The sequence below is a fragment of the Anabas testudineus genome, chromosome 16, assembly GCF_900324465.2.
Source record: "Anabas testudineus chromosome 16, fAnaTes1.2, whole genome shotgun sequence".
NCBI lineage: Eukaryota > Metazoa > Chordata > Actinopteri > Anabantiformes > Anabantidae > Anabas > Anabas testudineus.
The window spans coordinates 16,890,718-17,133,683 of NC_046625.1; the positions used below are offsets into that span (position 1 = coordinate 16,890,718).

The window sequence follows — 242,966 nt, forward strand, 5'->3', positions numbered from 1 at the left end:
TGAAAGCATACACAACTCATTATGCTTTGACACGCATGAGGGAAGGAAACTAACAGCTTCACTCACTTGTGTCTCTCTCTGCAAATGCACAACATTTTGCAATGCAGGTTGGGGAATGACAAACTCTAGAGGATTCTGGGAACGGTGTTCATTCAGATCAATAGCACTTTCTGCCGTTTCATTTTGATGAAAAAAAAAAAAAAAAAGTACAGTCGCGTGCAAATTCAGGAATACTTCCATCATGCAATGTGTCAATATACTGCTGGCCAACTATGTTGTGGGGTAGGATTTCACAATATACATTCAGCCAGTTGATGGAAGTGGGGGAACACCACGGGGTATCTGATCATCAGAGGCAGCCAGAAACATCCTTTCATTGTACCCGTGCATGGACCTCTACAAATTGATTTTCTCCAGCAGGCACATGCCCACGCCACCAGACCACAAATGCCACCATGATCAGGACAGTAAAATCAGCTTACTGCACCAACCTTCACAGTCACCAGATCTCAACTGAGCATTTGTGGGGATGACATGGTACAAACTGCTGCAGATGCATGCAGCTGAACACCAGAGAGGCCCCTCAAGGGATCCTCTGACACAGAAACAAAGGTTTAACGAAGCTATGCTGCTCTAACAGCAAACAGGGGATCAGGCTAGTGTTTAGAAGTGAATTACTGTTACACTGAGTGTACATCCATACTGAACAAACACCCGGAGACTATTTGACATCTCAGCCTAGCACTAGCTTATATTACATCATCACCCTATGGGTAAAATCCGCTTCACGAAGCTTCAGAGAAACTTCAATGAAAAATCCTTCTGGCAAATATTTCTAATCCATACACAAATCCCAGGCTTAAACTTTAAAGTATATGCTTAACCTCATTGTGAAATCAAACCAGTTCCTGCCAGTCAAGTGCATGTTGTTTGATTTTTATTGGACTTCTTCATACTTTTTTTTTATTGAGTGATCTCAGTCACACTCCACCACTGATCATCTGTGCCCTGATTGCAGCAATTAGCTTCATCTAAGCTTATTACATAATGTCTTGACAAACTGTTACCTCCTCCTGCTGCCAAGCCCATGGCAAATGTCCACCTACTTCAATACTAGCATTTGACATCTTTATAAAATGTCTTTTAAAAGCTTCCACTGAATATCTGCTCACACTAGGTGTTAATGTTAACAAAGAAAAAGAGATGCATGAAATTCCTCGCACAAAGATAATATCAGTGCCAAGCTTTCTTTGGCTAAATGAAGCGGTGGTCAGCAAGTGCAAAACACATTAAGAGGAACTGTGAAGGTGCAACAGAAAGAGGCGACAGACAAAGTTAAAACAACCATATCTGTGACTAATACACTGCAACACTTTCCATATATCACAAGGAGACTAAACCAAGGAACTTTGCTATTAAAAAAGAGAATAGCAAAATTGAAATTCATTGTTTTATATTTTATATATAAATTAAGGATTTATACATTGTTGATAAAGAAAAAAAATACAAAACATTTTTTCATCTTACATGACATTTACATGTGAAATAACATATTCAATAACTTACAAATGCTTTATTTGCATAAAAAATATATCTCTTTACAAAAGTTTTGTAATATGTACATAATCATATACACAGGCTCTTGAATGGGATCACCATTGTGTGGTACATTTAAAAGCACTCTACTCTACTCTGGAGTCTGATGTGAGACTGACTTACCATATCCTTTAGTTTAGTCACCAGGTGCATTTCTTTTCTCCACCATAGGAAATATGAACTTGCAAAATATATTACATACTGATAACACAAGACATCTTGCCAAAGAATGCCATCAAGTATCAAAACTGTATAAATGTACAAAATGTAACAGCAATGACAGGAATCAATATAGTGGTACAAAGTACTATAGCAGCATTTGCTATACTGGATCACTTTTTGCCAACATGCGCAGATATGAAACTATGAGTTACTTTTCAAACGCGCTTCTTGTTAGATAAACCGTCAGAGCTGACATCACTCAGGTAAATCATTGCAAACTGTGCGGATAGATTACACTGATGAAGAGTTTTACTAATGCAATGTGACGTCTTCATTAAAAACATATGCCCATATAGTATTCAAGGCACTGCAATGATGTAGAAATGTGATGACAGTGTCAAATTCATTTTTCATTTTTAAAACATGGGCGGACTGGGATGGTGGCGGTACAATACTGATGGTGGCTCATATTTAAGTGTGCAAATTTTTTCATATATACTGTACATTTGTTGGCAGAAGCTGATGTTTCAGTAAGACATTTAAATAACCATTTGAATCAGAGTGCATCAATAAAACAGGCCAAGGCAGTGTATTCATCAAGTTATGTCTCATAGTAGGAGCACAGATCAAGAAAATACTGACTAAGGCACGGTTTCCCAAAAGACTTATAGAACAACAAATACTGTCAACTTTATGAAAACAACTTGTTCTGTCTTGAAATTACTCTAAAGTAAGGCAGACATGTCACAAAAAAACACGATGACAAGCCTCTACTGACCTCCGACTTTCTATTGACTTTCATCATCTTTGTACTTTGATTTACCGACATCCAAGCTTTTATAAATTTCTGGGAAACCTGGCCGGCATACCTGTACATATTGTGCACTGTAGGTATTCTCCACTTTCAATAATACCTGAAATAATCAAGCCAGAAACTCCTACTTTGAGATTCTTGATATATACAAAGACTCAAGGCTGGTGTTAATTCACTCACAATTTGATTAATCTGGGACACAAAGAGACTTGGATGTGAAAAATGTAAACAAGAAAAAGTTATAGTAACTTAAAGACGGGTAACATTGTTGAATGATTTGAGTACAGCCACACACAGCTAATATAGTTAAAAGTACAGTTTGCTCTGACCATAGTTTCTCAGACTTGTTGACAAGAAACTCTCATACAAAAAGAATGTTTCTGTCAAAAACAAATTCATTGCACACAAGCCGATACTAAGCCCTAATGTTCACCATATCTCTTGTGAAGAAAATGTACTCTGTTGCTGTCAGAGAACCTGCACTGTAACAATAAAAACACTAGCATTCCCAATGGCACTCACAAAATTGTAGTACACTTTAATAACCAAATCCCTGGTCATATATTTTGTCAGTAGGAGGTGCCGTCCAATTAAGAGGTATAATTGACCATATAACTTTGAACAGATTGCAGCACCAACACTATTCAAAGAGGCAATTTCTTTTTTTTTACTTCATTTCCTCTCACATACCCCACTGCTTCGAAAATAGACTCTAAAGATTACATCGATCAACTCACAGTTGAGAGACTCCTCACCTCCGTCAGAGAAAATAACTGTGATCAGGATGAATGTGAGACAAAAACAAAAAAAACGGGGCCTAGATCTGAGATGTTTCTTGGAAAGAAAAAGTTTACATTTTTATTTGGCATTGTGAAGTAATCCCTCTATATTTATACTACAGAGCATAAAATACTCTATTTTAGCTAAATGCCAGAGGCTCCTTTATTCATAAAGCCAACACTCACAGAGTGTAAAGCACTTTTCTTCGCCGAACAATGGGAAGATCTGGAAAGGTCTTTCTCTTCTTTAATCGTTTACCTTCTCTATACGATCAACTGCAACTGCCAAAAGTGTTGCTGAAAGTGTGCTTTATGTTTCTGAGCAACGATGTGTCTTTGTAGTATGTCATCAGACAGGGAAAATATAAATATGTTTATATATATTTATGTTAGGCAAAGAAGGAGAGGTTGAATTCTCTGTGTCTCTCTTTCTTTCCGTCTTTCTCTCATACTCAGCAGACATCAAACCATGGTGCAGATGGTGTTGAGATTGGGGTCAAAGCGGACCACTTTCCCCTCAGCAGCTTTTGTGTTTGTGTTGTACATGGGATTTTCAAAAGTGGCCTGTCCATTGTTGTTCTCATGAACAGAACATCCTGTGTACTGCGCTTTATCTGTTTTCCTGGGGAAAGAAAGGGAGGTTGCATATTAGTTGAGAGACAGTATCCCAATTATCTGTTATCCTTCCAATCCAATAAACATGCTTCCATTATCTTAGTGTGGGCAGCTGAATGGTAATTATTGTGGAACAGAGCAGTCAGAGGAGCCCTATGCTAGTGTACTGGTAACTAACATAATGATCTGCATGTATGTTCTCTTCTGAGAGATAATCTGTCTTCTGAGAGATAATCTGTCTTAAATCAGTCCATCTATACACACTGCGCACCTTCATACCGTACAGCACAATGTGCATAAAAGGAACATATATCATTATTATTATTCTCATTCCAAACGACTAATGCATGCTGCGGTGTAACGTGGTTTGGATCGTAATGCACAGACTAATATTGCATCATGCTATTAAGCCGTCTCACAATTAAGGTACTGTATCTAGTGAGGAAACAAACTGCAAGAAAGCAGGCTGTGGAAGTGGGCCACAGTGTACTATCTACATCATCTCAGCAACAGCAGCTACTAAATTTGGGCTCCCAGATAGTGTGGAACACACCAGGATACACTACATACCGTTGTTTGTAGAGATAAAAGCCGAGGCCTGCAAAGATGAGGGCAAAGAAAGGCACGAGGATAGCGACAGCAACAGAACTGCTGTTGGTGGAGCCGCTGGATTCAGGATCAGTGAGTGTAACATTTTCTCTTACACTCAAACCTGGAGGAGAAACATTATATTTAGTAGAAGAATAAGGAAAACAATCAGTGTATAGTATATGTGAATGAAGAACTTTTAACATATTCAGATGAACAAAATCAAACACAAACAGTGGAAAAACAGAATCAAGTGAAATAATAAAAGAATACGTATCATGTGCTGGTGACGATAACGATGGTGATGATGCTGATGAAGATGATCACAATGATGACAAGTTGAAAATGCAGCAGTCGGTTGATAAAGACGGAAATATAATGATCATAGCGATAATGATCACTGTGACTGTGATAATCTTGTAGAAAACAATCATCGGATGATGACAACAGTAATGTAGAGCACAAAGAAATGAAGGACAATGATGTGAAAGGAGATAATGTACTCTGTGCTATAAGAGTAAAAAAAGGCAGCAGTCAGCAGGTGTTGAAAAAAATCACTATATACATGTCTGTATAATGTCATTGTGACAGAGTCAAGTCTAACACTGTTTTCTCCATGTGAGGGGAAAGAGTGGGTCTCATAGTGAGTTATCTTTTATATACAACAGTAGAAACATCTCCACTGTATGCACTGCACATAGAAAACATGACTTTACATCTGCCTAAGCCAATGCTGTCCATATTTTGTAATTGTAAGTCTTTAAATAAGGAAATATTTGTTTACTATTTTAACTACAGATTTGACACAAGACGTCTCCTACTTCAATGAAAAGTCCATGTGTATGCTCGCAATCACTACAGTAAACTTGGTAGATCACGACTGGCTCCCAAACAAGCTGTGATGTCATTTTATGTATATACTGTATGCACCTTCAACTCACATTTAAGGCATAATTTTTCTCCCTTTGAACGAATGTAAAAACAGCCTTGGAGAGTCAAACTCTGCACAGTGAAGCTTAAACATCCAAGTGAAGCAACGATAAGCACAGCATATTCTTAAGTGGAGAGGGTATTGATTGATTATCTCTTTATTTAACTGCATTGTTCATTTCATCTTAAAATGGCAAATGAGAAGTGAGAATTTATTGAATTGGAGAAGACACATACCAAGTCTCTGTAGTCCAAATTGTCCATAGTCTTTACCCTGTATAAAGCCCTGGAACACAAAGCTGCCACCCTCGGGCTCAGCTGAAACCTGGCGAAAACAAACAAACATAACAGGGAGCTTGAGAAACTGTATGGTTTGTTTCAACTAAATATAAAAATCTTGATTTTCCTTCTCACCTAAGAGTGTACAATCAGGTCCACAGCAAATAAAAAACACATTCATACTGTATCTAGTACAACACATTCTGTCATGGCCCATTCGAAACTAACACCTTTGTTTTTTGAAACCCTGCTCTAGAAGTTGTGCAGTATGCTATGAATAGCTCAGTGGTGTGTCGTTATCTGTCACACCTTATTATAAAGTAGACCTTGAAGTTTATTTTAGAAGAGGAATCTCAACCAACAAAAAATGTTCTGCAGTTGTTAGAGATCTCTTAGATCTCAGGTGTGTGTCTGAGCTTATTCAGCTGATCTGATCTACAGCCAAAGTAAATCTATGTAAACAAAAACAGAATAAGACAGGAAATACTGCTTATTGTCACAGTTTCTTCTCATGTGTTGTGATGTTTTGTCTTTGTTGGCGTGGTAAGTAGGATGAGAAGGGAGTAATGAAAAGGAAACATAGGCTTGATTAAGTTGGCTTATTTTTGCCTTAGCAGAAGTTACAGCCCCATTGGCTTTAATATTCTACCTCACCGTCAGTCTGAACAAAAACAGAAAGAAATATATTAAATAAAATACAGTCACAGTGCTTGGTTACTTCCAAAAGATCACTGGCCAGCTGTTTCAAACTCCAATGTATACTCACAAATCCGTCCATTGCCCAGGTCTCATCAGTAATCCTGCTCAAGGAGCTGTGGGCCAGTGCTCTCATGTGGTAAAGTAGGAGCGTTAAGCGTGCCTCCTGGCGCTTGAACACTCCTAAAAGGTAGAGAACAAGGGGTAGGAGGAGAAATGATGTGAATAAAGGGACGAGGCAATATAAATACTGGAACACGATAAAAGACTAAATGAAAATAAGCAAAGAGAGAAAACAGAAAATGAAAGAAAGAAAAGCTGAGGAGAAGAGAAAAAGTAAAAGAGAGAAAATAGCTGAAGGAGGAGGGGAGGAGACGAGTGACTCTTGAGTGGGCAGTTAGTCAGTCAGCGCAGACTAATACATCCGTCTTTAGAGCCAATAGTTAATTTCCACTCTCATGCATGAGATAATTTGGTGATTGACTGATTGACATGAGGAACCCTCAAAATAAATGAAAGTGACACACAGAGGTAGTGAGAGGAGGAGAGGGGAGGAAGTAGAAGACAGATGATTTATAGATGACTCACCAGAGAGCAGAAACTCCATGCTACTGTCGGTTAAAGTTACATTGACTTTTCCCGTTGTGGCATTAAAGCTTGTCACTGTTAAAGTCATTGGCTGTTTCTGGCCCTTGTAATCATAGGAACCCTTCCATAGGAAATCAGGGGCAAAGACGTTGTCAGGAACTTCAGGAAAGGAAAATAAAACTCATTAAATAAAGGAATAAACTGCATAAAAGAACTGAAACATATACACATATACACAAACACACACACACACACACACACACACACACACACACATATATATATATATATATACATATATATGAATATATACATATATATGAATATATATATAAATGTACATGAAAGTTCTTGCACACATTGGTAGAGGTTATTGTTGGTGTCATCATAAAAGCTTGGAGATGTCAGTGAGTCCCAGCCTTAATCCAGTTATTGTAAACACCATCAAATAAAAGCTGAAATTCTAAACTTTTGTCTGATCAATCTTTAGATCTTAGACCCAAATATCTTCAGTGTACAGAAAAAACAAATGAATTAGTCTTTCAGTTCCAGTTCTTTTAAAAGGGACTGTAATGTATCAGTTTTAAGCAACATCAAATCAATATTATGTTTTTAATGCAAGCGAAATACTGCAAAGTGGTAATTAGGTATGCAACTGAATCAACATATCAAACAGCTGATAACAATCTTTTGATTTAATTTAAATAATATCTTATTTGCTCTGACAATCTCAATTAATGATAATGAAATACATTCACAAAGATAAGTCTGGATTCACTCTGTGAACTTGGCAGAACTTCTATAATAGTTAATAAAACTTTTTAAAGCTGTCTTAAAGCACACTCATTATCTTCTGGCAATTGTTTACTAGAAATTACAAGTCAATTACTGAATCAGTGCGAAAAGGTGGCTATTAGGAGTTGTCATAACAAAATTATCCCAAGTAGTTCAAGTATTTTACTAATAATATAATATAATAATAATTTTCAATAACTGTTGGCACAACAAATTATGTTTTATGATGTGAAGGGAAGACTTAGATGTACCACCATTATTTTGCAACTGAAATGCATTGCTATACTGTGGCATATCTCTACTAAAACCAACAGCTCATGGAAGAGTGAAATATGCCTTTTATAATTTTGATTCTGTCACTTTTGACAAGACAACATAGCGTTAGTTTCAACGCTATGTTGACAACATGCAATGACAAACAGAATTTGTACTGTTTCCAGAAAACCTTTCTGTTGCTGATGCTGGTGACAGATGCAGGACTGAAGACGCAGTTAAACAGCTTGTGGGATTCAAAACTCACCATTTATTTTAGGACTGGGTGTCCCTGGTACGGGTTTGACAGTTTTCTCATGTGATTTGGATCCGACTGCAGAAGAACATAAATATGTATGTCACAAAGATATAGTGATACACAGCAAGGCTTAGCAGTTGGCGGACCTTCAGAAAGTAAGCACTGCTTAACACTAACATGCTGTCTACATTATACTTCTTCACTTTGGTAAGATCTCCTCTGGCTCAGTTCAAAAACACTGCTTAAAGTTCAAGCGAAAATAAAACTCTGACCGGGCATATAGCAATTAGTAGAGTGAACAGTCACATAGTAGGTTTAGGGAAAACATCACTGAAACCACAATGTGTCACTGTATTTGATTAGCAGCTTATTTATCTTAACCCTGAGTGAGCAGTAGCACAAATATCACATACTGTAAGAGAGCTTCAATCCATTCAACCATTATCCTAATTGCTTTATCCTATTAAGGGTCATGGGGATGCTCAATCCAATCCCAACTGTCATTGGATGAGAGGCAGGGTACACCCTGGACAGAGAGCTTTTAAAATACTAAGTATATACACAATTATACACTCCTCTAAAACCACCTACCCTCCTTCCACATTTATGCACATGCACACATTTCCTTTGGAACATTTCCACTTTTCCTCCATCCCCCTCCTCCTCACCAGCGTCTCCATCATGTGCCCTCGTAGACCTTTGCTGACCACATACCTCTGCACACAGGCACCTTGCCAGTCCAGCTGCCGTCAGAGCGGCAGACACGGTGCTCTGAACCCCCGGATAGGAAATAACCTGGTTGACAGGTGTACACCAGGGTGTAACCGTAGGAGGGCAGGTCTAGACCCACAACGTCAGCGTTGGCTGGGCTCCGTGGCTGCTTGCATGAGTGAGCTGGAGACCAAGCAGATAGCAGGCACGTTAGTGTGTACGTACACGCACACACACACACAAATGTACACCAATATACACAAACAGATATAATAGATAATGAAGCACTCTGAGCACAGAGCAATAGTAGTAAAGACGGGTTAGTCAGGGAAAAAGTGATCTAAAAAAGAAGAGCACGTAATTTACAATTTAATTGAGTTCAGGAAACTATTAGGAAGCATATTGATACATACTGGTACACTAATGTGCACAGCCATAGATAAAGTCAAATCAACAGCTGGACTTGTTAGAATCACAACCCAGAATTACAAACCACAGGTATCTCATAATGCTGTGCCACACCAAGAGCAAGTTCTGCTACATTAGAATTCATGCAGTCTTTGAATAAATAGTTTGCAGTTTTTGGGTTGTTTTTGTATTCATTGAACTAATAAAACATTTCAAGGGTGGAACCAAACTAGAGCAAACACACTGGTATCTTTGCAAACAGTGCTGCAGTGAATGTTACTGTCTATCTAGTGGGTCTTTCTATCATGAGCATGTGCATACAGGTTGTAAGTTCACAGATACTCAATGACACTGAAAGGATGCAAAATGGTGTCTGTAAAAACAAAAGTGCGGTCCTGGATAAGAGACAAGTGTATGCTGAGAGAGTGTCAAGAGTGTCAGCTCAACAGAAACCAGCAAACAAATACTAAAATACAAGTTTTGTTGGATGTGGCACATTTGTCTTTTTTAGCATATTTAATTATCCTGTCAGTGACATGCTGATTTAGGACAGAGCTGAAAAGCTTACAGTAGTTTACAAGCTTTGGCTGAATTATAATAAATAAATATTTTCATGTTCTCACAAGTGGGCGGAGTATATTTAGTTTAATTTCTCACATCAACAAGCTCACAAAAAAAAAAGGCAATGCAAATCACCTTGCACCACCAAAACACTGAGTTCAACATTCAGCCTCTGAAGCATCAACAATAATGTAAAAATCCCAAAATAATTTTGCAGCTTATGAGAAGAAGAATATGTTCCCATCTGTCAAATGAGAGACAGCTGCAAGGGAGTCATAGTACCTAAGCAGTCCTTCATGGCATTTTATTGACACCATTGGTAATAGGGTGTGGATGGGATGCTAGAATGAGACTCAGTTTCTCAGCTTTATAAAAAATAAGGAGAAGAAAATTTTACTATTTCTGCTGTTTGAGCTGAAAATGTTATATCCATGTCTGAAGACATATATTTATCAATGCTTCAGAAAGGAAAACAGGTGAAACTAGATACGAAGGTGAAAGTTCAGCATTGAAATCAAGCAGGTTACTTATGTTTTTCCATGTTAAACTGAGTTAGGGTTATTTATTTAGTATACAATAGTGGTGCTGTTCTTAATTATTTATCATTACATTTTTTGTCAAGTTCACCTCACATTCCTCCAGCTGTCCAATGTTAGCACAAGGACTACTCTTGCTTGTGCAGAGTGAAGGGGTAGGGTGGGGGGTTAAAGGGGCTGTGTGTCTGATGCTTTCTGAATATTAGCTCTATTACCGTCAAGAGAGATGGATGATCAATTCCCCTGCTTACAATAATATACACTACTCTTTGAGACAGTTGAACAAGGTCAGAAAATATGAAAATGACCTGTTTTTCATCTATATGAGGTCTATCAGCTTGTGTTGTTAAGATTGCATTTGGCTTGATTATTATACTGTATGTGATGATGTACATCTGTTGAATCAGTTCTTTCCCCAGGTGCCAGTTTTGCTTTGGCAATGCCCATGCACATATTTTGGGGGATGTAGTTGCTAAAAGACAAATTAAGGTAGGAAAGGAGGGAAGGAGTTTGTTTGAATGAAATATCAAGAATCTTTAGCAAAGACTACACCTAAACACGTCTACACCTATCATAAATCTGGCATTACACTGTATGAAAACTGCCTCATATCCTAAGTTTTACATATAAAGCCTGGAGACACAAATAAAAAAATAGATAAATAAACTCCCTTCGTGCTGCCTGAGCTCACGTCTGTGTAACCCATTTAAGATGCCAAACTGTCAGTACATGTCCACAGTGGCTGCAGAACCTGTAGACGGTGATTACTGACACTGACACATACAAGGCCAATGAATATGGTTATATTAAAGACATATCATATCCCTTATAAAGTTTTGTTGACAGTTCCATGGTTATTTACACTTCAAACAGCACAGAAGTCTTTACTCCTGAGATTACACGAGGCCCCCAAAGACACTTTCTTTGACACAAAAACGTGCTATCAAGGCATGAATGCTTTCTCAGATAGAGCACGTTAGTAAGGATATGGACACAGAGAGGCAGCCCGACTCAATGTCATTAATGGTGCGTTTACACATAGTGATACAAAGTATAATAGTTGTCGGTAGCTGGATTTTGGCAAATCAAGTTCTGGGTCTGTGTTGTGTTAAACATGCAGTTTGCAGTTTCTGCTCTGACTGGACAGTTGTTTCCTGATGTAAAGAATCTCTCGGCCAAACACACACACAATCATGGGGATTTGTTTGCAAAAGTTATTCTTGTATTTTCTGACTGACTAACATTTCTTATGTAACAGATTCAACTACTGGGGAATTCTCAATATTGCTTAGAAATTCTTCACATCAGATAATACATTTCCTCAGGTTGGAGGCTAGGAGGCTGATCAGCTACAAACTGCAACAGCCAAACAGTCTTTATCTATCTTTTTATAGTAGTCAGCATGCTCATTTGACATTAAAACAATGTTTCATTAGTGGTAGCACTGTTTGCTAATTACATTATTACTAGTACCGTCAAATACCTAAATTTCACTGCTTTGGAGTTCAACTCTACTAGTTGTTGAATTTCAAAACATAAAAGTGAGCTGGAATGAAATGTAAGCAAAAATAATAATTTCAAAGAAAGGTAACAAAATTAACATTCAGTGATACTCAACGCTGACTTGTATCCAGTGCATATATTACATATATGGCGTTGATAATCCCTCTCAAGTTTTTTTTCGCCAGCACTATAAGATTGGCTGGCTTCACTTTTAAATCAATTTAAGTGGCTTCGCACTAACAGAAGACCATTTAATCATAGAGAAAGGTATTTTAGTGGATTTATGACTCTGTTTTGTCCGAGGGTCAAAGTTTCAGACACATATAAAACCACTCATACTCAAATACATAACCACAGATTTCTCCTAGTGAAATAAATATCTCCCAGTAATAAATAAGAGACTAAAGTTCAAGTCAATCAACAGTATCCACAATAATCATCCGGTTTATGATTTTGGATTTTCAATTATATAATACATATACAGATGTAAATATACCACAAAAACACTAATAATGATAAATTCACACATCATAGCTGCATATGGAAAGTCTGGATATGAATGTAAAACATCTGCTGAATGTTTTTACTGCCTGTTAGTTAACATCGTGTGGCAGAGTCATAGGAGAAGGTGACTTCGGTATAATAAGGATTTATTATTAAATTATTGTGTTGGGTTGTAACTTAAGAGCTATTCATGTTATACTATTTTATGTAACTTTACATAATAATAGACCCATTAGAGTAAATGTTTCCTTTTCAGTCACACAACTGGCAAATGTAAAATCTATTCCTTAAAGCATGGGGTATAATTTGGTGAGCATCAGATTTCTCTGTTCTTTTTCTAGGAATAACAATGACAGGATGAGGGCAGAGAAAAATCAATACATTTTTCAAGCCATCAGAGAGGGACCAGAGCCAGGGAGCAGCTTTTGAGATGCTGCAACCTCAGCAGAGACAGACAGGCCTGACAAAGAAACCGCACCTGCTGAACAGGGTGAGTAGGGAAACTTAAAAGCCTCAAAACATTATGTGTTTGAATAAAACCCAGACTAGCTGTCAAACTGCCATTTCAGCCGTTGGCCTTACACCATTACAACATCATGGCTAAAAAGGGTATGTTATACAGTATATGTTATGTTTTGCACTGTCAAAAAAGAAGAACCTCTCACAGGACATTCACTAGGCTTCAAAGTGCCACTTATAGAATATCTATAGTCACAGAGACCAAATAAAATCACAACATAGTCAATGTATTTGGTAGTAATGCAAATTTCATCTATAAACACAAGTTTATCTTTAAAGAACATTTCTTATTATATGAATATTTAATATGCTGTAAGCAGGCATTAGTTTCAGTTAGGAGTAGCTAATAAAGTGACAGCTATAACCACAGCAAAATATAGCATGTGCATATTCATAAGAAGTCACAACTCTTCTTCCTCCTCACACCAACACACACACACACACACACAAACACAAATCTGTGCTGCAGAGAAAATCAGGCAGAGAATAAACGGAAGGTATTACAATGTTTCTGCTTCCTCAGCACAAATGTGTCTGGGAAATTCAAGTGGGTGCTGCATCTTGGGGGTTATGAAATCAAGATTACAACATATCATTTGAATCCCTATATCACAAAGCCCAAGTGTTTACACTGTAAGTGCACAGTAAAAGGCAGTCTATAGTAAGATTTGAGTTGGAAATGTTTCCCTGAAGACTGCCAAAGCTGGAAGGGATTCCACTGAGATACTGGCTTACATCACAACTGAGGAAAGCATGGCAAAGCTTGGCAAAGAGTCTGAGCTAAACTGCACAGCCCTGGTTTGGTATTGGTCGACAGTTCAGGTAGTTCAAACTAAATTACAGTAATCAAGATCAACACCTCACTCTGAGAATGACTGGGATGGCAGGTTGATTGAGGTGCAAGATGCAATCTACTGGGACAAAGGCTGCGGCAGGAAAAAGAGAACAAGAGAAGTTGTAGTGAGAAGAGGCACAGACAGAGGTGGGGGTTGAGGGAAAAAAGAAGATAACCGAGTAGCCAGCCATGTAGATAAATAGTGAGAAAATAGTGCAAGGGAGAGTGAAAAAATGAGTAACTGATGTAAAAATATTGTAAAAGAGGTAGGGGAACAAGCACTCACGGATACAGGTAGGCTGGATGCCGGTCCAGGTGAGATCTGGCAAACAGATCCGGGTAGTGGAGCCCTGCAGTAGCTGTCCCTGTTGGCATTGGAAGTCTACTCTGCTGCCCACCTGGCCACAAACAGCACATGGAGTGGAGAGAGTCAATACACTGATGCAAATGCCAATAGGCTCCTAGCATCAAATCTAAAGAGCTAGGGAAAAAAAATACTGCACGCACGTTTTTTTCTCCTTTTTAATGATTATCTGTAGTGTGTGGAGGCAGATGGAGACTATTCCTAGAGGCGATGGCCCATATTTTGTTCTGAACTGATGCACAGACATTAGAAAGTCAGGAAGCTTCCTTTTTGGTAAAACTATAGAGCCAAACAGTTTTCACTTATCTTAATAAATGACTTACTTTCAGCTAGCATCACAGTCATCTGTTTAAAGACACCATCTACACAAGATTTTCTCGAAAGGAGTGTGAAGATGTTGGCAAAGATGTTCAGTTATGTACAAAACTGAAAGACTACAGCCATGTACATTACAGGCAGTGCTTCTGCTTTCATTTGTTCATCTGGGACAATTTTAACATTAGATATTCCACTGAATATGGTGGAGAAATTATTTGCACTTAGCTTGTAAGTGACAGTGTAAAAGCAACAGGGAGGAATAAAATGAAATACGCTAGCTGAAAGCGTCTTAAGGGAGATACTAAGCATGCTAATGGTCATAATATCAGTTCTTGTGACTATTTCTCATCTTCCACACATGCTCAAACCCCTATTTAGACCTCTTTGCTTTTTTGTGCATCATTTTGTAGCATACAATTGTCAATAACCCATAATGACAAAGTGAAAATATGAAAACCCCGACCCTTAATTCAATATACAATACAAACCCGTTTGGCAGTAATGTATCTACAAACTACTGCAAAACTAAATTTAGGCAATTTATCTCTTCTCTTGCATCTGAACCGGCCTTTTTCAGGTCTCTCCACAGAAATTCTGTGGGGTTGAAGTCTGGACTTTTGCTGGGTCGCTCAAGGTCAGTCAGAGACTTGTCCTGAAACCAGTGCCCTCCTTTTCTGCTGCTGAGAAGCCCCCACAGTATATGATGCTGCTATCACCATGTCTCACCACGTCTGATGTCAATCACACATTGTCCTTAGAGTTTTGCCCAAAGGGTTTGACTTTTGTTTGATGACCCTGGAGAATCATTTTATGCTCACAGTCCTTTAAATGCCAAGATTCAATCAAGTTGTGGCCACATCTTGAAACGAAACGGGTCTACTTGCAATTTAAAGTGCCACAACAAAGGGTATAAAATAAATTTCAGTGTTTAATTTTGAATTAAATTGTGACACATAAAAACTTATTTTGCTTTTGTCATTGTGGACTATTGAGTGTAGACCAATGGATAAAATAGCATTCAATTTTATATTAATTAATACTTTCTGCAGCCATTGTGGGCACCACTCTTGTTGGATATGTACAGACTTCACTATTTTACCCTTGCACTGACATAACATAATCCAACGGAAATAAATAATGATTGTACACAAAAAATCTATTGAAAGAGGTCTAAGTACAGGTAACACAGCAGCAGCTGTAAGCTTTAAATGATAATCACATTTATCGAGCTCTGCTGTTGAGGTACACCAGCCAGGCTATTTCACACTTTAGAAATTGGGGAGGTACACAAAATTATTAAAATATACCACAGTAATTATATAGTCCTACGTTTTGGAATTCCATTGTTTTCTGCATTGATTTGTCATTACGTGATCTGATCAGTCAAGAGTATTAGTAAATGTTGGGGTTTTGGGGTGTCAACCACTAATTAATTCCAAGGGTTCACATAGTTTTTTCACTAGCGCTATGACGTCAATATGTTTTTATTTACATTTGTTAATACTCTTGACTTAAATAAAGATCAGCTTGTGTTTTATGAGAAATTAATGCAGAAAACCATGGATTTCCAAAGGGTTCACATACTTTTTCTTGCTACTGTATATACCTAACATACATGTGAAATACACTGAGGTCTGTGTTTATCCTTCTTTTTTTCCAATGCCGCCTCATTTTACCTTAAAGCCTGTTGTGTAATTCATAAAGCCGTGCTCAGGTGTCCCTGGATTTTCACACGTGGTTCTCGTGGGCTCTGGAACATGAAATCATTGTCAAGATGAGCAGAGGGATTGCAGGAGAGTTTAAATGAGAATATCAAAGAGGGGCAATCATTGATAATGATGAAGCAATTTTTCTCTGGTGTACCATGTACCAGAGGACAATTACTGAAGTGTCACAGTAACATGAGCAGTATCTAGTCTCTTTGATCATGAATTCCTTGGCTTTCGAAAGTTTTAAAAATATAGACCACTAAGACTTTTAATAACTGATGACACTAAAATCAAATTTAAAGACATCAATTTGATGAAAAACAAAAATCTATCTAGGCTGCAATTAAATAGCACCGCCCCTAAGTTACACTATAATGCATTTCTTTCTAGTGGTTTAGCTTTACTGTACATCTGTATGAACTGAACAATGAGCTAATCTTAGTGTAAATTCAACAAAAAAATGAAAAAATGACAATAAAAAGCTTTGAAGACTGTTAAGTTTTAACAACGTTTTTAATCACAAGTCAACACCCACAAGTATGAGATCAAGATGGTGTTTGGTTTTCTAATATTCTGTACCTATGCATTGAGGCTGAGATCCGCTCCATGTACCATCCTGCTGACATATGCGTGTTGATGATCCCACCAACACATAGGGAGCGCTGCAGCTAATTATCACTTCTGACTTGAAGATGAAACTGCGCCCTTCTCTCCGTCCTTTGGCCGGCGTACCCGGGTCTCCACAGAACTTGGCTGCAAAGGAAAAAAGTGGAATATTGCTGATATGATAAGCCAAGGGCAAACGTATCCAGAGATGTTCATCATTTATCTTAAACGCTACAATACACCATCTCTTGTTTATTTCTTTGTTGATACTGATCTATCCTGTTTCTTTAAATTCAAGCACTGTAAAATTGATTTTAACCACTTTATACATAGAAATTACTGCATCTAGGCAGCTGAAGCATTCAGTAGACTATTCAGCATTTCATTTAGAAATGATGAGTGAGCTGCAGCAGTACACAATCAAACCATGATGAGAATTAACTACATGGGCTATACATTACTCAGCATACATTACTGCTGCTGAGTTTTTACTTTTTTAATAGGCTTTTATTTAAGTACCTAACTGTAAAAATACTATATTTTAATATGATTTGAAAACGCTTCAGTTTTGCACTTAATTATTCAAATGTCATTGTCATTATGCTTATTGCACAAATCCATTTGGCCATTTTTTATTGCACGTTGTCAAATGCACTGATGTCTTCTCTGATCATTCTAACAATCAACCTTGTTGGTTACAGTAGATATGAGTATATTCATCTTGGAAGCAAAGAGGTAGTGAAGGAGGTCATGGCACTCAATTTTAGATCAAAATAATTAGCAAGTGATATATTAACCTCTGACAGGGCCTTGAGCTTAACACAACCATAGGCATCTGCTACCACTGCTGCTCTCCATGCCCCTCGTATGATATTGCCTTTTTGTTAAGACTCAAGCCACAGCCTCAGCAAATGAAGCCTGCTGGAATATCACTGCTGCTCCTTCAATTATTGCTTATAGGCATCTAATCAAATTGACTACAATAATTTAGGTTAGATAGATAGATAGAGGTTTTATAGGACGAGAGGTCATGCATTTTACAGTCTGCAGTATGTATCTTTCTATCGATATTTACTGTATATGAATGTCAATTAATCAACTATAACCATACTGATCAGTACAAGTTACGTGTTAGCTCTATGAGGGTCAGAACCGCTCAGTATGTCAGAGAGCAGAGGCGATGCTGACAATCCCAGTATTCAGTCACACAGCCAGAGAACCGCGGGATCAAGCCAATAATAGGACAGGCTGCTTCTGCAGACCTGACATGTGCTGCTGCGTGTAGGTCTGGAGACAGAGATAAGTTCTTACTTGCTCTCTTACTAGAAGTCAGGAACCAACAGGGACTTCCCAGAGCCAATACCCAACATAACAGATTTCTAGTGAAAGAGTAGATTAGAATCCAGTCCATGCAGGAATGTCTGAATAAAGCCATTACTGCAAATACGGTTATCACAGAAACAAATCCTTGTGTTCAGAGACATACTATTGTCTCCTAGAAAATATGTTTGCCTATATTGGTCTCCTCTGAAAACTATGCTTTGTGAGTTTCAAACACCAAGTACCAGAGTGACTGAGGTTGATATGACAACAAATACAGATGCAAATGTCGAAAACTGCTTTTGTCATTTTTCAAATGGCATAACACTCAGTATACAGATGACATTTTTGGTGGGTTGACAATGCCGGCCAAACAGGTGACATGCACATCAGTCAAAAGCTTCAAGCCGCAGGGAAATAATGTACTGTTTTATGGATATATAAGAGAAATGGCCCCGGGCCAAACCAAGCTCAGCATATTTAATGTGTCTGTGAGTGTAGGTGGTTGACAGAGAGAGAGAGAAAGAGAGAGAGAGAGACTTGACAAACTTTTTTTTCCCTCTCAATCTTTCTCTCTCTCTCTCTGTCTCTCACACACACACGCATGCACGCGTGCACACACACACACACACACACACACACACACACACACACACACACACACACACACACATACACACAGAGTGTCTCCCTTTCCTTGATGAATTACTAATGCTTTGAAGTAATCAGTATGCAGGGGCCAGATTCAAAGTTGGGATCACAGTGTCATCCCTGCAGACACATGAACTTCACTCTCAGACGCCGGATTTTACTGCTTGCTCTCTTTTTCCCCAAGTGTTGTTACGGGGGACATGAATATGCATCTTAGTCCTGATTGAAAAGTCTTACAAAAGTACAAATTATTAAAAAAATATATGTTGAGACTGATTTGCATTTGCATACGTATGGCATCTCTTGTAGTATTTGCTGAGCTGTATTTCAATTAAATGTTTTTAGAATTAATTGCAATAATTCTAGCACACTATACAGCAGTACAACCCTACTATATGTCTAATACACACTGAAACTATCGCTTTTAAATTATTCAACATCAAACAGGATTACAAGTGCTTTAGGACAAATGTATACATTGCAGAGTATGTGCAGTAAGGGTCAGTCTTGTTACTATATTATGCGCACTGATTTACCTCTTAACAATGGCTTCACAATTTATAGAGACTAGCACCTTTGACTATTGCAGATAGTGCTGTGGTGACATTTTAATACATAGATAATAGCCTCTTCCACACCAATATGAGCAGCACTTTCTTCCCCATTGTTCCTATTTTCTAGACTCATTTATTTTCCTTAGTAAACCTCAGTGATTTCTCACAGACCTCCTTCTACTTCAAGTACTGCAGCAGGAGGCTAGCTACAGCATAATAAAATGTTTAGGAGATCCAGGTTCTTTAGAAGTTTGTTATTGATCAAACTGAATTTGTGTCAATTGTGCATTAGTATTGGAACATATTTTTGGTCTTTGTTGGTGAAACTATAAAATGTAATTACCACATCAAAAACACTTCACTTCTGAGACACATTTAGCACTAACATTACATCATGGAACATAACGCTTACTCACTCACATAGCTGCAGGAGGTTGTTTTAGGGGTGCTGATGTGGAAAACCGATTGTAGTGTGTTGAGGGATGACACAGTTCATCATAATTGCATTAGACAGCAAGTAGATATACCAAGTGGAATGTTACTTATTTTATGACCAGATTAAATGAGTTTTTTCCCCATAATAACAACTTGAAACCAAAACCAAGAGATACCAGTGCACCTCAATAAAAACAGGCAGTTGGTCACATATGTACTCATAACAGAAAAATCTGATGCACAGATAAGCTAGATGTAAATCAGACAGTTGTGTGCATTGACTTATGTAAAGTACAATAAATGACTGAAATGTGGCCATTTAGAAGAGCAAATGGCTGCATGAGATACAGTGCTTGAAGTTACATGATCACAAACACTAGCAGTCTGTCAGCTGGATCTCAGATGCTTAATACCCAAATGGGACTATGTTCGCCTGACTGAACACAGCCACAAGCGTCAAATTCTGTCATCAGCATAATTTACAGATGAGCACAGAAGACAATGTACTAGTAGTTCTTTTTAAATAGGCTCAGGGGTTGCAGACAGTTTTTGTTTGTCATGATCCAACATGTGGTAGGATCCCACCCAACATACCATCTAATTTCAAATTTCTAAATCCATATCTAGTGAATGACAGATATTTTTTAAAGTACTGTTTATATTGGTCGAGGCAGATGGTTGCCTGGTTCAGGCACTTCATGGGAGTTTATCTTCTCCACTGTCGCCTCATGCTGCCTAAATGGGATTTGTTGGGCTTTCTTCACAATTGAAGAAAGAATGACTTGTTGTGATATGGCACCAAGCTGAATAGAATTTAATTAAAATGAACGTCACTGTTTAAGTGGAGATGCTTTTGTTAGAATAAAAATGTGCATGGGTATTTTAGCCCCATTTGTTCTTATTCCACTTAGCCTTCACAAGAATCGGAGAGAAACATTCATGAATACTTCAACCTTCTTGATTGTTCAATTTTGTGTAAATTATATGATTCAAAGAATAATTCTGATGGCAATGAGACAAGTCTAAGAAGGACTTAAGGTAGTAAAGAGCAACAGACACCCCACTTGTAGCTCCACTCAGATCAGCATCTTCATCATCAACACTGGGAACTTTGAGCCTAGGGCTAGAGGCCAAGTCACTTTTCATTTAATCAAAATGTAAATTGGAGGTTCGATATATAAAATCACTATGAAAGCCTCATCTGAGCTCTTTATAGGTGGGATACAATGCTCTTCTCAAACTTTTAAGTACTAGATTTATGGGAATTAAAAAACGTATTTATAAATACCACCAATAAAATGGATTTAATCCAATTTTTCTATTAAGTAGAATTCTTACGAAAATAGATGTAATGACAAGCCCTACTAATCCCTATACTGCATCTGTGTAGGAATTCCTTATTCTATTCAGCTTTTTTATCTACACCCGGGTGTTAAATTCCATGAGCTACTCATGAATTTCATTAACTTAATTAACTTGAGATTAACTCAAAGTGCAAAGTCATGTAACAGAGCTTGACTTGGACAAAAAACAACATTAATGCAGTGAGTTTGTGAAGCAGGTTGTAAAATAACATGCATCCCTGTTGAGGTACCTTGTTGAGAAATGACCTCTTATTTTATGATTTCCACAAAGAATACTGTACAAGTTGTGATTTTACCTGACTAGATTATTATATAGTAGCTCTCAGTTTTCCATGTTTTCTGTAAATCATATGCCATTTCACTTTTTTATCCTTGAGGTTAAGTAGATTTAACACTCTCACAATAACGCAAGTCAGTCAGTAGGAGTAAAAGAAAAAGCAACAGGATGCCAAATTTTTAATTATGAGTGCAACATTTCACATGCTTGATAATGTTTAAAAAGGTATTAAGAGAAAATACACAATTTTGCTCCCTGTGCAATTAACAACATTTCAGAGGGTGACAGAAATGTCACCAAGACCATTTCAGTCTAAACATAAGGAGACGTCATCTAAAGTTCTCTATAATTATCATCAAAGTACAAAATGGTGACTCACGCAAGCACTGAGGCAGTTCTCCGGTCCATGTTCCATTCCCTGTGCAGGTGAGCACAGCAGGAAAGGACAGCTCATAGCCAGGTAAACAGCTGTAGCTCACACTGGTTCCCCACTCCAAGACTGAGCCTTCCAGGAGGCCGTTGGGTATAGGTGGAGGTGTAGGACATGTAACCACTGTGAGGAGACAATCAAAACAAGCTCAAATGAGTAGCACTAGTAGCACTAGTAGTTGTTGTTAATGCTATAAAACAGGTCCAGATTTAATCAAAAGCAGGTTTTTTTCTTGAGAGGAAAACAATGCTACATATTTCCGTTTTAATATAAAATATAGTACTAGTGAACTAAGAGTATAAACCACTTCCATTCCAGGCTGAATTCCTATTTGCCAGGTTATGAACCTGTGTTGAAGTGGGAGCACTACACCAACATTGACAAAACAGAGTTGGAGTTGAGGGAGGAGTTCTTTTCATCTGAAAGAAACTCATGCAAAATATCTGTTCAATGAAGGTGGTCACTTGAGAACCATGACATGTCTGAGTCAAACTATGAAAGAAGGAAATGTTTATGGAATCACTTTGGTGGTGTTAAGATTATTTGGTTTTATGTCCATTAGCAAAGCCACTGAGATCATGAAAAATGTTTAACAAAACACTGTTGCTTTCTTTTTTCTTGATACAACTAAACCACAATGGTGAACACAGGGACATGCTAGATGTCTGCCTTTCTAATCAAAGGGTATACACCTGTCATTTTAAAACCTGTAGTTTTTACAGGCTTTTTTTTTTTTATTTCCATTTTAAAGTCCCAGAGTGTCTCAGCACTACTTCTTTTAAAAGACACAGCAGGACTGAAGATAACATTTTTGTGCTGTTATGTGCGTTAATGTGTTTTGTCAAATTTATGCTGCAAATTATAGCACTCCATTAGAGCATTAAAAGGCAACAGAGGTGGCACAAATTCTACATAATGTGGAGTATGACTTAGTGAAAACTTGTTCTTTAGCCCAAAGACATGATTTATGATTTGATTGTGACTGTGTGGGATTTTCCTGCTGTTTCTGAGTATACAGAATTATTTCTGTGAGGGATGAGGAGACATATTGTGTCTGTGTAAGCCACAAACTTTCTTTTCAACAAATGTAATAAATGAATGCATAATAACGCTCAGAGTTTGTTCTGACACACTTGGAGATGAACCCATGGGGACGCAGATGGGATATGGGTTTTAGGGATGTGAATAAATTATAGCAGTTGTTTTAGACCATTACTATCCTCCCTCAACACCCATCATTTCCCCAAGTCTCTCTTTCTTTTAGACATACTCAAGCATGCTGAAACACTTGAACAAAGATCTGCAAATTGAAGTCAGGCTATATTCAAGCTTCACAACTGTCTGGCAAGATCAGATGTTTAGTTCACAAATCCAGTTACTCAAACTGTCATGTTAACACAATGGCTCTCACGTTCAGTTTTAGTGTTTTGGCATCACTAGTCATCTGCACTTACCAGATACATGACAAAAATATACAGATACAGCAAAATGAAGGCAGGCTCTGTGGGCACCTTTGAGGGAGGACGGTAAACAGAAACATTCCCATCTGCAGCTTTAGTTGACATTATTGCATGGACACAGACTGCAAAGGCAGATTGGACTAGCTTTTACCTGTGTTCCAGGTTTGTGATTACCTGGCCACGTCTTCGACAGCTATCCTCCCACCTGTTTCTGTTTGCTTCAAGCATATTTGTTTTCATGGTGACCTTTTCTCTCAAAGAGCACAGTAACTCACTACAGCTAGCAACTTGCAATACTGCGAGCTGGAAGCCAACGCTCTGATTTTTATGCTGACCAAAGACCACAACATTTGATGTCACTTTTTAAGTTTCTGCAGAAGAATCTAAATTGAAACACCTGCTGTTGTCCTTGGCTGGAAAACAAATCTGCATATAATAAATGACTTAACAGCACTGTGCAGTCTTGCAACAATCAGCAGTATCTTTAGTAAGCCTCCAAGGAATAATCATTAATTGACCATTTTAAAGTTTGTTTCAGGGTAAAATCTGGCCAGATTTAATGTATGTTAATACTTTGTGTAAACTATAACACAATCATTGTTCAGTACCGGATAACAAAAATTAAACTAAAGATATAATAAAAAGTCATATTAGGGAATAACAACGTGTAATTCAGACATTATGTCTTCAAATCAAATCTATAAAAGCAGGATAAAAACCTAAACTAATGCAAAAAGTGCTTATTGCATAGCCACATTCTTTCTTTTGTAGTGACACAAATACTGTGTACAGCTACAATTTAGAATTTCAAATGTTTCAATATAAAACAGGCAGAAAATGGGAATCCTTAGGGCTAAAGAGTTTAGTTAAACATATCTTTATGGACGTGGAAATCTTTTTGGATCCTGTACAGTATATAAGTTAAAGGCAAACCATACTGATGTTGCTTAATGTTCAGTTCTGTGATGTAATTTAGTTTCTGAGATTTCAAGGGAACACACGTTCTCTTTAAACAGTTTTTCTGTAATTATATTTCAGTTTGGGATTTTCATGTTGTCGCTCTAGAGCCTTCGAAAGAAAAATACTTAGTTCTGAATTACCTCACTAAAATGCCCAGCTGACTGCTATAAAGTACTTGGTTTGGGTATGTATGTGTGTCTTACAACAGTGTGTCTGTGTGGGAGAAAGAAAGTGAGGCAGAGAAAAAGACAGATGGAGGAGGAATATGTGAGCGCAAGTAGGTAAATTACACTGATTAGAGGAGTAGGCCTACAAATCCCAGAAGCACAGCATAGGAAATTACTTTAAAAAATAAAGGCATGGGTGGCAGGCAGAACAGGGAAGAAGAGAGTGTCCCCGTTTTCCTAAGTAGCTCTAAGCAGCATTAGTGCCTCTTAGCTGAACATGCCAAACCTGGGATTCAAACCCAATCCTTGCTGGGCAAGGCTTAGCACGTGTCATCAGCAGTGTGTATACACACTGTGCACAAATGCTGTGGCTAGTGCTGACATGCACACATTAAGTAAAAAATTATCCACAGAGCCAGCACATGTAACACCTCTTTTTCTCTTTTAGTCGCAAATTCTGTCTCCCTCTCCTTCTCTCTTACTTTATATCCCCGTCTCTGAAATATTGGCTCATATTCCTGTTACACACCATCTAAACCTTTGCCAAGGTGACAAATGTGCTGCATCATTACAATTTCAAACAGTTCACCCAACCTGAACCACTGCACTTTCAACTTGAACCCAATCATGCAAAAGAAACAATCTTTTTGCAAGAGGCATTGTTTTCAGTCAGTTCAAGTTGGAAAGAGAAAAAATAAAAAAATCTAAGACCTCTTGCTGCGTAGGCTGTCAGTGAGAGAGATGATAAAAAAGCCGTGATTATCAGCAAGCTGTTCTATTCCTTGTCCTAGATAGTCCTAGACCATGGGAGAGGAAGCATGCAGCGTCAAGGAAAAAATAAAGCATTAAACATCTGTATACCTTCTTTATAGTGAAGAGTGAAAAAATTAATGTAGAGCACCCATAAATACTTCTATTAGAGGTGAGGACAAGGGAAAGAGTGAAAGGAGGCAGACGGGACCCTGTGGCTTACTGACTAATGCATACAGGTCAGTATGAGCTGACATCACTCAGGCACTGGTAGCAGTGGTGGGAGCCGGTGTGAAGGTGTGTAAGTATCTGTGTCTCTGTATGCATGAGTGAGACAGTTGTGTAATTGAATGAGCCCATGTGATGGTTTGCAGGTATGGTGGTGCGTGAGAGTTAGTGTGATGAAGAAGGCTAAGCTCTAGGGTTCCACTCCTCTTCACACCACCCGCATCAAGCGTGGCGGTATCAGGGCAGAGTGCCTGAGCTGTCAAGGATTAGAGCTTGGAGGATAGGAGCTTCACACACTTTTATGCACAAATTTGTGCTTACATTCGTCGATGCTTTTGTCTGTGTCTCTCCAGTTAAACTGCTTTGGTTCGCAGTTGTGTGACTATCCATTCATTCAATAGGTTTAACATACCATGGGACATAGGGTGTTATTAGTGAGACATGCACAATACTACAATCTGTAGTCATCGTCAATATTGTAAACTTGTAGGCACGATGATACATAGAGCTTAAGTACTGCTGGTAATAACTCTGAATATATCTAAAAACAAAAGCTGCCATTACATAAGAAAATAATGAACAGGCTGTTTCTCACTGACACACCAATCTAAGAATTTGCCAGTATTTGATTCTTCTTTGTCCTTCGGTAACTTTTTCTGTGCCTATTTCTTCTACCTGGTATTACGTTTGTCAGTTTGCATGCCAGTTCCTCACACTTTGCTGCTTTTCTCCTCACATTTTATTTGTCCTTTCCTATTTCTCTTGAGGCAAATACAACACAAGCCTACTTCACTGTATCCTGGTAGTAGGCAGCAGCATGAGAACAGTTCCTTAGCAACAATTGTGAGCCTCCCCATTCCTGGTGTACTTGAACTGCTCGCTGCACAAATTAATCTTCCCTGCAGTACTTACTTTTGGGGGTTGACAGCAGATGTGCTAATATATGCCCCTATAAAGTGATGTAACACTTATGGGTGTACAACAACTAAGGCCTCTTAGTAGTTTTATAACTTTGCTGTTAATCAAACTCGTAGAGCACATGCCGACTTTAGAGGGAGGAAGTCAATGATTAAGTGTTGGAGCACAATTAAAGGATCCTTGTTATGATGAAGAGGACTTGTTAGCCATCCATCATCAGGTGTCAGAGGAACCTTTAGCATTGGCTCTGTGCCACCACAGGTGCAACTCTAGATGCAGGTGTGGGTGAAATCACTTTGTCCTAGATCAAGAGGTCTAAAAAATCAGTACTTTTTCTTTTTCTTTTTAAAACCCAGCTGAGTTGCATTTTATCTAGATATAGTACCATAGCACTTTGGTAATTTTTGGAGTATGCATAATTTAGAAAAACACATAATTGCTTGTAGTATTGATAAATATAATATTGAATAATAATATAGTATTATTAATATCTGTGCACATATGAAAACATCTGCACCTGAATATGCATATGCAAGTGTGTCTGTGTTACAGACATCCAGTCTGAACATCTAGTATAAGTATTGTTGACACGTCCATATGAGCACACTGAAGTGAAAAATACGACTCTTTGTGATCACATAGGAAGCTCTGTGTCACCTTGCTTGCTAATCTCATTAGATCTCAGTTTGTAAAGCATGTACTTATATTGTATGTGACAGTGTGCTGGCATGGCAGAGTTGCTACAACACGGTCTGATGGTTATCAAGGTTGACTGTCTACTGCAGCGTCTGTAGACCACAGTGTAAGAGAGGTGTTTGAATTTGCAGCTGGTACTTACCTTGGCATGCTGGCACAGTGCCACTCCAGGTGCCATTGTTGGCGCAGGTGATTGTGACACTATTGTCCCCTCCTACCATCACATATCCTGGCTGGCACAAAAATGTCACGTTCTGACCCACTGTGATGTCATCACCAAATCTAAGGCCATTTGCTGGAATCCCAGGGTCGCCACAGGTGATTACTGTCATCAGTGAAAAAAAAGAAACATGCATCAAAAATCAGTTTAAACTTTGTCACTGAGTGGTGATTAAATAATGCTGCAATAGAAAATACTATGTATGAATAAAGCAGTATTAGTTTATCAATACAAGGAGTGCAGCTATCCATTGTGCCTATGGATGAGTTATAAAGTTAGCACAGTGGAGGGATTTTTCCCACATATCTTTCATTTTTAGCATCTTTCCTGTAAAGTTGATGGTGCGCTTGTTTTTGCCCTGATATTTTTCTTTTGTGCTATCGGCAAAATGGGTAGATAGAATGTCTGAAGACAAATAATTACCTGCTTAGTTACAAATTTATTTCAAACTTTTCACAGCTGTGTGACAAACAGTTCTGCTTGATGAAAATGGCTCACCAAATGGATTGAAAATAAATTACTTAATTTTAAAGAATCCACCTACAACCACCAGCAGTTCTAATTTATCAAAGATTATCTGCTGGACAGACGTTTGTATTAACATATAACTGTCAACAAATAGGTGTTCATTGTGTGGTCAGTAACTTGTATGGTAAATTCAGCCCTATTATTTTTAACAATTGACTATAATGGTTCCTAAATGCTGCAAAATGCTTTATCACAGGCAGTTTCCTGCACCCCAACCGGTCGGGGCAGATGACCGTCTAACTCAACCCTGGTTCTACTAGTGGTTTCTTCCTGTAGGAGCAGTTTTTCCTCTCCACTATTGCCTAGTGCTTCCTCAAGTTGGTCTTGTTGGGCTACCTGTGCTTTTTGTCTCTTATGTGAAGCACTTTGAAACAGAACTGTTTAGAAAAGTGCTCTATAAATAGATTTTATCGTTATTAATATTTATTATCAACGGTTCTACATGTTGAGCACTGCTCTACCCTGGGTTGTTTTTTCATTTGCAAAGCTCATTAATTAACTCTTAGTGGCTCTTAGACTATTACTAGAGAAATGGTTTATACATGATTTTTTTTTTTAATCTTCATATGAAGCAGAATTTAAAAAAAAAAAGAATAATAACAGAATAAAAAAATATTCCATGTTTGTCAATGTAATTTCACATTTCTATGTCGACAGACATTCTTAGCCAGAGTGTATATCAAGGTGATTAAAACCAGACATAATGAAAATAGTGTTAAACTGTTTATGGCCAAGTTTTAGCCCCAACTCTAAAACTCTAAACAACTCTACTAAAAACCGTCTTCTTCACCTGACCTTTATATGACTTTGGTGACTCAAATTGTGAGTGATGGGAACATTCACGAGTTGCAAACATGTTTTTTTCTATGTCTACAATTCTGTAGCTGTGACGCTAATATTAATAATAAACTTTTCATTTACCTTTTTTAAAATATGTCCTTGTAATTATATCACCTTGAGATTTTGGCTCATTTGTCCAATTGAAGGGGAGAGTCTATTAAACATAACATTAAAGCTCTCCTCCTCTCAGTGATTTTTGTCTCTTCTTCCTTTATTATTGGCTTCTTCTCATGGCATGTAAACAAAGTAAACAGATGGCTGTATTGGCCTATTACATGGTCAGGTCTTAACCTAGTCCTATCTCTCATACAAATCTAAGTTGCCAGCTTCTATTTGATTGCTTTTTCATAGCCCTTGTTCCACCTCACAGTCCTAATTTGTGCCTAATTATTATAAAATCTTTCCTGACTTGTTCACCTTAATGTAAGAAGCCATTTCCACGCATATGGCTGTTTTTGCAACCGCCTCCTCCCCTAAATTCATTTGTTTATTTTCAGTTGCTGCCAAGGACTTCAACACTTGGCTGTTTTTATAATTGCAGAGTGAAACTAACTTTGCATCCTGACAGGATACATATGAGAATAGCTAATTCTGAACACAGTAGAAACTGTGGCCTTCTCTTTGCCAATAACTGAGGTTTAAGGGGTGGCAGCATGTCCTTGTATACTCAGACTAATAATCTAATCCTAGTGGAATCTATTGTGAAAATTAACATAAAACTACAGGTAAGAAACTTTTGTGTAGAAAATAAGGTGAATGTAAGGTTAATTGACAGCCTTTATGTAAGTATGTGTTTTCTGCTGACTTTGAGGAATTCCGTACCAAATCCTCCTCAGACGTTCCTGCACTCATCTGTAATCTGTCATCTCTGTCAGCTGATTGAATTGTAGTGCAGTTGGCACTGATGTATAAACAAACTGTCAGCCTTATCAAGCCTTGTCAGCCTTGGACCTGTAGCATTATGGGTCTACTTTCTGGGTCAGTTCACTTTTTTCCATCTAAATTATCCAAAAACATACTGTATGATGCCGCTCACACCAAAAGGAGTATCTGGATCCTTGTTGGATCGGAAGTCAGGTGCTTTATTTAACCATATGACACTTATTATACCTAATGGTTATACCTGTCACTTTTTGTTTTGTCTTGTTTTAATTCTGGACGAGTAAAATTTCTTAAACAAACTTTGTGAAGATTTTGTCTTTGTTCTTTTGGAAGGAACTAAAATAATAATTTTGGATTTAACTCTATTTGTCCATTTGTTTGTGTTTGCCGCAATGTAGATCAGTTCACTTTTACCCTGAGCCACTAAAATTATACTTAAACACATTACTTTGAATTAAGCATGATGTGTCTCTCCAAACATGAGCCAGAAGCAGCTGGCATGAATAAAAGACATCTGATAAAAATTTCAATTGGTATGAACTAAAAACAACTCACGAGACCGTGGAAAACCAGTCCAACTAGTAAAGATAGATGCAGAAATAGATGCTTTATATCCGCAACACTGAACAGTCCAGTCAGTCAGCACAATGCAGAAAAGTTGCAGACAGTTGACTTTAACAACTTAACTGAACCTGACAGCTTTATCATCCAGAATATTTTTTTGGCCTCAAAAAAACAGGTTAATTAGATAAAAGAGAGTTAGGTAGAAAATCAAATGAGTTAACATGCACTACAAGTTAATCATGTATTATAATGTAGAACTCTCTGTAAGGCATGCTATACCATATTTTTTTAAAGAAAGCTGACTTATTATAGTCATGTTGGTGAAACATGATGCTGCATAATGAAGGATTTCTCCTTTTTGTGTCTTAGCACTGAAGCTCAACCAGAAATCAGGAACTGTAGACGTAGGACACATTTCAGTTTACTCAGGATTTTGCTATTTGGGATTCAAGGGCTTCACTATGATTAAGGATACTGCTTTGCTCATTTAGATTATGTTTAACAATTATATTACTGACTGTGACCTTGTTATTCCTAAATGCACTGATAGGCATTTGCTCTGATGTCCTCATCTAATCATATTCCCTTAACCCTGATCTACAAGACAAATCCAACACAACTGTGTTTGCGTTTAAATCAGGGGAGAGATGAGCAGAATGTAGAACAGGGGAGGAGAATACTAAAAACAGTGGATATAAATAAACAGGATCACAGCATGTTACAAGGCAAAGAGTCTCCCTGAATAATCAGTGTTGACTGTTTATTTCAAGTGTTTTATGGCTTTACTTTAGACTTGACTTTTTTCTAATGTACTTTAGCTAATTTGATCATTCCTTAGCATACTCTATAAATTTCATTTATCAACTACCAACAGTGTTAAAAAAAAATAACTTTTCTCTGTCCCCTTGAGATTGTTGTGACTTTGATCCAGTAACCCTACATGATCGATTAGCCATGAACCGTGAAAATGATTGCCTCCTTAATGAAGGCACATTGAGCCAATTTTGGCATCTTAAGTGTTGATGTCCCTGAACTGACCACTAAACTTTAATGTGAACTGATAACATACTGGAGGATAACAATAGGTTTGGTCATGACCAAGCTTTTAAATAGTGTGAAAGGGGCAAGAAAGCTATTCTGCCTTTTTCTATGTCTGATCATTATTATTCAAACCAATGTTGGATTTTTCTCTCCCTCTCCCACCATGTGTATATCTCCCCAGAGACTCATTTCATTTGAACATTATGCCTATGCCATTTATCTTTTCTTGTGATTCAATAACAAGCAAAAAGAATGAGGAAGAGAGAATATGGTGATTTTCAGAGGGAAGAACAATGTGTAATTTTGTTTGATAGTCATCCTGGTGCAAATTGAATATAGATTGGCATGCTTAATTACTGCAAGGCTCATTTGCTGAGATCCACACAATGAAAAACTACAGTTTTGATGCTACCGAGTGAGAGTAGGCTTGTAGAGATTTATGTGCTATTTGAAATCCTATACCCTATTTTACCACCACTTTTGGTCATAAAGAGCACCTCCTTTTAACATGAATTAGGGAGGCCAAACCACCTTCAGTCCCATATTAAATCTGTTCAGAACCTTTTTTTTATTATTTTCAGTATAAATGGAGTTAGGGTTAATTTGTTCATAAAGCATCACACAGAACAGACCAACAATGCCTGATCCACTGTACTAACTTCCCAACACTTTGTGAGAGACGTGTACTTCATAGATTCATTGTGGTTGCACCCATAACACCCAAAGCAGTGGCCAAATGCTCTTATTATTGACAGCATCTCAGTGGTCAGATGCTGAACAGTTCATAATTTTCTTTGACAGTAAGTACACAAAGAATTTCATTCTATTCATTTCATAATATGAACAGTGTAGCAGGGTAGCCTTTAAAGTGTATCCCAAAAGACAATGAGAGACACGACTCCAATCTCCTTTCACGTTTCTCTGCTTATAAAACTCACATGTGCAGTTTGGAGCAGTGCCAGACCATGTTCCATTTGCCAGACACTGGCGCGTGGGCGAGCCAGTCAGGAAATAGCCCTCCATACAAGAATACACAATGGAGTGGGAGAAGGTTGTGCCATCCACATGGGAAATACGGCCATGAGCAGGGGTACCAGGATTCCCACACTGTACCGCTGCAATACAGAGGAGAAAAGAGAGGAGGCAAAAATCAGAGGAGTAAACTACAGTTGTAATAGATAATCTATTTTCCATATCAGTGATTCAGAATGCGAAGGTTGGGAGCCCCTGCGGTGGTTGCAAGATGACTTCTGAAAGTCTGAAGGTGATAAATGGTTTGTGGAAAATATATAAGAATATGAATAACAATAATATGACATATTCATGTAATATAATACAGTATATTATATTATGCACCATTCCCCAATCTGCATGTGTGCCTCACAGGGGGAATGGGAGGAACCATTGAGTTTCTTTCAAAGAAGCTGGGAACTAAGCCAGTAAAAACAAACACTAATCTTTACAGCATCACCAATTTATTAAAAGAGGCTAATGAGCAGAACTGGTGAGGTGCTACATAAAACCCCATCACACTGCTGATGAGTCATCATTAAATTATGTTTAGTTTGTGTATTGTTAAGTGTCAAGTATATCTATCGTAACAACACTGTTTGCCTAGGAAGAAAAAAGAGGACAGTGGGACTCAATTTTTAACAATAACAAAATATTTTTTTTTAACCAAAGTCAAATAACTTTAAAGGAAAAATAACCAGATAACAAGTTCAATTCATCAATTATTCATTTATAAAGCAGAAGTTCAACTCAGACAGGATCTTATACATATAGAAAAAAGCCTTTCTGTAGAAGCTGAATGGCTCGGCCTCTTACACAGAGATATCTTTTACAGCACTTCCAGGATAAGCCAAATGCCAATCCCTAAAGAGGGAGTTTATTTCATGTGTTTTTCTTCTGCTTCAAATCATATCTAATCATGAAGCTGTTTTGCTCTCTCAATCACCTAATTGCCTGGAAAATGTGAAATAGCGATTCTTGTAGGAGACAGACGTATTTAGGTGTGGTGGTGATTTCTCAATTACCACATGTGCATGCAGTCAAATGCAAGCTCAGCTTCCTGTCGTAATAATTCAAAACAGACATGATGACAGATACACAAAACAGATGCTGGTATTGTTTTGTGAGATGGATATTAAGCTGAATATTCACAGTGACAGTTTTTTAGAGACTGTAAAAGGTTGTGGATAATGCATGGATGGGCTTTGCCAGTAGACAGGGTTTTAGATCACAGGCAGCACAGAAACCTATTCAGGCTTCTGTGAATTGGGTGGGGGCATGGCTTAAACAATCTTTAAATCAGGAGCAGGGAAATGGAGAGTTAAAAAGGTGGGCAAGAGAGATGTGAGGTAAAAGAAGTGGAGGGAGGAAAAGACTGAGCAATAGAGAGAGGGAGAGGAGGGACAGATGGAGGAGTGGACATGGATGGAGAAACAGCCAAACAACAAGATTAAGACAGAGAGAAATCAGAGGAGAAATTAGAGAAAAAGCTGACATCAGGGAAAATAAAGGATGGATGGATAGAGAGAAACAGAAAATGGGGGGGAGGGGGACAGGAGGTAGAATGAAAGATAGATACATAGGACAGTTCAGAGGGCGTCTGCATTGCCCTATCTCATTAAAAATAACACTGGCACTGTACCAAGCTGGCAGACAGTGAGTAGAGGAGAGCAGAAGCAGTCAAACATTTGCCTCAATATCCGGTTGACCCTTAGGGCTAATTTATGCAAGATGTCGAGCTGGTGTTCTGTGAACTAATATCTTCAAAATCCACAATGATTCATTTATCACAATCCAAAAAGAACTTGGCTTTAGGAGTATAGAATTAATGAATTTTTGGTTGAAATCTGGCAGCTAGTCACACCATCATGTGCTGGCAGAAAATACCATATTACAGCAGATAGACAGTTATCCATCTGTTGCGGTACTGTTTCTGTAAGCATTTTTGTGTTGATGAGGACGCGCATGAGCACCTGTCTGTACACTGTGTGCACATTCATGCTAGCACCCAAACAGCAAGTTGCATGCATTGTTGTTGTGTGCAAGCTGGGTCTGATTGTTGAAATTGTTTAATAAAAAGGGCTGACTCAAATTTCAGTATGAGAGCATAATAACACATTTTAGATGACATATTATGAAGAGCATTAAAACGTAATAACAAAGAAAATGAAATCTATCAAATTCATAATAGTTCTATGTTGTCTTAAAGCAATTTAGAATTGTACTTTGATAAAAATAACATACTTATAAGAAACAGAATTTGAAAGGACAGGTGAAAAAAAGGAGCAGAACTTGATACAGTGAGGGAAAAAATAATTTGAACCCCAGCTGATTTTGTAAGTTTTCCCACTAACAAAGAAATGATCAGTCTATAATTTCAATGGTAGGTGTATTTGAACAGTGAGACACAACAATGACAAAAAAAATCCAGAAAAATGCGTTTCAAAAAGAGTTATAAATTAATTTGCATTTCCACGAAGGAAAGAAGTATTTGATCCCTTCGAAAAACGTGCTTTAGTACTTGGTGGCAAAACCTTTGTTGGCAATCACAGAGGTCAGCCGTTTCTTGTAGTTGGCCACAAGGTTTGCACACATCTCAGGGGGGATTTTGGCCCACTCCTCTTTGCAGATCCTCTCCAATGTTTGGCAACTCGAACCTTCAGCTCCCTCCACAGATTTTCTATGGGATTAAGGTCTGGAGACTGACTAGGCCACTCCATGACCTTAATATGCTTCTTCTTGAGCCAGTGATTTGTTGCCTTAGCCGTGTGTTTTGGATCATTGTCATGCTGGAGTACCCAACCACGACCCTTTTCAATGCCCTGACTGAGGGAAGGAGGTTCTCACCCAACATTTGACGGTACATGGCCCCATCCATCCTCCCTTTGATGCGGTGCAATTGTCCTGTCCCCTTGGCAGAAAAACACCCCCAAAGCATAATGTTTCCACCTCCATATTTGACAGTGGGGACGGTGTTTTTGGAGTCATAGGCAGCCTTCCTCCTCCTCCAAACACAGCGAGTTGAGTTGATGCCAAAGAGCTCGATTTTGGTCTCATCTGACCACAACACTTTCACCCAGTCTTCCTCTGAATCAGTCAGATGTTCAGTGGCAAACTTCAAACGGGCCTGTAGATGGGCTTTCTTGAGCAGGGGGACCTTGCGGGCACAGCAGGATTTCAGTCCTTCACGGCGTAGTGTGTTACCAACTGTTTTTTTGGTGACTATGGTCCCAGCTGCCTTGAGATCATTGACAAGTTCCTCCCGAGTGGTTCTTGGCTGATTCCTCACCGTTCTCATTATCATTGAAACTCCACGAGGTGAGATCTTGCATGGAGCTCCAGACCAAGGGAGATTGGCAGTTAATTTATGTTTCTTCCATTTGCGAATAATTGCACCAACTGTTGTCACCTTCTCACCCAGCTGCTTGGCGATGGTCTTGTAGCCCATTCCAGCCTTGTGTAGGTCCACAATCTTGTCCATGACATCCTTGGAAAGCTCTTTGGTCTTGGCCATGGTGAAGAGTTTGGAATCTGGATTGATTGATTGCTTCTGTGGACAGGTCTCTTTTATACAGGTAACAAGCTGAGAGGGCTGCCAATGTCAGCTCGTTACCTGTATAAGATCCACCTGGGAGCTAGAGATCTTGCTGACGGATAGGGGATCAAATACTTCTTTCCTTCGTGGAAATGCAAATTAATTTATAACTCTTTTTGAAACGCATTTTTCTGGATTTTTTTTGTCATTGTTGTGTCTCACTGTTCAAATAAACCTACCATTGAAATTATAGCCTGATCATTTCTTTGTTAGTGGGCAAACTTACAAAATCAGCTGGGGTTCAAATAATTTTTTCCCTCACTGTATATGCTGAAATTCATAAATACTTGAAAATAATGAAAATCGGTAAGTAAATACCAATGTCTTTCAAACAACATGCCCCGAGGTTGTAACACAGGCTTTCTGGCAAAATAAAACTGGAGACCAAATCAGCTTTTCATTTTCATCATTTAACAGTTTTCACAGGCTGATTAGTACTGTCTGTGGCGAATACACTGCAGTAAACTTGCTGCATAATTTGTGGTGGATTATGCCAAGGCCACAGCACATGGGCTTTTTCTGAAAAACCAATACAATTAACCCGTTTCTAAATTAGCTTTAAAATAGGGAACAGATGATGAAAAAAATATGTAAACATGACTAAGAAGAATAAAACTAAGCCTTAATATTCTGCTGTTTGGGTACTTTTTATTCACCATGACAAAATAATTCAGGTTTGGCACACAGCTCTAGATTAGCCATGCATTTCTTAAAGCAACTACATGAGTTTGTGTGTGTGTGTGTTTGTGTGTGTATTGCATCTGACTCCTGTGCGCTCCTCTCCTACTGTTTCATACATAACATCACACAGACATTTTAAAGATTCCCTTACGTTTGCAGAATGGTTGTCTGCCTGACCACGTCCCATTGGGAAAGCAGATTCTCTCTGCTGAGCCGTACAGTGTATGTCCCACTGCGCAGGTGAAGCGCACCTTGCTGCGCACTTTGAAGTTCCCTGCCTCCCTGCTGGCATGGGCAGGCGTGCCAGGATCTCCACAGGTGCCTGCTGAGTCACCTGCAATGGGAGATAAACAGGTAAGGAGCAATGAAAACAAGTCAGGATGCTATCTTCTGGTTTATGTTGTGTGTTAACAGATAGGTCCTTATGAGTTGGTATATCAGTAAATTACAACACACCGCTCCTGTGAGGCAGAGGGAAAATACAGAGAGGGCTTACACTAGAACTGTACATCTTTCGAGTCCTCCAGGAATCAGCTATAAAAACTGATGCACTAATGAACAGTTGTCACCGCGCCAACATCCTGGAGGACCAGTGCTTTTCACTGCTTTGACACCAAGAGTGTTCTGTGCATAAAAGCAGCGAGACCAGCATTAAAAGGCAACCAGCTGTGGTTATGAGAAATGATGAATACAGTTTGACCTCTGAAGTAAAATGCGTTTTCATTATCCTGAATTATCTCCACTGTCTTCTGTTCTGTGGGGGAACATACAGTACCTTTAGTGTCTTGCACCACTTGTCTTGCGTGTCTATAAATTACCACAAGTAAAAGGATGCTGTGCCTCATAAATTCCCATGTTACCTTTAGGACAGTCTCCAGTGGGTAAAGAAAAAAACAGGACCATGAGAAAGACATGGAGCCACGGTGGTGCCATGACTATTGAACATTTTATGATGAACAGCAAGCCAAGCCGAGTGTTGAGTCTAGAGGGTGGGGTGTTTTTGGATTTGTATTCACTGGGGAGATCCTCAGAGCGCAGGGAAAAAATGCACATAACACACACAACAACAGCCACCTATTCTACTGCTGCTGCTTCTGTTCTCCCACAGAAATGAAACTGGCAGAGGAAAGAGAAGAGAAAACGGTTTGGCTATAGAAGACAGAGTGTCGCAGAAAGAGATGTTGATAGAAAGACAAAACAGACAGACTCAGACAGAAATGTAAGTTATCTAATCTGCTGCTGTGCTTGTCTGTATAGTTCAGTTCGTATTGTCTCTCTGTGGAAGAGCCGTGCTTTATTGGCTTTGAGATCCTGTTTCCTGAGCTGTGCACACACCATGTGCATCATTCCCTGTCTGTTGGCTGATGCTCTCTGTCTACAGGGCAGCAAACAGCTGCAGCAATACTGGACTTGTTGACAAAGCTTCACTGCACAAACACCAAGCACCAATATCTTCTAAACACATCCAACTGCTCACATGTGCACATACTGGACTTGTCAGGTTAAGAGCAGGTGGAGATGTTAAGTTTATACATGGCTGTGGTTAGCAATGAGTATGTGTGCATCAGCATTACGGTGGCTGCAATTGAACGGCCTTATCCATGTGTGTACATTGTTATGAGTGCATTTGGTGTCTGTTTGTGCACACGCAACGCATAATTTTATTACTTATGTGTTGCCTGGATGTGCATGTCTAACAGCAGCTGTTGGTGCTTTGTCTCTTTTGGTTAGGTGAGGCAGCATGGCTCACTGTGCACTGTGACACAGCTATTGTTAATCTCAATAATTGAGATGGTGGTAGATTTGGTTTCAAATTGGGTTGACTCCCTTTGTGAGGGAATAACGCCTTCAAATCAACCATGCAACAGATGAGGACAAAAGGGGAATGGCTTGGAAGCAGTTTTCGGCCCCCTCTGGATAATTAACAAGGGAGGACAGATCAGAGGTAGGACACATGCAGGGATTAGAACAGTTTCTGACAGTGTGGTGAACTACGGAGGAATTTAGTCCAAATTAAATTATAGTCGATTGTTGTGGAACACTTTATGATACTTAAAACATGTTAGTTAACTGTAGTCCTGTCTATTAACTATAATGTATCCCTTTTTAGATATCTCAACAATGCTTTAAAAGCATCAAAGAATAAGAAAGTCTATGTGATGGGACATGATCCTGAGAAAAATTTTGCATTAACACTTTCCAGACAGCTCATGTTAACACTGTGGAACTAATTGCATAATTTCAGAGGTTTCTGTTAGTGTGCATGTAGAAACTAAGTGCTAAAATGCACTCTTGCATCAATTTAAAGCTCTCTAAGCAATTGCCATACCACAACTTTAGTTCCTGTAAGCAACAGCTGAGTTCCAGCTGTGTTATGGTTCTAATTTCTGCTACAGCTGTAACAGATGTTCATTGCCGTGGGTTTGAATTCATCAAGCCTCTTAGTGATGAACAAGTGATCTACAAAGGTTTCTTCTTTCCATTATAAATCGCTGATTTCATACCTAATTAGAAACACTGATGCAGTATAATGCTTTGCGACAATGTGAGAACACCACATTTACATTCTAATTACCATCATCTATTATCAACATTAACAGGAAAACTGTGAAAGTTCTAAATGGTAAAATTTTCTAAAAACCTATTTTTCTATAATTGCATGTTTTTAAAATTAAATATGTCAATATTTTTCAACTGCAATTCATATGGTTAAAAAAATTAAATAGAAGCCCCTAATTAAATTTGAGTATTTTCTAAGTCTGGCACCATCACTTTTCTAGTACCTGTTCAGTGAAAACTTAATTAAAGTGGCATTTTTGAAAATCTGAATAGATGTAATAAAGATTCACCTAAGTACATCCTTGTTTGAAAAGTCATGTTGTCATTTCATGTGCTGAAATCCTCTGGTCACAGCCCCGGCATTCTTATCCTGCAGCACAAATCCTCCAAAGGGTATACTCTCTAAACAACAATTCAACTTCGATGATATAAATACTTGGGAGTAGATCAATTTTCCCTTTATTTATCTCATATAGCTAAATTAAATGCTCTAAATCTAGTCTGACATTAAATGATGTTTGGTATTAAAGTCTAGCATTAAATGAGTATATCTGTTCGGTTTCCTCAGACAACCAGAGACAGGAGAACTTATGTTGGTGATACATAGCTCAGAGGAAGTGATCAAGTTAAAATGATCACTTTCCAGGAGGCTCATCTGTCACAGCAGCAGGATGCTGATCACATCATTTCAGTATTAAATAAATTGCTTCTTAAAAGTAGGTGATAAATAAAATACCATACATATTGTTTGTAACCGAAAGCATAGACATTATACACTATATAATTAAGGTCTTAAAACATCAACATGTTCACAGCAGATAATTATGCAGGTTCAAATAAGGAGAACCACACATCTGTGCTACATCCTTCCTTTGAAAACAACCTAAAATTGATTAAAAAATGTAATAGAAACTAAAAGATTTGAGCCCATTACTATATTTGGCATTCAACTTCTCCACTTCCTTACTACTTTCTAACTGTCTGAGTAAATAAAAAATACTGAAGGTGAGTAGAGAGTTCACACTCCCATTTAGAGAGGAAAAAAAACACTGTCATACAAGTCTGCTTACGAACATTACTTCTGGGTCAGTGAGTTGAACAAACCAAGTGAACATTCAGTAAAGTGAATCCACTTAAATGGTCAGGAGTGCTTACGTGTGATGGGAGGGAAGTGCACAGAAGGGATTACGGGGAGTATGTAGTTCCTCAGACATACACTATAAAAACACTTTTTCAGGTTCTCAGACAACACTAGGGAGATTCTTCAGCTAAATGTACTGAACACAGGATGCTGAATTAGTTTTAAAATTTCTGTTTGCCAAAATTTGTTGAATCGAATGGTTTTGGGCATAAAGCAGATTTGTCTAAGATGTGAATATATAACGTCCTATCACCAAACTGAAGAAGAATGATTGGTAATGATTTGGCATTGGCACACCATCAGCGTACAATATACAGCATTCATCAGCCAAGTGCAGATTAACTGGTTAAATAAATATCAGTATATTAATGACAGGTCTTCCAGGTAATACACCTTTGTGGTGTGGTCTTCACATTGTGTGCGTGTGATGAATATTCTGGTGGAAATTCTCACTTACCTGCAGTGTTGTCTTTCCATACACACATGTTTTGATTTACTTTGCCATAGTTTTGATATTCCTGTTTTTAATATTTCTGAGAAGACTGTTTGTTGTGCTTCCAACTTTGAAAAATACTATATTTAAGCAAGTCAACAGAGAATTTTCTCTCTACAAACTGTCCTTAGTAGTCTGTATAATGACAGACACTGCAATATGTTTTGTGAACAGTCTCATTGGAACTACTTAGTAAAGCAATGTCACAATCACAGTAAATGTCAAAACTGTTGAGCATGTGTTTTGTGTAAAACTTGGGAGTATTACAGCTTTCTGGTAAAAAAAAGAGATGAGGCTGAAGGTTTTAGTCATTTTTTACTGCACTGAACACCACAAATGAAATTCCATTAAACTCTGTTGGGGTGTGGTGTCTCACAAAGCTGTGAGATTACTCACACTAAAATGATTTATTAGCTAATTATAATACTGTTGCTAGACACTAGAGGTAAGTGAGAAAATAGATTGTGTTTGTTAATCTCAGTGTCATGTTAGAGACTACTGTGTGAATGTGAGCAGGCATACTTGGGTATACATGACTACATTTGTGCGTTGGTGTACCTGAGCAGTGAGGCAGTGGACCACTCCAGTGACCGTTGAGTTGACAGGTGAGTGATGAGTCTCCTACGAGCTGTCGGTCTCCAGAGCAGGAGTAGCGCACCGTAGAGCCAAAGGTAAACTTCTCTCCACTCATCACTCCATTGGGAGGTGTACCTGGGTGGCCGCAGTCCACCTCTGCACCACAGAATGAGGACATGAAATAAGATTATCAGCAGATCAGTGAATGGATGGATGGACTACTTTTTGTTTGACAGATAAAAAGAAAAAATACTATATTTTATTATTTATCACTGGGTAAAACATTAATTTAATATTTGCTTTTTTCTTTGTCTTACAAGCTCTGCTCAGTGGGTTATGACACACTATATCAGCGTGACACAACTAGACATAAAAGAAGCTCTGTGAAAACCAGCGACCATTCTAGTAGCATGTTGCTCTACACTACTGTGAACTTTGAATATTTAAATAGTTCAGAGAGGTTTGTGTTCAAAGATAAAGCATGGCTATTTATGAAATATTAATGTGCCTTAATGCTTTAAACTACACCAGTGTCAATCATTTTTTCATAAAACAAATTAGATGCAAAGTTGTACGTGGACTTGAAATAAAACTTAAATTAAATGCTTACTGGATTGTTTTTGGTACTGAAATCTAATTTGGTAGACCACTCTCTCTGCTACTTTATTATTCTCTTGACCTTTGCATATGTTTTGTGAGCTGTCATTTAATCTGCTTAGTCTCATAATGCAAAGTAAGTTTCTGTAAATTTGCTAAACTAATTTCTCAACATTGATTCAGTGATGCCTGGAGCCGTGAATAAACATTTGAGACAGACACTCCTGTGTATCTCTTTAATTACTATTCCGTTTGATAAAATAAATGTCGTGTCATCTCTCTACCATGAAATTAAGTGCTTTCTGAGCTTGTGTGCAAAATGCAGAGGATTACTTTAAATGATTTCTTTGGAATTAGGTTATTACTGTTGGCAGCATCAAACAAAAAGAATGTGTAATAACCCAGGTGCTTGAGAGCAACATCAAAACCTCAGATAACCCGTACAGTTGATGGAAGATGGTTGTTAATTTCAGTGCTCGGCTTAAGGAACAATAACAATAGACAAAACAACTCAATAGTTTCTTCCATTTCTCAATAAGACACAGTGAAACATAACCATAAGCCATTGGGGCATCTAACATCACACAAATGTTCCCAGTCACAGCAAAAAAAACATGTACCATTAAAACTCTAGAAGCAAATGAGGACAACAACAAGGTTATGGACACTGTTGTGTGTGTATTAATTTAATTTCAGTGCAGGATGCACTAATTATAAGAGAAAGTAGATTGACTAATGCACTGAACAGTAGACAGCCAAATAAACAGAATTAATTGTGATGAGACTAATTCTCAATTTTCATTGATTAATGTAACTAGAAGGCAGCGACCGTACCAATGCATTCTGGAAGAGGTTTGTCCCAGTGGCCTTCTGGCTGACAGGTGAGCACTGATGAGCCAAACAGGTAATATCCAGGGTTGCAGTCGTAGAAGACCACGCTGCCGAATGTAAAATTACCGTGCTCGATCTTACTCTCCCGGATAGAGTTGGCAGGGATACCTGGATCTGTGCAGTTTACCACTGTGTGAAAATCACAGGGAAAAAATACAGCTATATCATCATGAATTAATACAGTTTAATTATTACAGGAGAATCTACAATTGAAAGCAAAATACTGACAAGAATCCAATTCATATTTATCGCCGCAAGGTCTGTCTTTAGGCATGACAGATATGTCAATGGGATTTCACAAGAAATACTATTGGAATGTCATAGTAACATGATTACCTGTTAGATAGTTACATGATTACCTGTTAGATAGTTACATGATTACCTGTTAAAGCAAGCTGTCTCTTTCCCTTTCCCAGTATTCCTGTTACCCTGACTGCAGTCCTACGTCTATGCATAGATTTGCTATAGTCTCTTCATCAAAGGTGTGCTGTGATTATGATAACAGCTGTTTCTGGCAATGTTTCATACTCATCATGTTATTGTGGTTACCTGTGAAAATGTAAATTAATTATCAGTCTACACTAAACTAAAGTGATATTTCTATAAACCAAATGAAGTATTCACTTCTTGCCAACATTTTCAAACCCATTTTATAAATGTGCATATGGAACTAACAATGACACTAACAAACTATGACACTGAGATTTTCATAGCACACATTATGGAAATGCATTGGGCATGAAATATTTCATAGAGTGATTCTTAATTAGCCTAATATATCAAGCATATTGTATACTGTAATGGTTTTGTCATATTTAAGTTATTTATGTGTGATGGATTTTTATAATTGCCTTTGCTTAAATTATGAGCTATTCAACCTATTTAACTCCAACCAATGTCATTGATGAGGATGTGACGTTTCCTGAAGGCTGTGTAGTCTTTTTTGTTTGGTTTGAGCCTCATTTGCATAAATGCTATCTGTCAGCATGTTCACTTGTGAGTTAATAATAGATCTGTTGATATGACCTGATCACTGTCTTTTTCTGTTTATTCTACAAACAGTGAGACAAGTCAGGCCATGCTATATTTAAGCATTGTCAATAATAATGACACCTAATACTTCCTGCTCTTGACAAAAGGAGTCTATTGTCACAAATTCACAAGCATCTATTTTAAAGGCGACTAAATTCTCCAAAACCACCCAGCTGACAAGGGGCTTTAGACAGCTGGAAGTACTGTAGATGAGGGTGAAATGAGGTTCAGAGCAACATCAAATTAAATCAATAATGCACGTGTGTGACAAACAGAGGTATTTTGACAAAGGGAATCATGACAGTTTTATATGATTTTACTCTTTTGATCTTGTACCAGGTCTCTCTCTATGGTGCAATTCACAGTAATCAGAATTGTGTCTCTTTACATCTTACTGCCAGCAAAACTCGTGCCAAGACGAAAGATATTTTTAAATGGGAAACGTCTGGCAAATGTAGCTTTGGCTGATCCAGAGTTCGCAGACCAATTAAAGCTACAGTGGATACCATTCAAATTTCACTTGTTGAATTTAATGTTTTAATGAATACTTCAGTTACTATGTTTTATTGAATTGTGAAGCCATTTCAATTATCTGTCTTAGACTAAAAGCATTTTCAAAGGCAAACTTATGACAAAGGACTTTTTCCAAGCATCACTGAAAAAAAAAAAGCTTCAATGATGCTGCACATTATATCTAGGTAATATTGTCTATTCTGATTTTATTTTGGGGATAATAAAGTAAATAGGGGAAACGATTTCCCCCAAAATTGTCAAACTTTCAAAATTAGCTTTGGAAAAGAAGTAAACAATTCTCTGGTACTGTATGGTCATGCACAAACATGTCTGGATTGCTGCTGATTGCAAACACCACCACTAATGAGCCTAACCTGGGCAAACTAAAATTGAACACAGCTGAAACACAGCCACCATCTGACACTCTGTCTTCTTCGAAATGTACTCTGTGCTTTGTTTTCTTCAAAGTAATCTCTCCCTGCAGCAAGCCTCTTGGTAAAAAACTGCCAGTGAAATTGTAGAAAACTATTCCCCATTTACTCTTCCCGCTCCATACATCCTGCTGTAAGCTCGTTACTGCTGTTCCCCTGCTTTTGCTCTGAGGCCAGTGCTCCAGATGTTGCTTTCTAATGCTCTAATAGAACAGACAGCGACTTTTCCCATTCAAATCTATAGATCTGTGAGCACTGTGATCTCTGTCCATTCTGCTTATGTGTCAGTACCTATGCATTCTGGCAGACACTGGCTGCAGATTGCTGAAAAATTATGATACAGCTACTGGCTGCTGAATTCTTGTGGTCAACATTGCATTGGATTCCTGAACCACTACAAAGCACCTGCAAAAGCTATTTTTTGTTATGTTCCAAAACCTCAACCTCTGCTTGCTGGCAGCAATCTGCTCCACTGATGACTGGCCTGATTTACAAACAAGCACAATTACACAGAAGTGGCTTCTGTTATAAAACGTTAAAACACCTTTAGTTCCAGTGATACACTATGAGGCACCTTTTTCAGAAACTGATAGCTGCAGATGGTTAATGACATGCATGAATATGATGCATCTGCTAATTCCAAATTCTTGTAGTAATTCTTGCTTTGGATTCCTGTTTTCTAGACTCCTGAGGCAATGCCTGAGATCTCAGCCTTGGCTAAACATGCTGGCAAAGACAAGCAGCTTTTTAGTTCAACTGTCAAGATACATCTGCATCCTTCTAATGCTTTAAGTCAGTCAATCTGACAGTCATAGCTGGACCCTACCTCTGCATGTTGGTGGTTGCTGGCTCCACTGGCGATTAGCCTGGCAGTGGGCTGTAGAGGGTCCTTCCAAAGTGTAGCCTTTGTTGCAGGAGAAGTGCACAATGTCGTTGTAGTTGAAGCCATCGCCTATGGTGCGCCCATAGATAGGGCTACCGGGGTGGCCACAGGTGACAGCTGAAGTTGATTTTGATCACCAGCAGCGGCGTGAATGAAGGAAGAAAGTGAAGTGGAGAGGGAGTTAAAAAGGAGAGGGAAGAAAAAGAAGACAGTGTGGAAAGAGAGAGAGGGAGAGAGACAGAGAGAGAGAAAATACAGCACACACATCACCTATTGATAAAAAAGATCGATAGGTGATGTACAGTGACATCTGTCATAGCAACATCATTATCATATTATTAACCTCGGAGGGCACTGGGGGTATTAGGAATCAAGACATGATCTAAATTAGAAATGAGTAAACAGCACAGCTCAGTGCATCAGAAGGTGAATAGGAGACTGAGAATCATATCAGGAGGATATGTATCAAATGTTGACTTCTGTGCCTCTGAGACTAAAGGCGCAGGAAGCTTTGGGAATTGCAAGAAGGAAGCTTTTCAACAGGGAATGAATTTTTTATGAATGCAAAAATAGTTGTATTTATTGTTTCATTACTGCAATCATGCAATCAAACTATTGTGTTTGTGACTAAAGCCCCTTCAACCCTGTGAATGCAAACAGACTTTTTCTCTCAACCCTGCAACAAAAAATGTACGCAACCAGTCTTATCCGTCCTTCTCAGGCATTTTCTCACTTTCCTGAAACATAAAAAAACACCAACAGCACACATACAGAATGTGTCCTGCAGTCAATCAGCCAGAGAGAAGCGGTATGAAGTACTTACAGATACAAACTGGCAGCTGTCCGGACCAGTTGTGGTCCTGCTGGCAAATCCGCACTGAGGAGCCAATGAGCCTGAATCCGGGGTTGCACTGGTAAACTACTGTGTCTCTGTAACCAAAGTTTTCTCCTATCACCTGCCCATTCACAATCTGCTCTGGAATACCACAGTGACCAGCTGTAGAATGGTGAACAAAAAAAATAATTAGTAATACTCACCAATATTCATGTACCAATAATGTAGGCACTGACATTTTGAACTAGGTGTAATACACTTTGCATTACAAATCACAACAAATTATCTTTATCAATCATTTGTGTGGTGCAATATTTTAGTTAAACTTTCTAATATTTGCCAATAATAGCCCGCCGTGGTTCCCACTGAACTAATGGACGATAGTTCCAGAGTAGAAACAGTTTTGATTGTGTTATCACGTTTGAATAACTTTGCATTTTGACAACTGTATTACAAAATGAAATGAGGAAACTGGTGATTTAAAAGGTCTTGGAATTATAATGCAGGCAAACAAAATTAGTTAGTGTATTCATGAAACATATTGGATTTGGAAAGCCTTTTTCAGCTCATTATCTCTGAATTATTATTTCTAAATTCATAGTGGCTTCAGCGTCACTTGTGGTGACAACTCAGCTTTTCTCATCTACAATAGACGGAGAGATGCATGAGAAACTCCCCAAAATCTATGCAATACACTCATGCACGTAATCGTATTACTTTCAGCTACAATAAATCCCTTTCAGAGAGGAGGAATCTTGCTGAGATTTCCACTGCCACTTAAAACCTGGGAAATTGCCACTGACTGTGAGTCTGATTTCCCTAATTCACTCCTGCACCCAGAAACTCAGCCGAGCATTTTATTATCACACTCCAGTTGAGAGCAGCCAGATTCTATGAAGATAGTGCTGAAGTAGGCGACTATACCGAGAGGTCCCTGGCTATGTTAACCCTGACAGTCATATCACTAAACAGGAGAGAAGGCTAGGTCTTTTAATGAACTGAACCAATCTTAGGGTGAGCTTGAAGGGCTGGTGCTACGATAAACGGACTAATGCGCCTGCCAGGGAAACTGTCACATTCTGCTGCCGCGTGGGTTTGAATGTGGCTGGAGTAATTATGAATTTTCTTCCAAAGTACAGAGCTGTGCCAAGTTGGAGTAAGCTAAGCTTTAATATACATTATTTGCTCATATTTATATCAGAATGAGTAGTACGCTGATGTTAATAGGTTAAATTGTACTGCTCCGGTGCAAGTGCATCAGTTATCTTACGGTCTTTACAAGGACTGAAACAGTCCAGTCTGATTTGCCAGCATGGAGTACCAGCGTGATGTCACAACCGGACACTTTTTTTTTTAAACATCTTTCTAAATGTTTAATAGTCAGTGGCCATACACACTTGGCAACAAAACTAATCATACCCACCCTCTGCTTCCCCATCTGGTTCTATTCTGAGCATGTTGGCCCAACCAAAACAACTCATACTCTGTCTGAACAGACTGCCGGCAGTTTTTGACCCAGGACAAGACCGTCCTTTATAATGTTAAAGAGGACATTTAGATCCTGCTTACCCAGGCACAGAGTCTCTGTTCCACTCCAAAGGCCAGATAGGAGACACTCTCTGACAGTGGATCCAGTTAAAACATAGCCAAGGTCACAGCTGAAAATGGCTGATGCTCCAAAAGTAGTTTGGGTCCCAATTTTCTTCCCATTAGGGGGACTGGGCAGATCACCACAGGAAATAACTGAAATGAGATGAAGATGATAGTAAAAAGAGGAAGATGATGCAAAAGGCATTTAAATTAAAGAACCAGACACCAGAAGAGTGAGTGAGAGAGAAAAAGAGACAAGGAGGAGACTCCGGTTGGCTTACATCGTCAGAATCAATGGGAGAGCACAGTCATTTACACCCATCTTACCGACCTTAATGCGATAAAAGAGTGACCTGTACTATTTCATGAGGAGGATAATAATGGTGTTTGCCTTTGTCCCAACATATTTCATCATGCTGGCTGGCATCTCCTTTTCCTGTTACACGGCCTGTTCAGCTCTTTAACTTTTGCGAAAAAAAAAAATTGTACCACAGAAAAAGCTTTTATTTCCAATTCCCACAATAAACAAATCTAAGTTAGGGTGAGACGGGAATAGGTGAAGACCACAAAAGTGAATAATTGAGGAGGTGCTTAAGTGAGCTATGAATAAGGCATTCATTCTTCATGTTTTATAGTGTAACAATCTATGAATCTATGGACCTGAGGTGAGACAACATCTAGATTTTTCAATTTGCCTGGACCACAGTGTTCAAAACCTTTTTGATTCTGTTCTATGAAACTAACGAAACACATACACAGTGCGCTAAATATGTACTTAATGACTTTTGGTGATGAACAACTGATGAGTTGATTTTATGGTTGCTGCAGGAGAAGTCACTCACTTCTACACCGAGGTCTCTCGTTTCTCCAGCTCCACACCCCGTTGGACAGGCACTGGATGTGGGCAGGGCCAACACGGTAGTATCCAGGGTTGCAGGTAAAGATTATTTTGGTGCCGTACTCATAGTGCGAACCATTGACTACTCTCCATTTCCCGTGGTCCAGAGAGAACGAGCTGAGACTGGGGCACATCATGACTGGGTAAAAAAAAAACAAAAAAAAAAAAAACAAATAATAAGCAAGGGGATTTGGTGGGGAGTGGTCATTGTTAGTTTAGGATTATTCAAATGGAATGACTTCTGTTTCAATTTCTTGTCTTATCCCTTGTAAACAAACTGCAAAGTTAAAACCTGTGAACATATGTAGCAACCCAACAGTGTAGAGAAAATATAAACAGCTGCAAAAGAAAAATGTTAATCAGTAGAATAAACTAATCCATGTGTTTAAATGTGAACAGTAGCTTTTTTGCAGTTGTACAAATGTTCTTCCCAAACAAAGCTGTTTATGAATTGGCACTTTCTAAAACCAAATGAGTTTCAAAACAAACCCTGTTTCCCTTTTTACTGTGAGACACATATGCAGTAGGGAATAAACACTGGTCTCAATAGTAAATAGTGCTGTCAATCACTCATTACGCTGCCTTGAAACTTGCAGGAATGGCAGTGGCATGTGAAACGCTCACCCCAGCACCAACAATGGATTTCTTCTCAATTGTTGTCCTCGCTTTCATCTGCCTTTTGTATCACTACCAAGCAAGTTAGTGTTTTTGCAATGAAACAGGAACTCGTGGCTCTTTCGGGACAGCAGTCTGTCTTTTATAACACCGTCCATTACATTACATTGTTTATTTAAACTGCACGATATTCCACAACTCATCCACTTTTCCATCAAGATTTGTCTTCTCCATAACTCTTTCCTCTCCCTATCTCTCAGCTTCTCTTTTCTGCTGCTCAACTGTGCTGTCGGTTCTTGCGGTTACCCCATCTCTCTAAGCCAATCCTTCTCCTCCTCAACACCCCACTGAACCCTGCTTTAACATCCACTCCTCACCAATGCATCGAGGTATCTTGTTGTGGTTGCTCCATGTGCCGTCTGGCTGGCAGACTGTGGTTGTCAGCTCTTTGGAAGAGAGCCGATAGCCACTGTTGCAGAAGTAGGTCACCCGTGTGCCGACGGAGTAATCAGCAGCAAGCACACCTCCATTCACTGGCGCACTGGGCACACCGCATGACACAGCTGCAGGCAGCAAAAGGACAGTTGTCAACATACATGTCTATGCACAATATAAGGCATATACTGTATTAGAAAGATTTGCAGAAAGACGTCTGGCAAACACAAGCATGGTGGGCAGGCACATATTCATATTCAAACCATAGCAAGTGCTAAATGTTTTACTGTATGTACTCTAATCAGTGCTGGGATTGCAGCCTCTTTGTGGTACACAAGCGCTGCCATGTGTGTGTGAAAAGGTTCAAAAGGTTACAGTTTTAGCAAGTAAACACCGAAAAGGAAATAAGTGCTCTTCTGTGACATTAAACACCCTCACAGAACTCTGACAACAGACCTTAGACACTTTCAATTGTCACGGCAGGAAAAGCACAGGTGAAATTAATTGCATTAATAATGGATGCATAAATTTTAGAGGAGCCAGCACCAAAGCCCCGTGTTGTGCATGCTGGTGGACAGGAATGGCTTACTGCATAACTTCACATTACTGAGCCTTCATTAACAAAATGAGCTACACCTGTGCTTTTCCTGCCGTGACAAGTCAAAAAGTCTATTACAGGGTCACTGCAAAAGTGCTATATTTCCTAAATGTGCAGTACTTTACGCCTACAATATGTCAACACAGTCAACATTTTAGGAAAACAAAAGGTATTTACTCCCACTTAATGCATTTATAATAATGATGTGGGAATGCTTGTGTCACATCAACACTTAACCAAGTAATTTGCTTTTACTGTATACATTAGGGGGCACTGAAGCCATAAAGCTGCTCTGGAAATCTCACTAGCTAAAGAAATCTATGAAAGTATTATACACTATATAGGACTGGCCCCTTGAGGAAAAATGTATCCAACCTCCTCAGAGTAGAATAACTTATGCGCAGCCTAGAAGATAAGACTAACTTATCAAAGTCACTAGTGCAAGCACTTATGTAACTAGTTTCAATGGTAACTCTTCCCAATATGAACAAGTATGAGTCACTCAGACATTGAAGAATCCCCACATACACTCTGGCTTTACAATTACACTGCTTAAATCTGAGGTGCTCCGGCCTCAGAGCTTAGACCAGAGAAAATACACCAGCTGGTAGATTTTAGAGTGTTTATCACAGGAAAGCCAGCGGGAAGAAATAGAGCAGTGAAATCCACATCTGCTGGATCACGTAAAATGTATGCAAACACATCATAAAATAATGTAGCAATGGTAGATGCACACTGAGAAACATCAAAGGCAGGAATTTGCCAACATGACCTTAGGCAATTACATGCCCCCCATTACCCCATGTGAGAAATGGTCAACATTCATTTCTGAGTATGTTAAATCTAACATACATTAATCACAAAGTCTACTCAGGAGAGGAAGAGCTTCAACATAACAATTAATTATTTAAAATCATGCAAGCTCAGAAGGTCAGTGGGCTAAAATACTGATTTTAGTTTCTAACTTTTCCTGAGATGCATGAGCAACACTAATGGTGTATTGTACACTATCAACATACCATTTATTCTGAATGGGAACAAATTAAAGACTGAGCATACTATAATGTAACTCCACCATCTAGCAGTTAGCAGAAGGACAGCATCTGCATGAATATATTAGTTCTTTTGCAGCCACAGTCTGCAGTTTATGTGTGGTTTGGAAAATCTGCATTCAATTATAAAACTGATGGAATCAATCACAGGTGTGAAGTGCTTTAAAATGATTTTAAAGGACATGAAATACAAGTTCTGATTTCACTGCATCATGATAAAATACAATTGAGCACACCATCTGTTGCTGTTTGCTGCTGTATAAGTTTCTATGGTAGCGCATGCAATCACGTACACGTGTGCATCAAAAAACCCAATTAGTTGAGTGAGACCCAATAGCAGCAGACACTGCATGCTAATAGTGAGTTAGCCTAAGCAATTTGAAGAAGTGGATATTGACAGAAGAAGGGAAGATTGATTTCTGTTTCGTTTCCACCTGACAGGGTAATGGCTCTCAATCAGGCTGGATTCAGTTCAGCTGCTAACAACAGAGGAATAGGGCTGAGACACTGTTGCCTTGAGCATCTGCCTGTCTGCCTGCTGACCATAGGGCTGCAGAGGCAGTGACCAGAAGAACTCAGAAAGGAGTGGGTTGGAAATAAAAGACTACAGAGGCCAATGAGCTCACCTTGACACGCAGGAACTGGTGCATCCCAGGCGTAGAAACCATAGGTGGTATTCTTGCACACAGCTGTGGCCTTTCCAATCAGCTTGTACCCCCTGTCACAGGCCCAGCGCACCATGCTGTTAAGATGACCCCCAGTCTGGCTCACTACAAAGCCATGTTGTGGGGAGTCTGGGGTACTGCAGTACATTGCTATAGAGGAATAGACGAAGGGGAACGAAGAATGGCAAAGCAAAGGTGAGGAGAGAGGAACAGGAGAAAAACAACGTTGAGAAAAGATGATAAAGAACAGATAAGGACAAGAGGGAAAAAAAAGACATAAATCAGACAGAGAAAAGGATTTGGGAATTAGTCAGGTGAAGATTTTAGTCACTATAAGATTCCATTTTAAATGCAGAAAGATAATGAGGGAAACTGCCTGAGGAGCGCAACATCTATTTAGCACTTGGGCTTTGTTCCATGCAGCAAAGAAAGTCCTCAAAATCACATTATTACTTTTCCTCGCTGGCCTATGGGCACACACATATTCAATTTGCTTTAACACATGCAATTCTGGTGCATCCTCCAGTTATTTGTTCCATAGCCTTCCTTCCCCTCATCTTACAGCCCATCAAACACGAAAAAGGTAAATTTGATTTCCAGAATACGAGCACCGAATAGCCGATGGGACAGAAAATCCAAGGGAGGGCTGTGTGCTCCACAAATGCTGTCAAACATTCCTTCAAATCAGTATGACTGGAAGATAGCAGGGATTTAAGACAAAAAGACACACACTGGAGTTTAAGTCGGTTCCTGTTCAAGTCAATCAAGTCAAGGAGGAGTTTTCTTTACAAAATTCATCACACTGACTTGCTTTCACGATAACACTCTCGTGTATTAAATATAATGGAGAGGCAAAACATTAAAAATGAATATCTTCTGTGCTTTCTTTCATTATTATTGATGCATTTCAAATGGAAGAAGATTCCCTGTGCTACTCTTGCTTAGCACCACTTGCTTTATTAAAAAGACAATTAAGAATTTAAAACCTTTTGAAATTAAGGAGTGCAAAACAGCATGCAATGCTTCCACTGCCTGCCGCATAGTTCGGTGCATTAAAAATATCTCCTATTGTGAGCAATAATAATTTCTGTGAAAATGATTCTATTTAAAAATATTTCTGTAAATTACCTGAACATAATAAATTATACCCCAGAATAACCCCAGCACTCCGTGACAAAAATCATGGGGTCATGTTGTACACACAGAAATATATATTATTTGCTACTGTCCAATGAAAAAGGTCCAATGAATATTTGCCCCTGTGCTACGTTAAGGCTTGTTGAAAAGTGTTTAAATTGTAACCCATGACCTTTATCACTTTTTAAAATAGAATAAATATAAAAATAGAATATGATTATAAACTGGATACATACTTTGATACTCACCCACGTATCTGATGTGGAAACCGCGTCTGTTGGTGCCATGATCAGAGGACCAACGCAGCAGGATCTGGTGGCCTGTGGTGGTCAGGCTGAAGGGTGTTTCAATGTCACCACTGAGTGATGCCATGCTCTGGCTGTAGATGTTGGGCCCTGAACAGAGAGACCGACATGTACAAGCACTTATGTAGACAGAATGTATATTTTGGAAGTAAATTTCAATGAAATATATGTGCAACTGAAAAGACCAGACCAAGTAATATTTTAAACTAAAACACACATTTTACTGAGAAACACAAGACAAACACATTAATGTTGTCATTATAATTACATTTGTATCTTAGTTATAGACAATGAAATTCAAACACAATTTTAAATCCCGAAAGGACCCACCATCAAATATTTCTAGAATGTCAAACTCCTTTTCTGTCTGGAAGAGTTCAAAGTGCAGAGTGATGTTGTAACCCTTCTCCACATTAATTAACCAGGAGCACATCTGGAGATTGGGGTAGTTTTCAGGGTAGCCCGGACTCAAGATCACCCCTGTCGAGTCAAAACGCACCTCATGGGCTGGGCATTGGACTGAGAATAAGAAATAAGGACAAAGCAGTGTTAGACAAAGTGTCAGAGGGGGGATAACAGAGAAAGTGAGGAGAGAGGAAGGCACAGACAGATAGGTGAAAGAGGGAGGTGAAAGCCCAATGGTGGAGGAAAAGCCAAGACAAATGGGATGGGAGTAGGGGTCGGAGTGGGGGCAGGAGTGCTCCACTGTGACAGTAGAAATTACATTGAAAAAATAACTAGTCGTGAAATAATTATATTTCAGGCAGAGTGATACTGCACCTAAGGGCTAAGCTGGAGAGTCTGCTGTTGTCACCAAGCTCCCCTGATATCAATCTCTCAAATAATAATACTCAGTAGGTGAGACAGCTAATGTTGTATGGAAAAATGATGTGTGTGTGTGTGTGTGTGTGTGTGTGTGTGTGTGTGTGTGTGTGTGTGTGTGTGTGTTTTCATGTGTGCTAGCTCAAAGCCTCCCTTTCATTTCCTGTAGGCGGGCATGTCTGAAATAATGACAGTCCTGTTTCTTCCTTTTCTTTTTCTGCTGGTAACATAAGTTTCTCTTCTGGGTCAGTAGAGAAGAAACATGACGCATCTAAAAGGTTAATGTGAACAACTGTTCCAGATAAAAAGGTCACTGGAAACAATCAGACATATATCAAGACAAAAAGGCATGTGGAAAAGATTGTAACACAATGCAGTATGAATATTCCTGCAGGCAAACCACTGCAAACGTTTCAGCTGGATGAACCAGAACAGCCTTTAGTACACAACAGAAAAAATATTTATAAACACACTGTAATATATTCATTGGGAAGGAAACAAATATCAACAGAGTATTCAGGTAATAAAGTAACATAGCAATTTAATATGAAGTTCCAGTATTTCTTCACTACCATAGCATTACTGTTCTACTGTTGCAATTGTCCCCTAATCTAGAATACAATGAAAACATACTAGAATTTTTCTTTTTACAACTTTCTTAAAAATCCAAAACTAACACACTACTTTACAGAAACACTCAGACCATTAATTCAGTACTTAGGTTGACAAGCGGATTATTGCAACTTCAAGTCTTCTGAGTCATTCTCAAACACCTGGATTTGTAGTTGATCCTATTCTTCCTGGCTAAGCCTCCAAAGCTCAATCAAACCAAATTGGAAACATCTGTGAGCTCCCATATTCAGGTCTCTCCACAGATGTTCTGTGGGGTTTACAGTCTAGGCTTCTGCTGGGACCCTCAAGGAATGTCAGACACTTGGGATCTCATTGTTGCTGATCCATACTTTCATCAATGCTGACCAATCTCCCCGACCCTGCTGCTGAGATGAAGTGTAATGAATGTAGACTGAGGGGAAAAACGCCAACCCCCATTCCAAAAAAAAGTAGGAAACTGTATAAAATCTACATAAAAACACTATGCAATTATTTGTTAATCTCCTTTTATTCATAGCAGAACATATCAAATACTTAAACTAAGCAAATGTATCATTTTAGGCTCACCAGTCTGTGAAAACCTGCTTCTACAAATTTTCATTTTAGAATAATGTTCTTCAATGTAAATCCAACACTTAATAAATATATCATCATCTACTGCACATAAATATTATCAAAAGTTTCTGAGAATGTGTAGGAATCTCTCAATGCAATACTGAATGGCTGTGGTCTTAAGGCCTTTAGATGGTACTGCATTAAAAACAGACATGATTCTGTGATGGATATCACTTCATGGGCTCAGGAATACTCCAAATATCAATGTCTGTAAACACAGCTCACTGTGCCATTCAAAAATGCAAGTTAAAACTAGGAAAACCTGGATAGAAAATGGAATATTTGACATTTGTCTTGGAAACCAAGGGCACCATGTCCTTCTGGCTAAAGAGAAGAGGGACCTAGCAGCTTATTAGTGCTCGGTTCAAAAGCCTGCATCTCCGATGGCATTGGGGTCCATTATTGTCAATGGAACATCTGGAAAGGCACAATCAATGCTAAAAGATATATCCAGGATTTTTGAGCAGCATTTGCTCACATCCAGATCAACATCCTCTTCAGGGAAGGCTTTGCATATTTAATTTTTGCACAGGACGATGCTAAACCACATACTGCTTCTTTGACAACAGCATGCTTTTGCAGAAGAGTCCGGGTGCTGAACAAAAATGCAAAATACAATAGAGAAGACCCAGAACTTTCTAGCAGTTAGAACCCTATATCAGGCAGAAGCTCCAAAACCCAACAGCTGATCTCCTCAGTTCCCAGATGTTTACAGATTGTTATAAAAGGAAGAGCGGGTGCTACACAGCGGCAAACTGCCCCAACTTTCTTTCATTAATTTCAAAATGACCTTTTTTTTTTTATTAAATAAATGGGCTTATGATATGTGCAAATCATTCTAGTCTGTTTTTATAAAAGCAGTTGTAGTATGTATTTAACTGTTTGTGTGCTCTTTTATTTACCCTAATGAACATGTACACCAGAATACAGAAGGTCAGTGCTAGACCAAAATTAAAAAGCAATGTGCAGGCTAAATCTCTTCAAACAGAGTAAAAATACATTTTATATGGCAGAATAAGAAAGTAAAACGAAGAAATCTTCAGTCATGCCCCCTAAAAGCATTTTTGTTCCTTTTTTCTTAAATAAATCTTCATCTTCATAAATCAGGCTGTGAATGTCATGCATGTCAAAATGCACATTAGTAGGTACTGAGTCAGGTCAGTAATCATTCATTTTTAGGAAGTTTTAGTTTGACATGAATAAAACATAATTTTTTAAGTTATTAAACATGTTGCTATCTATTGATGAGTCCATACTTTCCCAAAGAGACAAACAAGTATGTTTGTATGCAATTAAATGCTTTGATAAAAAAAAAAAAAAAAGTCTGTAGCAGAAGAATTATTCAAGATTCAAAATGAACCTGGCAATGAGATGGAGTTCAGACTGGGATCTTCAGCTGGCGCAGTTACATCAATTCACACGGCTGTGGTTCTTCAGCTCTATTATCAGCAGGAGTCTTTGCTAATACCGATGCCACTGGGAATATTTGTCATGAAGCCAGCACAACATTTGCTTTAACAATTGCTTCTAACAATTGCTAACTTTTCTCCTACATGTTTTTATACTGGGGTTACAAAGCCAAACATTGTTATAACATATCTAGAGTACATTCTCATTCCCTGGAGCACTTACTATATTGTACAGCTTTGAAATATCCAGTAAATTGACTCTGATGAATTAATGCACTGTACTTAGAGCCATCTATCTGGTAACAGTTAGTTATTGAAATAATTGAAGCCCCACTACTTGTTTGATAAGCTAACGTTGCCAGGCAACAAACACAAGTCTTTCCAGTAAGCACAGTTGTGGCTTAAACTGCTTTGCCTCAGACATTAGGTGCAGGGATTAACAACATGAATCATGAGAGGCTTAAAACTGTTTCGGATGCCTCAATACTGCTACTTTTTAGGATGGCTTTTGCACAACCATGATAAGGACAACACACTGCTCTGAGAGAAGATTGAAGCTCATAATATATTCATACAGCATGCTGGTTTGGGTACATTACAGATGATGACCTCTGTTGCTTGTATAAAACAAATGCAAGCAAGTTAAAGTGAGATGTCACCACACTGGCTCACAATTACAAATGCTGGAGTCCTAATGAAAAGCTATAATAAATCTATAAAATAAACGTGTTTAAAAAAACAATTCTTTAAATAAAATCAACATTAAATGGTGACTTAGTATATGAACCAACCATCCTTAGATAATACAAATTGTCCACTCAACCTAAAAGTGCAGTACTGATATAACTGGTCATGCACTGTATCTTCAGACTCTTGCTTTCTATGTAGTGTTCACTGTTATTTGCTAGAATGGAATTCATGCCAACATTATTGGTTTAAAAAAGAATTGGCATTTGTTAAATCTTGCAAACACTGCAAGACATATCTTCTTTTGCTAACCGCAAATTGTTTATTCTTTCACTCAGCACAATGTGTGTATGGAATAGCAATGATTGTTACACTTTGTTGGTGTCAGAGACGTCATAAAACAAAGCTTACATAAGTATAGCAAAGATGTAGTTGAAGCAGAAACTGTTTTCCATTACATTTTCTGAAAGACAATGAAAATCAAGACAGGGAGCAATATAACAGCATTTACTGGGATAGACTCGACCTCAGTGTGGCAGATGGTTTACCAAGCAAACACAGCAGTCAATTCAATTGTGGCTCTAGACTTCATCAAAGCTACAGCATAACCTTCTTCGTAGGCTTTCATAAAGAGCGAGCCTGGGGAAATATCTTGAAAATCAGGAGTATTTGGGGGGTGAAATTGCAAAGCCAGTGGAAGGGCATTTCAGTGTTATCTTATGAGCATAAAATGGCAATTAATAGAAGGGTGGACAGCAAACAAAAGCAGAATCAGGGAACACAGGAGAATTCTTTTTCCTGCCCTATCGGCAAGCTGCCGAAAAGAAAAGGCCTATGTAGAAGCTTACTGTAGCAGTCTCTTGGATGTGAATAGCAGGTCAGCTCAAATTAAGTTCAACTTTACATGTCCCAAGGAGAGCAATTAGCTTCGTGCTAGAGGTGGCACAAGGACATAACATATCCACCACAAGAAAATGTAATGAAATCCTGACTTCAATAATGAATTGATGCATGAAAATGTCAAACAATGAATTACTAACCGTAATGTCCTAAAATAGTCCTAACATCGTAAATGTTTCACTCAAGGCAGGTTCTGCAGAGTATTTTGATCAAAATATAATAGATAACCTATCATCACACACATTTTGAAATATTAGATATTACAAGAATTAAACATAATTAAGTATTACAAAAGATATGATTATTCTACATATAACGTGCAGTTATACAATTACTGTATTTGTGTCTTGATAATGTATTTCCTGTGAGGTACAGTATTAGATCCTGTGCTGTCCAACATCAAAATAGTTTCAAACATCTGAAATGCAGGTATATGACTCACTGGCTTCCATCATGAAAGTAAGTGAAAAGCTATCCTGAGCGTAGTCCCAACATGCTTTGCCCATCTGGATTTGGCAGGTGAATTCAGTCATTCAAATTAAAGCTTGTGAAATTATTTCAAGCACAGTAAGTGAATTTTAGCTGATAGGAGCCAGTTGGTCTTGGCAGAGCGCTGTGTAGTCAGTAACACATGAGAAGGTGAGCTGGCAAGACCAACATAATGAGAGAATTTGAAATATCTTCCAGTACTCTCAAGTGAATGATTGCCCTAACTTGGCACAAAAGCAAATATAAACATAAACATAAAATTATTCTAATCCTTTTGTTGCTGATCTGCTAATTTGGTCACTTTCCAGCAAACAATGGAATTCCATTCATGTTGGAATAACATGATTGTGCATCTGTATGCCAGACCAATATGACGCAGCATGCAATTAAGCCTGTCTCTACGTTCTTTCCTCTCTCTCTTTACTCTGACATTGTCTAACAAGCTAATAAAATGCAGCAGGACTTCATACCCTGTGTGGCTTTATAAATTTTTAATTTTGAAAATGCTAGGTAGGCCCAATGCAGCACAAGTGAAGGTAGGCCGTGTTGTTTTCAAAACTCCCACACACCCACGTCATCAATGCAAATGTTACTAAATTGCTGTGCTTTTGGTCTCTTTGACCTTTTTGCATATATTAACACATCTATTCACAGGCAGTGCTTCTTGTAACATTTATGAAAAAATTATGAGAACAGAAGTATCTTTTAGATTCTGGATCACCAGTCAGGGCACTTAACTTAAGCACTGCCATTGGTGTCTTTTGGTTTGTGTGTGGCAATCTCCATATATTAAATTGAAATCAGTGAAATTTGTATGAAAGCAAAGCAATGTCAGCCGTAAAACTGCTCCAAGGGGAAAACTAAGATTTCAAGTCAGACATAAAATAATAACAGCCAGGGATGAAAAAATAGGTTCCAAATCACTAGTCCTATTCTAAGATGCTTTATGAATGCAGGCTCTGGCTTTGTTGTGTATCTGGCATGCCTTGATCACAAGTCCAATGTGATTACTCACAGTTTCTAGAAATAAAAAGACAGAAACGCTCATCAACTCAAGACTTGTAGACAAAGGACTTCAGGGCACTTCAAAAGATGTCTATCCACAGGGAATAGAAGGTTTCAGAGAGCTCTGTTGTCTGCAGCAGAGTTGTATTGGCACGACAGGCAGGCTGATGGCATTTGTTTTCCGGTCTAAACAAAATCTCTGATGCAGACAACACAGACATTTCTTGTCCTTTGCTTCTTGGTTGAAAATCCATCTTCAGAAAAAAACATGGGTAGGAAGACATTTTAAATCAATCAAACCCAAAGGGCCATTTGAGCAGGATTAAGGGGAAAACTATAAGCTCCCTTGTCTTTCTATGTAAAACATGGTGAAAAGATAGCTATGGCAGGCTTCCCTCAACACTAATACATTGGAGTAAACTGCTTTTTATACCTGCTGATCTGTAATCTGTCTTGCACTAATCCTTCACAGTCAAAATCTGGTTGTAGGGGAGCACAAGTCTATGATCTTAGGTCAGTAGTATTACTTATTGAGTTTTGATAAATTAAAACAGAGATGCTGTTTGCCACTAGCAGTCAGCTAGAAGGGGCCCTGCTGGCATCTGTTAAATGATGCAGCAGGTGCTTCTGACTGCAACCAACCTTGGCAGAGTGGTTTCAATCACGCGCACAAACACATTCAATATAATAGGAATAAACATGCATATAATTGCTGGTGCACACATAAACACAGTGAACCCACACTGAGAGTAATGCTTACACATGCAAACACAAAAAACTTCATAAGCCACACTAAAGTTATAAAACCAACCTTGGCACACTGGTGGTGGTCCGTCCATTTGTAACCTTTCTCCAAGTCGACAGGTCAGAATCTCACTGCCGACCAATGTGAAGCCTGGCAGGCACGAGTAGCGAATGATGTCCCCTATGAGGTCAAATAAACCCACAATCATACAGAGACACACATAAACACATATCCCCACAAAGCTGAGATCGTAAAAGCCTACTCAGTACCAGCACTTGAAACAGTAATCAACAACAAGTTCTATAATGAAGACTGACGTGTCCTTAGCTAACTCGAGTACTGAAGTACTTACAAAATCAAACTTGCACTCAATTTCAAAGACACAGAGTAAAGCAGCCACTAGCCATGTGATTTCCACTTCACTTTGCTAATCACTTCAGAACACTAAAAATACAAACAGCTTGTATAGAGAACTAATTAACCATCCACTCCAAATAATATTTTACAGCATAAATAAATTGAAAACATTCTTAATTAAGGGATTTAATATAAGAAGGAAGAGGAAAGAGAAAGAAAGAAACTGAAATGAGCACAGTGCAGGTGCAATGGAACAGTAAGGCTTATAAATAACTGCAGTACTGTAGAAAAAAGTACATGTTCAAAATTAATACGTATCACAGAAAAAGCTGTTGTTTAAAAATGTAGATAGGTGGACTGATAAGATCCATAGAATGTAAAAAAAAAAAAAAAAAAAACTTAAAACAGAGATTTACATATACAACAATGGCTCCAATGAGCAAATAACAGATTCAGCCAACAAGAGAATTGATGAATTATTATCCAAAACTATTTCATGTCTAATCTTATTTTTTCTTCTGTCCAGGGCTGTCCAAGCAAATTACATCATGTCTGAAGCAAACAGATTTTATTACATATTTTCTCTGGCAAGTAAATAGCTAAATAAAATAAGACAAACCTATTTCAAACTCGTCATCATCGGTTAGGATAGTGGCGTTGGCGACAGGAGGGGGTGGCTGACATGTTCTCAGCTGGTATGCTGTTGGAGAGAATAGAGACAGCAAAATCTGTAGCACAGCGTATGCAGGCACTGTATACACAGAGATAGACAGTGAATGTTTACTCTCACATCACACTGAAACTTAGTTAGATCATAAATTGCCACCTATCACTGTTCATAATCATCAAAAACAAATCACTAATAAAGCTGAGATGAGGATAAGACATTTTATTATAAACCTCTTCTCCAAAGGGCGTTTTAATAGTGACACTGAAAAATAGGGATTAGAACGCATTCATCATTTATCATTACACAAAACTGAAAGCAATATGTAAGCATGCAGCCAAATCAGAAAGGCTATATAATGACTCATAAAAATGAAAAGAATAAAGGTGTCCTAATATAGAAACTATCTCTCTTTCTGCTCTTTGTGATTGTAGTTACTACAGCAGGATTCCTGTAATGCGGAGTGAAAATCAAACGAATAAGAGCCATTACTGCAGTATGGAACAATGACTATACTTAGTTGCTACCAAGGTTTACCATAATAATGCAGCACAAAGAAGCCACTGGTGCTGAAGTCGCTGTGGAACTTGATGAGGATCTGATTCGCTGTGGTTGACACGCCGTCCTGTACAGAGGTGCCACTGAACTGACCAATTTGAGGTGAGGCTTGGTCAGGTCCATCCCTGGTAGAGAGATACAGACATATGGAGAGTAGGGGTTGTGATGGGGGAGGGAAAGAGAGAGATTGAAAGAGTTCAGGGAGGAGGAGGAGGACAGAGAGAGAGAGATTTATGAATAAACACCAGTAATAACTTCAAAGAGCAGGTCTCCTTATCCCCAAGCAGTCATGTGGATCCAGCAATCATTTTGATGATCTGAAAAAAGTTTCATGTTAAATCAACAGTGTCAAAGTAGAAGTTGAGTATAAGTTAACTAATGAGGCAGTATATTGCTGAAACTTTTACCCCCTCCAGCTATGGGGAAAAGAGTCGATGATACAGAGTTCTGAAAAATGTGGAATGTCCAGAACAGCTTTAGTGACAGTCCTTCAAATGTATTCGGTTAACTATTTAGTGGTGTCTGGGTCTGTGGGACCTGTTTTCAGTGGGCCTCTGTTCAGTGTTTCAGGCACATATTTGTAGTTTTGTTGTCTTTAAAGCCCCCCTTAATGGATATGTAACCAAAATATGAACATAACACAAAAGAGGTAATATTCTATACATGCTCAGTATGTATAATAAGTATATTAAGTGTGTAAGTTTATCACCTTATTTCAGCCCTTGCAATTCTGGAAGCATGAAAGCATTTAGAAAATGCACAGACGATTATCACAAAATCCTAAAGTCCTTAACTGAATACCGTGACAGAAATGTAGCCATGGGAACCGAAATGTAATTGAATCTTAATGACCTTTTTGATTTTCACCCTTAATGGCCAGTAGGGAGAATAGGCTGTTATCTGTGAAGGGTGGATACATGAATAGAAGTCAATACATCTACTTTACATTACTGTAGATTACTGCAGCTTTCTGCCATGTACAGTATCATTAAACTCCGGTTTAATGAAACTGTAGCTTTATGGAAAAACAAACAAACAAACAAACAAAAAATTTATAGTATTAATAGCTAAATGTTATAGCAGGATGAAAATGTGGCAAACTCAATATGTCAACTTTTCGACCTCAACTTCAGGAGCCTTTAATATAAAAAAATATATAAAAATCTAACAAACAAACAAACAAAAGAAATGATAAAATGATAGGAGGTTAGGATCATAACAGTCACTTAAATAGTGACTGGCATGATGCCAGTGGTGGATGAGATACATCCTGAGTGCTAACTGTTGTGAGCCTGTCATGTCTGACATATCTATTGCGCGGCTTCCACCTTTGACAGCTGGAGCTGTGGTCCCCAGGTGAAAGTTTAAGTATCTATGGACCTTGTTCCCAAATGAGGGTACAGTGAAGTGTGAAATTGACAAGTGGCATAGTGCTAAAATGTCACATTGAAAATGGAGCTAAGCCTCTAGGTGAAGTTCTTGAGTTAAACCAGTGTCATGATCCTAGCTTCACTTCCTGCCGCAAGCTTTTTTTTTTTTACCCCTTTCAGTTTTTACCTGTCCTTACCTCTTCCAGCTTTCTGTAATTAACTTAATTAAATTCACCTTTTAATCGGGTCCTTATTAAAAACAAATCATGACAGTCAGTGTAGGTGTTGGCTGAGGTCACAGAGCGAAGTAGACCAGATATTTGGTGGGAGCTCAGGGGAGACCTACTGCTCCATTGTTCCTCCTTAAAAGATGTAAGTAAAGTAGCGCATACACATAATTAAGATGCCTTTCTGCATCCTTGTGGAGCACATTTGACTGGGAGGAGACCCAGAAGCAGACCTAGAATATGCTTATGTTTCAGGTTGCCTGAACCCTCTAGGTGAGGCTGGAGGTGAAGAGGCTAAAAATATCAGGACAGATAAATGTAGCATTAGGTAATATGACAAATGATGTTCTGTGACATCATAGAGATTTGGCACAAAATCTAGGAAGACTTTATTTGGCACTTTTGTGATGGTTTACTTTTATTTGTCAAGTTGTTTTATTCACTCAGTTATTAAATACACATCAAACATAGATTCTTGCTGATCTGATTTTCCAGAACTATATCACACCATTCTTGAAACCAAAGGAATCCAGTGTGTAAAGACAATCCGACCGCTACCTTCATGTGTTAGTTAATAGGAAGATTTATATGAGAAGTCAGTAGTTTTCTGTAATACACTATTTCTGTATAATAGAAAAGTATGTCATTACTGGAACTTTCATGTAGCTCCAGGCCTATTCACCTGGATGATATATACTAAATGCTTTACACTAATGTGTGTGTACCTTTAATATCTTATATATTAAAAAAGTCTCATTGGAGTTTCATTTCAGAGTGATCGGCAAAATGGGAGATGGTAGTCAGGCAGGGAAATGAAATGTTGTCATCAGGGGACAGATTGTTTATGCTTCATTTCATTTGAAAACACTAGAGCCACTAGCTTTTGTCTCCTATACTATGAATGGTAGCCCCAGATACTGGAAGACATTTCCCTCCTCTATCACTCATGAGGATGGCTCCATCACTGCCCAAGGCTTGCTATGCTACAGAGAGGCCACAGAAAGGTAGAGGGAGTAGGAGACACCTACAGTTAGAGACAGCTGCCGTGGTGATATGAGGCAGATAATATAGTTTACTGCTGTACCATTATCTTTCAAGAGAAAGTTTGTTTCTGCATCCTAACAAACATCCAAAGTAACTCAGAGCTGATGTTTCCATGCTGATACACATTTCTCTGTTTTTACGTAACACTCACTGGGGATCTGAAGTGAAACATCTACCTCTAAGTTTGGTGAGTAGGAAAAACGGCACACAGTGACTCACACTTCGGGGTCTTTTATTTTATCATGTTATACAGTGCATTTTGTTTTGGGAAAGGGCTGGGAAAAAAAAGTTGTCATGGGGAAAAATGAATACATAAATGTCTGGACAAAGGTTAACACATTTGCTGGCTCATCTGTTATGGGTGTCCCATCAAAAGCTGTAAGCAAAATTTGTCCAGCTTGCCCTGGGCTGTAGCCTTTTGTCAACTGTTAAATCCACTGTGTGCAGCCCTAGTGCTGTCTAGTGTTTCTACACTAAGAGCAAAACTGGCTCAATAAACTTAGCTTTTCCTTGAATAAGGAAATAAAGCTCAGCTGGTATCTATGTACTAGCACTGCACAGTATATGCTACAAACTTAGTGGAAACTTTAGCTAGAAAATAGGCCCACTGTGTGTCTTGCTGTTTAGTATTATTGTAAAATATGCATCACTGGTTTTTAAAGCACTTAAACATCACTATAAATGTAGAAGGACTGCTTCCCACAAACAATCAATAGAAAACCACTTGGTTTACTTGTACAATAAGCTGATGACTGATGAATATTGTCATACTGAGAGAACAAGAATGACTTACCAGACAGTGATGTAGTCATAGATTGGCTCTGTATTTATTACAGAGAAATTGATGTAGATGCCATAACCAGGAGGTACTCTGACAGTCCACATGCAATCCTGGAAGTGTGGATACTCCGCTGGGTGTCCAGGAGAATAAATAGTGCCATTCATGGAAGTTATATTGCCACCACAGAGAGCTGGAGGAATAGAAGAAAGAGGCTGGAGAAAAATAGAAAGGCCGTCTCCGATTTACCTCAAGTCATTTGCTTACTTATGGCTGTATTGCCACTAACTGTTAAAACAAACTGTAAAACAAACAATAACAGTGTGTTATTGGTTTATCATTGAGACACTGGTGGGTGACTGCGGAGGTTGCACCTGTTAGATACAACTACAGGGGATGTTTACGACTTGCCGTGAACCTGATGACACTGAGTGGGTCTGACACTAAAAGTCCCTGTCATATCCCTTCAGAGGGAATGTGTTAAAATTTGACTTTGAACTGTGAGTTAAAGTCTAACTGATGCCCTCTGGATCAGAACTGTAAACTCAACAAGCACAATATGATGTATACACAGCGAAATAAAACTATTTCCCTCTTTCTCAGACAAAGCCCAAACTATGTTGTGGACTTGAAATGTATGTTACGGCTTCACTTAACTGATGAGGGGATCTGAGAAATCTTCATTAAATGTAGCACACAGACAGGTGTAATCAGCTTTGTAATAAAGACTTACAAATGGTCCATTTATCATTATAATGGACTGCATCAGTTTATAATCCAGTAAAGTGGTGCTACATTGGTGGTAACAGTGACAAAGATGGTTTAAGAATTTAAAAAAGGCAAATGGAAAGAGCGAAACAGAAAAAAGTCAATGCATCACTACAAGCAGATATATTATCTGTCATATCTTATCTTCTGTTGAAAATAACTTCAAAGGAATCTTTTTTTGTGAATACTGATGATAAAAAAAAAAGCAACTTGTGTAGACTTATATAGTAAAAAAGAGTAAACAGTCACCTTCACAGCGAGGTAAGGGATGATTCCAGTTTCTACTGACTCCATGCAGACATGTGAGAGAAGGTTCTCCAAGCAGAGTGTAACCCGACAGGCACTCAAAGGAAATGGTCATTCCCACACTGTAGTCCAGACCAATCACTATGCCGTTACGAAACGGTCGCGGGTCTGGACACCTCTGTAGTTCATACGCTGCGTGAAGAAGAGATAAGAAAGTTGTAAACAGAAGATGAGGCCAGAATGCAAATAAAATAATCTCTTTAATAGTATGTACTGAAATAGCTATAAGCACATTCAAGAACAATGGCCTGTTTTATGACCTGGTAAGAGGTTCTAATTTGTACCACTCTTAAAATCGAATCATTAGGTTCCCTGTGAAAGTCTCCAATGTAGATATCCATAATTTAACTTAAGGATCACTGTGAATTGCTGGAGCCTTTTCCTATAACTGATAAACTGAGTGGTTATTTTTATTTATATTACATAACCAGTTACTGTTTTATTTTCACACTGTTTTACACAAATGAAACTGATGAAAATGAAATCATAATAACACAGTCAAAACATATTTTTGTAGTCCAAAAACGTGTGCACATTGGTCTATAAATTTGTACAATGTAAATTATGTAACAATGAGGCTTTTTTACATAATGGAAAAATCAATGAGAGTTTGTTCAAAGAATGTGTGTTAGGTAAAAGGCTGCAAGCTGACTGTATGGGGACTAAACCAAATCTACAGCCATTATAGATGATAAAGCTGAGAATTATGTTATAATTTATCTAAAAAGTAAAAGGTCTCTTTGTGCCCTGTGAGATTTGCTATTTTGCCACTTGCTCTTGAAAGTGGATGATATCTTAACCTAAAAAAATCTGATTTGTGCAATGTCTTATCTGAATGTTAGAGAAAATGAGTTTCATTTTGTTTTCTACTGGGAGTTGTCAAGTCTTTGTTTGGTAATATAAAAACAGATACAGATCGCACACAATGAATGAACAAATTGTGTGATCAACGTTCTCATCTTACAATCATAGTGGAAGTGTCTTGCAGCACTAATCTCTGGCCCTGGTCTATATCTACTCTTCTGTTAAAAAACAAAAACAAAATCAATCTATTCCACCTTTTCAGCTATGATAACACCCAATTTTATCTCCATGGTAAAGTTTTTTCTCACCCTGGTAGACGATGTGGAAGCCGGGTTTGTTCTGGGAGTAGTCGCTGTGGAAGAAGAGAGTGGTCTCATGGGTGGTGCTAAAGAGGGAGTTCGGCACCACAGGGCCACTGAACCTATCTATCACTGTTCCAGTCTCCAGACTCCCACTGCGCACCTCCAGGTAATCATGAACGGGCTCTGTTGAGAAGTTTAGAAACTGTAGATGGATCCCTAAAAAGCAGAAAGAAAAGTGAATTTAGAAGAAAAAACTTGAATGTGTAAATAAAGGCAAAGTGAGTGCACACATCTGTTCCTATGAAGTAATGTACCAAGATGTTTACTCAGAAAATGAGAACTGCAAGGACAAAAACAGGAAAAGAGAGGAGAAAGAAAGACGGGGGGGGGATGACAGACCGAAGCCAATAGGGAGTTGGACTCTCCAGCTACAGTCCAGGCTGCTCTGGTAATTCCCTGGGAAGCCTGGGCTGAGGATGACGCCGCTGAAGTCTGTCATAGAACCTCCACACTGAGCTGCGGGAAATCAACCAAGGAGAAAGAACATGTCACTTCTCCACAGAACAGCTCAATGGGAAAACAAAGAAAAACAACGACAAGAGGGCGAATGTGGAGCGAGGGCAAAAAGCATTGTGTCTGAGTGTGTGTGCAAGTTACAGTACTAACGAAATTGTTTGGTACGTGTACAAAAAAAACAGAATGGTGGTGCTATTTATGTGTGTGACACATATGCTCATAAGAATGTGTTCTTCATGCTGATGATACTAAGAGGGGCATTTTGTGGGCAAGACAAAAAATGTGCCGTGTGTGTGTTTAATGAGTCTGGGATTGGGCTGTGCTGCAGGGGAAATAGAGGGGTGCTTTGTGACTGTTTAAGCATGTCTGAGACTTGTGCCTGTACATCTTTGTTTGACTTTGTGGATTATGCTCCATAAGGACATTTGTGGAAAGATAACAGACCCAGGCACATTCCTTGTTTGGCAGTGCTTTAAATTAAAATAAATGAGGGAGTCAATGTTCGATACAGCACTACAGTTGTGCTCACTGGTGGTGGTGATTACTTGAGCCTTCCCCTGCAACACCCCACTTCTTTTCAACCCCCTCTCCTGTGGCACATACTCGAGTCTTACAGTACATAAACACCCAGGTATAATGCAATTGCAGACACTAGAGGTATCAAAGTAAACTTTTAGCTGAGTCATTTCTCCTTTTTACTATCCCCATCACAACAGGCCCATTTCTATAGAAAATGGTTCAAAACACAGGAGTATTGCATCCATGTCTTTGGGGACCACCAAACAAGGCTAAATACTATCTTGGGTTTTAATTGTGCTCCTTGGCTGTAAAGTGGGGTACTGTGTGCTGCTTCACCTGTTTGTGTATGAAATGGAGGAGTAGAGATGCCCTATTGAGCATAAAATAGCATTTGGAATGCTGCATACAATCACTATGATGTGAGTTTATCAAAGTAAATACAGATATTGATGTAAAAGGTCAGGTCTTAAGGTAAGCCCTGGAAATGAGAAAGGAGTTAAGCTATCGAGCGAAAACTTGCGTCCAACAACAGCGTCAAGGGTAAAACTGGGATTTATCTTTTCTGTGGACTGTAAAAACTACAGGGACAGACCATTTACATGGAAAGAGTAGAGAGTGCACGTTTGTGTGTAAGAGTGGCCATTTTCTTGCGTGATTGTGAATGTTTCACTGTGTTTGTGTACATGTGTAATTGGGGGCAACAGAAAAGTCAGCTCAAAGTGAAGTGCTTCCTCAGTAATCTTTGAAATGTATCACTATGGCAATCAGCATCACAGGAAGTGTCAGGATAGACTAGAGACTGACATAATGAGTATCAGAAATCAAACAACACACTGAGATGGTGCAAAGCCTTATTGATTTTCAATTGAAAGGCAAAGCATAAAATTCATAAACACTACTCCCCAAGTCCTCCAATCCCACCTACCATTCCCTGCCATAATCTTACAATAAAATTGTTGCTTTCCATTATACTATAACAAGTCCTGTGTGAGGCCATTGATCGATTTTGTAGCTATGAATAACGAGTATTGGTATGAGATAAATATAAAAAAGAGAAGATGAACAAGGAGTCAGTCTATAAGAAAATATAAATGACAAGAGACAAGTGAAAGGGAGCGAGTCCCTGTCTGAAAAAATTTGATTTTGTTCTCTACAATGTCACCTCATTTAAACCCTGCATGCTGGCAAGAATAGCTAAAATAATACATTACCTAAACACAGGGGTACAGGGTAATTCCACCTTCTGACAGGACCAGGCATGCAGGTAATAAATGCATTACCCTGTTGGGGAAAACAAACAAAAACTGTATATTAAACACTCCAAAACACTGTGCAATGAAAAAAATAGTGAAGAACACAGAGATCAAACCAATGTGCTAAGAGTAGAAGTAAAGTCCTGACTGTTAATAATTTGTAACTTTATCAATTTATCTCCGTAGGAGAGGCAAGTTGGGCAGCATGAGTATCACCTGGTTCTAAGCACATTAGGGTTAGAGAATAAGAGAAATGAACACACACAAATGAACTTGAAAGACTTATACTTTTGTTTCTACAGTGCTTTCTATTCTATTTATGGTGTTCAGACACTTAGCCTAAAGACGTGTGTAAGAAGTTGCTGGTTTGTCCAAAGAGAAAGTGAAAAGAAGTGAATGCCCGAGCTCGAAAGAAAAATCGGTGTGGGATTAGTGAGACTGTTAACACAATCCATTGCCTGTGGCCTTGGAAGGTTCTACATCTCAAAATACTATAGCCATCTACTCGGGGAGGATTGCAAGACGGTAAAGCTGCTTTGTAACAGACAAATACGAGCACTGACTCATCCGAACATCCAAGCAGATAAGCAAGCAAAGCACACACACTTTCAAAAGCAAGATGCAAGTATTAATACATGAACAGCCACTCCAACCTAGTGCTTTCACACATTGTTTTGTTGCATTTCCTGCTGTGCTCTCACAAACACACACAAACACAAAAGAGCTGGATATCTGCTCTACTAGCACCATATGCTTTAACCTACCTGTAACGAGAAGCCTTGATCACAGTGGAAGGCCACCATGTCACCCACAGTGTAGCGGTTTCCCACTTTTTGGCCGTTACTGGGAGGCAGCGGCTCTGGGCACGAATCCAAACCTATTGCTTAGGACAGAGTCATAACACACAAATGTGTACAGCGATCATTCTTCTGCACAACATGAGTACACAATCAATACCTAAAACTGCTCAGTGCATGTGATATGTTTGTATTTTTGCACATCCGTTGTATATTTATTGGAAAATGTACATATAATCACCCAATACATAAGGGAATAATTGAATTTAAACTATTTTCACATTTAATTACATAAAATAGTGCCTCATTTGAATGTGCTTGTAATTGCATAATAATTGAATATGTTTTTTTTTTTTCAATTTTCCTCCATTTCCCTATATCATAACATTCAGTAACTGGGACATGTCAAAAGCAATTCTACTGGTTGCTGTAATCGCAAAATCCTTCCAAATGTGATCTGAAGCAATCACTGTGAAATTACAAAGCAATCCCAGAAGTATTACTTGACAGAACTCTATTGGTACACATTGATTACAGTTCCACTTGCCAGGTAGTGAGAGGCCCGATATTGTGTTTAAATGGTTTAAAAGCAATGATGAACCCAGCTTTGGACAATATTAATGTAATGAATCTGAAGTACCACATAGTAGTACCACTTTTCACCTTCACCTTCCAGATTAAGATGTGTTTATAGTATAATTCTGGAAACACATTATTGGCACCCATGTCACATCTACTACTATAAGTAATTGTATATTTCTTAAATCAAATGGCTGCAGAGATGATGATGTGTCACTTCAAATGGAGGTGAATACTTGCGCAGCCACTTGTTTTTAGTTTATATTTTCAAATTTATTTTGATAAAAAAAAGGTTATGTATTGTTCATTAGCCACTAAGTAGTTTGAATGCTTGTTTGGATGCAATTTTTTTAAAACACTGAAACACACACACACACACACACACACACACATACAAATATATATATATATATATATATATATATATACACATACTGTATATACATACACACACTGTATATACATACACACACTGTATATACATACACACACTGTATATACATACACACACAAGCATAAAGATGTTTTCTCCTTGATACATAAGTAGAAGCGAGTGCAACATGAAAACTATACTATATGTGTAGGCAGAGATACACATGGGAACAAGAAATATACACGCAAATATATAAACACTCATACACAAAGCCACTCAAAGAGTTAACAGGTCCAAACAAGAAGGTGGGTGGATGAATGTAAACATAGCCAGAAAAGATTCAGAACAATTTATAAGCAGCTCTTCAGGGTGCTGAATAACAGAGTGGCCACTCCACTCGGCATCAGGGAAAGTGAGGGAGGATATTTGAGTGGGAGGAGACAATAGCTTAAGAGAGACGGGGCAGGAAGCAATACGAGAGCAGCCACATATCTAGTAACTAAGGGGGAGCTCCTGCACAAGAGGAGTGGGTGGATTTGTTGAAGCTATGAAGTTTTGACATAAGTGGATTTAAATAAAGTATTATTTTGACAAAGGTGACTGACTTAAACATTTTAATTGATTTCACAGAGATTTGGGGAAGCAATGTATTGAAGCAGTGATTGCTGCTAGTGTAAGGCAGCCACAAGGTAAGTTTGACATCAAAGCACAACACTGCTACAAATTACATGTAATGATCACATCCTAATTGCACAGCACAATTATTTCTTCTCTGGTAGTGTTTTGTGAAATTAGTTTCAAACTGTTTGATCCAGCTGTGCATTCTCATTTACTTTGACTGTAGTTAAAAAAATATGTAAAAATAATATAGCATTAATAAAATACTGTAATACAGCCTGCACTGAAAACTGCTTCCATTATGTATTAGAACAAAGCTAAATGTGTAAACACTTATTCAATCCACTTACTGCATAAGGGGAAATAGCTTTTCTGCTAGATTAAATTGCATTTTTATTTATTACATTCTTAGTCCAGGACTCAGTGCCTTGTCCAGGGACACTGTGACACGTGGGCAGGGATTGGGGGAAGCGATAGCCAACTGCTCTATCAACTAGGCCATGGTTGCCCCATCAAGGTGGTCCAACACATTTATCAAACAATCAAATCTTTATTATTATTGCACAGAAGTTGTGTATTTTAACATTTCAAAAACACAAATGGAAATAAAAAGTTAAACATAAGTAATATAATATCAAAAATATAGGCTTAATATATTTAAACCACACTATCGAATGTGTAAAATATACCTTTTGCATGTGTGCTGCATTGCAGCCTCAAGGTCCTCTAACGCTGTCTCAACTGTCTGAATATTATTATGTCACCTTTAACTTAAATTTAGTTTTCAATTAAAGTCTTAATTTGAGTTTAAATAATACACAAATTCAACCTGATGTAAAAACACAGCTAATTAAAGCAGGTTTTTTTACTTGCAAATGTTTATCTGAACCACTAAATTAGAATTTTTATCTTGTAAATAAACTTTAAATTAAGTGGTGGTGAAAGCGAGTTATTTGTTAAAGTGTATATTAAATCCCACATATACCAATCATATCTAATATACACATAAAATTCATTGTTCATGAACTTGGCTCTAATCAGGTTAAGAGCAGGCAGCACTGGTTCCACTGTACTCCAGATGGTTTCCTGTCAGATTTCAAATTTTGGCAGTCTGTCATCGACCTGCTGTGAGAAGGTCGATACCTACTGTTCCTAAGCGAGCACCTGGAAGGAATCCCATCCTTATTAAACATGCTTGATATTTTCAGGAGGTTACCTTGCCATTTTTATCTGGTCTATGAAATTTAAGTACTGTCTGCTGCTCATATCAAAGTGAGCTCACTACCCAAGTGTAGTTTAGACTGTAAAAAAAAAACGTATTTAGGGAAAAGGGGGGGGGGAGTGACAGTGGTCAGAAAAAGTATAACAAAAATAAAGGAATTTGTTAGGTGAATAAGCAAATATACAGTACAGGTCAGAGAAGCACAGCATGAGCACTTATCTTCAACTATTCTTTGTGTGTTCTGACACTACGCCTGGAAAACCGACGCAAGCATGCGGCAGCAGCATCGGTCAGAGACAAGAAGCCGCAGCAAAGACGGACAGTTTCTAACTTTTCCAGCAGAATTTAAGCTGTTGTTAGTGCTGACGGCAAAAAATACTCACATCCCCTGAGGTCCGATACCGAATCAATAAAATTCTATTTTGTGCTTAGTTTCCAGTAACTTTCGTTTGTTGTTAAAAAGCTTGTTTTTGGTTTCACTGTCATGTGACTCAAATAATTCACATTAAATTGGTAAAAATTATCATGAGACAGTGTCATCATACCACTTTTCTAATGAAAATATAAATGTAAAATATTAATTAATCAATAGGAACCCTAGATATACATTTGATTATTGATGTTAGACTAAAAGAACATCTATAAAACATCCTGTTGTTGAGCCAATTACTGAACCAATCAGATCTTGGATAGGGTGAGAACCAACCATTTCTATTTTGCAGTCGGTGGAAAGCAACAGCAGTCCCTGGCAAAAAAAATCTGTGGCCACCTTGGTCTCACAAGGTTATCGTTATCTCTGTATGCATGATATCCGAGCAAGTTGGGATCATGTCAGACAGAAAACTAACCAGCATGCAATGTGTGTTGATCAAATCTGCACAGAACTTGCTCATCTCGAATGAGCAACAAACAACCTCCGTAATTTAAAAGTAGTGGGCCAGCAGGAGAGCAATTACTTACATCTCTGATGTAAGTACATATCCTGAGGTCCTGCTGTGGTGCTTCTGTTCCTTAAGGAAAGATACCCACTCACAACTTCTCTTTGTTGTTCCCATTCTACCCTTATCTAAAATGCTATCTTCCATCTTCTGAATGACTGAACATACCTGATCCAGGTAATCAGCAGTGGGTAGGGCAGAGATAGTTAAGCAAGCAGGGCAGTGGCCCTGAAGGACCAAAATTTCTCCTTGATTTCCACTCCAATCCACAACGATTATGCAAGTAAAACTGTGGCTATAATAGATAAGACCAGTACATATAAGACATTGATTGATAGGCCTCTGCTGACTGCTCAGTCCTGGACTCTATTTGGGACACAAACCACCATAACTCCTGTAAGAACATGCCCATTTTATTTTCAGGTAGAGCATACTGTCTGCGTGAGCTTTTTAAGTGCTTAGCTCCTGAAGCTGTAGTTACAGAATGTGTGGTTTAGAGGATTTCTATGACTGGTCTCCATGGACAGCAACAATCGCCCAAAGGAAATATTTTAAAACAGATGGTTGGCTGGCTGGGACTGTGCCAATGCCTTTTTCCCTTTTTCCCCACTGTACTGATCATTCAGAGTATTAATTTGAGGCTAAAAACTGGAATGTGACTTAATACCCAATGAGCAGTTCCATAGAAAAGTAACATGATCACATAATAACTTGATCACACATACAAATGTTACCAAATAGCATGAGCATAAGCTAAGATATATGAAAGCCAGCAGAAAAAGCAAAGAAGACTGAAGTAGATTGGTTCACAGAAAGCATCTAAGACAGCACTTTACAGGGCAACAGTGGCAAAAACAGAGCAAGATGAATGGACCGACTGTGAGACATGGTACTGAAGTGATTCTCACCAGTAGGTAGCAGTGAGGGAGGGGTTGTTTGTTTAGATAAACTCTTAATATGTGCTTCCTTTATTGTCACATTGCCATTTACATCTACTTTAACATCATGAAGTTCATGACTTCTCCACTCTTACACTCCCTGTGGTTGCACTTTTTCCACTGCCCTTGACAAAATAAGTGGAAATGTGCCAGAGCTACACATTTTAGTAAATTGCTTTTAATGTGTTGGTGATTGGTAAGTAAAAATCTAGCAGGAAGACAAATGTAAGGAGGAGACAGGGAAAGCACCGTCTTATAATCCATCTACCCTTAGAGAGACAAAAAGTCCCGTAGGAAAATTACCCTGACATTAAAAGAGACAAAGGAAAAGTGCCTGAGATGTAAATAACAATGAGGAATTTGGTAACAAACAACTATAGTATAGCTTCATGCATCACCTTCAGATCCTCACCATCATTTTCATTTACACAATATTTGAAATGGGAGGACTATGTAAATCAATCGCTCCTCTGGGGCCAGCAACACTGCCTAAAATTTAGTGCATGGTAAATGTTTAGCAGGCTCCTTAGCAAAAACGCCCCTAACTTAATAGCCCACTGAGAAATTACCAAATTTATTCCCAACTGGAAAAGACTATGGCTCCAGTAACTTAAATCTATGAGAGGATTTAAAAAACAAAACCACGGGAAAATAGCATGCCAGGATACCAAAGAAGCAGATACAAAGAGTGCAAATTGGAGAAGATACAGAGGAGGAAACTACTTTGCCCACTCGCTCACACTCTCATTCCAACTGTGCCATCCAGACCAGCTGTCCGTCTTATTTCTTAAACCCCTGTGCAGCAGTTGGAAGCTGGTGGCAGATGGACAAATGGAAACAAACTGACAAAAGTCAAAGTGACAGGCAGTCAGACAAGCCGTCTCTCCCCATACCTGTGTACTCCAAGTGGAAGCCAGCGGCGGATACACTAATGTCAGACTGGAAGGTCAGGTAGAGATTGTTGGACGTGCTGTTGAGCAGCTGGGGAATTGTTGTACCTGTGTTATACAACATACAGAAGAGTGTTAAGAAAAGATCTAGTTGGATCTAAATTATGTAGCAAGCCGGTTAGTTATGGGGGCCGATGAAATATACTGTACATCTCATCAATTTCATTTAGACTCTTTTTTTATGGATTCAGTGTCTACAAATTAACATTTCATCAACATTCATCATCCAACAAACAGCTCATGACAATTTTGGTGTAACTACTCGTAAGCCTAAACTAATAATATTTATTATTAGTTTATTAATTATGGATATTAACAAAAAGAAATACATCTCTCAAAGAGTGGTTCAAAAGCTGCCTAACCCCTCCTTGTTGTCACATTCCTACATTAACATACTTTTCCGTTTCTTTTATTTTAATATTATTGTTAATATTTTATTACTCTAGCCATTATGTTTGTTGTACTATACTTCAAACTAATTATGTTACATTGGTTATTCACATGCAACATTAAGGACTCCTATTCATTATTAATGGATGCAAATAGTCTTTGATTTTATGGTTGGGGTGGATGGATGGATCAAAACAACACAGGACTTTTCCACAGGAAACCAGAGTTCGAGTCTAGTGTGAAACAACTGTTGCTGTTAAGGTAACCAGTCACTTGATGAAGACATGTGACATCTTGTGACAAACATCATTTGATGTTAATGACAACTGGTGCAATTTCAACAGATGCTTGCGAGAGAGAGTTGGGACAAATGTCTGTTAAGGTTGGCAGGAGTGAGGGGTACAATAGTCCTATTGAGTTTAAGTGGTTAAATTTTTTTATAATTATCTTTCCTTTCTGGTTAAGTAAAATGTTTTTATTTGTATCGCATTTTGTAACTTAACATAAAAAATAATAGATTAAAGGATTTTTTTTACTGCTATGCTATCTTTTCTAATGAAGCACACTGATTTACAGAGGATATACAGATTAATTCAATTTATGTTAAAAGAACAGTATAGAAAATGCATTTCTATGTTTATAAATATACCAGTCAAATTCTCAGAGGTTTTAACAAGAGCCATGGTAACATGATTTGCAGCATTTGATTTACTTATGTTTATACTTAAGATGTTTAACACACTTCAGTCATACCCATAAAATTACACCTGAACACAAGCATGGTACAAAATTGCAGCTTCAGGGAATTTTCACTGCAGAATATTCAGTACGTGTGGCAACACTAAGGTCTGAGTTAATTTTCTCTTTTTCAGGCATCTGTCATATGCAATTTTAATGGAAACTTAAATATAATCATAATCACTTATCAGTTTAGCCCAAGATAAAAATTATTTCTAGCCATTAAAAATGTCCCAGCCTTTTCAAACTGTGCTGCTGCCCTGCATAGCAAGATCTGTACTGTGGACCTATTACAGTATGTTAGGAGTTTTGTTATTAAAATGAGATATCCACCACTTGAGAAATTTGACATCTAGTCTATTAAAACTGAAGCAGCTATAGAAGCAGAAGTCATTATGCTACACCAGTCCCCCTCTCACTAGAATCCAGCATCTAAAATGACGTGATGATCTGTTTTTTGTAGGTTACCATGTGGAAAGCACATTTTTCATTAGCATGAGCCCTAAGGCAACACTACATTTGTACAATTCCAGACTAAAACAGGGAATACATCTCCACTGTAGAGACAAGAACATTGTGTAAAGGATTTTTTTTTCTCTTTAAGTGTTTTTAGACAGCATTCTCAGGGGACATGCCAAATGCCATCAACTCCATCACCACATTGGCCTGCTGCTGGGGCCATGTGACACCTGATTAAAATTCAAGAGGGAGCTGACAACTAAAATTCAGTTGTCTCAGATTTACCTGAGTAGCTACCAAGCCTCGGAGCATTGCCATCAACTCCATCAAAAAAATCTAGCGAGTCCCAGTTGTGTTCTGTGGCGAAGGTCACAACTTGAATCTGGAAGGGAAAGATGCCTTAATACAGCACACAACACAATACAACACAACACAAAACAAGCATAACAAGCAAAATATCTGGCTGTATAATAACTATACCACGTATAAAAGTATAATCATTAGTCTACCACAAATGTATTTTGCTCTCTCATCAAACAAGGTGTTAAAAACATCTGCATCTGTGTTATCTCACTTGGATGCCGGCTCCCTCAGGAACAGAGATTTTCCAGGCGCAGTTCAAATAGTTGGCGTATGGGTCTGGGTATCCAGGAGAGAGGATAGTACCTCTGCGGTCAGTTAACACTCCACCACAGGGAACTAGACACAGGAAAGAGAGACAGCATCATGACAAAGTTGAGGCTGAGAGTGAAGTCTAAATACACACCTGCAGAGCCAGGAGTGGGAGGAGGTCACTGTGGTCAAGTAGTAAACTGTCAAGCTTTTAAAAGCATCATTTCACCTCATACAAATGGCCACTAATGCACTGATTTTAAGACCATCTACAAGGACTTAATATGATGGAATCAAATCTAATCTTAAAGGAAGGTTTAGAGTTTTATCATGAGGCCAGCCATTACTGTTCTTGCAGTACATATAATATAATGTAAATTTGACTTATTTTTTAGTCTTGATTAATCTGTGCTCTTTAATAGTCTAATTTAGAGAGTTAGATTTCATTCTTCCTATAGTTTTTATGTACCATCTTATTCCCCAGTTGGTCACTGTTGGGCCCATAGGCCACATGTTCCACAGCTCATGACCCAGGGTTGTCTTAGATGCAGGGCCAAAAAACAGTAATAACTTTATTGGCAAAGACTTTTGTCTGAAGCTTTGTCCTCTGCTTTGTCACTCTTCACTCTCGGCACCTGGAGAAAAACTAACATTAATGATGTTGCACAACTACACGCCTGACCTTTACATGAAGAACTGCATTGTATGTTAAAAGCTTTTGCTTTGGGATTTTTTAAACTCTATGCTATAGAAATATTTTAATGACAACTGACCTTAATGGTTAGAACTTCTATCTTCACTGACAGCGCAACAAACTGACTGATCAGACAAGGTTGGTATCCCTACTTTTGCAGTTTCACTGAACATTTAATCAAGAAACACCTCTTGCAAACCTTAAGAACATCTTACAAAAATAACACAGAAAGACGCCCATATGTGTATCCATTGGTGTTGCCCTCGACTCAGTGATGATGACGGCCTTCAATTCTGTCAACAGGATAAAGGACATTTGCAACCTAATTTCTCACCGTCAGCAATGCAGGAAGCCACAGTGAGAGAGTATATCAAGTGGATGCTGTGATGCATGACACCCACCGATTTGCATTAGGGCCAATCTGAAACTCAGATTGCAGCTTACTATCTGCAACATCTTTCCCACTCAGAGCCATGATTTTCCAAATAAGGAGTTTGGAGTGCTGACTGTGCTCTGCTGCCTCAGAACAAAGACTAGCTTATTTAAAACACAGGCTACACTTTCTTTGTGGTCACATGGTGCGACAGCATACTTTTTTACTGTAGTATACTTACTTATTTACTTTTACTTTTTTGGTTTTATTAGTGTAAATCCTTAACCACACACACAGTAGGATTGTTTGTCTAGGAAAAAAAGCTGCAGATGAGTCAGAAACAATCACACCTTTCAATCAGCATCCACGCAGCAGATTTATGGCCAGCCTTAAAGTCTTATTAATCAATAATTCAAAATTAATTAGATGCCCCAGTTAATAAATTAAGACCATAATGAATCCTGGTAAAAAAAAAAAAAAAAAAGTAATTTGTATTTCTAGAGAGAAGTCAACATTTTTTTAGATAGACAGCAGCAATGACGAGTCATTCATCTGGGGCTCCTTTTATTTCACCCACCGCAGATGTGGCTCTGGGTCTTACATCACTAGTTGGCATCAAAGCAGTATAGTAACTGTCTTAAGACAGTGACTTCATTGTCTAAAGCCCTAGAAGCCCTAGAAATGTGAAGCTTACTTGTGTAGTGGTACAATATTGGGCTCAATGCCCTCCTAATCACAGGTGTCATGAATTGGCTGGAATCTACCTGTAGTATAATGACTTGATTGGACATACATGTAGTGTGAAAAGGCACACACCTGTTTATAATAGGGTCACACAATAATCACACAATAATGCACCAAGTAAAACTGGAAATACTACAAATTTTCCATCAGAACATACAGAATGCAAGTACTTGCAATATAAAATGTATCCCCTGCAAGCTACAAATCAGAGAAAAAGCTCTACACCAAACACACTTGTTTTCTAGTGTCATGCCCAACAAAAAAAGGCACAAAGACATTGCACATGCAGTTTCTTTCTACATTGCAAAAGACATTTGTGTCAATATATAAAGTTCAAATGAGGAGAGCTTCACAAAAAAGATCTTGACCAATAAACAAAGCTAAATTCTTCTGGCAAAACTCCAAGCATTATTCATGGTATACAACCAGGCACTGTTCATCACCTGAATACACATGACAACAGTTAAGCATGGTGGTGGCACTATCTTACTGTCAGGGACAGGACAGAAACTGATCAGAAATGAGAGAAGGACGTATGCCAAATTTACATTTACATCTTGTCATTTGGCAGACGCATCCAAAGCAACTTGTAAATGAGGTGCAAGGCAAGCAAAAAATCTAAGTCAAAAAGAAGACATTACAGCAAAGAACAAGAGGGGCAGAGACTTTTTTAAGATTTAAATGCATAGGAACATAAGCTGGTAAGCGAAATATCGGGAGATCTGAGCAGAAAACTTGCTGTGAGCAAGCCAAATCTGACTGTCCTCAAGTGGCCAAGTCAAAGCCCTGACTTAAACCCCACAGGCCATCTGTGGATGCTCTGACAGTTCACATATGCTTCTCACCCAACATGGTATGTATACACTAAAGTGGCTAATTGTAGAGAAGATAAGAAGATGCGTGAAGGTAATTCTTTTGTTTGTTCTCTGTATAGCAAACACCCATATTTGGTTGAACAACACTCTTTTACACTTTTTCATGTCAACTACCAAGGGGGCACCAAAGCCCAGCTTGGGAGGGTCAAAGGCTCCTCTTTGGGCCCCATCCTCAACTTGTAAGGCTTAAAGGAAGACATTTATCAGAACCACTGTGAACATGGTTTCTTGTCAGAACTGAAACCAGAAGTAGCTCAGATTATTTCAGAGAGTTACAGCAGAGCAGAGGCTGACCTGGTTGTTTCAAAAATGACCCACTGCCCAATTTTGGTTCATTAATATGAACCACATGCTCTACATCTGGCCAAGGGACAACAGTTGAAAATTAGCCTTTTGGCCAACACTGGCACATTTACAGCAATGTTGACTAATGTGCAATGTCCATGAAATTAATAAAAAATCCTGGTCCTTTGGGCCAGATCATTTGGGTCATATTCATGCTTTCCTTCAGTTATGTACTGTCAGGTCTGTATATAATGAAAGGAAAAAGTCTTTTGGCATTTGCACTGTGTACACCACCACACAAAATTTGAAACAAAAAAGAGATGTGAGTCACGTCAAGACTGTCAACTTTTCAAGGGGTTTGTGGCATTAACAATTTAGGAATAAAAGGGGCTCATAAATAATGTGAAAAAAATAGCATCCATGCAGTTGCATAGCCAGGTGTGGCCTGTTCCCTCATTACCCCATGACTAATCAAGCAGATGAAAGACCTGGAGGTGGTTCTGAGTGTTAGATTTGATTTTGATAGCTGTTCACTGGAAATCTCAGGCCAAAGAGGTGTCTATGCAAGTGAAGGAGTCCACCATTAAACTGAAAAACTAAATAAACCCATCTTAGATATAGTAATAAAACTGGAGGCAGTGCTATGACATGGAAATGTATGGCTGTCAATTGAACTAGGTCAGGGATACTTATTGATGACCTGACTGCTAATAAAAGCAGTATAGAGCTGCTATCCCCTTTACTCACATTCAGTCAAAGGCTGCAAAACAGATAGGACAACACTTCCTATTGCAGATGTGATAATGACCCAACACATACAAAAGTTATTTAAGAGTTTCTCAGAGCAAAGATTCAAAAAACTTTACACAAGTCATAAGTATTTGTTTAGAATCGGGTCTTGACCTTCTGCACATGTGCATGATTGATGTCTACGTATTACATACCGTCTCTGGTGGCCATCCAAAACGTCCACTATAACACCTCTCAGTTGTGCAACTGAAAGATGTCATTACTCACTAAGCACACCATGTCACGCAGCACAGACAATTTTCTTTTCAATCACTGGTCAGGTTGTGTTGACACTGTCAGTCCCTGTGATGTATTTGAGCATAAGTCTAAACTAAAACTAAATGAAAAAGGCATCTCTTTTCAGAGGAGTGCCAATTGACTTTGCATATGACTAGCTACATTTCACAAGGTAGCTGGCACAACTTGTTCCAATAAAAATTAGCACATTCTTGCAAAGCAGTTGCCTTTGTATTACTACTACACAATAAAACACAAATTGCATGAAACAAAGTTCTGCTGGTAAATACAAAAATGTACAATGACCAAATGGGTCGTTCTACTAACAGCACCAAAAATGTTTTACATAGTCATGAAGATAAGTCTAATGAATTAGTGCATTATTAGTTGAGATGAATTGTTCTGTCACAAGATAAAATATCTGTCTGACATCTGTTACTGTAAGTCAAAACATGTATCATCATCATCATGTCCTTCAAGTTTACTCATAATTTGTATGGAGGTTTTCCTTCAGCCTAGAACCACAACCATAGCTGCCATTAAGTAGTCCATTGTGTTCTTGCAATAAAAAACAGATGTTGTGCCAGGGGTTTAGCCTGTACTAGAGAACACAGGAAATGAGAAAATTTCCTACTTATCAGAAAGAAAAAAATGCTTGCTTCAACGTCTTAACAGGTGGATGACAGTCACTCTCTTGGCTTAAAGAACCCATCTCTATATTGTTGATAATATATGTTATATTTACAATTATGTCACTATGTACAAATAGCCTTGAGCCATTGAAAATTGAGGTACTCTGCTTAAAATGGCTGTAAATTCTAAATGATAAATTCCATAATTTTGTGAAACCTCTGCAATCACATTTTGTTTTATTCTAAATCCATTGTGGTGGCGTATAAAGAAAAAAATCATGAAAATTACATCATTATCGAAATACTTGATGATTGCTGTATATGGTTTATGTGTCATCTTGTAGTGGAAAACTAATCGACTTTAGAAAAGGTAGTGCGAGAATATGTGGAACAGCCTAATTGAAATTGAATGTGGAGAAAAAGGTTACTGCTCCTATTCCCACAGCAAAAGTGTGATTTGAGGAGGCTAAAAGAAATGACCAATATTAACCAGTGGGTGAACCCTATTATGGATAATATAGTGAACAAAATTAAACAATGACAGTATAATAACCAGAAATATTGGCAATGTAGAGATTGTTTTTTGTGTATGTATTAATATTTTGAAAGGGTGGAGGTGAGATTTTTTAAAATGTAAAACTAAATATGCTGTACAAACATTTTTGGTGCTTCATATATTGTCAAACTGAAAGTAATTTCCACTTTAATTATGGAAACATAGGTGAACTCCAAAAAGCAGCATGACATCAAGATTAGCTAATCCTGTTACAGAGTGTCACTCTGGCTTTGCTTCATCCCAGCTCTCCAACACACAAACCCAGAATAAAACTGTAATTGGTTTTGAGGTTATTTAAAAAAACAAAACAAAACCAAACAAAAGCCAACAATAGATATTATGATGTAGTCATACCGAGCATAAATCATTATGATCTGTGATGTTTTCCTGTTCCCAAAAAAAAAACAACTAATTTATCAAATTACTTGTAATATGTAAAATAACCATGTCAATTTTCACAAGATAACAGCAATGTAAGTAATAATTAAAAATATTCCACCATTTACCCAACAGTGAAAAATTTTGATATTTGCATTACTTTACCACAAAACCACAAAATGTATTTATTCACATCAACTATTCCTCATTAATTCAACAGCTTCCGCCTATGTATCTCCATTGAGGCGACAATAATTAAATCACGGTAAAATGTACATTTACATTTAGTTTTTTGGCAGACACATTTATTCAAAGCGACTTACAAGTGAGGTACAAAGCAAGCAAATATCTAAGCCAAGGAGACAAACTTTACATGCCACTGTTATTCCCCTACCACTTGGCAGTAAACTCAGATGAACCCTAGCTTAAACTCTCCCACAAAAACTGGCTGGGAATATTTGTTGGGTGGCACAAGGCCTGACTACAACAGATATCTTACTATTCATCTGTAGTTACAGATCTTCCCAGGGTAGACATGTGGGTGTCTTTGTGAGACTGAGTGCATGTCCATCTGCACCTGTTTAACAGCGCGCACCTGGGTAACAGCGATTGTAGGCAATTTGTGTGTATGTGTATTTATGTACTTATTTTGCCAAAGAACTATAAGCAGCATTCGTTAACTTGTTTTTCCCCTGTGGAATAAGAACGTCTGTTGCAAGCTAGATAGTTTTAACAGTTTAGTGACACTTCTATGAAGTGTTACATAAACTAATATATATAAACAGTAATATACTCATATATGTATGTATAATACACATACATATGAGTATATAAGTATATGAATACATACTTCTCATTTGCTATAAAGTAATTTTTCATTCTACATCCTTTTTGTTCACAAAAACTTTAAATAATTCAAAAATTATCCAGAGCAAAATGGCTAAAGCAAAGCTAAAAAAAAGCAAAGAGCAATTATACAAACCAAACACACTGTATTAGCATACATTAGCTCGTTATAGCACATAAAAACCAAAATGTTTACTAATATAGACTGTTTAGAACAAAATGACATCCTCATCAGTGGAAACCAAAATAACGTCACAAACGTCATAAAGTCACAATAAAATTCTAAGTTAAACCATTGAATTACAGGCTTATCCAAGTTGTGTAAATGCATAGCCCCTATCTGCCTGTCTGCACTCCTAACAACATCTAGGTATGTTTCCGATGATGATGATGATGATGATGATGATGATGATGATGTTGTCCCTTGAGATGACTTTAGTTGTTATTTGGCACTATATAAATACAATTGAATTGAATCAGTGAATTATGTCTTTGGGGATCTCCTCTCAGACCTAGATCAGGGCATCAGTCAGTGGCATCAATGCCTTCATCATTCACAGGCTGCCTAAAAATTCTGGCCACATGAGACCTGGCATTGTCCTGCATCAGGAGGAACCCACAGCCCACTGTGCCAGCATAAGGTCTGAGGCTTTCATCCTGGTACCAATGAGAAGTCAGAGCTAAGACATTGAGGTCTGTTAGACCCTCCAAGCATATGCCTCCTGAGACCATCCCTGACCCACCACCAAACTAGTCATAGTGAACATTAACCACAGCCTCTCCAGACTCTTTCATACCCGTCATGTGCTCAGTGTAAATATGCTCTCATTTGTAATATTACCAGGGAGCCAAAGGCTGACCTGACAAATCTGATGGCTTTTAGCAAAATACTAGTCTAGCTAAATGGTGTTAAGCTATGAGTACAGGTTGTACTAGAAGATGTTGGAACACCCTTACATGCTCTTGAGGCTAAGCCATCATGAAGCTACTGAACTATCTGTGCAACCCTGACTGGGATGCAGGTTCTTCAGGTTCAACATCAGAAAAACAAAGCAGCTGAAAGATGAACTTTAGGAAATCTAGGACTCCTGTCACCCTTCTCTCTATACAGGACACCCCTGCTCTAGAAGTTGGGTGATGCAATAGGACAAGAATTTGTGACAAGAAGAATTTCAGTGACCAGATGTGCAAGCCTAATTGAGACCTATCTACACAGACTCTATACTGTAGCCAAAGGTGCATCTACTAAATACTGACCTGAAAGGGGTGAAAATTAAAGCAAACACCGATTTCACTTTACATATTTTTATTTAATTGACATTACTTTGTAGATGTTTCACTGTTTTCACTTTGACATTAATGAGGTATTTTTCAGACATTTTTTAGTCGCCAACTTTTGACCATGATTGATTTATAATGTCAACTTTTATTAGTTACAGACTAATTGTAATTTAACTGTAATGATTAATTACAGAGTGCTTTTTATAGTGCTATGTCATTTTACTACTAATAATAATTCCCAATCGCTTGTGACTAATTCTAACTTTGTTAATGTAAAGTCTAAACCTAACCGAAATGTTTTTGTGCCAGATCACTTTGTTTGCTTAGCTGTAATCCAGTAATGTTCTGAACATCATGTGATGAATGTCATGCAACGTTAAGAAAGCACTGATTTTTATGGCAAACAACCATTTTTACAAACCTTGTCCATCTTTATTTACTGCCTAAACCTAAAACAGAAGTTGTTCATATTGCCCAGTCTTTACTATTTAGGTGCCACTGTATGAGTGAGCAGCTGCCATTTTGGCAACTGACACCAAAAAGGGTGCAATTGCAAGAGATAAGTTAAGCATATTAGATGCAGTGTTTAACTTTGGAATTTACTGGAAGGTATTGCATTGTACAAATATTATATAAATGCATTAAATGTATTATACATTTTTTAGTGTTCCCATGTTTTATCCAACGTACATACAGTTTGAGATAACACAGAAGCACCTTCTATTGCAGGACTGTTGTATTGAAGTGACTCAGATATTTAACACTTAACCAGTCTATATAGTGGATTAAAGATGTGGGCTAGATAAAAAATGTCCCCACTATAAGTAAAAGTAGTACAATGTTAAGATTCTACTGTAGGTAAAGTGTTGCTGTTGTACATTCTCTTACACTTACCTTCCAGTTAATTTAAAAAGACGGATGAACCAAAATGAATAGTCTAGGTACAATTATTCTCTGACACTTTGTTGTTCTGTGTGTCCTTGCGCCTTTTTCTGTTCGAACTATCAAGGCTAGAGATAGGAGCATGCTTTGCAATCAGTGACAGACATTCAAACATTCAAATAAGTAATGACTAGGAAAAACAGACACCAACTGTTTCTGTGCACCTGCTCCATCTTTTTGGATTTCTCTGTGTTTGCGTGTGTGTGTTTGTGTGTGTCTATGCAGGGGGTGAGACAAGGGTAGGAGGATAAGCACGCTTACCAACACATGTGGGCACAGTGCCGTTCCACTGGGCCAGGGCATTGGGCACAGCCTCACACCTGATGGCGTTGGAGCCGTGCAGCGTGTAGCCTGGATTGCATTCAAACAGTACACTCATACCGGTGCCAAAGTCGTTCCCTATCCGCTTCCCAAACCGGGGCTCAGGGACCGAGCTACACTGAGTGGCGCTTGTCCGAGGGACAGCTAGGGATTAGAGGAGGGAATCGAGCATGAGAAGAAGGAAAACAAAGACAAAGAGTGCTAGGTGGGTGTGGTAGGCAGAAAGACAACAGGGAGAAAAAATATAGCAAGACAAAAGAATCCGAGAGAAATGGTAAAACCCTTGTGAATTTCCTTGCACGTCATCAGTCACTCTCATCTGCTGTGCCAAGATAGAGTCTGACTCCGTTCTGCTCTGCTCAGCCATGCCTGCCACAGTCAATGGCACTCTGCTGAATAGCCCTCATATGATGACAGCAAGGCTAAGGTTTTTTCGAAGGAAGCAAACACACTCACTGTGCATAACTTCAAAAAACAGGCGGAAACATCAGAAAAAGGACCCTTACCTTGATATACAAAATGAAATCCTTTTGCTGTTTCTGTTCCATTTGTGGTAAACTTGAGTGTTATCTTGTTTCCTGAGCTCAAAGGGAGAGTCTCACCTAAATTGCATGATCAAAGAAGACACTGTCAAGACTGCTTTAGACAATGCGGTTCACAAACGTTCACAGATAACACATAAAAAAAGCAAGAAAAACAGCTGACAAATTATGAACATGAAAAAAACATGTCCTCAATAACTGTAAATTAATAAATGGAAAACTCTGATCTGTGTACCATGTGGTTGTTTGTCTTACATTCACCTTCCAATGTGATATAAATATGCAGTCTCAATTGATCCACTTTATGTCCACAGTGTTCTGATTAATCCGATTAATTTGAAGGTTTTTTTCACAGTGTGTCACAGTCGAATCAAGTGGAGTGTGACAATTTACAACAGCTGGTTTGCTTGTTTTTTTAAATTGGGAACTCATGAGTTTCTTTAATGGTAATCATTATGTAATATGTATCATCATCGTAATTCATTAAATCATCATTACAGAAATTTAAGAGGGGGGAAATCTTTATTCTTGGCAAAATAAAGCTGTTTGGATTTTAGATTTTTAATATGTCTGGGAAAAATAGTCATTTAATTTGACTTGAGCTAAAAGATGGATGTGCTGTTTTACCACAGTACAAAATTGCTGTGGTTGAGAGAAGCATTCATACTGAAATTGTAGCATAAATAAAGACATTCAGCCGTTCCAGTGTTGTGCTCTTACCTGAGTGTGAGCCATAGATAGAGGAGAGAAGGGCCGAATCTGTGGAGGAGCCATCGTAGATTTCAACCACATCACTGGGTAAAGTCTGGAATACCACAAATTGACCAAACAGCACTGAAAAAAATTAAAAAGAAATGGAAAAGAAAGATTAGAGGTAAATAAAAGTAAATAAAATATGGTGGAGAGGGTTTTGTGGCAATCAAACATTACATGTCAGGCCATTCACTGAGGTTTTTATTTTAACCTGTAACATCCTGTAAATGTGACATACACATACATACATGTAAAGTTTCTGGCATGTCGGTGACTTGCTTGTCTTGGTGAATAAGTGGGAAGCTTAGAATTAGGTCAATATTTATTTTCTCATCATTTCCAAGAATTTCTGTCTAAAGATACAATGTGTCCATATTAATAGTCTTCAAAAAGGAAACATATATAAACAACAATACAGAACTATTGTTTAAGTATTTGAGATGAAGTAGGAAAACAATATGAACATTCATGGTGTTCCATGTTCTGACTATTTGGTTTTTATTGTTTTTCCTACAGCATTAGTGAAATTGATTAATAATGTGTTATGTAACCAGCATTTGGGCTGATTAGTTTTAATCAAGACAACATTTAACTATAGTACATCACCAAGCTCTTCTATTTTCCTGTACTGAGATGGAATAGATAGAAACAGAATGACTTAATAGTCAGACACACATTTGATGAGGATGGGATTTGTGCTTGTTTAGTTCTCTCTACTCATTTCACTCCAGTGTTAAGAAACAATACAATCTGCAGTACAACAAAGTGGCTTTGGTGCAATACGCTGCCTGGATGGTAACTTCTCATGGGTCACTATTTTCTCAAGCAAAGTAATATCTGCCTTCCTGTGACATTTTCTTAACAACCAATAATTAGGCATTTCTTTCAAATTTATATCTCTCCTTGGTATGCTGTGGCATTTAACATGCAGACCAACGTTCACATAACACATACTATGTTCATTTAGTCAACCTTGTTGCGGTCTAAAATAATGACACTTATTTTAAAAGTACTGTTATTACATCCTCCACCTTGAGCCCTACAAGGTCCACGCTAGTAGCATAAATAGGGTGGATCTTGAGAAAACATAAAAATCACTTCACTCCAGTGCAACTCTGGCACCCATCATGACCTCTGATGTCATTGTGAATGTTTGATTGACAGCAGCAGGCTGGCTGATCTCAGGTACTGGCTGGAGAATGAGAAGAGTAAATAATATTATGCTGTAGCTTACAGGGCGTGAGCAGACAGTGTGTTGTAACAGATGTATTGAAAGTTAAGGACCATACCTAAGGGACTTGCTGTTTAATGTGGTGCAGCTGACCAGTTAATTACCGTAGCTATCTAGCTAGCATTACTAGTGCACCATTCTCCAGTGAAGCAAGACAAGACATGTTTCATGTTTGTAAATTAGATTAGAATTAAACTGATGCAGAAAAGCTAACCTTGTCTGCCTATTATACAACAGTGTCATTACTGATTTAATAATTTATGTAAATGAAACAATCTGCCAGCATGGAAAAAGTTCTCTAAACAGCTCTCTCTCTACACAGGTTGTATTTTGATATTATATCCAATATCGTATAGTAACCAAAAAAAAAAAAAAAAAAAAAAACAACAATTCTGCGGATTGTCCTGACTGTTTTCTCAAAAGAGAACACACAGTGTCATTTACAGAGCACATATGGATGCTGTGAAAGACAGGAAAGAAAAAGTAGAAATATGAGTAGTCGATTCTCTCTGCAGCTAACTAAAAAGGGTATCCAAGGTCAAAAAAACTCACTAATACCCTTACACCTCATTGAAACAATGCTCTGTTCTCCTACAAAGTGTTCAAATTAAATGTTCTTTTGTCATGTGTGCCTTCTTGGCTTTGAGTTGCCATAATAATACAAAGAATCACAAAAAAACAAAAAAAAAACAAATGTTAAACCTTTTGACTTTTAAGTAATGATATTTCAGGCAGACTATAATCTTCTATTAGAATCATACAGTAGCAGGTTTTAATATTTTAATGGGTCATTCAGTTTATTTAAATTGAGAAATGTACTCATTGTGCTGTTTGACATTATTGTGCACACCTCACATAAAATGGCCAAGAAATATTTGATTTATCTAAGGGGAGAAGATAAATAATATAATTTAACTGATTATAAAAAACAGCTTAATACAAAGTAAGTGAATATAATTATACACAGAGTGAACAGAAGCACAAGATACAAAGGACCAAGCTAAGATGCACGGTAGCATCAGGCATCACAGTGCAAGCTGAATAAAAGTAGGTTCCAAGAAGACCCCTCTTTTTAAAGCACAAAAGAGACTCGTTTGCTAAAATGCCTGCCGACAAACCACAGTGCACTTGGGAGAATGTCCTTTCAACATACTGTATGAAACTAAATAGGAGCCTTCTGATTATCTCTCTATTCACTGAAGAAACTTGAAGCTTTTAAAGAAAGACTACTATCCCTAATCTACTACTTAAACACAGACATGTTAGTATGTTATAGTAGTTAAGTACATAGGCACAGTTACGATAACTGTCCAGTCCTGTCCTGCTTAGTTTCTTCCTGTGCTTCAGGTCTTACAGTTACGCTAATTCTCACCTGGCCACACCCCTGTTATTCAACCCTGATCCATTGCACCTGTACCTTACCCTTTATAAGCAGCCCTTCAGTCTACACTTACCTGCAATATTGTGCTATTTCATACATGAAGTCACTTTCCAGCCATTTGAATTCCTGAGAACCTGAGATTCTGCCAACCTGTTGCCAACTTGACCCGTTTCCTGACCACCAATTCTCTGCCCAGACCTGGTACTTAATCTAAATTAACCAAGTCCCCCTCTCCTGTTCTGACCAGTTTTCTGAAAGTCCGAAAGTGGATTTCAGACTCTGCTATACCTGCCTCTGTGTGTTTCTTGATTTGACTTATTTTTGGACCTTACCCTTGCTCTTGAATTTGGGATTCTAGATGTTGTTTGGCTGTGACTTTTGGAACTAACCTTTTTTTGGACCTGACCGCGTTTTTTTGGTTACAGCTTGTTTTGCCTGCTCTGGATCTTCATTAGTTTCTGTTGTTGCAGTATACTCACATTCAGAACTACATATGCCAGAATCCTCAGTTCCCCAGCTTTGCACTCACCCATCTGACTATTTTTTCCCAGAATCCTCTGCTCACCAATTACCAGTTCCTGTTTCTCTCCTAAAATAATTCTTTTAACCGATCAGTGTTGTCCTCCTTATCAACTGGTCGAGGTACAAACTTTACAGTGTTATTTTGTTACTTTGCTATGTCTGGCACATGGTGTCTTGAATCTCTGCAGGTAACGATGAAATCTGAAGATTTTCAAGGCATTCTGGAAAGGAACATACTGACCAGTGACCCTAACCCTAACCCTCTCATCCACATCACCAGTCCATCAAAAGGACAATAATCCTAAACCTGAAACACATCTAAAAGCACGAAGAATGGATAGGAACAAAATGTTCTCAAGTGGGAGAAATATGATTCTAAGAGGTGCAGTTATGGAAATATAAAAAACTAAGATAACCAAGTATTTACCTTCCTAAGATAATTACTTCCCAACTATTCACTTTCATTGCACCACGGTGTGTTGTGGTTTGAAGAATTAATTCAGAAGAAACAATAGTTAATAAACACTGTCATTGTCTAGCAAAAAGAGTATAATTAGTATGAAATACCATCCCCACCATCTGTTTGAGACAAGTGGGTTTAAATTATGAGAGTATTCCTATGCAGCAATATGTCAACTTACACAGTAAACTATGTGTGGATTTATGAAGTTGTAATGCTGAAACAATAGCTATGCTTTCAGACAGTTCATTAAAAACAAATAAGAGTAGGCAATGAAAATAGTATGGCATGAAAATAAACAAGATTTAAACTAAGGAAAGGAGCTGATTTAACTAGGACAAAGACACACAGGTTAACTACAACTGCAACATGTGAAGAGCAGACCTGAAGTGGCTAAAACTGCTAAATGAAATAAAAGTAAAAGCATTTTGCCCCATTAATGGCTTTCGCCAATTAGTTAGCTACATCCACATGTCTTAAGTCCAAGTACATACAGCATTCGCCTAAAAAGGAGTGGAAAACACTGGTAGCAGAGGCAATTGCTAAAGGTAAAAATGGCAGCATGTTTGTCCTTCTGGTTATGAATTATTGAGCAACTTCCTGTGTTTTTCACTTTGAAGCAGTACAGATTTCCTCTGGCACGTCGCCTCACAGTACAGAACTGTTAAAATGTAATGCCCACCACATAACTTAAAAAAGGCTCAAGAGCGAGAGAGGCAGAGTAAAAAACTGGGACTAAACACTTCTAACAGCCACTGGAGGCGATGCTGCTTATGTCCCATAAGATGGTAGTGGTTGCCTCCTTCATTTTTGGTCAACATCTTCAGGATTTATTTAAAGATGTCAAAATTCAGTTTAATTTCAGTTTAGTTCAATGTCACCAGATAGTGACAAAACTGTCAAGGTGGCCGATATTACTGGTGTATACAGACTCTATGTAGTACAGTGATCAAATATACAGCACGCTGGGATGGTGCTATTATGCTGCCACATGTTTGGTGTGACATACAATGCGGCATTCATATATGTAGAGCGTCATTTAGGAAAGCATTTTTAAAAACCATCTGCTAAAATAAAATTTGATTTAAAGAGGTGTTAAAAACCAAACTTCAGGGAAAATTATTAATTAATTATGACCTTTTTAGCTTTCAATAAGTCCCAAAGATGTGACCCAAACAGGGTAAACTTTGTTTTTTATAAAAAGGGTTAGGTTTAATATTATTTAGTTAACTTAAAAAAAAAAAAAAAACACACACACACACACACACAGACGGGACAGATACAGTATTTAAAGACAAATGACACCCATATGTGATTTTTAAAAATAATTAAATAAAACAAAGGCAAAAGCAAAAGCACACATATAGATACACCTAAAGTGCTCAAACAGAGCAGCACATGCAGACCTGGTTCCAGAGATGAATAAGAGATGATTTTACCCTTAGGGACGGCTCAGTGGCATTAGCATACCAACAAGGTGCTATGTTGAACAGGCTGCGCTCTCCCATTGTGAACACACGAACTCAAACGCATACAGAGTTACATCTACAGGTACACACACTCACAAGTACAGTGTTTCCTAAAATGCAAAGCCAGCCATGCATGACTCCAATCTGCTCATTTGCTGTAATCACGTCCAGATATTAAGTCAATAAATCACTGTAAACCTGTTAACTAATTTATGAAGGACTGTGATGAATCTTTTGTTCTCTGGGCCTAGTCTTGGTATTGTAAGGGAATGCACTCGTACAGTCTGCAACACTTCCATGACCACATCTTTATCTTGACTTAACCCAAAGCAGTTATGTTGTTTTAATCATGTTCATTCTTGGTAACTATCTTTTGATATTGGTGTATTTGTGTATCTCATACCACTATGCCTGCTAGGCAATGATACAAATGTATAGCAACATGTTTTTCCTTATTCCATAGCATACAGTATGAATACCTTTCCTCTTGGAAGCACTTAAAAATGTGTCAAACTTTAAAGGTTTCTACTATACTTGGTGGTTTCTGAAGGATATAATGAACTTACCTGACTGTTTAAATGAATCATGTCATTAGAAAGTGTGGCTGTTCATACATTTGGTCAGTAGAGAAAATGATTGTAAGTACTTATTTGCAGCTAATACACTAAAATTAATTTTACAAGATATGCCTAGCTAAAGTTGCATAAGAGACATTTACTATAAAATAGCCGAAATTCTTTGAGGTTAGGTTTCAAGAAAGTGATAATTACTACTATTTGGTTCATTCTGATTCAATACACACAGTTTCTCGAGATTTTTTGCCAGCACATTCATACTGTAAAAATCCCTTGCCACCATATCTCAAAGGTGTTCTATTGGACTGGGATAAGGAGAAAGTGCAGGGAAGTGAAGTAAATTAAAATCACTGTCATGTTTCTGGAACCATTTTGGGATGATGAGTGCTTTGTGACAAGGCTTGTTATTCTGCTGGAAGTATCCATTTGGAAAAGTGACTGTGGTGATGAATTGATGCACCTGGTCACTAACAATGGCAATGGTTTGGTGTCTGAATGGTGCTCAGGTGGTATTAAGGGGAGTAATCTGTGCCAGTGTGTCTCCAAAGAATCACACAACAAGAAACAACCTGTATTGTTCCTGGCAAGACATTCAGAGTTTACCCCAGTATCTCTGCCGGCCATTTTAACTCTGTCCTTCAACAAGAAGAAGCTTACATTTAGCATGCTTATGATAAAATCATTTCCTCTTATACTGTACCAACTGAACCAAACTACATTTGACATGTTCATTTATGGCCTAGCTGGAGCCTTTCTACTGTATTTGCAGATTTCTTGTTTTTCTTGTGCCAGCATGGGACTCTTCTCAGTATTCCCTAAATTGCTCGTAGGTGAATGTGAATAGTTGGCTATCGCTACGTGTCAGCCCTGTGACAGAGAGGAGACTTGCAACACACCAAGTTTTTTGTGACTTTTTCTTTTTTTTTTTGTTTTATTCTAATATTAGCCTGGGTGGGTTATCAGAGAAAATGACAGCACCTGACAGGTGGGAGTTACTAAGTATATAAATAGTCTATCCTACTAGCTATCACTCTCGTACTGGGCAGACTCAGTTTCTTTGTGCTGTTAATTAAATACATATGATGATATTTATTCCACATTTCTTTTGTTATATTTAATATTCTTGTTTTTCCTCTTTAAGAGCTGGAAAAAGTCTAATTCATGTCAGTTCAGGGCAAGAACATAATCTTGTGTTAAATAAAACTGAAACCAAAACCTAGGTATGCTCATTATTAATTACTGTAATTCCAAGGGTTCACATACTTTTTCAATTATACCTATGAGGTTTTTGGTGGTTGTTCTCATGAAAGACATGAAAGATCAGAATTGTTTTGTTTTAATAACTTAGATGAAGATGAGAACACACTTTATGACAAATTAATGCTGAAATCCAAAAAATTCCAAAAGATTCACATACTTTTTCTTACCACTGTAACTGAACTTTAGGTGCATGCATACACCTTTCGTTGTTACTTAGTTCACTTTGTAGCGCCTGAGGAGAAGGTCATTTCCAGCACCCACATACTTAAAACACATTCATGCTAAGCCAAAACAGCTCTATTATATAAAATTCCTTACTCACTCAACACACAGCGTTATTTGGCGTAATATAGGTCACTGAATATAATCATGAAAACATAATTCCAATCGTAAAGTATGGTGGAGGAATGATCGTGATTTGGACCAGCTTGCAGTGATTGAGCAGAAGATAAATTAAGTCCGTCATAAAATTCAGTAGAATGTCTGTTTGTCAGGTGAAACTCATGCGACAGGACAGTAAACAAACAACACAATGGCTTCAGACTTGGAGTGGCCAAGTCAGAGCCCAGACCTCAAAACATTTAGTAATTCCAAGGTGTCACATACTTTTTCCACTAGCACAATGGGGGTTTTATTGTTATGCCATAATTTTAGGTACATCATATTTGTTAAAACTCTTGACTTAGATGAAGATTAGCAAGTTGCTGCAGAAAACCACGAAATATGGTCTACTTGCTGTCCAAAGGTGTCCTTGGACAAGACACCGAAACCCTGTAGTAGTGCCAACATGTACTGTCTGGCAGCTGTCCAACCACAATTTCTCCAAGGGGATCAATAAATATTCATTATTATTATTAAATTCCAAAAGGTTCACATGCTTTTTCTTGCCACTGTAGTTGTTTTTATTAGTTGTGAATTTTCATTTACTGTAAAGAATTAAGTGTTTCCTACAGTATTTTAAGCTATTTCTGTTGCTTTATTACCCCAGTGTTAACCAATAATTGCCAGTGCAGAACATGTATGCTCCTCTAACCTGCCAGTTTTAAATGGTCCCCAATTTAGTGAATCTATTAGAATTTGGCAGCAATAAAATGTGTCTAAATCACCTGTTTTCTTTCACTGTCCAGTGAATCTTTATATAAAAAGAGGTAATGGATTAATTGCTTAATTAATTGTTTTGATAACACATTCCATATTCCAAGATTTAGGCAAACACATACCTACAACAATATGTCAAGCCTGCTTGACAAAAACTTATAAGTCCAATATCATAGGATTTTATTTTTTTAATGCTACTACCCCTCTACTATAAACCTTGACTGCACTTTTCAGTTTTCATCTGACTTCTCTATAATCTTGACTTTTGGGATGGGGTCAAGAACAACGGCATTCTGTACACTGCAGGTAGAACCTTTACAAACTGGGGAAGAGAAGTAATGAATAAATGAATAACATACTTTATTGATCCCCTTGGGGAAATTGTGATTAAAGACATGAAATGTCATAATCTGAGAAAGATGCTTTTGATGGATGACCAAGGCATACTGAACTGGTGTGCGTGTAGTTAATGGATTACCATGAAATGAAAGTTGAGATGATCTTGTGTATTATATTTCTTATAAATATAGTGTTTGCAAGAAAGAAATTACATCCAGTTATCTCTTTAAAGAAGTCTTATCAAGGAGTTAAACAGGATTATTTTTGTTCATAAAATGCTTCTGTTCATTATTGTTAAATGCTTATCAGCAAAAGATATACAGAAAGTGTACATCTTAGCATCTAAGCAGACAAACAGATGGCTACAGATGTTGTATGTTTCTTCTTCTGTTACTATTTAATCTACACATAGGGTTACCTTTGTATTAGGTTTATCAGTTGAAATGCTTCTAGTAATAGAAGAAGGAGTTTGGAGTTTATCACTCTTGCCTTTCAACAAGGCAAGCATGTGGGTTTTGATGCCATAAACAAACAGCTCTGAATAACTTTAGAACATCTGATCGAATCAGCTTATTGTATGTACCACAGAGTATAAGAATTAGTAGATTACTGAAATGCCTAGCCATTAAGAACATAAAACCTAAACTAACTACAATTTACCATTACAGTGTTGCTTGGGAAAAAAGTCTACAGTACAAGTGATGGAAAAAAATCTATTCCACAGTCTATGACTTTAAAAACAAATCTGCAAAGTAGACAGTATACTTGCCTTAGATCTATTAATAATTAACTACTGACCAAACTTGATAACTGACTACCCATGCCAGATGCCTGACAGCTTGTTATACATGACTTATGACCACCTGCTAACAGAACTAATTTGAACGTGTTTTGCTGGCAGTGTCAATTCTTTGTCGGGGTCAGCTGAACAAGGAGTCTCACTGGAATTGGACTCTACTTAAGCAACTTTTACACACGTTTCATCCACGTTTTATACAAATCTCAGACACCACAGAGTGTGGCTGGAGGCATGCAAGGGCAGACACAGCTATGTGAGGACAGTTATTGTTGACATATTATTGTCATAAAAGATAACTGGTGAAATAATATGGCTGAATACATCAACCTGAAGGGAACACTTCTCCTTAACCAATTGTTAATAGTCAGTCCTGTGAAACTAGACTAACTATGGACACTATGGAGGTCTTCAACCTGCAACAACTCTAGACAATATAATGAAAGAGTTATTTAGGGTTGGGGTTAGAGTCCTGGACATAGTCTTTAAGGCAGCTGATCAGACACCATGGTATCATTTTATGATGTCCATCACCCTACACAGACTAAATGTATTTCTACTATAAACTGGGTGGATCCATGTTTGATGATTTCTAGACTCAATGTTATGACCTCTGAAACTGAGACAGAGTTAGGCTTCACTATGGCATCCTAGCACAAGGCCACTGTATCTAAGGCCATGCCAAGAAGAAATACAAGGACTCCATCAAAGAGCATGTCAAGCACTGCAGCATCAACGCAAAGAAGACTGAAAATGCTTCATTCACTTTGAATGCATACACTGCAAACGCATCTACAGCACCAGAGAATGCAGGAAATCCCCAGCATCAGCTCCCACAAAAGTGTTCTCACCGCCTCCTTTATCGCTGGATGTGTGTCTCGAGAGTTTATGTCAATAGCCATGATTTTGAAAATTGTGGTGATTGTCAATAACCAATTTGAAGCCAGTCACAGAAATACATGCATTCCTCAACTGTTCTCCATCTTCCCCTCACTCATGCTTCCTGGACCTGAATATGAACGAACACTGTCTCTGGTTTATTTTGGTAGCATGCATGTATATACAGTGCCTATAAAAAGTATTCACCCCCTTGGATGTTTCATCCTTTTATTGATAATGGGAGAGTCGGACTGCTGCACAAAGTCTTCTCCAGCACATGCCAAACATGCATATAATGATATGTCATACTCCCTGAACCACTCTTTCACTATTTGGAATTCTTCTTCTTGGAATAGGCCATCGTGCCACCAGGGGGGAAAAATCCATTGGTGGAATAACCATCAATGAAAAAAATTGTTATGAATATTTTCTCCTCATGCTTTAGTGCTAAAAATTCAGTTTGGCCAACTTCAAACATGCTGTGTCTTCTGTCTAACCACTCTCTCATAAAACCCTGATAGATGGAGTGGTGCTGAGAAATTCATCCTTCTGCCAGGTTCTCCCATCTCTGCAGAGGACTACTGAATCTCTATTAAAGGGACTGTGGGGTTCTTGTCCACCTCCTCATAAAGGCACTTCTTTTCTCCTTACTCAGATGGCTAAATTTAGAAAGAATCCTTATGGTTTTAAACTTCTCTCAATTTCAAAAGTAATAGGACTACCGTGTTCCTGTGATCATTCAAAGATTAAGAAATGGTTTTATATGATTTAATCCTTTCTGTAGCGACTGCACAATAATCATGATCTGTGCGTTTCTAACAGCATAAAGCGATATTCACAGGGCCCTTAAAAAGCTGAAAATTATTAAAATCACCTGTGATCTTCATCTTAATAATCTTTCATCACATCATGTATGACCACAGTTTGAAAAATCGTTCCAAACTTTCCAAATTCTGGAGACTTAAATCATTGAAGATGAAACAACAAGAAAATTAGCCTGGCTTAAATTAACTCTCTGAGATACAATGTGGAACTTACAGTTTGGTTTTGTTGTGTGTTTATATTGTGAGGACTGCTTGGTTGAGCACAGTTTAATAGATAATATATAATAGTTTATGAATAAGACACTGAGTGGGAATTCTAACTAAATGTCTTACTGACATCATGTTAAAGAAATAAAATATTTTAGAAACCGATTAAAAAGAAATCACAGGAAGAAATTGTTGTTTTGCAGAAGACGTTAATGTTTAAGTTTTTAACAAAAAGGGACATTTAATCTGTTTCACAGAAAGTATAACAGTTGATCAATTTCGATCACGTTATCACAAATGAAGTATAAACTAACAGGCTCCATCATCAAGTGACATAAGGAAGCTAATTAGTGAAAAGTCAAGCAGACATAGGTCCTCCATCTTTAATTAAACAAACACAGAAGCAAGCAGACACACTGCTTCCATTATACGTCTGTGCATCATAATCATAGTTTAACCACTTCAGTGAATATGTGATGAACATGCAAGAATTATCTGCATAGTCATCTTATTCAGCCTTTGTTTCAGACTAGAAGTTTTACAGTTTGTCTTAGCTGCATTTGTATACAAGAAAATTTAATTTTTTTTTTATTGCCATCAGCTTACATTGACAATGTGTTTTTTTCTTTCTTTATTTTTCAGTGTAAGTAATAAGAGACTGTCATGAGATATGCCTTAATGATATATTACATTCTTGTCTAAGGATATTAAAGCATTTCTAGAATTTATTTTAAAAACAGCTCATTTAAAATTAAATGATGTGGAACATACTGACATTATGTTACAGAGAACAGTTTTAACTGCTTTTGTGTTATTAATCACAATCTATTAGCAAGAGAGTTATATAAAAAAAAACATTTTTGGCCAGTCAAGCTATAGGACCACGTTGGCAGGAAATGAAATGGGAAAACTGTGGACCATACTGGTATGCTTTCACTCCAGCACTGGGTCATAACGGGGTGTTGCTGTGAAAAGTAATTACTGGGGACACCACAAATGTAACTGAGATATAAAACAAGCTCACTTTTTCCTTTTAGTTGCATGTGCCTTAAAACAATAAAAGATGTGCTAAAAAGCCAACAGAGTGCTAAAGAAACTGTTTAAGTAATGACCAAAGGTAAGGAAAATGGCAGCATATGTCCGTCCTTCTGGTAATGAATTATGGAAGACTTACCTGTCATATTTGCTTTGTGGCAGCACAAGGCTTCTGAGATTCTGGGCTGTGACAGCATACACAAGCCTCATTTACAGAAACCAGAGGGATTGTATGACAGCAGAGGTACATGTATTTTTAATGAGCCATTATCACAGTGAAATTGCATCAGTCCTTTTGGCAGCAAGTATGTGGCTGCACCTTGGCAAAAGCTTCATCCAGTCCATTAAGCTTCTATCTTGGGTAAAAACTCTGCTCTCTGGATTAAAGGCTTCTAGTGTTGGTTATTTCAAAAGAGAGGAGGAAGAGTTTAAGAATATATACTGTATTACCAGTCTGTCTTAATTCCCGTTTTAGCCACACTATGTTTACTTTTTGTTTGCTTGGGTCTTTATCCTTATTTTTACTTGTTGACTACTGAAACCGTGCAGACTATTCTTCAAGCGTGTATGTGACACAATGTGGACCCAGAATCTCATCATTCATAGGCCAAAATATAGGCTGTCAAATGCAGTCAATTCAAGTGAGTGCTGAACACACTCAAATTTGACAGTGGCAGACTCTCTTATTTCACATCCACAGACACACAATATGTACCTGAAAACCCTCCGAGCAAAAACACCTGTCCAAGCAAGGTGGGCCAAGAGCAGAGTTCACATTTCATATTAAGTTAATCACACTGAGGGTGTATATACTGCAACCTGACACAGACAGACAAGGTAATGGTTTTTGTGTGGGATGCAGTTAGTCATATTCTACAGTGGCCCCAGGCATAATCTTACTCTCCAGCGAGCATCACTGATGAGTCAACAATCAGCCCCCAGGGTCATTGTTTTTTCTGATCACACTCAAGAGCACCACATTTCTTTCTCCCTCTCTTCTTTCCTGTCTCACTCATTTTAACTCTCTCCTCATTATCACACTCACCATCTAACTTGTTCTCTCCAAGTCCTTCACATTCAACTAAGATCTATGCGTCTCTTTCTTGTAGTTAGACTCACTCTTTTACCGCATGCAGTTCATTCTGTATCTTGTTACAGGCCAGATTTATTATTGTCTCGCTTCCTGACACATTCGGTGGCAACCATTATGCATATGGTGTTTGAGTTATAGAGAAACATACACTAGAGCTGTAATAAAAAGCCTTAAGCAGATAAACAGAGGTGTTTGTTTTGTCAATTAGGGCAACGTTACCAATGACTCCTTTCAGTATGATACTATAGGATGTCTTTAGGATAAAACAAAACTTTTGGTTAACTTCTGCATTATTAACCAAAATGATTACTAAATATGGTGTAATAATCGTTGTTTGATCTGCTACACTGTGTTCAAATTAGATCAAGAGTTTGAACCATGCATCTTTTTTTTACTTTAGTAAATTACTTCTGAAAATCATCAATTTTAATGAGATTTTTAGGTCCACACTACACTTTAAAAGGCTATTTACAAAGTTAATGGTCTTTGGAGTGAATGCTGCTATGGAAATATTACAAAACTAATTCACACACAAAAAGCAAAAACAAAAACAAAAATTCGAAAGATTCAAAAGATAAATGTCATGGAAGCTTCTAATAATTGGCTATTTGGTTTAATCTCTGAAATAATCACACATTCACAAGAGATGCTACACTAAAACACATCATCTAGGCTAAATACAATACAAATATAAACAAAACAAAAATCTATGTACCCTGAAGCTCAATTTGGCATTTTTGTCAAAAGTAAATATGTGGTTATATGTTTATTACTTTTTTTCCACAATGTACCAGGTTTGTTTTATCAAAAATACCTACGATCTAATTTTTTATGTAAAATAAAATGCCATATTTGACTATTTTTTTGCTATACTGAAGTATAGCAAAAAAAATAAGTTTAACAGCAGCCACTTAACTTGTGTAACTGGTGTAAGCAAGACTGAATTCATATAAGGCAATGTATGCCTGTATGTTTGCAAGCACTGCCCAAGGCAGAGGTTAAGTGCCATGAATATTTAATCTTATTAAAAAAGTTGAATCATTGCTTGAAAAATGAATACAAGTATTATTTGACAGATTAATTAAACAACAAAGGACGACAAAGATGCACATTGTACTATAATGACAACTGAATAATGCAAAGTAAAATACATTATGCACACAGCATGAGTGGTGCAGTCTGAAGAAACGGTGGCTCAAAAACAGATGTATAGCCTTTTTTACAAACTACATTGCATAAGATGCTTTAAGCACTGGTGTCTACTGCCAGCATTTTATTATCGTTTTTTTATGATCACCAACCGGGATACACAACTGAATAATAGAAGAAAGCAGGTATTCCAAGTTGTTAATCTATGTCATGTAAGACCAGTATAATTATGAAGATGCCTCAGGCAGAACTGTGCTACTATAGATTAAACTGACTGACACATAATGATGTTATCAGTGGATGGCTATTATGTGCATATATTGTGTTAGCACATTACATGCAAACTGTGGCGTGGCAAAATGCAGTCCAAAGGAAAACACATTTGCTGAGTGGTACTGTATGCACGGAATTTCACAGTCAGTGAACCAGTCCCCATGACGGTGTAGGATCAGACACAGGTTGCTTACCACTAGAACAGCCAGGCACAGCCTCACGGTGTTCTCAGAGCAACCCTACCTTCCTCCATAAATGCAAATTAATCACATTCTATGATATGCAATCCATTACACATTACACTACAGGACGGCTGCAGTTAAGCTAGACATTGTTGCTTGTTTGTGCTTATATGTTTAGTGTTGTAAATTCTTTGCACTCATTTGTTGGATGTTAAAGCTCCATAGAAAATTAATATGGGGAGTCCTAAACAGAATTCTATGACATAATTTGGTGAAAAATCAACCATCCTACCCACACTGTCTCTGCCATTGGATCCTGAATTGCAAAATTATAAGTTGCCAAAGAACCTGAAATTAATATTAGCAGAGCACCAGGTCTAATGAAGTCAAAACATCTGTCTGGATCACAGGGGTCCAGCATGTTTGACATGGACCTGGACAGGAATACCACAGTGACTTCACAGTGCTGAACATGAATCACTGAAGTGGCATAAATGTAAGGGGAAATTAAAGTAAAGATGGAATATAAATACAAGTTACACCACTGATACCTGAACATATAGTAAAAAGAGTCAGTTGCATGAAGACAAAAGTAAAACTATGACCAAGCCAAGTATTCTGTAGAACAAGAAATCCTCCTCAGCACTGAACAGCTCAAAAGAAACATCTGTGAACAATTGCAGGCAAACTGTCCACAGAATGGTGCAAGACTCGAGTCAGCTAAACTTGGGAGCACAGAATCTGTCAAAGATAAAGCTGGACATCAAAAAAAGAAAGAGACAGAAAGTTTCTTGGCAAGTAATGCTAATAGAGCATAATTAAAATAGCATTCTGAATCATTTTACACAGCATATTTCTACACTGAAGTCTGACTAAACCTTCTAGCTACATTTTAAAAGCAAAAGACCCTTTCTGCAAGCCACCCCTCCGCTCTGCAGGTGTGAAACCCTCGGGTCACTGAGCCAGAGCCATGCGAGGATATTTCCTACTGACCTTTTCCTGCCAGTTCAATCAGGTTGGCACCATGTCTCAAAGGCTTGTGGTACACCATCAGTCATATGAGAGACAGACTAAGACACACGCCTGATACTCTACCCTTGGCGCTTACAAATTTCAATTACCTGTATACTAGACACTGAAATGTGATTTCTGCTATCACACTGCCTATAGGCTAAACTGAGCTGCCAAGAAGCTGCTATAGAAAAAAAAGTGAATTTCTCTCCATACTGCTGTATCTGGAGGTTTGTAAATATAAATGCTGGACTCCTCGGGTAGTACTTGTACTTGTTATTAATATATTCTAATCCACACTAAGTGTACATTAAGTAAATTAAGGCAATGATGTTAAAACAGATCATTTTCTAATAGCACCTATTGTACATACTACAGCCTTATTTGCAATTTCCTGGTTTTCTGCATAAATTGGTCATGAAACGTTACACGATCTTCACCAAAGTCACCAATATCAACAAATGCTATTTCTACGCTGCTAAAACTAAATGCCCCCATGAAACACTTAGCGCTGTGGTGGAAAGTAAGTGAATATTCTTTAAACAGAACTGCTCCAGCTCAGCTATATTCTTAGGATATATGGAGTGGACAGCTCTCAAGGTCATGCCACAGCATTTCTATTGGCTTGAGGTCTGGGCTCTGACTGGGCCACACCAAAAGGAGGTTTTTGTGTCTCTCAAGACACAAAGTAGTTCTATAGAGTGTCAACCATTTATATCAACAATTCATCTACTGTATTACCAGTTAAATACAGCGCATGTTTTAGATGATGTAGGATTTACTGTTAGATCATAGCTAAAATGCACCTTAATCACAACAGTTTCAATTTGTTGTACCCAAGCTGTGAATCCCAGATGCTTTGTTAGACTACTACTCAGAATATATTTCTCTCAAGCCACACCATAACAGTCATCACTAGTACTTTTAAGTAGCGTGTATCAGTACTCCCTGGAATAAATTTGCACACCCAGGTGGAAATGCTGCTTGGTGACTTCCACGCTCCATTAAGCTTTTGCAGGCAGTTTAAGAAAAGACTGCATTTGCATGCAATATTTATAAAAAAAAAAAAAAAAAGACCAGTGGGCTGCTGGACTCTATGAGCAATGGAACATGGCAACAGAGGATGTAAACTGTCGGGCTGGATCATCACACAGGGAATTAATCTGTGTTTCATAAGCACAAGGCTTTACAGAATAAAAACCTCTGCATATGATTTCAGCAGCTCTTTATAACCAACATGGAATATTGAGCAAAAGCACGCCAAGGTCTTCTTGGATCTTTGCTGAATTATGTATATACAAAGGCGCTTGGATAAATTGAGCACCTGTGCACTTGCTTGCTCCATCTATTCCACACAGCCCTTCACTGCTTGACCTTCTTTAACATTACCTCCAATGCAGAGCACTTTTTATGTCAACATAATCAAACGTTGTTTGCCTTGATCCCGTTCCACTTTCACACTCCTTGCTAGAGTCCTAACTTTTACTAATTTTTCAGGCTGTGTTTCAACTGATATGTAAGACAGAGGGAAAAGGCAGAAGAGGACCAGCAGTCCCAGCAGCAGTTGGTATGTATTGACTGAAGTCAGTTGTGAGATATGAAGCTAGTGGGCAGGGATTGGATATTAACAGCAGATAAGCATTTACTGTCCCAGCCTCAATATACAAAACACTGACATGCATGAAACACTTATTAAATGTTACATGGAAACTATTTGATAATGCACTCACTTCTGTCTTAAACCATCTAAAATATTAGTGAACAGCTACATATAGCCATTTATGAGCTATAAGCAGCGGTTACACAGGTTCTAGGTAACATTTTTCTGCAGTTCTGTAAAAATAATGCTTACCAAAATCCCCTGGGACATAGATGTCATAAACACAGCTCTGTCCTCTGGTGTAATTATGCGGGTAGTTTGGAGATAGCACAGTTCCCTCTGAACCTGTGAAGTGACCTCCGCAGGGAGCTGTGGCAATACAAAGTGAAGAAACAGAGAAGCACAGTTAACAAATGTGAAACAACCAGCTTACAATACCTGGGGAAATAAGGCAATAAAATACAATCAGCAAATCAATTTAACTGGCAAGTGCAAAGGTAAGCAGTTCACAAAATGAGATAAGTCAACTTCCAGCTGCTGACAAATATCATTTTGGCCAGCATACCAAATAATTTGACATTTGAGAGACACTGTGGGGACATTTTCAAAAGGAAGGTAAGCTGTAAACAAACAGAAAAGGGAGCCTGAGTTGTGTTTACATTGTTAAAATCCAAAAGGGAAACAACCTGTGAGGAAAAGTACTTTTTACTTTCAAACATATAAAAACACCATCAATAGAACACAAGTTCCACATGGCTGTGACTTGAACCAACTCATTCAAACACTTTAAACATCAACAGAATGTATACATAAAGCTGCTTTTGTTTAAACTTGTTGCATGAATATTTATAATCTTAATTGATTTTAATATTTTAAAAGTAAATTCATTAATGTTAGTAGCATATTCAACCATTACTTTCACCCCTATTAGAGTTGGAACAGATATTCAACTGGTGAATAGACTGTGGTGCATCTTGCACCTGTGTTGCATCTCAGAGTCCTATCTAAAGCTGTTAGCGATGTACCTAATTTGCAGAGAGGATCTCTAACACAGTTGCTTCAGACCTCACAGATACAGAGCCATCAGGTGCGGGAGCCTCAAATGTAAACAAACACACTCCTTTGTCGGAGGTAAGCTATCACCAGCTGCTCTACACACCTATGTGGTCCAGACAATGCACATGTCACTGCTGTTTAACTGAGCAGCACAGGACAAGATGACCAAAAGTGACCCGAGGTGTGAATGTAGAAAGATGCATCAGCAATTTATCCATGTTTGGTTTCTGGAGTAGAAGTAGGCATGTAGTCAAGCGCATGATGATGGCAAGTGGAATTCAAATTCAAGATGATCTGTCAGAAAGAAAATTAATTTAGTGTCCTGAATGCTTCAGAAACTATTCAGATGTCTTCATGTTTTTGTTTATTGTATTTATATTCCATCTTTACTTTAATTTCCCCTTACATTTATGCCACTTCAGTGATTCATTTTCAGCACTGTGAAGTCACTGTGGTATTCCTGTCCAGGTCCATGTCAAACATGCTGGACCCCTGTGATCCAGACAGATGTTTTGACTTCATTAGATATGTCAGAACTTTATTTTGCTTCACAGATTTACTTTAGACAAACTAATATTTACATTAAAGGACAATAGCCATCCTCATTAAAATTTTAACGTCATATACATCAATAGAAGAACCAAGAATTGTATTCCTTGAATACCTCAGCTTGAAAGAAGCATATTGTGTATTGATAGAAAGCTCGATTCTGAGATGTACTTGTGTAATAAATGCTTTCTTACTTTAGTATTCTGTGGAAGATATCAACTTACTGACAGCCTCAGATAGATTGTCTGTTTGGAAAATACTATCAACTTACTAAATAATGCAGAGTAGCAGGAGCTGGCCAATATGTTGGGGCAGCTGAAGATTAAGCCTTTAGACGGTTAAGTCATCGGCTCTGACTTGGCCTTAAAGTAAAAATACTAAATAGAGAGGCAGATGGACCCTTTAGATAAGCACATAACCCCAGGGCTGTTCGGTAAAGTTACACAGGTGCCAAGAGTAAAAGTAATGAATAGCTCCCTGGTGTGAGAGTGGGTGCCCCGGATCCCCACTGCTAAGAATGAGAGCTGAATTTTAATTCAACCATGGCAGATTAGATACTGTAATGCTACTGGAGGGAAGAGCACAGGATATTTATCACATTTCTCCACTTCCCTCCTTGACTCTGTGTTCACTGTTTATACACAATGATATTTGGTAAATTATGAATTTACTAAAATTCCAGCAGCTATAAAATGGCCTAGTTTTCCACCAGTTTATGTCAACAGTCTGTGATTGCCTTAGCTACATTTAGTTTTAACATAAACTACTTCAGCAGATCACCTGGACTACACGATGAACAATGAACACAGAAGAACCCTGTGATTTTTATTTGTTTAGACTCATTCAGTTGTTAGACAATCCGCTAGAACTTTTTCTTACAGGTGCCATACCAAAGTGACTATCTAGACACTTATTACTATCTACAGGAGGTGGTATAGGTACTGTAAGAGTTAAGAAATTAATCTCAATGACATTAAAATGTAAGCAAATATGAAACATTTGTAATCAGTAATATCTGTAGCCTGTTTGTGACAAAGTCAACTGCTGCTAACTTTAAATCAAACGTGTCTAATTTATCTTTCTGCAAAGGATTACCTTGACACATTCGCTTATCACTAAAATTATTATGAATAGGAGTAATTTTGCTTTTTCCAAATACAGTGACAATAAAAACTAAACCGTCAGTTAATTTACTTTAACTTCTCTAAAAAAAGTACAAAAAAAAATAGTCTCAGTGTTTTAACTTAATATTTTTACTGTATTTTTTAAAAATAAGCAAATGTCGAGTTTGATGTCTGCAACACAGTCAAAAAAGTTAGGAAAAGAGCATGATGTTACATCACCTTTCCATACAAGACTGTAGATGCTCAATAGTCTACTGTCGCCATTGTCTGATTCTCTTCTTCATGATTCACACACACTCTGTGTGTCTATGAAGACACACGTTTATGAATGACATTTTCACACAAGCCTGACATTTCCACCGTCCATCTGACTTGAGGTTTAGCCCAGAGAACCTAATAGTGTTTCTGTAAAATTAATATATATGACATCCTCCTGGCATAACAGAGTTTCAGCTTGCATTTCTGGATGCAGCAGACTGCAACAATTTTCCAAAGTACACCAGAACCCATGCGGCTATGTACATCATGGCAGTGTTAAAGGTTGCCGTTTACTGCGGCCTGAGAGCTGCAACTTCACATTCAATGGCAGTTTCTACTCTTGACCTTTAAGCACTGAGATTTCCTCCGAGTACCTGAATCGTTTCACAATATTAAGTATTGCAGTTGGTAACAGACCTAAAGTTTTTGCAAACTTGAGAAATATTCAGAGTGATAATTCTCTCGCAGTGATTGGCACAAAGTGTTGAGCCTCAACTGAACTTTGGTGGATGTCAACTCATCCAATCACACAATCACGATATCCTCTGCTGTTACCAATTAACCTGCTCATTTTGGATTCAACCAGTACAGTGTTGTTATTGCTTTAGGAACTTTTCAGTTTAATATTGAATTCATACTTCTGTGAGAGACGTGTGCACCATGCAACAAACTGTGTTGCAACTTACCTTGACAACTTGGTTTAACTCTGTCCCACTCTGGCCTTTTGCTGTTGCCCATGACACATGTCAGTGTGGTGTAGCCCTGCAGCACATAGCCAGCCTCACAATGAAATGTCACCATCGATCCCAGCTTGTAGTCAGTACCCATTCTAGTGCCATTCATCACATTCCCTGGATCAAAGCATGCCTCCCGCAGTTTTGCTGCCAATCAAAAGAATAAAGCTTTTAGAACAATGGCAACAGTCTAAAATGAAAGAGATTTCAAATTAGGCTAAAACACTGTATTTATAAATACTACAGTTTGCAAAAGGTTTCTGATTTAACAAAACCTTTTAAAAGAGCAACATATTCAAATTTTTGAAGATCAATAAGAATGAATTAGAAGTTATTCTCAGAGCTGGCATCAACATTAGAAATAGTACTGTTTCTTAATTTATTAATATGCACCGATCAACCACAACATTGATACCACCTGGTGATTTTAATGCATCTGCAGCTACACAGCTCCATATGCAGCAAGCTGTAATACTCTGAACTCAGCATTATAGTTTTTTATTTCCTCTGTTCACCACAACAATAAAACCACCAGGTAGTGTTAATGTCTTGGTTGATCTGTGCATTCAATGAAATGCCCTCCTATAAGGCATTAACATATTGTGAAAATGCACACAGAATCCCAGTTGAAGTACCTTTGTATTCCAAATGAAAACCAGTGTAGCTCACAGAACCGTCGCTACGAAAGGCCAAGTACATGAAGTTGGAAGTGCTCTCAATCTTCTCAGGAAGTTTACTGTCCTGGAAACTGCCAATCAGATGAGCACTGCTGTCTGGCCCATCGTAGATATACAAGAAATCATAGTTGGGCTCAATACTGAAGCTGTGACAAGTGAAAGAAATAGACAAATGAGAGATAAAACAGTTATTATTTTGACAAGTCTTAACCACCAGATCGTACAGATTGTATGAGAGATTTAGAATGCATTAGGGTTTCAAAATGAAAGTGTGCACCACAGCTGTAGAAGTGAATCATGCCAAGCGATTTGTTTTGCATCTCCAGATAAAGAGATAAAAAAAGATATCTCCCCCAAGAGGTGAAAAGAGATTAAATTGTTGTGACACTGTGGTGGCACAAAATCTTCCCAGATGGCAATGGCAATGCAGTGTGAAAAGATCGTTTCATATCGTAGCGCTGTATATCAAATCACATGCCATAGTGAGAGAGGAGCATTTGTTTTCAAAATAATGAGCGTGGCTTATGACAAAAATGTAAATAGCTTGGAGATAATTGCATTTCAGTTGGATCAAGGCAACTACAATTTAAAATCATAACTCTATCCGTTCATTTGACATTCCCAAGAGAGAAAGCAGAATCGTGCTACGGAAACTTTATTAGACGTTTGGTTTGAAGGACAAAGTTGAAAAAGAAACATGGCAAATTTCTCTTCTTCACTTCTGGAAGAGAGAGGGTTGGATGAGCTGCAGAAAGAGCCAATGTACCTGCAACTATGCTTCTTATTTAGGCCCTCACAAAACATCTACTGTATGAGAATTATATTCAACAGTGTAGAGATGACTGCACATGAAAAAAGAGCCCCGAGGCCCATCTGAGTTTCCTCTGCCAGTATTGCTGTTACATGCATAGATTGCAATTAATTATGTAAAGCCTATGGTCTAATTCAGCCAAGGAAATAAGATGCACTCCTATCACTACTCTGTTTGCAATAAACAGAATTAATCCAGGTTTCACCAAATTTCTGTAAAGTGGCAGTTGCCTCCTAGGTGGCTGTAGAGGCACTGATGTGTCTTCTGCTATCTCCGAACACACCTTGACTTAAACTCAGGCTCCTTGCTTAACACACATGGCCAACTTTGCTCAATACTATGATGTTAAAGCTGGTTCCACTGCAGAAAACAAGCAATTCCACGGCAAATCCTGAACTGCTGAGCATCCACTGAGAACCGACTCCATTATGTTTCAGGTAAGTTATAAGGGGACTGCAGATTTAGAGAAAGCTTAGCTTGAGGACAACACTGTTTTTTCAGTGCTGTCCAGTATATTTTTTTGACTGTTCCTCTAGACAATATAGTCCTGGATTTCCTACATTAATATTTTTAATGTAATAATATTTTATAATAAACTTTAGTAATAATCATTTAGCTATTTCTGATCAGCTAGTGTAACTACATACACTTCTACTGTAGTGTTGTTTTGCTTTGTGATTAGGCTAAAGGCAGCTAAACAAGGTAAAATGGACAATGTATCAGCTCACAGTACCTAATAAAAGCCAAAGAGATGACATAGTCAGAGTGGACTGCGATAAGCCAGTCACAATCTTTGCTGTGTGGGTATGGGTGTGGATAGTTGGGAGAGAGGATGAATCCTGAAGATCCAGTCACATTGCCGCCACATGGTGCTTGAGAGATGAAAAAGAAAGAAAACTTCAGATAAGACAGGTAAAGATTGAAAACTTAGATCAATAAATATAATTTCTTTGAATTGTAGAACATCTCTTCATAACAACTATTAGTTACTGCAGTGATTTAATGCAAACAGTGTGACTAAACCATTCGTTTCCTATATCATGACGATAAAAGTAATTTTTCTGACATTTGTCTTGTGAAGACTTTACAGAATATATAGACAGTATATTGTAAGTGTTTTCTGTTTATTTTACAACAGATCAGCTCAACACACAAACACAAAATTCTCTCATTAAGTTAGTGTCAGTCAGAAATAAAATTGATGAATATGGCAAACAAATATAAACTCGAACACAGATTTCAACTTTAAATTAACACAAGCAACAACATGGATCTCTAAATCATTTTTCAAGATTTATTTTCTCATTTAACAACCCAAATGACAAAAATTTCCACTTATCACTCCCATGTATAATTGCCTTGCTAATGGCTTCCACCGTAAGCTATTAAGACAACTTAATAATCAATTAATGAATTGTGAAATTTGGTATTTATGGATTATGTTTTTTTGTTTAAGATACTGTGTGTGCCTCAGTTTTAAAGTGTCACAAAATCATCTACAGCACTTGTCATTTGTGAGTTTGATGAATAAACAGCTGTCATCTTTCACCAGTTGAAGTGTTAGCAACACGCTGATGAGTATGTTGTTCTTATTTGCTGTGATAGCACTAAGTAGTCTAAGGACAGCCAATATTTGCATGAAGCTTTCACTCAAACAATTGCTATTAGTGTCATTACATTATGTCTGCTGTGTGATTTTGTTTTTGCACTGCAAGACCTTCAAATACATAGTTCAGAAAACAAAGTCTCAGACCAATTAGCAGTAATTAGGTGTTAAGGTCTAATAGGACAATGTGCTGAGAGACAATAGAAGGCTGAATCTTCGGCTACAGAAGTGAAATTGTCCACTTAACGGTAACAACTCTGACATATGTGAATAGTTAAGTTTAACCTAAGCATATTCTTAAAATACCAGTGAGAGAGATTTATCATCTCTGCTGAAGCCATTTATTAGAAAAACTTGCTTCCTCTTCCCTTTACCATCTCTCTTCCATTCTGATATGATACACTTCCATCCTTCACTCTTTCAGTCCACATATGGCTCTCCACCCCCCTACTCCCACTATGCCCCTCTCTCTCACCAATGCAGCTTGGAGGGCTGGGCTGCCAGTAGTATCTATTTTCCACTTGGATGCAGGTGATTCTGCTCTCCCCCTGCAATTCATATCCTGGATCACAAGAGAAGGTCACAGAGTCACCAGGCTCCCTCCCTTCCCCATTGCGACTACCATTCATGGGAATTCCTGGATCTCGGCAGGCTGTCGCAAGAGAACCTGAAGGGCAAACACACATATGACTCACATCCACAAATACGCATGTGCATGCAATATACAGGGAATCAATAAGAACAAGACAGAACACACACAGGTTAATATGAATGTGCATTTCTATACAAACTGGCTATAACCTGATGTTTGTTTCCAACTTGTGTAGCATATTATCTATAATACATCACCTTCTTGGAATACTCACTAGAGAAGTCAATGGCAAAACCAGACTTAGTGATATAAAAGTCCGTTTCAAACTGAATGGTGACGATGTTGAGAGTAGAGTGGATTCCCTCTGGTAGCAGAGAGCCGCTGATCTCCTTTAGCGACATCTCATTCTCAGGAGGCCCATCCCAAACTTTCAAAATGTCGTGGGACGCCTCTGTGTCAAACGCAAGAAACTGGAGACTGGGAGAGGTGAACAGAGGAGACCATTACTGTGGCTACAGTTCAGTTCAAGTTTAATTCAAGGCAATTCATTAATTTAACTTATGATCAGTGGGACTGAGAGCAATTTAGCTTATTTGTCAGTTTATTCACTCATGTTTCGTTAATTTAATAATGGTTGTGCACAACTGCATCCCAAATAAAACAAAAATAAATGTTCCCAAGATGACAAGTTGGTGCTGAACATGGAAAGATTAAACTGAGTTAAAAGAAGAGATCCATCTAAAAGCAGTGTCCCCATGTTTTGGGGCATTTCAGTTAAGATTTGGTATCATCGATCAAAGTCTGCCAGTTAAAAATACAAAGCAGTGACTTATCTTCAGCCTCATCAAGTGATGGCCTGAAGCAGCTTATCTGACAAAGAATGTGTGGCTGACTTTATGAAATCATGCAATGTTTACTTCAACCTCCAAGCACAAATGGGTTTTGTTTCACAGTAATACTAGAAGCTCTCAACCAAAAAATGTCCATGTCACTTGATGACATCTAGCTTTAGAGGAGATTATGTTTAAAACCTGGACTAAACTTCACAACATCTTAATAAAACATTTTAGGAGGATTAGGATTAGAACTTCTGAAGTCAAGTCAAGCAATGATGTCCACAGATCATTGATGATGTATTTACAACAATTCCAATAATTTCATCGGTAGGCAATTTTATTTTGTATAATCTGCAATTGCAATTATATTTTACAGCTATTAAGGTTTTTCTCATCATAACCACCATATTTCATGAGTAACAGAGCTCAAAACAATTAGTATACTTAGATAAATTATTGTATATCTCAAGATATTCTAGTTTAGAATTATTTTTTAAACCATTTTAAGATAATAGTTAAAGACAATAGCAAACTCTTTTATAATAGACATAACATATATGCATAAATACGCATGATCATTATATATCATATGACTATGTTGTCAGCAGGTTGAGTTACCTGACAATGTTGCCAGAGCTGACCTCAATTGTCCAGGTGCACCTGAGGTTGTTGTCATAGGGGAAAGGATACCCAGGAGAGAGGATCCGCCCTGTAGACTCACCCTTGAAACTGCCACCACACTCGGCTGCAGCACAAACATGCGCACACACACACACACGTCCACATGTGATGAAACCAAACAGGAAAAAACTTCTATCTATAAAAATATGTGGGTCAAAGCTTACTGACACTCAAGGGTCTACAATGGTGACTAATGAGCAGTAGTTTAAAATAAAATAACTGAAAATGAACAGTTTGCATTGCCTGGTAACAGGTAATGGGACCGCAACAAGGATTTTAAGAAATACTCACAGGAGCAAAACTTGTCTTGTCTCTAAGTATTTCTCCTAATGATGTTATTAATTAACTTTAAAAAGACTGTGTCTAGAGCATATATAGACTGGGCTCTGGACTGCAGGGAGGACACTGCTACAAATGTTAATGAGTGAAGGAATATCTTATCATCCAATCTATGTTGTCTCTCCCCTGGTTATCGTTTTGCTATTGATATTACAGAACAAACGGCACTTAATTAATAGGAAAATTGCATTAGATTGCCACAGTGGTAGGCTATAATCAGTATCATAACACAGAGCAAATGTAAAAGTCCTTGACAAGAGCCGGGATGTGGCCCTGGAGAAATAGCTGGAAATCCCATTTCGCAGTCAGCTCACAGATACGAACCTTGCTATTAATACTGACCATTCAGTGATCCGGCACAATTAAACAGTTAATCAATAGACTGATTCAGTTTCTTTTTTTCTTGAATGTGTGATTGTATTGCACATGCCACAATGCCAGACTAAAATCCCTTTACCCACAAAACTTAACAAATACATGTTTCGCTGAAAAAGGCAGTAGGATACAGTGACATTTAAAGTGCAATTCTGCACACGTATGGAGTTTGTAAATCATTTCTTACCCTAATCCATCACTTCTAGACATCAAGAAACAGACACTGCTTCACAACACCTTCTAGACTCTAGCAGTACGCAGGTAATAGCTTTATGATTTCTGTTTCAGCATGTTGTGAATATGAAAGTACAACCAAGACCCTACATCATGTCTATGACTCAATCTGATAGGAGTATTCTGATAATTATGTGCCTTTCCTTAAAGAAAAATTATGGTCAATTGGATATATCCATCTAATTTGTAAGCCCACAAATGAAACACAGTCAGAGCAACACAGTAAAAGCTCAGCAGCAGTACAGATTGCTTCACTATTGTTCTCTGCTCTATACACAATTTTTTCCCCCATCAGGAACACACAGAGATCAATGATTCACAATAAAACATCAAAGTTGTTTATATGTTCTTGCATAATGACAAGCAGCGCATTTTCTTCCAACAAAGTTCAATTAAGTAGAAATCATGTAGGGATAAATCCCTGGAATTAACACTTTGCAGATCAATGGTGACAATGTGCATGACCTGAATAACAATAATAAAAGTTTCTGAATAAGGACAGAGAGACAGATACAAGGAGACAGAAAATCTTGGACCAGAACACATACACAGGTAACAAGCATTACCTATACACGATGGGAGGTGGTTGTCCCATGCTCTTCTCTCCCCAGTCATGCACTTGAGCATGCCACTGCCGTGCAGGGTGTAACCTCGGTCACAGCCGAACGTGATAGCACTTCCAGCAAAGTGACCCTGGTCACTGACTTTGAAGCCAAACTGTGGCACACCTGGATCATCACAGTGGGACAGCTCAAAACCTGGACATAAAAAATACACAGGGAGACAGAGAAAAAAGAGAGAAGGCTAGAGTTGAAGAATGACCATGAACACATGCAAACACAGAACTGTCAGGTCCACAGGAGCGCAGCCACTCTGTAAACCAGCACCATATTTTCATTTATCTGTATTGTAAAAAAGTATTGATTGAGCTTTGAGAATTAATTTTCACTTAAGTACAGATGAGGGCTGGGCTTACAGTCCCATTATATTACTTGGCAGTAAATGATTCCTTTTTGGACAGACAACACAATTAGTTCCCAATTAAATGTTCAATTGAGTGTGGACATTTACCACGGCTGAGAAAGAGCCAGTCATAACACTTTGGGGTATAACAAACACCAACAAGAAAATGCTGCAGTAGCATTTTAGCTTACCATGTTGGCCATGTTGAACTTGACCATGGCCTCTAAATGTTCCTCTCTTTCAGGTACTAAATGTAAGTGGTCTGCTATGCAGCAACAGTGGCTGCACATAAACCCAGCAGTGTTGATTTATGGTCTCTTCTCTGAGCGAGGTCCATGCCCATGCCAGATGTTATGGTAGTATTACAAGTGTCATGACCAGTATAAATCTCCAGCAGTTACTGTTCACATTTTGAAAATTACCTCAGCACTTTTGGTAGAAGAGTCATGAAAACATGATCAGATTTCATGTTGACAAATGATTTAATCTGCCCATATCCCACATTCTACTTGCTCTCATGGTGCTCAGAGATCAGTCAATCCCCTCCAAGTTGAAAAGGACTATTCATTCTGGTTGAAAAGGCCAAGTAAAGACTGCACTTTTAGATGATAAGGCCAGCCAACTTACATTCTGCTATTTGCCGTGTGCACATCACTGGAAACATCGAAAATGAAATCCAATTATGTGATACTTAATTATGGTTAATTCTGTAACTCGAAAGGGAAGCTTATAATTAAACCATATTTTCATCTAAACTAGGTGCATTTAGATGTTAATATTTAGTTGTTGTAAATGAGCACACATTGCTGATTACTGTGCATTTTGTGATTTATTTTAGATCTGTCAAATTCTCAGGAGTTATGCAAACTGCAATTTAACGCAAGACTCCAAATTAATTTAAACTATAGTACATTGTCCCTAAACATCCTGTGTAATTATCACATAAAGAAAATTGCTAGAGTAAGACTAGTAATCACAAGTGAGCAAAAACTTTTTTTGGCTTTCATAATATTAAAGTGAAAACAGCACTTGGCCTGTTGCCATGCCACTTGGTCTATGTAGATTTCTACCTTAGAAAACACACTGATGGGCAAGAAAAGATTCAGAAAACGAGCGAAACACAAAAACACTTTAAATTGGACTGCAAAATGCAGTGTAACCAAAACATTCTCTCGTCACAGTAATAAATTAGAAACTGTTAGCAACAATACACATTCAGCAAGCCAATTAGAGAGGGAAACAAAAGCCATCTATTACTGGCCCACTTACAGCAATGTCCCAAAACTTTCAATAGACACACAAGCAGAGGCACTCACTGCAAACAGAGCACACATACACACACATTTCTAACACATATACAAAGACAGTTCCAACAATAATTCACCTATTTTAGTAAGGTATAAAGCACACATGGATGCTTATTGCAGCAGTGGAACACAAACGAAAACCATGAAAGGATTCACACAGAGACACAGGAACAGAAAGGCAGGAAAAGATTTTCCTGCAGGAAGGGTGCAGAAACACCACACCGTATTTAATAGACACCCTGACAGTAAAAGACAAAGTGAAGCAGGGTGAGGGTCAATTAAAAATTTCTTTTAAATTCTACTATTAAAAATGCCTGGGTCCTGAAGTGCAGCTAAATTCACCGACTTGAAGGCGCTTCAGGGTTCTCCTCCCCCAGGGAAATGAAATGTGACTTACTGTGGTATATGAGCCGGAACCCCGCCGCCGTCGCCTCCTGATCGGAGTAGAACTCAAGCCACAGATTGTTCGAAGTGCTGGTAAGGGACAGACCTTGCATTAGTGTGCCTGTGTAGGTGGCAAGGAGTGGAGCTGAACCATCTTTTCCATCATACACCTGATCAGAGACAGAGAGAAGCATGATGTAGACGTTTGCTGCTTATAGAGGATGTACTACTTACAATAAAGTAAAATAATATTACAAATATTAAAATAGTAATGCTGAAGATGCCATTAGTGCTGTATATGCTGCTTGATGGTCCAGCTATATTGTAAAACCAATGTCCCAAAGAAGATGTAAACATTACACTGATGTCACCATAATTCCTCTCATTGATTTGATACTGTGTATCTGCACAGCTAAATTAACAAGGCTGATAATGTGGAAAATCAAACAACTCTGGACATATGGAGGATTTGAATTTTCATACATTTTAAGTGAACAGCAATTGTTAACTAAATAATGGCTCTTCAATATCAGTATTCTCCAAGGTAAGGTCCTGAATGTTTCTACTATGTTTTGTGGAAAAACATAATTGGAAAAGCATTTTTAATCATTGATATTCTTTTTTTAATCCATGACCCTAGAGATTATGATTTAGAATGGAGTTGAGGAAGCACCCTTTTATATTTGCAAATGCAAAATTTCAGCAGTATACCTGATTTTAACTGATTGACATCTGTGAAATAAGAAATGAAATACAAGGCTCCTCTTCAAGTCAATTTAGCTTTCTGAGCATGTCTTTCCACATTTCAGATGTTCACAAAAAGACTAAGTACAGGAGATTACCGTCTACACTACTCCATTACTTGAAGCACAGATCGTAGGCTACAATGCTGTTAATTAAAGCATTAAACAAGACATCTGCATCCCAAAAAGAGTGCATTCCAGCTGTGAAGTGGGGACTACATAGTCATTTACATCACATCTGTGGTGCTTACCAAAACTGTTAAAATGCCCTTGAGCAAAGAAATGAATCTTTTCCTTCCCAAAGGGATGCTGCTGCTGTTGTTGTTGTTTAACCTTTGCTCTGACTTCCAAGGCTAAACAATTCTGCATTCCGTCTGGTGCTATTCACAAAATCCCTTTCCTTGTTTCCCCATGTTGTACATATTAAAAAGCACCTTGACCTGTCTCATATACTATTAATTAAAAACACACATTAATTGATTTGACATAGTTCTTAGCCAAAGCCCTCAGTTTCTTTGTTGGTAATCTGTTTTCTGTCATCAGAGTCCAACAACTGCATTGTTTCATTACCTTGAGGATGTCACCTTGTGCAAGTTCAAAGGTGATGGCAGTGATGTTTATGCCTTTGCCTGTCTGGACCTGAATGCTGTATACGCATTCGTGGCTATTATCATAGTTCATTGGATAGTTTGGTGACAAAAGAACTCCTTCATTGTTAGAGACTGTTGATCCACACTCCGCTGCAAGAAAGCAGACAACAGACATAATCAGTTGCACTACACTAGGCACTGCAAAAACAGACCTTACTAGATTTGTAATAAATACACACGAGGTAATAGAAATCACATAACAGGTTCATTAGGATGTTACTAAAGAGATAAAGCTATAATTTAAATGTCTGTTATTAATGATTGTGTCCATCCCTTTAATTACTTTGCTATTATAAAAATGATTATCAACTGGCATAGACACATTGTGAAATAAATGCCCTGTGCAAAAACCTTACAGGCACCATGCAAAGACCACCAAACAATAGAAAATTACTTTCCAAAATTGAATAAGGAGACATCATTGCATAATATGCTATTTTCTATAAGATTTGCATTAATGATGAAAGAACTTTCATTTGTTTCCATGCACTGTTGTCATATTGTCATATTAGTCTTTCCTAACTCAGGGCTGAACAGGTGTGCCAAAGGCATGCTGTACAAAAACAAGTTAAGCACTCCACACATATTCTGCTTACAGCATGTGAATGGACATAGTTTAAATGAAAAAATATCTCTACTACAAAATGGCAACTAGAAGATTGAGTCCTCACCTAAAATTTGCAAGACCATAAATTCTGCAACAGACTAATAGACATACACATACACAAACACAAACGAGGAAGAAAAACAGAATAAAAGCAGCTGACCACGTACCCACACACCTTGGCAGAGGGGCACTCCACATGCGACGGCCACCTCCCAAGCACACAATCTCCCTTGCCCCCTGTAGACGATAGCCCGTGTTGCAGTAGAACGCCAACGAGTCACCTATTCCAAACCTGGAACCTGTGTGCCATCCGAACTGAGGTGTTCCAGGGTCCTGACAGGGCTCAAGATCATACTCTGGAAACAAGTTGGCAAAAAAAAAAAATAAAAAAAAGAAACAGAAAACAAGTTGCAAGAAACAAAAATGCTGATATGGCAACAAAAATACATTACTAAATGGTATGTGAACTTATTACAGTGATTTTACTGCTATAAATCAATATTGATAATCAATAACGATAATCTTCATTGGAAAGCCCATTCTCTTGCTCATTTTAAAGAGCGCATTCAGCATAAGAAAGCTTTATTGTAGCATGTGGTGATTAACTTTCTTGGGTGCATGCATGCCAAAGCTTGAACCCAGGTTGTCTAGATGAAGGATGGGCTTTCTAAAACCTATGCCGCCCTGTCTGCAATATTCTTATACAGTATATACCCTATGGGTGGCCATTTGCAATGTAGATGCAACTCGGGCTGCATAAAACAAGGCAGAAGAACAAGGCACTTCTCTTCAAGCAGCATTCTTCTTATGGTCTGTGTCTGGTCATATGCAGAACTATGTAGGATTGTTCCACGCAGCAAAATATTACAGCAGCTCACTAGAGTAGGATGTGACCAAACAGCATTGGCAGATTTTCATTAGAGGTCATAAAGGTTAAAAAATAAATTCTAATCAGGAAATCTATAAATGTCAATTACAGAGCACACATGGACATGGACACACACACACACAGGCAAACAAAATTTCATGAATATTCATGGTTGCATAAGTTATGCTTCACTTCAGCAAACAGCAGGCAAACATTTACCCAGAATACTCATGAAGCGGTCTCTCTCTCTCTCTCTCTCTACACACTTCTTTTTATTTTTTTACTTTACTGTCTGTCTTATTCATTCCCTCTCCACCCTCTCCATCAACCCTGCTCACTCAACATCACCATCTGTCTCATCTCTTTTCTCTCTTTGCTTAACACACATATCCCTACCAGTGGGGCCCCCAGAAAGTTTTCATAGGGGTGGCCGGCTAGGCCCAGTGAATGTGTATATGCATATATGTATATAAAAATTATTATTATTATTATTTTCTTAAGAAAGAAAATAATAATAATAATCATAAAACCACTATTATATGTAACTTATTCTATTTTGTTTCTTTTTCAGTTTGTTTTTAAAGATCTTCCTGTGCTCATCTCTGTTTCGTCTGCTGCTGTGAACATGGGACTTTCACCATTTTGGGACTTATAAATACTATCTTATCTTAGAATAATACAATAAAGTCTGAATTACAAAGGGGAAGTTCAATGTAAATATTACAGTATATTAGTCTAAAAACATAAAAAAGTCTGCATATTAAATTGAACCAACTATGCAGTATCATAATATATTTGTGGTATTTGCTGCCAGAGTTCGCCTGCCGCCGTGTCTGTTGCAGGCAGAGAGAAGGTTCTGGCTACGGAGAAGCTGGAGGGAAAAGTAGAGTCAAACTTTATGAGGTGACTGAATTAATGATTAAAGTTTACAAAATGTGGCTTGTTTTCAATTTAATTACATTTACGGCTACACTGTTTCTTCCTCTGCTTCTTTCTATGGTTTTTCAGCTTACTGCACGCCTTTTGGCCCGCCCCCACAGGTGAAGGTTGGAATTATCATTCCTTATTGTGATGGAGCGCCTCAGTCAGTAAAAATTGGTGGGAACAGGGCTGTATATTTATTTTACTTCTGATTCATTTGTTTACTCATGATTTAGTTATTAATTAAGTTTTGCACTAACATCTTGATCTGAGATTACTGTACAGTTTGTATAACATGGATATAATTTATTAAAGGGTGAGCTTCTCTAGGGGGGGCAGTGGGGTGGCCAGCAATTTCCAGGGGTGGCCATGGCCCCTCTGGCCTCCCCTTGTGGGTGCCATTGATTCCTACCTTTATGTATTCCTAAATTCTTCAGTCTCTGCACCAGGGGTAGGGAGCATTATTTCTGCACCACTTCTCACCACCACACTCCTACCCTGTCCTCCCCATCTTGTCAGTCCTTAGGATAGTGGTCCACATATGATCCTTTGATGATCACTCCTCTACCAGCGTGACCTTGTTGTCTCTTAATTACCCTGCTCTGATCAGCACAGCCTGAGGCATTGTCTGCCTTAAGTCTGCTCCCATTCTGACCAACAAATCACTCTCATGTTACTTTTTGCATGCTTTAGAAAGGTTCAACACTTTTGATCTTTGATCATTAAACATGCCGTCTCTTTCTGTCTGTCACCATGTCATCAACCTTTTCTCTTTACCCCTCCATTTAACAATTCCAACCACCACATTTTTAGCAGTCTCTCTCTCACTTTGTCTCTTTCAGGCAGAAGTATCACATGCCTTCATACCTGAGTAAGAGATGTTGAATCCCTGCAGTGATATAGAGAAGTCAGAAATGAAGCGTAGTTGGGCCCTGAAGTTCCCGTACAGGCCAGCATTAACTGGTGAAGGCCTTTCTGAACCAGTGAGTCGAGCTAGTGGCTGAGCGAAGCTGCCATTTTCTGTTATAAGAAGGTAGTCATGGTGATCCTCCAGGTGGAAGGAGTGAAAAGTGAATTGGACACCTTGGTGGGAAAAGTAAGAAAAGAAAATCAAGATACAGAAAGATCTTTGTAAGGAATATGCCTCTGACTTTTCTAATTCCATTTAAATGTTGTCATTTTATGCACTATAATTTCAAATGTCATCATCATTATCATGAAAATAAGTTGTGTTGATTTGGTTTTAGTTTTTTTGTTTAGTTTTATATTCATCTACCAGCATCTGTTATGTAAAGTTTCAATTTTATATTTAATAGTTAAACAAATAAGGCATTTGCCCATTACATGAGCATTGAGTGAGTTTTCCCTCACACTTTCCATCTACTTTTAACTTTAAACTAGAAGAGAACACATCTCTATCTGGCCCAGCAGGCCAACAATACTGATTGAGATGGAGAGAGAAAACACACTCGTTGAATATCTGCTACAACAGCAAAAACATTCAAAAATACAAATCATCTTCAGGTTGGGCAAAATTATATTACATGATTAAATGATTATTAAACATTTAGGTTGGAAAACAAGCTCTGTGTTTATACACCCTGCTTGCCTTTTTACACTGTCACTCAGACCAATAAAAACATCTTCATTTCACCCGTGATGGCCAGTTGGCTCCTTGTCACAGTACAATAAGGGGTGCCATTTTCATGCCATCTGTTGAATCTGTTTGGTTAACACTCTATAATGCCCTCCACAGTGTTTGGCTCCCTTGATAAACAGAGTCCCAAACAACCATAAATAAATAAAATGATTAATGGTTCACTGAAAAACAGCAATTATGTTACACAGAGTAAAGACAAATAATCAATTAATCAAGAGCCATCCCCATGAGGGAACATCCCAATCCTTTAATACAGTATGCTCTGGATGTTAGTAATTACTAAGTGGAATAGTTACAGTACATAGATACTAGACCTAAAGAGAAATTTGCCTTCCAGTCAGTAGCCACAGGATAAAAATACACAAGGTAAATCATGGTTAAAGATTCATAACTTGTTATCATACAGTATAAAGCAAGTACTTTACTCAATAACATTAACACCAGATGGTGGTGTCGAAGTTGTGGCTGATCAGTTTCATCCTGTAGGGAAGACAGGAAGCATGACCTGGAAGCATGTGTTTCAACTAGTATAGATAATATATATATAAAAAACAACTACCATCAACTAATATTTTGCAGTGACTATGCAGCATGGCGTTAACTCCTTAACCCAACACAAGGTTACAGGTACACATACTGCTGGATAAGCAACTTTAAGTGTCTTGAGGGACATTCACACATGCAGATCACATGGGTAATATCTAGAGAGGTTAAGGGTTCTAGTGCGTGTCTGAAAGCAGCTTATGTTTGTATATCAGATGTAACTGCTTGCACTAAATTTTGAATTTTGAATGACTTAGTGCACCAAAAAGGTCTGTGTAAAAATATTTGCATTTAATTAGTAAATTAGTTAAAAGTTTTTATCCTTTATAGTAGTTTTTTAAGAAATTGACTTTTAAGCCTGTAGATAGTGCTGAAATGAATTAAAAGGACTTTAATGTTGTGGATAGAACGTATATCAGGTGATTGTTATAATAATTCAAAATAAATAAAAAACAACACATTGCAGTTGCAGTATTATAGACCCCTTGGAATTACATATGGACAGATATTTATGTAAGTTAAATTATCTGTTTAAACTAAAGCATAAACAGTCAAATCCTAGTTTTGTTCTTGTCTGTACCGAATACATTTCACCTTCACAGTATAAGTTTTTGCTTATAGGAGTAATGACATCAACAAAAGCTGTGGAGGGAGTACTTATATTTCTGTGTGACTTCTGCCATTAAAGATAACACTATATGGGAAATAAGGTTTTGACAATTGAATTAACTGATAATGAATAAAAGAGTACAACAGTGCACTTAACTAAGCTCAATGTGCTTTTAATATGAAAATGGTTAATATCTGAAAGAACTACTTAATGATTACTTCACTATTTTTATTTGTTGAATTACCATGAAACATTATTTTTGAATAAAACAGAGGTACCATAATTATGAAATTGTGATAATTGTGATGTATTATGTGAATGATTCACATAAATACCAAAGAGAAACATTTGAAACTTTCTATAGATTAAGAGTACATGTAGTACGACCAAATTAAAAAGCATTTCAATGTGCGCACAATGTATTATTTTAAATTTTGAGGTTGTCCTACCTTTTCCATGGCTGACTTCTACAGTCCACGTACAGTTTAGCGAGTTAGGATACAGCTCTGGGTAGCCAGGTGATAAGATGATCCCTCTGGGTCCCCTGATATCCCCACCACATGATGCTGAAAAGAAAGAAGAGATAATAAATGATAACTGTTGCTGGAAGAAAGGAAAAAAAAAAAGAACGGAAATTGTAAATGAACCAATAAATCCTTCACCCGAAGACAAAGGAACGATTTAAATGAATAATGCATTTGAATCATATCACTTCCTCTCCTGCTATTTTTATGAGCACCTGTAATTCTGCCAAGCCCTACTGCCCAAATGGACAGTAAATTATTCATTAATTCAGCTATCTGTCCATATTTGTATTTCTCTTATGTAATCATATACTGAAAGAAATTGTCAGAAAATATGATAGTCCAGCAAATTTACTTACAATAGACCTGAACTGACACATGCATATTCAACAGATAGGAGCATGTTGCTAGATTTCCAAGTGACAGATTTTTCCCCCTCAAATAGAAACAATCCCTCAGCATAGCACTGCAAGTTTTTCCAGTTGCAGTTCACCACAGATAAAGTGATAGAGTGTTATCTAAATGAACAACATGTCACCTCAGTAATATGACTATCATGAATGTTAACTACTGACATACAGTATAATTGACTGCTAGAAAGTGCCTTATCGCATCAAAGGAATTTAATGAGATAAACCTCAACCTTCATTGGGTGCTGAGGACCCGGAGGTTAATTCTGGACCCATCTGAAGGTTAACTGGTCTAATTGGATATTGTTCAAACCTGCAACTGTTTTCGCCTGCTGTCATTGCGTTTCAACTTAAAGGTCATTTCATATAACAGCACTGTACTTTAAGTCTGGTCTTTTGAAGTGTGTGTTTGCGTGTGTTTTGTGGCCTGCATGCCCTGAGGGTGGCACTACAGCCAAGTGCCCGGATGCTTTCCTCAAAACAGTGATTGTTGACAAATATTAGAAGTAGAACTCTTGTGCATGTACATATTTTCAAAGTAATGAATGTCAGATGATGTTTTGGAGGATCACTAAGATGCCTGAGGCTCCACAGCTGCACAAACCCAACCCCCCTCTTATCCTCTCTCTTTACACCCTTGGGCCCTCCAGCAGGCACAACACATCAAGGCCTGAATCCTTACCCACCATCAAAATTATATCAAATATTTTATTAATGAGCCAAAATTACATAAAGTCATTAAAAGTGGATGAGTACGCTTGGTAAATGAGGATCCATAGGAAAAGAGCCAAGGCATTTTACACTACCTTGGTACACACCTGGCAAGAAAACGCTTCAAGATATATTTCTGGATAACCACTAGGATGAATCTGTGGTTGTGCATTGTGTGTTAGTGTCTTGTCCATATGGGCACACTCAGGTGCATGACACTTAAATCACAAACCAATGTGTAATACTATCATGCGCATGGTACCTTTCCAGCAATTCTTTCATACTTTTAATTCCTTATTTTCTTTCCGTGTGGTCCATGACTAAGGGACATCATTTAGGGTTTGTACACTGCAACAATCATCACCACACTTGTCCTTCAGTGAGCTAAACAGCATTAAAAGGAAAACTGTACAAACATAGCCCAGAGACTGTGATGATGCGACATATCAAAACTATCAGGAACATGCTGAACTTCATGCTTTGAAGTTGAGCATACTATGTCTTCAGTACTACATGATTCATAACACCCCAAGTAAATTGTTCACACAAGAAATGAGTCTATTTGCTGAATAAAACAGCATTTTGACAAGCTCTTGTTTGGTTAGTCAGACCTCCTGTGGGCAACCCATAGTCACTTATGCTTATGTTGTTACCTCTTGCCTACAAGGCCATTCTTTTTTTTTTTTTCCAGAGCTTTGAGAATAAGTACATCAGTAAAAGAAGCTGCTGTAAAAATCCAGTTACCTTCTCTAAAATGTATTTAGAAAGCTCTAGGCACTTACTATTGTAAGTTTAAAGATATACTTTAAACTTAGCTTTTTGACTGTGGATGCAAATAAATTTGTATTTTCTCAAAAGGTTATTTAAGTGAGCTACAACACAGTATAATACTAATATATAAAATCAGAACAGTCAGTCATATCCAGGTCAATTATTAGACGTTATCATTATTAAGTGCATGTTCACTTTTCAATGACTTAGCATTGATGGAAAGCTAAAACAAAAAGGTTAATCTTTATATTTTAGGGTCATTTAGCTTCAAGGGGATAAAAATTACAATGTCATGTCATACTGTGTCAACCATGTCTTCAGCAAGAACATTTTAGTCTGGATCCCTGTGGGGGTATGTGCTGGAATAAAGTAAACACTGCATATATGTACCATCACAAGAGGGTAGCAGGTGGCTCCAGAAGTGGTTCTTCTCACAAACCAGAGGTTCCTCGTGGCTCAGCCTGTATCCTGGGTCACACCGAAAGGACACCACAGAGCCAATGGACAGGTCATGGCTTAACCGTATGCCATTCACTGGGATTCCAGGATCCATACAGGAGTATGTGTCCAACGTGACCACTAGAAAAATTAAGATAAGTTCATTTTTGAGAGAAAATATACTGTAGATTGTTTTGGCAATTGAATTTAACTAGTGATGTTTGATCTTTATAGCAAGACCTGTATGTTCACGAAACCTTATCACATTATCTGATGATGGAGACCAAGCCATGTTTTCACTGTGATATGAGCAGTACATATTAAGTAAAGCATAACTGTGCAAGAGATTCATGTATTCTTCTTGCTTGTGTCAAAAGACTGTTGACTGAAATATACTGATGTCATACAGAATTCATGAAACCTGAAATGGCAAATCTATTTTTACAAATCAGTCAAGTTTCTAGGTTACATTTATGCAGAAAAAAGTGCTGACAGAACCTTTGATGTTAGTACAATCATCACAACAAAAGGTAGGTCTCAGGTCGCATACATAATGGAGAAAGCCAGTTTTCCAAAGTAAGACATTTACTTTGACTTTTATTGTAACTTTAAAAGTGTATGTTCACTCATGCTTACTCAAAAATGGTAAATGGGAAAAGGGAAACGCACACAAATGTGTAAAAGATGTACAAAAGACATGGAAAAAGTGTAACACCACAATTGAGACTTAAACGTACATAGACTTATGTGAAGTTTCTAACTAACCTTAAAGGAACAGTTCAGTTTCTTTGAAGCTGGTCTCATTCCAATTGACATCCTTACTTTATGCTGTATATCTGTCACAGTAGCTCTTGGTCTCTACAGCTGCCTGTTTTCAGTTAAACATGCCTTTTTCAAATTTCATCCCAAATGTACACTGGAAGAAAACGGGGCCAAGATGTACAGCCTTTGTTGCAGCCATGCAAAAAGTCCAAAGTTCAGCTGAGAGTCACATCAAACTTTTAAAGTTACAGCATATTTTGATAAATTTGAGCAAGTTACAGTAGAGCAGGGCAACAATTTCATAGGTAGAGAGAATGGGTTTATGGCGTTGGTAAAACTGTACAAAGATACATCCTCCTGTGCATGTGTCAGAACACCACCTATGACGTTCATAAAAAGACATACTTTGTCCACTGGTTTTGCTCCTAGAATGAGTTGGTTGCATAATAGTGCCTGATTCCTCTTAATGTTCAGTGATGCTAGCTGCAAAGAGATGCCCTCATTTTTTTCCTGTGATTTCCAGGACTGCCATTTGGATTTCTTCCAAATAGGGTTGCTTTTGATGCACTAAAAATATACTCATTTTGGGCATTGACTGGCAGCAGTTGTGTCAGCTGTTATTAGGTCATCAGTGGGTAGGCTATTCTAAGAAAGCATTATCAGGACTTGTTTTTTTCACAAACAATTACAGTTCAGAAAAAAGCATCAATTTTAAGGAGTTACTGGTAAAATGCTATGGTCTATATATTACAGTATCTTTCTATCCTTATTTCCAGGTCATCTGTATGTATACAATGTAGAATACAATTTAAAACAGACATGATTACAACACAGTTTCATAAAAGGTGTTGCATCACTTCATGTTCCTTTTTAGTTGTGTCTTGTTCTAGTCCAGTTTATGGTACTGCAATAGAGGACTAACCCAGTCAAAAGACCTGAACATGTCAGCAAATAATAATAATAATAATATCCTGATCACTGTAGGTGTCTGTCTAAAATCAGTGACTGACCCCAGCACGAGGTGCATTTTAGGGTAGAATAACACAAGATGAAATTTATGAAAATATCATAAAAGATCAAGTTTAACACTGTAACATTGCATTTACATTGTTATATAGTCTCGTCCATTAGGAAACATATGGTGAAGAGTATCCTGAAATATATCTATACTATAAAATATGATACAGTTAATATACGCCAGATCTGGGTCATAAATCTACAGATTAAACAGTTTAGGTAGACTGATTATTCGTGTAATAACGGTGCTCCATCTTTTAATTACAGGGCCACTGCAGAAAAATAGCTTTGCTCTTCTTGAATAATATATAATAAAATGCATATTATAATAATAATAATATCTGACTTTTTTTTAAATGAGAAATGACATTAATGTTGCCTGAATGTTTAGGAACAGCATTCATTGATCACTGCTGGTACTATGGCCATAAAAGGCACAGGAATATGGTCAAATTACAATAACTTACAATGTAAATTACAAAAAAGAAATATATGCAAATATACACATATGTGCATAATCCATTGGTTAAAGGTGAATAAAAGAACAAATATGCATCTGCCTCATATGATTTGATAATATTATGAATTATTTAATGACTAGGTATAAGATACCCATTGTGTACATTAGGAATGATCCAGAGTGTTTATTCACGGCGTAAGTCCATACAGCCCAATTTTGTAAGTCCAATTTTACAAATGAACTAGGCTGGGTTTCCCCAAAGCATTTCAGCAATAAGATATGTCCTAAATTGCAGTGGAAGAAGCTAATATGATCTTACTGTTATTGCTTTTTGATAGCCTCATCAACAAAAGAGAAATGCACTTGAGAGTCAAACATAATAAGACAAAGGCACTTGTGGTCTGCTTTCAGTCAATAATACAGACATAATAACAAACTCTGTCTTATGAATCACATCTGAGTGACAGGGTTAATGGTGCTAGTGCAAACAATTGTGAAAATAGATCACGCCATGTCCAGAGCATTTTTCTATTTGATTTTTCAAAGACAACCACCCCATGCATAATGATGTAGAAAGAAAAAATGCTTAAAGTCCACTGAGATCAGATGATTTTATCAAAACAGTAGTTATTTTAGTTATTCTGAGTGTTAAATTACAGTATGTAGCTCTGGGAGCTAATGATTCTCTTTCTTTGCCCCGGTTCTTTTAAACAGTCTGTGTTTATGTCAGCCTTTCTCCACAATCTCGTATCTGTATATTCAGCGGTACTGTTGTGCCTCACAAGGAGCAGTAAAGTGCAATAATACTGTACAGTTGGATGTCCACACACTGGACATGGGGACTGAGATTCAGGACAGGTCCCTCATCTGGTATCACAGCTCCAGGCAAATATGGATCGAGTCTGTTCTTTACGGAAAAACCCACAATTGCCCTGAGCTTTCTGCTACACCACAAATTATATTCAAAAAGCTACAATTTATACCAAAGTTGTAATTTGTGGTTTAGCTTTTATTTCCCAACAGAAACATGTTTTAGTGTTTAATATATTTGAATGTACTTCAAAAACACTTTACAATAACTAATAGCAAGTAAAGTTAACTCATACATCTACTAATTATTTTATAAATATGTTTATGTTAACTAAGGTATTACTTTACACATTACTTAATGTTTATGACAATGAGATTAGTAGACACACCTCTCTTCGTGTAGAGGTTCACTTGTTCATTCATCACCACAGACATTTCTAAACCTTTAAAGCTGAAAACATAGGTAGATTTTCGCAAGATCCCCAAGAGTGCTGAATAAGCATTATTGTTTGTTTTTTGTTTTGTCTTTTGTATTGTTTTCTAACATTTACTTAAGGAATGCATGTGTTCTGCTTTAAAATAAGGGTTTCAAAAAGCTGTATAGGAACAATATGTAATATATTTACTGTAGATAATCCAAGACTAAAGAAACATGCTAAGGTCAGACAACAATGTTACAGCCTCTAAACTATCTTACAAACAGTTTGTTCCTGGACCCGAACATCTGCTTCTGTTTTGGCTTGTGTGATCCTGCCCACTGCACATTTGCCCAGCAACATTTAGACACCATGAGTTGCCAGACACAAAACAGCTTAGAGCCTTGATGGATTTGAAGAAGGATGGTGAGTGGGCAAATGTTTTTTTTTTTCTGAATGGGTAAGCTTTGAGCTTCAGTTAGCCAACTTTAAATTGTCTCTTTATAAATAACAAAAGTATTTTAACCATCTGGGGTCAATGTATGCACCTGCGCATCCGAATCTTGTGACGAAGTAGCAAGACAACAGCACATATCGACTAGATTTCAATTTGTGTTGAACTTATGATAAATGTTTCACACGTCTATGAAATTGACAGTGACAGAGACAGTTCTACAAACTGAATGAACTAGCATCCAAGAATAAAAAATAAATAAATAAATAAAAAAACAGAAGCTTATCAATAGACCCTAGACAGTTTCATGGAGTGGATAGAAATAAATATACAAATAGAAGAAACGTTTATATTGTGATAACAGATTTTTGTTGTAAATAGTTGTATATAGTTATATGATTTGTGTCTCTTTTACATTACATATTTATACTAAGTGGGAAACTCAGTTTAGCAATGCAAGACATTTAGTGTAACTTTGTCTGACTGTGTGTATAGATGTTATTTTAAAGGGTATTTATATAAATAGGTATAATTAGATTTTTCCTCAATCTGTACATATGCTCTTCATATCTGCAATTTTCATTTCCAGTCATAAAACAGATCTTTCAACATATTTGTGGTTTTCACCTTGGAAAATAGATAATTTTTCTATTTGCTCTCTAGCTTCAGTGTTTACAGAGAGACCAAAAATAAAATACAAATAAAAAACTAAAATCACACAGGTAAGGTTATACTATGAAAATGATAAAATATGAGACCAAACATTGGCCTGATAAACAGTTAACAGTAAAGCTGAAAACAAAAGTAGTCAAAACAGCCAATCATACCCTTGACCCCAGAGGGTTAAAAGTACTAGCATTCATACTCTGTGGTTTATGTGCAGCTGGCTTATCAGGATCAGTATTTGACACACTTAGCAGGTGAAGGGATCCTGACTAGTGCTGGCTAACATTGACATGCTAGCTTTAAACACTATCATTAAAGCCAGAGGAGCAGACAGAGCTGCACTCGTTCCTCCACCTCCTCTCTCTGCCACTGTTCCTCTAGCTCGACCTCTCCACCTCTGCCTCTTGTATCAACGCCACATGACCAGCCCTCTCTGACTTCACTTGTTGGCAGTGAGGGCACTTCACAACTTCACATTTGAATTCTGCAACAAGGCCAGTTCTCAGAAGTAATTGTTAAATTATTTATATGTGACCTGTTCAATTGATCAATATGTTAACAGGGGCGTGGAAAACAGTAACTCCAGCTCCAAAGTGTGTATTTTTGTAGCAGTCTTGATGTTTTCATGTTAATAGGCTGAGCTTTGGCTACAGTATTGTTAGCCAGCCATGCATTAAGCAAACACAGATAAGATCCAAATGAGCTGGTTTATAATTTGCAAACAACAAACACGGCAAATGTTGATATTGAATGAGCAACTTTAATATGAAGTGTAGGACTGATGGCTTGCCATTGTCAAAGTTTAATGTTTTGCTCATCTCATGTTCATTTATGTATGTTTATTGTCCCTTTACCTTTTAAAATAAAATGTTTAGAAATAAGGACAACACATGTACGAAAGACCAAACCAAGGGCAAAACAAGAGACAGAAAAAATAATTAAATGTAGATGAAAATAATAATAGAAATATTAGTGGGAAGTTTGAACAATTATATTGTAATGTAATGAAAACACACAGTCACAGTCAATCTGGGCCAGGTAGTTAGTTTGTCTATATTATGCAGTACATACAGGCAATAGTATCAGATTCTCACCTTCATAGAAGATCTTGAAGCCACTGTTTGACCGGCTGTTATCAGTGGTGAAAAGCAGGTACAGGAAGTTACTGCTACTAAACAGGAACTGAGGAACCTGGGTTCCATTAAATGAGCCAATCAGGGGCGAGAGAAGGTTGGGACCGTCATGCACTTCCAGGAAGTCATAACTGAGCTCAGTTTGAAACCTTAACAGCAAAAAGAGAAGAGGGTGGGAGTTGCAGAATAGACACTTCATTATATTCAAAACAATACTTCTAGTTTGACAGATGGGACTGTTCAAAGCTATTTAGCCTGTTATGTTTGCAAAGAAAACAGTCTCAAGTTTGAGGAGATAAATGAGAAAAAATGACTTGCACAGAAAAGTTCCAATTATTGCAACAGTATAAAATCAATGTGCTTCTTTGAAATCTGACACATACACACATCTGGTATAGATCTGCAGTTACCCTGAGGTGTCTTCACCAAACAAAGAAGTTCCAATGTCACTATTAATAATGTGGTAAAGTACCATCAAAACATTTCAGCAAGAAGATTTAGAGCTTAAAATATCTCTAGTACAACATATAAACCCAACAAAAAACAGTAAAGGAACAACAGGATATGTGCTCATTTCACCAAACACTAAATCACAAGGAAAAAATGTGTGCGTTTCTTTACAAACGAATGTGTCAGCACTATGAAAGATATAATTCTAATGTATAAACATTTTATCATTTTGCTTATTAATGTTAAAAAAATAAAGATCTTGAAGCAAGACTATATTTTTCACTTTTTACTGCACTTCTCTGTTGAAGTGAGCGGAATAAAGAATTACTCAAGGCTTTCAACATATTTGGAAACTAGGTCCAGGTCTACACTGCACCTCCTTTGAATTTCTAGTTCTACTTAGTAGGCTTCCAAGGCTGAGAGCAAGCCATCGCTGTTGGTGCACATGTTCAGAATTTATGTAAATTAATGTGTTGTGTGTATAAATGCAGATTTGAGGTCAACTATTGCATTGCTCACATGCAGGATAGCATATTGATCTGTAATAAAGGATTTCATGCTGTATGTGTTTTTATCTGTGCCTCTGTGCTGGTGTTTTCTTTTTCCTCAGCTGACTTGTTGCAGCACTGTCATACAGACCTGTCAAAGCTGATCTTGATGGAGTGTCCCAGCTCTGCCTCAATGACCCACTCACAACTCAGGGAGTCTTTATAGTAGCCTGGCCACCCCGGAGAGAGAATGACACCAGACGGACCTGAGTAGTGGCCCCCACAAGGAGCTAGAGGAGCACAGAAGTGGAAGAATGATACAGATATAAATTTAAGATATAAATAGACCGCAGTCCTTGAAATGGGGCATAAAGAACAAATACAGGAAAAGGACAGAAGAAATATATTGTTTTTTATATGGCATCATTCAGTAATCTTAATGAAAAAGAGGAAAACAAAAAAATAAATAAATAAAATAAAAATAAATGCAGGATGTGTTATTAAAGGTAACTCACAAATATCTAAAAATAATGCAAGATAAATGTAGGCCAGTTTGGGAAGCTTGAGCTCTGAGTTTCACATAACCCAATCACAATTTTATCACAATTCCCTTAGTTTTTTTCTATTCCTAACGTAATGTTTGACCAAATGTAGTTTTTGGTAATAAATAAATAAAAATAAAAACACAATTATCACTTTAGTACCTTCACATTTGGGAATTAGACCGCTCCACATCACTTTGCCTTCCTCCAAATGGCATGTGATGGTGTCAGCCCCCTGTGTCTTGATGAATCCCTCCTCACACACTACAGAGATGGTGCTTCCCAGTTGGAAACTGTCCCCAAAGCGCCTAGCATTCAACGGTATGCCAGGGTCAGGGCACTCATTACGCCCAAAAGCTTGTAATGAGAAGAAACACAACAAGATCTAGTGACAAACGCTCCTGTGTGAATGAGAAATAGGGTCTTTGAGGAGTAGGGAGATAAGGAAAATTGATGTAGCTGTCCATAGAAGAGAGAGAGAAAAAAAAAAAAAAACAACACAGAGGTTTGTTCTGTACACCTGAGGTTGACACTAGCCTCTGACACTAGCCTGTGTCTTCTGAACTACTTTCACCAGGAGACAAAACTGTGTTAGGCACTATATGCATTGTTCAGTCCGGACAGTTGCTAATAGTTTAGTCACAACACAAATCACCACACTAATCCTTAACCTGGGATTAGACTGGATGCATTTATGTCAAACTCTTTACTGTAATATGACTGGAACTAAACCGTATAGTTACTTACTGCTATAGGTGATATTGAACCCTCGGCCAGACATGGAATGATCAGCCTGAAACTCCAGCTGCAGCACATTGCTGTTGGATGTCAGGTGGGAAGGAACTTCAGCCCCTGAAAAGCGTCCCAGTATTGTGGCACCTGACTGGTCTCCATCTTTGATAGTGAGGAAATCATAGGGAGGCTCTAGGTCAAAATCATTGAAAGCCAAGTGGATTCTGGAGCCCGGCTCAGAGATTATCAGCCACACACAGTTGAGGTTGTTTCCATATCCTTCTGGGTAGTCAGGAGACAACACCGTCCCCATGGGAGCAGTGAAGTTGGAGAAACAAGGGACTGTGTGATACAGGGGAAAAAAATGTATTGATACTGATTTAAAAAAAAACATATCCCAGGTGAGGCAATTTTCTTTACAGCAGTTTTCACTGATCACATGACATTCAGAGGATTCTGTCATAACAGGACCCAGTACAAAGATCAATACAGAACAAAGCCTGTACTGTCTAACTATCTCAGCAGAAGTTGACAGATGCTCCCACTGGTATTGAGTAGTTGGAGAAACATGAAACTACTAGGGTGTTAGAGGAGAACATTTAGTATACAGAATATACGTATACAGCAATGTAGACAAACAGGAATAATGCAAATTGGCCCAACTGAAAGTTAACATACTAGTGGTTAAGTATAGTAAAATAAACAGAAGGGATTAAGGTTGTCTTGAGAAAGGACAACGTGCAATATCAAGCAGACTTCCTTTCCCTAGAGTAGTTGTATAGTACAATTGTTCATACCCTACTTTCTTCTCTTTCAAATCAACTCCAATAACAAGGCCACAATATGCTATCAATTTCCCATTTTACATTATGTATATTGCTGTTTACACACAACGCATGTTAAATAACCACTCCATGGTCATTTAACAACACTGTAATTAATCCTCCAATAGCTTGGTGTCATTGTGAACTTTCCAAGCGCATAAGTAATTGCTTCATTTTCTGTCAGGGAAAAAAAGCTGTACTGGACTCACATATGCAGATGGGAATATTAGCAGACCACTGATTGTTGTTCTGGCAGGTTATCATCCTCTCCCCGATGAGCTCGAATCCAAACTGGCATTCAAAGCGCAGAACATCTCCATTTAAAAATCCACTACCCTCTTGGTAGCCATACAGAGGTGTACCAGGGTCGCCACAGCTCTCTTTGTCAATTTCTGTTAGTTGAGGGTAAGAGCGGAGAAAGGGCGGGGTAGTAATGGGGGAGAGGGGAGAGGGGAAAGAGTAGAGTTTAAATCAAGCCAAGTACTTGTGACACAATTTTTCTGTAAAGTTCCAGCTGGAATATCTGGCAGCCTGGTTAACGATTTTCACAAGAATTGCAGAAGAGAGTGACAGACATGGAAAAACAGAGGGACACAAAGAAAGACAACAAAATTGTACTTGTTGCACTACTACTATACAGACACAGACGCAAATACAGACAGTGAAAAGTGGTACTTGCACTAAAGTTTGTCTACCTTTATAATTGATCTTGAAACCAATTGAGCCCACACTCTCATCAGACTGGAGGTGAAGCCACATCTGATGAGACATACTGACAATCAGGTCAGGGACAAAGCTCCCAGTTAGCCTGCAGATAGGGCAACACAAAAAAAAGTCACTGAGGTACCAAAAATACACTTTTCAAACATAGCGTCACACAATACTAATAAGTCTTACAAATTCATACTCAGTGGGATAAATATTATTAGAGCATCACAACAACATAGTATGTTCCAAATATGTTAATCTTAGCAGTCTTTCATCTAATGTGCATTACAATATATCACTTGTCAACATTTCAATATTTTACTGCAATTTATGGTATCATAATATATTCAAAGACACATTTTATGTAGTACTTACACTTGTATTATTGTTTTAGAGTCACCTACTTCCCCTCCATCTCCAATAGTTAGTGAATCATACCCAATCTCTAGATCAAACTCTTCAAAGTTGATCTGAATCACCTGTTGTGAAAAACAGCATAATTTACTCAGTTTAATCAGTTTTTTGCCACGTACACTATTAACATACAGCAGGTATAAACATTTTTGGGAATAAAATCTCACCATTGGCCTCTGGTTGCCACTCTGTTTCCACCTGATGTGTACCAAAGTGGTTCAAACTGAAGACTGAGACTTGAACTTATTAATGACGTTCATTAACGTAGGCTAAACCGTTATCAGAGGACAAGTAAATCTAAATAATTCTCAAGATTTATTACCAAATAACCATCTCTTTTATACTGTATGATATTTATATCAGAGCTGGCAATAATTTCCATAATGTGCTCTCACAAAAATTGCTTCTGTGCTAAACTACAGTATATTCTAGTACTTTTAGTACTTTTACTTCAAAATGACTTATAAACTCAGATCAAGATTGGCATTAAAGAAAATTGATGTACAACATAAAACTCAACTCACATCATTTTTGACTATTTACAAAATAAGGCTTTGACAAATAGTACAGACCATACATGGCCACAAACAAAGGACACCACCAACATCCTTCAAAGCAGTATAGAAACTGACAGAAGCATCTCTTCACATTACAGCACAGCACAAATCAAATATTAAGAACCAATCTTAGCCAGGCAAACCGAAGTCCAAAATTAATTGCCTGTCCACATTCACCCTTGAGATATCTATCTCTGGATTAATGATGAAAAGAAGGATTCTGTAAACGCAAGAGTGTCACATCTCTTGATGACAAACATATGATGGCTGCTTGTTCATGCTTAGCATCCCTTTTTCAGGCCATGGTGAGGACAATATCCATGTATAACAGCCTCATTACAATGCGCACAGAAGCATAATTACCATAATAACACTAATGGACCAAGTTTCAGTGCCAAGTCAGTGGCTTGTTTGCATAAGAGAGGGCACGGTGGCACAAAGCTATGGTACTTGCCAGTCCTAGTTAGTTCTGAATGAGTATTAGTTGGATGGTTATTGTTTATTAGCAGGACAGCACTTATCTGTCACCTCTGTGTATAGGACTCACTGGATAGAATACCAATAGAGAACAAATTTGATGTAGAGGAGCAGTAATGACCATTAGGAAAACAGCTTTGACCTCTTCACTTTGGGGAAAAGTTGGTCTCATTCAATCTTTTTTTCTCTCCATTTCTGTTACCCCTGATAAATGAAGCAAAAAGCTCAGTTGCCAACAGCTGTAGTCAAACTTGCTAGTGACATCCAACCACTGCAGCTATGTACATTAATGAGACACTAACAGTAAGGCTAAGTCAAAATACATGCATAATCGATGTAACCTTTTCCCACCTTGAAAAGCCTAAGATATATATCCAGGAGGGGAACGCTGCAGTGAAGGAGAGTTTTCTAATGTAAAAAGTTGACGTTTTACTCGTTGGGGCAACTTCAAAAAATTGGCCAATTGCACAATATTCATTATAATCTAATCTACAATATAATTATTATGGACCGTAACACATTTTGTGGGATATTACGCCATATTACCTACACTATTCTTTAATATCTTCAATAACTTTATCAGGAAAAATAAGAGCTTTGTTTATTTCAACATATACTATGAGCAGTTAAACTATCATTTAATTCCTGCAGGTAATAATAAACACTTTTTCTTTCATGTCAGATTTTTTTATTACCTTCTTTCATAATAAACTTGGTCCTCACCATATCCACAGTCTACATCCACATTATTTGGCATTTTTATGTCAGATGTATCTGCTTTTTTAATACCATGAAGCAGATGTGTATGGGTGCAATACAAATCTTAACTGGTCCAATGTCATGTTGACTACAGCTGTTTATTTTGTGGATTGCAATGCTGTTTAATTGCTCAATTGTGACTACTGTTTTAATTGAGCAATTAAAATTGAGCAGTAGGTTTCACGAGCTTTGGTCCAACATCTAATAAAAAAGCTAGAAAAAGTTCTCTGTTCAAGTACCTTGTTTGGATCGCTGGCTGTGATGATCCACACACACTGGGAGTTACTTTCATATTGGATAGGGAAGTTGGGGGACGTAAACGTCCCTGATGGTCCCTGTAGATTTGATCCACATGTTTTCACTGCAAAAGCATAATCAAAAAGACACAGATAATAAACATATCAAATAAAAAAAACAGATTCTAAACACCTTTAATCATTTAAAACAGTGCATATTAATATACAGTATATGTTAGTATAAATTATCACTACCTAACCCAAAGTCAGTCGAAAGAATTGATGAAAAGGGTGTTCAGTAGGCAAAGCAATAACTCCTGCATTGTAATATAACAGAAAGGTAAAATATTGTGTGCACAAGAGGAGTGAAGGTCTATTAGCTGCATTTCCATTAATCAAATTCAAAAAGGTGCTCCAGGTATTATGAAACATAGAAAAACAGGCAGAGCATTTTGGAATGGAAATGTAGAGGGCTGCAGCAGAGGTTTTCATACATAATTAACAGAAATGAACTTTTCTCTATCTGCATACAGCCTATATCCAGAGGCACCGTCTTAATCAAACTGTTTTATTAGCTCTTCAGATGCCTCACTTACCCTTGCAGACGGGTCTGTGGTCGCTCCAAGCAGCGAAGACTTCGGCTACACGCTGGCAGGTAATCGTTTTGGAACCCTGCAGCACATGGTCTTCATCACAGGTAAATTGAGCAGTTGCTCCGATGCTAAGAAGATAGCAAACACCATTAGTCATCTGAAAAAGCAATCAATTCCTCAAAAATGACTCTGATTATTTATTTTATGTTTATTTACAACAGGTTCCACTGTACTGTGCATTAATATAAAAAAAAATACAGTGGTGAAAATACCTTGATATTTTTACATGAAAGCTAACATAAAATATATTGTAGATTGGAGTTAACGGAGTGATCTTAGGAACAGAGGTTATGTATTTCTATAGGCAGTCAGTTGTGCAGGGACTTAAGCTGCATGAGTTTCCTTTGTTGTATTCTGTACGCCAGCTAGCAACACCACAAGCAAAAATGTGATCTGTCAGATGTCTGCTGAAAGTAAATTTAGATATTTTGTTTTCCTTCCCTAAATGTCATGATATTGTTTGTGTGCTGTGAATATTATGTTTGCTGGATTTCAATAAGCGAAACAGTAAAAAATTACCAGTTAGATTCTCCATTGCTGTGATAAATAGATCAAATATCTGATATTCAGTGACAGTAACTAAGTTACTGGTTGTCATACTGTCAACACTCAAGTTGAATGATGAGCACTCTTCCTACTCTTTACCTCTTACCTCTATATAAATCTGAGCTCCTTCACTTCAACTGTGGCAGAACCAACTCACCTGAAGTCGGAGCCAATCCTTTTGCCATTCTCTGGTTCCCCTGGGTCAGGACAGTAATTAGACACCTGTTTGATACCTCCTTCATTCACTAAGTGAGAAAGAGAAGGAGCAAGAATGCTGTGAGATAGACACTTGAATTGTCACAGCTCTGTACTTTCAGAAAGCATCCACTGCTGCGAAAAGCACTTGAATAGTAGATAACTCTGCCTGTTTGAATGTTCAGTAGTAATGTTCGGTAACAGAATTTGATTCCTGGAATCACGTATGTAGTGAGACAATTCAACCTCATCTTTTAGACACTTGGAACTGCAAGTTTCCCCAAGGGGATTAATAAAGTATCAATTATTATTATTATTATTATTATTCAATTATTTGGCACCTCTGTTTTGTGATATTAGTGTCAGCACCAAGGGTACATGCAACTGCCTTACCTCAACTAGAAAAAATTGAAGGAAACATATCTGGGTTCAACAGGGACTAAGAGGATTAAATAACCTTCAACTATCAGTTGCAGAAGTTACAAAAATCTTTCAGTGAAATTCTCCATAGATTATATTTAAAGTATACCAGGGAAAGCATTGTACATAGTATTACATATAGAATATAGTCTTTATTACGATTGGAAATGTAGAGAGGTAACTTGGAAGTAGCAAATTAGTTCAGTGGTGTGTTCTGATATTAACCCATCACATGACCTCCATACATTATTCTGTAAATCAAATGGATGCTTTAATGGAAATTAAAGTCATGAAATATGTAGTATCATAATTACCATTATGGTTTGGTGTAATATTTACTACAAGACATTGCCCCATGCACACACCAAGACTCTTCCATTCTATGCAAGATGTTTGTGTGTTTTCTTCATTTGACTTTGTACTGGAAGTTCATTATCTTTGAAGATAATTGTTGGGGGGTTATAATATATTTATGGGTTGAGTTAAATGCAATGAAATCACAAGGCATGTGAAGCATCTCTTGACATAAAGTAGTGTCTCATAGAAAAGCTTACAGCCTTTTGCATTATTCATATGATGCTATGTGATGCAGAATCTATCACAAATGAGGTAATAAAGATTACAACCTGTTATCACTTAAGTGTTTAGCGCACTGTGGAGTTAAAAGAAATTGTGCTCCTGGTTTATGTTAATGTCAGAACTCTGCAAGCAATTCGAATGCATTCACTTCGATCTGAAGTGTACACAAGTCACCAGACAAGTGAGTGGTCACTCAACCTTGACTACTTCTGTGTATATAGATTACACTGTGCCTGAACATAAGTCAGTCTGATGTACTGCTTAAATAGTATAGAATGAGGCAGAGAGGGTTTTGGACCAAATTTAGCATTTGCTGCAATCTACATAACAAGGTCTGATCTAGTGAATTTAATTCGTGTCAGGACATGAAGTCCAAAACAGCTGGGGAAATAGCTCATAGGAAATAAAAAGAGACTGCACTTCTGCAAAATCTAGTACTGTAGCTTAATTCCTTCACCAAATGATGCAGCAAAAAAAAAAAAAAAAAACAAAAAAAAAAAAAAAAAAAAAAAAAACAAGAAAAGACAAAGACCCAGAACGCAAGCCCTACATAAACAAAAAATCCCAACAATGAAAGCATTTGCATAAGAAAAATAAAAAGACTTACTCAAAGACAGTTTGTTAGTGTTGTCCTTTCCCGGTAATAATTTTACCCCTCTGGATTTAAGCTCTCCAGAGCTTTTCACTGGGCGAGAGCAATAGAAAGAGTTCATTAGATAAAAGAAGTTACAGTATTAGATGTGAGAAGATACAGTACAAGTGTCTCTTTCTCTAGATACTCCTATGAATAACATAAAATGGAATTGTTACTGGTGTGCATCTGTTTCCAAAAGAAACAATTTCAACAGCTCTAATGCATTCTTAAGAGTTGCCCTGGCAATCCTGTAAAAACTACTTCCATTTTGCAAGTTTGTTTGTTCATATAGTATGTCAGACATACTGTATAAAACAGTGGATGGAATCTGATTGGTCATACCAGATTTAGTGGTTATAGCCTTTAGGGGGAAAAATACCACAGACAAAGAACAGCCCAAGGACTGCACTTCTACATATCTGAAGACTGTCTAATTAAACATAGCAGAAGCCAGATTACACACAAAAGGCAGGTGATGCAAGTGGTTGTCATAATTTGAAGAATCCACAGAATAGCCAATAGCACTGAATGATGAATTAAGCTATTGGAATTTGAAACACTGGTGTACTGACTCTCCTCTGGACTGCACTGTAGTTAAACTAGTTAATTCAAGCTGTTTGTTCACACAATTAGGTTACACATTTATTTGGAGACAAAATAACAAATTATTATACTGTGCAATTACACCCTTTTCTTTGATTTAAAACTATATGCCTTATTATTTTTAAATTGGTTTATAGTTGAGTGCCTAAAAATGCACTACAATAAACTTTTTCATGCAACTGATTTATGTCCTTATTTGCAGCGAGTTGTCACACATGCACGTTACTCAGTTTTTATAGAGTTGTTGCAGATTTCATACCTGGCTTGGGGGCAAGCTTTAAGCCTGTGTGGTATAGTATATGAAGGATATTCGCAGAATTTAAAGTCTCGCCAAAGTGCAATGGCAGAGTAATGGATTACTGAGCTATTTATCTCTCAAATATTTGATTAACAAGACTCTTTGAAGTCAGCCTCAGTATCCTCTACTGTATTAATCAAACTGTTTAAAATTCAGTTAAAGATCAAAAACGTGTTTTGTAATTACAGTGTGTTTTTCCTATGATGATCCCTTTTCATACAAGAGGTGGTTGCTGTATTACAATGTGGAAAATGAAGTAATCTTACCTTGATATTGAGCCCTGAAGCCTTTGTGACGGTGGTTGCTCTCTGTCACAAAATGTAGCCGTAGCCAGTTTTTGTTGCTGATGATGGGTGCTGGAATATTCATTCCAGTTAGCCTGAATTTGGAGTCACAAAAGAAAACACATGTCATCTGTTTTAACGTCAACTACATAGCCATTTGATACCTGTTTTTCTTGTGATGCCCTAATGAACTAAGAACAGAAACAAATCAGACAAGTGTAAAATGAAGAAACAAGGAATTAAACTTAAGGAATTAAAACTTCAGAGAAAAACATTAGGAGTCTACAAGAATTAGAGAGAAGCACACATACTGCACACAACACAACCCATATCATTCATGTCTTTAAAATTAAAAAGATCTAAAACCTAAGCTACAAACTTGTTTTGACTTTTGCTGTGTGTGTGTGTGTGTGTGTGGAAGTTAAACAGAAAGAAAAACTTACAGAGGAAAAGAAAGTATGATTCAACCTAAAAAAGGACTAGCATGAGACTCAAAGAAAATCCAACCTCCATTCAGCCTTTCTCGTTGCTCCTCTGCTCCGCCCCACTATGCTTTACTCAATACTTCAAGTAGGTGTCTTTATTAAATTACTAAAAAAATAAATAAAAATGAAATTCTCTTATTAGTTATAAAGGGACAAGCATCACCTAAATGTTTCAGGAGAAGCTGCTAGACTGGTGCTGTTCAATGAGTCCGGGTCAAAGGAGGCACATGTTCACATTAAGATAACCTTTGGAGCATATTTCTAGTAAAACAAAATATATATAAAAAAAAAAAAGTTACATATTGATTTTTTACTGTCCGTGCAACAATGTCAACATTTGTAAAGTTGTCTTTCTGTGTTCTGCATAAGTATTTCACATCGGTTTTCTTCAGTGTGTGGCCACTGCATAAGGGGCTTTTCATAATTGTAGAGATTTAAAGGAGCCTGGGGGCTTTTTATTTGTCTGGCTAACCAGCTCTGGCTTATTTCTATTGCTCTGCAATCCCTGCACCGCACCCTGTCATACCATAGTCAGTTGCACACAATGCCATTCTAGCCAATAAAAAGAGGCTTGGGACAGTCTGAAAAAGGCATGGTGCATTTGAGCCCTGTGTTAACAAATCGGCTCAGTGGATACAAATCCAAATCTGTTAACTTTGGGATTTTGCGGGGTGGGGTTGCCCATACATGAGCATGTTTGTGTGTAGCAAGGTGCAGTTGTGTTTAAGGTTGGTTTTGCAATGTATTTTCTTTGGCATTTACTGCAGAGTCATCTAAGGGCCAGTAGAGACAAAAGCTGAATCAAAGAATTGAAAGCAGCAGTGAGACAAAGAGAAAGAGACAGGAGGAGAGTGTCCTTTTTCGTTTTTGGAGAGAAGCAAAGGAGACAGGTGTGACCTGTTCCATTCCAAAAGAAATACATTAGCTACTGTAGTCTACTTGACATTTGATTCTCCTCATTTCTAACACTGCTGGTCCTTGCTGTGTACATTTCAACTTTATTAAAACAAAAGTAAAAAACCTTGGTCAGAAAGATTACAGGCTGTTCCATGTTATATTTGTAATTGATTAGTAAGCTGCATGAGATTTTTGAATGCTGATATTTTTAAATCCAAATTATCCATCACAAGGGGAGATGATGGAAACTCTTAGAGGGGAGTCAAAAAGTAATTGATTTTCAGACAAAATTTAACCTTTTCTCTCATTGTGTCATTGATCAAATGCCAATAACACAAATATATGAGCAGAAAGAAAAAGAGCAGTTCAGGAATCTGAACTATTTAGGAGAACATGTCTAGAAGTTCAAGCTACAAACAATTTCTGTCAAATAGAAGTCTAAAATAGTGGATACTGGCAGTAAAGCTACACTCGTCAGGAAGCTTCTGAGATGCTCCAGGTAGCGCTGGAATGATGTTACAAATTTAAGGCTAGAAGAGGTGAATATAAACATGATGTGATATCAAGAGTAAATCGAGTTTTAATGACAGCTTACATAGGATTTACAGCAATGGACAGATTCGTGAAATTACACAGTGAAGCATGCTGCTTCCTTGTGGTAAGAAACTGAAAAAAACTTAAATGTTTTATTATACATGTATTACTATATGATCTGTTGAAAGCCTAGTTTGCACAGCAGATGCACTCCCTCACCTCTCTCTCCTGCTGCTGAGCTCTCAGTAAGAGCAGAAGCCCAAATTAACTCAAATGTACTCATAGGCTGGAAGCCAGCAGAAATGACTTACTGCATCTAATGTGACCAGAAAAATGATAACTAGCATGTTGTGCTTTTCTCATCATTTCTTTGGTGAAAATATTCAATGTTAACTGTAACAGAGCACTGAGGTGATAAGGCATCATGTCAGGGAGAAAGTTCAATGACTAATAACAGAAAACAACCTCTATTCTACAATACTGTTAACTCAAACTGTTTCACAAGTTGTCCTTTTATTTGTGTGTAAGCAGCCAAATAGCTGTGCAAAATAATTCAGGGCTACTTCATAAAATACAAATCCATTGTTGTCAGTGGTACCTGTGAATGTAAATGTCATAGGGGGAAACATTAATTATAGAAAGTGGGATCCCAGTCTCCTTAAACAGATAACAAGAGAGAGCCGTCTACCATTTGTTTCTTATTACATTCCTAGCGCATATTGAGTGACAAAAGATGAGACTGTCCAATAGGGAAAATGGACTTCTCATGTAACACACATACTTTCTTGATTCCCTTTGGGAAATTGTTTTTGGACCGCTGCAGAAGATGACAGTTCTACTCTGGGGTTTTGTGCCTAGTCCAAGGACACCTGGAGTCAAACCACTGACATTAGGGTTGTAGATGGCTGTTCTACCAACTGAGCTACTCTACATGCAGACCTACTCAGGTTTTAATTTTTTTTTCAGGCAATGTCTTAGTTTATGTGCAATGTTTTTATGTGTATATGTTTTAGCATGGACCATATTCATTTATTAGGGACATCTTAAGGACTAAGTTAATAAGTTTGCGAGGCTTGCAAGAGGTGCATGGAAGCCATATTTTCCCTCATTCAGTTGCATGTACCCTTGGTGCTGACATTCAGTAATGGCAGAACAAACAATTTCAACAAAATAAGTCATTCATTTTAGAGTGAAAACATCTCTACAAATTAATCAGCATCCATTACATCTTTCATACAGTATAAAACAGAAAAAAGTAAGTATGAATCCCCTTTACTTAAAATTGACTCACCTAAATTATCACTGGTGCAGTCAACTAGTTTAAGAAGTCAAACAGTTATTTAAATGGAGCTCATCTAAGTTAATTTGTTTGAAAGGATAAACTATTAGATTGGTGAATCAGTATTCTAGACAACAACTGTCCCATGATGACTAAAGAACACTAACCAAAGCTGTGAAAAGGTTACTGGCTTGCACAGCTGAGATGGGAGAGAGTGTGCTTATAGCAACTGTTGCCCTTGCTTTTTACCAGTTGAATTTTTATTGAAAAGTATCATTGAAAAAAAAGAAAAATGCTTGTATAAAGTTTCAGCTAGAGTTTGCCACAAGGCATGCAGGGAAACTCTGAAGTCTCTGGGCTTATGATTCAGTGCAACTGATATTGAGCTTTTTGGCCATCAGACTACAAACTATGTTTTAACACCACACATCATCACAAACACACCACTCACACAATGAAGCAAGGTGCAGCAGCATCATGTTGTCGAGATGCTTCTTGGTAGCAGGCCCTAGAAGCCTTGTGCAGGTTAAGAGGGTAACTCAAATGCATGAAAACATAAGGAAATCATGTAGGAAAGTCTGTAAGGGAACAGCAACTTGGGAGATTTGTTTACTAAAAAGAATTACCCCAAGCACCCAGCTACTTGCTGAGCCCAGACCTAAATCCAACTGAGAATGTGTGGCTAGACTTAAAGGGCTGTTCACTCACAATCCCAATGCAGCCAGACAGAGCTTGAACAGTTTTGAAAAAGAAAAAGGTCTAGAATCTGCAACGCTGAATGAGGCCTATCCAAACAAGTAGTGCCAAAAGTGCATCTACTAAATAAAGTGGTAAATCCAGAATACTTTCTGTTTTATAATCATAGCTGTTAATAGTTGGAAATTTCAAGGGGTTGAATACTTTTTATAGGCAGTATAATGTGGGCAAAAAACACCTATGAGGTTAAAACGTAAAATCTTTGGCATTTCTACTTGATTTCACTGAGATGTACAGTTGGTTATACATTACAATAATAACCAATAAATTCAAATTTGTCAAAAATGATAATGTCAGGCATTTTCCCCCCACACATATTATATAAAATCTGATGAGAAGGAGTAACTAGAAGAATTTATGTGATAAGAAAGAAGTTGCTCTTCTGCCACTCCTCAGGTTGGTCCCTATTCAGAGACTATTCAGGAGATGTACTTCTACAGCATGGCACCCACCTGCCAGCAGACACATGCCCACTAACATCTTACATTAATTGCACTAGTGGAACACCTGGGTCAATTACCAGTTCACATTCCTTCAATTAAACACTGCATAATGCCCGCTCTGATAACAACAGAGCAGATTGTGGAGAAATTTTGATGACTTATATTTTGCCTGAGAAGATCAATAATAAATCCCAGAGAGAAGAAACTGAATCTAATACACATGGTAATTTAACCAGAGTTGGTAATTTAGTTGCAGGGCACCTCTTGCTCTCAACCTTTTAATATTGTAATCTGCCTCTGACAACCATTTAGACACTCTGCTGGAATATGATATTCAGTGAACCAAGCAAAATATTGCCTTTGCTCTGTAAAGCAGCTTGCTTAGTATGCTTACAACATACAGAATCAATATTACAATAGATAAGATATTTGATGATAGAAATGATAAAAATAACAGTGATAATGAAAGTATGAACATCAAAACGCAAAGAAAACAACTGTTTGATCAAATTTCACAGGATATAAGCAAAAATGAATCCAATATCACAAACCCTTTCAGGATTTATTCTGTGTGTCCATATTTGAAATAATGAGTGACACGTAATCTACAGCTTGTTGGTTTTGCCCTTTTTGAACAGGGCTGCACAATCATATTAAAGGTCAGAAAGAGAATAACAGTAATGTTTTCCTTGGTATAGCCAGACTCCAACACAGACTTTTGTCAAAGGAGATTTTTTTTTTTCTATTTTCACAATGATTGATGTGTAGCCCCACATCAACCTTACTCAGCTTGGCAACGATGTAATCAATAAACTCATTTGCAGAGATCTGATAGAAATCTTCAATTGATAAAAAGAGAAAAGCTGCTAAGATATGTCAGCAAACCATATTTCCTACAATGGATTTTGAGGACTGACCAACTATCAGGTATTGGCTTTTATTATTAGGAATTATCATTTACTTTAAGTAGAGTTGCAAGTCAAGTCTAAAAACAATTAAAAAAGAATAAACAATTTAAAAAGTATGTTAACTCTGAGCTGGAATTACTACATCAAGTAGGTAAAGAGAACAAGGTGGTATAAAACTAGATACTTAATTAACAAATTTTTCATCGTTAGTAAAAGGTTTGTGTAGCACTAAAACAGAAGATGCAAAGTTTTCCAGAAATCCACTCTCTGGAAGTCCAAAACTGAACTTTTTGGTCACTATCTAAACCATGACATTTGACAAATGCACATCACATCAAACAGCAACACCAAAGGATTTTTCTCCAATAGAGCTTGGTAGTAGAAAGCTAAATGTGTGTGGCTGCCTTTCTTGGCATTAATCTAACTAATCATGGGACCAATTACGTATATGAAGACATTGTTGAAAATTACAACATGCCATCAATCACACTGTTTAAGCTGGACTGAAAATGGATCCGGAAGGATTCCAGCAAAACAACCAATGGCAGGAGAAAAAGAAGATTAGACTTCAAGATTGGCCAAGTCACAGTCTCGTCCTCAATTTTATTTAAACACTGTGGCTGCACCTGAAGTGGGGAATTCATGCCAGGTACCTCTCCAACCTCACTCAACTGGCTGAGTTGTATGAGGAGTGAAGTGAACAGCAACTACCCAAAGTAAAGGTGAGAGACTTATAAGTTCCTATAAAAATGTTTAGGTAAAGTAATTGTAATGTCTGTGTGTGCCCATTATTTGTAATGTCTGGATGGCAAATGTGAGTTTGTTTTTTGTTGATAGGGCATTCATCTACAAACCCCATGGTTGGTGGTTTAATTAAGATGCACCTCTACCCCCAAATTCCTGGCCACATGTCAAATTGTCCCTATACAACACATTAAACCCCAAACCCTTGGTGCTTTGTAAAGACTGCTGGTCCACAAGAATATGCCAAAAGGGATTAATAAAGTGTCAATTACATCTTACTTTTCTTTTTTTTACAAAAATAACGACAAATACAAAAACTTTTAAGCTGCTCTGTTTATTAATGAGGGTAAGAATTAATTTCTCTGAACAGTACCATCTTGTGAATGATTTTGCAGTTCTTATTCTCCAACAATGAAGTTAATTATGCTGCCATGGAACTGGAATTTTTCTTAATTTGCTATTCTTTCCTCCACTGATATTTTTATTCATGTTCATTACTTGATAACAATCTAATACCACAGGTTAGAAAAAGACAATAAGTTAAGTTGGGTCATGCTTTATGTCTATTTGCCAGAAAAAGCTAAGAGGAGATGGTAAATCTGACTGACTTTGGAGTTCCAGGCTGTCAATCATTGTTAAGCAGCTCTAAACCTCAAGGGTAAATTGGCGGGTTTGCTTGTCTCTGCCCGCAGCTGGTGCTGCATGTTTAAAGACAGCGGTCCAATAGCCTTGTATACAGTGAGACAAACAAAAGAGCAACACATTTTGTGAACATGAGAAAAATGCTCATTGTGAATCCATGTTTTGTTTGCTTGCTTGTCTTGGATGAGTTGAACACAGCTCTCTAAAATTCTGACCTCACTGCACTGAAGCTCACTGGGTCCCACTTGGATAGCATGTGCGTGACTTGAACTGAGAACTTTACCTGACAGCCTGTGACATTTGGGGATGTACAATGACATTATCTTGGAGCCCTGATGTCCTGCATGACAACTGCTAATTATACACTGTAAGTAAACATAAATACAACTCATACAAGTAAATTAAATGTTTGTTAAATTGCTTTACCTGATACATAAACCTATGGCACGTGTCAACCTCTCATTGGACACTAAAATGCTAAAGAGCTTACAATTTTAGTTACCCTTCAAGCACACAAGGGTGTAGTCCTACAACAGACAGGGTGGTTTTGGCTTCATGCGCCATAAGTAAAACATTACAAATAACAAATATTTATAGGAAACAAGTCATTACTATGAAATGATTTATCCTAAGTTAAATGTATAAATGCTTTTACTTTGAAGGTACAAGGAAATAATCTAAACAGCATCCCTTGCCTTACGTCCCTGTAGTATCCGAATATGCAATAATGGTTATTTGCTTTGTTCTGTTTAAAATGGCAGCACGTTGGCCAGTAAAGTGTTTGAACTAAATTCACTTTGATCATATTTGAAATTTCCACTGTCTCTGTAAAACTGTTTCAACCTAATAAATAGAACCTAAGTGTATGTAAATATTTAACCACATTTTTTTTAATCCCGGAAAGCAGAATACTTTGGGACATTAGGGAATAAGAACCAAAAGGCATGTGTGTCATTGAAAGAGTTAATTTTGGAGCTTTTACACCTAAGAGAAGATGGTTACTTTATGGTCCGTCGAAACACATCAGTGTCATCCTATATCAGCTCCCTGTCACACTTTCTTTAGCTACGTCAACATACAGTACTTAGCAGTCATCACCACGCTCTGCTTTTGGCTCTCTGTCTCTCACTGACACAGTGTCTGCCTCTCTCTCTTCCTCTGACTCCGGATGACAACTCTCAGGGACAACAAAGCTCATAGCTCAGTGATTGATTAGAACTTCTTTCAGCCAATTATAATTAATGCCCGGCAAGATCAAATAAACCTGGCAGATACTCCCGTTCACACAGGACGCAGAGGAGATGGATAACCTTAGCCTCAAGGTTCAGGGTCAGACTCATTTCATATTTCCTTGTTTCAGCTGGGAGTGACTTCTACATCAAACATCACTGAAAGCCATAAAACAAAAATTGTCAGAAGGCTGCTTTTTTAAGAAAACTCTATGGCAGAGTGTAATTCATGTGCACTTTAATTTTTAATTTGAATTATGCAACAGGGAATCATGTGCCTTCTCTGTGAATTGAATTAATTCAATCAGAACCACATGGCATATTTAAAACGTTTTCTGCACACAACTGTCCATGAAAATTCATTAAAAGCAACATTTGCATGACAGTCAGCTTCTTTCTCTTTACTGCAGCTTCTAATACCTGCAGCTGATTTTAAAGTCTTGCTCTTACAAAGCATAACATGGTCATTCTCATCCATACATACCTACCCTGTATTCTTTTATATGCTTTAATATCCCAGCAGGCAAGCATCTTTGTTATCCAAAAACAGAATCCTAAGGCAATTCAGCCTTGCCTTACCAAACTCCCACTACACTTGGGAGCTTGGTAAACTCTTCTGAACTGCAAATCTATGGCTAGAACTCATTTATTCACCCTACAAATCTCCATAAAAAAAAGACTAAACATAGTCCAGCCTCTTACAGTAATTTTACATTAGCTAATTTACTGAACCAATGGTAATCTTACATTACATATATGCTGATCATATGATAATCTCTTGGTGCTTTACAATATGTATAACATAGAACATCACATTTCCTCCTTTCCAAAAAAAGCTGTATTGTAAAATAAATATTAATTATTATAAGTTATTATACTACAGGTCATTTTTTTGGACAATCGCAGCTTTCCAACTTATACCTCTTTGTTGCACCCAGTGTGACAGGTGTTCTCCTTTTGCAATATTCCTATTTTCTTACATGCCAAGCTTAGAGACTTTGGTCTGTGTTCGAAACTACAGTTGTGGGCTATGGGTGTGATACTAGACTGCACAAATAAACTGATTTTATTACTTTGCTGTAATGTTCATTTGTACATTTGTAACGGTTAAATCAACAGATTCAAACCAAATCTAGGCTAGGAAGTTCTTTCACGTCCTAGCCTACATTTGGTTTGATCCTGTTGATTTAACCATTTCACTAAAGAACTACACTTCCTTTTCCACCAGACACATGGGTAAAAACTCCAATCCTGCACAGTCACTAACACAATCACTTTTACACAAATCACAACAACCATGTATTAAAACCTTGTCAACACAGTGAACCACTCACACCCAAGCACGCACATTAACTTCCAGTTACAGTCACTCAATCTCTTAATGTAACAACTGAAATCTTATGAAATCCAACGCACCCTCACTCTTTTTCACAGCTTGACTCACCAGATGGTTGGCGGTTCAGATCCTTCTACCTCCAGATAATCTGTCTTCTCCTCCATCTGAAATTCAGTGAACACCAGGGAGATGGTGTCGCCCGGATCTGCCAGGATGGTCCACTTACACTCCCCACTGCTGCCCAGGCCTCCAGTACCTCCACCTCCTCCGGCACCAGGGGAGTCACCGCTGGGGAAATCAAAGCTGGAAATGAGCCCACTGGAGCCCCTCAGGGTGCCACCACACGTGTCCTCCGCTGTCAGTCACCAAAAAGAAAAAAAAGAAAAACAGGATGGGGAGTGTGAGGGGAGAACAGACACATGGTCTCTGGGTTATTTCAGAGCCGTTCTTCAAAGTTCAGCATGGGGAAAATGTGGCTGCAGGCATAAAACATCTGTAGCTGTCCCATCAGATAAATGCAAATCACAGAGAGACCAACGTGGACCTTCACAGGCTATTTAAACATATTTTTTTTCTTTGCACATCTACAGGTGGTCCAGCATCTACAGTTAATTCCAGTGAAAAAATATGACATAAGATGTAAAAAAAGGTTACTTGTCCTTCACACTGGCAAAAGAGAAACAAAAGTACCAAACCAAACTATTTACCCATTAAATCTGTATTAATTCAATGATATTTTTACAAATACATAAATCTTTATGTAGTTTAATGTAAAACATGTAGTTTATATGTGTAGGAAAAATCACAACACTCTTTTGTCCTTTTTGCTTTTTTCTTATTTCATCAGTCTGTCCAAGACTCAGTAATTCATCATTGTGTCCTCAGAGACCCCTCATGTTTCAGGAAACAAACAAATGGTGATAAACAGGGCTTATAATGCTGTGAAATTGTATATTTTCTTTCCAGTGTGGGGAGCATAGCACGCCAGTTGAATGTTAATGCACTCTACCATAACAGTGGCTTACTCTCTTTCACTCCACGTCCCTTTTCCCTTCTCTCCACCACCTCTCATTATCTCTCCATCTCTCTCACCATTCCTCTCCTCCAAGCCTTCTCAGATCTTTCTACTATTACTCATCACCCTTCCTGTATCCCTGTATCCATTTTTTGTCCCTAAAGAATTCTAATGATGGCAGGGCTTTCACAGTTTTCACATCATTTAAGACTAATATGTGACACTCAGCTGTGCCAGCTGAAGCCTTTGATGGCTCAGTGCTCCACTCAGGGCTGTCAGAGCTGCCAGCCTTGGAACATTCCTGTATGCTGCATTACATGATTGGTCAAGGAACAAGGAAGCGGACGTATGAAATTCAAAAGATAAAAAAAAAAAGAAGACGAGAGAGCAGGGGCAGCTAGTTAGCTTGATCCATGTCTTCTGACACATTAGCACAAGTACATCAATTGATCAAAGTCTTTACATGAAGGGGAGAGATGGCAAATTGATACTGTGTGTGGTACCAGCGATGTCCACATATATGATTCATATCAAGGGCAGACTCATTTGCAGACTACACCAAGGGCAGGTTTTTATTTGTTAAATGCCTGTAGCCTTGTAACAACAAAAGTAAGTGGAAACATTAATTCTGTCTCATTTAAAATCATTATCTACACCATAAAAACGTACACTTAGTGACAAATTACATATCCCCAATAAGCATTTAGGATGACATCCCAAACAGTGCCCAGTACATCTAAGCAATTGGCTAGACAGTGAACTTAAAGCTGACATTGAAGTGCTACAGAGTCTGAACAGAAGACAGAAAAAGTGGCCAAGGACCAAGTAGAGAATAAATCAAAAATGAAAGCATTAAGACAATATAGTAAAGAATGTGAGACAGACCCAGTTTCTCTATAAGACAGAATAGAATTAGAAAAAAGACAAAAATGGGATAGAAAAGGAAAAATAAATTCAGGTCAGGGGAAAACTCTATAGCTAATCCTCAACACAAACCTCTTCTAGGACCAAACCAACTTCATGTGATTACTCAAACTCACCATTATCACCTGCCTAGGAGCCTTAAGTACAGGTTACATGTAGATGTCTGAGTCATTTTCCTAAAACCTTCCAGCACTGACAAACCATATAACACTACTGGCTTAATGTTGGCCCTCATGATATCATAATTTAAAATTTGATACCAGGGTAAAAAATGAATCACATTTAGTGATGTTTTTTGCTTAAAGGAGAATTTCAACTTGCTGATTACATACTGTATAGTGATATGAGGTTAGTGATGCCAGTTGTGTTCAAATGTATTTAAGTATTGTAAATAGATGAAGCTTGCTAAAGCTTATAACATTACTTAAATTATTAATTTAATGAATAAATTAACATGATTTTTTTCCCCCAATAAATATAGTGGCAGTTAGGTGAAAACAGAGAAAAGAAATGAAAAAAATAACTGGGCGCTTGAACTAGTGTAGCTCTTCTAAAGAAACCTATGTAACAACAGAACAGAAAAATTACATATTTCTAAATGTTCAGAGTTTAGGTTCTATTTCCGGCTACACCTTAAATCCTTCACTGTTTATCATCAGTTCACAATACAGTATGCCTGCCAGGGAGAAATACAACTTTCACTACAATATGATCATTAGTAACCATACATGTCATTCATCCATCAATTATCCTAACCACTTCTCCCCATTAAGCAAGAGGCGAGCTACACCCTAGACAGGTCAACAGTCTATCTCAGTGCATCACAGGTGTCAACAAAACAAGAATCAATTAAGGAATAAAAAGAAGTGGACACTTTCAATCTGTCTGGTGACCCTAGTGATAAACTCCAAGGCTAAAAATCATTGAAAGCCACACAAAAAACATGACAGTTTGACAATTTTAACAATACACTTAAATCTCTTACCCATTCAAATTCCAGTTAAGTGTTAAAAATAAACTAAAACAACAAAAAACTGCACTGATCACTAATTCAGTGGCACACTGAAACAAAAGTAACAGTAAACCCTAGCAAATATACTTGTGTGTATGTGTATTTACTGGCCTCATACCACTGACATCAACATGTGTATTCCATCATGAGGATGAGACTGAACTTTATCAATCTCTGTGGGAACACTGGCTAATTTCACTCAAGACAAATTACACACTTTGACATTTTTTAAAGTCACAACTGTGCAACAGAGTTTTCAACAGCTGGTAATGAACAGTAGAAAATTCATAACAACCAAACAAGCATATTATACAAATTCAATTTGCAACAGCAAAGAGAAAAATATATAATAAAAAGGAAATGAAAAATATGGTGTACATCCTAAGGTCATATCTAAATACTTAGTCAAACTTGCTTGTATAGCTCTGGATGTGATGTGTCTGGAAGCTGTACCTGAACTAAACATGTACTTGAATATGTAATTTTTTTGTATCTGAATAGAATAGAAATTAAATCATTATAGAAAATAATTGCTGGGCATCTGCTTAGGCCTGGAGAAATATCATGAAACTTGGAATGCACATCAATCAAATATCAACACATGGCAGTAAAATTCAGTACTGTAAATATGGATAAATTACCTTGAGCTGTATGAGGACTGAACAAACCACAAGCTGTCATCCAGCAGTGTTTATGTTCTAGGTTTTGACTGGAAGGCACAGAGGACATTGCCACAGTATCAAATGACACTACTGATATTACTTTAGAAAACACAAACACAGACAGGAAAGGCTATTCCACAAGCTAAACACGAATTAAAGCTTTTTATGTTGCTTCCTAGCTCTTTGTACGCCATAACAGGACGTTGGAACAAATAAAAAAAAAAGCTCCTTAATGGTCTTCTCTGAATTGTTTTACATAATATCAGACATGCTCTCTGATCATTGTTGAACATCATTCAGTTTAAGTGGTGGCAGCAAGAAACCATGTATAAAAGTGTGAGTGAAAGGTTCTGTGAAGACCTGATTCGTTTACACAGCCACTTTCAGTGATAATAACATCACTTAACTCATTTATGTGTCTGCAGTTGTAGCCAATTAAACTGGTAGGTTTAAACAGACTACAGCTGTAGGAAAATTAGGTAGATACTTGGTAGCAATTCATTATTGTGGAGAAGTACCATGGCAGGTTTCTTAGCCGTTTCTTTCAGAAGCATCCATGCATAGTACTGTATATCATAAACTGGCAAACTGCTGTCTGAGGCTGAAAAAATGCTTTGCAGCTCAAGAATTTTAAATGACTTCAGCTGGATAATGCCTTACAGCTCCCATATATTCACATGCAGTGTTTCATTTGGGGTTCATGGCAGCATTTCAGGTACAGTACAGATTGCCAATGAGGATGGTGACAAAAGAAGCACTGAATGCTGGGCAATGTGTTCAATAGCAAATCATTAGAGCATGCTCTGGATTTAAAGACGAAGAAGGATCTGTCTCTTTTAAAAACGATGGCAGTTAAAAAAAAAAAAAAAAAGATGGTGGTGAGGATTAGGACTGCTTTAGCTGGGCTCATTTACATCCCCAGCATCAGTAATCTAATGCTACTTGAGGAGGGATTAAGCCTCACTCCCCTTGACTTTGATCAGATATACAACACTTGTCTTTCTACTTAGAAATATTCACCCCCAAGGACAGAAAGGAAAGGACTCATGTATAATTTTCTACACTACCTCAGGTTTTGTAATAATCCCTGTGTTAATGCAAAGGCAGCAACTGTGTCTACAGTAAGTCCCTTATTTGCTTAGCTGTAAGTCATGTTAAACATTTAAAGGTTGAGGAATAGTAAGGAGATCTGTAATTAGTGAAAATCATGTCTTAGCATATATATTTTTGGGGGTAATTTCTTTTAGTGACCATCTAACCATAATTTCAGATTTAAATGAATTATGGGTAAAGAAGATGATGATTCAATGAGTAATAATGTCTCCCAGCACCAATCACAATGTTTTAAAGAAGCAAGATTATTCTGTGGCCTAGTTTTCTTATTCTATTGGACAGCGGCTGCCAGTAAGAATGACAGTGTATCAATAGACCATATTCTCATGTTACAGCGCTGTCCCTGTTTGCCGTGTCACTGGCTGGTTTAATGAATGTCCAGAGACAATTTAGATAGAAGGAATCAAAATGAGCTCCTGGGACAGGCAGTAGCAAATCACGATTAGAGCAGACATTAATTCTCCATCTCACTGCCTTACTGCTTGGAGTTGACTCTACTTCTTGTTGTCGGTCCCTCAATCTCTTTGATTATACACATATACCATCACTCTATGTATGTCTAGGTATGTCTCTCTGTTTTTGTTACAACCTTCCAAGTTCTATTGTTCCCTCTGATAGAGATAGCCATGCTGAATAAGTCTCTGGTTAAAATGTGCTTAGGAGTACGACCTAATAATATTACAGCTTGTAAGTGTCTATACAGCAAAATTATTATAGGACTCATAATAGCCTATAAAATTGTTTACCATGATGCTTGTGTTTGGGTTATTTCATAGGGAGGCAGGAAGAAAAATGAAAAATTGTATCCACACTTTATACTTGGTAACTTTCATGTTGTGCCTCCAGGGTAAACATAGCAGGGTCAATTGCCATTAATTAAATGGGATTTGATGACTCTGTCCAGCAAATACACTAATCTGACAATTTTATGGTTTAGTAATGATGTTTAATATTGTTCATATTTAGGTTCCACACAGTTTCATTACTCTGCTGTAAACACAGCTTTTGTATGGGGGGAAAAAACTGTATTTAATGGCTCGTTGCGCATACTCTTTTAGCTCCTCAATCTCTTTATCTTTCTATTAGTGGTACGAAAAAAACATTTGTCATACAAGGTGGACTTAGTGGAAGGTGGACCAGGATGGAGACGAGAACTGGGAGAAAGATGAAAGAGAGAAATCATAACAAAAGGAGGTCTGACTGGACCAGTTCAGAGAATGAGGAGACAGTGGGGGGTAGACAGTGGATTGGGGAGAGATTTTGTGTTGTTGTGTGGTTAATGTGAAACAATTGGTAATGAGCAAAAAGGGCAGGATCTCGGAGGAAATAAGATCAAAGGACCATCTGCCCACATACAGGAGCTGGGCCGGATTTAGACGAGAGTGTGGAGCTCAAGCAGTGCCCAGGCCTAAAAAGGGGAAATGTTTCTGGCCTGTGGCAATAAAGCCTTATACTATCCCTAAATGGAAAAGAGGTCTCCATCTGCAGCTTTTGTTTCCTCTACAGTATACTTGTCATTTGTCAAACTAATGCTGAACCATGTTTTTGCACTGTGGAGAAAAGTTGCTCTGCTGACTTTGGGACTGCTTATTTTAAGATAGGAGAGGGAAAACTTTAAGTCTTTTGTTTGGATGACCACATCCAATATGTGATAATTAATTTAACTGAGTAATACCATTATTATTGATCATTATTATTCACAATGAATACATTGTGCTTATATAAAGAGATTATTAAAGGACAGAGAAAACTACCTTAAACCATTTCATTAAGAAAAATCTTTTATTTTTGAGTGAGTAAATAATTCTGGGGTCAATTTTTTGATAAACCTACTAAAGCAATAAGAAATAAAGAATAAAAACAAACAAGAGCAGCCTATGCTGTTAGAATGAAAGGAAATTATCTTTAAAGGAGAATGGCTCTCATTCCTTCTCCTTAAAGTATTTGCTTAATAATTTGTCCTTGCAGTTTACTGTATGAAATGGTGACTCACTCTTAAAAAAATTACAAAAACAACAGTCACGGCTTTCTCAGGCTAAAAATGAGGTTCTAGCTGAACCTATAGGGAAGTGGTCTGACGTCTGACTTTGCAAAGGCAAACTAAATGGTGTTCAATGTATCACAACTTTGACATGCACTCAAACTGTAAGTAGCTCAGTTGGTAAAACAGTCAAACCCCAAGGTCAGTGGTTCGATTCCTGGGTCTCCTGCGTACATGTCTTGTCCTTGGACAAGACACGAAAACCCATAGTAGAGATGATATGTACTGACTCCAACCACAATTTCCCCAAAGAGAACAATAAAGTATGTTAATTTATTGTTACTAATTATATTGTTGTTTAATTGTTGTATTAATTATATTATTATTATTATTATCATGAATTATTATTAGAATTATTATCTGTGTTGGTGTAAGGTAACAGGTTTCATTTAAAGCAATCATGGGATACACAGCATTCTATGATGGGTGTTTCAGCAAACAGCAACAATCGTGCTATCATTGTATATAGCATTTAGTTCACTCTGTTCCTTCTTGGTGTGCTTTTAGTTTCACAGCACAATTAACCTGACAAGAGAGGTGACAGAGACATCGGTAAGGCAGCAGTGAAAAACAAATCATTGAATCAAAAAAAAGGGCCACACTTTGATACGTTAGAATCATAAAAACGTGCATACAGAAGAGAAATCAATACCTGCTTCTTATAGTATGGCAAAAACAAAGCCAAAACTTAGTGGATGTGTAACTCTTGCTTACAGCATCAACGTATTTAATCCATCTCCTCTGCAGGAATAAATATTTAATTAACCTTTTGAGCCGCAGAGGCTCTAATCAACTTCTTCAGCATGAGTAAAATCTTTCCAATCCATCAGATAATAAATGCAAATACATTTATATATTTAATGAAGACTTGTGCCACATTTTACAACATGTGGCACAAATTACTCACCTAATCACACTGCCATCAAACTGTCAATCATTGAAAAGCTATTAACTTTGAGCAATTCATAATATTCAAATGACAAGAGGTCAAAACAAACCAATCACCTGCACATTTTACATTTCTTGGTAGCATATAAAATATATAGATAGCATGTATTCTCCACAGTACCATTGAGTCACATATTACAAATGGGAGAAAAGGTTGACTTAAGACAGCAGCAGCCAACAGGTAATTTAAAATGATTAGTAATTTTTCGTGTTAAAACACAGCAGCAACCTTACCTCCAGTAGGGGTTCTTAGGCAAGACCTCCTTACGCTTACCCAGCCCTTGCCTTCTACCTTGTATCTCATCTCACTTGTAAGTTGCTTTGGATAAAAGCATCGGCCAAATGACTACATGTACAGTAAATGTAAACATCCTCACCTCTGCAGATTGGCACAGGGAAGTCCCACACTGACACACCGGCTGCATTTGTGGCACAGGTGAGGAGTGAATGTCCGTCCAGGACATAGCCAGTGACACACCGGTAGCGGATCTTGTCCCCTACGTTGAACTGAGTTCCATTCAGTATGCCTTTGGGTGGAACCCCTGGATTTCCACATGAGCTGCTTCTCAGCTCTGGAAAATGTAAAGAGAAGAGAGTATGTATTGTTTAAAAAAAAAAAAACAACAACAACAACAACGTGCTGCATTAAATATGTAAAAGTATGTTTTAATTTTGTCTCTCTAAACAAAGTGATTATGTTTAACCTTTAATCATTTTGGCTATCTAAAAATATTACAAAGATACAAACAAGATTCTGATTGTATCATTTCGACTTTAGCTCTTGCATCTACACTCTCTTAATAGCTAGCAAATGTCAATGCAAGTTAATAATTTATGCCGTTGCTACTCAGATATTACTACTCAGTTATGATTGAAGACCAGCAATGCGGGACGGAGAAAAACAAGTACATTAGCATGTTTTACAAAAAAAGAAAAAGCAAAGAAAAAGATGGCAGGAAGACATGAAAGAAAGAGTGTTACAAGTGCAACCTATAATAATTTTCTTGCATGCTTCAAACAGCAATTCTGTGAGGAAAGAAACCAAAAGCTAGCACTGACCTACTCTGAACATGAAGGTTGTGCTTGTAGATAACATCAAGGCCTTTAAATGTATTATGTATGTTATATTTCATAATAAAAAAATAAGTTTATAATTGTGTCTGCAAATGTGACTTGTTCTTCAACAGATCCAGAATTGTCCCACTGAAAGGAACATAAAACTTACTTCTGTCCCACAGCTTGTGAACGTCAAAAAGCCAAACTTTATTAAATTAATTTCTTCCATTGCAGTAGACACAGTGGTGCTCTGCTGGCTGCTGGTTTTTAATTTTTCTTTACATTAGAAAGCTAAATAGAAAATTATATTTGAAACCCAGATCGTGACGTTGATTTCATTGACAGACATCTGTGAAGTCGAATTTTCTAATGTTAATTTCCAGGAATAATTTTTGTGATCCAATTACTAAACCACTTTACACAACAGATGCTCACACACACACACACACACACACATCTCTCATATGTATGATCTCTAATGAATGCAATATAAATCTTCACCATCAACTGCAGGCTGTTTATGTTTATGAGCAAAATTAAATACTAACAGACTGCAATAGGAATAAAGTCGAGAAGAAAAGAAGATCTCAGAACGTGTGTGTGTGTTTTTACCAACTACAGAAACTTTAGTTGACACTCGTGAGATAACAGTGTGGAACACTGAAAGACTTGGGCAAGTCGCCCAAATTTATCTTTCCACCTGTTTTGTTTTTAATCTGTCAATTAACCAGATGACCATTTTCCTGTGTTCCACATGCTTGTACATTACCTGTCTGCTGCTTTAAATACTGAACAGCAGCTCAGATCAGCTGTCGCTAACTAGTATTAATTTGATGATAAAATAAATGTGATGTTGTCGATGTGTTTGCTTTTTGCACATGTGGAGAGGCAGACTTCAATACATATCCCTACCACCCAGATTTGTGTTCTCACTACTTAACACACCTACTGTATCTGGACACATAAATTCATCTTATTAATTACAATAATAATAAGATGTTAGTTAGTTATCCATTCTGTATAATCTATGTAACCTTATTTTATTTTAACCTTCTACTCACAACTAACTTAAGACAAAAAGTATATCCAAACAGAAATGTATGATTGACAGTCTAACTGAGCGATGTTTTTGTGAACAACATTCACACCGAGGTATGACTTATGATCCAGAGACACTATTCAATGTTAATGATACCTGACTGATGTGGTGGTAAACAGCGAGAAGCAGAGTTGAGATTCCACACAGAATTTGACCAGTGCAGAGGTCACTGGTGAAGAGCTATAACCAGACTTTTAAATATTATATTCATATGCAGCTACAGTAGTATGCATTAGCAAATTTGTAAACTATTGTTCAGACTAAGGTTGATAAAGGTTAACCATGGCAGACTATTTTAACATTTAAGTCTCAAATGGGCCATTGTGGACAAATTAATTTTAACCTGTAAGGTTAAATCAAATCCTAAAAATGTTGATTCACACAAAAGTTAAACTTAATAGCAATAAAACTTCAATAATCATAGATTGTGTTCACCTGTTCATACATCGGTGGTAATATTCTGTAACCATGGTACACATTAAACTTATCAAACTTAACTATAAACTACTAGCTATAATGAACATCCATATCCCTATATGACATTTACAACAAAAAGAAAATATGCCTCTATGGGAGCTACAGACAGCCTGTAAAACTGAGGAGCATTTGTTTGAAATATCAAATTTGTGAAGCTCAACAAAGTGAGACTAAGCACATCAAAAGCAATCTAAAAGCCCACAAACTCACCACGAGAAGCCTTTACAGTTTGATGCAGAGAACATAAGATTAATATTCAGCACACTATTCAACTGAAAAGCATAAAAAGAAATGTACAAGAGGAAAATCAACTGGTCAGAGACTGGTGCACCCAGATGTTATCCAGAACTTCCTATGACCAAATAAGAATCCTGCAAATACATTAAACCATACACAGAAGAAAAGTTACCTTGGAGAATATCCTGTATTTCAAACACACATGAAATTAGTTTAAATGGAAAAATATAGCAGAAGAATAGGACATGCTGACATTGTTAGAGTTAGAAATAATGATTTTGATGGAAATGATAATGCAATTACAGCGTGGTAGACCTTAGGCACTCTAGCTGTCAATTTTGATAGCTTTCCTTCCTCAAGGTCCCTTCCACTCAGTAAAGATCTTCTATTTTACCACCTCCAAAGCAGTCCCAGACCATCACGCTTCACGCCTTCACCATGCTTGACTAAAGGTATTAAGCACTGTTCTAGCATCTTTTCCTTTGTTCTGTGTCTCACATATGTTCTTTTGTTTGACCTGAAGACCTCAAACTTGGACTTATCTGTAGAAAACACCTTCTCCCAGTCTTTCAGTGCCCAATGTCTGTGCTCTTTTGCCCATCTCAGTCTTTTGTTTTTATTGGCCAGTTTAGATACAGCTCTTTCTTGGCAATTCTGCCATGAAGTTCAGCATCCTGAAGTCTCCTCTTCAGTGTTGATGCCGACACTGGTGTTTGATGTGTACTATTTAGTGCAGCTGCCAGTTAGGGACCTGTGAGGCATCTTTGTCTCAAACTACACACTCTTAGATATTTGTCTTCTTACACAGTTGTGCATCGGGGCCTCCCACTCCTTTTTCTGTCCCTGTTAGAGGCAGTTTGTGATGCTTTCTGAAGAGAGTAGTTAACAGCATGCAAGTTTCCTTGCAATTTATTACGTTGAGTAGCTTTTCTAAGGACAACAATAGACTGACGGGTCTCTAATGAAACTTTTTTCTTTCTGGTCACTGGCACCTATTGGAACCTGTAAACAAACAACTGCTAATGTTCAGATATTAAACTAACCTAAAGAACGGCATGCTCCCTTGCATGCTCCAATATTATAATGGTTCTCAGCTGTACAGCAAAACTGCAAAAAGGTTTTCTCATTTACAATTAGCCTTTTAAAATTATTAACTTGAATTAGCAGCCATACCAGGACACTGAAGCAGAGAAGTGACAATTTCATCACAAAGCAATCTGTACAGTAGTTGATTCCTATTCCTAAATAAAGCTATGGCCTGTTTATTTTGCAAGATTTCTTCCGTCCACACTCTACTTTATCTCCTTCTGTGGGTTAATGTAGGATACACAGCAGCTGGTCCTATACCTGGTGCTCAAGGCACACTGTCCTGCAGTTTTGTTTTTTTTGCCCAACTATCCCAGCACATAGAGCTTCTGATTGGCTTACTAAACTGATCTAGGTGATCAGCAGTGGGTAGGACAGGGAGAGATGTAAAACAAGCAGAGCAGTATGCCTTGAGGACCACTGATAAACAGTACTTCTGCTCTATTTCTCTCCATGACTTCGGCTTTCTTACACTGTATGCTTGCATAAAAGTAATGTACCTGTAGGTTTGGCAGGCTTTTTGTGTAAATTAGGCTAAATTTGCAATCTTGAATTTTTTTGTCCATTTCCTTTTTTCAACCTGAGACATTATATGCTAAGACTGCGTGACTATCAGTAAAATGAAAAACAACTGTGCGCACTAGTGAGTGTTACAAATTTTCTCCAAAAACAGCTTGTACTTTGTGCCCCTCAACAGAGCTGTAATTTCAGCTGCCAGGTGTTTCTGGGACGGTGGGCAGATTGCACTCACCAAATAAAAATGTGATAATGTAAATTATTTTCTGAGACTGTACAGTAACACATTTTCCAAGAAATGTAGCTGCCATCTCACAGTGCAAGGGTACGATGCATGTGGCTTACTCTTAGACAAATTGTCCAGCATGTTTTGTCAGATTTTTGTCGAATGTATAAGGTGTTTGTGATTTAAAGATTCACCTAAACCTTATTCTAAAAGTTACATTCAGAGTAATTTATGTTAACCATCCACTGATATAATCACACTTTTTGGACAGCTGTTCCATGTATGCAGAAAAACAAAACATTCACTCTTTCAAGTAAATATTTTGAAAATCTCACCCCAGGTCACTAATTAAAAGGTAAAAGATGCATCTCGGCTGTAATTATACCAATGACTCATTGCCCTTTGGTGTATGAAAAGTCATAACTATTGTATCAGACAGAGATGTATGCATTTCAGACACACACATCCTGTGAATTTATTAATAGGATGTGAATTAATTCATGAGATGTGTTGCAGATATTTAGAAGAGTTGCTGTGGTTAAGGCTTTTTATTGCAGGCAAAATAAAGCTCAGCTGCAGTAGCTGCTTATCTTAATGTAAAACAAAACAAAAAAGTAATTTCACTAATATGAGGGTTTTAGGGGCCAGCTTAAAAAACAAGTATTTTAGATACAATGTCAGCCTTGAAATAATAAGAGTTGTTGTCTGGAGGACCTTAAATAAATTGGTGACATAACTGAACATTCGGGAAACAGCTGCTTCTAGACACCAGAGGCTGAGCTAAAGCTGAACCTAAGGTAAATTTGTACAAACTTCACTTCAGGATGAGACAGAAATAGATGTAAACAATGCTAATACAAAGTCAGTGAAGCACCCACAATTTTGTACACCTGGTGTACAAAAAAAATAAAAGAAACAGTTTGAAAACAATGGCCATAGTGCTTAATATCATAACACACAACAAGTATTATTTTGTATACCAAAGAAAACCAAAACACACAATATATACAGCATCAGATATATATATATATATATATATATATATATATATATATATATAAATAAAATGCTGAAAAAGTTTTAAACCAGTTAAACCTCTGACCTTTACAGTGTTTGTGGTGGTGGTATGTGATTGACTTCACACTAGAGCCTACTGAGTTCGGCACAGCTTACTTTCCAACAGCATCTTGCAACAAATACTAAAGGTCCTGAACTAAACGTTGGTTTAAATTTATTCTTGACATGAACAATTCAAATGGGCAAGCAGAACCTGATGAGAGATCAGCACAACATTTCTCTAGAGAAGAGGCCTTACTTACTTACTTACAGCTTAGAGACTTGAGCTTCTCTGAAAAGTCACATTTATTCTGTGCTAATTACTCTTTACACAGAAACCAAAACATTTCAAAGTAAATAAAAGAGGAAAGGTTTCTATAAATCATCTTGTTGTTGACACCCAAACCAATCAGATCTTAGATCAGGTGAGAGTCTGGCATTTCCCATCATGCCTTGAGGTTTAGCAGTCGGTGGAGAGAACTGCAGCGCCTGGCTCCAAAATCTGCAGCTGTCTTGGTCTCACCAGGTTATCATTGCTTCAGAGCAAGTCGGGATGAAGTCTGACAGAGGACTAACCAGCATGCCCTGCGTGCAGCTCACCGGTAATCAAATCTGTGCAGAACTTGCTCATCTCAAACGAGCCTAATCTTTAGCTTCATACTGTGTTGCTGAAGACTGTCCACCAACTCAAAGAAATCATATTGGTTCTGTTATCAATTACAATTATACCATTATAATTTAACAGCAAACAAGAACAGTGGTAAGGAATTAGTTATATGAACTAATAAATGTGGTAGTTGTGCACGATTTCTCTACGGCCAAGCCATTTTTTTCTCCTGTATATCTAATGACTGCGTAGCCCTTTGAAGAAGATGGTAGGTTTGACAGAGTGGCAGTGTTTGGGTGCACACAACCAGCACACCTTCCCCACAAGAGCCACCTGTTTAGACCTCATATCTAGCTACCTAGCTGGCTGCTTTGCAAGTGGGTAAAAAGGAAATCCACCATGTTGGATCGCAGGGCAAAGCAACTATTGACCAACACGTGCTTCCACATGTACAGTACACATGCTCACACTTGCAACTACTTTTCCAACTCAGGAGACAAACTGCAGAAGGACAAATGAAATGATTTGAGGAGAAAAGATGAAATATTTTTCTACGGGTCAGCTGTCTTTCACAGAGTTTTCCACAGAAAGGGCAAGTTGAAATGGCACCAAGGCAGCTTTCAAACAGGAACGGCAATATTTTCATCACAAATATAGAACCTTCAGTGAAGGGCATCCAGATAGCATTACTTCCATATCAGTACATGCATTGTGCACAGCTATAGTCTGTCTCTATCCATTGGAAAGCTATGAGCACCAGTAGCTATTATTTGACTATGTTGTAAAAAAAAAGCCCCTTTATCTGTAATAAAGACTGACCCTCTCAGGTTGTGCTTGTGTGTCAAGACTGCAAGAACACACTGAAAACGTCATGATAGTATAGAAAAGAAAGCTCTACTCAGTGATAACACTAACATAGTTGCTGGTGTGCAGTCCAAAATACTTGACAAAAGACTAACAAGCCAACGAGAAATTAAATTCCATCTGACCACGTCCTTTACTGTGTCCTTCATATACAGATTCAAATCCACTTAATTACAGTCATGATTCAATCATCTCTGTGGGACTACAAGCATCACACAATTTCTGTCTACATGAGCAGTATATACATATTCATGTTTTTTGGGATGAAGCACACCACTTCAGCATAATAAGCAAGACAGTGGTGACATTGAATTCCAGTGAATATAAAAAGTATTTTCTTTGCTTGTAATTTTTTTTTTTTTTTACAGTGATGAACAAAAACCTTATGTACCACCAATGTGAAGACATCTCTACAATGCAAACCAAAAAAAAAAAACTTGAAAAAAGTGATTGCATAAGTATTCAACCCCTTCAAGTAAGTATTTAGTTGATGCACCAGCAATTACAGCATTGAGCCTGTGTAGACAAGTCTCAATCAGCTGTGCACATGTGGACGTTGCAATTTTCGTGCCATTCTTTAGCAAAACTATTTTAGCTCTGTCAGGTTGCACGGGGATTGTGAGAGAACAGCCCTTTTTCAGTCCAGCCAGAGATTTGGATCGGTCTGGGCTCTGACTCGGCTCTTCAAATCATTAACATTGTTTCTTAATTCCCTCATAATGTCGTCCCTCACTGGTTTCTCTCTTGCACAGTCCTTTGGTTTTGAGGACAGACTGCTATTCCTTGCATTTCCTAATGATGGATTTGCACTGTACTCAAAGGGATACTGAAATTTGGAACTTGGAAATTTACAATAGCTTTTTCTCTGAGTTGCCTGTAGTGTTTTTGGTCATTATGCTGTAATATGTAATGTTTAATGTTAAATGTGGTACATATGTATGCAATAATTTATTTTATATTTTTTATTAATTCAGATTAGTTTGTAGACATGTGTTTTCACTGTAGTCTTATTGTTTATGTTTGCTTATTGTTTTGACAAAAACAGTCAAATAAAATGGACAATATTTCAATGTAAAGTATAAAACCTTCCAAGGGAGGGTGGAAAAATATGAATTTGCAATAAAAAAAAAAAGATAGGTTACTATGTATGGTTTGAAAATAAATATAGTAATACACTAAATATTTGTGTTATCTAGGTATATGCCATTGTCTCTCAATCAGATGATGATGATTTGATGCCCCATTCATGTTATACAATTATTCTACAACACACAACAATATGTTCATGATATACTGTTCTAAAATTAATAGCCTGATACCAAGATTTCTGGAGAGACTCCTGTGGAGACTTGAGTAAGCAATACCATACTAGTTAGATAGTTGTTTAAATATTTATGCAGTGCACTCTGCACCATGTTGTAACACTAGGCTATTAAAGAATGAATGATGAAACTGAGCTGTACATGTTATGATCTATGCATTACCATACGACAGATTGACTACAATCAACTCCAACACTTTAAAGTGACGACATTATATAGCTAAACAAGAAATTGGGCAGATATAATATCCCCCACTGTGATTGGGAAATATTCTCTACCTTCATCCCTCTTCGCTGTTGAGTAACCGGAAGTATCTGCACCTCATGTTCAACAAAATGTGATTAACATACAAATCAGCATGAAATTCTGTTGAAGATTACACAAGCAAAAAGTGGAGGCAGAAGAACAAGATCTAATTCAACCTAACCACCCACTGGAGATTGAAAGAGTCATAGACAGAGACAGGAGAGGGAGGGAAACAGAGCAAGAGAGAGTGAAAGAGTACAACTGAGCAGATGGAGTGGGGAGAGGTCCTGTGCTGGCCAGGTCTGGTGCTGGTGGGGAAATGAAGAGGGAGTAAAGGGCAATAGAAAACAACATTGTGGCAGGGTGGAGGAATGAGGCTAGATGATAGGGTCAGCCTGTTAGTGCAAGAGAAGGTAAGGGAGCAGAACAGAAAGAAAGGAATTAACCAAAAAGGAGAGGGAGCAGAGAAGAAGAGAGGTGAAGTCAGGAGGCAAACAATGAGAAAATGAGGGATGATAATTAAGGATGGAGAAGACTGAAAGAGAAAGGAAGGTTTATCATAATGAAAAATATTAGAAACAGAGAAGTAGACGTGGATGAGAAGTGGATTTCACATGAAGAAGCAGGGGGGAAAAGAGCAGGGGTGAGCGAGGTGGTCACAGAGGGATTGCTCATATTTAGACAGTTCCCCACTGCAGTAAGCTCTGCTTTAGCACAGATAACTCAATACATCCATTAGTTCAACTAATTCCCTTTGCCATCTGCCATGCAATTTCAGATGCACCTCTGGAGTCACAGAAAAGGTTCAGGGCTTTATGGGGGAGGGATGTTGATTTGGAAAATATGACATTAATTTGCTTAATTGAAGTGCGTAATGTTTCCTTAACTCAACACTGCAAGTCCTACAGGAAATCTGGCAGACTATGTGTGATCACACATCACTCTCTTAATAAAATAAATGTGCATACTTCTCCTTGCTGGTAGATCCCAGTTACCTGTCCTGATCATGGCCTGACTGAAATTCCAGATTTCTATAATGTAAATGGAAATTTTAACAGGTGTAAAATATAAAGAGCAAATAAAAGAATAATAATTCTTTCCTTACCTTCATAAGCTACCTTAAATCCATGAGCGCTTACTGCAAAGTCACTGGTAAGCCTCAGTGAAAAGATGGAGCCAGAACTGGTAACAGGCGAAGGCATGGTAAATCCTGTTAACCTGCAGATCAGAGACAGTCTTCAGTACAGAACAGATGATATCATTTATATCATTACATTTCTATCACAATATTGATAAGAACTGCATGATGTAGTTCACATTTGAGCCTAATTAAGAAGAAGACAAATGTTTTAATGAAGTCTGTATAATGGCAGTCTAATAAAACCTGTCATGAATTATTAAATATTGTGGTAAAACATTTGCATTTTTCAGCTTTGACATGCTAAAAGACCTTCCAGCATGGATGGATGTCATTGTTCCCCGACTACATTTACCATCATTTAATTTTTATTTCACCAAAGTGACATTATTGGAAGAGACACACAAGACAAAAAGTTGTGAGGCAGAGAACAAAATGCTGTTTGTTAAATATCTGTAATCTATTTTTAATTTAAACCAGATGGAGCACCAGGTGAAGTAGCTCATGGTACATTTACACATTCCTACAGATAGGTAAGTTCACTAAAATATAACAATGCACATAAAAAGTAAACCAACATAGCTATCTCTAAAAATATGGACTGTGGAAAGACCTCAAGCTCTGAACTATCGGTGAGTTTGTGCACCACTGCATTTTGTGTCTAATAAAACCAAACTGCTCTGAGAATGTGATGCAGTTTGTCCACGAATAATATACTGGATGCTATACAATCAAAACCCAAGTGAGGACCTTTCCGATTGTTGGATGGTGTTTCAGGGCTGGCAGCTGCATTGTAACAGACTGCTTCATTACTGAATTTCAAATTAGGTGTCGATCCAAACAAATCCATTTATTTTCACAACGTCGTAAACAAGATGTGTTGCTGACCATTCCTCTGTGACAGTAGCTGATGTTCTCTGAACCTTTCACTGCTGTAAGCCAGGCAGTGCAGCACAAACAGAACTTGGGAATGAAACAAAGTGTCTCCTCCATTGTCATTACTTTTCTCTTGTTATTTTATGTAGCCAGCTTTTGGGGCAGTTTGTGTGACTGAACCTCTGCTTGACAATAAGCCAAGTGAATAATGTCTGTAATAGGCCAAATGTGGAAAAACGAAATTCCCCCAGTGGCAGCAACGAAGAAGGTGGGGTATTTACAGCTTCAATAGAGTTTCCAATTACAGCACTGAACTGTGCTGGTTCTTGCAGTAAATAATTACTTTGTCCCAGGTACTGCACAGCATGCCAAGATACCAATAAGTCAACGGACACATGAACTAAATCTGAATACATTTCTGAGGAAAACAGAATTTAAAATGTGACCTCGTTAGAAGCCTAATCACGCAACAAGAGCACTGTATTGAATTAGCATGACAACTTATTTAAATTAAAAGTGAAGGGAAGTCTGTGCATCATAAAAAAATGTCTTGTTGTATAGAGTGCGTAAACAAAAATAGAAAGGTCTGTATCCCAACTACTATATTTTAATCACATTTTACTCATTTGTTTTTGACATTTCATTTGACATTTTATCCCAACTAGCTACAATCAAAATATTACATTTATTTTGCAAGCCTCAAACAGCAATAAATTCACAGTGTGGAGAATGAGGAAAACAAGTCAGTGACAAAAATGCTACAGAGCTACAGACAAAAGCAAAATATCTACACAACATACACTGCTAAAATATTAACGCTCTCCTTTCCATGCAGATCATTAAATCTTTGCATTGGAAATGCCACATTCAGTGTGGTCCCACATTTAGTCCATGTCACATGTCACAAACAAGCCCTTAATCTTTCTGCACCAACATAACTCATCATCTCAGTGCCATTTCAACAAGGTTGGAGGGGTCTGCAGTGTCGTTTTCATGTGGGAGTTAAAGCTTTACAGTTCATCAGTACACTGTCTAGCTGGGTAGTCTTTAAATTTGCCCTCCTGGCCCCAGGTTTGGAGAGGGGGATCCACAAGGAAACTAATTATTGGCTGAGCAGTACAAAAGAGAACAACAGTCAATGGTTACAAAGTGCATGCTCACATAGGGTTTGATGGCATCCTCCATGAGTGCAATGCAGTTACACAATGACACTAACAAGGGCCTTGGTATGCAATGGTTACTAAAGAAGTAAACAAAATGAGCACTGAAGTTGTTTGTCCATGAATCAAACCACTGAGCAAACACCTCACTTTGTGTTTGCAGCACTGACCATGAAGACAGTACATAGGAGAGGGGGGAAATGTGCTGCTATGGCAACATGTGATACAGAGAGACAAAGATGAGAGAAAAAAACTAATGCAGCATCATATACAAGGTAATGTGAGGAATTAGACCGGATGAGCTAAGGTCTAGGTATTTTTTTCAGTCTCCTACAACCTGAATATCACAAATAAAGAAAGGACATTTCCTCATGACCACAAGCAATGTGGATTAAAATGCCATACAAAAAAGCTATCAAACTGCACCTCGCTGACACGTTGCAAGCCGCAGAAGAATAAATCCTTTCTTGAATCACATCGTTGTCATCATGACACAAAACGGCAAGGGAATGAGAATGGATTTGTGTACTTCAAGCGGTGACATCTTTTCTAAGGTTGTCAGTGAGGAGGATTAAGGGTTGGTAAAAATTATGTATTCTTAGATATATTTCTGATTCAGGCATTTTATATCTTCTTCTTCTGGTCAGGATGATGCCGGAATAAACACCTGAACAAGCAACCCCTTAAACCATGAACATGAGACCAGCTGCCTATAAAGCAATCACTCTCAATTGTTCTTTTAAAAACTGCTTGTCTGAAGCATTGTAAGATGTGAACATTGCTATGTAAGTCATGAAAACCAGCCTGACATTTTGACAGCATCTACTGAAGGAATCTTTGGAATATCTTTCTGTGTTTTAGTTTGTTATAAATCAAACAAGCACATTGTGGCCTAAGTACGTCTCTAACAAAAAGCAGACAAAGATCTGCATTATGAGGCATTCACTCCGGCCTGTTGCTTTGGCAACAGGAGCATCAGGTGAATGGTTGGAAAATGTCATTAGCAAATAAACGCCATGGGTCTAGCTGGCATCTCAGACGCAGCTTATAAGCTTATAATTTTTTTATTTGATTTAGATATCAGACACAAAATCAGCAAATTAAAAATCACATTTTCATTGAGGACTATTCAAGATAAATATGACCTAGGCCAAATTCACCAAATTAAATGGATGAGAGCTTAAAGTGTTGGAAGCATCACAGTCTGGTAGATTAAACATGCAGCACATATAGGTAGCATAATTATATCACAATACTGACAATATGACAACATTCTTATCATAGGGAGGAACCATGATATATCATGGAGAGTGTGATATAGGACAGCACTATTCAAAAAAAAATAAAAGGTTAATAAAATGACCATTTTTGAGCACACTGGTAGTCAAATTTCTACAGCGCATGCTACATAACTGCAGCGTCCCAGGTTCAAGTCCAGCTGGGGACCTTTCCTGCATATCATACCCCTTCTATTCTGTCTACCTCTTCACAAGATAGAGAAAAGGCAAGAAATGCACAAAGACAAATATGAGAAAAGAATATGACAATTTTATCTTTAGTTTAGTTTTAGTTTGTCATAGGAACTATAATTTTAGAAATCATGAAAACGTTCTTGTTTTGATACTTGGCTACTGAAACAGCAGGTTAACTGACAACCACTTGCATTTTATGTATAGTTTATTCCATCTCACTACAAAACACTCTCTTCACCGGCATATGGAGTAAACCCTGAGGTGACAGGAGAGCTAATATCAAAAACAAATTCAAAAACCTTTTTGGTATGCATTTGCTTTCCACACACAAAAAAAGAGGATTTAAAGTATTATTTATTTTAACAGTCAACAAATAAGTTTGCATTTAAGCAAAATATGTTCAGAAAACCACTAGTTGAAGGCACAGAGAACTGTAAACCTAACTGTACATTACATCTATTTCATCTTGGAGTTCACACTTCAGAAAAATGTGTGAATTAAAATAAGCAATATTTTCAAATTCAGAGAAAACCAGGCCATCCAATGCAGATCATGGAGTCTTAGTCCATCAGTAACATTATTTGTTTTAACCTCTGATGATGATGATGGAAGCTGGCATATCAGAGTTCACACGATGTTGGAACCAAATTATTTGTGTGAAAATGCTTTGATGGATTTGATCTAAGTCAGTTCAAAGAACAAAAACATAATTTGAGAAGTGTTCATAGTGGCACAGCAGGCAGTAATTATGATTTACTCTAGGCACGAGCAAGATGGGAACTTATAAATAGAATCAAAGCTTTTAACAGACAAAAACAAAACACACTTAAATCTAACTTTGGCACCTTGCTTAACTTCTTTAGGAATTCCAAAGTGCTATAATTGTGACTCAGAAAGAAAGGTGTTCTGCATTTGTATTGGACTTTATCAGGTCAACCAAAAATGTCACTGTGGATTTAGAGATGCCTGGTGTCTGAGCAGCAACGGTACCACCCTTTTATGGATCAAAGAAACACCACTGGCAGCAGAATGACTGTGTGTGCCTGGGAACAGAGAGCCAATGATTGCCTCGACAGATGCAGCCTTTCCTTCCACCTGAACACACTACATCAGCCCTGAAGGTAGCTGTCAGACATTCCCGCCATCTGATTAGTGTGTCACGGTAGCATGGTGCCATACAGAGAAAGAAGAGAGAGATGGGAATGATGTACCTCTATTTGTCTGACTCACTGTCTCTCCACCTCCAGCTGTCTTTCCTTCTGTGTCGCACTAGCTCTCTATGGCACACTAGCTCTCTCCTACTTTGTATTTCTCATTTCATTCACTCTGTTATTCACCGTTACGTTTCCTTTCTTGTGTTAATGGTTCACAGTTCATGTCACTTTGCCTCTTCGTATCTCTTTGTCTCTGCACACCACTCTTTGTAGCTACAGTGCCCTTCACCTCTGTGTGTCTAAAAGAGGTAAAACAAAAAACAGATGTAAAGAGATAAGAGCCCTTAAGTGTAGTGAAGGAGCTTACCACGCAAGCAACAATTAAAGTGAAACATTTGTCTTGAGTTTATTGTTAAAAACAAAACGAAGCAAGACCTGTTATTTACAAATGTGAATAGTGGCCTTCCTCCTGGCCGTCTACTTGAAACAAAGAAAAACATCATGGCGTGATTAATAGACTTATTTTGCACTGACATGTACTAATTACAGCAAAACTCTAGACACCAAAACTTTATTTTGAGAACTGCAGTAAGAAAGGTAAACTCATTCTATTAATTAATTTATTTGTGGTTCTTCTCTGTCTAATAAGTGTAAAAAATAAGAAAATATTAGATAATATTAGAAACCTCTAAGTTAAAACCACAGTAGTATACTACATTGTCACATTGTCAACATTTTCAGTAGAAATAGAATAGACAGGGTATCAAAGAAAAAAAGCTAAACTAGGGTAAAAATGAGCTCAACTCAAAAAACTGCAATTAGATAACAGGCATACTGCAAAAAGTACAATAAATCAACAATTTCTGCACCACCTCTACCATCTGTATGGTGCTTCGGGTATTATTACATATTTATTCTAGTTTGATTAAGCTAATCCCAGCTGGAGACGAAAAAGGTTGGAGCAGGTAATAACAAACCACTGAAAACCATCATAATTCAAAAAACCTTAAACAAACGAGACTCACGATTGCCTTGTGTGATAAAATTAGATATGGTATCAAAAAGGTCACGTTATCCATGTTCATACATGTACTGAAATTCAATATGGTTTATTGTTTCAATTTTATTCTTCACCTCTCGCTGTGCTGAATCATTACTGTTGAAACTGATAGATTGCTATTTTCTATGCACTATATGACAATAAACCCTGTTCTTCAGTGTCTGATTTTAAGCTAGCAAGTGGCTTAATATTTCTGCCCTAAGGTTGCACTTTCTGAATTGTATTCTTTGGGTGAGAATAGACGATGTAGATGTAATCACTTGCTACTAAAACTAGTGGTCATGGGTACAGTTGGTTACAGTCATATTTAGTCAAACATGTCAGAGAAAGTTGGTAACTACGCAAGGGAATACCATAGATCTATGACAACATTAAAAAAAGCACAATGGGCAAAACAAGATGACAATACCAGGATCGATCGCGCTCAAATTGTGACCTAAACGACATTGAGAGACTTTGGGATGAGCTGGAGAAGACTTTGTTCAGCAGTCCGACTCTCCCATCATCAATACTTAAGATCTTGGCAAAAACTGTATGCAACTCTGAACGGGGAATAAATGTTGTGACATTGCAGAAGCTTATTAAAGCGATGTCACTGTGAATGCGTGCCGTAATCAAAGCTAAAGGAGGTCCAACAAAATAAACCCACGCCTACTGTGGGTAAAGTTCTTGGAAGTATCACTACATACAAATACAAATCAAAATACCTGCAAATGTATAGGGAAAGGCATCAGGACTTAAGTAACAAGCTCTTATGGTACTGCAGTCTGGCTGAACCAGTATCGTGTGCAAAGAGCATTGTGAATAATACAGAAAAAAAATCATAATAAATGGCAATTGTATAATGACAGTAGCAAAATAATCGCCTTAATGAAGTGATTATTTGTGCAGGGCAACTCTGGAATAAAATGCTTTATTACCCTAACTCTCCTACTGTCCTCTACCATCTGCAGCATATCATTTTCGTACAATAATGAATGCTTCAACTAGCTTTTTTCAGGCACAAGGGATTGAAGGTAATATAAGTGCAGCAACGAGTGAGAGGGATGGGGGAAAACTTCACAGAGCAAAGAGAATACACAGATCAATGGGGAGACACGCTAATCAGGCCCATCACGGGAATGTCGATTCTTTTTCATGTTAAAAATTCATTGTCGCTTTTGTCGTGTTCCCGTCTGAATGTCTGACTTAATTAATTAATAGCATTAATAAATGAAAGGCCTCTTTAATCTCTATCAGGGTTTCTATTTATAATTACCCTGCATGAAAGGAAGAAAATGAAAGTGTTGCTTGAAAATATGTTCACCCTCTTACAGTGGCAGGAAAAAGTATGTGAACCTTTTGCAATTTCATGGCTTTCTACATTACTTTGTCATAAAATGTGACCTGATCCTAACCATCAAGTTGAGTATCAACAAATATAATTTGCTTAAAATAATATCAAAAAAATGATGTCTTTATTGAGAACAACCTCAAAAACCGCAGTGATAGTGGGACAAAGTATGTAAACCCTGTGGCTCAGACGTGCACATTGTTCAGGAGGAATTGTAATCCATCCTTCCTGCAGAACTGCTTTAACTTCGTCATATTGTTTGGACGCCTCGTGTCTCTTAATGTCATTTCATAGCATCTCTATTGGTTTGAGGTCTGGTGTTGTTTTACAGTATGTGTTTAATATGCGATGCAAGTGTGACTGTGGGAAACTATTCACTACACTAAAGAGCAGCTTTATTCTTTTCTCTTATTCAATATTTTCTTATTTTGCTATATTAGCCCAAAGCTGCATATTATCAATACTGATGACAATGTCGATCGATCAACATCCCCATCTCGTTTTGATAGAGATTAGCTCCTTCTTCTTCAGTGGCTCACACTTTTATATAGTGAACTTAAGAGCTTTCAGATACTGCCTCACTCTGGTAACTGTAACTCCTTTTCTTTGACTTTATTAAATAGCTGTGGTCGTCACACAGCAAGGGGATCGATACGCTTGTCTTCAAACAGAGAAAGGGACCGTGCACAATTTATGCATGTAGCACAGCAGCAGTAACTTCTTTAATTTTTTCATTAAATATTTAGTTTGTGTCTGCACTAGACTTGTTAACCTAAGCACTTTGCTGTGCTCAAGATGACTCCAGCACCATCAAAGTTGTGCCTATATTTTATATTCTGAGTATCCTATGGAGAGTCACATTCTGCCATATAAATTAGATTATCACGTGGTATTTTTAGTTTTTTGTTTGGTTTGTTATTGTTTATGTTACGTGACTTTGAGAACTTATGTTATTATATTTACTTCATATTTATTTGCTGTATAACATTGCCTTAAAAACGGAACAGCTCAAAAAGGAAGTGTTTTAGTGTGTTGTTGTAGGGGAGGGGATGGGGCGCATCAACACAAAATCTTGCCTAGGGGACCAACACAATCAGGGCCAGCACTGGTTTAAGCAATGCCTTTTCCTGTGTCACTGCTAGGATTATAAGAGATATGGGTCAATGATAATGCAAAAGTGTAAAATCAACCCCACACTACAACACAAGCAGAAAGCAGACAGCTTCTTCTTAAACATGTCCTTGGAAATAAAAATAAATAAGAAAAAAGAACAGTCCAAATATTAACATGGGCATTTACACATCACTAAAAGAACTGAAAGTTTGTTTTTAACCCACCCACGCATCCCTCAATCCATATTCTACCACCACTGAAGCCAACAAAAACACTACAAACACTACACACACAAATATGACCACAGGGTTGAAGGTAATTTGCTGAAAAAGTCCCAATGTAAAAGGGAAAATACAAAACTTAATGTTGTAATGATTAGCTTCAAATTCAATTACAACAATACAGACAATAGGATGGAGAGATATTATGATATTACCCTAGACAAAACATAAAACTAGGCTTTATAAAAGACATTGTTTACCTTTAGACATCCCCAAAAACACAATTAGGCTGTCACTGTAAACAGCAGTTTACAAGACATTCAGTATGGCTATACATAAGCCAATAACAGGTTTAGTATGATCAGAGAGAGTGAGAGTTTTTATAACAGAGTTTATGCAGAAAATAATCAACGCTATGGCATGCCTTTGACAAATTATAGCTTCTCTTTTTAGCATAATTGTACAAGATGTGACAAGTGTCACCTGAAAGACGTAGTTGGATGAGGGAGTTTGTGAGAGGTCTGCTTGTTTACCTTGACCTTAGTAATCTAAACCCACGCCTAAATCCAACCATACAATCACAGACAAAGCTCGCATAGCATGTCAGGCTGTTTCTGGCACGGTATCAGTTATATTTGTCCATTTACAGAAAAATCTTTCTTTGCACTTTGTAACAAGATTACTCTCTCGCTCTCTCATGGCTGTCACAGAACGGTTCCACGACTTCTGCTGAACTCTGGAGAAGTGACGTGAGGCAGCTATAGTGAAATTAAACAGTATCAGCAGAGTTGTTCACACATCAAATCCAGAGTATCGTCACCATATGATCAATAATTAGGAATTTTTATGAAGCCCAAATAAAACAGCAACTCAAAGAACACATCAACAAAACTCTTTTAGTGCAGTTATTGTTTTTGGATTGAAGTAGAAGATACAATAGTCCCCTATACACATAAGTCAGCGAACACTTCTACAGTCCTGTTTATGTTTATGCACAACTAGGCAATAAGTGAAAAAACAAAAACAATTCAAGTCAATCAAGTGTAATCATAATAATAGATGCATCTCTAACATGACTCAACAACAGACCTTTCTCACACTACATGTGCACCTAATAGCATTAATTATGCCTCACTTCCTGCTGGGTGTCAAAGTGGGACATGACAGTCTGTCTGAGTGCTAAATACCAGGGCACTGAGCTGGTACATTAGCCGTCATTAGAGGCAGACTGTGCTGCAAGTGTGTTCCCATAAAGGCCTCTGACACATGACTCAATGTTTTAAATGTGAACTTACCTAGTAAATTAATGGCAGGAAACAAGTTAACTGGAGCTAGCTTTGGTTGCTCGTTGGTTGGTTGCTGCTAACGCTAACCCCCCTAGCAGTACACGAAGATGTGGTGTCAACTAAACCTACACAGCCAACACTGCTGTGAGTAAGTAAATAAATAAATTAACGACTGGAACAAAGTCGGTAAATATTCAATAAGCCACTTACTGCAGCCGTGCACACAGGTCAACCTGAGGTCAACATGAGGTCAACATGAGGTCAACATGAGGTCCTCCTTCACACGCGTGTAGGCCTCTCACAGGTTAGCGTGCGTTTAGGTGTTAGTCCGAGTGTGGGAAATATGCGCTTCAACCACTATTGCAAGATTTGCCTTTTGGGTGTTTAAAATTAAAAAATGTCCTTTGTGGAAGAGCCGTCTCTCCTGTGACACTGCTAACACTTTTATAGCATAAATAATAATAGTAAATTATAATTATTGATCAATGCCAAGGTTGATACTAATCTGAAATGACACTGAGAAATACAGTAAGCACACAATTCAGTGGGCTTATGTCTATTAATGGCCTTTTTTTTTTTTTATAGAATAAACATTAGCTGTCAAGTTTGACAACACTACGTATGAGTAACAGCCAACAAATTTGTCTCAGATTTTTAAGTAACAGCACGCCTGATTATATACTGTATGACATCTGCCTCAACTTGTTGTTGTGCAATTAAACGTAAATCACTGGGAGTCAAATGTGCTCTGCGGTGAGGCTGAACATGGTGTTTTGGTTCACTTCAAGGTAGTTGTACGACAATGTCACAAGCAAAAGATAAAATCTACGACTGCCAGTTTTTTACCTGGCTCTTGGGCGATATGAATGTGAATAAATGTAGCAGTACCAGTGCTATAACCTAATTGCTCATATGTCTTATCTATCAGTCAAAAATCCCTCTGCAGTGCACTTCCCACAAACATTTCAAGAATAGTGTACACTGATAAAATGCATTAAATAGCATGTTTTTTGTTGTATGTTCTGTTTTGTATGTTTTGTTTGTTTGTTGTTGTTGTTTTAGTTTTTTAGCCCCATTTGGGACATGAGCTATGAGATCAATAAGTGATGTGGATTAACTCAGCATGGTGACAAACTTTTTATAAGCCTGACCTTGAAAATAGCATTATGCAACATAACCTTTTAAGTATCTAGAGTGATTGAACTGCTGAAGTATCAATGATGATTCAGCTCTTGAATTATTCTCCTTCGTTGACACTCCTTGCTATACATATGCCACAGTATTAGCATGTGACCGTGGTCCACTTTCACTGAAGTTTAGCCAGGAGAAGTGATTTTGGCACTGTCTTTTTGAGTGTTTCACAGAGAAAAGTTAGACCCCACTTTCACCTCTGATGGAGCATGCTTTTGAATACAAGTGGTTAATCAGACGCTGAGATGTCTTAAAAAGAAAAAAAAAAAAAGCTTGACAGGTTTAAAAGCTGATATGTGTATCCTCACTCCTCTATCAGCTCAGATGAGAGATTATCTTCTCATAATACAGAGCACCCTTATCTATAAAGAGTGGATTTATTTTGAACTATTTGGTTTGTCGAGAAAAATGTGAGATCTTCTTTTCTTTTTCTTTTGTTTGAAATATGAAAAACAAAATGATTCATCAAAGTGGATTCAGAAATAAAACATCCTGAGAACGTGGCACTTGGTATTCACTCTAATTAAGACAATGTGTAAAGGATTTTTTACAGTAGTCAAATCAATTATGATTGGGTTATAACTATCACAGTAGACCAATTTAAAACATTTGAGCGTCTGATTGTCATGTTGGCGTTAACAAGAGCAATAGCATTGTTTATTAATCTACATATTTCAGCTGTGCGTGTCCCATCACAACAACCATTCAATATGTATGTCACTTAATATGCATGACAATTTGAAATAAGCTCTTTTTTCAATTATTTGGTCACGCATGTAGGTTCAGTACAAAAAAGCTTCCACTGGAAATATATCGGGTTATCATTTCAACATGAGTATTAGTTTTCTTCACGAAATACTGTTATTGGGTAGTGCTTAGCTGTATAGTGTGAATTCACTGTCAGAATCAATCAACAAGTTCAGCCAAGTACAATCTCCATTTCCAGAAATGTGGTTCCAGACTTTTTCTAAAATGCAATAAAAAAAATCTGTGATTTTTCATGATTTTTTTAATTACTTTAACTGTATTGACTTTATTTATCTGACAAAATTACAAAGAATTTCAGTGTTTTTATTAATTAACCTAATTGGTATTTATCAATATGAGAAAATGTGATGCCTGCAACAAGTTTGGATAAATGCTAAATAATATAATAATAAAAAAAAAAAGATCAGAAACTATTCAAGCAAAACTTTTCTTGATAATTCCACAGGATAAAAAGTAGCAGTTTATTTGGTATCATAACTGGGTAAAAAATGATCATCCACCAAAGGCGGGTTATGGCTCACCACTGTCTGCCAAACATTTTAAGAGAACTAATTAAAAATATATATATTTTTCAGTGCAAGACTGCAAATAATTTGGGTACGCAGGCCATTCACAGTATTAGCTTACTGTGTAAAGGTCAGGTGCAGAAACTATTGAATGTGAGTGATCTTGGAACTATGAGGCAGCATTGCACAAGAAACGATCCCACTGCTGTAATCAATATCACCACATGGCATGGAATTATTTTGAAAAACCGGTGTCATTTAACACAATCCAATACTGCACCTGGAAATGTAACCTGAAAGTTTGTTATGTGAGGTGGGAGCCACACATCAGGTCTGTGAAGAAATGCTGCCACGTTCTCTGGGAATAAGCTCATGACACTTGAAACAAAAGACAGTGGAAATGTTTTCTGTGGTCTTGAGTTTGTGTTTCATGTTGTTTTTAGGGAAAACAGACACTGAGTTCCTCATTTAAAGTCTAAAAAGTCGGCATCTGAGAGTGCGGAGTGGCCAATCCTGGTCCTTGCGGGCCACTGTCTTGTTTTTTTCTAAATATCCTTGTTCTACCCACTACTGATTACCTGGATAACGATCACGTGTCCAGCAATTCAGAAGGTTTAAGTGAGATGATGGTTGGAAAACAAGCAGGACAGTGGTCCTGAAGAAACAGGATTGGACGCCCCTGCCTTAGAGAGACGTATGTTACCATTAAGACCTCGCTCTGCATGTGTTACAAAAGTGTGTCTTCATAGACATAGAGTGCGTGTTGAAAATGTATGGTGCATTATGAAGAAGAGAAGAGGAGGAGCAAGCCCTGCATCCAACAAGAATGATCAGTTCTAAAATTATAAAAATGTGAAATCAAAAGTAAAAGTGATAATGAATAACCTGACTCTGTGGTGCCTGCTATAAAACAATTCTTATATTTACAAAACACAATTCAATTGGTCAGTAACTGACAATATTTTCTTTGTACTTTCATAAGACAACTAAAGGTTCAAGAGAATGAATGTATCACAAATTCCCAACTCTTCTGGCGATGCATGTATTAAGAGTAATTCTATTAGAGAGATGTACGTAAGCGAGGGAGACACAAAAGTAAAAATAAACACAGAAATATCATTCCAGAGTATTTGAATGTCAGGCTTCTGAGAAAAGGCAGAAAGCATGCTGCGTAAACAGTTGTTTGCCTGTTCACCAACTAAAGTAAACAGGAGAAATCTTTGTATTTGCTTATCGTGTGTTTCTCTACTTCTGTCTCTTCCAGTGAAGCCTTTCAATAAAGGATGGTGGCTACTGAGCTGACCCATGCATTACTAAAACCAACACAGCATGCTCATTCAAAAATAAATGCTGGGGATTCTGCTTAGAGCTTTTGGACTCGCGGATTTCTTTGCTTTGAAATTCAAACACATCACTGTATAAACTCTACTGTATTTCATGAAAAACGACCTTTTCTGATTCAGGTTCTTTCCCTATTATACACATGATGGGTTGAAGCACTAATATTTCAATATTACAAATACATTTGCTCTGTTTTGGTTTAGGGTGCTGGAGGCATTTTTGCAAGTTGGTTCCTTTGAAACCAAAATGCAAAATGAACTCCAGCGTTCTCTGAAGGCCGTTGCAAAAAACCACGTCAGTAAAGTGTAGACACGCAGCAGTCCTCACACTCTACTGCTCACTTGCCTGACACCTCGCTGACAAGAATAAGCAGTCTTGGCCATGTGTACATTAAAGAAGAACTTTCTGTTAGAAGTGATCATCGAAGGGTTTCCTCGCTCACATCTTTCCGTCCCTGCCTGCCAGGCTTCAAACACAACTTTTAAGGTGCATGGCTTCAGGGCTGTTTCCTTACCTCGTCCTGAAGTTAGCCGGGTGTGGATGCCCATCATACAAAGATAAAAAGTCATATTCCTCCTCCACAGCAAAAGATTGAAAAACTATATGAATCCTGTTGCCCTCCTCCGCAACAATCACCCAGGTACAGTTCGCTCCATTTGGATATCCATATGGAAACCCGGGGCTTTCTATCGTCCCATTCCTCCCTTTTAAAGTACCTCCACAAGTATGGATAAAACCTGGAAAGAAAAGAAACAAACACTACGTCATTATCAGATGTGAGTGAGAATAGCTCCTTTGGTTGTGAAAGGTCAAAAATGTTTCTCAATACATGAAAGAAAATCAGTAAATAGTAGAGATCCCCAAGAAAAATGTGCTTACAAGCATCCAAGCAGCAATAACTCAACCAAGTGCCTTTAAACATTTTTAAATAAGTCTGTACAGGAGTTATTCAAAGAAATTCATAAATCCGTTTATTCTAACAGCGACATGCACAATGTAAAGTTTGGGTCCAATATTTCTTCAGCTGGGAACAAATTGTTTGGAAACTCTGCATTGTTCTCAGCTGGCAGTGAGTGTGCAGAAAGTCTGGCAACTGGCTTAATAAAAGTCAAGTTGTTGTGTACCCATTTATGTTTTTAATTCCCCTTCAAATTAAAAAGAGCAGGCTGCTACGTCTGCTGTACTGCTGTAATAAAAGAAAGAGAAATGCATAATTGAGAAGTGCATTGATGTTTTTCAGTGTTGTGTTGAACAAAGTGCTTGTGATGCATCATTACTGCCCAATTCTTTCCAGTGGGTCACAAAGCCCCAGGGACAAGCAACAAGCAAGGTCTTCCAATGCTGTGAGACAAGCCCTTAATATTTTGTTTTACAGCCCACACAAAATATATCTTTGCACCTTGCTGCACTAGCTTTCTGAAAAATCAATATGCGTGACATGTTAGGTTAGGCATCATACTATCATTGTCAAACTAGAGTATCGTGGTTGCTTCCCTAATCTTTGGGGTGTTGATGTAAATATGCCACAGCTATGTAACTCATATCTCAAACACATGCACCAACATTTCCAATACACTTTTCCTTACACAAAACCGCTCTTCCACACTTCCATACCCACTACACTCTCTTACACTTACCCAATGTATGAACATGTTCGCGTACACACTAAGCCAGGGCGCACAAAAAGCTCATTTAATGTGAGGCTATCTTGAATGTTGTCTAATGAAATGCAAACTTAATTAAGATGCATGGTTTACCCTTCCACACAATTTACTCCTACTGTAATTAGCTTTTCACACTCTGTAGGTAAGGGATGTTTTGCATAGTGTTAGCCGTACACACGCAGTGCACTATGGGAAAGAAAGACAAAGCATACAGCTCAGTTGGCAGCTATGCAACCTCAAAAGGCCTCTAAGACGATGAACAGTAGTGATTTTCAACAGTATGTAAGACTTCTTATTAGCTGATGTAAGTCAAAATGTTAAACTATGAGACAAACTGACAATTAATTTCACTCGTCAAGCTGTTTCATTTCATTATTTTTAGACAAACCCTGGCAGCAGTTTGTATTTCACATAAAAACAACTCTGTTATCACAAATACAACAATCTATTGGAGCATTTTTTTCACAGTCTCTATATCTTTCAACACCTTCAGGATATTACACTCACGGGGTCTCCCTGACAGTACAGTATATCAACTGTTGTCCTGATAAGTGATCTGCTCCCCATGCCAAGACCAGTTCACCCCTCCTGCATCCAGTGATCAAGTGGCCTGAACTTCTCCCAGATGCAGCTGTAGATACAGTATAAATCATGCCTATACAGATTCATCATGTTGTGCCTGGTGATGAGCTGCTTCGCTACACGTAGAGAAGGAAAATTCCAACCTCCAGAATAGTTTAGAGGCAAGATGTGGTGGAACATTTTATTGTCATCATTGCTTGGTAGCCTGTGCATAGAGTAATGTTTCATCTTTACATTTTAACCCATCATGACTGTGACCAACCACAGTCGTGATGGGCACATAGTCAGCAACGGACAATAGAAAATGACCCTGGAAATAAAATCAGTGGAAGGCTTGCTGAGAAGATGAGCCCACCTGCAGTTGTGCTGGTGTAGTTTCAGCTTAGACTTAATTCAATCCAGTCAAAAGAGCGTGACTAGGTGATCATGAGGATTCTGGTTACACTACAAACTGTGGATACTGATATTCAGATTTTTCCTGGCCATGACCGCAGAATTAGGCCGTCACACCAAGTAATAGTGAGAGCAACATGAAAAAGGCCTCCACAGTAGTCTGTTCATTTCTGCCAAACTTTCTGCACATAGTATTTTTTAAAGGGAACATGCAAATATTTAAGGCTTCTTCGATAAAAGGGACGTGTCACCACATTTCAACACGGTTCGTTTTAATTATAATGGGGAATATTTTTTATTAATGTTCTGTGAATGTGTTTTATCATTCATTTATCATTTATCATTCTCTCGAGTCCCATTTGTGGAAATGTCAATATCCTTTAAATGCTACAACAAAAGGGTTATTGCCAACACTTTTCTTCATCTACTGTCTGTTAGAGGATAACATCCTCTGGTTTCATATGAGACTATATAAAACCAGAGTCAAGCAGTTTTACTCACAGGTACAAAACCACAACTGTCATTTACAGATGTCAAGTAAACTAGACATAAACCTAAAGCAATCCTCGCTGAGAACATCAACAGAGAAAGGAAATAAATGCCTATAACTTTGTGTTGGTTTCAGTTGAACACACACAATTTTCATGTGCAAAAGTCAAACATTATTGATTTTATTTGAGACTTTTACAGTAACTACGCCAAGGACAGTATTGCCTCAGAGCTCTATTAGTCCCAGAAATATTCCACAGTTTGTCAAGTATTAGATGTCTAAGGCTGCAAACTGCTTAGAAATGTTTATGTGGCTGATTGTTCTGATGTCCAAATGCTCAGTGCCAAGATATCTACTTCCCTCTTCCTGCCTCTCTTCTCCTCAGATCTATGTGTACCTTTCTTTCTGTATTTATTATCTTTGAAACTCCCTCACTCATCTACATTTTTTTATCTTTTTGTATTTTCTTCAGCCTCTTTGTTTCTCCTCCTCTCTCTGTCTCACTCACCTATTTCATTCACTGCCTCTTCAGCCAATTGTGTCCTCACTTTCTTTATCCCTCTCTCTCTTCCTGCTTTGCAACTCTACCTCTCATTTTCTTTCTCTATCTATTGCTCTTCTTGTTTTCCTTCCTATAAGCTATCCATTATGAATTATAATTCCCTTTTTAAATGCTGTGAATCATACAAGCTTGTAATATGTTAAGCACTGTCATCTCCATAAAAGCTGTGTCTATAAAAAGAACGTTGTAAACATCCATCTTGTTAGTTGAAAGGGAAGCATGGAGACAGCATGAGCCTGCTTGTAGAAGAGAAGGAACATGCACTGAATCAGTTTACCACTTTTTGCTGTCACCTATTAGTTGCCTGCTCTGACCTCCATCATTACTTCAATTGTAAAATGCAATCCCTGGGGTTTTCTCCGACCCCATGTTAATGCCACACTGCAACACCCACCGTAAATTGTGATGAGAAACCAAATTAACAACACGCTGTGATTGCACAGTGGGGAAAGATGCGGTTCAGAAATACGAATCAGTATCATAACGCACAAGTCTGGCAGAAACCGGGGTCTCAGCAGGCAGCCAGCCTGGCTGACAGACAGCTCAAGAATGGTCCCAGCTGTTGATCAAACAGTTACATTTACCCCTGGCCTTTCAGATGCACACACAAATATGACATTTTCACTGCTCCACACCTTTGATGCCTTATACAGACAAATAAATGGCAGTTGTTTCCCACCCTGATGAAATTTCGAGAGGTGCAGCTGCATTATATCTGTGTATATTTGTGTGTGATTGCATGCATATTTATATGCAAAGGGGCAAAATGAGACTACTGAATATGATTCTCTCATCCTACGCCAGTGAATATAGAGGATTTGGGCAGAATTAACCAGTTAATGAAGCACAGTGCTGTACCCTGTGTGGAAGGAAAATAAGATTGATTTAGTAAGCAAAATACATTATGCATCATAGAGGGTATCCTATTATTTTCAAGGCCTAAATGAATTGGTTGCAGGCTACATTGGTTATTTAATGTTTGCTTTAAGCCTGGATAAAAATGAGAGACAACATTTCAGCTTTCCAGTACATGGACTAGTGTATGAAGGCGTAGGTATGTTATGTTATCCCCCCCTATTAATGCAGATTTGTGGATGAGCAATAAAGAGAAATGGTTATGAGCAGCAGGGAAAGGGGAAGGAGGAGTCATTCACTGTCATCCAAATTATTATGAGTGACAAACAGACCACTGGCTAATGGGTGATGATGTGTATGAGTGATTTCCCATGCCAACGGACTATTTTTCAAAAAGACCATCATTAAATATGCTTGGAAAATAAACATTCACAGTTTGACCTGCTCCCTTTAGGTAGTTGCCTCAGGATCCCACAGGGCAGATTTAAATGCTTTTCTTCCCCTGGCAGTCCCCTGTTGAATTCTAATGAAAGATTGCAGCACTTAGTTTGGCAAATTTATTGTGGCCCATTTGCTATGTTGTCCCTAAAGTGTATTGAATTGAAACAATAAAAAAAAAGAAGTCATTTGTTGACCATCTCTTGGCCTCGGTTTATGTAGCAGCATGCATGTCCACAACATACTTTTCCAGCGAGATAATGAAGTTTATTTAATCTAACGAATGCGGCGGCTTAAAGAAACCTGCGACATATTGAAATAAAAGTATTTTTATGTGGCATTTGTGGGATTCAAGTAGTGGCTATTGAAGTGCTCTGCGTATTATAACAAGTGTAATATAACAGTGACAGTGAACATCTTCATAGCATAATGCCTTAAAGGATAGGCTCACAACTTTTCAAGTCTGTCTTCAAACAATAGTCAGTTGTCTATATGACCACAGAAAGAGGCTTTTCTTGCTGTAACAATTCCTCCTGTTGATAAGCGCTTAAGCAATCCATCCAAAAGAGGATTCTTGTGTAAGTAATGGGGGTCAAAATCCACAGTTGCCCCTTCAGTTTATCTGAAAACTTTGTTAAATGGATATTTTCCAGTTTTAATACAAAATCCCCTCCTTTCGTTGCTTCCGTTCCTCCTCAACTCAACAGGGAAACACTGTTCAGGGAAACACAAAAAGGGAATTTCACACTAATTTCACACTTTGGAAGATATACACTTGATTAAATAAACTCAGACTGCTTCGCTGTCATATTAGATCCACATTTCCACACATTTTTCCACATAACCTGAACTGTGAATTTTGCACACCCCCTCCCATCACAAGAGAAGCAGTCTCTTAGTGTCCAGTATGGACAGGAAGTATTATTACAGCAAGTAAAAGGACTTGTTGTATATTATTATCACTGTGTTCAAGCTTCACTTTTATTAACTTTGAACCACTTCCTTGAAATTAGTTGCTTGTTAGAATCGCTGACATCAGTGTGTGAGTTGATGTAAGCTGGAGTACTGTGTGAGATAGTCGAATAAATATATGATGCTATATAAATCCCCTTTATTACTGAACGTATTGAATGCATAAGAAAGCAAATGTCACATAAAAAAACTGCAAAACAATATATTTAAATAAAAATAATATTGCAGTGCATAAATATTGATTACATGAGGAAATGAAGAAACTATACTATACTAACTACAACGCACAGTTTCAGATATCTTTCAACGTCATTTGACCACCAGTCTAGCTATGCATGAATTGCTTTTTTAACTTCACCCTTCATATAACATAGTGTCTTTTCTCTAACAAATTCTCTACCCGAAGTCAAACAAGCCGACTGAACTGTGCCATTTCAAACTTCTCGCCTCTTCCTTGAATTTTTGGCATGTTTTGCCGTATGCTCTTTCTCTGACTGGCATTTCATCATTGTTCACAATGATGGCCTATCACAAACAGAGGGAAAAGCAGCAACTTCTCTCCCAGCAATCAAAGTTAGAGTACAAAAAAAACCCACATTGATGTACACCTGACCTTAAAGTTGAGCCAGTCAATGTAGAGATATCCATCAGCAAGGCCTGGCTACAGTGCACCAACTGCAAAGATAGGACCTTTACCAAGCACAACAAAGGTCAGTGCACAACCTGGTAGGATTTGTCTGCTGCGAAGTTCCTGACTTGCTGTTACAGCCACAGTCCATAGAAAACACCACAAGGAGAAGCAGTAATGTTAAAGTCCAGTTTTCAGAAGGAGAATTAGGCTTTGCATAAGGTTCTGACTATAATGTGATCTGAGCAAAGCTGGAACTGTGACAAAAAAAAAAACTAGTAGGAAAATTAAACCAAATCTATAGATTCCCCATTTGCTGCTTGTCTGCCGTTGTGCCTTCAGATCATGAATCTTCAGGGTCTACTCCGTATCAAATCAGAAATACTGCAATATTCAGGAGTTATATTTAGAGATAAAACTGTTTTGAACTCCAAGCATGTTTCTTTTAGATCTATGACAAGCTGAGCTCTGAGCCACTGACGTAAAATGTGCAGGGAAGAGAAAACATTTTTTCATCTGCACTATGACGACTGATTACAACAATGTTGGCTGCTAGAGCTCAGACAACAACCTTAGGAGACAGAAACCCTAAATTGATGTCCCCAAAGAGAAGGATTTTTTTCTCGAGTGTTGTGCTGCACCTTCACAAGTCATATTGAAAGAATGTGCATAATAATAGCACCTCACTATGCTTGTCCGCATGCTTGATGGAAGGGAAATGTGCTCCATACAGCAGAAACAGAAAAGAGGCTTTCTAGAGAATGACTATTACCTCATGAGTGTGTCACTGCAATTTGGAAAAGGGCTCTGAAATATTCCATTTGGTGGTTTTAAATTGCCAAGCACTGAGGTGAAAAATACTAAAATCAAATACACTGCCACACTGAAACACAGTTGGCACATACAGTACACAAATACACACAGCAAACACACACCATTGCATGAGGTAATAACAGTGGTTGTGTGCTGCGTGGCCAAGTATAATAACTGTTTCCCAACGTCTGCGTGCTGCTGGTGCTTTAGCTACTTCCCAGCAGATACTGTATTTTATGACTAGACACCAATCCCTCCTCAAACTGCTACTGAGTCATATTGCACCTGATGCCAGGCCACCACTGTGAAAGCTGCTGTACAACACAAAACTGCGAGCCAACAACACGTCTAATAGGACGCACGTCTCTCTAGCCTCCAATCTTCCAAACAAACAATAACATCAACACTTTCCACAAAAAGGGGGAAGGGAAAGAAGCAGCCAACAAGAATCTATCCATTTCTATCTGAGGACAAACACGGCGGCTGAAACAATACTTCCTTTATCTCTTTCTAACTAAACATCTTCGTCCAGTTAACAACCTCCTCACATGGTGGGGAAAGGTTTTTCAGATGCAAAGCAGCTCGTGCAACTCACTTGAAACTCAATCACAAATGTACAAATGACCTCATTAACACTTAGCAAGCTGGAGATATCAATTAGACCAATTCTGCACATGCTAAACTGTGTCGCCTCTGGGAAAGGAAAGTAGTAGGTGCTGCAATTTTAATACTTTACATGACATGCACACAATGGGTGTTCAAGTGTTTTCAAATTCTGTGTTTTTTTTGACATGTGTGTGTTTTGAGGTTTGCCATCTAACACCTGTTGCACCTCTAAGATAAAATTGATCATTACTCTACCACGCTAATCTGCAGCATACATAAAACACTAATAAAACACTGCTGCCGCGATAAAATGACTTATTTCTCTTTATTATATGTTATTTTATTATAACCTGGTCGACCAAAGTGTTTTATTAGTGGAAAGTGTTCATTTATAAAAGCATAACAAAAATAGTCAAAGCCCTTGTTGTTAATAAAGAGGGCCTTTTTCTCCTTTCCATTCTTACCTTCTGTCTCTGTTGTTAACATGCCGCAGGTTGATCTGAAAGTGCAGGTCTAAATCAGCATTTTGTTGATAACTGTGAGAACAACAGCTAACTCAAGTTCAGTTCTCTGTAGCGGTGAACTAGCATGTCGTTATTAATGCTGCTACGACCCAGCGTAGACTAGACTTTACACTGAGAATGGACAAAGATGAATGAATGAGTGCCAAAGAAAAAACTCCACAGGCTAGAACCAAAGTCCAACGTACACAGCATGAAACTCATGAAAATCAGATGATTAGACAATCAATGACTTTTTCAGCTTGCACAGCAGTAGCCTGAATGTGTTTTCTCGACTGAAAAAAACACTGTAACCCTGCATGAGAAATCAAATTCATGCGTTCTCCTTCCTAACAGAGAAGGTTAGAAAACTGCTGAGGCAATTGTTAAATTAACAGTAATTTAACACCATGAAAAATCCGTCATTTCCTGATCTGAGAGCATCTCACTGGCAACTGAGACTGTCTGCTCTACCTGTCTAGGTCTATTTTCCAACTATATGGAATATACAATTCCCAGCGCTGCCTCCTGAACGTTTATGGCAAAGTGGGGTAGTTGAAAGTCCAAACAGGTATCTGCTAAGCTATGCTCACTTATCATTTTAATTGCTGTTGAAATATGCTGTGGAATCACAGTAACCTCTACTAAGCAGGCTACCTTCTCAATTACCTTCACATCACCCCACTTTGTTTCCCTGACCATGCTTCGCCTGTGCCTGCTCGCCTGCTCTCCTGTCACATGTCAAAAATCCAGTCGACAGCCACAGCCACAAACAAGAGCAGCTGTAGAGGAAGATTCAAGAAGGTGCGTTGGTATGCATGGCCACAGGTTATAAAGTGAACAATACTGGAAATGGAGCACTCGGTGGAAACGATATTTAGAGTCAAAATGCTAAAACGTATGGACACATTGGGCTTCATGTGTAATTACATGTCACTTAAAATAACTAAAAGGCATTTTTACATTACACACCATTTTTATAGCTATTAGTAAGCTCCGTAATTGGATAAATACAGTAAATAACAACAACATGTGATTGTAAAACTCGCTCTTGCAAGGTTTTATATATTTTAACCACTGCATGGATAAAGCTAAATAAATGCATGACTTTTTTTATCAGCAAATATGCCTGCAGAAAGCTGAGAGAGTTCAATACCCTGTGAAAATGACACCTGAGGTGCACGAGACAGTCCACCTTGAATCTGCAGCCTTGACTCTGGACGGGGTCTGTCTTCGACCTTTTACATTTAATCTCTACAACGAGTTATTTTTCTACCTGAAGATAAAATGTTGCCCACCACTATCTCCCGTGAGTACTGCTTATATTAAAAGTGATAACTGAGAGGAACTGACTTAATATCAACCAACAAAGTACCCAACCTTCACAAGACCTGTCAGCAACATAGGAGCGTGGCCCAGGCTGGAGCCATGGTGATTTGGTGCACCACTAGGACTATCCAGTGAGATGTCAACAGTAAAAGAGGCATCAGGAATCCAAGGAGTAAAACCATTGCTGTATCCTGGCAAAAACTACATTGTTTTTTCTAGTTCTAGTTGAACTCAAGTGATTCTTTTGGAGCCTGTCTGTCTGTTTTCTCACACTTCTCCTCTTCTTCTTTGGTCGTGGGGATCAAGAACCATTGGGGCAGTGGGATAATGCCCCGCATTCCCTCTAGATAGTGTATAATTACACAGACAAATTGTAATCCTGATTAGCCCCAGCAGCCTTTCCAGCGTGTTTACATAATCACATTGAGTGAAAGTCTTCATCAAGGGCTCAGTGGCCAGATTACTGTCTGTGCAGAACCCACCTGATTACCACCAATTAGTGCCTGATATAGAGTTAACATGTTTTCTCCAAAATATGGAAGGCATAAGAAACTTTGAGAAAAAGAGCATTAGTCTCAACCACTCACTCATTTGATGTGCTAATGTCAGTGTGGGAAACAGGCCAGTATCTCTGTGCGTTTGTTCTCTTCAGTGATGTCCCTTCAACTTCCCTCGACAATGGGCTTCGCTTTTCTCTTTCAGGTAGCTACAGGGATGGTTTACTGAACAAAAGGCATAAACTGATCGTCTGAAAAGATTTGAGTAGAATCAGCTGCCATCATTTCAATCTGAATCTTCTCCACTTGCATTTTGAGGACATCGCCACTCTTTCTTGTGCTATTATCCCCTACTTGGACAAACATTTGTCACAAGAATAGGCCGCTCTCAGCTTTGTGACTGTTTCATGATGGTCAACCTGATTGGTCGTTGTCCAATTGATGGGTGCAGTGTAATTGTCATAAAAAGGTCAAACACAGCTCTTGTACCCAGGAGAAGTTGAAGCAGCACTTTCACTGTCACTGTAAGGGAATTGGATTTGGATTTGACGCAGGTATTTTTGCTCCAGTCCCTGCAATTTAGCTTCCTGAGTTTGTGTCTGTTTGAGTCCCAGAGAATTAGCCAAAACATTTGCACTGGATATCCTCGGCTGCTTATTAGAGAACTGAGCTAGTGAGACAGCATGGTAATCACATCATTGTCACTGTTCAGTTTCATTAATTCAAAAAAGACGTTGTTAAATTTCCATTTCATCCTACGTATAGAGTGCCAACAATCAAACAGGTAGCTGATCAGAACTGTGCAACACCTACGCTCAGGACTGCGGCTCAAAAATGATCTAATTTCTAGTCTACGAAAAAAAGCACCTCTAGCAAAGTGGTCCTATACAAACTTTGCAAGATTTTTTCCCAGCATCATTAGTTTAGCTGGAGAAGTGAGTCACAGGCTAGATCTAGTAGATATGTTTATACTTCTGCAAACATTGTGTCATCTGTCAGAGCAGAGGAACTTCATGGTTCTTCCTCCCCGTCTTGCTCTGTGTCACCATTTCCATCGCTCTTTTCCAAGTGAAGACCTCTACCTCCTCCTTTCCTCCCTCCAATTCCTGGCTGGCTGGCTCCCTAATAAGTAACAGAACTAGAAGGATTGGCGGTGGCCTAGAGGTTTGACATTGCCACAATGTGGGTGGTGATGAAACAGCACTGTGCCCAACTCTGCTCAACTCGACTTGGCTCATTCTTGGTGACCACTGCTATTCTGCATGCTGCACGTTCAATCCACCCCCAACAGCCAGACATGAGAATTACTCACAGGGTGAACAATCTGCATGTAAATTGATATCTGAGTGGCTATAGTCAAACACACGTATATGCTTTCAGTAGATAAACAGCCATGCACTCACACACACACACAGGCATGTACACAAAACAGATTGGGAAGAAAAAACATTTTGAGAATTGGATGGAGGTTTTTCTTTTTTCTTCTGTGGATTTAACTTTGGTTGGAAATGAGAATTTCACACAGTGGAACATTAAATGCACGATGCAGCCACACATTGGGAAAAAGCAAAATGTTTGTATATGTTTTGTGCAAACGTCCAAAAGCCAGCAGACACACAGACGAGTACATGTTAATTGTAGTGTGGTGAATGAGCAACATTTGCTTTATTGGTCTGTGCACACACTGAAGTGTGTTCTGTACCTGACATGAATTGAATTAGTGCTGTGAAGTAGAGGAAGAAAACACAGGGGGTGAAACAGTTCAAGCACAAAGTCTAAAAAGAAATGTTGCCTTTAGATTTCCAACTTAGCAGAAAACGAATGAAACCAACAGAGTGAGCATTGAAATGAAAAGACAAACAGTGGAATACTAACAAGCCCACCTTACACCTGCCTGCACTGGCAAGTCCGATAAACACCAGTCAACAAATTGGTTCCACACTACTAATTTCCTCGGCCACCTTAAATGGTTCCAGGGACATTTCTGGTGACAAATTGGCCTGACGCAAATGACACATAAATACTTGGAAACTGGAGACATGGAGGAGGAGATGCGGGCAGCTTCAGCCTACAATAAATGACAATCTTTCCCACATCGTATGGGAAATCTGCAGTGGATGCACTTGAGCCTCAACACTCACTAGTTAGCCTACTAAGCAAAGCAGCTCACGTAGGCTATTAGAAGAAGCGTAGGCTCCTGCAAGAATATCTATTGAGCGGCTCAGTCAAAGCCTGCATTGAGCGCTAAAACCGGGGAAATGCGGCTCGAAAAAGTCCATCCAGCAGCGTCTTTTGCGCACGTCTGTAACATTAAAGCTTTGGGTTTCTCTCACGCACGCACGCACGCGCACACACACACACACACACACACACACGCATCAGAAGATACTGAGACTGCTGCAGTGGCTCGTACCTTTCACACAAGTGAACATCAGTGAAAAGATGAGATTCCAAAAAACAACTCCCGTCCTGATCCTCATCCTTCTGCTCTGAACAAAGTCCCCTCGGCCACATTTAATGCATCTCCTGTTGAAAACGTCCCGTAGTTCAATAGATCCGTCGTAGTATCCGTCTCTGTAAATCCCCTTCATGTTCACAACTACCACATGTAAGCTACAGCCTATTTCTGATGTCTTTCTATGGGCTTGAAGTAGTTTCCCGTTCCCTGCTCAGAGGAGAGGCAGACAGAGCTGCGCTATGTCAGCTGAGAGGAGAGAAGTGAGCAGAGACTGAATTTTAGGAGAGGACCACAGCAACCTGGACGAGGGCTCAACCATCTCTGCTGAGAGGGGCATCAGACGTGAGCATCTCCGGTGATGCGCTCTCGCGTCTGTCGTTCAGCATCTTTCCTTTTCAATCCCTCTAAACCGACTGAGGACGGAAAGGAGTCTAGCCTACAATTTGAATGCTGCCTTTATCGATCGGCAACTGAGCCCTGCAGAGGGAGGGAGAAAAGGTGGTGTTGGCGGTGTTAGGGGGGGGCTGGGGGCTGGTGGGGGGGGGGGGGTGCAGAGAGGGAGAGCGTCCTGTGTGAGTATGATGTGGCTGATGAGTGAGTAACAGATCATGAAGTGGGAACAGTGCGGTGTGGTTGACAGGAGAGGATGAGGCATGTTTTCAGGGAAGGAGTGAGAATCCTGAGGTTGAAATGAACTCTCTTAATGACAGCCTGTGGTTTTTTATGTGTGTGTGTGTGTGTGTGAGGTGAGGCAGAGGGTGGGGGTGTTAGGTAAAGACTCCTACAGGCACCATCCCAGCCCGAAAGCTGATGAAAGAAATTCGCCTGGTAGGCAATCCCATCATAACTGTGATTTTCATTTTGGAGATGGAGAGGAGCCCTTATTGGGAGTGATGGGGCTGGGTCATTTGCAATGTAAAGATGGGATGATGACGGCGCAAAGCGCAGCTCGGCTGCAGTGGCGCTCTTCTGCCATCTAGCTTCGGAAGAGTCGCCGACCTCTACTTTGAAACGGAGAGGAAGGAAGGGGGGGCAGGGGAGTGAGAGGTCGTGATTGCACATCACTCCGTCTGTAACACACACAGATAGAGCTCCGTCAAGAGCCGCCGCGTCTAATACGCGCGCTCCTTGCTTCCTTTGGTCATCAACATACTGTAATCTGGCCTCTTCAGACCCACAAAGGAAAGTTTCCACTGTGTGAGATCAGCAGCTTTGGGAAGGGGCTCGGGTATCAGGTGAGGTTTAAATCAATTCCGTGCACAGCTTCGGATTTGAATATTGCCCAGCTAATAATTGTGGTGGCAATGACCTCCATGCAAATCAATACCCGCTGCACTGGTATTGACCAGATTTATTAGCGTGAAGTCAGCAGGTCATGTTCATAAGGAAAAACAATAAATGAACCCGGAGGATGTTTTGGTCTGTGAGGGGAAGCCACCGTGTGAGAGCTGTCCATGGTGCTGAGAGTCGAGCCTGCCTCCTGAAAATGACTTTACAACGTCATCTAATGTGTTTCCTCTAAAACATGCAGATGTTGACAGATAAACAAGTGCTGCAATGTGCTGACATGATCCTAAACAAGGTGTTTATTCCACCTTATGTTTTCTGTAGGGCTCCGGCAGCACAACACCCAGGTGGTGACTGTAGTTGAGTAGTTGTTTAACTTTTTATGGTCGTATTTGCAGTTTAGTTGCACATTTGCCTTCATCCTTCCCCACCGTGCAGAAAACTGAAGTGATTCGATTGGATTTCTTACCTAAATCTACAAAATAACAGAAGGCACAAAAAAAAAAAAAAAACCCTTTGCATCTGAACCCACACCTCCACTTTAGAAGTCAGCTTTTTGCATGTTTCTGTTCTGTGTCCAAGGTTAGTTAGCTAGACAGAGAAAACCTCCCACCCCTAGCCCTGCTCTACCCTGGGAGAATAAATGGGAGAAAACAGCTTGAACCTGTTCTAATCTCGTCTAATTATAAGGCAGCAGAGGGCAATGGAATTGTCGTCCTTGGCCAAATATTCAGAAAACATAATTCAACTCCAGCGGGTACATGGTGATAAATATAGCATTTATAATTGTAATGCTATGAGATTATTATGGATTTTGTGCTGTAAATGCTTGTAGCACTTTATGGGTTTTGTATTTTGTGAATTGGGTTTTATTCTGTGTTTATTGCGCCGTTGCCAATTCAATGAAATGTATTGTAGTGCTTTGTGAAAATCTCATTTTACATGTTTCTGTGGACAGCATGATATTAATCTATCTCATTCTGCCCATACAAACTGAATCGCTCCCACAGAAGCGATAGATTTGTATCCTTGCTCCATTTCTCTGTAGAGTTGCTTATCTCAATGGTTTATGCAGCACAAGCAAACCACTGCATATCTACCAGTGTGAAGTGGAAGATCGCTTGTTCCCTACTGGCATCAGAATTCTTCAGGTGTCTACAGGTCCAGTGGAGGCTGCTGGGAATTGATTGAGGCACCAGGCAGCTTGTCTTTACCACTGTAATCGACAGGTGGGCCCAAGAGAGTGGGCTTCAGTTGTATTGATGTCTCTCCCAGCTCTTGCTCACTGCTTCATGAGCAATCAGACTACGTCCTGCTTGATCCTGCTGTTGTTTTTGGTGTATCTGTGTGTGTGTGTGTGTGTGTGCGTGCATGTCCACATACATATTAACAGGTTATACAGTACACACCAAACTGAACACATACACAAATGCAGATGCGACCCAGGGCCATGTTTGTGCAAAGATTTGAATTCCTTCATCTTTACTAAAGGGAATTGTTGAATGTGCATTTATGCATCAAAAACCGCATCACGAAGAACAGAACCAGTCATCTAACCAGCCAGATAATCAGCCAGCTGGTAGAACAGCCAGTCAAACTGCTCCATGGATGAATAAAGGCATCACACTTGTGTGTGTATGTAACACGTGTCGTAGAGCAACACGCACTGAAATATTATTTTTGTATTTTTCACTGTGTGTGTGTGTGTGTGTGTGCGTGACGTGGCGCCATACACCTTTGCACACATCTAAGTTGAAATCTTCACGCCTGGTTTGTATTTTGTTTGTGTGTATGTCTGTTTGTCTGCTGGGGCAAAGTGCAGCTGGTAGGAGGTTGATAGAGTAAGCACTGGGGTCGGATTAGCTGGCTTGACTTCCCCAGAGGAATGTGTCTAGATCTGGCTTCTCTCACACACTGCTGCTAATCCACTGCTGGGTTCTGCAGCTCCATTGCTCCAAGTCTGCTACCCACAGCACCCGAGGGGCACTGGGAAGGTGTGGGCAGGTGAAAGGGTCAGAGGGGAAATATCTGTACATGAGGGGAGTTTGATGGGAATAGAATCCCTCTTTCGATTATGTGTGATGGAGGAGATTTGGAGGCAGAAATAAGATTTTTATGTACAGTACATTTGAAATTGAATCTGTTCACGTGCAAATTTTTTTATGTTCTAATGATTTCATGACATGCTACTGTATAATATTAATAACAGTAGTAGTAGAGAGAGAGACTAAGGTGGGTTGGGAAACAAAGCTGTGCTTAAGTTATGCAGAATGAGTTGTGTAGTCCTTATCCTGTAGCAGGTTACATTGCGTAATGTGCATTGATAAGATATAGCTACTGCTATAGCTCAAGGCAACGTTCTCAGTCATGGGTCATGGCAAATGGTTCAGTCTGAATAAATATGGTTAAAAAGTGACACCACTACCATTTGGATCTAATTATAGCCTAAAAAGACTTCCTGTAATATGGATTACAAAATGTTTTGTCTTTCCTCTACACGACCTATCGCTTTTCTCTGAAGTCTCAACACCTTTACCTTATTACGACATGTGAGTTCAACACGCTCTGCTGTCTATTCCGCATAAGCTTCTATACAAGTCTCAGTCAGATCCCCGCTCGTCTGCTTTGTTCACACATCTGACGTTAAACATCCTTAAACCATTTAACTTCTGAGGAAAAGACGGAAATAGAAGAGACAGAGGAGAAGGGGGGAGGGGACAACAAGGAGCCAAGAGAAATCGAGGGTTAAAAATGAATGATTGAGGGATTGTGGAAAACATAAAGGTGAAGGTGAACAGAAGAGAGGTATGAGTTGAAGAGACTGAAAGAAAGACAGGGAAGGACAAACAGGCAAAAAGAGGGCAGAGGGAGGAAAAATCGAGGTTGTTGGCTCTGAAAAAGTGGAGGAAGAGAAACAGATGGAGGAGAGAAGCGAGGGTAAAGAATTATAATAAGCATGCAAAAAAAAAATGATTTGAGGAGCAAAGAAACGAGTGTAACAAGGAAAATGTAATAAATAGTCAGTCTAACTGGATACTAAATAAACATGCTTACCAAACAGATAACATACTTTGGGTGACACAAGCCAACTAATATATGGGCAGAGAAGCTTAAAAGTGTTTGTCGTTTTATTTTTTAGTCATTTGAGATTTGAATAAATAGTCCACAAACAAAGTAAAGAACTATTTGTGTTTGTGTGTGTTAACACTTAAGGTCAAATCATTTCTTAAATAGGATCTTTAACAAGATGGAAAGTGTTTCCATTCCAACAATAATTGGTGAAACTGCAGAAAAAAAAAACAGTTGTTCGCCAAAGTGACTCCACTGCAGCAAACCCAACTTCAAAGATGGTCTCATCATATATTGAAATGTAGAATGAACAGTCTGGTGATACACAGACTTAATCATATGAATAAAAGATCAAAGGGAAAAATTGCTGATTGAGAGAGAGGAGGGGAGAATAAGCAAACGCTAGCTTTTTGATTCACTCCACAGAGGGGAAAAAATAAGTTAAATACCTTATTTTGAGAGGAAAAGCAGCATGTTTGATTGTAAGTGTGAAGGAAAGACTTGGAAATGTGCTGGTGGTATTAAAAATGGGCTAGGGTTATTGAGTGAGAGGTTTTCTGACAGTCCACAACATAATCTGTTCTTCATGACAACCAAGGCTAATCACACTGTGAAATACCGCACTTACCTACACTGACTAAAGTGTTGCTATGCATCCAAAGTACCTTCAAAGCAGTGTCAGACAGACAAACCATTTGACGCTACAAAGATGGACAATTTATGCATCAGCTCAAAGCATGAGATTTTCCATTGTATGCATTTATTCCTTGTTACTCCTATTACCAAACTCTCATCCCTGCTGAGGAGAAAATTGTCCATTTGAATTGCCTCAAAATTGTGTCTGTAATTATTCAGCACAACAGCTAAAATCTGATACAGTACTCGTCTCACTGAAATATCTATATTATTGCAAAATGTTAGTGTCAGTATATCGCAGTATAAACAGAAATAAATACATAAATACTATATAATCTCTTCCGAGCTCTGTCTTACAGTATGTAGAGTGTGGCACATTGTGTGCTTGAGCATGCTGGATTTTAAAAAGCAGCAGAATTTGGATTTTTTTTTTTTTTTTTAAAGCTAACATTACTATTTACAGAGCAAAGATGAGGCAAATCAAGTACCCTGCTAAGCCGCTTAGCAAGTCCAATAACATTTAATATTGCTCCTAAGGTGAAATGCATGTCTGTCGTCGCAGTCTGCCACATTCCCTGTAGGTCAGTGACTTTTCTGATGCTCAGGTTCCCAACACTTCCTGTTTCAAGTGATGGTTCAAGGGCATCCTGGCAGCACTGCAGCTTCGCATACCATCTATCCACTGTATTGCTCTTGTGATTATTCCATTCCTCACCTGTCATTGCTTTGTATTAAACCTTCACTGTGACTCAGCAACTGTGCATTTTAAGCAGAAGTAAAAGTAATCAATAGCTCAGTTAAATTATGCAATAAAATTCATTTCTCTGCCTTAAGCAAGGAACATTGCGTGATACTGCAGTGCATCAACTTATTTTGAACATTAATAACTCTGCTTACCAGATTTTTTTTTTCCATTTGATTAAATCAGTGTACATGTCCTTGGGTAACAAATTTATGTACCATGAAACAAAAGTGAAGTGTTCAGACATAGGTTAATATCAAGTCCTGTTGGTTGTGAAAGTCTCAAAGAACAAAACAAAAATGATCCCACAGCCTGTGCAAGACTACAGACGGTAATGCATTGGTCTTATTTCTGTGTACAGCTTGACTTTGAACTCTCTTTTACTCCAGGGCTATTGCACACATATTGATCTTTGGTGTTCGAAGTGCCCTTTCTAACAATTCAAGTAAAGGTGACTTAAATTTACATTTATATTTTTATTTGGAAGGCTGGCTGAAATAAATGAAACCACAATGTGTTGTAAGGACCAAGATCTGTTTTCCTGCTAAAAATAGAGCCCATTTAGTCTAAATTCCACTATAAGAGCTGAGCAGAGTTGAAAATGGATAGGTTGACCTGGTAGGTTAGATCATTCACCTCATACTGTACGTCTACACAAAAATGTTAATGTGATTACAAATTGAATTAATTTCCCATATCTGTGATAGAAGACAGCGCACAGAGAATGAATTAGAAGGGCCGGGTTACTGCAGGTCACAATGTTCAGTCGTTGCTGTCTAGGGTTAAAGATGTCATTATGCATAGAAATGGAATTAGATGCACGTGGGATTTTAGTCCTGTATGTAGGATGCATTCATTAACTAATCGTAGGGCTGATTTGCTGCGTGGAGCAGCTTCTAATGTTATACAAGTGTGTTTACACTCTGATAAAGTGAACTTAAGTTAACAAATGTTTGGTCTAGTGGGATTTTTAGATGTCACAGAACAGATGCACAGCATGATGATTTGATCGCAAGCGTGGGATCAGGCCTCTAGATGTAACAGCAGATACAAACATAGATATACTGTACATAACATAAACCTGTTGAGTCAAGCTGTGTCCTGCACTTCAGCAGATTATGTTGGTGTAAACGTTGGTATATTTAGAACCTAAAACTGGGACATTTTGTGAAGATACAAATCTCCTGAGATCCTGAAATCTAACAGGTGGCGGCGAAACATGTTCTCCTGCTGTTTCTGAGACCAAATGCAATTTTGAAGCCCTGCAATCCTGTTGTATGAGCACTCGTGTTGTCTGTAGTATGGTAGTAAAACGTAGTATGGTACAGGCACATATTACTTTCATAGGATTCATGAAGCCTCTTTCTTATCCCTACCTTTGAGCAAGTTGTGCCAGAAATGGGTCATACTTCTAAAACTGCTTTAAAGTCATTTTTTCTGTTGGTACCCAGCAACCTTAATTATACACTGCAATTATTGCCTGAGGTGAATGCACATTCATTTTGCTGTTTTAGCGTAAAATGTGGAAAGCAGATCTATTTACCCTGTCCTCCTTATATGGCTTTAAAAATAAACACCTGGTTGTGTACTGTATATCTGGTCATTGCACAGAAAGTTGTGACATCAAAGACATATTTCTTATTCATAGTCTTACGTTTGCATTTTACACGTTCATTGTTATTATATTTTTACTCAGAGTGAAAATTACTGTGCATCATCACTGATTCCCATTAGACCAACCACACTTAAGGGCTGCAAAGGTTAGATGTTTTTGGTTCTTAGACTACCTGTGTGACCCGAAAATGATCTCCCTGTGTGAAATGGTTGGAAGAGAAATAGAATAAGTGCCAGACAGAGATACAGAGGGGATATTTAAAGAGATCAATTAGAGTTACCAGAGGAGAGAGGATATAATTCAGAGAAGAAGGTGATGTTCAGCTTTTTTTGAGACACGTTCTCAGCATGCAGTTGCAGAAATACTTTAAAACAGTTCCTCCTTGTGATATAAAAATAGCAAAATATTTCCTTTTCTTTAAAGCTCTGCTGAATATAAGATTAGGTTCACTGCACAGAGTCACAATCACAATCAATTGCTAGTACAGCAGGTATGTAGCTGGGATTGTTTTTGGTTGTATGGAAATAGAGTGAACATTGATTGTGAAGTGTGATTGAATTCCATGTAATGCAATTTAACTTGGGGCTCTGAAATGTGTGCATTTTCATTTTTCCCTTTGCCTAATTACCAAATTGCAGCAATCAGGGCCTGAACTCCACACTCCCACTGTGATTGCCCTTTAACAGACCAATTAGACTTGTTGTGTTTGATGAATAAATACCTGTATGGAGCTGTCTGATATTTGGATTGGATTTAATCTTTGTCTGTGTCAAAGAGTAAAGAGTGGAAACTTCCCAGTGGCACCGGAGAGAAGGAAGGTTGGAGAAAGTCTTGGTGTCAGTTTCACGGAGGCTTGGAGCTGTGCACTAAACCCTCACCTATCTCCCTCAAGGACAGATAGGAGCTGCTTTCAATTATAGGAACAAATCTAGACACTTTTTAGAAAGTAGCTTTATACAAAAAAAGACTAACGGGGAGTAAAATATCACATTTTTTCAGAGCACAGTCAACTAACATCAGGTTAATAAACCAACCAAAAAGAGATGCACAATAACTGAAAATATAGAGCTCCTGGAAAGACTAATGCATCCGAGAAGAAAGTGCAGGGGGCATTGTGAGAAAGGGGGCTCCAGTAGTAAATTAGTTATTTCTGCCTGGTTGGGTCAGGCAGAAACGCAGCATAGGTGTCACAGAATTCAAAAGTTGAAGCTGTGTGGTAAACATTTCTTAAACTTGAAGAATCCATAGGAATATTACCCATTATGCGGATCTGTTTCCCATCCACACAACCCACTGTTATCCTAATTAAGCTTATCTTCTGTTTATGATCACTCTAGGGTGCCTTGTTTTTGTGCTTATTGCTTCTGTGGTGCTTCCTCCAAGATTATCTCAAAAGAAAAAGTAGCGTCTTTTTCTGTGCCTCCTCTTGTCTTTCGCCTTCCTGTATTTATTGCGCTTTGCTGCCTGTTGTTGTTATTGTGCATCATGTCTCTATCTAGATTTGCTCCTTTCAATCGAGTGTTTGCTTCCACCTCAATATCTTCAATACCCAAATTCCTTTTGCTTACTTTTGAATGTCTTCTTTGTTGTGTTATCGCCGTGAATAAATATTGCTGAACAAAGAAAGTGAACCACCCCCAATCAATTGCACGGAGCAAGACATCACAGAAATGTCACTATATGAATAAAAAAATAATAATAATCATGACGGTCTGAGTCAAATGTTGTGGAATATATTAATAATGACACTAGTTTACAAAAAGCAACACATAAAGGACAGCGTAGCACATATCTTATCCTAATATTTGCTACATCATGGCTGAGCATATAGTATAATTTGTAATATATGTATATGTATGCACTGTGTGTACAGGACGTATGTAGAAATAAAATGTACGCGTGCAGTAAATTGTGCTGGGCATTGTAAGTTTCTATTTTTGGTCTCATCAAGTCGTCAATCTCGACATCTCCAATCTTTCGCCTTTTCTCTGCTGTTGTTCACATTTACATAGATTTGATACTAATAATAACTAAAAATATCACTGTGATTACTGGAGAAGGAGTGGAAAATATTGTGGTCTGTAATTATAAAAAACCTCTGGTAGAAGCTGAGCTATCTACCGTTTGTCAGTGGTCTAAAAGCTTCGCTCAACACTATTTTCTGTGCTATGTACTGATGTCTTAAGTCCACTTTTTGACAGCTGCTACTCTTTGGACAGCATTTCATAGCATGCTGGTGGGTCAAAGCAAGAAGGGGACGAGTTGCTGTGCAGTTAGAGCAAAAACCTTGATTGAGGTTAGGTTTCCCAAGGACTGAACTCAAAGCTGCTATTTAAAAGGCAGTGGGCGCCTGTGCTGTCTGTCAAAGATTTGTTGATGCATGTGGAGATGAACTAAGACAAGATGGGTGAACAAGATTTAAAGAGAGGAGTAGGCACTGAGACGAGGTAGCAAGTTGTGTAGTTAGAAGTAGGTATAATGGCCCAGAGAGGCGAGCTGCGACCTCAGCGAAGGGTTGAAGATATAAGACATAAGGCAAGACATAAGTGGTGGCAGATCCAGCAGTGGGGACTGCCATTTATAGCAGGCACATTTCCGATTACTTAAATGTTACAATACATAATTCAGCACTGGCAGCCCGAAATCTGAACTCAGCAGGTCAATCAGGGTCTGTGTCTTACCTACTACTTAGTTTTCTGTGAACAATGTAAAACTACCTACCGTATAGACTCTTGCCAGTATAAAGCAGAACTACACAAGCTATACAAGGTGCAGTGGGATGAGGCACATATTTAGCTTTAATTTTCATAGGTTTGGTTACATCATGTGTCTCAGGATAACACCACCTACAATAACTTCAATCTATAGCTGTGTCCCATTTCTATTCATATAACATGTGTAAAGGACCCAGTGTAAACTAAATAGTCTTAAATACAGGTATGTGTTTATATATTTAGGATTCAGTTTCAGTTTATGATTCAGGGACATAAAACAAATACTATTTGCGTGAATGTCACCATGGGTAAAACTAGTTTTATGATTTTGGTGAAGTGACGCATTAATTATTGTGAAAGTCGCCTTAAACAGCTGTTTTCTGAAAATGTTTTTTGTACATTATTTAGCTCTTTTCCACTGCTCTTGCGACATACTTTAAATATTGATCATGTCGTGGGATGAAAATAAACAAAACCTTTTGAAAAACCTGCGCCTAAAAAGTGAACACGAATATTTGTCGCCGGAGCGCCTTTATCTCCCGAGTGGCACATGAAATTTTGAAAAGTTGAAGAAAGTTGAATATTAATCGCTTAAGAACAAAAATAGAAACACTTACAACAGAACATCATCGGCTCATAAGGCTTTTTTAAATGTATGACTGAAAAGATCCATCTGTTACTGTGTCTTTGATCATAATCAGCCATGCAGTGCAATGAGTGAACAGCATTGAAGGCAGCAGAGTAGGCGTACTTATGCTCTTTATGGAATTATGGGTTGGATACACACACACACACACACACACACACACACACACACACACACACACACACACACACACATATACGTATGGCCATTTTTCTCTCTCTTTCTTTCCTCTTTTCCCTTCTTCTCCTCCAGAGCTCGACTACAGAAGGAAGCTTATTGAACAGAGCTCTGGGGCGGGAACACATTCCATCATTTCAAAATGAAACAAGTCTCATTTTTCTCTTTCCTCTCTCGTGTCGCCGCTCTCTTTCTGTTTCAGTCTCCATCCTGTACTCCGGCTCCCTGTTTCTCTCTCTATTTCCTCCTTTCTTTCATCTCCTGCACGTTATATTCCCTCTTTCTTTCTTCTTGCCCTTCACTGTCTGTGAACCATGTAAATTCGTCTGTGTTGCCCTCTGGGCAGAAAAAGACGACCCCCTGCTTCCTAATTACCTCTGAACTCCCTTGTTCGTCCACCATTATTCTATTAGTATCTACTACATAATAATCATCAGGATAGACATTGGATGTAATAGCTTAGAGCAGAATGTGGTATGAACAAGGATGCAGGAGACAATTGAATGCCTTGCAGGTCCCAAAGTAATTAAGTCAGGTTTGTCTTAAATAGATGGACAGAAATGGGAGAATATTATTCATGAGTGTAGGTGATTTCCTGTGCTGTAGTTCTAAATCATCTGCTGCTTTCTATGCATATCCTGACTGATGTGAAGGAGGGCATTTCAGAATAGAGGGGAGTGGGAAATGCATCCTTTGCTTTACCATCACAGCTCTTGTTGAATGTGACAGTTTTCCGTTATTAAATAAGTAGAACGGTGTGTGATGTGCAAGTGTAAGTGAATTCCACCGACAGTCCCTTTTACCTGTATTACACACAGGCAGTCATTAATAATTCCAGCAGCATCACATGTATTCATGTGGCAGGACATTTAAAAAATGGAGCACCAGTTCCAGTTTTCCAGAAGAACTAAATAATACAAACCAAACTGGAAAGAAAGCCAGTCATGTTATTGTTCTGCAACGCCTACAGGCCTACGTGACCACAGTGTGGGACACGCGACTACAGGTGGTTGTGTAGGGGGGAAGATCGAAACTGTCTCCATGTAAAGATGGTCTCCTTTATCTCACTGGCTCTCCTTAGACTCAAGCTCTGCTATAATTCTGGTAGCCAAGCGTACATTACATTACTAAACCAAATTAGTGTTACTAATCTAACTGACCTGTCCTCTGGTGCAGTAGCTCTCAGTTTTAGATGGAAAACAAATCATCTTTACAGGTTTGACCTTGTATGTTTTGCTTTCTTGTGGTCGTCACGGTCATCCAGATGCTGACCTTGGCCAAGGCTTTAGTGGATTTTTGTTTGTTTGCTTGTTTATGCTGTATTTCGTAATAAATATTTAATCTTTGCCAAGTCTCGACACACCTGCCTCCCCAAAGGGAGGCCACCTTTCTTTGAGTTTTTATCTCAGGCTCCGACTTTCCTTCCTGATGTTTTCAGTGTGGGCTCTAGTTTTAATTTTCATATTCAACCATTTTCATATTGTTTTCTTTATTTGCATTGTAATGGAAATGCCGGAAAACAATACACATAAACTTGATGTGACAAAGGAATTATAAGAAAGGGTTTGATGAGAACTCTCCCACTTGGACCCTCGTGGATTATTGCATTCACTCTTTGAAGCTGTATTTTCTCTTGCAGCATATTAAGTGCATGAATATTTAATAGGTGAACTTGAACACATAACACTTCCTGTGGCTACATTCACATTCATGGAGCAACATATTTATCACCTGAATCTTGTTCAGGTCCAGCTGTGCACCTGCACCTTTGATACATTCTTACTCTCACCATTGTCATTAATAAACCAGCTTAGACAATGTTAATATTCATTGCGATGATTAACACAAACATACTTAAATAGTTCATTTACATTATTTCAAACATAAGTGAGAACAACTGAATTCAAGAACTAGGACTAAAAGCTACTATTGTTTTGTTTTGTTGTGATCAAAATCCTTATAAAACACAGTATTATTCTCAATTTCAGCAGCACGTGATTTAAATGTTTATTGCTCTGTGCTTCTCTGAATCACTGTCCGAACATTTTAATTTAGTGTTTCCTGTTTTAAATCAAATAAATTAATTAATGTGTGCATTTTTCACAGAGGTTACCATTCTGTTTGCTTTTAGTTTCCTTAATTATTCATCAAGCTGTAGGATTTTTGGAAGATCTGTGTCATACCAGCCAACATAATACATATGCATTTTTTAATACCAGCATCCTGCCTGGTGTATAAGAAGACTCTATTTTCTTCACACATGTAGCTCTGGAGCATATCATAATTTACATTAGCATTACAAAGGCACACAAGCACAGAGGTTCCCTCCTGCCAAATACCTCATATAATTCACAGCACAATCCGTACTGTTTATTGCTCTGTTATTAGGCCGGCTGTGGCGTGATTGCAATGCAATAAACTTCAAAATTAAAAAGTAGCATTGAAATAGAGTATAAAGGAATGTTTTAACATCAATGAGGAGGATGTCAGAATGTGGATTTTCAAAAATAAATTTTGTGACTGTAAGGTGCAGAGGGCAGGTGATAATCAGAAAAATCCCAAAGAAAAGAAAAACACAACTTTTGTTGCCAAGTGGGACGTGAGGGATCACGATTTCTACTACACTACACCGTTCTAGATGGGAGTGAGATTTGTGGGGGGGTCATATGAATCCCTACCTTTATGACACCAAAGGATGATAAATAGAAGACATAGAAGGTGAATCCAAACACAGTAGACCCATTTTTTTCCAATTCGAGCTGCTCAACCAGCACATATAGTGGGTACATTTTCAAACTTACACACACATTTCCTGCAGGCCTTACAAGAACCTGTAATGCATTCACTTTATCCAAGCAGACTGTTTGCCCGCAGGCATGGAAATAACATCCTCATACAGATTTTTGGTGACTTTTAAATAAATACTGTACAGCTAGTACAGCTTTTTAATTCTATTTATGTTGAAGAAGTGGAGCCTATGGCTCACTGGTTTCACAATAACAGTGATGGTTGTATTGTAAAAACTGGAAAACTCACCAGAAAATGGCATTTTTCTTGCTATATTGAGCGTGTCTGATAAAGTTTTGCATTTTAAATACAACAAACATTCAAGACTGACTGAACATAAATAATAAGCAAATTAAGAAATTAGTCTGCTCAATTTTAACATACTGGTAAAAATACCATCCAAGCTGCAATTTGCTCAGTCTGTGCCGTCTGTACATTCAGTAATCTCACTGTATACAAAGGGGAATTTGTCCAGCAGCGGCATTTTTCCTGGATTTTTTATTTGGTACGTGGAGACATTCACAGGAAAGATACCATAAAGACAAGACTAACTGTGAGCAAATAAATACTTCCAGTGATAGCCTGTCAGCAGAAACGCTCACTGGATGTGTCAGTCGCACTCAGTATCATTTGTCCCATGATACTGGCTGTGGTCAACATACTATAATATGTAAGAATCAAAAAGATAAATATCTGCATAGCACTTTATTACAGATTAGCTTCACAAGAATCGTTTGTGACTTCACTGACTTCTACCCCAGCACAGAGAAAGCTGAGGAGAATGAAAAGTAAAGTAAAAGTTGAAATAAGTGCAATAATGAGAGACAGGTGGACGGACAGGGATGGTAGATAAGAGAAAAAGGCGAAATGAGAGAGCGAGAGAGAAGGATAGGTAGAGACAGAGCAACAGACAGTGGGGAAGCAGGAGCAGACCTGTGAGGGAAGAAGCGCCGGCAGAATTGAAGAGAGCAATGCCTCGAGCACAAGTCGTGCTCATGGCATTGTTCTCACACCTTGACCTCCACTGTTCCTGCCAGGGAATCTCTCAAGGCCTGCTACACCCAGCTCAGAGCTGTTGTAATTCACTTTGGACCTGGATGATAAAAAGCAAAGACAAATCCAATGGAAAATTCCTCTCATAGGTGTTTTATTTTATTTGTAGTCACAGTAGAGCAGATGAAAACACAGCTGTGTCCACTGTTGATAGAAAATGGACAAAAGTTTCCTCCTGTAGTATTTATGCTGCAGCACTGACAAGAAGGTAGGAGGGAAATGCTCATAAAAGGACATTTACCTCCTACTTCAGAGCATTGAGGGGAGCATTACACACATCTACCAGCATATAGAGGACACTCAGCGCACTATTAATAGATTTTCCGTCTTTGTGTTTGAGGGGAACTAGCACACTCACATTTGGTGAGCCGCTGTCTGAAACAGTCCTTCTCTACCTGAGCTGGAAGGAGCAGATGCTTCATTGTACACAGAGAATCTGGGAAATAAATCTCCTCTGTAAATAGCTCCCAGACTCTGAGAGACAGATTATTGCTCAGATCAAAAGAGGACGTCTTCCAAGGGAGACAACAGCACCTCAAATATGCTTGTTAGTCTCAGGGAGTTAAGTCACATGCTTTTTGCTCAACATAGTTGAATACAATGGATAAAAGCTTTGTTTGCTGAACAAACCTGACTGCATTTTGATAAAGAGAAATGCCAAACAAGTGAGCTGCACTTGATGTACATTTAAGCTATTGTTTATTTTTTTTTTTATCTGGTATTAGCTGACAATGTCACTACAACTGTGCAATAACTAAAAAAAAAAAACCAATTAGGTTGTTGGGAACTAATCTAACACCTGCGATAGTTTACTTATGGATCATTTTGATTTGAATAGGCATAAACAAATCAAGTGTTTTCTGAAATAACTGCTGCGGTTATTCTGAGAGAGCTCATTATGAGAGCTAACATGCTTCTGGCAATGCGTTATTACATTTCCCTGCCAGTGCTCACATAGTGAGTTAGCTAGTATAACAAAAACACATCATGCCTGCAATTTTTGTCACCTGCATGGCAGTAGCTGGGGGCTTTGATGTTTAAACTGCCGAGGCAACACACACACACACACACACACACACACACACACACACACACACACTCACACAAACACTAACAAGCTAATAAGCTGAGCCAGTCCACCATTACTGTGTCACATTCAACTAACGATATTCTGATGAGTCCCCCCTCTCTTATTGCACCTATTTTTGTACTAAGACAAATATAGTGAAGTTCTGAATTAATGAAGCTTTGCACTCTCTGCAACCTGAGACAAAAGGTAAACAATAGTGTTTTTACCGACTTGATAACGCTGGCTGCCGTTTAATTGCATATGCAATAACAAATCACTCGCAATTTCCCCAAATACATGATGGAACTCATCTGACAGTATAATTCGAATATTGCAGCCAAATGTCTTTTCTTTGCATTAATGGCGGCTCTCATTTACAATGTACCACAATTGTGGATTCCAGTAGTCTCTGCTGCACAGCCCAACTGACGCTGGATGATTTGGTTGATTTTCTCTGCGCTGTAAGTGCTGCTGGAGGGTTTACAAGACTGGGATCTAACAGCCCTGTGATATATGTAGCTTAACTAAAGTGAAACACAATAACACACAAAGGGATGAAGAACGGACACGCTGTTATTAATGTGATCTTTCATCTAATCAGGGTCAGCTTAAGTAAATGTGGAGAGAAAGGAGAGACAAAGTTGCAAGAAGGAGAGCAAATGATGTTCCACCACTCCACTGCGGCTCTTGAAATGACAAAGGGAGGGGGGGGGTGGGGCGGTTTGGCATCATGATGACCTCTGAGTGAGCACTTGTTAAGAATAATTGGAGTGAAGTAGACAGGGAAGCATTTTGAAAACCTGGGTGTCATCTAATGAATCATCTGCATGAGAGACTGCAGCAGAGCAAGTACCTGCTCACACACAACCCACTGCGTATTTCTGCCACCTTCACATATGTGGAAAGTGCACGTGACATGTTGTTAAAGTAAGTCTGTAGCAGCAGCAGCAGCAATTATTCTCATCTCACCATTACATTAATCTAATATATTAACCTGCTCTTAGTCAAAGAGTTGTTAAAGGTGTTTCATTACACGTGTAAGAAGGGGTTGGATGTATCAGTGTGAAGCTGGAAGTAACGTCTTTTCTAAAGTTGGATCCTATTTCTTCGTGTTGCACATCGGCTGACTAATAACAGTATTTCTCAACCTATTTCAACTAATTTCCAACACTTTGACACCCAGCTACAGCTATGATAGTATTTGCCCTCTACACGACGGGACATCATTTGCAATTTAGCTGTTTCTGTCACGAGAAATCCAGAGTTGTGACTTGGGCACAATGACACTCGTCTGTTAAAGATTTTAGAAACATCTCGTAGAGGCAAACTGCAGGGGTAGTTTATGAACGACTGTAGCTGCTGAAATAACAGCAAACACAGTATCCAGCAGTGCACGTGGTCGTGCTAGTCAGTTACAGTGCTCCAAAGCTGTTTACTCTCCACAAGTATCCTGTTCTGTGGTTAGTGCATCATTTTATTCAATTAAATGTTTTACTGAAGTGGTAAAAGGTCTTTTCAAGCTACAGAGCCTGCTAATTGCTTGCTGTCAGTTAGCAACAGACACTTCCAACAGTTTATGAAAAAATAGATTTGTACCATAAATTGTTGTCTGGTAACAATTCCTCTTTTATGGAGCAGTGTGTGCTCTGATAGAGGAGGGTGCAGTAAAAGTAGATGGTGCAGCACAAATAATGAGCCACCCTGGCCTCCTCCATTTAAGACAATTCATCTCGCAGTTTTTACAACTTCATGAGATAAGTACATAAGAATTGCCCATGTGCAAGGTAATGTACATGCACACTGGAAATCTTCACTCATGTTAAAAAGGTAAAGAAAGACTAAAATAACACAATAACCCATGAATATAAATAGCAGCTGTTAAAAGCTGATGTATTGACTTGATCACCTGTCGATGGAGGAAAGCCTTTGCATACTCAGATTTTGGACACCACTGCAGATATACAGCAATTAAGCTCCCATCTTTACTATTGCCTGTTTATGTTTTTCCCATCTGACCCACCAAGACAAGCTGACAGGGTGTCACACCCTGACCTGAGTAAACATGCGACTACTGGTGCATATCTCCATCTGTGTGACAGCGCCATTCATGACAGCCCAACTCCATCTTCCAATAAGGAGCAATCAGCTCCTATCTCAATGCTGCCTGACTGTCTGTGGAGTCTCATCACTGTGGCAATGGACTGTGCTGCTCCCACATGATTACAGGTGTGACCTTAGCCATCTCTCCACGCCTCCAAGTATCAGGCAGTTATCGACTTTCCTCATCCAAACCATAATTGCATGATTCAGCAATGTCCTCAAGCGCAGACACAGCGAGCTGTGCAGCAATGAATATTTTCTGTGGTCTCTTTGGGGCGGGCATGATGGTCTCACAGCTGGGCTAGTGTCACCACTAAAGTAAAGCATTTGCTTATACCCAGAATATGCCCAATTTGCTATTGACTCCTTTCACTTAAAATGTTTGAAATATTGGCCTGCAAACAACATGGGGGCATCTGAGCATAAAATGATCTTGGCTGAGTGGTAGAGATAAGCAGCATTGTAAAATGTAACACATCTGAAACACGCACACAAGCATAACTTGTGAGAATGTGATGGAATCCCATGAAATCTAACATCCTCCTGAATGCTGCATGCTGCAGCCACAACGTAGGCACAATGTTTTTTATTTTCAGAACTCACAAATGTCTCAAGCAACATAACAAGACCAGACCTGATATAAACAAAGCCTGAGGAATATTAAGTTAATGCCTGGTCATTGCATGTGACCTAACACCTCTACACTCAGAACAAACCCTATCAAACTTGACGTTACTTGAGGCGGTGCATTCAGAGGAAGATTTTATTCTCTCAAATTCACATATTTATGAGTAAAAAATAGCATTGGGATAAATGTATTCATGCCGCAATATGTGAATTATTAAAAATCTCCTGCCAATGCACGCGCCCCGTTCATGGATGTCAAGTTGGTGGGTATGAGTTTAAGGGCACGAACGCTGCAACCTTTCACATGTAAATTGCAGCCCTGCACTTAGCTACAAGAAGTTTTATAAAATGGAACAAAAGGTCTGCCAAATGGCACAAAGTCTTTGTTATTCACTAAGCTCCTGTGTGCTGCTCTGGTGACACTAAGCTACTGCAGAATTAAGACAACAAATCTTTCATCCAATGTTTCCATGAAACCAAAGAAAAACAAACTCGTTTAAAGACACTGTTACCATCAAACCATGTGATTACAAGTGACAGCTCCTTCAAATCCAAATATGTTAAAAAAAAGGTCCTGTGGCACTGAGTAAGTGTAAGGTAAAGAACATGCCCAGTGCTGCTGGTGTCTTGTGGTGATCAAAGCATCACACAGACAGGGAGCATCACTCCCCTGTGGGCCAAGTAAATTCACCATTACTGTTCGTGCATGTGCAATAAGTCCAAGCCAGTGTCGCTTATAGGCTTTTATCAAGCATTTTATGGGACACATGTCTGTGCACCCTGGGATGTGGTGTTGTCATTTTAGAGTTAAATATGAGACTGAAGAGAATTGTGCTCTGACATTATAGAAGATCATTATAATGATGAAGCATAAAGAGACATTTTTTCAACACGGCTCCACATTAGTGAAAAGTAATTAGCTGCTGCTCCAAAGGCATGTTAGTTATTACGTTTGAGGTTTAACCAAGCTAGTCAGAGGAGCCGTGGTGAGGCATGACACAGGACACAGCTGCTTTTGGAGTGCAGTATTGTACGAGGTGGCAGGAAGAGTTGCGTAGCTTTGTAGGCGTGTATAGTTATAGCTGAAGTTGTTCTTCGGATGGATACATTTCACTTCTGTCAGGCTGTACACACTGAAGTGGAAGTGAGAAAAGTGTGTTTTTGTTTCTGTGTGTTATAAGAGCAAGTTAAGGAACAGAGTTTTGCAGATTTGATTGAGGTTTCAAGAAGAAATAAAGAGTCAAAAGACTCATTTACATTTGTAAAATGACTGTAACCCAATAAAGTCAATTGCATTGCAAGTACCACTTGATAACAAGCAACAAGTGGGAGTTATCAGTCATCACGTCTAAGTGATGACAGAGTGCTAAAGAATATCTTACCATTTCAGGGCAGTGTGTATACATGTTCACAAAGGAATGTAGCATCATGTAGAAGATGATAGTAATGATGATAGATGGTGGTTATTTGTGTTTGTTCATGGAAATGAGTCTTTCACTCAAAGCAACAACGGCAATGTTTGAAGACGAATAAAATATGACACAAAAATATATGCTCAGCATGAAGGATGCAAAATATTCCTGAAATATCTGCAGGTAAAACTTTCTCCAATAAAAGTCCTAAGAGGGCGTCCTAAGGTGTATTGATTTGGAGAGGAAAAGAGACAGCAATACATAATTACAAGTCATGGACGACACTTCCGTACCTTAGACCTTGGACTCATCCTGACATTGTGTTCAACACTGAGTTCATGCTCTTATTTCCCAGCGTGAGCTTGAATTGCAGCGTCCCTGATGGTACAACACTACTGTACACAGTGGCAAAGACTGTTCAGAATGAAGACGAAAGGAGAGCAACCAAACGTAGGCTTGCTTCAACCGGAACTGACAATTTGTCTGTACAACTGCGAGTAAGGCGTGTCACATTTAAGATACATACATGGAAGAGTTTCACGGCATAACAAGGATTTAATACATTTCACAGTGACTTCATATGTCAAGACATTAATTGCAGATGCAAAATGCCAGATAGCGAGTAACACGGAGCGCTGACATTTACTCCACAGTGAGAAGCCTGAATATGCAGGTTGGGAAAACAGTAACCCAGATTTGTTTTTGTTAGGAACACAGACACATGCACACACACACTTAAGCATGCCTAATTTTTCACACATGCACATGCATGCTTAGCACCAAGTGTCAGCATTAGGTAGACCAGAATTCTAACCTTTTTTATTATGCGAAAATTGATTGAAGGATTTCAAACTTGAAATGGGGGTTAATGTGCTCGAGCCTGAGTGTTTACACAACAGGGCAGCACTTCCTCTCTTTTCACTTGGCCAAGCTTCTGTTGAGAGCGGCTTTGAAATTTGTGCAGAAGCAAAAATGAGAAAGCAGCGAGCACACACGTCTCACAGTGCCCTCATGAGATCGCGATGGATGGGTGGATGTACTAAACCTATTCATGAAGAATGGCACACAAAGTACGTCCCATGATATCACTTGTTGCTTCTGGTGCAACACTCTGAAAGGCTACTTCTTTTCAATGGCCCCTCGAAGTGAACAAAACCTACTTTATAAGTATCATGCATTGCTAACAAAAAAAGATCCAGACACAGAGATACAGTAACAGAAGCTCTAAAAAGATGAAGGCAGGCTTTGAGATCTTGAGGTCGACTGGTAGGAAATCAGAATTCAAGGAATAACAAAACAATTCTCCTGAGATGATGGTGAGACAGGGAGCCAGCAAGCAAAGGGAGCAGAGCCAGATATTCCAAATTTAACAGTCAAACAGTGTCAGCAGGTCTTAGTTTGAGCTACGATGCACGTTCCAGACGTGCTGTACATGCAGATCAATAGGTAAATGGTTGCAGCTGTGGCATAAAATTAATACAGAAAAAAAAAAACAACACACATTTTCCTAATAATTTTCTTCAAAGGTCAAACTCAGTGTACAATAATAATCTTTTGTGGCAAGACCCAGAACAAATTATCTTAGTGCCAAAATTGAAATTGGTTGGTGGTGCACTAAAGCTTCAGGGGGCTGCACAGGCTTTGACTACCCAAAGTGAAAGGTGTGGGCAGAGGGGACAATTTCTCCTGCCCACAGCTTCCATTAAAAAAAAAAAAAAAAAAAAAAACAAAGTCTAATCATTAAAAGCAAAACACAGAGTAGGAAAGGACCTAATAGAAAATCATTAATTTCCTCTTGAATGTTCAATCCCATGACGGATTGCTGCTGTTTACAGATGTGACGCAGTGGAAATGAATGTAATCGAGCTCAGATTACTGGTGATTTGTGCATTTTGTAATTGGACGGAAAACTCAAATTGCTATAATAGCCCTTCCACTGAATAATCATTTCCCATACTATTCCTAGCGTGAAAAACATCACTCTGACGGGATATTGCCCTTTCTAATAACACAACAAGCGGATTATGACCTCACGGTGTCTTTAAATTGAATGAAGATCACCTGACACAAGTGTTTTAAATTACCTTTCAAAAAGTAAAATCTCTCCTCAGGGGCACGGCGCTTTTGTCTTGGGTTTTTACTTGTGTCCCTGAGAATCACTGCGCTAAACTGTTGAGCTCGCCTTCGCTGAATGAACCTCGTTCTCTATGAAAGATTCATGAAGAGAAAAGAACAAAAAGAGCACAGAGGAGAAAAAAGAAGTTACACACGCCCCCTCGAAATCACTCTGAAGTATCTCCTTTTTTCTAAGAACGGGCAAAAGTTTCATGAGCAAAGAGTGATTAATGATTGTGAGGAACAAAAATCAAAAGGTGCAGGGTGGGATATTACCTCACTGTGCTGGATAACAGCTGATGTACCACAGTCATTAGTATGACTTGTAGTGCAATGCATGAGTTTTTTTCCCTCCAGCAAAAAACCTCTGCTCTGTCCAATGTACCTGGACTGATAGGAACAGTGGATCTCTATTATCCTGAGTATCTATTTCCCTGAAGAGCTATTACAGTCGTTAGCCTTATCTTATCTTTAAACAAGGGGAACTAAATGGTGCTCCCTCCAGCCCTATTCAACGTGAGAGGAGGAAACTTCGGCTCTGTTCTGAGGTTCGACTTCACTCACCAGAGACGGGGCCAGTGTCAGTGAGCCGGAGGCACCTGGCTCTGCTGGTCCTCTGTGGCTCGAGAAAAGTGATGACTTTCGGTATAGTGGATTGAGCACGAGTCATTACGGGCAGCACAGTGGAAGGATTACTGGGAAATACAGGACTTAGCCACGTCTTTCTGTGGGAATAATGAAATGTGTCCACATAGCAGCCTAATTACCACTGACACCGGCTGCTGGACTCATGTCAGCCTGTCATTCAGCAGCAGTCCACTACAGTGTGGATGATGTCTCAGTTCTTAAATACATGTACAAATCTATTCTTTGTAGAGTCTGACTGGAGGTAAAGTGATGATTCTAATCAGCAAATTAACAAATTGCACCATAAAGTTCAGTCCAGAGAAAGATTTGTAAGTGAAAACTTTAAAGCTCTTGTCACTATTTTGACAGGAATAAAATCATCCACGTCCTCAAACAGTTGCCTATTTATTATACAATGATTTATTGCTATCAATAGCGCAGTGATAATTGACTGTAGGTTCATCAACAAAGAGATATGTTTAATGTTGCATATGGTTTATGTGTGTGTGTGTGTGTGTGTGTGTGTGTGTGTGTGTGTGTGTGTGTGTGTGTGTGTGTGTGTGTGTGTGAAGTCTCTGCATCCATCAAAGCATGTGTATCCAGTGTATTAAGGCTTCAGTCTAAGGGTATCATTATTCTTTAAAGTGATGTTATTACTGTTAAAATATGGTCTCAAACTAATTATCACCAATTATCACTGTGAACAGAGAGGCTGGCTGATTTAATATGGGGGCAAAAAGTGGCCGTGCTGGCTGTGTTTTTTTTGCTTTGACTGTTTAGTCAGGCTTACGAATACAGCATGAAATCTCCACTGAAGACAGAATGTTTCCAAGGAAGTAACTGTTTTCCAGGAAGGTCCAATTTCATGGGTTCTTTACAGTAATTCACATGGAGCGTTGACTTTAACTTAATGTGTTTTTCTTTCTTCTCTATTCAGCAAAACTGAAGTTAAATCTCATCTGGCACAGCATTCCCACTCTCGTCATGCACACACTACGCTGTGGCAGAATTAAATGTTAAGCACAGAGAAAGCACCCTTTCAACTGCACTAATGTCTCTGACATTAAGAAAAAAAATGGAAAATAATAAATAGGAGGGAATAAAAACACATTTACACCAAACAATAAGCTGGAGGTCAAGTTGAAAACAGGTTTGAGGCAGTCGTTTGCACTAGCTCATCTCCATCCCTCAGCACCTTGGCAAGGTAAGATAGCACGGTGTAAAAGGGTATGAATAAACTGTTAGGGCATCATCTGCAGCCCTCTCAGTGCTGTCAGAGGTGGAACTTGTGACTAGATAATCAAAAGTAATGTGATGTCAGAAGCAGGACTTTTTCTTAGAAAATAGAGGTGTTTTGAAGGAGTTGGAGAGTTTTCTCTGCCGGCTACCAGCAGAAAGAGCCAGAGATGGTTTCTTCATGGACTGAGAGATTGTTACATCACTATGAAGGGGAAATACAAGTAGCAATCGCGGCTTTGGTTGCTCGCCAATGATTTATATTCTGCTCTTAACATGTGCAGCAAGTGGGACGTTCTGTTGAATAATCTTAAATCAAAAGTGTTTAGATTTCTCAAAAATCCTCATTTTGCATTGCGTCTAATTCATCATGTGGAGCCATGAATGCATTTTGTGTTGGTGTAGAAATGGCACCGTGCTTTACATTTGGCAACATGTTTATCTTGTTAGGCTGTTTTTACACTGTCATCTGTGCTTGGAGCCAAACATTAGCAACGCCTTTAACTACCAAATGAATTGCGGTGCCAAATCACATCGGCACAATTAACTCCCGCACTCTGACAAACACTGCTGCGTTTCCACACATGCCCACACACAAGTGCGAGCGGCTGATGTGATGGAGAAATGTCAAAGAAGCAGCTAGGAAATGGAAATGGCTGGGCTGCTGCGGCTCGAGCTGAGCCACAAGGTGAGGGACAGAGTGAGACTAATGCAATGGGACGTGTTAAATGTGAGCTAAAGCAGCGGCAGGATGCGGCGCAAGAGGGCTTCAAAGCAGGGGTGGGGGTGTTGAGCAGTGGAGGCTCTAATTCACACTGACACTGTGTGAACTACAGTAACTAAACCACACATCAATATGGGGCCCGTTGAGTCACTTCAGAAGATGATCTTATCGTTTAAGACACAAATAAGAGAACAGGGATTTTAATATCCTCTAAATAGCCACGCAATGCCCAGGTATGACATTAACACGTTACGTGCAGCAAAAGATTAACTCAAATGTGCAGGGTCCCTTTTGGCACTTGAGGCTACTGCTCTCCTCCAAAATGGAGGAAACTAGCAACTAGTTTAATAGTTGTGCTGCAACATTACCAGAAACTACACACTTCAACAAAGACCATCACTCGAAAATTCAAATTTAACATTATGACCTTCATCGAGGCAGAGTTTAGTGCAGGGCTGTCGTGTCAGACACTATTAGCTCTAGTTGTGTGTATCTAACAGTTGAGTAGAAATGATAATGGTGCACAAAGCAGTGAGTGGTAATTTCAATATAATGGCAAGTGGAATGCTAATCTCTGTCATAGAAGCAGTTCGGATGATACCATAGATAGAATTATTGTTATTATTATTATGGAAAACAGTATGGCTGTTTGCTGACTTTGTAAATAGCAGCTGCCTCACACAAACATTACAACAACAACAACAAAAGTCAGACGCTAGCTTGTCATGACATCAATTTTGCAAGGCAATTCATGATTAGGCATTGGATCCATTTAAACAAATTACATATTAGTTCTCATCGCTTTTTGATTTTTTTATTCTGTTTATTTTCTAAGACAATTGGGCACTGTAGTTTCAGCAAATATGTGTCGGAAGGATTAAATAGTGCCTTTTCAGCCGTAGATGAATATACTTTAAACTGTAGCAGCTATGTTTATCATAATCAAGGAACATATGTTACTGAGCTCCACACTGAGGTCACTGAGGTGTTTTTAATATTTGGAGCTCTATTGCACGACTTTAGCTTCACAGGTAACTCTCTTAACCAGGATTTATCCGCTGTTGCTTTTGGTCCCTTCATGAGATTTGGTGACAATAACAAAAAATAAAATCCGCAGCCTTAACCTCTAAAACTAAAAACAGTGACCCTCTGGATATTGATATTGCCTTGGCTCCTGTTCAGTCCGGTCTTATTCAGGCCAGTGCTAAAGTGACGTGTGGGAACACCCAAGGACCCAACCTGTTCACACACAATCTGCAGTGGCACAATCCCATTACTCAGCCTGTTATTGGCCCCTTTCACACAGTGCAGCACAGCACTGGATCAGTCAGCCAAAGCCAGCCACACTGCCTCTCTGGGGAATAGACTGGCTGCTTGATTTTCTAAGGTGCTCGTCTCACACTCCCTCCCTCCCTCACCCTCCATTGTCCTCGCTGCTCCGTGCTCGTCGTCTGTCTTTCCCCACTCTCTCTCCCTCCCCTCCTCCCAGTCTTTCTATCTTTCTCACTCATTCTCTCCCTCCCTGCATTGCCATTGCTCCTCTTCTGTATCCCTTTTCCCATCTCTCTCCCCTCTCTCTCCACTCGCCATGGTCCCAGCTCTTCTCTGGACAACAGAAAACCTTATTTAGCAGTCAGCTCAGCACAGGCATGGCAAAGCTGCCAATTCACCTGCTTAGATTGCTGTATTCTCTACCCTGTCTCCAAAATCCATTGCAATTACAATCCCTGCATAGGTAAACACACCTGATACACAGCCATGTCTGATCTGCACCCTGTATCATATGAACACTTTTCCCAAATGATTTATTCTATGCAGTTTCACCACTATCAAACACTGCTTTTTTAAAAGCAGCCATTATGTGACATCTGTTAGTGAATTTCTGTGTGAAAGCAGAATGCACATTAGAAGAAAGCGAGCTATTCTGAGCAAGACCTCCCGGTCAGCATTTGCCAGTGTATTGTCAGATTTTACAAAGCTGTGCAGTGCTTTGTTTTGAAGCCATTCAAGGCAGAGGTGGAACTATCTGATTCATCCTGAATGACAATGTAACCAAGGGCCATCTGACGTCTCATGTGTTTGCTTTACCTAGGTGCATTTATATCGCACTGAATGAAAATATGTGCATATAAAAATAACCATACCACAAAAGAACCGAAGAGTGTAGTTGATTGTGATTTCAAATTGATGAGTGATTTGATGCTGGGGTGTGTATAAAGAGAGAGAGGGAGAGAGGAAAAGAGAAGCTCTAAAAAGATGTTTAATTCATGTATTGACTAATAGCTGTAGTTAGAAACTCGCTGAGCTGCTTGTACATGCCCGCCGTGAGGATCTTGTACATTCTTCTGAATTCTCATCCACCTGACATATAATCCTGTTCACTGTATTTCTTATATATTGGTGCTGTGCTGTGTCAGATTAACTACAGTCATTGCTGAAGCCTAGAAGCAAACCCGCATGCAAGACCAATTTAAATGTGAGACGTTTTATCTAGAAATTACCTTTATAAAAATGGAAAAACTAGTCTTAGACTATAGACTATTATGTTCGACTATTTTAACTAAATGACTACATTTCATAAAATGGTCAAAACAGCACTTCTGTCACACACAGGTCCAACGAGATTCAATGAATAATTGAGAGGTGGTGATAAGAATTGTAATCTTAGAGTGGCTGAAAAGGTGAAAGTGAAAAACATGAATGTCAGTTGATTGTAGGATTCATCAGTTAGTCAAAACCTCTCCCAGCACGCGGCTGCTTGTAATGCACCTACAGGCTCCACAGAATCTGCCTACAGAATGTACAACAAGCTCGCTAAAAGGTTTTTGGAAATGTAGAAATCCATGAACAGTTTAGTGGAGGTGCGTAACGCTGCGGCTTGCATACACACATACTACAAGACAAAACACTAAGAATCATAGCATTTGTGGCTGTGTTGCCAAAATACATTTCTACAGAATTAAAGTGATCTCTTGCAGGAAAAACAATGTTGAAAGGTTCACAAAGTCAACAAAGTTGTTGATAAGAAACCAGACTTCACACAATTCAACAAAGAGCAAGGAAAAAGTGTGTTTTATTTTTTATGCACAGGACACAGAGCACATGCAGAACACAAAGATTACACTAGATTTAATTAAACTAGAGAAGTTTCACCATTATGTCTGTGCTAATGTTCCATCTGCGACTCTCCTTAATCTAAATTAACCTGTCTGCATATAAAAAAAATAGCATATGAGATTATTTTTGACCTGAGCACTTCAATATCAAATTCTAAGGTACTGTATGTCCCTTGATTAATACTCCTCCAGGCATGTGTGGTGGCTAATTTCTGCATCGACTTGGTCGTGATCATGACAGAGAAATGTCAGGACCTCTAAGCGGAGTGCACTAAAGTACATTCAGTGCGCTCTTTAATTTTCAACAACAGACGAATGTGTGCAGAAGGATGATTTATCTGACTCTTACATCACTTTGACTGATTCTCTCTGCTCAGCCAATTCACAGCATCTCAACAATGCTGCCAACATTCAGCAAGACAACAAATGTACATCACACTGTTAGAAGCTTGTTTCCAATGAAACAAAAAAGAACCTTTATATACTTTCTGTTGCAGAAAAAAACATTTAATTTGCCTGAGGAAAATAACCCCACTGATGTGCAAATTATTACTGTGATGAAAGAAGAACAAAATGGGAAACATAGCATTCACCAGCCCACACAATTTTCATGATACACGCTGTATGCAGTCAATATGTGCATGTCCTAAAGCAGAGGGGTCATCTGTGCCAGAATAGACATGTGGTGCATGCATGCAGTGGTCATCAGTTGTGTGTGGGTGTGTGAGAGAGGGAGAAAGAGAGAGAGAGAGAGAGAGAGAGAGAGAGAGAGAGAGACAGCTACAGGTTGGTGCAAAATAAGGAATAGTGTGTGTGAACTGTCAATTATCCGCGCAATTGACTCTGTCTTTAACATCTGCTGTGATGCCATGCTGACCTTCACAGGGCTTGCTGGGAAACTGTGCAAACAGCTCGGGGCAACTGTGATTAGGATGCACACAAATTACAATGTCTGCAATGCCTTCAGACTGTTTGTCTAACAGCCCAGGAGGACGGGGGCTGATCCTCAACAAAATTAAACAAAAACTTTCCAAAAAGTCCATCTTTAAAATGTTTAATAGCTCAGCCTCTGAAACTTTTAGAATTAACAACCTCTAAAACGTATTCTTGACATAAATTATGGGTTCCAATACCTTAAACCATCAACCAATCAGGATTCAGCTATATCTGAACCAGAAAGCGGTGGCATTTGGGGTTTTGTTTGTTCACATTACAATGCAGGTCACTGTCAATCAAAACTGATCAAACTGCTTCCCTATAGCTGGTGACAACACTATCGAACGCTGCTGCTGCTTTTAAGTGTTAAACAACACCCGAGGATACGTCCTGAAAAATCATAAACGATAATAAATGTGGTCAAATTTGAAACAGCTGGTGTCAGTTAACTGCAGGACGGTGTTGCAATTATATACTGAGAGACTGGGAGGGTACTCAGTCTTGATCATGTGACAGACTGACAGGGATAAAAAGAGCCACCTGAGGAGAGTTTGAATCAGAGATCGCAATGGGAGATGGTGAGAAAGAGGAAAAGGGAGAAGGATGAGGGACACACAGACACACACACACAGCCACACTGAGGATTATAAGGGAAGGAAGAATAAGAACAGGATGACATAACGCACAGCGAGATGGCAGTGATGACTGTGCCAAAGAAAGAAAAAGGCAGCATCCACATCACTGTGATACCAGTAATGAGGTGGCACTGTGTTCTTCTGGTATTTCAACCTTGTTGCTGTGGTCACCTCTATAGCTGCAGATCGCTCAGGGCAAGCAGTCATAAAGCATGCTGAAATATACATAGCTCTGCAGTCTTGGTGAGGGTACAGGTGTGAAAATTAGCCATTCGATCCAAAGGGGTCTGTTCACTGTTACCTTGGAAACCAGCTCTGGTCTGTTACTTTGTTCGGTGTTGCCTACCTGAAAGGTCCCTCTGTGAGAGGAGAGGGAGCTGATGAGGTAAAGGTGGAAAGGATTATAGTTGAGGACTACTTTTTCTATCAATTCACGGTTCCTGATTTTTGTCTGGTGGTCACATGTGGATCTAAGTTCTTTTCACTGCATGTTCAGATAATGTGCATTAATAATCCCAGATTTGGTTGTGTAAAGTCTACTTCCTGATTTGCATTTCATTAGCATTGCGTCCCAGTGCTCACATATACACCCACAGGAAGGCGTTTCTCTGTTGTCGAGCTGCTTCTCTGCTTCTTTTTCCTCTCCCCGCATTTGTTGAGGCTAAGGTTGGAGCAAAGTGTTTCATTTCTTTCCTCATTCTTCTCCCTTCACAAACTGGATCAGAAGTGGATGATACTATTGTGCTTTCTTTTCCTCCCCGCTGAAGCACCGGTGGAAGATTACTAGTCTTTCGATACTCTGTAGAGTTCAGGCTGGGTATGCTTTGTGCTCCATCTCACAGGGACTGTGAACCAAGAGAAATAACTTTTGACAAGTTTTCAATTTCCCATTTTAGGCATTTGCTGGATAAACTCATCTAAAGCAGCGTATAATAAATGAACCAAAGACACCAAGTAGGGTGCTGATTAAAAGACATGTAGGGTTGTCAATTGATTATGTGTTGTAACAAGACCATTACTGGAAGTGCTTGTTTTTCACCCTAACACACCTGTCTTGGTACATAAAGTCAGTCAAACCATGATGTCTGCACCCTGAAAGCAATTGTTTTGATGCCATCTACCAAAGAGCAGCTACAGCGTCTGTACTGATACTGGGAAGTGTCAATATGCGATGCCAGGGGATAAGAACATGTTGAATACGCAGAACTGGGTGAACAAGAGCTCATACCCTCATAGATACTCTTAATTTCATATTTCCCATCAAAGGTTTAATTTAATGTTCCTATTGGAGAAACTAACTAAATGATTTTTCATGGATAGGCATTAAGGAATTTGATACAGACAGTCACCATTTGTCATAAACTATATTCTTTAAGAAAAGCTCTGATCATTATGTAATTTGGAGCTGCTGATTGCTAAAAGTTTGGCTCAAACTTTGGGTATAATCTATAAAATCCAGCCAAAAGACTTCTACCCAAACAGATGGAAGTCAAACTTAATAAACTCAGCTTAATTGGAACATGCACATCATTTTGAGATGCTTTGAGTTTAGTTTCATTTCCCTGCTGCTAATGGCTCGGGGCATTTGTGTACTTACCAAATTGTACCATCATAACTCCACTCGAGACACTTTTGGCATAGGCTAGCACACTTTTGATCTTAGAGGGGAAAAGTGCCTTTAATCTTGATGCAACTGTGCTCGGCGAGTCACGTCCCCGGGGTTCCTGGCGAGAGCGGTGAATGACTGAGTAGCAGTAAAGCCAGTGTCATCAGTGTAGAGCCAGGGCTCACTGATTCCTGGTCTTATAATACTCTGCGCTGCAAGGCCTCAGCTGTGCTTGTGTTCCCCTCTCATCTTGTCCATCTGTGTCTGGGACCACGAGGGCACTCCAGTCCTCTACCTTGCTTTCTCCCCATCACTCGCTCCACATCCTTCCCCCATCATTAGAGTCCAGCCCAAAATAAAGACGATCCCAGTCTCTGAGCGGTTTATTAGGGAAGCACTTAAACTTACTCTGGAGGAACACGCAGGAGTGCAAAAACGGAATTCGAATGTTTTTACCGTGGCATTATCGTCACTAGACACGACGTAGTACACATTAACTAACTCCATAAGAGAGTTCTTCTAATAAAACTACTAGCATGTCCCCGAGGGCCAAATAATCCCTGCCTTGAGTGTCACTAAAATTTCGAAGCATCATCAATGAGCCGTTGTGCTTGGAGCTCTGCACCACTTTGGTCGAGACTGTAACAGGTTATTACTGGAGATTTTGAGCCTCAGCTGACTCTGCAAGAGAGAAAAAGGTTAGTACGGGAGGATTATGACAAAGACACACTCGCGCATGATCTGCTGACTGGCTTATGACAAAAGACAGGACCTAGCCTTGAAATGATCCTCAGGTAAATTCAGACTAGTTCTACTAACTTCTTTAAAGCTGGATGCTCTTAAAAATGTATACACTTATTTAAATTTCCCTTTGACTTGAACATCACTGAACTCTGACAGTTTAGACTTTGTGTCCTCTTTGATTTCAGTGACAGTGAATAAACTGTTACAAGTGAAACAATAAATGAATAATCCTGCTTGGCTTTCCACCCACACATGCTACTGATCAAATATTCATCCAACCAGATCAAATATTTGATTGGCTTGAGTACCGTCCTTTCTTAGCTTCCTGTTCCAATTTTAAATCTCCTCCTCCGTAACTGGAGCATGATTTAAGAACATACATCTCTTTATTATTGAAATGATCTCCTCCATCATCAGTATGTAAAGACATGACCGTGTTTGAAGAGCTCACCTCTGCTCATTAAACTCATTCATTAATTACCCGCTGGCGGGGCTTGTTCTAAACATGACCACTGTTAAGAACAGATAGAGCAGTGCAATCACATTCACTGTATTTCTACATGGATACCTATCTGTGTACTGGGATAATCAAGCTCACATTATGCGACTTGGCCTAATTGCTGCATAACTTTTCAAGTGTCCGCGGTAATTACGTTCAATGAACCGAGCGCTATAATGAGAAACTTTGCTTCATGTCTCTAATATTTGCCTTCAAGGTGATCAATATGGTAGTCAGTGTGTTTGCAGAAAGTAAACTCTGTGTTGTTTCAATATTAAAGGACCAAGGCAGCCAAATCAAATTATGGACTTATACTTGGATTCTAGTCCTTTATTAAAAAATAAAGACAAGTTCATTGGGATTCCAGCTTTGCGGTGTACATTTATTTCTTGTAAACTGATGTAATTGTTTCCTTGACTAGGTCCTTTCTACATTTTCAGTAGTTGAATATTTTGCAATCCAAATGTATCATTAAAGGTCATTTTGATCAAGGGTCAGGTCTTAGGCTCTATGTATTATCAAACCAGTACCAGTCCTGCTACAGTACACTTCACAATTACTGGATATATATAAAGTCAAAATTCAATTTCTACGTGGCAACAACTTTCTGTGGTACAACACATTTTAATTTACTTACATTTTAACTAGAGTAAGTGGAAGCATCTTAAATGTCTAAGATTACTTAAGGTTACACATTAACAATGTCTGGCAGGAGAAGTGACCTATTTGAAGAATAAACTTTACTAAACCTCTGAAAATTCAGCCTTGTGTGGATTGACTGTGGGCTGGGGAGGTGGTGGGTCATTATACTCGAAGTAATGAAGGGATCTGTGTTAATGTCCTTTTGTTGAAGCGTTACATTTTACCTCTTCCTCCTCTGGGGTTCTATTTATGCCCTTCAATGAGGCTGGTAATTTCTTTTTGGCGTCCTAATTGTCTTTCTTTTTTGTATGCTTTTTATCAGAGGCATACAGTCCCTGTTGCTTGAGTGAATTTTTGCCAGTGGCATAAGGTTATTACGTGCTGATCATAGCATTTAATGTATCATCTGTGGAAGTTATGCACAGAATAATGCATTCAAATAAGGTCATTTCAGTCAGTCTGAGATTGAAAGCTAACTCTAGATGTCCCTTAGATAAGTGATAGGCGTAAACAACCAACACAAGGACTAAATAAAGGTTGTTTTGGACATGCTTGGTGTGATTCCACCACCGGAGGGATCTCCGTCATTTATTGCTCTGTAAATGGCTGATGTTTCTGTCATCCTGTTCTCTGCTTTTGCGGGCAAGTCCAATGTTTAGCATCACTACTATCATAATTCACAATAATGACCCGGGTACTCCAATTTTATGTTGGCTAGTAAAAGCTCAATGGGGATAATATTGAGGACAGTGGGTGTGGGTGTATTCCTGTAGCCTCATGATCGAGCAGTACAAACTACATGTCAACAGTGGCAATGACAGCCAACAATATACTGGCCTTGATCTAACAGCTTATAAAGAGGACCAAATTGAATGTGGCTTAATCAGATATTTGCCACATCTGATTCACAGCAGCAAAATGAACACAGCTGTAGATTGATAAATGAGGCCCAGCTGTTGAAAACAGGCACTCTCTGAAAAGCAATGACTATTCATACATCAAACATTCATTCAGAATTATGCACATTTGGTGACTATAGAAACAATTTCAGCACCAAAAATTGGAATTTCAAATGCATTTTGGCATCTTTAACTGGGTGTATGATGCAGGAGTTAGCATTCATCTTTAACAAATCACTGTAAGAGGGTGTTGGGAGAAGAAAGTATGGAATTTTCTGTTTTAATAACTTGCACACAGCATGCATGAAGGGGCAGAAGTGACTCAGTGGAGTTCTTGCCCATCAACTCAAGGGTCAGCATTGCGTGGCCCGACTCCTACTGACTGTCTGTCAGTGACCCCGGACAAGATACTGAACGCCCATGCTTTCCACAGTTGCACCATGAAAGGCATCCGGCACAAAACCTATGCTGAATAAATGTGCGGACTATGATCTGCTGTGGTGACTCCCATGTGGGATAAGCTGAAAGACTAAGTGATGATTTGATGATTTCTACCCTTTTATATTAGTGTACAGTATATACAGTGTGAAGCAGATATCTGAGCAGCCATGAGAGACTAAAGTAATGAACTGCAGCACCAATTAGCAACAACCAGGAGGCAATCTCAGATAATGCTTAGCAGTGCATTCTGAAAAGTCAGTCAAACTAATGGAACTGAACTCAGGGGATGGTTTGTTTGTGTGTGCATGCGCATGTCTGTGTGTTTGTGTGTAATTGAAAATGAAACAATGGAATGAATTCTGAAAAATGTTACATCTGGCTGAATTCTGACTGAGCCTTGAACTAAAAGTAATATTTTCCTTTCGGTAAATGGGACTAGTGCTTGATGGATTTTCTAGCTTGGGTGTGACGCCTAGAGAAAACTAACAGCGACTGTCACTGTCACGTCAAAGGTAAGAAGCATATAATGAAATTCATGGTATGTCTGCAAGGTCGGGGCGCCGAGGATGTGGGGAGTAACAGATTAAAAGCATGATACTGCTGACCCTGCAGAAGCCTTCAAGGTGAGGTGCAATAACTTCTGCACATTGTCTGTTGATGCCATAATTGTTCATTTTCTAAATGTCTCTACATTGTGTCAAAGTTCCCCTGCATGTAATGATGAGTCAAATCAGAATAAAGACGTTGCCTTCTGGATGGTTAGTTGATTTTCAGCTAAAGTCTGGTCTGGGCTCTTTGTATTATGAATTACACTAAAGTGCTCAAATTCTAATAAATACCATACAGCAGAAGACATCAAAACAATACCACTGATGCCGTCGTCTTCTGTTTGCACCGCTGCATTTGCCACGCAGAAATCTCACCGAGATCAAGAAACAGTGGATTTTTCAAGCCAATAAACCCATTAGTACTAAGACTTTTTAGCTACATCTGCCTGTGAAATTCACTGTGAGGTGGATTTTCTGGTGGGGGGATTTGATGTTAAAATGCTCCTCAAACCACCAGTGAAATCTGATTAGGAACTATATCAGTGCAGTAAATCATCTTGTGAAATGATGAAAACCCCACTGCTTTTTCCAATCTCACTGCTTTTTAGAAGACTACACAAGACACAATGAACCTGATGGGGGAATCACATCCATTTTATCTCCCCATGCTGCTGCAATTGCACCGTTACCAACAAAAGTTATTTTCTTCTTCAGCTCTGAACTACCTCTGTTCAATATAATACCCAATTAACTAACTTGCTGCCTCCTCTGTGTGGCCTCCGATCCCACAGCAGTCAATGATGCTACTGGCTACCGGTGGACTGCATTGTTGGCTCACTGGCTCAGATGTTGCTGATGAATCAGCATATTTTCATGCACTAGTCCAGAGATGTTTTGCAAAAAAAATGAGCACTGGCATAAGAGTATGCAGTTGTGCTGTGGTGGGACAGCAACCTGGTGTTGTTCACTGAGAGCAGGCCGACAGGAAACAGCTAAGTGGGAGGGTGGGTTAGCAGTTGGCGTGTGGCTGAGCCTGACCCCTTTATCAGGCAACACCAGTGAGCTGCCGACCCCAGACTTCCACAGCACTAATCACCCAGCCGTCTGGCAGTAAAAGAATAGGCCAAAGCCCGGGCTGGATTCACTCAGCCAGCCAAATGACAGCCTGCTAGAGACGAAATAACTGCTTTCAGATAGTATCACTCATATCAGTAGATAAACACTATGGGTTTTCACCTGCACCTACGCCATCAAATTTTCTATTGCACAATAAAGAGACCTTTAAGCTGTTTGGCTCAGGATGAGTTTTTTTGTTGACTGCTGGCAAGCAGCTAACCTAAGGAAAAACAAATCATAACCTACCACTGCCAGATGACAGCTGATTCTCACAGCCAGGTGTCATATTGCAAGATAGTGTCAAAGCAGCAAAAATCCATAAATCAGCAAGTAGACTGTGCAAGAATCTGGGAAAATGGACCAAACTGTATCTGTTAATCATATGAAACAGCACAGACCACAGCAGCTGCACAGCATCAAATGATGAGCGAGATACAAAGTGTTACAGCAGATAGATACATTTAGTAAATAACTAATAAATAATAATGTAAGGCATCCTCTTAACTTTTTAGAAAAAGGCCATCAATCAATAAATGACAACCACATTTATTTCATCTTAAGCCCATTAACTGCAAATTGCATAACCTTTACATGAGTGATGACCATTATCAGCTGAGCCATTGAATGCACCACCAAGTTTAGTTGGCTGCTCCTGCTGGTTACTACAAGTCCAAAGTTCATTTTACAGCCCAAGGACATAAAGACCATCTAGCTTAGTGATCAGTGAAACACTCCTTTGGTGTCTGTGCAGACATTCAATGTTCTGCAATATCAAGACCAAGATGTCCTATTTTCCCTTGTTGTTCATGTTAAGAGTGAAGTCTAGATCACTGGTCTTCATGTCAGGGTTGGTCTCTAGCTGTTGAAGGACAGATGTCAAAAAGTGATGATGAACACTGACAACACACAGAGAAGCTTGCTCTCTATCCCACAGTAGCTTTAATAGTGCAGCCTGTCCACAATGCAACTTCCCAACTGTGGGACTAATAAAGGTTTCTAAGAAAGAAAAAAAAAACAACAACAACTGACTTTTATTATTTTTTTATTACTCTACATTTTGCATAAGTTGTCATTGGCTGCATCCCTACTATTTGAAGATCTAACTTACGTTGTATTAATCCGTTTAGCTCGAACGTCTGTTAAATATACAGTACTTAGGACATCCTTTTCAGTCAAAGACTTATCAAAGAATATTTCCCTCTTATTAATGTAGAGTCAATTTCTTGACACCTATATCTTCCCAATTTCTCTGACAGTTAATTTTAGATAGAATAACTAAGCTTTAAGATATTCTTCATTAGTTACTGTACCAGTTATCTTTGTGCGGGTTTCGACAAAGTCATAATCTGTCATTTAAATGATCCAATATTATACTACGGGAGCTGAATAATGTAAAACGTGCACCGAGGCAATTTTGCAAAAAATGTTACAGAGGTTGTGAACTGTATGTGGGTATTCTACACTGCAACAGTGTACAGCGGTGCCCATTTATACACCTAGGTTAGGTGTCAGCTTGCAGGTCCACTTGCAGCGGGCTTCAATGCATCCGATATGCTCCATTTTTGCGCACGGACCATGTCAAATCAACCCTGTGCAGCATAACCAATGCCTTCTAAACTGGGTGCAAGATTCATAAAAAAATTCTTTATTGAATATATGGATCGGCTGCCAGGCCAAATACAGTTACACAAGTCTACAAACGACACTCTCAGACAATTTGTAGAGCTGCTGGAGTGAAAAGATGCACAAGGAGTGACCAATTTCACCTCTGAAAATTGTGTGAGAATTTATTTCTGTTCAGCCTAAGGTAAGTGATGTGGAAAATGCTGACAGTTGAGAAAATTTACAACTGCTTGGCCTTGCCCTGTGCCTCTCTGGCTGAGGGTTTGGAGAGCATCAACCTGATTTCCTCTAAATCCCTTACCTGCAGGCCATCATGCCCTTACAAAAGCCCGTTATGGCTGCTATAAGCTTACCCTCTATCACACTCCTGCAATAACAGGTTGTCAGTTGCATCCAAGTGGTGCAGCATCCGCCTGCAGGTAGCTTAAAATAATTGAATTAAATCGAATTAAAATGTAGTAGAAGGGAGCAAACCTGTGTTGTTCACCACTGCCTGCTGTGTTTACTGATGAGCAGGCAGTCTGTAGCTGGTCATGGTCACACCAAATGATTCAGTTAGGCATCTGTATATGTGTCCTGGTGGTTTGATTTACTCAGCGCATGTCATGCAATGTGTTATGTGTGGTTCAGGTCACAGGTGGAAGCACTGAATCATTGTGCCAAAATAATGTGATTGAATGTCAGTGGGCTTGCTGCTTCCCTCAAAGAAAGTAAATGGATACCAAATGACAAGGTTCAAGGCTCAGGCATCAATATTTATTATAGTCAAAATAAATGTGCAAAGAAACAAATAATGTTGAGTTTGAAAACTGCTGCGAAACCTAAAACAACATAGGCTATCCATTGTTTAAATGTATTTTAATCTGTCTTGCCAGCTGGTATCTTATGTGGCTGTTGATACTCCTAAAAAGGTCAGTGGCCGCTGGTCCGTGTGCCTTTCTGACAGTTTCCACCTGTTTTAACATGGTCAAAAACATATTTAGAAACAGTTCAGTAAGCAAAAATTTCATTCCTTAAAGGCTGATGCACTCAAAATGTTAAAGCCAACTATGCAGTTATTTTTGCTTCAGACTGAGAGGGGGATCAGAAAAACAACTTCCACCCAGTGACTGTACATGCTGCTGCTTGTATAGTAAGCTCTATCCTAGTTTGATGCGAGTCGGAAATAGATCATAAGCTGAGGGAGAAACAAGAAAGAATCACGGCTGAAAGTGGGGGCACTGATCAAATTTTCACAGTATGTACATAATTGAACAGTGCTTAGCCTGTAATACATCCCTATACATCCGCTGATGGGAACTTCTTAAAGCTTTGCATGGTACAGATGTGCACCTCAGTTAGATCACAGAATCACATGGCATTCCCCAAAAGACCCTGATAGAGAGGTTTATTACCTTTTTGAATGAACTATCATCATTGACAGTTTCCAGAGGAACCAGGCGTATGACAGGGTTGACTTCTCCTCTCTTTCAAACTCCTCATAACCTGGATTGCATAAATGATGTCACCAGGCGCGTGAAGAGTCCTCAAGTGAACCTCTTTTTTCTCTCTTGAATATTCAGATGTGTCAGGACTCTCCACTCAATATAGACAATACAAAAAAAAAAAAAAAAGCTGCAGAGGATGCCAGGCAGGTGGACTTATAAAGACGAGTGTAAACACATATAAAGTCATTTATGTGTCTAATGAAGTCACTAACTGTGGGTTTCACAGACAAGGCTCATGGAAAGAAGACGGATATGTTTTTGTAATTACTCAGTAAAAAGGTGTCCATCCTCTGCTAAAACAAGTGTACTAATAAAACCCTGTATAAACAGGAGAAATAGAAAAGGTCAAGTCCTCAAGGTCAAGCACTGATGTCTGCATCTGTTTGGTCAAAGTCTCAGAATAAACTAAATTGGATTTGGAAAGATCTATTCAATGCGGACTCAGCTTGGCAAAATAAAAGCTGCGATTGTTGTGCAGAGAAAATCTGGTGAAGGATACAAAAAAGCCTCCATGGCAGGAAAGGATTCTGACACTTTTCAAATCATAAGACCAGAACAAAATAGAACGTAATGGCCAAAGGCTTAGATCCCCCTGGAGAATAAAGAAAAATCAGTAAGTTTCTAGTGTATGTATGAACAGTGTTGGTAAATTTGACAGAGTGCAGCCGAGTGAACATTAGGGAAGAAGGAATTGAATAAGACGCATAGTAGGTAATAAAGAAAAACATTGTGCATGATGTGTATTAACCCCATATCACTGGGAATCATTCTGAAATCAAATTATCTTTGTTACATCCGTCTATTAGTACGCAGCATGAAAATAAACACAATTAAATTACATGCTGGCTGTGAAACAGTCAGACTCGATTGAATGTGGATTGAAGATGAGTGAATGAATGAACAAGTGAATTGAATGTTAATGTTTCCCTGCGAGTAAAAAACACTCGGTATAAATCAGTCACTCTGACGACTCGAGCAGGGAGATAAGACATGCGCTTTAATTGTGGGTCTGTTTATTGTAGGTCACAAACATCCCATCAATCACTGTACCTGGCACCTCCAGTACAGGGGGGGGAAGTGGTCATGAATTATAATAAGTTAGAGGCATTTGATGGGGGGTTCTTCTAAACATGAACAAAAAAGTATGAAGTAAATAAAATCGGAATAAAACACAAATGAACACAGTCACAAACTGTATGCACGCTCCACAAAATATAAATTATGACTAGCGCGGGAGACGGCCAGTAGATTAGTCCAGAGTGTTAGTGATACACAGCTGGATGTGATGTTTAATTCAAGAGTTCGTCATGCTCCTGCTGGCTGTGTTGCTCGAGTAGCAAGTGAACACTGCAGAGCATTTAAACCCTCCGGCTGAGAATCTGTGCGAGATCAGCAATTACGTAGGTGAGGTCACACACTTTGAAGGTGATGTGATCGAGTTTCTTAGAAAACAGATGTGTATTTACACATCCTACAGATACGGAGCAAGATCAGCATTCATTTAGAGTTTACAGTTTCACTGTTTTTGTTTCCAACATCTCCCAAACAATGCTAATTTACTGTATATGCTGCACTGTGTTGGCAGGTAGCTTAAAGTTGACTTTTAGACCTTTAGAAGTCTAGAAATTGCTGCCTGCTGAGCCTGGAGACAACTGAATGAAGGCAAAATGGAGAAGATGATCCACATACACACCAAGACAGTGCAAAGTGGATATGATTATGAAAAAGAAACACACTATGATTTTATTTTTCACTGTCCGTACACGCAAACATTAGATGTAGGTAACTAGGTGGATACAGTGACCTAACCCTCTCAAGGTTAGGGAGGGAGTCAATGGTCTTCTTGCCTGAGTGCTTCCCATTGTCGAGCTGTCTCTTAATGCTAAACTAAGGTAAGTGACTCGTGGCTGGACCTCAGTATTTACTGAACAGACGTAACACTTTATTTCCCTAAAATATCAAATGTCACAAGACAGCTTGATGCCACTAAAGCACAAATAACTTTCCCATTAAATAAAAGGGTCAAAGGACCTTTGTTTTGAAAATCCATCTCAACCATGTAAAATCAAGACTTCAATAAATGTATTATTTGGAGCAGCCAGGGCCAAATCTGAGCATCAACAGCAGAGACATTGACTAGAAGAAGATTACATGCAACATGTGATTGATCTTTAGAAGGAGGACATCTAGTACATTTGTCTTAGTAGCTTGAGGATAAGACAAGACATTAGTGATGGAGTAGGATCACAACAATGCACTGTAGCCTTGCTTGAAGCCCACGGATGCATGTGACAGACAGGGTATCATGCTCCGAAACCCTTCTTGAAAGGCTTCTGTTGCTGCTGTTGTGGGGATTAAACCAGCCTCATAATGGCCTGTGGGATTTGTGCCACTGCCGTTTGACAGGCGTCGAATTGGGTGGCAGGCAGAGACGAATTGCAACTAGAACACAGTGCTCAGTCTATACAGTTGCCAATCACGGTGCAGATCTATTGACCATAAAGAGGAAAAAAAGAGAGATAAGGTAAATATAGAGCTGCTTCAATGACAGGTGGAGTGCTGTTAGGTGGAAAAATGCATTCAGAGATTGGTGTTATACTGGTGCGTATAATCGAATAGATGTTAAATTCCCCAACTATTCCTCTTCCCATAACTGCACGTGCCTTCCTTTCTGCTCTTGTTCGGGGGATTTGCAGATTATTTTTCCACGGGAACTACTTTACATCCTCAACAGCTACTCCATACAGGATCCACAGTTGCCATGGCAATATCTGTGGCAGAGAGAGAGAGAGAGAGGGATGGAGGAAGACGGCGAGTAAAAAAAATAAGAAAAAGTATTGAGAGTTGACAAGGAAATAACTGGTTTCATTATATTCAGCCAGCTGATTCTCTCTATCACCAGTGACAAGGCGACGGCAGGCACGGTGAAAGAGCTTGTGTTTGTGTTTGAGCAGTAATAAATTACGGCTGGGGTCAGGGCTGAGGAGGCCGCACTCACTGATTAAATGAGACCAAACCTATATCCCTCTGACATCTCCCTGCCTGCTGCTCAGGAATCTGAAGGTGCACAGACAAATCCCATAATCCTAATTAAGTATTTCCTCCGATTGCAGCGTACAAAACTCTGGGATGTTTACACAGCTAAAAGGCCTCATTCGGTTCCCCCCGGCTAGTTCAAACACATAGTTCAGCGTAATCTCTGCAAAAGTGAAAAAGCGACATCACAGAAAGTTTTTAAGAAAACAGGAGAGAGCCAATGAAATCACGCAAATGAAGTTTCACTCTAAGCACTGCGTCAGAGGGCCACAGGCTCAGCGTCTGCGGCATTCGTGGGTGCAACAATGATGTCTCATATTCTTCACCAACTCACAGTAGCCTCACGGTCAACTGAGCAGGATAGTGTGGGAGAGAGAAACGCAAATGCAGCTGTTGCTGTTGCTGCTGCTGCTGCGGTGAGTCTCTTCGTGCAGTTTAACATTTCAAAACATGCAGCACAATGACGCGAAGACGTCCTGCACTTCAAAATCCGTATCAATATTTCGAATGGGAACAAAACATGAATTGTGTGGACATATGGAGGAACAGAAGCGCGTTTCAGCACAATCTCCCAGCTGCATTTCAAAGCACTCAGTCAAGATGGCACGATGAATGTACTCCAAAAATAATTCATTCATGTCCGCGGAACAGAAACCAAGACAATGACTTTCCAACTCGACTGTCAAATAGTATGACGTGGAACGGTTTTGGAAGGCAACTGTGACCTAACATGCAACAAATAATGTACAGCTCTTAAAATAAGAATTTTTATCTGAATAATCAATATAAATTATAGTCATTGTTATGGTATTAATGCATTTATTTTATTATGTTTAAATGACTTAGAATCGTTTGTGTTGATTTTTTTCTTCCTTTGTTATATTAAAAAGCTTCGACAGACATATCATGAACAGGATAAGTGGATCTTGATTGTTGAACATGCCTTCAAGCAGTGTCTTCAGACAAGCATTCAACTTGCCTGAGTGATGAATGTTTTACAGCACACTCTGCTGATCTGTTTATGTTTTCAGTGATCTACAGACATTTATGAGCTTTTTATGAATTATGTCTTTATATCTGCCTCAAACTGAGCTGTAGTGTATCTAAAATACATTTTTTTAATGTATATTTAATCATCAAGTCTTAAAATTACATTTATTTAAGTTTATTTCCAGAAATCACATCATCTGGTTCCTCTCCTGCTTTTCCTGAAAAAACCATAAGCAAGCCGTCGTTCATGTCCACTCACGATGGCAGTTAACTGTTAATGTAATGATTCACTGTATGTGACCGTGGAGTGAAGTGGGAGCAAAACACCAGTTTGACTCCCATGCACCTCCACTCTATTGCCCTTGAGCCCTGCCGCGACTACGTGATTCAGTCCGAACTGCTTTCCACTCCAATCAAAACATTGTCACTTTAAATACACACTGAACCTCTGTCATTGTGTTTGCACTCTGCAGGGGCGAGCGCTGCCTCAGCGGCTTCACACAAAGCTCGCGCTTCTGTTGAGGACAAGTTTTGTAATTCCTCACACATCTCTGGATTAGGGACAGGAGAGGCTGTGCCCCCAGTCAGCCCTCAAGGGCAACATCACCCTACAGTGCGTGCTTCAGAATTACAAACAACACAGATTCACCTTAACCAGAAGCCACCACTTAAAAGGCAATCAATACCTGCTTGGGAGAAATGGCTCACATCATACAACACATCAATCACAAGCACAGGTGTGCCTGTCAGCCTGGCAGATACCTTAATTAATAAATATCAGCTGAGCCTTCTGTGGTGAATTAACATTTCCCATTCTGCCAGCACGTCAGGGAAACGTTGTGATTTGGGGAGGAAATCATTTCCGGCTTGAGCGCTGCTGTTCCAATAAGTGTTTATCATGTTGGTTGACTTGTAATTATTGTTAATGACATCGGGCTGATGACAGGCAGGAGCACTACACGTTATTACTCGACTAGGCGACGCTGATGACAAGTTAAATAACATCATCTGCCGAATTAGATGGTGCTGTTTAACCACAGGTCGAGGAACAACAACGGAGAATCCAGCAAGATAGAGCCACAGAATAATTATTATACATCGAGCCACCCACTGACAGCTTCTTTATTAAATGGAGCAAGAAGAGGCATCATTCAGCCTACGGTTGATGGGTAGAGTGGACGCTGGCGACAAGCTCCACAAATGAGCTTCCTTAACTGCGAGGATTTTATTATATGCGAGACTCAGAGCAGAGGATCAACACAGAAACTGCTTACAGTTACATGTGAGGTATGTTCAGTGGACTCTGTTCTGCAGTTTTTAGGACACTTCACATGTGGGATGCTGCGTCACCCCAAGCGACTCAACAAGGCTAATGAAAGGACCTGAATGTAGTCTCATCAAACTCAGCTGCACTTTGTGTTTACTGTTAGGCTTCCACTCGAGGTAGTGCACCGTTCACTGAACACGGTAAACATCTGCTGCCTACTTCATCACGTTCATTGTCACTGTGAGAATATTACCATGTTGACATAAGCATCCACCTCAAAGCAGTTTTGCCCAAATACAAGCTGCATATATTTACACATAACTCCCTAGAAACACTATTGATACAGTGGATTATCTTTATGAAACACAGCAAATTGAATTCAATCTAAGTAATGAGGTTTCATGCTCTATAAGAAGTCGACAGAATAAACAGAGCATAGCAACAATGAGAGTTTTCGAATTCCTGTGTGATGTAACTGATTACATTATAATTTCTTTATCACAGAAATCCAATCGATAGCTGTTAATACAGCTCTTTCTCTAATAGGGCAGCAAAATAAAAGGTAAGGTCAGAAGACTATTTTTACATTCCACTTCAGGTGATTGTCAAAAAATGCACCTCAGTACACGGAGAAGCTGACAATTCGACAGCCCCACCATGTAGAGAGCTCTCTGTGATATTTGTCTTATACCAGAGCTCATTTCCCAAAATATATCTTCCCGTGTTTTTATGAGTA

The 242,966-nt window shown here is 38.5% G+C and overlaps 1 protein-coding gene across 2 annotated transcripts; it reads right to left on the reverse strand.

Moving 5' to 3' along the window:
- Nucleotides 1-1,600: 1,600 nt before the first annotated feature.
- LOC113170693 (CUB and sushi domain-containing protein 3-like) lies at nt 1,601-198,195 on the reverse strand. Of its 2 annotated transcripts, none has more exons than XM_026372889.1 (70): nt 197,965-198,195; nt 185,737-185,959; nt 171,709-171,821; nt 162,189-162,383; nt 154,205-154,451; nt 144,826-144,938; nt 143,632-143,709; nt 141,988-142,075; nt 141,228-141,352; nt 140,635-140,756; nt 138,564-138,667; nt 138,176-138,288; nt 137,690-137,872; nt 136,672-136,998; nt 136,087-136,281; nt 135,534-135,672; nt 134,406-134,593; nt 128,679-128,867; nt 126,322-126,438; nt 123,927-124,142; nt 121,438-121,626; nt 120,584-120,753; nt 119,284-119,440; nt 117,183-117,374; nt 115,606-115,732; nt 114,426-114,628; nt 114,035-114,226; nt 112,687-112,825; nt 111,101-111,288; nt 110,418-110,612; nt 106,997-107,113; nt 89,328-89,441; nt 88,572-88,667; nt 88,006-88,209; nt 79,075-79,199; nt 78,786-78,882; nt 76,857-76,961; nt 71,263-71,381; nt 70,457-70,526; nt 68,610-68,726; nt 68,217-68,426; nt 67,048-67,236; nt 66,046-66,223; nt 62,591-62,736; nt 62,006-62,086; nt 61,096-61,209; nt 54,076-54,264; nt 53,689-53,835; nt 52,265-52,453; nt 49,931-50,116; nt 48,883-49,077; nt 48,020-48,193; nt 46,439-46,612; nt 45,559-45,732; nt 42,700-42,885; nt 41,251-41,424; nt 36,651-36,833; nt 32,151-32,327; nt 27,280-27,462; nt 21,908-22,081; nt 16,901-17,074; nt 16,289-16,362; nt 14,217-14,328; nt 9,068-9,247; nt 8,363-8,428; nt 7,048-7,206; nt 6,530-6,642; nt 5,722-5,809; nt 4,537-4,678; nt 1,601-3,973 (listed from the first exon to the last, which is right to left on the reverse strand). In XM_026372889.1, the coding sequence occupies exons 1-70, from the start codon at nt 198,140-198,142 to the stop codon at nt 3,814-3,816; spliced, it is 10,860 nt and encodes a 3,619-aa protein (XP_026228674.1). In that variant the 5' UTR covers nt 198,143-198,195; the 3' UTR covers nt 1,601-3,813. The 2 variants fall into 2 exon arrangements, with proteins under 2 accessions (XP_026228674.1, XP_026228673.1); XM_026372888.1 differs by having other exon boundaries at nt 53,677-53,835.
- Nucleotides 198,196-242,966: the final 44,771 nt, after the last annotated feature.

What these genes read in the sequence shown, in the direction of transcription:
- LOC113170693 (XM_026372888.1), bottom strand. Translation starts at nt 198,142, where the DNA reads ATGAAGGGGATTTACAGAGACGGATACTACGACGGATCTATTGAACTA. An exon ending in CCGGCTAACTTCAGGACGAG is followed by an intron (nt 171,822 to 185,736) that starts GTAAGGAAACAG and finishes TCTGATCTGCAG; the next exon opens with GTTAACAGGATTTACCATGC. An exon ending in GCAACCACCAACATGCAGAG is followed by an intron (nt 42,886 to 45,558) that starts GTAGGGTCCAGC and finishes ATTTTCACACAG; the next exon opens with TGGTAAACTGCACAGATCCA.